A 226,810-nucleotide genomic window follows, 5' to 3' on the forward strand; every position below is an offset into this window, starting at 1 on the left:
TCCTAGTAAGGGCTTCCCTAGTAGCTCAAACGGTAAAGCATCCGCTTGCAATTCAGGAGACCTGGGTTCAGTCCCTGGGTCAGGAAGGTCCACTGGAGAAGGAAATGGCAACCCACTCTAGTATTCTTGCCTGGAGAATCCCACGGAGCTTGGCGGGCTATAGTCCTTGGGGTTTCAAAAAGCCGGACATGACTGAGCGACTAACACACACTCCCAGAAAACTCCCTGAGATCAGATTTCTGCTAAAGTGTGGCTTTCTATGGGGGCCCCTTTCACACACACACTCAGCCCTGATGCTTGATTAAACAGTGCTCCTTTCCTGGGCACCCCTTGCTCAGCTTCATTTAACCCCTCAGATAAGCCTAAGCAATGGACAACACACCTCCGGGTGAAGGTGTAGGCTGAGCTCCCGGAGCTGTGGACGGGCCCCGCCCGCCAAAGGAGCAGGAGACTCCGTTCACATCTCACTAACGGAGGGGAAACCCAGCAGGAGAGCGCGTCTCACGTGGACAACGATGCTGCTGAGAAGAGGCCAAACAGTAAAATGCTGTGAGGGGGCCCCCTCTCCGAACCTCCTCTCCCTCCGCACCCTTTCTCTCTTTACCCACTGTGGTCCCCGGCCCTGCTCTTGGTAGCTAACCCACCTCCCTGTCAATTCTTCCCAAGGAAGCAGCCTGAACAGACATTCCCACAAATTTGAAAATTCCCTGCAATAAATATGTCATGGGTGAAATAAGACAATGCATTTTCTCAGCCCTACATCAGGCCAAATTACATATCAAAGAACAATAAAACTCAGGATAAAAGCCCCATTTAACTTGCTGGATCCTTGGCTGCGGTCTGGCTTAAATGCAGTGGGTGGTGGAGCTGAGGCAGTCACTCTTCAAAGGTCTTCATACCTGGGCCCAACTCTGCTAGGCCTGAGCCCTAACCCGCTCCCCTCCCCACACCTGCCAGAGGGGTAAAACCCTGGAGAGGCTCTGAAGAACTGGGGGGGGGGCGTGCACGGACTAAGTCATTTCAGTCGTGTCCCACTCTTTGCAAAGGCCATGGACTGTAGCCTGCCAGGCTCCTGTGTCCATGGGATGCTCCAGGCAAGAATGCCGGATGGGTTGCCGTGGCCTCCTCCGGGGCCTTCCGTCATTTTATTGTTTGCCGTCACTGACAAGCATGAGGGATGCCAAAGACGCTCAGAGTCAGGCACCAGAGAGAGCCCCTCCTCTTGATTTACGAAGGAGGAGAGCGGGACGCAGAGCACAGTGACCTTTCTAAGACGGGAGTCCCAGGTGGCCCCAGGACTGCAGCTCCCGAAGCCCCTCTGGCCGGTTCTCTGTCCACAGAACCTGCTTTAGGGCAGATGCGTCCGTCTCCTTCACATGAAGACCATACGGGACTCAGATGCTCTAACCAGCCCCAGCAGCCTCTGCTTGACGTCCTGGCTCTGAGAAGCCACTGCTTTTGTTTTTCATTCCATTTTCTGTAAAGATTATGATAACGTCCTGAAGGTCCTTCTGAGTATCAGTGACGAGGTGACACTGGGTTGAGGGCTTCACCTGAGGTGGTTGATGAGCTATGACATAGACTTGAAGTGTTAGTTGCTCAGCTGTGTTCAACTCTTTGAGACCCCATGAACTGTAGCCCACCAGGCTCCTCTGTCCATGGGATTCTCCAGGCAAGAATACTGGAGTGGGTTGCCATGCCCTCCTCCAGGGGATTTTCCCAACCCAAGGATCAAAATCATGTCTCCTGCATTGCAGGCTGACTCTTTACCATCTAAGCCACCAGGGAAGCCCTATAGTCTAAAGGAAATGAGCAGGGAATTCCCTGGTGATCCAGTGCTCAGGGCTCAGCACTCTCACTGCCAAGGGCCTGGGTTCAATCCCTGGCCAGAGAACGAAAATCCCAGCATGCCTGCCTCCCCTCAAAAAGGAAATCAGCTTCACATCATTCAAGGCAGGGTCAGAGGAGGCCTCGTGCAGAGCCAGGACTTTCACCACTGCCCAATGGTGACGGGGCAGCCACCCTGCCCCAAGGGTGCCAGGGGAGGCATCCTCTCCAGCCCCCATGAAGTCAACAGAGGGGAACCCAGACCTCAGTCCCACCTAACAGGAACAAGGCCACATTCCCTTCTCCCAGTGACAAGGTGGCAGAGGGTGCCTGCTTAAATAGGTTTTAATAAAATCCTGGATACCTAAAATGTATGGGATACAACTGAAAATCACTAGTCACATTGAGGAAACCTCAACTTGGATGAGGGAAGATGGTCAACAGATGCCAACACCAAGATGACACGCGTGCTGGAATCATCTGACAAAGTTCTTTTAAAAACATTGTATGTATTCACTTGGCTATGCTGGGTCTCAGGTGAGGCATGTGGGATCTTAATGGTGGCATGCAGATTCTTCAGTTGCGGCATGCAAACTCTTTGTTGCAACATGCGGCATCTAATTCCCTGACCAGGGATCAAACCCTGGCCCGCTACACTGGAAGCACAGTCTTAGCCACAGGGCAGTTCCCTGACAAGGCTTTTAAAGCAACCATCATAACAATGCTTAAACAAGGAATCATAAATACACTGGAAATAAATTTTAAAAACAGAAGTCTCAGCAAATAAACAGAAGATATGAAGAAGAAGTTAATGAGAATTTTAGAATTGAATAATATAATAACCAAAGTTGGAGGGGTTGGGGGGTATTTTTTTGGAACTCACTAGATGGCTTCACAGCAGAGTAGAGAAGGCAGAGGACAAAACTGGTGAACTAGAAGAGAAAACAACAGAAATTACCTATCTCAACAGCAGGAAAAATACTAAAAACTTATAACAACACAGCCTCAGGGGTCTGTGAGATTATTAGTGAAAGATGACACATTCACGTCGCCAGAGGCCTGGAAAGAGGGGCAGACGGACAAATCCTCAAAGACACAACGGCTGAAATTTCCCCAAATTTGGCAAAAGACACAAACCTACAGATTCAAGAAGCTAAGCAAGCACCAAAGATGATAAACCCAAAGAAATCTGCACCAAAACATGTCACCTCTATGAGGAAAGCAACCTGAATGACATGGTTTCTCATCAGAAACTGCAGAGGCCAGCTCTTCACAAAGACAGCACCGAACTTGAAGAAGGAAGCCCCCGCCCTTCCCAAAGCCCAAGCCAAGGCCTTGAAGGCCAAGAAAGCAGTGGTGAAAGGTGTCCACAGCCACAAAAAAAGAGAAGATCCGGGTGTCACCTTCCACTGGCTAAAAACACTGCAGCTCAGGAGGCAACCCAAATGTCCTCGGAGGAGCACTCCCAGGAGTAACAAGCTGGATCACTATCTACCATCAGGTTCCCCAATCACAACCAAGTCAGCCACGAGGAGAGCAGAAGAAATCAATGCAGCAGAGTTCACTGTGGATGTCAAGGCCAGCGAGCACCACACTCAACACGCTGTGAAGAAGCTCTAAGGCTGACGTGGCTGAGGTCAACACCCCAATCAGGCTGATGGAGAGAAGAAGGCATTTGTTCAGCTAGCTCCTGAACAAATGGAGTGCTTTGGATGTTGCCAATAAAATTGGGATCACTAAACTGAGTCCAGCTGGCTGATTTCAGATATGAAAGCTTTCACCATATAAAAATAAATAAAAAGAACCTGCAGAGGCCAGAAGGAAGTAGGACAGTATTTCTCAGGCGCTGAACAGAACCGTCAGTGCAAACGCACTTCAGAAATGAAAGAGAATCCAAGACATTCTCAGATGAAGGAAAACTGTGAGGATCTGTCAATGGCAGAGCTGCCCTAAAGAATGACCGAAGGAAGTGCTTGAAACGTAAAGGAAATGACAAAAGAAGGATGCTGACTGAAACAACACAAAAAGTAAATCTATAAGTAAATACACCAGGTCAGGCTTTAGGAAAATATTTTGCTAAACATTCATATGTTTTCAGGCTTTTTCAATGGTTACCATTATCGGAGGCACCCATGGTGAGCACCTGGGAGATGGCTGAACTTTACTATACTTTTTAAAGCTAATTTAGAAGAGTTTCATTCGATTCTCATAACTTAAAAACAATATATCTCTGGCTACTTTGTTTCTCAAAATACTCCCCATCCCTATCTATAGATCAGATTTCCCACTGACAGAATTACATATTTGTAAAAGCTTTAATTTTATCCCCAAGTTCATTCCAAATAGAATTGACAGATTTAGCAAATAAAAATATGTGGTGCCCAGTTAAATTTAACTATTACACGGGACACAGTTACACTACAAACTATTCCTTGCTTATCTGAAATTCAAATGTAACTAGGCATCCTGTACTGTCTGGCAACGCTATAGGGTTTAAATCACCAGCATCTATAGGATAGGAGCTCTTCCTGAGCAGGAAAACAACCCTCCAGGGTGGGGGGCACAGGGGTTTGGGAGAGGCCACCACTTATCTGGGAGGGAAGAGAAGGCGTCCCAGCAGAAGTGGTATCTGCCCCCCAAGAAGGTTTCCAGCACCGCCTGTGGGAAGGAGCTGGCATGAGGGGGTTGGGGGGCGGAGGGAGAAGTGGCTCCAGGTGACTAGGGGGTGGGGGTGGGGGCAGCGGGGCCAGGAAAGAGCTGGAGATGATGACATTTACACGGAAGAATCGCTTGCAATGCAGGAGTCCTCAGTTCAACTCCTGGGTCAGGAAGATCCCCTGGAGAAGGGATAGGCTACCCACTCCAGTATTTCTGGGCTTCCCTTGTGGCTCAGCTGGTAAAGAATCCACCTGCAATGCGGGAGACCCCGGTTCAATTCCTGGGTCAGGAAGATCCCCTGGAGAAGGGATAGGCTACCCATTCCAGTATTCTGGCCTGAAGAACTCCATGGACAGTCCATGGAGTTGCAATGAGTCAGACACGACTGAGTGACTTTTACTTTCACACGGGCAGGTGGGAGGGGGAGCCACCTTCAGGGAAGCTCCTTCCAGAGGTGCAGGGAGGACGGAGCAGACGGCAGACAGGACAGGTGCGAGGAGCAGTCCCAGCTGGCACAGGAGCACCCAGGCAGTGGACGCGGTGAGGATGGAAGGGGAGGGGGGGCAGGAGGTGGTGCGAGGCACCAAGGAGCCCCCACCGGCCTCCCCACTCAAGCCCAGTTCAGCAGTCTCTTGCACAGCATTCTCTGAGTCCCTGCCCTGGGCCTGGGGGTGGGGGACCATCCCTGAGTTGCCATAGCAACAGAGGGGGAGGCAGGAGCCAGTTGAAGTTGGCGATACGGCTCTACCAAGCTGTTCAAGGTCTGTCCTCAAGTCGCCCACCCTGGCTGTTACTTGCACATTAAGTGTGGTTTCGTCTCGCACACCTGGAATTCCATTTGGGATTTATAGGCCTGGAAACTCGAGCTCTCCGGACTCCTGGGCCCCTCCACGCTCTGGAGCCACCCTCGAACCCACCACTCACCAAAGCTTGGCTCTCGTTCCTTCTGAAACCATATGGATATGGCATTTGGATTAAGTGCACATTTTCCAAGCCCCCTCCCCAGGCTGCTGATCGTGAAGCCAGATACCCAGATAGGAGACCCTGGGGGGATGGGGAGCCTGGGGACCCACTGCTGCACACCAGGGTTTCAGCAAGGGGCTCTCCAGGGGCTCTTTCAATCCACAGCATGCTTTCACTTTTGTGGAAAGACATTACTTGCCAGCATTTATGAAGCACCTACTGGAAGCTAGCCCTGCACGAGGGGCCAAGGACACACAGCCAATGAAAGGGCCGCCTCTTCAGAGCAAAGGACACTGGTTTCCCTAGAAAACCCCAGTCACTGTTCCAGCTCATTTTCCCCTACTTTAATCCCATTTGCAAAGTCCTTTCTGCCTCTTGCTGGTGGCTCAGATGATAAAGAATCTGCCTGCAATGTAGGAGACCTGGGTTCAGTCCCTGGGTCGGGAAGATCCCCTGGAGAAAGAAATGGCAACCCACTCCAGTATTCTTGCCTGGAGAATCCCATGGACAGAGGAGCCTGGCGGGCTTCAGTCCTTGGGGTCACAAAGAGTCGGACGTGACTGAGCAACTAACACTTTTCTGCCCCTCGAGTAACGCAGTCACAGGCTCATCTGGGGAGAGCTGTTATTCTGGCTGTCACAACATAATAGAGAGAAATTTCAATGAAAACTTCAGCATAAACAGTAACTGGTAAACTACATGAACTCTGAAGCCCAGACACACTTTGCCCTGTTGCCTGCGGGCAGCCCGGGGAGGTGACACAGCCTTGCTCTGCAAGCCTGTGAAGCCTGCAGGATGTGATCGCTGAGTTCCCAAGATCTCTGTGAAGCCCACCATCTATCACTCGCTTCAGACTGTGAAACAAATGCGATCAATGCCAGAGCCCTGGACTTCTTTACGAATCTGCCAGACCTCCTGCATGTTTCCTGAGGCTGCCAGTCACCCCACGGGTACATGTTGAGAAACATCGTCCTGCAGGGCAAGAACTAAGCTCATCTCCATGCACGCTCTCTGGGGCTCCATCTACTTTCGCTCCAGCACCCCTGCCCCTGGGGGGCAACCCAGACATTCTGGATCTGCAGAATCTCCTGACGGCCACCTCCCTCCTCCTGGGGGGCCCTCCCCGTTGCCCCTGAACACACGCCCGCAGGCCTCCAGGCTCTGCCCAGGCCATGCTTCACCCCATGCATGACCGACCTTCATCCTGGGGTGCCAAGGGAATTTCAGGGGCCTGGGTGGGCCATCTGAAGGTGTCAGGGGGGCAGCATCAGGGGACCTTGGTATGCAGAGGGGCAGGGGTGCAAACAGCACGGCGGGCGGTGGGGATGGCATGCCATGCCCAGGGGAGATGGCCTTTCTCTCCTCAGCTGTGATGGGCAGGAGATGGCACTGGGGGCCAACATGGAGGGCTTAGCAACCACCCCCCAAACCGGAGTACCCACCAGGGGCTGCAGTCACAGCTAGAGAAACCGGTTCACTAGAAACTTATGGGGCTTTTACTTAAAAACAATTTGCAGTTTGTACTATCGCGTCTTCCGATCAGGCCCTGGCACAGTCGTGTGGTTTATTTTTCTTCTTCTTGATCGAATATAAGGTGTGTGGTTTTAACAGCTCTACTGCGAGGTAAAGCCACATACAGTAAAATGCACACATTGAAAGTGCACAGACCCATACCCTTTGGCCTCCATGTCCCCCCGGGCTGCCCTCACCAGGTTCAAGGCAGGGAGCAGGGAGTGCCTCGTGCCCCCTGGTGACCCCTCCTCTCACCGCCTCACTGCCCCAAGGCAGGTGACGCTGGGTGGATTTCCATCACTAGAGCCAGCATTCTTTTAAATTTTATGTAAGTGGAATCCTGGAACATGCGGCCTTTTGTGTCCAGCTCCTCTCACCAAGCACGTTTTCAGGGTTCACGTTGCTGCAGCAGCTCTAGGCCGAGCCTCTTTAATCATAGGGCCGTTCTCCACCATATGGGTGCATCCTGGTTTACCTCCTCTCAATAGATACTGGAATTTTACCAATTAGTCAAAGTCACTCAGTCGTGTCCAACTCTTTCCGACCCCATGGACTATGCAGTTCATGGAATTCTCCAGGCCAGAATACTGGAGTGGGTAGCCTTTCCCTTCTGCAGGGAATCTTCCCAACCCAGGGAGTGAACCCAGGTCTCCCACATTGCAGGCGGATTCTTTACCAGCTGAGCCACAAGGGAAGCCCTAACCAGTTAGAGACTTCTAAACAAACGTGAAGACGTGAATACAAGTCTTTGTGTGGACGGACAAACCCCCGGGAGTGGAATCGCTGGGTCCTACGGCCAGAGGATACCATAGGTATGTTCACCTTTTTAGAAGCTGCTGCGGTGTTTTGGAAAGTGCTAGTGCCATTTCCGTTCCCACCAACAGCTAGGACTCTGTGCTTTCTGCCGGCCGGTCAGGCGTGGGCTCCCACCGCGGTTTCCCTGAGCGCCACCGAAGGGGAGCCGTCTTCCTGTGTCTACGGCCATGCGCCCTTCCGCTCGCATCGAGCTCCCATCCAGGTCTTCTCTGTTTGGCTGGCAGCCTTCCCTTCTTATCGGTTTGTACAAATTATTGACTTATTCCAGACGGGAGACCTTTGTCTCATCCCGAGTATCTTCTCCCACTTACCGCTTTGTCTTTCATTCAATTTATAGCATCTTTTGAAGAACATTTATTTTAATGCAGATTAATTTGTCAGTCTTCTGCTCTGTGGTTTATAATTTGTGCCTGTTTTAAGACCCTGAGATCACGAAGGTTTTCCTTTTTGTTTGCATGTTTTGGATTGTCTATCAATAATGCATCTGGAATTGGCTGTTTGTTGTGGTGAAACATGGAGATCCATTTGTGCATGTGTGTGCGTGTGAATACGGATCGCCACTGTTCCAACACCATCAGCCAATAGTTCATTTCTCCCGCTATCCCGCAGCGTCCGTTTCACCGTAAATCAAGCACAAACAAGGGTACGTTGCTCCATCCCTGGGCCCTCTGATCTGCCCAGTGGCCCTCTTGTCTCCTCGCCTACATAAGTCCACTCTCTCTTCAGCCTGACGCTGAGTCTTCATATCCGGGAAAGCATGACCTCTCAGCAAGTCCTTTTCCTTCCAGAACCTGTTGACTAGCTTCCTCCTTTTACGCCACCATGTGATTATCAGAACTGTCTTTCCAATTCAAAAAGAAACCACTAAGGATTTTAATTGGGACTGTGTAAATCTACATAGGTCAATGTGGAGAAATCTGACATACTTTATACTCTGTGTCTCCTCTGATATTTCCCACACTTTTCTTACATGTCTTTTGTCACACATATTCCTAGGTACTTGATTTCTATGCCATTGTAAATTGAACTTTTTAAGCCTTAATTTCTAATTTGCTAGTTTTGGTACACAGGATGCAATTGGTTTTAGAGTTGATTATATTCAACAACCTTATAAGCTTATTAATCTAAAAATGTAACTGTAAATATTTTTGGATTTGCTACACCTATTGTCAAACAACGAGTTCTGTTTTCACCTTTCCAATTCTCCTATCATTTGTTTTCCTTTGTCTGACTGCTAATTGTCTCAGTAGACCCAATCCAAAAGCCTGGTTCCGGGTGCCTTCCTTCCTCTTGGTTCCCCAGGTGCTTGACAGGAGCACTGTGAACCCAGGAGCTCGCCCCCACAGTGAGCCTGAGATGGTTTCCTGGTGGGGAGCTCAGTGTGCCCCTGCAAGTAGCTTCTAGTGGGTTCAAGTGCACCCCCTGGAGGGCTTCTCGGAAGCTCTCCAGCAAGCCCAGCCAAGCCCCAGAAGGCTCCTAAGCAAAGTGGACAGCACCTCCCTCCGCCATGCCAGCTTCCAGGTGAATCACGTAGGCATCCCAGTGAGGGGAAAGGTGGTGCTGGTGATGGAAGTTCCCACCTTCTGACAGCTCAGAGTTCTGGCCCATCAGTCTTGGAACAACAAGTATGGACCACCGCTAGTCTAGATCAACCCTGCCAACTTTTCTGCCATCTGTTGAGCTAAAACAACACTGTCTCCAACAAGGTCTCAATCCAGCCTCAGGGAGGGCTCCCTCCCTTCCATGTCTGTTCCGTCCTTGGGGGCTCTCCCGTGAGGTATCTTAGAATCTTCTTTCTTCCCCCTGGAAATAATTAATGATCCTTCCTTGCTCAAATTATTATGTGGTTCCTGTCTGCTGGACTGGACCCTGATACGTAACTGGTTCTGGGAGTGGTCGCAGGAGACACACCGGCAGAGAAGAGATCGGACTGATCTGCTGTGATTTTCAGCTCTAGCCGTGCTAAGCTCACTGTCAGTGTGAACAGGACGCCTGCAGGCAGCGGCAGCAGAGTTAATCAAGCCATGGCCTTGGGTTGCTTGTGAAGTACTGACAGAAGCAAGGGACTTCGAGCCCCTGTGGCAACTGAGGTTTTTTACCCTAAATGGTAGTAACATTGACTACAGGGAGTACAGTATGGAATAAAGCCTCGAGGGCACGAGAGTGCACACAGAGAAAAAATGACAAGTCATGGAGACTTAACCCCCAGGACAGGCAACAGTGAGAACTGGAATACTTCAATTCTCAAAATAATCTATTTTTTTCTTGCAGTCACAGGGCTGATAACTCTAAAAATCATACAGAAAAGTTACGTTGCTTGTGAACAACAGCTGGATTCAGTCTCACCAGCGTCTCAAGGGAAAGTCAGACATTGACCGGGAATGTGTGGGAGCATGAAACTGAGTGTGGCGACCTCTGGCTGGACCCAGGAAAACCGAACATCTTAAAACCCACAGTTGTCCTAAGCCTCCCTCGCCAGTAGAAGTCATTTGTCCACTACGTCTTAAAAGATTCTTCTTTGTTTGAAAATCCTGTAATAACCTTGCCAAGGGTAGATGCCTTGAAGGGGTCTTGTGGGTCTATTCTCAAGACCCATAACCACCGTTCTGTGCCACCAGACACATGACAGTTCAGATCACATGCTCCAACGGGCCAGGAACACACCTGGTAACTCCAGGTAGAACAGCTTACACACCTGGAAAACTGTTGTTCAGTCACTCAGTCATGCCCAACTCTTTGCGACCCCATGGACTGCAGCACGCCAGGCTCCCTTGCCCTTCACTATCTCCCAGAGTTCCCTCAAACTCATGTCCATTGAGTTGGTGATGCCATCTAACCATCCCATTCTCTGTTGTCCCCTTCTCCTCTTGCCCTCAATCTTTCCCAGAATCAGTGTCTTTTCCAATGAGCAAGCCCTTTCTAATATACATGTCTGGAACATATATCAGAAACATGGGAAACATGTCAAGTGGACTCTGAGGGTGTCAAACCACGGAGGGTGGAACACAGCACTAGTTGAGGCCAAGTTCGTGGAGAACGGTGAAGTGACTAGAGTCCAGATTTAGTGCACTCACTTGAGCAGATGGAGGTGTTTATAAACAACACGTCTGGTTGTCTGGCAAAGTTTCTACTCAGAAACGGTCTACGTTTAGCAAGACTGAGATGCCAGGGCTGCCCTGGCACAGAAGAGGGAATCCAAACGCCTAGAGACCCAGGACAGTTGAACTGGATGCAGCCTGCGTAATCCGCACACCACCTCCCAGCTATAGCCTTCAGGAGGCCCAGGAAGACTAAGGCGCTGAGAAACACGAGGAAGAGGAGTGCTCACACCCTTGGGAAGCTCCGCAGCTGCTCTCCTCAGCAGCAGATGGGATGGGGTGTTGCTGCACCAAGATGAGCCCCCCAACGTTAACGGAGATGATGAGATTCCAGACGAGGAGAGCCCAAATGGCGGGAATTGACCCTCAAAGGCAAGGGGAGGGGCATGTCTGCCAAGAAAGACAACAGATGTGCACCCATCATCAAAGCAGCCTGATCCACAGGGATCTCTGACAGCAGTTACTTGAACATGGTACCTCAAGAATCGGCTTCCCAGATGGCTCAGTAGAGAACCTGCCTGCCAAAACAAGGGACTTGGGTTTGATCCCCGGGTCGGGAAGACCCCCTGAAGGAGGGCATGGCAACCCACTCCAGTATCGTTGCCTTGGAAATCCCATGAACAGAGGAGACTGGCAGGCTATACAGTCCACGGGGTCGCAGAGTCAGATACGATTAACTAAACAAACAACAAAAAAACCCCTCAGGCTATGAGTACTGACGAATCTATAAAGCAGGAAAGAATCAAACACCCGACTTGAGTCACAACTCTAATACAGACTGCCTCTCACCTAGCGCCCGGGCCTAACTCAGTTCACAGGCCAGACTCCCTGACTGAAGGGGAGGCTGGAGCCCCTGGAGGAAGAAGCCTGCCACGTTGCCTCAAGAGCACTACATGAATCCTCCTCCAAAGCTTCCCAAATCCATGCTCCACTGCTCGGCTATGAGCCTGGAGCGTTGCTAACTTGCCAGCTGGAACGATGTGAAGCTTGTCAGTAGTGGCTGCCGGAGGGATGCTGGGAAGGAGGGCATTTCTCTTCACGGTTCCACTGCACTTCCCGTTCTCTGACTCCCTCGGCGCTCGGCTGGCATGAGACACCAGTGGAGTTCAACTCCCAGCAGCTCCCAGCAGGCAGCTTCCTGATTGGGTTCTTCAGGAATCCTAACTGGCTTCCCACCAAGTTCAACTTCCCAACAGGCAGCTTCCCAGCTCTCTCCAGGAGTCTGGCCTGCTCCCATCAGCTTCCCAACAAGTTCAACAGAAGCCCCTTCAAGCAGCTTCCCAGCGGATTTCTTGGGCACGCCCACAGGTGGCCTCCTGCCCACCAGCCTTGGCTCAGTGGCCCAGGGCCGCCCAGTGAAACTCTCTACCCTGGACTAGACACTCAGCCACTACAGAACCTTTGGATGATTTACTGAGAGTGAGCTTGGTGGTAGGAGAGACATGCCATCTGGAGATCATGAGAACTGCTGTACACACTCATTTTTCACAGCCAAAGTCACCCAAACATTTGTGAATGTCCATTTAAAAGGGGCACATGCCCCCCAACTCTGGCAGAGTCTCCCCTATCATGCCTAGTGTTTCTGCACTAGTTACGGCTCCTACACAGCCCTGTGGGCCTTGTGGCCAATGACACACGCCTGTCGGTTTCTGAACTTCAGGGGATAAGGTTCCTGGGCAGGCGCTAGGTAAAAGCTTCCCATCAGCAGTGCTGCAGAATGCGAGACACACCCTGCATTCAAGGGACTAAACTTACACAGCTCTGAGATGACTGAAGCTCAACATTCAGAAAACTAAGATCATGGCATCTGGTCCCATCACTTCATGGGAAATAGATGGGGAAATAGTGGAAACAGTGTCAGACTTTATTTTGGGAGACTCCAAAATCACTGCAGATGCTGATTGCAGCCAGGAAATTAAAAGACGCTTACTCCTTGGAAGGAAAGTTATGACCAACCTAGATAGCATATTAAAAAGCAGAGACATTACTTTGCCAACCAAGGTCCGTCTAGTCAAGGCTATGGTTTTTCCCGTGGTCATGTATGGATGTGAGAGTTGGACTGTGAAGAAAGCTGATTGCCGAAGAATTGATGCTTTTGAACTGTGGTGCTGGAGAAGACTCTTGAGAGTCCCTTGGACTGCAAGGAGATCCAGCCAGTCCATTCTAAAGGAGATCAATCCTGGGTGTTCATTGGAAGGACTCATGCTAAAGCTGAAACTCCAATACTTTGGCCACCTCATGCGACGAGTTGACTCACTGGAAAAGTCTGATGCTAGGAGGGATTGGGGGTGGGAGGAGACGGGGACGACAGAGAATGAGATGGCTGGATGGCATTACCGACTCGATGGACATGAGTTTGAGTGAACTCCAGGAGTTGGTGATGGACAGGGAGGCCTGGCGGGCTGTGATTCATGGGGTCGCAGAAGAGTCGGACGTGACTGAGCGACTGAACTGAACTGAACTGAGATGCACTGGGGATGTCATACCAACCATGCCAACTCGGGGTGACCTTCCTGTCCAAAAACAATCCAGATTCCAGACCAAGTCAAAAGTACAGAGAGTTCTCTCATTTTCGTTCCCCTCCCTCACCGCATCCGTAATGCTGGCAGCCCCCAACTCTGTTCTAAGCTCACCCTACATCAGTTCAGTTCAGTTCAGTTCAGTCGCTCAGTCGTGTCCGACTCTCCGCGACCCCATGAATCACAGCACGCCAGGCCTCCCTGTCCATCACCAACTCCCGGAGTTCACTCAGACTCATGTCCACAAAGTCGGTGATGTCATCCAGCCATCTCATTCTCCGTCGTCCCCTTCTCCTCCCGCCCCCAACCTTTCCCAGCATCAGAGTCTTTTCCAGTGAGTCAACTCGTCGCATGAGGTGGCCAAAGTATTGCAGTTTCAGCTTTAGCATCAGTCCCTCCAATGAACACCCAGGATTGATCTCCCTTAGAATGGACTGGTTGGATCTCCTTGCAGTATAAGGGACTCTCAAGAGTCTTCTCCAACACCACAGTTCAAAAGCATCGATTCTTCGGCGATCAGCCTTCTTCACAGTCCAACTCTCACATCCATACATGACCACGGGAAAAACCATTGCCTTGACTAGACGGACCTTGGTTGGCAAAGTAATGTCTCTGCTTTTTAATATACTATCAAGGTTGGTCATAACTTTCCTTCCAAGGAGCAAGCGTCTTTTAATTTCATGGCTGCAATCAGCATCTGCAGTGATTTTGGAGCCCAAAAAAACAAAGTCTGACACTGTTTCCACTGTTTTTCCATCTATTTCCCATGAAGTGATGGGACCAGATGCCATGATCTTTGTTTTATGAATGTTGAGCTTCAAGCCAATCTTTTCACTCTCCTCTTTCACTTTCATCAAGAGGCTTTTGAGTTCCTCTTCACTTTCTGCCATAAGGGTAGTGTCATCTGCATATCTGAGGTTATTGATATTTCTCCCAGCAATCTTGATTCCAGCTTGTGCTTCTTCCAGCCCAGCGTTCCTCATGATGTACTCTGCATAGAAGTTAAATAAGCAAGGTGACAATATACAACCTTGACGTACACCTTTTCCTATTTGGAACCAGTCTGTTGTTCCATGTCCAGCTCTAACTGTTGCTTCCTGACCTGCATACAGGTTTCTCAAGAGGCAGGTCAGGGGGTCTGGGATTCCCATCTCTTTCAGAATGTTCCACAGTTTATTGTGATCCACACAGTCAAAGGCTTTGGCATAGTCAATGAAGCAGAAATAGATGTTTTTCTGAAACTCTCTTGCTTTCTCCATGATCCAGCAGATGTTGTCAATTTGATATCTGGTGCCTCTGCCTTTTCTAAAACCTGCTTGAACATCTGGGAGTTCACGGTTTACATACTGCTGAAGCCTGGCTTGGAGAATTTTGAGCATGACTTTACTAGCGTGTGAGATGAGTGCAATTGTGTGGTAGTTTGAGCATTCTTTGGCATTGCCTTTCTTTGGGATTGGAATGAAGACTGACCTCTTCCAGTCCTGTGGCCACTGCTGAGTTTTCCAAATCTGCTGGCATATTGAGTGCAGCACTTTCACAGCATCATCTTTCAAGACTTGAAATAGCTCAACTGGAATTCCATCACCTCCACTAGCTTTGTTCGCAGTGATGCTTTCTAAGGCCCACTTGACTTCACATTCCAAGATGTCTGGCTCTAGGTCAGTGATCATGTTATCGTGACTATCTTGGTCGTGAAGATCTTTTTTGTACAGTTCTTCTGTGTATTCTTGCCACCTCTTCTTAATATCTTCTGCTTCTGTTAGGTCCATACCATTTCTGTCCTTTATCGAGCCCATCTTTGCATGAAATGTTCCCTTAGAATCTCTAATTTTCTTGAAGAGGTCTCTTGTTTTTCCTATTCTGTTGTTTTTCTCTATTTCTTTGCATTGATCACTGAGGAAGTCTTTCTTATCTCTCCTTGCTATTCTTTGGAACTCTGCATTCAGATGCTTATATCTTTCCTTTTCTCCTTTGCTTTTTGCCTCTCTTCTTTTCACAGCTATTTGTAAGCCCTCCTTAGACAGCCATTTCACTCTTTTGCATTTCTTTTCCATGGGGATGGTCTTGGTCCCTGTCTCCTGCACAATGTTACGAACCTCCGTCCAGAGTTCATCAGGCACTCTATCAATCAGATCTAGTCCCTTAAATCTATTTCTCACTTCCACTGTATAATCATAAGGGATTTGATTGAGGTCATATCTGAATGGTCTAGTGGTTTTCCCTACTTTCTTCAATTTAAGTCTGAATTTCGCAATAAGGAGTTCATGATCTGAGCCACAGTCAGCTCCTGGTCTTGTTTTCGCTAACTGTATACAGCTTCTCCATCTTTGGTTGCAAAGAATATAATCAATCTGATTTCGGTGTTGACCATCTGGTGATGTCCATGTGTAGAGTCTTCTCTTGTGTGGTTGGAAGAGGGTGCTATGACCAGTGCATTCTCTTGACAAAACTCTATTAGCCTTTGCCCTGCTTCATTCCATGCTCCAAGGCCAAATTTGCCTGTTACTCCAGGTGTTTCTTGACTTCCTACTTTTGCATTCCAGTCCCCTAGAATGAAAAGGACATCTTTTTTGGGTGTTAGTTCTAAAAGGTCTTGTAGGTCTTCATAGAACCGATTAACTTCGGCTTCTTCAGCATTACTGGTTGGGGCATAGGCCTGGATTACTGTAATATTGAATGGTTTGCCTTGGAAACGAACAGAAATCATTCTGTCATTTTTAAGATTGCATCCAAGTACTTCATTTCGGACTCTTTTGTTGACCATGATGGCTACTCCATTTCTTCTAAGGGATTCCTGCCCACAGTAGTAGATATAATGGTCATCCAAGTTAAATTCACCCATTACAGAGCGAGAGACGCCGGCCCCGGCGCAACGAACCCCGCAAAGAGGTGCGGCCGTGAGGAGCTACCCCATGCCTGAGGCCAGGGCCGGCGGCCGAGAGGAGCTACCCCACGTCCAACAGGCGGTGGCTGCGCGAGCGCAGGAGGGCCGAGAGGAGCTACTCCACCTTCAAGGTCAGGAGGGGCGGCCTTGAGGAGATACCCCTCGTCCAAGGTAAGGTACAGCGGCTGCACTTTGCTGGAGCGGCTGTGAAGAGATTTTCCACGACCAAGGTAAGAGAAACCCAAATAAGACGGTAGGTATTGGGAGGGGGCATCAGAGGGCAGACACACTGAAATCATAATCACAGGAAACTAGCCGATCTGATCACATGGACCACAGCCAAATGTGGTCCACTGGAGAAGGGAATGGCAAACCACTTCAGTATACTTGCCTTGAGAACCCCATGAACAGTAACAAAGGGCAAAATGATAGGATACTGATCGAGGAATTCCCCAGGTCGGTAGGTGCCCAGTATGCTACTGGAGCTCAGTGGAGAAATAACTCTAGAAGGAATAAAGGGATGGAGCAAAAGCAAAACCAATACCCAGCTGTGGATGTGACCAGTGATAGAAGCAAGGTCCGGTGCTGTAAAGAGCAATATTGCATAGGAACCTGGAATGTTAGGTCCATGAATCAAGGCAAATTGGAAGTGGTCAAACAGGAGATGGCAAGAGTGAACGTCGACATTCTAGGAATCAGTGAATTAAAATGGACTGGAATGGGTGAATTTAACTCACCCTACATAGTAAGCAGAAATTCCCAGGCTCAAGGTGGCTTAAACAACAAGGCCTTTATTTCCACCCCAGCATAATAATGGGAAACAGAGTTCCCTGGAAGTTTAAGTCAGAAGCTGGACAAATTTATCCATTCACCTGAGGACAACAGTGTCCCTGAAAAAACGAAAACCATCCCGAGAGCCAGAGAGAGGCCAGCTGAGGTCCTCCTGGTCAATGCAGGTCAAACCCATGCCTGAACTAGTCAGGAAGGGGATGCAGCCCATCCATGTGCTCAAGCTGCTCACACGGGCCTGCAGGGACCTGAGGAGTCACAGGTAACAAGTCCCTCCCAGGTAGCAGAGCGGTGGTGTGGCTTCTGCCACAGACACCGACAGTGAGACAACTCCGGCAAGAGCCCCAGCCAGGTGAGCGAGTCTGACCCTGCCCCTGAAAGCGCCCCAGGCACACAGCACTGCTTAGGAGTAGCCTGTGTGGGCGTCTGGCCACGTGAAGCTCAACTTCCAGCATCTTCACAAAGGCTATCAGAGCTGTGGCATGACACACGGCCTCTTCCGCTGAAGAAGACACGTTCCCTGCATACTTCAGGCTCTTCTCCAGCACGAACTTCCTGATGCTTCACCAGGGTAGGCCTTTTGCGGGAGGTTTTCTCACACCTGCGGCTGGCTGGCCTTAGTCTATGGTGAGCCTGCCAGGGGTGAATGAGGTTGGACCTACAGCTTCAAACTTCCTTCCACGGGTCATACTTAACAGGCTTTTGTGCTGCACAAGTTGGACGTTTGGGCAGGAGGCTTTCCCACGTTTGCTGCACTCCTAGCGCTTTTCCGGACTGTGAACTTTCCAGTGTAAACTGGGGCACACCTTTGGCAAAAAGCTTTCATTCCGTGAACTCAAATGGGCTTTCTCTGGTATACACTTCCTGCTGCTGAATGAGCTTAGACACGTGACTGATGATTCTCTGATAGTTATGGCATTCATCAGGCCTTTCTGCTATGAAGCTTCTGATGGCAAAAAAGCATGTATCCTTCTCTGAACGCATCCTTCCCACGCTGTGCGCTCATAAGGCTCTTCTGCAGCCTGGCTTCTCTGGTGTCAAAGAGGCAGGAGCTACTGCACTCACACCTGCCCCCGGTGTGGCTGCCGTGGGCTCCCTCACACCTGCTGCTCTGTCCGAGGGGGACGGGTGGTGAACAGCCGCCCTGCCCGCGGCGCTGCGGGGCCCGTCCTCCCCGAGCACTAAGGGCTTCTCTGACTCGTGGACGCCACAGCGCTCCGCCTCGAGGCCCTCCCCAGCCCGCGTCCGCTCTGTCGGCCGCGCGGCTCTGGAGCCTGAGAGGCGGAGGCGGAGGCCGGAGCCGCCCGCACGCCTCCCCGCCGTAGTCCCGGCCCGCTGCGGCTTCCCGGCGCCCAGCCCGGGGGCAGCCGGTCTTTCCAGCCCGGGCCGGGCCTGAGCGGGCGACACGCGCGGGAGCGTCCAGACCTGAGAAGCTCTGACAAACGCGCTACACCAACCACGCCGGGGCCGCAAGAACAAGTCCCCGCCAGCTGCCCGGGGCCAGCCCTCCTGGAGGAAGCGCGGCCCACGCGCCCCACAGCCCGGGAACCCTTCCGGACGGCCGCACCAGCTCTCAGGACCCGGGATGACAGCCGACCCAGGGGCGGTGCGTCACCGGAGGACCGCGCCGGAAGCCCCGCCCCCGAAAGCTCCGCCCCCACGTAGCCGCGCGCACGGGAACACGCCCCTCGGGGCTCCTTCCGGGGGCGGGGCCCAGTTGGGAAGTTACCAGAAGTGTTTCCACATGGGGTGGGGCTTCACTTCCTCTTAAAGGAGACGCGCCAAGATTTCCGCAGTAAGGACCCCAGTACCGCTTCCTTCCAATGGTGGCCGCCCTGGTGGCTGTCCCAACATCTTAAGTTCAGTTCAGTTGCTCAGTCGTGTCCAACTCTTTGCGACCGCATGAACCGCAGCACGCCAGGCCTCCCTGTCCATCACTAACTCCCGGAGTTCACTCAAACCCATGTGCATTGAGTCGGTGACGCCATCCAGCCATCTCATCCTCTGTCGTCCCCTTCTCCTCCTGCCCTCAAGCTTTCCCAGCATCAGATGAGTTCTATTTTTCTGGGAATGTGTCCATTTCCTCTACATTTTCACATTTACTATCATAAAGTTGTTTGTAATATATCCTATCTTTTAACGTGATTTATAAAATTGACCCTTACATTATAGCTCAGTCGGTAAAGAATCTGCCTGCAGTGCAGGAGAACCGGGTTCGATCCCACGGTTGGGAAGATCCCCTGGAGAATGGCAACCCATTCCAGTCTCCTTGCCTGGAAAATCTCATGGACACAGGAGCCTGGTGGGCTGCCATCCATGGGATCGCAAAGAGTCAGGCACGACTGAGGGACTAACACTTAAACTTACAAAACTTTTAAGTGACTTGTATGTACTCTTGCCTAGAAAATCCCATGGATGGAGGAGCCTGCTAGGCTGCAGTCCGTGGGGTCGCTAAGGGTCGGACACGACTGAGCGACTTCACTTTCACTTTCACACATTGGAGAAGGAAATGGCAACCCACTCCAGTGTTCTTGCCTGTAGAATCCCAGGGATGGGGGAGCCTGGTGGGCTTCCGTCTATGGGGTCGCACAGTCGGACATGACTGAAGTGACTTAGCAGCAGCAGCATGCCCTTTTTGGAAAAGACCCTGATGCTGGAAAAGACTGAAGGTGGGAGAAGGGAATGGCAGAGGATGAGATGGTTGGATGGCATCACTGACTCGATGGATATGAGTTTGAGTAAGCTCCAGGAGTTGGTGATGGACAGGGAGGCCTGGCGTGCTGCGATCCTGGGGTTGCAAAGAGTCGGACATGACTGAGAGACTGAACTGAACTGAATGCCCTTTTACCCTTCTGTGGAGGTGTATCAATTTTCTTTAGAGAGAAGCAACACTGGACTTTGTTGCTGCCCGCCATTCAGTTCAGTTCAGTCACTCAGTCGTGTCCAACTCTTTGGGACCCCATGAATCACAGCACGCCAGGCCTCCCTGTCCATCACTAACTCCCAGAGTTCACTCAAACTCATGTCCATTGAGTCGGTGATGCCATCCAGCCATCTCATTCTCTGTCGTCCCCTTCTCCTCCCACCCCCAGTCCTTCCCAGCATCAGAGTCTTTTCCAGTGAGTCAACTCGTCGCATGACGTGGCCAAAGTATTGGAGTTTCAGCTTAAGCATAAGTCCTTCCAATGAACACCCAGGACTGATCTCCTTTAGAATGGACTGGTTGGATCTCCTTGCAGTCCAAGGGACTCTCAAGAGTCTTCTCCAGCACCACAGTTCAAAAGCATCAATTCTTCGGCGATCAGCTTTCTTCACAGTCCAACTCTCACATCCATACATGACCACTGGAAAAACCACAGCCTTGACCAGACGGACCTTTGTCGTCAAAGTAATGTCTCTGCTTTTTAATATACCATCTAGGTTGGTCATAACTTACCTTCCAAGGAGTAAACGTCTTTTAATTTCCTGGCTGCAATCAGCATCTGCAGTGATTTCGGAGCCCCCCAAAATAAAGTCTGACACTGTTTCCACTGTTTTCCCATCTATTTCCCGTGAAGTGATGGGACCAGATGCCATGTAATGAATTCTGCTCTTTTTTAGCTTTCACTCACACACGTCCCCACCCCTCCAACCCCACCCCCGCCAAGAGCATTTTAGGTCGTAGGTGGATGTTGTATGACTATGTGAACACTTATCACAGCTCAGTTCAGTTCAGTTGCTCAGTTGTGTCCGACTCTTTGCGACCCCATGAATCACAGCACACCAGGCCTCCCTGTCCATCACCAACTCTCGGAGTTCATTCAAACTCATGTCCATCGAGTCGGTGATGCCATCCAGCCATCTCATCCTCTGTCATCCCCTTCTCCTCCTGCCCCCAATCCCTCCCAGCATCAGAGTCTTTTCCAGTGAGTCAACTCGTCGCATGAGGTGGCCAAAGTATTAAGAGTTTCAGCTTTAGCATCAGTCCTTCCAATGAACACCCAGGATTGATCTCCTTTAGAATGGACTGGTTGGATCTCCTTGCAGTACAAGGGACTCTCAAGAGTCTTCTCCAGCACCACAGTTCAAAAGCATCAATTCTTCAGCGATCAGCTCAGGTGTCTACTATTACCATGGTAATGTTTTCTTTCTTCCCCAACCTTTTGTTTTCCTTGGAGTTATGTCACTTGGTTTCTCAGATTACTTGTCGATAAGTCGCTCCCAACTCCTATCAAAATATGTTCAGAAACGACAGGCATCCTAGTAATTAGGATGTCTTCTCTGGAGTCTCAGCCCCTTGCCGTTGAACTAGACACACAGCTGCCATCCCCGAAGCTTTCACTGTGCTCCTGGGAGTCACCTTCCTCTTGTGTGTTAGACCCACAGTTCCTGAATATTAGGTTTCCTCCTTTCTTGGTGTACTCTTTTGTCTAGAAGAGTACATCCTCTGAGTTTCTTAAGAAAGGGGAAGTGGAACAGACATTTTCAAAAAACTACAAGTCTTTAGCATGATTTTTATATGTATTTCCTTCCAAATTCTGAGGATTCTGAAAGGTCTGATTCCTCTCTTGTCCAATGTCACATTTGAGGGTTCCAAAGCTATTTTGATTCCTGATAACCTCAGTGATCAATGCAAAGACATAGAGGAAAACAATAGAATGGGAAAGACTAGAGTTCTCTTCAAGAAAATTAAAGACACCAAGGGAACGTTTCATGCAAAGACGGGCACAATAAAGGACAGCAATGGTATGGATGTAACAGGAGCAGAAGATACTAAGAGGTGGCAAGAATACACAGAAGAACTATACAAAAAAGATCTTCACGACCAAGATAATCACGATAACGTGATCACTCACCTAGAGCCAGACAACCTGGAATGCAAAGTCAAGCGGGCCTTAGGAAGCATCACTATGAACAAAGGTAGTGGAGGTGATGGAATTCCAGGTGAGCTATTTCAAATCCTAAAAGATGATGCTGTAAAAGTGCTGCACTCAATATGCCAGCAAATTTGGAAAACTCAGCAGTGGCCACAGGACTGGAGAAGGTCAGTCTTCATTCCAATCCCAAAGAAAGGGACTGCCAAAGAATGCTCAAACTACCGCACAATTACACTCATCTCACACGCTAGTAAAGTCATGCTCAAAATTCTCCAAGCCAGGCTTCAGCAATACGTGAACCGTGAACTTCCAGATGTTCAAGCAGGTTTTACAAAAGGCAGAGGAACCAGAGATCAAATTGCCAACATCCGTTGGATCATCGAAAAAGTGAGAGTTCCAAAAAAAACATCTACTTCTGCTTTACTGACTATGTCAAAGCCTTTGACTGTGTGGATCACAATAAACTGTGGAAAATTCTGAGAGATGGGAATACCAGACCACCTGACCTGCCTCTTGAGAAATCTGTATGCAGGTTAAGAAGCAACATAGAACTGGACATGGAATAGACTGGTTCCAAATCAGGAAAGGAGTACGTCAAGGCTGTATATTGTCACCCTGCTTCTTTAACTTACGTGCACAGTATATTATGAGAAATGCTGGACTGGATGAAGCACAAGCTGCAATCAGGCTCGCCAGGAAAAATATCAATAACCTCAGATATGCAGATGATACCACACTTATGGCAGAAAGTGAAGAATTTTGATGAAAGTAAAAGAGGAGAGTGAAAAAGTTGGCTTAAAGCTCAACATTCAGAAAACTAAGATCATGGCATCTGGTCCCATCATTTCATGGAAAATAGATGGGGAAACAATGAAAACAGTTACAGACTTTATTTTGGGGAGCTCCAAAATCACTTCAGATGGTGACTGCAGCCATGAAATTAAAACACACTTGCTCCGTGGACCAACCTAGACAGCATATTAAAAAGCAGAGACATTACTTTGCGAACAAAAGCCCATTTAGTCAAAGCTATGATTTTTCTAGTAGTCATGTATGGATGTGAGAGTTGGACCATAAAGAAGGCTGAACCCCAAAGAATTGATGTTTTTGAACTGTGGTGCTGGAGAAGACTCTTGAGAGTCCCTTGGACTGCAAGGAGATCCAACCAGTCCATCCTAAAGGAAATCAGTCCTGAATATTCATTGGAAGGACTGATGCTGAAGCTCTCATACTTTGGCCCACCTGATGCAAAGAACTGACTTGTTGGAAAAGACCGTGATGCTGGGAAAGACTGAAGGCGGGAGAAGAAGGGGACAACAGCGGATGAGATGGTTGGATGGCATCACTGACTCAATGGACATGGGTTTGGGTGGACTCCGGGCGTTGGTGATGGACAGGGAGGCCTGGCGTGCTGCAGTCCATGGGGTCGCAGAGTTGGACATAACTGTGACTGAACTCAACTCACTCAACCTGTGTACGTCCTGTTCTCTCTTCAAGTATAGCAGCAGTCCCCAACCTTTCTGGCACCAGAAACCAGTTGTGGAAGACATTTTTCCATGGATGGTGGTGAGGCGCAGGCAAACAGGGGTGGTAAGCCTCATGAGAAGTATGCAACCTGGATCCCCTGCATGCACAGTTGACAGGAAGGTTTGAGCTCCTGTGAGACTCTAATGCCTCCACTGATCTGTCAGCAGGCGGAGCTCAAGTGGTAATGCCAGCGATGGGGACCAGCTGTAAATACAGGTGAAGCTTTGCTTGCTCACCTGCCGCTCACCTCCTGCTGTGCAGCCGGCTCCTAATAGGCCACAGGCTGGTCCCAGAGGTTGGGGACCCCTGAGTTATAGAATCTTTTCTCCCTAGTGATCTGGAATCCCACAGTGATGTGTCAGGGCTGGTCACGTGCCATGGTTAGTACTAGCTGGTCCTTGTAATCTGGAAACACAGCCTTCATTTTCAGAATTCTCTTGAATTCTTTACTGGTATCCACGGTTTGAAGTGTATGATTTTCTTTGGTCCCATTCAGTACTGGTATCTTTTGAGTGTTTCCTTTCAGGCTGGTGCGAGTCCTTAAGAAGCCTCCTTCTCCTTTATTTCCTGCCTGGAGGACACGGCCTGTTTCCTGAGCTGAGGACTTTACATACTGAAGGCGGATGTCTCAGCTCCCAATGGGCTAGGACAGCAACTAGTGCCCGACTGGGTGCAGTGGAGACCAACAGCTGCTTCCAAATTGGCTTTTGGCCAGTCCTGCTGCTTTCACTCCTCACACCCACTTCTAGAGGCACCGGGAACTGCCAACCCCAGAGCTTCCCGGAGCTCTGCAGTAAAACCAGGTTCTCAACTGTTTTCGTCTCTTTCCTACGATGTCGTTTTCTCGGGCACGTCTAAGTCACTTACCATTCATCTATTTTCTTGAGAGTTTCCAAAACTGTTGCCATTTATAGGCATCCTAGTAGATTTATGCTTGAAGTCTGGGAAGCGAAGACTTTATTCAGAGGATTCAAGTCTCCAGCTATAACCGTGGATTCTGTCATCACAGACACAGACAAGGGGCAGTGAAGGAGAACCAGCAATCCCTGCCACACGGGCAGCTGGTCTTTGAGACAGAAAGTGAGGCCACTTTTCAGCAGAGCAGGAGAGGTGTACGTCTCAGGTGGGCCTTGGGGATTGGTGTGAAGAAGAAAGAAAATATCTGAAATATTAATAGCAAATACAGAGACGTGCCACGGGGTCATGGAGAAATGAATAAGTGCTTTATTTAGTTCATTCATTCCGAAAGCTTCACAACTCACCCTCCCACTGTCAAAATAAGTCACATATAACACAGTCCCCACCACCTCCCCACCCAAGAGAGCACTGTTGGGACAGTGTCACCATGATGGAAAGTCATGTGTTTCAGACATTTTAGGGGCACTTTCTCTTCAGACTAAAAGCCCACTAAGTGAAACAGGCTCATCCATTTAAACCTGTGCAGCACTATGAGTGCCTCCCTGGAGCACCGGGGCCCCCAGAGCAGTGGAGAGAAGCAGGTTAGACTCCCATTTACAGACACCCCCTCTGCAAACCATGAGAAACTCTCCAGAGAGCCACTGCTCTACCTGAAGTGCATATGCAAAGATGCCACGAGATCAATTCTTCTCTCCAATGAGATAAACAGTACACAGAATTAAGGCATTTGGAGCGAGTCAACAGGGAGTAAAGCATTCATTACAGTTACAATAACCTACCAAAGATGTCCATCCCATTTCTGAAAGCTCCTAACCAGGCCCAAGTGCAGCAACAGCCATGGTCCCAGCTGTTGCAGACAAGTGCAGTCACTACCAAAGAAAAAGGGGAGGCCCAGGGCTGAGGCCAGTGCTCCTGCACACAGGGCTCCAGTGCGTACCACATCCCACGTGGCCGACACCAGACAGAAAGCACGGAGGCTGTGCAAACACTGCAGGGAGGAGGGGGTGCCGCTGGCTAAACCACAGCAGCAAACAGGTGATAACACACGGGAGAGCCACGCTCAGACACCACACAGGCCTGGACACACGCACACGCACACGTCACATGGGACAGGTCTGAGACCCAAGCAACTTAAAACAGAAAGTACCCGCATGCCCTCCAGACACTGAGCAACTATGAGTTAAGACAACAGAAGCCACCTTCACCCTCACTCACCTCCCCGTCCAACCATCTCCCTACAATTTACGGCGTATATTCCACAGACCACTGCACTTCCAAACCTGCGTGTCCCTCCCGCAGAACTCTCCACAGACAGGATCCCACTGACCACTCGTGTGTGCATTTCAGTCCTTTTATTCCACATCAAAGGAGTCAGGTTGGAGCGCGGGGAGCGTGAGGAGGAGAGAGGCCTACGTGAGCGAGGGAGAGCTGTCAGGCGGCCAAATGAGACACTTCCAGGAGGGAGGGCAGGGCTGGCGGGGCCCCCAGACCCCTCGGGCCCGGCTGCCGAGTGCCTGGCAGGCAGCCCCAGGGGCAGAGGAAGAGCTTGAGCTGCGGCACCTGAAGGCCCACCCCACCGCCACCGTCAAGCCCTGGGGTCCCTCAGGTGCCCAGGGTGAGCGGCAGCCCCACTGAGGAGCCATGCTAGCTTCCTGGAAGGGTCCTTCAGGGGTGGCCAGAGGCCCACCACCACAGGGACGGTGCTGTCATCGGCAGTCACAAGCACGCTCTCCTGACCCTCACGGTGACCACAGGGCCTGTCCCCGGACTATCAGGCAGCAGAGCCATGGGCTCTCCTTCAGCCGCGGAGAGGCCGCTGGAGACTCCAGGAGGAACTCCTCAGTCGTGGACACAGGCTACAGACAGACTGTGGGTCCCGACGCTGGGTCTCAGAGCCTGGCCAACTTAAAAAGAAGTTCTGGGATCTGATGAAGGGCAGCCAACATTTTATTCTGCAACCAGGTGCATTTAAAAAAAAAAAAACAATAATGTTGCCCTCTATTATCACCTTAATTACATAAAAGGACATTTTATCACCCAAATTAGGAAGAACATAATCTCAGACTAAAAGACAACACTTTAAATGGAATAAACGACTTCCTATGTGATTTCACGCGTGTCCCCGCCCTTCTGACCTGTACAGGAGGCCTGTGTCATGGTCGCCGTGACTCTCGCTGTCCTCCAGGCACAAAGCCCAGCCAACCAGCAAGGCCACAGGCCGTCATCACCTCAAAGGCACATCCACTAAGAAGAGGGACCACGCGTACAGAGACAGCCACTGACACGTCACCAGGACGGCTCAGGGCCCGGTGCTTTCACAGACATTCTCCCATATGTCCTCACAAGGGCCCCACAGGAAAGGCACAGCCGGCCCTGCCATCAGAAGGCAGCCTCCCAGGGGCCGGGCCCACTCAGGGCCAGGCAGGAGGCAGCTCAGCACAGAAGAGCCTTCTTCTCCAAGGCAGCCTTTCCTTGGCTCAGTCCAACCTTGCCTGCAGGCTCCTCTCTTACACTGCTGCATGAACCTTCCATTTGAAGAGTCAATTCACAGAAGAAAGGGGAAAAATGATGGCACGTAGGCCTGATAACAGAAACATATTCAACATGAGGAAACTGTGTTGAAAAAAAAAGAAACTGTCCTTTCTTTTTAAAATGTCCTGTTTAACAAGCCCATGTTGACTAAAACTTATCAAACGTCAAAAGGAACATCAAAACTAAGCATGATGACCTTGAACCCTTTCCTGGAACAAGGCAGGACATAAATAAATAAATACATAAATACCAGAAATAATATGAAAAGGCATGGATACATATGACATTGATGGGTTTTGGAGATACATTCGGAACTCCCACCAGGATGCCAAAGCGGAACCCTCTCCGAGGTCTCAGAGACGCCCCACCTCCCCAGGTCCAGCTCCACCCGTCCACTGCAGCCGAGGCCCTGAGCACAGGATTCCTTCAGCCCAAAGGCCCTCAGGCGCCCCAGCGAGTGCGGACACTACTGAGCCAGGCGGGGGCCCTGGCTCCTGCCCATCGGTCTGCCGTGCCCCGCCCCGTGCGCACAGTGCTCTGGGGCACAACCTCATCACCCACGGCCACACTGCCTGGCTGCGTGGCAGTGGGCACCCCGGGGCCTGGAGACTGGGCTTTTGTAAAGTGCTCTGTGGAGAGAGGGACTCCTTCCTAGTCTGTACCCTACCTATCCCTGCCAACAACAGAAAAAGTGACCTTCAATAATGTGAGGTTCAAAACAAGGAGAAATGGCCCTAAGTATATAGCTATGCTGTTTTCAGAGTTGTGTGTGGCACATACGGAATTTTAAGCTAGAGGCTGAACCTCAGTTGCTGGAATTCTGAAAAAATTATCTAAAGGCTGGCTGGACACAGAAAGTCAACCTGCCTCTATAAAGGACGACTGGCCCTGAGTCCACCACGCTCTGGGGCGGTGCGAGGGCCCCCACTCCTTGGCTCAACCCTTCCCCAGTCCCAGTCCCTCCCTGGCCAGGTCTGGGCCAGGCCCAACAATGAGGATCAACTCAGTTCAGTCCTTCTAGAGAGATCCCAGAAAAATGGTTCCATACCCCAGAAACAAGTCCTGCACTCACATCATCCTGCACAGCAGACTGACAGCCACCCTGCCGGGCCAGACGGGGGGCGGGGGGGCGGCCCCTGCCTCCATGCAGCCTGACACTCCTGCCTGGCAGCACCTCCGATGCTGCTTTCCAGGTCTGTGAACAGTCACCTTCTACCCCAGGGCGGCTCTGTCCCTAACAAACCCTGCAGACAATGCCCATCAGGTCAGGGCACACAGGGTCCTGCGAGCCTGCAGCATGGCCCCTGGGAAGGGAGTCCAGGCCCAACGGCAGCTGCAGGAGCATAAAGCGAGGTGAGCGAGCTGCTCCTGAGACTCCTCCAGCCAGACTGAGAAGGTGACGTGCTGCCCTGGGCCCCAGGGACACTCCCTCCAGTGGTTCCGCCCCTCCGGCAGCTCCGCCTTCTCCCACGGCTCCAGCTATCCTACAACCCTTCCCTATACCAGGGACAGCCCTCCCCCAACGGCTGCAATAGAAGCCACTGCCCAGAGCCGGTGAGCCCCACCACGAGGGCCACCGGCACACTATGGCTCCCCCGGACCGAAGCCCCGCAGCGCTCGGATCTGGTGGCAAAGGCGCCATCAGCCACCCACCCGCAGCCGCTCCTCTCTCAGGGTGCCTCTCCTGCTGCAGGTGGGGCCCCGAGCTCTGAACGAAACCCAGCCAGCAGGTTCGCAGCCAAGAGCGGCAGCACACAGCCCGCCTCTGAGCCTCCGAGGCCGCGGCCGCACCTTGCAACGAGCTCCAGTGGCTGCACCTTCCCCTCTGCGTCTCCCCTCAGACCTCATTCGTGCGCACACGGGCTGGCCTGGCTTCCAGCACACGCCCATCCACGCCCGGAGGAGAGGCAGAACCCCGTCCTCAATCATGGAAGACCATGCCCAGACGCTGCCGGTCTGGCCAGTGAAGACACACAACAACGCTGATAATTAAACAAACCCATAGCATTTGTTCAACTGCTACAGAAAACCTAAACACAGATGTGAAATCTGCCCGTTTCTAAACACTTTCCATGAATCCACACAATGGTCCTAAGGCCTCAACAACCAGATGTGATTTCCCTGCAAACAGCAGCACCTGGACACTTCAAAGAGGCAGCCACTGGCCCACCTGTGCCGGCATGACACACGCCGGGCCACGCGGCCCTGCCCACAGCCGAGCTGCCGGGTGATAACCCAGCTCAGCCCTCCCCCTCCCCCGGCCCCCCGGCAGGCCACAGGAGACCTCTAAGCTCACTGCTACCCCCTGTTCAGTTCCAGGAGTAACTACCGAGACATCAGGTCCAAACAAGTGAAGCGCAATCAGCCAAACGCCAGATGCTCTGTCCACAGGACACCACGGAGCTGAAAGCTCTGAACCACCCACAAGACAAGGCAAGTTTCTACTTCGCAGTGCACGCATGGACTTCTGTTAGAACTGGCAGTGGATGCTGTTGGACGGTCCTTGGTCCGAGTGGAGGCAGTGGGCCTCCTGAAATCAGTCAACTTCTGGAAGCTCCCCAGAGTGAAATGCCAGAGAACTCATGAGACCTGTTGGCATGATGCTAGGCACAGCTGGGTATGGGGCTAGGTGTCGAGCTCTTAGCGTTACCCAAAGAGACTGTGAACACGGTAGGTACTGACACCTTGAGACAGTAAAGCCAACCCAAGTGACCAGGAAACCATCCTTGAATGAAGCCAACTGACACGATGCCCCCACCACATGGACAGAACACTGAGGTGGCAAGGAAGCGTGTGCGTGTGTGTGTGTAAACACCACATGTTCAACCCAGGAGCTGGGAATACAGACACACAAGTTCAGGAACTGCATCTTTGCACTCTACTTTTTCCCAAAGCTCCCTTTTCATCTGACTGCAATCAAGCCATCAAGCTGAGAAGTGAACCCAGCAGCAGCTGAGAGATGCCAGTCCTCTCCACGCAGGATATCAGCAGGCCTCCGGCCTAGGCCCCAACTTACTCACATTTCAAGACCCACTGCGTTAATTTCCAAACACACTGAGGAAGCACAAAACGAAGTTACGGAGGAGCCTCCCGGCCGACACCGACACTGAGCCCAAGACCGTCCGGTGCCCGAACACCTGAGACGGAGCACAGTCCGGGGGAACAAGGCCGGCCCTGCTTCACCCGCAGCCGGGCAGGACTCGGGGCGAGAGTCGGTGTCAACTTGCACTGCAGGTCACCGCCGCCTCTTCACTGCAACCAACGGCGCTCGGGAACTCTACTCGTAAAGCAGAAACTTTTTTATGGGGTCTGGCAGAGGCAGCGAGGGAATCAGATGGAGGCGGTATTTGCCGAGTGCTCTTCTCACAGCCACGCGGCACAGACGCAGCAGGGACCTGGGGGCGCCTGGAATGGGTGGGAGGAAAGGGAGAGAGAGGAGGGGCGGGTTAATCCAGTTTCTCCCCTACTGCCTCAGGCCAGAGGCTGGTGGGGACAGCAGGCAGGTCACACCAATGCTTGCTGCCAGCATCCCAATTCCAGAGGAGAGGCGGCTCTGGTGACAAAGGCCTGTTACCTGATCCTTCATCTGCACAAGGAACAGAATCTTCACTATCCCTGCATCTGCTCACCTCTGCTGAGTTCCCTAAGCAGAGAAACTAGAGCTGACCACTGCGAGCCCTGACCCTTGCCCTCTGTCAGCCTCTGCTCCTGGTCCACCCCAGAAGCTCCAAAGGGGTTTGAGGGGGACAGACCAAGCAACAGAGGAGGGTAGGCTGATGATTTTACTCTGGGTGAAAAAAGCCTCACTGTGTCTCTGCCTTGTCAAACAGGCAGCCTAACTGTCAGCGTGGCTCCAACTGACCAGTAACCAACTCTCAACAGGAGCAAGTTTTAATGACTGGTTTAGGGAAAGCCGGTAACAAGAACACAATACACAGAAGTTCAGAAGAGGTAAGAGACTGGGGAAAGATGGCCACTCAGATGCTCTCAAGACCCAGGTGGGAAAGAGGCCAGGTGTGGTCAGAGGGAGCACCGAGGGTCAACTCCTGAATCCTGGAGGATGATAACAAGATCAAGCCACGGATCAACCCCAAACTCCCCGTCCATCAACTTAATTCCCTGGCAAAGCCCTTCTTCATAAATAAGCAAACTTCAGACTTAATTCTAGCAAAAATCAGGCTTAGTTCACAATCCAGAATGATGGTATTTCAGTGGAATTGAAGACGGGGGGAGTGAGGCGCCCTAGAGAAGGAAGATCTTGAAATCTATTGTAAAGCAAACGCCTAAAAGCCATAAACGCACGAGTGAAAGAATTTCAGATCACAAAGGAGAGCAAAGGAATAAATCCCAGTAACTCTGAAAATGTGTATTTTTACAGATTCCTTGCTATTAACCCCTTGTGTTCAGGAATTTAAAAAGAAACTAATCTGGAAGACCGTTCTAAAAAATTCCTAATCCTAACTGAAAGTTTTGACCAAGTGCTAATTAGGAGGGTTTTTTTTTCATTGCTGCAACTTGGCTCATTCAACTGATTTAAAGAGACTGCCAGGCAGAGCTGAATTAAGGCCACTTACTCCTGGCTTCTTTAAAGACCTGCAGTGCCTCGGGGTCCACCTTCCTCCTGCCTCTTGACTCTGGGCCCAAGGACTCCCACTTGACCAGGTTCAGGTTGGCTCCGAACTCCACCAGCAGGCTGACGAAGGCCGCCTCGCAGCCGTGACGCAGGACAGCATCCATGACGCAGCCGGGCGAGCCCCTGTAGAAACCCTGCGTGTTGACAGGGCCGTTGCAGTTGAAGTCCGGGTTCGCCCCCGCCTGCAGCAGCAGCTTGAAGCACTGCAGGTTGTGGTAGGCGGCGCTGATGTACAGCGGGCAGACCACCAAGGAGGTGAGCGGCCGCGAGAAAGGGGGCTGGGCGTCAGCAGTCAGGTGGTGGTTGACATCGACGTCCGCCCCGTACCTGCAGGGAGACACACAGACAGTCAGGCCAGCACCGTTGGCAGATCCCGACCGCACCTGTGGGGACGGCCTGACGCCCCAAGCACCGGAGCGTCCCCAGCTTGCAGTGGGCCCATGACTCCCAGCAGGCACCACGGTAGTTCAGAACCTTGGGATCTTCTCACACAAGAAAACTCACAAGGGAATTCTTTCAAACCTGTGAAGACCGAACAATCCCATGGCTATTTTAACTATTTCAAGCAAAGATAAAGAAGGAAAATTCCCAAATTCATCTTATGCAATTAACAATAAGAATAAACCCCAAACAAAGGTCACACCATGAAGAAAAATTACCAGTGATCTGCATTTATGAGCATTAACTTACAGCCTCCAATAGAGCATCAGCAAAGAGACTCCAAAAACATTAAGAAAGCAACACACGATGACCTCATGGGGGTTATTCCAAGCGTGGTTTCTATATTAGAAACGCTATTAACATAATCCATCATATTCACAGAACTAAGGGGAAAAGCTGCGGATGTGACTGGTGATGGAAGCAAGGTCCAGTGCTATAAAGAGAAATACTGCATAGGAACCTGGAATGTTAGGTCCATGAATCAAGGCAAATTGGAAGTGGTCAAACAGGAGATGGCAAGAATGAATGTCGACATTTTAGGAATCAGCAAACTAAAATGAATTGGAGTGGGTGAATTTAACTCAAATGACCATTATATCTACTGCTGTGGGCAAGAATCCCTTAGAAAAAATGAAATAGCCATCAGAGTCAACAAAACAGTCAGAATATGCAGTACTTGGATGCAATCTCAAAAATGACAGAATGATCTCTGTTCGTTTCCAAGGCAAACCATTCAATATCACGGTAATCCAAGTCTATGCCCCAACCAGTAATGCTGAAGAAGCTGAAGTTGAATGGTTCTATGAAGACCTACAAGACCTTTTAGAAGTAACACCTAAAAAAAATGTCTTTTACATTAGAGGGGACTGGAGCAAAAGCAGGAAGTCAAGAAACATCTGGAATAACAGGCAAATTTGGCCTTGGAGTACAGAATGAAGCAGGGCAAAGGCTAATAAAGTTCTGCCAAGAGAATGCACTGGTCATAGCAAACACCCTCTTCCAACAACACAAGAGAAGACTCTACACATGGACATCACCAGATGGTCAACACTGAAATCAGATTGGTTATATTCTTTGCAGCCAAAGATGGAGAAGCTCTATACAGTCAGCAAAAACAAAACCGGGAGCTGACTGTGGCTCAGATCATGAACTCCTTATTGCGAAATTCAGACTTAAATTGAAGACAATAAGGAAAACCACTATACCATTCAGGTATGATCTAAATAAAATCCCTTACGATTATACAGTAGAAGTGAGAAATAGAGTTAAGGGACTAGATCTGATAGACAGAGTACCTGATGGACTATGGACGGAGGTTCGTGACATTGTACAGGAGACAGGGATCAAGACCATCCCCAAGAAAAAGAAATGCAAAAAAGCGAAATGGCCATCTGAGGAGGCCTTACAAATAGCTGTGAAAAGCAAAGAAGAAAAGAAAAGATATACCCATGTGAATGCAGAGTTCCAAAGAATAGCAAGGAGAAATAAGAAAGCCTTCCTCAGTGATCAGTGCAAATAGAGGAAAACAATAGAATGGGAAAGACTAGAGATCTCTTCAAGAAAATTAAGAGATACCAAGGGAAAATTTCATGCAAAGATGGGCTCAATAAAGGACAGAAATGGAATGGACCAAACAGAAGCAGAAGATATTAAGAAGAGGTGGCAAGAATACACAGAAGAACTATACAAAAAAGATCTTCACGACCCAGATAATCACAATGGTATAATCACTCACCTAGAGCCAGACATCCTAGAATGTGAAGTCAAGTGGCCCTTAGGAAGCATCACTATGAACAAAGCTAGTGGAGGTGATGAAATTCCAGTTGAGCTATTTCAAATCCTAAAAGATGATGCTGTGAAAGTGCTGCACTCAATATGCCAGCAAATTTGGAAAACTTAGTAGTGGCCACAGAACTGAAAAAGGTCAGTTTTCATTCCAATCCCAAAGAAAGGCAATGCCAAAGAATGTTCAAACTATTGCACAATTGCACTCATCTCACACGCTGGTAAAGTAATGCTCAAAATTCTCCAAGTCAGGCTTCAACAATACATGAACTGTGAACTTCCAGATGTTCAAGCTGGATTTAGAAAAGGCAAAGGAACCAGAGATCAAATTGCCAACATCTGCTGGATCACTGAAAAAGCAAGAGAGTTCCAGAAACATCTATTGCCTTATTGACTATGCCAAAGCCTTTGACTGTGTTCAGTTCAGTCGCTCAGTCGTGTCCGACTCTTTGCAACCCCATGAAATGCAGCATACCAGCCCTCCCTGTCCATCACCAACTCCCAGAGTCCACCCAAATCCATGTCCAACGAGTCAGTGATGCCATCCAACCATCTCATCCTCTGTCATCCCCTTCTCCTCCTGCCCTCAATCTTTCCTAGCATCAAGGTCTTTTCAAATGAGTCAGCTCTTCACATCAGGTGGCCAAAGTATTGGAGTTTCAGCTTCAACATCAGTCCTTCAAATGAACACCCAGGACTGATCTCCTTTAGGACGAACTGGATGGGTCTCCTTGCAGTCCAAGGGACTCCCAAGAGTCTTCTCCAACACCACAGTTCAAAAGCATCAATTCTCTAGCACTCAGCTTTCTTTATAGTCCAACTCTCACATCCATACATGACCACTGGAAAAACCATAGCCTTGACTAGACGGACCTTTGTTGGCAAAGTAATGTCTCTGCTTTTTAATATGCTGTCTAGGTTGGTCATAACTTTCCTTCCAAGGAGTAAGTGTCTTTTAATTTCATGGCTGCAATCACCATCTGCAGTGATTTTGACTGCGTAGATCACAACAAACTGTGGAAAATTCTGAAAGAGATGGGAATAACAGTCCACCTTATCTGCCTCTTGAGAAACCTGTATGCAGGTCAGGAAGCATCAGAAATGAACATGGAACAGACTGGTTCCAAATAGGAAAAGGAGTACGTCAAAGCTGTATACTGTCACCCTGCTTATTTAACTTATATGCAGAGTACATCATGAGGAACTCTGGGCTGGAAGAAGCACAAGCTGGAATCAAGATTGCCAGGAGAAATATCAATATGCAGATGACACCACCCTTATGGCAGAAAGTGAAGAACTAAAGAGCCTCATGATGAAAGTGAAAGAGGAGAGTGAAAAAGTTGGCTTAAAGCTCAACATTCAGAAAACTAAGATCACGGCATCTGGTCCCATCACTTCATGGCAAATACACGGGGAAACAGTGACAGACTGTTTTTGGGGGCTCCAAAAATCACTGCAGGCAGTGACTGCAGCCATGAAATTAAAAGATGCTTACTCCTTGGAAAAAAAGTTATGACCAACCTAGACATCATATTAAAAAGCAGAGACAATACTTTGCCAACAAAGGTCTGTCTTGTCAAGGCTATGGTTTTTCCAGTAGTCATGTATGGATGTGAGAGTTGAACTATAAAGAAAGCTGAGCACCGAAGAATTGATGCTTTTGAACTGTGGTGTTGGAGAAGACTCTAGAGAGTCCCTTGGACAGGTCACTGACAAGTAAGTAACGCAGGACAAGGAGCAGGCAGTAAGCTACTGTTCACCCTGGGAAGAAGGCTGCATGACGAATGTGCAGATGACACACACCTAGACACACAGGCGTGTCAGCTCAGTGTTCAGTGATGCAAAGATAAACCACAAAACTTCTTCAATGATTCTCTACAAGGCAGGGATGACCCAGGTGAGGACAGAAGCTAGACTTCTTTTAATACACTCTGTTTTACAGATTTGACTTTGGAACATGTAAAAACACAATGTAAAAAACTCAACAGCAATCCCTAAAAACTGAAAGCAAAAGGAAACATCTTAACCCAACTGTGGGTCCAGCTGGTGCCTGTCTGTCCTGCCCACCAAGCTGGCTCTTCTTTCAGGTCCATGGAACATCGAGAGCAGCCAGACTGTTCTGAGCACCAGATTCGCCTGCAAGGCCTGCAGCTTCGAGCTGCCCCAGAGGTGGGAGCACTCTCCTGAGCCCTGAACTAACCTTCACAGCTGTCCAGGTGCTGAGCTGGACTAAGGCCTCGGGCTGTACTCTTTAACCATCGGTGTATAATAGGAATGTAGACGGAAACGTGTCCAGTAAGAGGACCTGCAGACAGCAACACCCAAGAAGCAATAAGCACTCCCAGTGTCCAGATCTTGGCTTTTCAACATCATTCTCCTCGGAGAAATGTCAAAGCCCAGGGCTGAATCAGGCAAAGTACGTATGAGCCTAGAATAAGTGTTAACTCCACAGGAAACCATGAGTCGAACATAAATAAATAGATTTAAAATTTGATGAGGAATAAGATATATACATGGCTGCAGAGTACCTATCCACGAAAGTATTTATTAATCACAGAGGGAAAAAGAGGAGCTTCACAACAGAGAAACCTGGCAGATACTGCCCTGGTCAAAGAATGAAAGGGAATGTCAGCAGTACTGGGACCAGTGAAACGACGCGCAGCTTGATCCGATGCAGAGAACAGGGCCTGGCTTCTGAGAGAGTTTGCTCCGCCCTGGAGCTAACACTGGAGGGCAGTACAGGACTCGGAGCCCCCACCGCCCTCCGAGCCCCCAGACGCCTCAGAGACACTGTCGGCACAGTCTGTCTCATCTGAGGGCAGGAGGGATGATGACGGGGTCCGCCGTGCAGGGGTCTGGGGTGGACAGAAGAACAGCGTTGTCCAGGGCTTGGTAAACACGCGGGCCGACACTCGCGGCCGCAATCCTGTCTCATCCGACTCTTCCCCAGAACTGGCACCGTGGCGTCTCAGCAGCACAGAGCTGAGGAAGAGAATGGCGGCACACGGACCCACAGCCTCACAGGACACCCCGCTTCCCCTGATGACATGGAGAACCATCAGCCACTACAGATGCACATCACCTGTTCTGCAAACTGTCCTAGGAGCGACTAGAGAAAACTTCTGACACACAAACCACACCAGGCAGAAACTGCTATTTCATTTCATACAAGCAATTAAGAGGCCCGGATTTTAAGCACTAAGATCTTTTTTCTCCTTATTCTGAGGAAGATGTTTTCCAGAATGTTTGTCATTTTGGGCAACACGACAATCTGGTACTAGCCAAGCCGTGGGAAAGACAGCCTTCATCCCCTCATAAAAACATACTGGCTGGGATCCAGTTAATTTTAATCCTGAGTATTTTCCAAAATTCCCGTACTGCTTTTAATATCGCTGGCCAGGAACCATGGGACAACTGCATAAATCAATATAACTTTTGCACACACAGAAATACCACTCCTTACCTTTATAAAACAAAACACCACGGTAAATGTGAAGTAACAAAATGGAGGCTACTTGCAGAGGGACGAGAGACCACGACAGTGACTGCGAGCCCTGCCCGTGAGGGACACCGACGCGGGGAGGCGGGAGTTGAGTCTGGATTATGGGAAGGTTGCGCTGTCTACTCAGTTACTTAACCCCGTTCTCCAGAAGCCAATCGTCGCGTCGTTTAGAACACAGGGAACTCTAGGAGAGAACAGCACATGCTCTTAACCCCGTTCTCCAGAAGCCAATCGTCGCGTCGTTTAGAACACAGGGAACTCTAGGAGAGAACAGCACATGCTCTTAACCCCGTTCTCCAGAAGCCAATCGTCGCGTCGTTTAGAACACAGGGAACTCTAGGAGAGAACAGCACATGCTCTTAACCCCGTTCTCCAGAAGCCAATCGTCGCGTCGTTTAGAACACAGGGAACTCTAGGATAGAACAGCACATGCTCTTAACCCCGTTCTCCAGAAGCCAATCGTCGCGTCGTTTAGAACACAGGGAACTCTAGGATAGAACAGCACATGCTCTTAACCCCGTTCTCCAGAAGCCAATCGTCGCGTCGTTTAGAACACAGGGAACTCTAGGAGAGAACAGCACATGCTCTTAACCCCGTTCTCCAGAAGCCAATCGTCGCGTCGTTTAGAACACAGGGAACTCTAGGACAAAACAGCACATGCTCTTAACCCCGTTCTCCAGAAGTCAATCGTCACGTCATTCAGAACACAGGGGACTCTAGGACAGAACAGCACGTGCTCTTAACCCCGTTCTCCAGAAGCCAATCATCGCGCCATTCAGAACACAGGGAACTCTACGAGAGAACAGCACGTGATCTTAACCCCGTTCTCCAGAAGTCAATCGTCGCGTCGTTTAGAACACAGGGAACTCTAGGACAGAACAGCACATGCTCTTGGTTCCTCCGCGTACAAGCATCACCCTGTGCTCCAGCAGGGAGCAAAATGTCTGAACAATGTTTCATCAAGAAGGGCGTCTGGGCATGTATCTCAGTCAAGCCTGCTGCTAACTCAAAGCAGCAGTGCATCATAAATTGGCCGAAGTGCCCAACGGGATTTCTGGAACCAGGACGAGATCTCACGGACTGATGCTGTGCCTGTGCTCAGTCATCAGTTGTGTCTGACTCTCTGCGGCCCCATGGACTGTATGCAGCCCGCCAGGCTCCTCTGCCCATGGGATTTCCCAGGCAGGAATACTGGGGTGGGCTGCCATCTCCTCCAGGAGAGCTACCTGACCCAGGGATGGAACTCACATCTCCTGCATCAGCAGGCGGGTTCTTTATCACTGAAAGTGAAAGTCACTCAGTCGTGTCCGACTCTTTGTGACCCCATGGACTATACAGTCCACAGAATTCTCCAGGCCAGAATACTGGGGTGGGTAGCCATTCCCTTCTCCAGGGGATCTTCCCAAACGAGGGATCAAACACAGGTCTCCCATACTGCAGGCGGATTCTCTACAGTTGAGCCACAAGGGAAGCCCAAGAATACTGGAGTGGGTAGCCTATCCCTTCTCCAGCGGATCTTCTCAACCCAGGAATCAAACTGGGGTCTCCTGCATTGCAGGCGGATTCTTTACCAGCTGAGCTACCAGGGAAGCCCTGGACTCACCCTACTGGATACATTTCCAAATTAATGACTTATATTCTCCAAGATGCAAAGACAGGGGACTGAAGTGGCTTAGATTCTTGGGCTGGAGATCCTTAAAGAGAAGGGGGGAAGAAGGCATTGCATTCCTTTATTCCTCTAACATAACAGCTATGTCACCCTCATCTATCTTTCCAAAAGCCAATTCCTGAGCCACATGATACGTAAAACCTTCTGATAATAAATATATTCTCAATACCTAATTTAAAAACCAAGTTCTGCACTGGGTTAGGTGCCCTCAGAACCCCTCACTGTGGCCTGTAACAATGCTGTAGTCCTCCTCCGCAGTCCTTCCTGACACAGACAACCAGCTACATAAACTCCACTCAGTCCAACCACAGAACAAACTGCCTCCAGATCAAGGGTGGGGAGAGAAAGCATCAGTGGTAGAAAGAACTCACTGGAGCATAGGACTGAAGATGCAATCTTGTTCAAACTGATTAAACAATAATCACTAGTGCAATTAAAGTAAGACCATACACTAAAACAACAGAAAGGGAAAGCAAAGAAAACACAAATCATGAACACAGACATAAAATAAAGGTATAGTTATGACAGAAAGGTAATAGAAACAAACCTAACATCGGCTATGGCAATAATGTTAATTGTATTAAAAAAGAATCACAGACAGTCAAATAGTAGAAGTGAGCACACAGAGAGTTACTTAAACCCACTAAGATTCAAAGTAAAAGTGACAGAAAGCTTCGTAAATGAGCCCTCAATGAAACCAGTGGTTTCCTCTTAATTTCATAAAGGGCATAATCCATAAGCAAGAATTTTTATGAGCCCAATTAGCATCAAAATACAGTAAGCAAAATTATGAGAAATACAAGAGGAAACTGACAAATCACAACAGTAATTAGATACTAACAGACTTCTCGGAATTTGGGGCAGATCCAATGGTTAAAAATCTAAAAAACAGAGAAGGACTCTGAATAGCATTAACTGAGGCTACAATCTTGTACTATGAAAATAAAACACCAGTGGTTTGTACTTTGTTACAAGGATCCACAACAAAGCAGTTTGATATTAAAAAATAATTTTTTAAAAAAAGAATCTTCAACACATTATATGGTCTGTATTATCCAGGCACAATACAATAAAGTTAAAAGTTCACAGAAGTTTTTATTAAACTGGTAAGAGCCTCAAAACCTATAAAAACAAAGAGGAAATCAACTTCAATTATACCTATTTTAAAAGTTTAGCAAAAACAAAGCCCTAAGGCAAAGGTAAGTTAATAACCTTAAAAGTTTACATTGTTAATCAAGAAAACAATGAATAAGCATGCAACTCAAAAAGTTAGAGAAAAAGTAATGAAATCAAGGAAAACGGGGAAAATATCTTTACCTGATAAAAATAGAAATTAACCAGTAAGAAAATAAGAGAACTGATAAAGCTAAGAAGCCAACTCTTTAAAAAAACAAAAGAGACAAATCCTGTCACAAGCCCACTTTGAGATGGGGCGAAAATAAGGAATGAGAAGGTGTCTGCAGGCGGCGGCAGACGGCCGTGGCCCCTCAGTGTCCGCTGCAGGCGGCGGGGCCCAGCCCCTGAGCACTGACCTGATGAGGGCCTTCAGGATGTCCGCCCGGCCCACCCGCGAGGCGTGGTACACAGGCGTGCTGCGGTGGTGCCGGCTCCCATTGGGGTCAGCGCCGGCCTCCAGGAGGATCTGGGCGCTGTCCAGGTGCCCGTTCACCACGGCCACGTACAGGGCCGTCTGTCCCTTCACGTCCACCAGGTCCACCTCGGCCCCCTTGCGGATCAGGAAGTCCACGCAGTTCCCGTGGCCCGCGGTGGCGGCGATGCGCAGGGGCGTGCAGGGGAGCCAGCCGCAGCACCACACGGACTTCTCGTTGATGCGGCTGAGAGAGAGCACAGGGAACTGGGCTGGGAGGCGTGGGCACACGCCGCCGGGAGCAGGGGCAGCCCTCGCTGTAAGAACGCCTCCAGGTGCACCACTGCAGGACACGCGTTCACACACTCCCCCTGCCGGGCCCACGCCTGCCACAGGAGCCCCACCCCACGGACGAGGAAACCTGAGGCACAGCTAGACAGCACCGGCGCTAAGAGCGCCAATTTCCAGGTGCCGTCAAAGCTCCGTGCTCCACAGAGGAGAAGGGCCTGCCCAGGGAGGGGGCCGCAGGATGGGGGTCAGGGCCCGAGGGCCCCTGGTCAGCAGCATCCACCTGGGACAAGGTAGAGGTCGGACTGCTCCCCGGGCCTCGATCTCCCCCTGGGGCTAGGCGACCACTGTGGTCCTCCTACCCGACACCGCACACATGGCGGCCTGCGGAAATCACCGCGCTTCCCAGCAGCGGCAGAGCGACACCGCCCAGGCTCAGCCCGCAGGGAAAGTGGCACTCAGACGGAGAGCCCCATCAAGGAATGCCACGGCCGTGCAGTGCACGGACCCACCACATCACCAGCCGAGGCGCGGTTCCCAACGCAGCACTAACAAAGCCCAAAGATCCAGATCACTGAAGCAGTGACCCAGAAACATGCAGCGGGTCAGGGCTCCTCCTTCAGCTGTGAACTAGGTTCCATCGGCCAAGGAGGCCAAGGAATGCTCCAAGCACTCATCACCAAAGAAATATATCCCAACAGAAAAATACCGTCCAAACACCGGAGATTCACGGAACCCAAGTATTAGAAGCAACAAAAGCAGTACTTGAAGAAGCACTATGGAACCAGCTGGGCCAACCTCGCTGAACCCTCATTCACCTACTGTTACATCTGCAGCACCACGGAAAGTTAATGTTTGCTTTGGCCCTGAGTCACTGACAGTAAACATTCACGTGCAGTCCATCATCTGTATGATGATCCTTCATGTGCAATCCATCATCTGTATGATGATCCTTTCCGGATATTTGAAACTTTTTTATTTTTAATAAAATATCTGCTCTAATGAAATGATGCTAAAACACTAGAACGGAAGGAAGAAACCTATCTCTGTATTGTTAGAAATCCTTCTCTTGGGAACTATCCACAGAAAAGGGGGTACAAATTTCAGTATCAATATGCAGGCATTTCTCCCATCAACTCGCTGCCAGCCTAGGCCTGAAGGAGAAACAAACACACAGAAAAAGCCTGGAATTTCCAGCTGCAGATGAGTTTCAAACCTATTTGAGACTCCAATATCAGACACAGACAGCCAGCAGAGTCTGTGCTCCCCCAGTGTCTCGAGGAGGGAGACATGATAGCAAGACTCTGATGCTATTGATCAAGGAAGGGCTTGCACTGGTCACGGGATGTGGCAAGGAAACAGGCAGGGCACTATCAACAAAAGGAGTCAGAAGATGGGCACCCAGACCTCCCTGGGCGATAAGACAACTGGCCAGAGGCTGAGCCCTGGGCCCTGCAGGCCAGCACCTGAGGACCTAAGCCGGGGGAGAGCGTGTCAGGAGTGCGGTCAGGTGCGGTCCGTCAGGAAGGCTGGACACATGGGGGACCCGAGGCAATACTTCAAGGAGGAGACTTTCTGTACCCGACTTAGGATAAAAGCCAGACGAGGCTCGCTAAGGGGCAGGGCTGCTGCTGAAGAGATAACGAGGCTGGCATCAGGGGAAACCTCAGGGAAGCTGACACCCGGACAGCGCCAGACGGTCACTGACGGAGCTGGACCTGAACTCGGGTCTCCCCGCCCTGCCTCTCTGGCTACTGCCCACAAGCCTGACGGAGCTTCCCTCAGTCCCCTGTCCCCCCACGCTCTGGAGCTGGAAAGCATCAGGGACTCCGCGCAGACCAGGGACAGCCGTGCCCTGCTCCCGGGCTCCCGGCCCCCCGGCCCCGGGCTCCGTGCAGCACCTCAGCATCGCTCACCTCCGGTAGCTCTCTTCCTGCAGCAGGCTCCGCAGGGTCTGCAGGTCCCCCACATAGGCGGCGTCGTGCAGCCGCGTGTCCTCGCAGTGCTCCAGCGGGTGGTCACAGAACTGCTCCCGCAGCCACTCCTTCAGATTAGGACCTGCACTGAAGACAGGGGCGCCTGTCGGCTCCGGGAGGCCCCGCCGGGCCAGCCAGCAGGGGGCGCCGCCCACCCAGGCACGCGTCGGTCCGCCAGTCGGGCCCCACTCTCGGCGACCCCAGCCTGCCAGGCTCCTCCGTCCACGGGACTCCCCAGGCAAGGACAGCGGTGCGCGTTGCCACCCCTTTCTCCAGCCGATTTATCGACCCAGGGATCGAACCCACGTCTCAGCACTGCAGGCGGTTTCTTTACTGCCTGAGTCACCAGGGGAGCCCTTTCCACCAAGAGGGTGCTCTCCAACTCTCAACAGTACCTCGTTCCCCTGCCTCCAGAAACTTCCAGAGCCAGAGAGACACAGAAAATCTCCCTGAATAAAGCTAGCATGTGCCCGACATCAAACCAGGCAAGAATATGACGTTGAGAACTTTGGCGGGGTGAGGCATCAAAAGCCAAACCTACTTAAGAACAGAGAAGATCCTAAATAATATATTAGCAAAGTGAAATTTAAAATACACATCAAAAAAAGTCACCACGGGACTTCCCCAGTGGTCCAGTGATTAAGACTCCAAACTTCCACTGAAGGGGGCCTGGGTTCCACCCCTGGTCAGGGAACTAACACATGCCTCAGTGTGGCCACAAATAAAAAATAAGTCACCATAAAATTACTCTAATTTATTCCAAGAATGTCAGTATTGTGGGAGAAAACATAATCCTCTCCTACATTACAAAAAGATGCTTGAATTTAGCAAAATTCAGTACCACAAAATACTGCTCCTTATAACACGAATGACTCTGCCATGATGATCTAGGTGGCCACATGAGAGTCCCCGTAAGTGACACACATTTTGGTACCTCAGATGGGTGCTCTTTACTGAATACAAGCTGCACCTCAGTAAAATGGAAAAAAATGTTTAAAAACAATGATATAAACAGAAAGCCAGACCTATATAATGAAGACTATAAAACTGAGAAACAATAAAGGCTAGAATGAATGATGAAAACCACACAGTGTACTTGGATGAGAGTCAATGCCAGGAAAATTTTAAGTGATACCAAATAAATTAAGGGATTTAACAAATCTCTTTGGGGCCTTTACATAAGATACGACCAAAATATTCTAAAGGTTTATTTGGAAATAAAAATAAGAAACACTTTCAGCTTATTCAGTATGTATGAGAAGACATCTACCCTTCTAGACAGTAGAAATTGTCTCTCATTAGAATGAAAAGATAAATGAAACAATCAATTGCCCAGCAAAGAGCTTAGCACAAATAACATGTCAGAAAGGGGCACCAAAGGAGCTGAAGAATGGGAAGAGTAGCTGCTATAAACGGAATGCTTGTGTCTCCCAAAATGTTCAGCCAAATAACATGCTGGGAGTCCTAACACCCAGGTGATCATTAAGAGGTAGGGAGGACCTTAATGGTTAATTAGGTCATGAGGGCGAAGCTGTCATGAATGGGATTAGCACCTTTATAAAAGAGACCCTGAAGAGTTCCATGGCCCTTCTGCCACATGAGGACACAGCAAGAAGACAGCTATCTATGAACCAGGAAGCCCTCCCCAGACACGAAATATGCTAGTGCCTTGGTCCTGGACTTACCAGCCACCAGAGCTGTGAAAAATAAATTTCTGTTGTTTATAAGCCATCCAGTCTATTCTGCTATCACATCCTGAATGGACTAGATCACAAGTACTATTCACTCTTGAACAGTGCAGGTTAGATCTGCAGGGGTCCACTTACACGTGGATATTTTCAGCAGTAAATACCACAATACTGCACTGTGGTCAGTGCCTGGTGGAATCCCTAGATGTCCGGAAACTTCAGATGCAGAGGACCCCCAAGCTGTCCCAACAGGCAACTGCAGTCAATTTTGTACAACAACATACTTACAGCCGACCCTTGAATAGCATGGTCTGAACTGCACAGGTCCAAGCACACACAGATTTTTCTCACTAAAAACACACTACACTACACAACCGACAGCTGGCTGATTTGGATGCAGAACCTCAAACATGGAGGGTCAGCTGTGAACTCAAAGACAGATTTCTCACTGTGGCGGAGCTCTGGTAACCCTCTGGGTTGTCAAAGGTCAACTGTAATTGAGCTCTTCACCTCACCGTGGAGCCTTAAATGTCTCCAGATAATTTTCTATAAACTTAATTACGTAGACAGGAGGCAGAAAGAAAGAGCATGAACTCAGACTGCTTCAACAAGTCCCCACAGTGCCAGGCGGCCTAGCGTGTGACCCTGCCACAGGTGGGCTCTCCAATCCTGAAGTTGCTTTTCATATCCAAATTAAATGTTTTGCCTACCTACTGTATACAATGCTGGGCCATAGTACACTCCAGGATTAGACAGAGCTTCCCTGGTGGCTCAGATGGTAAAGCATCTGCCCGCAATGTGGGAGACCCAGGTTCGATCCTTGGGTTGCGAAGATCTCCTGGAGAAGGAAATGGCAACCCACTCCAGTACTCTTGCCTGGAGAATCTCACGGACAGAGGAGCCTGGTAGGCTACAGTCCATGGGGTCGCAAAGAGTCGGACACGACTGAGCAACTTCACTTTCACTCTAACAGAGGTTAGACAAAAAAGGCCCCAGGTCACTGGGCAGTGCAGGGAGGATCACTCAAGCACCTGCCACGACCAGGCCTCAGCAGATCAACAAGAAGGCATTGAGAAGCCCTTGGGCCCCCAGGCCAATCCTCCTCCAGAAGTTATTCTCCACTGAGTTACCCACAGAGTGGAAAAGTTCAAAGGAGGAATAAGACTCAGAAGGTGTAAGGAGACTGACACACTTTTGCTAAGTTCTCCTCCAAGCCTCCCTTGGTTGGCCTCTTCCAAACCACCACCTGCCCAACTCCAGATTCAAGATAACTTTATGCTTGCATTTTTCTGATCAGCTTCTCCAACGACAATACACCACTTAAGCCTCAAGCTTGACCACTCTACTCCCAGGCCGGCAACACAGTAAATGCTAAAACAGCACCGCCTGGCTATCAGAGTGCCTACGTGTAGGGCAGAGTCAGTCTGCCTTCCCCCAGACCATCCTCCACACCAGGAAGCAGCACGCAACCCTTTTCCTCCTACTGGACACCTCTCAGTCCTTCCCTTACTCTCACAGAAGACGATGTCCAGGACCCTAAGGTCTGGCCGTACCTGGGGCTAGTGGATACCAACCAAAGCCTGGGATGGAAGGGGCTTTGTGTTTTTGTTCAGTGGGGTATTAGTTCCTCAATAAACCGTTTATTGGATGAACGAATGGAGGAAAGGATGAAAAGCACTACTTGCACCTGTCTCCAAATCAACACTATATCTTAAATTCTGGCACATTTAGGAGTAAGAGTAAAAAAAATCCATAGTTTATTACTAACGAACTCTGTGGAGGGGTGTCTCATTGGATGTGCGTGTACCGTCCGCAGCACATAGAAGCACCTGATACCCAGGGCAAACTCAAACAGGCAAGGAGAGGAACCGCCACCCTCCCACCCCAGCCCACAGGTTAAGAGGAAGCCGCTCCCGACCGCGAGCAAATGCACTCCCCCTGCAGATTCACACCGGCACCGCAGGAAGATTTCAAGGTGGAGACCACCCCCCCCACCCAGTCCCGCGGCTATTCTGGGCAGTGGGCGTGAGCCTTTCTAGCCCGCTAAACTAAACTCTGTCAGGGCTGCCTCCCCGGCGGCGGGCCGGGGCCCCTGCAGCGGACCTGCTGTGTCACTGACAGCTCGCTGGGGGCGGCGTCATCGCGCTCCCTTGCCCGTGCTCGTGCTGGAGTCGGGGCAGCACGGGGGAAAGGGCACCCGCCCTGCCAGGGGCTGACCCCCGGGGCTTTCCACACCCCTGGGTGCGCTCAGAACTGGAGAGTGACCTACGTGCCCTCCGCACGGTTGGGGGCGGGGGGCGTCCGCTGCAGCCCACAGGCCAGCGGGCCGACAGTGAGCAGGCAAGCGCCACAGGCGGGAAGCCGAGCACCCGGGCCCCGGCGGGCCGCGCTACCCGACCCCGGCGGCTCCGGGAGGCCCGGCCGGCCTCGGCCCCCGCCGCCCCGCCGCCCCGCCGCCCGGCGGCCGCGCGTGCACGTTACCTGCGGGCGCCGGCCCGGCCCGCCCGCCGCCCTCCGCCATGGGCTCCGGCCCCCGGCCCGTCCGCGCCGCCCCGCGCGGCCCGCCGCGGAGACCCCGCCGCCGGAACCACTTCCGGGACCACGGCGCGCGACCGCTTCCGGCGCCGCGGGCGGCGGCCGTGCGGAGGAGCGGCTTCCGGCGGGCGCGCGCCTCCCTCAGGGCTTCTGGGGCCGGCGCGCCCGCCACGCTCGCGACGAGGGGCCCAGCGGGCGCGCGGTGCCGCGGACGAGCTCTGCGGAGCGCGGGTGGGGCGGGCTGTCGGGGGCGCGCCGTCGGGCCCCGCCGGGGCTGCTTGTCCACAGGGGAAGCGGAGGAGTCTGGGAAAGCGCGCCGCCTGGGGGCGGGGCCTAGCTGGCTGAGCCAGGGAACTCGGGTGAGTCGGGCCCGTCCCCGCCCCCGCTGGGAGGGCGTGGCCTTCCGCCCGGAGAATGTGGGCGGGACCGGGGGAGGCTCTAGCTCCGGGTTCCAACCCCAGGGGAGCCAGTCTGATGGGGCAGTGGTCTGGGGTCGCTTCAGTCATGTCGGACTCTGCGACCCCATGAACTGCAGCCTGCCAGGCTCCTCTGTCCATGGGATTCTCCAGGCAAGAACACTGCAGTGGGTTGCCAGGCCCTCCTCCAGGGCATCTTCCCGACCCAGAGATCAAACCCACGTGTCTTAGGTCTCCTGCGTTGGCAGGAGGGTTCTTTACCACTAGCCACCTGGGAAGCCTAATTCCTTCCTTGAACTCAAGGATCCTGTCTATCAAAGTATAGCCCGGTGCCTGACACAAAGTGCTTATTGAATAAATTAGTGAGCAAGGTGATCATTTTCTTGCACACTCGCTTATTGAAATACTGTCAGACCTGAGTTTTGGTTTGTAAGCATGGGTTCCTTTGGCTCCTTCTATGTGGTTCATGGGGTCGCAAAGAGTCGGACACAACTAAGCGACTGAACTGAACTGAACTGAACTGATGCTCCTCATGCAGTGGGGAGAAGGGCTCCAGCAGATGGAAGTGGGGGGTAGGAGGGGTGTTTGGGAGGGGTTGGGGGAGAGCAGGTGGCTGAGGACAGGTGAGACTGGAGACCCCCAACAGTTGTGCTATGACCCGCTGGCCTGGCCTGCCTTGTAATTACAGGACCAGGTCGGTGTAAGGGGAGCCACAGCGGCAGGGCTATTGTCCCCAGGGGTTGCTCAAAGGCTCTAGGTGTCACCACCAGGCTGCAGGCCTGCAAGGGTGTTGGCTGGGGGGAGGGAGCTGCCTCCAGCTCTGTTTGGACTTGATAACACCCTAGAGCAGCAGTGGCTGGAGGGCTAGGCATGAGGCCCACATGCTTCGCTCCAGGGAGCCAGGAGCATGCCCAGACCCTCCGGGCCTGTACCTCAGAACACCTGGGAGCTTGAAAGACAGGGAAACCTGGAAACAGTTCAAGTGTCCATCAGAGATGTTGGGTAAACAGTGTGGCCTGTCACAGGGTGGGTTATTACGAGCTTTAAAAGGGAAGGAAATCCTAACAAATAGGAGAACATGCACAAATCTTGAGGACACAATGCTGAGTGAAAGAAGCCAGTCACCAAAGGCGAAGACTGCTGCTTGATTCCATTCACGAGTTTCCTAGAGGAGTCAGTTCATGGAGACAGAAAGTGGATGGTGGAACCAGGGACTGGGGGAAGGGGGAGTTGTTTAATGGGCACGAGTTACAGGTTGGCATTGCAGGCGGATTCTTTACCAGCTGAGCCACAAGGGAAGCCCAAGAATACTGGAGTGGGTAGCCTATCCCTTCTCCAGCAAATCTTTCTGACCCAGGAATTGAACCAGGGTCCCCTGCATTGCAGGTGGATTCTTTACTAACTGAGCTATCAGGGAAGCCCATCTTACCACGATGTTTTTTTTTTAAAAAAAGCAGGCCTGGTACCACCCCACCCCAGAGATCCTGACGCAGGCGATGTAGGGTGTGGGCTGGGCATGGGGGTTTTGGAGGCTCCTAAGTGATTCTCATGCAGCCAGACTGAGACCTCTGTCCCCACCAGCTTCAGCAGGCCTGTCCCCCAGCCCCTATCCCCTCGTGAGGGCCTGGGCTCCAAGGGGTTAAACAGCCTGAGCAGGTGTCACTTCCCATGTGCCTGGCTCTGACGCTGCCCTGGGGATCTTCTCTGTTCTCTAGAGAGTCCTGAGATCCCTCTGGATCAGAGGCGTCCCACCCCTCCCCCTAACTGCCTGCTGGGCCCGGTGCTCTCAACACCAGCAGGGACTGGAGGTGGCACTGACCCTCGCCCTGGTTCTCAGGGCCCTGAGGTCAGGGAGGCTCGGTGCTGTGCCCACAACACACTGCGGCCCAGCCGGGGCTCAAACCCAGGACTGTCCAGCCGTGCAGCTCCTCAGGCCTCACCATCCCGCCAGGGTCCGTCCAGTAAGCCCAAAACACCCACCAACACTGGGCTGGTGGATCTACAGACAGAAACGTCAGATCACGCAACCACCCTGGGCACACCCGTCCCAGGTGGACACAGGGCCAGCGCTACCTCTGGCAGAGTGGAGACTGTCCCTGCCCCTTCCAGGTCCCAGGGGCACGCTAGCTTTCTCCCACCCGCATCGCCTCCTGCCATCTGGCAGCTCAGGGCTGTCCCACAGCCACCCACTCATCTGTGTCTGCAAAATAAAACACCCAATGTCCCCAAATGACCCCTCCTTGAAGTCTGGCCCAATCTTTCTGGAAGGTAGCTTGGCATAAAATGTTTGTAATCCTTGACCAGAAATTGCGCACCCTGGGCGCCCCCTGTCTGCACCCTCAGCCATGGGACCTGCCCCCCAGCTCACCAGAAGTTCCCCCGGTCCCCACTCTGCCAGCTGGGTGCCCGGGCTCCCTGCCAGCCTCCACCCGCACATTCCGGGCCCCCATCTCGTCTCACCTTGACTTACAGCTTGGGAGGAGCCATCTTATCTCTCCTGGCAGAGACGTGGCTCTCTCGAAAGCTGTTTCTGCTCAGACAGATGTCTTAATTCGCTCACACAGGAGCTCGCCGGGACTTGATGTTGAACAAATGGTCAGAAGTGACAGCCACTCGGCCTGGTGCTGGTGAACCATAGTGGACGCTGACCACGGAGCTTGTGGTCCAGTGAGGGAGTGAATAGGGTTCTCCATAAAGATGAGTCCCCCCTACTAACCCCTGGGACCTGGGAAAGGGACCTGATTGGAGGAAAGGGGTTTTGCAGATGTAGTTAACTTAATGATGTCAGTCCCCCTGGATTTAGAGTGGCCCTAAATCCAACAGGCCTTTGAGTCTGAAACAAAAAGGGAGATTTGAAACTCGGACACAGAGCAAGAAGGCCATGCCAGCAGACAGAGCCTGGAGGGATGTGGCCCCAAGCTAAGGAAGCCAGGACCACCAGGGGCTGGAAGAGACAGGAAGGGTCCTGCCCGAGAACCTCCATAAGGATCATGGCACTGACAACACCTTGAGTTCAGACCTCTGCCCCCAAACTGAGCAAGAACACATTTCCATTGGTTTCTGCTGCTGCTGCTGCTGCTAAGTCACTTCAGTCGTGTCCGACTCTGTGTGACCCCATAGACGGAAGCCCACCAGGCTCCCCCGTCCCTGGGATTCTCCAGGCAAGAACACTGGAGTGGGTTGCCATTTCCTTCTCCAATGTGTGAAAGTGAAAAGTGAAAGTGAAGTCGCTCAGTCGTGTCCGACCCTTAGCGACCCCACGGACTGCAGCCTACCAGGCTCCTCCATCCATGGGATCTTCTAGGCAAGAGTACTGGAGTGGCTTGCCATTGCCTTCTCCGATTGGTTTCTGAGTGTGTCTTAATTGTCATGGTGGCCACAGGAAGTTCACACCCAGTCCTGGACCAGATCACAAATCGCCCTGGGAGTGAGGGCCAAGAAGGAGGGAGTGAGGCTGGGGAACAGGAGTCAAGGTATAGGGAGTTAACCACAGAGAAAGGCCCCGAAGTCAAGGGACCAGACGGGTGGGAGCGGCCCTTCCTGAACCCAGGAGGGAGGCTCTGTGGGCCGGGTGATGCCCAGTCCTGTCCTGTGTCACCGGGTTTTACCAAGCAGCGTTGTGATCTGACCCAGATTTGGGTGGGCCACACTGACTGCTTGGGAAATCGAGGAAGAACAGGGTAGGGGGACTCCAGAGAGACCCAGGTGACCTTGCCAGCCATGCCACCCAAGGGGACAGAAGATGAGGGCCTTCGTAGGGCCGCCGCCCCCACATCCAACACTGGGTGGTCGCGTGCGTCCCTGTGAGCTAAGAGTTTGTCCTGCAAGAGATGGTCAGGTGACAAAACACAGATCAGTTCACTTCAGTTCAGTCGCTCAGTCATGTCTGACTCTTTGTGACCCCATGCACTGCAGCACGCCAGGCTTCCTTGTCCATCACCAACTCCTGGAGTTCACTCAAACTCATGTCCACCAAGTCGGTGATGCCATCCAACCATCTCATCCTCTGTCATCCCCTTCTCCTCCCACCTTCAATCTTTCCCAGCATCAGGGTCTTTTCAAATGAATCAGTTCTTCGTATCAGCTGGCCAAAATATTGGAGTTTCAGCCTCAGCATCAGTCCTTCCAATGAATATTCAGGACTGATTTCCTTTAGAATGGACTGGTTGGATGTCCTTGCAGTCCAAGGGACTCTCAAGAGTCTTCTCAAACACCACTGCTCAAAAACATCAATTCTTCAGCAGTCAGCTTTCCTTATAGTCCAACTCTCACATCCATACATGACCACTGGAAAAACCATAGCCTTGACTAGACAGACCTTTGTTGGCAAAGTAATGTCTCTGCTTTTTAATACGCTGTCTAGGTTGGTCATAACTTTCCTTCCAAGGAGCATTTTTTAATTTCATGGCTGCAGTCACCATCTGCAGTGATTTTGGAGCCCAAAAAATTAGTCTGTCACTGTTTCCCCATCTATTTGCCATGAAGTGGACCAGATGCCATGATCTTAGCCAGACGTACCCTAAAGCTGGTTCAAGTCCAAGGAGCCTTTGGTTTGATCTGGGGATGCAGGGTGGCCAGGGCATCTGGCGGAGCTGACCTCAGAAGCCCGGCTGCCAGGCACCCAGGAGCCTCTCTGATCCTGTCTCTCTCCTTCACCCACCAAGTCTGTGTCTCTCAGTGTCACCGGCTAACAAAGCAACAGCCTCGAGCCACAGCCAGCTGATGTCACCGCGTGTCATGGCACGTGGGCTCCATGGACAGGCGTGTGACTGGCACAGCGGGAGCAGCATGTCTCTGCTTCACGACTGCAGCCTTGCCTGGGGGACCCCGAGGCTGTGGTGGGGTCGTCTGCAGGGACAGTGCTCACAGGCTGGCGCTGGCTGCTGGCTATCCCGTCTCTTGGCTGCAAGGCCGCCTCTCTGTCTGTGGTTAACTTACCTTCCCTGCCTCCCACGGAAGCCCCCTGCTCCCTGGCTCCACTCCATTCTTCTCAGCCCTCACTCTTGGGGATTAGTGATGCTGGGTGTGAGCTTCGTGTGGCCACCATGACAATTCCTACACACTGGGAAACCAGAGGAAACGTGTTCTTGCTCAGTTTGGGGTCAGAGGTCTGAACTCAAGGTGCCATCAGGGCCGTGATCCCAGTGGAGGCTCCCGGGCAGGGCCCTTCCTGTCTCTTCAGCTGCTGGTGGTCCCAGCTCCCTTGGCTTGTGGCCCCACCCCTCCCAGCTCTGTCCGCTTGCACGGCCTTCTCGCTCTATGTCTGAGTTTCAAATCTGGGGCTGCAGTGGGAACACCCACACTGTGGGCTCCTCACAGCGTGGTGACTGGATTCCAGCGGGAGGTCCGGGGATGGGGAGGACAAAGAAGAGCAGACGGGGGGAGAGAGGGAGAGAGTTCAGGGGGACGCCTGTCTTACGACCCCTCGGAAGCTATAAGCATCACTCCTGTCACATTCTGTTGGTCCAAGAAGTGACCGATGTCCACCCGAGGTCAGGGGGCCAGCACGGACCCCACCCGTCTCTCTGTGCAGGAACGTCAGTGCCGCTCCCAGAGAAGAGACGCGAGAGGGGATCTACTTCGCTGCAGCTGTTTGGGCTCATACGGCCTCGCCGTCTCTGCCTCTCACTGTTCCCCTGACCCTTGGTGTCCCTCTCTCTGTCTCTCCAGCACCCTCCCTGCCTCTCTGCCGGCTAGTGCAGGGCACACGCCCACCCCCTTTCTGCAGACGGGCTTCCTCGGGCTGGCCGTCTCTCGGCTTCTGCCCCGGCAGCCCTCAGTCTCACTGTGTGAGAAACTCCAGCCTGACCCTATGTGACTATCAGTACAGGCGTCCACCTCTCCTGTGTGTGGAAGTTCTGGGGACAGTGCCCTGGCCAGCCAGTTGGCCACGGTCAGCTTCCTGTGGCCAAGGAACCACTGCTTCAAGCCTGGACTCCAAAGCCTGTGCTGCCCGGCAGAGTCTGGCCACCTGAATAATTAAAAGCCCTTGGCATGGTCTATCGGTGAGGGTGAGGTCGTCCCTCATTCACACAGGGAGTGGTACCTGTGTCAGAAGAGGCTCTGCTCAGACCAGTGAAGGGCAATAGACTCTGTTGGCCAGCTGTAGCCCACGGGCTCTGGAATGTCTGCAGGGGGAGAGACAGGAGGGCCTGGGAGTGGCAGCCCTTACTTAAGTCAGGGCAAACTGATTGTAGCTCACACCTCAGAGGCCCCAGGGTCCAACTGAAATCAGAATCCACCATCTCCACCCTCAATCACATTCACACAATCCTTGCCTTGGGGTCTGTCCTGGGGACAAGGAGTTGGCTGGCAAGTCTGAAATCTGGCTGGCAGGTAGAAACTCAGACAAGAGATAGTGTTGAGTCCAAAGTCTGTAGGGCAAATTGTTGCTGTTGTTCAGTTCAGTTCAGTTCAGTCGCTCAGTCGTGTCTGACTCTTTGCCACCCCATGAATCGCAGCACGCCAGGCCTCCTTGTCTATCACCAACTCCCGGAGTTCACTCAAGCTCATGTCCATTGAGTCGGTGATGCCATCCAGCCATCTCATTCTCTCTCATCCCCTTCTTCTGCCCCCAATCCCTCCCAGCATCAGAGTCTTTTCCAGTGAGTCAGCTCTTCACATGAGGTGGCCAAAGTACTAGAGTTTCAGCCTCAGCATGAGTCCCTCCAATGAACACCCAGGACTGATTTCCTTTAGGATGGACTGGTTGGATCTCCTTGCAGTCCAAGGGACTCTCAAGAGTCTTCTCCAGCACCACAGTTCAAAAGCATCAATTCTTCGGCACTCAGCTTTCTTCACAGTCCATCTCTCACATCCATACATGACCACGGGAAAAACCATAGCCTTGACTAGACGGACCTTTGTTGGCAAAGTAATGTCTCTGCTTTTTAATACGCTGTCTAGGTTGGTCATAACTTTCCTTCCAAGGAGTAAGCGTCTTTTAATTTCCTGGCTGCAATCACCATCTTCAGTGATTTTGGAGCCCCCCCCAAAATAAAGTCTGACACTGTTTCCAGTGTTTCCCCATCTATTTCCCATGAAGTGATGGGACCAGATGCCATGATCTTTGTTTTCTGAATGTTGAGCTTCAAGCCAACTTTTTCACTCTCCTCTTTCACTTTCATCAAGAGGCCTTTGAGTTCCTCTTCACTTTCTGCCATAAGGGTGGTGTCATCTGCATATCTGAGGTTATTGATATTTCTCCCAGCAATCTTGATTCCAGCTTGTGCTTCTTCCAGCCCAGCGTTCCTCATGATGTACTCTGCATAGAAGTTAAATAAACAGGGTGACAATATGCCGCCTTGACACACTCCTTTTCCTATTTGGAACCAGTCTGTTGTTCCATGTACAGTTCTGACTGTTGCTTCCTGACCTGCATACAGGTTTCTCAAGAGGCAGGTCAGGTGGTCTGGTATTCCCATCTCTTTCAGAATTTTCCACAGTTTATTGTGATCCACACAGTCAAAGGCTTTGGCATAGTCAATGAAGCAGAAATAGATGTTTTTCTGGAACTCTCTTGCTTTCTCCATGATCCAGCAGATGTTGGCAATTCGATCTGTGGTTCCTCTGCCTTTTCTAAAACCTGCTTGAATATCTGGGAGTTCATGGTTCACATATTGCTGAAGCCTGGCTTGGAGAATTTTGAGCATGACTTTACTAGCGTGTGAGATGAGTGCAATTGTGTGGTAGTTTGAGCATTCTTTGGCATTGCCCTTCTTTGCGATTGGAATGAAGACTGACCTTCTCCCGTCCTGTGGGCACCGCTGGGTTTCCCACGTTTGCTGGCACACTGAGTGCAGCACGTTCCCAGCATCGTCCTTCAGGATGTGAAACAGCTCAGCTGGGATTCCATCCCCCCCTGCTGCTGCTCATTCAGTCACTAAGACACATCTGACTCCTTAGCAGGTGAGCAAGCCGGGCATCAAACAGGGTGTCTATGCCCCAGTCTTGGGCAGGATTCCTTTTCCTCAGGGAAACCTGTTTTTGCTCTTAAGGCCTTTGACTGATTGTCTAAGACCCACCCAGATTATTCAGGTGAGCTCCTTAATTTAAAGTCAAAGGGGACTTCCCCGGCCAGTCCAGTGGTTGGGACTGCGTGCTTACAATACAGAGGGCGTGGATTTGATCCCTAGTTGGGGAGCTAAGATCCCACATGTCCATGGCACAGACAAAAGGTTTAAATAAATAAAACAGCCAGTGGATTGTAGATGCTGATTCCATTCATAGTGTACCTTCATAGAAACCCCCAGGCGGGTGTTTGACCAAATACCTGGCATCGTGACCTAGCCGAGATGACACAGCACTGAATCATCACAGCCACAAAGGTATCAGTAGAATGGGAAGCTGGGGACGGGACGGTCTTCAGGCGCAGCTGGATGCAGGAGCTCGGGGTCTGGCAGCAGGTCTCATCCTTCCCCAGACTTGCTTTCCTCCACGTTTGACTGTGTCACATCCCCACAGGCCTTCAGGCTCCTCAGCCAGTAACTGCAGGAGAAGCCTCTCGGCCCGCACCATTCATCCGTCCCGGAGAACACTCTGACTGGCCTCCTGGGCCACATGCCCACCATGAGGACTGGTGCACACCCCTGGCTGGGTCCTCCAGCAGGGCACCGGGATGAAGGAAGAATTCCCCAGCAAACTGGAAAAAGGAGACAACACAGGGACTTCTCTGGTGGCCCAGTGGTTGGGAACCTGCCTGTCATTGCAGGACAAACAGGTTTGATCCCCACAGGCCACGAAGCAACTGGGCCCCAGAGCCACAACTACTTAAGCCTAGAGCCTGTGCTCTGCAGCCGGAGCAGCCGACGAAATGAGAAGCCTGCACACGGCAAACAGAGAATACCCCCGCTGGCCTCAAACAGAGAAAGCACTCACAGAGCAAGGGAAACCCCCGCACAGACAAAAATAAATAAATGAAACATTGTTTTAAAAAGGAGGCAATACATCAGGTAGCTCCCCTAAGCCATGTAGCTCAAGGCTCATGACTCCGGTCACTTTCTCCTTCCGAATTTATGATGTTTGAAGATAAGATGAATGTATTTTATTTTCTCAAAGGTGGCAAGTCAGAAAACACAGGCCATTCAACCATCCGTGGACCCTGAAACGGTCACCTTCGTCCAAGTGACACCGCGCGGGCTGCTCTGCTTTTCCCAGCAGCGGTCGGTCACACCGGGGTCAGGACCAAAGGCACGTGCCCTGCACCAGGGTCCCAATGAAAAGCTGCTTCTGAATCCACAAAGGAACAGAAGAATGCCCTGGGTTACAGTTGAGAAAGGTCATTGTTCCTAGACGTGAACAAAGCCGGCCTTCATTTCTTTACTTGGGGGCCCATTTGGTGAAGCACTTAAGACGTGCCCAGGCCAAGATACACATATAATGGTTTTAATTACATCCTGTGAATTTATTTTTCCAGAGAGAAATATTTCTCGGGGAAATGTCCATAAAAGCAACGTCCGCAGCAGTGTGATTGTGTGTGTTTCCTAGAGGACGTCTGTTTAGTTTAAGTCCCACTTTGAGCACAACTTTTTGCAAAGACGGGGGTCCTGAGAAGGCCGCCAGCAGCCCCAGAGATGGCAGCGTCGTGGGCAGGGATGTGGGGTACGCTGGGCAAGCGGTCCTACCCCCACAGAAAGGAGGCAAAGGGACAGAGGGCAGCGTGCTTCCCACTGACTCGTCAAGCTTTAGTGAGATGGCAGGGCTATTTCTACCCAGTGCTACCTGCTGCATCGTGGGTTCCTTAAAGGAAATTTTGAAGGACCAGTTTTAAAAAAGGACACTTACAGAAAGAAGGAGATGGTTCCAGATGGAAGGTCTAAGATGCAAGAAGAAATGATGAGCAGATATTGGTAACTTTGTGAATGAATGTTGACAAACCTTGGCTGCCTAAACAACAACAAAATCCTTAATTTGTAAAATTACAACGAGGTGCCACCTCACACTCGTCAGAATGGCCATCATCAAAAGTCTATAAATAAATGCTGGAGAGAGTGTGGAGAGAAGAGAATCCTCTTACTCTATTGGTCGGAATGTAAATTGGTGCAGCCAGGATGGAAAACAGTATGGGAGGTTCCTTAAGAAAGCGAAAATAGAGCTACCACGTGACCCTGCAATCTCTCTCCTGGGCATACATCCAGAGAGAAATGCCGTCTGAAAGAATCCATGCACCCTGATGTTCATTGCAGCGCTGTTTACAATAGTGAGGCCATGGAGGCAACCTGAAGGTCCATCAGCAGAATAACGGACAAAGACGCGATACATCTGCATCGCAATGTTGTTCAGCCACAGAAAGGATGGAATTGCCACTTGCCCCAGAGATGGACCTAGAGATCATCATGCTAAGTGGACTAAGTCAGACAGAAAAATATAAGATATCACATGCGTGGGATCTGGAAAGTGATACAAATGACCTGATTTACAAAATAGAAACAGGCTCACAGACTTCAAAAACAAACGTAAGGTTAACAAAGGGGATAGGGAACGGGAGGAATAAATTAGGAGTCTGAGGTTAACATACACACAATACCCTGTGTAAAGTAGATAGTCAACAATGACTTCCTGTATAGCACAGGGAACTCTAGCCAGTATTCCACAATAACCTATAAAGGAAAAGAATCTGAAAAAGAATGGACATATGTATACATAACTGAATCACTTCGCTGTCCACCTGAAACAAATACAACATTGTAAATCAACTTTAGTATAAAAAAACAAATTCAAAAAAGGAAATCGATAAAATTTTAAAAATCAAAATTAAAAAACTTTAAAAACAATTTGTGAGCAAAAAAACAACAGGATAAAGCTAAAAATCAGATGACACAGTATTTAAGTTGAAGTTGTCCTTGTATTACTGGAAGAAAGTAAAGACATTGATCAAACTGAGTGGGATTAAAGTAGATTAGATATCAAATGAACAACCATACAGTGCATAACTGCCAAATTAGAGAGCTCTAGGAAAACTGAATATGAAAAAGGGCCTAAAAACTTTCCCGTTTCCAAAACAAGACCAGAAAAACAAAAACCAAAAGAGTAGGAAAAGTGAAGTATTCTTAATAAGACAGAATAATAAATCCAAGTAGAGTAAATTATCCAGGTAAAAACAAAGGCTACGCAGCTTAAGTGTTTACAAGAGACACAGTTAAAATGTAAGAATTCAGAAAGATTTAAAAGCAAAGGATGAAAAAATATATCAAGGAGAAATCAATCATCATAGTTCAGTTCAGTTCAGTTCAGTTGCTCAGTCGTGTCCGACTCTGCGACCCCATGAATCACAGCATGCCAGGCCTCCCCGTCCTTCACCAGCTCCCGGAGTTCACGCAAACTCATGTCCATCGAGTCAGTGATGCCATCCAGCCATCTCATTCTCTGTGAGTTGTTGTTTAGTCACTAAGTCGTGTCCAGCTTTTTGTGACCCCATGGTTTATAGTCCGCCAGGCTCCTCTGTCCATGGGATTCCCCAGCTCACTGGAGTGAGCGGTCATTTCCTTCTCCAGGGGATCTTCCTGACCCAGGGACTGCAGGCAGACTCTCTACCACTGAGCCAGCAGGGAGCCCCACAAATCGTACAATGCTTTTTATAAATTCCGTGTAGGCCGACGGTCGAGGTGCTACCCTTTGTTGCTTCTCATTGAAGCGGCTTCTCTTGTCAGGGAGCACAGGCTCCAGACACACGGGCTTTACTATTTGCCGTGTGTGGGCTTACTTGCCCCACAGCACATGGGAATGGGATCTTCCTGGACCAAGGATCGAACCTGTGTCCCCTGCATTGGCAGGCAGGTTCTTTACCACTGAGCCACCAGGGAAGTCCCTGAACAAGTAGTAACTAAGCGGAAAGCCAGAACAATGAAGGCCGTTAAGACAAAGTAGAGCAATGTGTGAGCAGAGCCCAGGGAACCCCCAGTGCCACCCTCTGGTCCCGGGACCAGCCACTCAAGCAGGGTCAGCGGAAGGGCACTGGGTGGTCAGAGACCTGCGCCTCCACCCTCTGCCTTTCCATGTGCAGGATGCCACTGGCGGGACCCTGGGTGGGGGCAGCCTTGACCCACCCCTGGAGTCCATGAGGCCAGATCCGCTCTGTCTGCAGTGCCCCTACCCCACCCCGCCCCCAAGTCCTCTGGCTCTTCTGTGATCCTAGAGACCCAGCTGACCTCAGGGAGGACCTCATTACCCCTGAGCCCACCAAATCCAGGGGCAGGGGCCCACACCCAAAGCCCCTGAGTGTGTCTGTTTGAGAAAGCAGAGCCTGGAGGAGCTGTAAGCGCAAAGGCTGTTTTGTCGGGAAGCAGGACAGGTGTGGTCACTTAGAAAGCAATCGGCAGGCCTCGCCTGCATCCCCTGCAGCTCCAGTGGACAGGCCCTTTACAAGGACCTGGGGACCCAGCAGAAATGCATCCTGAAGACCCTGCTGGGGAAGGTCAGGTCTGGGAGGGAGGCCAGACACCCCCACCCCCATCACTGCTCCTGAGAAAGGTTTGCAGACCTGCCTGAGGCTGGGAGCCTCTGACCTTTCCTGGAGCTCAGATCCCCTGCCTCCCACAGGGATGAGGCCCAGAGCTTTGAGGAGGCACAGGCAGAACCAGAGACCATACGGAAGACCTCTCCTCCCCGAGGGAGGGGAGTGACAAATCGCATCAGTGAGACCATAGGTAACAATATATTCTCCAAACGGTAGTGGCACGAATACGTGTAGCACATAATTTACAAAGAAGAAAATACACAGTGTTGTTTAGTCACTAAGTTATGTCTGACTCTTTCGTGGTGCCATGGGCTGTAGCCCACCAGGCTTCTCAGTCCACAGGATTTTCCAGGCAAGAATACTGGAGTGGGATGCCGTTTCCTTCTCCAGGGGATCTTCCGAACCCAGGTCTCCTGCACAGGCAGGTGGGTTCTTTGCCACTAAGCCACCTGGGAAGCCCTATAAAATACACACTTCACTTCAGTTCAGTCGCTCAGTCGTGTCCAACTCTTTGCGACCCCATGAATCACAGCACACCATTCCAATATAAATGCCATATAGGTCGATAATCAAGTCTCATAGAATGCTTTTGTGGATTTTTGCTGAACTCTTGTGTTCACAGTCAACCTATGGTTGCAATTGCCAAATGTAGCTCTGGCCTGAATGTGGGTTAACAGTTCTACTTGTTTTCACGAGTTAAGAGGAAAGATATTCAACCAATTTCTGCAGAGGAACCTGGCTTGTTTGGCAATGATGTGAAGATTACTCTGCTGAACTGAATGATCATATTTGAACACTAGAATGAACTGCCTCGATTTCTTGTGTGCTATTCCGCATGGAATGGCTGCAGATACACACACTTTATTATCACTCTCACTTGGTCAGATTTTCCAGTTTCCCTGATGTAAATACGCCAGCCTTAGCCCAAAGTGACAACTGACTTTGGATCAGGCAAAGTACAGACAGGCTATACTCACCTGACAGGTGGCCCCAAAGGTGCAGACGAGACCAGAAAGTGATCAAATAATTAAGCTAAGCGGCGATGAGTTTTCAGCATCCACTTCCTTCGTTTTTAACACAACACATCACGGGGTTCCGAAAGGTTTAGCAATCGCTTGTGTGAGCAGCTCCAGCCCACCCTGCACGCCTGACCTGTGCTCGGACACTCGCAATGCCAACGTCTGCAGCGGGGGTCTTTGGAGGTCCAAAGGAGTCTCTCAGGCAGGGCCCTGCCAGGCTCCTCCTGGAGGGACAGTGAGGGGAACGCTCACCCCGGAGACCATTCTGCTCTTTATAAACTGCGACCCTTTCCGTCTGTCGCTGAGGAGTCTAAGAATCTCACTTTAAAACCACAAGCAGTGTTTTGGCAGGTGTCATGGTAGGGGAACCCTGAGAGGGGCGTGCAGTTTTACTGGCGGTAGGGGAGAGTCTCGTGGGGGCTGGAGGCTGGTCCACAAGCCCCATCTGGGGGGCACGCTGGCAGAGGGACACAGAAGCCACCGCTAAGGGGACAGGCACCTTCCCCGGTACCGAGGGCTGAAGGACCACGTTCTCGCGGGGAGGTATGACTTTGCCCCCAGCTGAACGCCTTAATGCTGCCTGAAAGCCGTGGTTTCAGGGTTTCTATTTGCAAGTTCTATTTTTAAGTGCATCCTGCTGTTTGTGTTGAAACTGCCCCAAAGACGCTTTCCTTCAGAGCCCTAATCCCTGGAAATGGGAAACCCACCGGAAGGGGCTCCACTCTGCTCCGGGGCACATCCGGGCGTTGTGGGGGTGAGGTCCCCTCCGCGGTGGGTCCAGCCACACGGGGCCGGGACGGCGTGAGTCCCAGCGGCCGGGTGGGCTCACACTGCACGAGGGCCCACAGCAGCTGAGTCTCTGGGGGCCCTTCTTCCACCAAAAATTATTAAAATTTCTATTTTACAACCACATTGCTATAAGGGCAGATGTATAACCCTTACACACTTAAACATTTACTCCGACCTGAAAGTTAGTTTTTTACTATAAAAAAGCACTTCCCTGGACTGCTAGAAGTGCCATGAGCCCTGGCACTGTGCCTGATGGGTCGGTGGGTCCAGCCACAAGCCCAGTGCCTGTGGCCCCCAGGCAGATGGGCCAAGTTCTAGGTCTGGGCTCAAGTGTCCGGTTTGAGGCCGGAGAGGGGGTGACCCATGACCGCTGCGGTTGGTCAGTGTACCCTCACCGTGTACACACCGGCCGGGGCTGCCCTTGCCGTGGCACCAGCCAGAACACCCAGGGGTTTGTAGAAATCACCCACTCACCCTTTCTTAGCTGTATGCTCACCCAGACGACAGAACAAGCAAGAGGAGCCCACCCTGGGGGTCCGCAGGCCATGTGTCCTCAGCCCAAAGGCCAGCGGTACCCTCCGAGCTGCCTGCCCCCCTGGGATCCAGAGCCAGCCTCATGCTCTGACACTCAGCCCAGGCCTGCTTCCCCCAGAGGCCACCGGACAACATGCCGGGGACTTAGACCTGGCCACGGCTGGTGCTCTCACGGCCTCGGTGTTCTCATCTGGAGAATGGGTAGCTGAGGCCTGACTCCCAGCCCCGGAGAGGCTCACAGGATAAAGTGTGTTAGTTGGTTGTGTCCGACTGCAGGATGCCAGGCCTCCCTGTCCATCACCAACATTACATGAATACTAGTCAGTGCTTAGAGAGCTACTACAAGCCAATTATTGATCTTTGTACTTTATAACCAGTCACACATTTATCCTCTGACCACATCCTATGAAGCAGTAACCATGTGGATGAACCCAACCAAACACAGGGGAAAGTGAGGCAAAAATGTAGGCTGTCTGCCCAAAGTCACCAGCTAACAAATGAGCCCTCCCCAGGCTGAGGGCTGGACACCCTGACCTGCCGGGGTCCCAACTCCGGTCACTCTCTCCAGCCTGGATTCCCAAACTCTCTACCCTGTTATTCCTGGAGAATAAGGCCAAGTGTTGGTTTCCGGATTCTTCCACGAATTGACTGCTTATTTATATCTTCTTTCCGTCATTCAACTGGGCTACAAGTATTTTTATTATTAAAGAATATTATGGATATTAACTCTTTGTTAGAGATATTGCAAATATTTCTCCCAGTGAGCCACTTTTCACTTTTGCTTGGTTACATAGAAGTTTTTATTTCTTACAGAGCCAAGTATCAGTATAATTTTTTTCATTTACGGCTTCTGAAAAAGGAAGTTCTTTTTCACCCTAAAATATGTTTAGTACCTTGTACGCGTTCACCTTTTTTAAACGTCTGTATTTATCTGTTTGGCTGTGCCGGCTCTTGCCTGTGCAGCAGGCAGACTCATCGCTGGGGCCTGTGGGATCTAGTTCCCTGACCAGGGATCCAACCGGCGCCCCTCACACTGAGACTGTGGAGTCTAAGCCACTGGACCGCCAGCGGAGTCCCTGTGCTCTCCTCCAGTGCTTTGTTCCCGTGTATCACACTGCCTCTCACAAAACAGAATTATCACAAATAAACTTATAGTGTAATGCATATATCAATACATTATATAAACAGTTTTACACATGCTATACGTATTCTCCGATTATTTTCTTCTAGTACTCTCATATTTTTGGAACTCTTTTTTTGGAATTTATTTTTGTATGTAATATTCTTTGCCATATGGAGAACCATATGTTCCAACGCCATTAATTTGGACAACGATCTGAATTATTTCTGCTTTGAAGTACCACATTTATCAGAAATTTAAATTCCTAGAATTTATGTACCTGGCTGGGGGTTCATTAATTTATATTTTCCCATTCCGGATCCATTCTGCTTAATTACTACAGTGTTACAGTGTGTTACCAGCTTACGCTTCTTCAGTAACGTCACGGGGATTTTGTTTTTATTCTCCAGTTTACAGACTGGGGAGAAAGGTCGACGTGTGTCCCCAAGGGCTGCACCCGCCATGGGCTCTGCACCCGCCTGAGGGCTCTGCACCCGCCGTGGGCTCTGCACCCGCCGAGCATGTGGACTCACCTCCTCTCGGGCCCCGCCCTGTGGTGCGCCCTGGGCCACCGCCACGGCCCCCCCTCCACCTCCCGGGCAGAGGTACCCAAGGGCCCCCGCGGCAGAGCTGGCCCAGTCCCGCGTTGGGGAGTCCTTCACTCGCTCAGCCTCCTGTTCTCTGGCACCCTTCCTTGTCTGGTCCTGTCCCCCGCACTCCCTGTGGCTAGGACCAGGAGGACGGCTGGGCCCTGGGGAGACCCGTGCCTGCCCGGCCCTGTCCATCTGTCCAGCAGGCAGGGTGGTCAGCGTCTGCTCAGGGTGTTGGCTGCTCACTGCCCAGGCCAGAGGGCTTGATGCACTGTACAGAGAACCCTCAGCCCCAAAGGGCCCCACACTCGGCTTTGGGACCACCTCCCTCCTCGGCACCGCAGCTAGGAGGACTGAATCCCCCGCAGTGACCACAGGCCGAGGCAAAGACGTGTCTATGGCATCCAGCCCTGTGTGTCCTCGGGCGGAGGCCTGGACAGGACTTGCCTCGGCGCTCACCACGGCTCTGGTCTCCAACAGGAAAACGTTTGCAGCCGACACTCCACAGATGGGAGAGGGAGCAGTCCCGGGCTTAATGTGCGTCGGGGGCACGTGCGCTCCACGGGGCAGGAAGGAGACGCGGGGCCCCCTGCCAAGCTGAGGACGGGGATCAGCTGCCCTGCAGGATGGAGGGGTGGGCAGGAGACCCGTGTGAGCCAGAACTCTCAAGAAGCCCTTGATGCTGAGGGGCTGGTGACCCTGTCCCTGCATCTGAGCTCAGGGTGGGGTGGGAGACATCCAGGCCACACAGACCCAGAGTCCCGAGCTCTCTCCAGACCCCGGCCTCCTTCCCACCAAGTTTCCTGCTTTTGCCTGTGGGGCTCAGGGGAAAGAAGCGCCTGAGCAGAGAAGACCACTGTGACAAGGGCAGAATTCACTCAGAGAGGCGGGGTCCGGCCGGAGCGAGACCTGCACTCCCCCGCATGGCGTACTTCAGTCCTTCTCTGCCGGTCAGCGGGCTGGGGAAAGGTCCAAGAGCCATAGGCGGGGCACATTCCGACCATAAGCCCGGCGGCCAGTGAGATGCACCCCATGGCCGGTAGGCCACCCCGAGCTTCAACGACTGGCCCATCTGCACTTTGGTGTCCGTGATGAGCCCCGTCTGGGCTTCGAGACACTGCGGTGCGACCCACGGACACGACAGAGGCCAGTGATGGGAGCAAGTCAGTGTCCAGGCCCAACCTTCGATCTTAGGGTCTGTTGGGGGCCTTTCCGTCTACAGTTCACAGCAAGACCCAGGAACCAGCCCCACCCACGTTCAGGCCAGGGCCCAGCAGGGAAGGCCTACAGTTGCTGGCTGTTATCCAGGAATAGGACTGGCCTTGATGAGGGCTGTAAGTGGCAGAGATGTGTCTTTTTGGTTACTTCACGGTGACAATGCTGAAAGCTTTTTCTGAGCGTCGGATGGGGAATCCGAGAGTGCTCTAAGGAACAAGGCCAATGCTCTAAGTTAACCGACAACCTGTGGCTGAGGACCAGTGCTGCGGAGTCCTCCGAGTGGCCCTGCCCCGCTGGCAGCGGTGGTCGCCGGGAGCGCGGGACAGGGCGGCCGTGGAACCTCGCCTGAGGGGTACACACTGGTTTACAAAGCCGACTCCTCCTCGCTGGCCGGCACGGCCTCCTGTGATTACAGCCTTAACTTTCTTCTGCACCCCATTTGCTCTCTTTATCTGCCAGCTTGTGGGATCTTGGGTTTCTCGACCCCGGACTGAACCTGGGCCCCTGGCAGTGAAACCATGGAGTCCTAACCACTGGACTGCCAGGCAAGTCCCTGAACCCCATTTTCTTACCAGAAAGACCAACTTGCTCGGTTTAAGAAGCTGATAATCAATCTGGAACTCACCTCTAAATATGGACTTAAACACTAGTTTTTATAGCTTCAAAAGCCATTTACATGTCATTTCTCTTGATGAATTTTAAAAAAAAGTCCTCTTCAACTTCCCTCCATGGAAACACACATAACCAGAAGGAGGTTCTTCCAGGAGCCTCCTTCCGCCCACCGTAAAGCCTGTGTTAAACTGTGCTTGCCAAAACACTTTTTAGAAAAACACGCCAACTTTTTATTAATAGAGCATCACGGGACAGAGGTGAGCCCGCTCAGGGAGCGGACGGGCTGGGGGCCTCCTCCTGCCTCAGCAGCCCTGGCACTCACACACCTGCTTTTCTGGCCGGTGGGCTCCTGGCGGGGCGGGGGGCACCATGAGGAATGAGGTGACCTGCCAGTGGGTGGAAGACCCCGGAGCTGGGAGGGGAGTCCAGTCTGTGCGCAAACCCTTCAGGGTGGGCCGCCTGAGCACAGGGTCCTACGGGCAATGTCATTCTTTTTTGAGGAAAAAGGAGAAACCAAATAACCTTTATTCCTTTTCTGACTGTTTTGACAAACTTTTCAGGGAAGCTACATCCAGAGGCATTCTCATTCTGAACCCAGTTTTCATGGGAGTTCAAGCTGGTCAGTCACCCTAAGCCTGTGACTGGGGACACCACGCTGTTTATTTAGAAGCCGGGAGAGGTCTGGCCACCTCTCCTCTCACGCAAGTCCCCCCCACGCGGCGCACATCAGCGGAAGACACATCCCGGTCAGGTCAGGGCGGCTTGGAGAAGTCCAGGAATACTTTAGGGGCACCTGCTGACAGGCTGAGGACACCAGGCCTCCCGAGCCCCCAACTCCACTTACACCATCACTGACCACCACCACTCTCTGCCTAGATTCCAGTTCCTAGTTTCCAAGTTGCTTACTGAGACAAAAAATAAGTAGGAGTATCAAAGCGGAAGCTTGAAGTTTAGTCTCCAAGTTACTTTTTTGAAGGTTGATGTATTTCCTTTAAATATAAATGTGTCAGTTCAATCAGCTCAATTGTTTTTAATTAAAATGCCTAAAAAAATAAATAAATAAAATGTCTAAAGTATGACTCCAGTACTTCCTGAAAACTTACACGCCAAAGCAGAAGAAAACATTTAATAATCCTATTTGCGTATTTTATCAAAATCATAAATAACAGGATTTATTCATCCATGTTGAATACAGTCCTAACCACATGCAGCGACTTCTGAGGACTTCATGAATGATCATAAAATTCCTGAAAAGTGTGTACCTGCCTTATATAAGACTCCAATTTATACAGAAAAGGGCTGTCATGAGTGAAAATATAAATTTCCCTCAACTGTCTTCACAGACAAATAAACTGCACAGATGCTGAAGTTTTAAAAATCCATATACTTTTTTCCAGGTGTGACTGAACTGCACAACCCCATACACTGATAGAAAAAAACAGGTGATTATTTTTAATGATTTATGTATAAAAGAAAAATAAATTTTATGATACAATTTGAGAGACTATTCCATACAAAATTTGACTCATATACAATGTATGCGATTTTTTTGTAACACAAAAACTCTAGTCTTACATACAAATTCATAAAAGGCAGACTTCTTAACCTGACGCATAACAGGGTCCCTTTGGGGTGGTGGCTGTCACTTGAGTCAGTGGAAAAGAGACTGTGGACATAGGGAGGCCTGGGTAACTGGTACACCTCCCCTCCTCCAATGACGTGGTAATATCTAGTGTCATTTCAGCAAATAGAATTTTATGGTTAACTACAGAAAGAAGAAAAAGACCAATGTTTCACAATGGCACATCTTAATAATCCAATCTTGAACTTCGCTTCAAAAATCATAGAATGACCTTTGTAACAGACTTATTTTGGAAATTACACTAAGGAAAAACTTAACTGTGCCATCTGTGCTAATCTTTTAAAGAAACAAAACTGTCTCAGGAAATTCTAACATTTAAAATGACACTGCTTGGGTTACATCATAAATAACAGTGTCTTGAATACAAGTGTCAGGACCCAGACTTTAAGACCCGAAAGTGTGTCTCCAAACAGTGAGATCCTTTATACACAAATGTAAGACTTTAGTATTGACAACATTATATGTAGTGAAAAACTAAATATAAATCATGTTTAAAAAACAAAAAAAACTTTCATTTTAAAAAATATTTTCTAAAAAATGGTAACATCAAAAACTTTAGCAAATCTGTGCATCCTTTTAAGTCTTTCTTCTGCAGGTTTTTCCTAGGCCACCTGTCCCTGAGGTGCCCAGGTGCTTATACCTGGGCAAAGGAACAGGCCTGGGCCGCCGGCTTGAAGAGCAAGCTTCGCTTCTGGAGAGGATGAGGGACCCCGCGGCTGCACTCATGTGCGCACGCAGAAGCCCAGGGGCTCAATGTTGAAGAAAGTGAGGATGCGGCCTATGACACTCTCAGGTCAGACGATGCCCGCGAAGGCCACAGTCAAATCTCCTTTTTAAATATATGAACTTTTAAGGGCTGGAAAAATAAGCAAAACATAATAGGGAGCAATAAGAAAATTGCGTTAAGGTACACGCAATGACAGAGAGGTTAAAAACTAGAGTTCGTGGGTACCTTATAAAGACATGGGCTGAAATGAACCCTTTGCAAGTGGAAATGAGCTAAAAACATAAGTCTCTGCTTTTTGGGCCTTGTTGTATTTATAAGGCTCCTGTCAAAATGTGCAACCAGCCTCACCCGGGGTTCGAGCAGTCCTGTCAGCAGGCTCGGAGTCTGCCATCTCGGACTCCCATGTTTCGGGCGGTCCCGGCACCACTCGCCTGCTGGACGGACCGGCCCAGAACCCAACAGCCGACGGCAGAGACCAGGCTTGCAGAGAAACGTCTCACACCGGTGGCGTCCGCAAGAGCTGTTTATAACTAGCGAGTGTTCCAGCAGAGGAAGGCAGGGAAATGCGGTCTCTCCTAGACCGAATGTGCCTAAGGTGGTAAAGCTCTGAAAACCAGGAGGATGACGTTGTGAGCTGCTCACCGCCGCCTTCAGACTTAAACCTCACACGGGGAGCGAAGTGCCAGCCTCCTCCTTACGCGCAGGCTGAGGGACCCCCTGGAGTCTCTGCAGCTTTGAGCTCTCACCTCCTGGAACTCAGATTGATGCTGTACACCATCTTCTGGATCTTCTCCTCATTCTTCAGGATGTTGGCCTTCACGGCACAGATCTTGTCCTGCTGGTCCCTGACCAGCTGCTCCAGCTCAGCCAGCTCCGCCTTCAGGGGCTCCACGGCACTGTCCGTGATGCTGCCGGGACACAAGCCGGGGCTCGTGAGAACCTCTCTCCTTTCCCATCTGATGCTTTTCTTTTTGGCCGCGTCATCGTGTGGCATATGGGGATCTTAGTTCCCCGACCCGGGACTGAACCCAGGGCCCCTGTGTTGGGAGTGTGGTGTCTTAACCACTGGACCACCAGGGAAGTCCCTGCACTGGCTTCTTAATTAAAACAATGGAAGGTAACAAAAGTAAATTACTCATTGTATCCAAAGTGGGGGGAAAGGATAAAAATATAAATGTACTTTTTCAAGTAAAAAATTTTAAATACTTTCAAATTACAGCCACAAAACTTTGGGGATTTTGATAAGACACATGATAAACATGGTATCCAAACTGCAAAGTTTCCTGTCTTCTGTATGTCTAAACTTCGGGTTTCTGAACACTGAGTGCTGATCTTTCCTAGCTGCTACAGAGAAATGCACATTATGTTGTGAAGAAGCAATGTACTTTCCTTGGGGGAGGAGGTAAGAAAGAGGGGTGAGAGGGCTAGGTTCTCCGGAGGTCTCGCCCCGCTCCCTGCCGCAGTCCCCCACCCCCTTCCCATCCCCCCACCTCTGCTCCTGCTGCAGGGCCTCGGCGTGCTGCTGGTTCTCAGTGTGCCACAGGTGCAGCTCGTTCTGCATGGCGTCCACGTCCTCCTGGATGTAATCCATGATCTTGCCCAGGGGAAGGGCGCTCCGGCACAGGGTCTGGATGGACACCCGGAGCTTCTCTATCTCCTTGGAGACGATGTCCTTCTCCTTCTTCCAGGCTGACTCGAAGACGAGCAGCTTCTCCTGGGAAGAGTGTGAAGGGAGAGGAGCACACTCACTCCTGAGGGCAGAGGGACGTGGGTGCAGGGACAGCACTGTCACAGGACCCGCTGGACCGCAGACAGGCCTTCACGCCCGTGACCCCGAGGCTCAGCCAGCAGCGCCCCGTGAGGGCCTGTATAGTAAGGTCTGCATCTCCCAGGTGACTGGAAACCTACAGCTGTTCTTATTACAAGAGCTCAGGCAGGGACACAGAGGATGATCCCCCAAGGAAAGGGGATCTGGGGCTGCATGCCACTCCCTGAGGGCCCCGCCTCCCCACTTGACAGGGCTGCAGCCCCGCCTGCCTGGCCAGTGAAAGATAACCCGCCCAGCAGGGGAGGACCACCGCAGAGGCAGGAGCCAGAGTGTGTGGGTGGAGGGCGTGGCCAGGGTACCACGGGGCAGCAGGGGAGGCTGAGGCTGTGGGGCCTGGGGCCCTGGGGCAGGGTCGGTGGCGGAGGGGCTCACACGGCCGCTGCTGAGGGAGGTGAGGACGGAGGCGACTGGAGACCTTCGCTCGGTTTTGGCCAGGGTTCTTGGGCTCTGTGATGCAAGCAACCCCTAGAATTCTCTTTGTAGGAGACAAAGACATCTCTGAATCTCAAGAACCAACAGGCATCTTGGCTTGGGGACCTCTCCTGGGGAAATTAACACTCTTCAGGACCCCCCTGCCCTGGCGCTCCCACTCCACACAGGCTGACCACATGCCCCTGCTTTACCCACGGACAGCAGAAGTCAGATGCATTATGTTATAACTGATCAACTTCTTTTATTACTAGACTTGTTTAATGTAGTGACACATAACCGCTCATGTCACTTCTCAGCGGGTTTCAGACCAAGACCCCAGAGGGCAGGAACCTGCGTCTGGTCCGTGTAAGTGCTCCTTAAATACCTGCCAAATGAGCAGATGAAGTGAGTAAGAGATTTACGTGTCAAGGTCTGAGCTCCACTGTGTTCTGGCCTTTAGCAAACACGTGGAAAGCCTTAACACAATGCCTGGCACACAAAAGCATTAAAGAAATAGGACTACAACAAAAGGCAAAGCTCACAGAACCAGTAAGTGAGTTCTGCAAGGTTGCAGGATACAAGATAAACATACAAAAATCAACTGACTGTTTCTATTGCTGGCAATGAACACATAGCTACTAAAAATAAAAATACACTGCCATCTATACTCAGAAAAGAGAAGTACTATTCATAAATCTAAGAAAATATGTACAGAACTTGTGTACTGAAAACTATACAATGTGGATAAAATAAATCAAAGGAGGTCTAAAAAGAGAGAGCCACACCCTGTCCATCAAGTGCAAGATTAACACAGTAAAGACGTCAGTTCTCCCCAAATTGATACACAGGTTTAATACAATTCCTACCACAGTCCCAAAAGGTTTGTAGATGTGGACAAGATTGTCCTAAAACTCATACAAAAAGGCACAGGATCTAGCATGGCTGAAACTTTTTGAAAAAGAAGAAATGTGCGGGAAGCATCAGCCTACTGGATCTCAGGACTTAACTAGAGCGACAGCACTCAGGACGGTATGGTCAGGGCAGGGTGGACACCCAGATCCAGGGGACAGAGCAGAGAAGCCAGGTCCTCCTCACAAGTATGCCCACCTGATTTCTGACAAAGGTGCTACGGCAAGCCAGCGGAGGAGACGCAGGCTCTCAACACACGGCACTGCAGCTGCTGGACACACGGGCAGAACAGAACCCTGACCAGAACCTCACAACTTATACAGAAACTGCCCTTAAACGGACCATGGACTGAAATGTAAAACATAAAACTATAAAACTTCTAGGGAGAAAACCTAGAAGAAAATCCTTGGGATTTAGGACCAGGTAAATAAATGGTTCTGACTTGACACCAAACACGACCAGCTGAAGGAAAAACTGATAAATGGGCTCTGTCACCATTAAAAACTGTTCATGGGCGACAAACCCTGCTGACAGCATGGAAGACAAACTAGATAGTGACAGGATGTGTGTTCAAACCACAGGCCTGGCAGAGGGTTAGGACCCAGGGTGTGGAAACTCCCAGACACCAACAGCAAAAGAGCAAAGAGTCAAGTTAGAAAACGGACAAAAGAACAAACAGTTCACCAAAGAGCGCGTGAAAAGAGCCTCAAAATCAGCATCCGTCAAGGAAATGCAATTAGAAACACAGTGAGATGTGGCCCCACACCCATGAGAATGGCTAAACCAACACACTGTAAGCACATCAGACGCTGGGAGGGCACAGAGAACCTGCACCCTCATTCGCGGCTGCTGGGAACGCAAAACGGTTCAGCTGCTCTGGAAACAGTGTGAGCAGGTCTTTGAAACTCACCGTGCAACTGCCATACAAGCCAGCAACTGTACTCCTGGGCATTGATCCCGGAGAAGACATGCTGACACAAACACTTGTGTGGGTAAGTTCATGGAAGCTGCACTCAGAGCAGTCAACAACTGGACACAACCAGATACCCTTCAGGGAGGAAACAAACACACCCTGCTACATCCATATCACGGAAAGCTACTTGGCAAGAAAAAGGGAATGAACTGCTGCTTCACACAGCAACCTGGACGGACCAGCTGAGAGTTACGCTGAGTGAAGAAAAGCCAGGCTCAGAATTACATGCTGCATGACTCCATTTCCACAGCAGTCTTAAGACGACGGCACTACAAACTGGAGAACAGGCTAGCAGTTGCCAGCGGTCTGGGACAGGGTGGGGTGGAAGGCAGAGGGTGGGTGTGGTTGTGAAAGGGCAACAAGAAGGATCCTGGGATGCTGGAGATGCCCCGTATCCTGACGGCATCAAGGCCTGCATCCTGGGTGCGACACTGCACTCAGCTTTTCCAGATGTCATCAGCGGGGAGAACTGAGAAAGGGGTCCCCGGGGTCTCTGTTATCTCTTACAACTACATTCGAATCTATGGTTATTTCAAAATAACTTCAATTTTTTAAAAAAGGTAGTGGCTATAAAAGTGCTTTTGAATTAAAATGTGAAGTGACTAAAATGAACCAATACAATGATAAATTACTTCCTGGGGAAAAACGTGCTGTCCTTATTATACTGACTATACAAAAAAGATCTTCATGACCCAGATAACCACGATGGTGTCATCACTCACCTAGAGCCAGACACCCTGAAGTACAAACTCAAATGGGCCTTAGAAAGCATAACTATGAACAAAGTTAGCGGAGGTGATGGAATTCAGCTGAGCTATTTCAAATCCTAAAAGATGATGCTATAAAAGTGTTGCACTCAATATGCCAGTAAATCTGGAAAACTCAGCAGTGGCCACAGGACAGGAAAAAGTCAGTTTTCATTCCAATCCCAAAGAAAGGCAATGCCAGAGAATGGTCAAACTACTGCACAATTGCACTCATCTCACATGCTAGCAAAGTAATGCTCCAAATTCTCCGAGCCAGGCTTCAACAGTACATGAACTGAGAACTTCCAGATGTTCAAGCTGAATTTAGAAAAGGCAGAGGAAACAGAGATCAAATTGCCAACATCTGTGGAATTATCGAAAAAGCAGGGGAATTTCAGAAAAACATCTACTTCAGGTTCATTGCCTACACTAAAGCCTTTGACTGTGTGGATCACAACAAACCGTGGAAAATTCTTCAAGAGATGGGAATACCAGACCACCTTACCTGCCTCCTGAGAAATCTGTATGCAGGTCAAGAAGCAACAGTTAGAACTGGACATGGAACAATGAACTGGTTCCAAATTGGGAAAGGAGTACATCAAGGCTGTACATTGTCACCCTGCTTATTTAATTTATATGCATAATACATCATATGAAATGCCTGGCTCGATGAAGCACAAGCTGGAATCAAGGTTGCCAGGAGAAATATCAATAACCTCAGATATGCAGATGACACCACCCTTATGGAAGAAAGTGAAGAAGAACTAAAAAGCCTCTTAATGAAAGTGAAAGAGGAGCGTGAAGAAGTTGGCTTAAAACTCAACATTCAAAACAACAAGATCATGGCTTCCAGTCCTATCACTTTATGGCAAATAGATGGGGAAACAATGGAAACAGTGACAGACTTTACTTTCCTGGGCTCCAAAATCACTGCAGATGGTGACTGCAGCCATGAAATTAAAAGACATTTATTTACTCCTTGGAAGAAAAGTTATGACCAACCTAGACAGCATATTAAAAAGCAGAGATATTACTTTGCTAAAAAGGTCCATCTAGTCAAGACTATGGTTTTTCCAGTAGTCATGTATGGATGTGAGAGTTGGACTATAAAGAAGCCTGAGTGCCAAAGAACTGATGCATTCAAACTGTGGTGTTGGAGAAGACTCTTGAGAATCCCTTGGACTGCAAGGAGATCCAACTGGTCCATCCTAAAGGAAATCAGTCCTGAATAATGCAGCTGAAGCTCCAATACTTTGGCCACCTGATGCGAAGAACTGACTCTTTGGAAAAGACCCTGATGTTGGGAAAGACTGAAGGCAGGAGGAGAAGGGGACGACAGAGGATGAGATGGTTGGATGGCATCACCGTCTTGATGGACATGAGTCTGAGTAAGTTCCAGGAGCTGGTGATGGACAGGGAGGCCTGGCGTGCTGCAGTCCATAGGGTCGCAAAGAGTCGGGCATGACTAAGCGACTAAACTGAACATTATTACAGTGATAATATTGACGACTGACTTAATTGAGACATTTAAAATTCTACTTAAACCCACTCATAATGATATGAAGTAATTCCGATGTATCTGGCATCGTACTGACTCTAACACAAAACTGTCCAGGGCAGAGAACTCAGGACGGGGACTAATGTGCGCTACATCTGATAAAATCGGTGAGGCCCACCTCAGACTAGCACACCAAGGGGCTGTCTACCAACCTCCCTCAGGATTCTGTGCCACGGCTCCAAGGGGCACTGGGAACATAAACCTGGGAGTTCACAGTCTCACTTTTGAGAGGCTAAGGACTTTTAACACAAGAGACTTTTGGGCTAGGATTATGATAGCTGGGAGAGGCTTTTCCTATTGCTGCAAAATATCAAAATTCTGGCATTTTCCAAGCTTTCACTTAAAGCTGCGGGTAGAGTGGGTAAGTCAAGACTGACTCTGTGCTTTAAAAAGCACCCCCACCGACGACAGGCTCTGATTTAGACACAGCTCGTTCTGCTGTATCAGCAACTTTCCAGACAAACGCAACCATTATAAACCCCAGTTTTATAGACTTTTAATATTACAGTAAAATCTGAGAATCCACCACTGTACTCACCACACAGGAATTAGTCATATGAAATATGCTTAATTTTTGAAAATGGAAGAGAAAAAAATATAACAGAAACTGTGGGGTCACACAGAGTCGGACACGACTGAAGTGACTTAGCAGCAGCAGTGCCTAAAACCCGCTGGATCGTGGGCAGACTCGGGGCGGTAAGGCCCATGCGCTCTGCAGGGACCAGCGGCCCGGCCCGCCTCCCCACCTCCAGGCTATACGGCCTCCAGAGCTCGGCCTGGCCTCGGTCTCCTCACAATAAAACGGAAATGCTAACATTGACCCTGCAGGCAGGATTCGATGGGATAACACAAAGCAAGCAGCTCGGTGCCTGCCTTGCTCACAGTAAACCCTGGACGGACGGTCACCGCTGTCATGAACATCTCTGTCGCGAAGGACCGGGGCACCGGCCTCGGGAGAGGGTGCAGCTGGCGCGCCTGCAGGCAACACGTGCGCCGCGTGGTCAGCGCCAACCCACGCGGGCTCGCCCGGCTTCAGGCGGCCGAGTTCTCCCGTCGGAACGTCGCTTACCGTCCTCCCTGACACGTCGCTCTCTAAAACACACAGCCCACCCCACGAGACGTGCTCTCAAAGCTCTTCGGGGAAAGGCGGCATTCTGGGCTCACAGCTGAGCCGGGCTGCTGCAGGGGACGCGGGGACACTCGCCCGCCCCCGGCGCCCTCGTGCCTGCTGCTGGGCGGGCTCCCTCGTGCGGGCTGCAGACTGTTGACTCAGCTGCTGTCGGGCAGCGGGACCTCTGGCAAAGCGTTTCCTCATTTGGCTGGCCACTTCACACGCGCGCTACGGAAGAAGTGACTTTCCAGGACCTTTCAGGGGAACAGGTACCTCTGGGACTGAATATTAACTGCATTTGCCACACACATACTTATCCCCAGAAGTGTGGGCATTTAATTGTTTATAGTGACTTTTTAAATTTATAATTATTTATTATTTTAAGTCATACACATAAAAAGCATTGACCTGAGAGATTTGTTTCTTTACATTTCAACATAAGGCTTCAGGAAAAGAAAATAGTGTTGTTAAAATAATGGTGCAAAGCCTGACCCACAGGTCTCGCAAGAATCTCTCAGGAACAGGAGCAGGTACAGCACTGCCCTCCACTCGGCCGCTGATCTGAGGGGTCCCGGGCCCTCCTGGGAGAGCTGTGCCCCATGTTAAGCAAACCCAATAAACAAAGGCCTGATGAATAGAGAAGGGGGCGATAAATCACGGCGTGTGGGCACCTGCTCTAAATAGCACGCTCCCCCATGACCTCAGGAAGTGACTCATTACAGTCTGTCAGAAGTTCCTTTTCTTCCTAAACCGAGGAATGCCTGCGTCCAAGCCACACGAGGAAAGCAGAGACCCCCAGGAGGACTATTCTGAGGGTCCCGTCCACCCAGAGACACTCTGTCATCAGACTTCTCTGCAAAGCATACGTTCATGTCCGGTGTGGGTCAAACGGAACACATGGGAAAATGGTCTGGAACGAAACACTTTAACGTTTAACATACAGGAAAGCACCTAAGACAGAACTGCACAGTTTGAGAGAACGACATGGTGCCACCCGCAGCCACTGCCTGGGTCAGGAGGGCAAACCCTGCCAGGGCCCCCAGAGCCCAAGGTGCCACTGCCGGATCGAGTCCCGGCTCTGCGTGACCAGCTCTGCTGTTCGCATACCTGCCTGCCTGTTCCACGTGTGCAGGACGGATGGAAGGAATCACACACACACACTCACTCTCTCACGTATCCGTGCGTGCTGGCCTCTGTCCCTCGGCACTGCTGAATGGCGATGTGACCATAAGAATACACCGACGCACCCATCCAGTCCTGCACTGGTGGACACACAGTGGTTCCTGGCCTGGGGCACGACAGACCACACGGCTGTGAGCCGTCTTACAGGTGTATCCCAGCACACACACGCAGCGGACCCTCCAGCTCATGCGGCGAGAAGTGGCGCTGCGGGGTCAGCGGGTACATCTGTCTTCAGCCACGTGACGCCCCAGCACCGAGCTTTACGACGCGGTTGCACCAACGTTCACCAAGCATTTTCCACCAGCCAGGACTGTATTTCTGCACTCTGATGCCAGAGCTGGCACCTGTGGGCCCAGATGCCCTGTTTCTTTGGCATGGCACCCTAGCAAGATGCTGTGACTGTTCTAACTCACCCACATGTGGCCCTGAAAAGCTGAAATCTGTAATTAACCTGTCAAGGAATAAGGAGAATAACACAACCTGACCGCTGCAGGTAATGGCTGCTGAGCACTGGCAGCAGAGAGTAAACCACTGCTCCGAGCCAGGGGCACGCTGTGAAAAACCTTCCAGATGATTAAAGATCTGCTCACGGGGCCTTCCCCTGTGGCCGTGTGGTCCAGTGGTTAAGAATCTGCCTGCCAGTGCAAGGGACAGGGGTTCAATCCCTGGCACGAAGAGCCCACTCGCAGCAGAACTGCTGAGCCCACACGGCAGCGAGAGAAGCCACAGCAGTGAGCAGCCCCTGCACCAACACGAGGAAGCGCCCCACTCGCCACATCTAGAGAAAGCCCGGTGCCGCAACAAAGACCCCGGGCAGCCAAAAAAAAAAACCCTGCTCACTGCGGCCACTGCAGATAAGAAATGAAACACAGGCAGGAAGCCTTTAGAACGCACGCGTGAGACGCTGCGTAGCGTGAGGCTGACTCCCAGACTGGATGCAGGCAGGCCCGGGGGACAGCCTCCCTCTGAGACTGTCTACATAACCTCAGACACGACAGCTTTGTGCCTGTTTCCAAACTTAGAAAATGGGGGCAACACCTGTCTTGTAAGTTCCCGTGAGGATTAAATGAAGCAGGAGATGCAATTCCTCAGGGACAGTAACTGCTCTACTGACGTCAGCTGTTGTTATAATGATTATATCGTCTACAACTGAGAACAACTCATGGGTAAACGTCTACAGGAGAAAAAAATGCATATATGGAACCACCTAGCACCTGGTGCAGAGAGAAATCAAAAGGTCATTAAATGTCAGCTACTTCTACAGACATCACCGTCCTTGGAGAGGAACAAGGAACATTCTCGGAAGTGTGTGAGGTCCTCTGAACTCTGCGTGAGTTCACTGCAGCTGAAGCCCGAGGTTACTGCACAGAGTAGAGAAGATGCAACTTCAGACAGGCCTTTCTGACTGACCCCAAAATGTTAATAATTTAAAAATCATCCTGTCACAAGGAAAACTGATCAGAACGACACTAACAGAGCAGGCAACAGGGAAATGTGGAACTCAGACTCCCAGCTAAAGGAATGAAAGTGAAGAATACATTACTGGCCTAAAACTGGTCCTTTCGAGCATTTTTATGAAAGGCTATGACCATGTATTTATTCTTTCAGATAAAACTTTTTTCAGCCGCACTGTGCAGAAGTAGGATCTTAGTTCCCGTCAAGGACTGAACTTGCACCCCTGCACTGGAAGGCAGAATCTTAGCCACTGGACCACCAGAGAAGCTCCCCACATGAGCTTTAGAATATCCTTCGCCAAATTCCAAAACGTCCACTGAACACTTACTGGTGTCCCATTACACTTGTAAGTTAACTTGAGAGAAGTGACATCTCTATAACATTGTGTTTCCATGCAGAACACAATGTCTCTCGTGACTTTTTCCAAGCCCTTTATATTTCTTGGTAGAATTCAGTGGCTTCTCAATACAGTTGCTATAAATTCTCACTAAAGCACACATGCTGTGGAAATTTACATTCTTGTTTCCAGTTCTGGAGGAAGAGCTTGATACACATTGTTTCCAACTGGTTATTGCTGACATACAGGAAAAATACTGACTTTTGTGTATTTATTTTGTCCCAGGCCACCTTACACATTTGTTAAACATATTTAAATTTTAAGGAGTTGACTGACTTGGCAGACTGCTGTCATCCTCAAATGATGATGACCCCGCCTCCATTCCAGAATTCAGTCACATTTCTCTTTGCACCAGTTGGCCCTCCAGAGTACCCCTCCAGGGTGCCTCGGCCAGGTCTCACTTCACATCCCTGTTCCTGAACTCCATGGAGACACCCACAGCCCCATCCAGCTGTGTAGGACGCTGACTGCTCCGTGCAGGACCTCTCCCTCTTGCGGCCAGCAGCACCCTCGTACCCCAGCTCACTGCAAGCTCCCAGTAACAATGGACACTGAACTTTAGAGCGCCGTTTATCCTCACTCTTTTCTCTTTTTTTGCACTGGGTCTCTGTTGCAGCACGAGAGCTTTCTCTAGTTGCTCCCCATGAGTGGTCTCCACGGTGGTGACAGTGAGCTTTGACGGACGGCTAGTGGACTCGAGCAGAAAGCCATCCTGAGTCTGCAAAGGGAGAGACCGCACCCTCAGCGTTGGCGCTGCTCCTGGGCAGGAAGAGGGAGGCTGGGAGTAGCCAGCGTGAAGCTGCAGGACACAGAGAAGGCCCTGAAGCGTTGGAATGACGCGAGGGAGGAGCAGGAAACAGGGAGTGAGCGCATCCAAAGGAGGTGAGGAAGTCCTGCGATCCCTAGCAGTGCTGGCGAAGTATTTATCTCCCAAGTCGGTCAGTAAAGACTGGAGGGGCTGCTGCTACTTGGAATGTGAGGACAGCAACATAAGGGACAAGGAACGTGAAGAACCAAGGAGATACAGCACCACCAGCACGCTGCCGGAGTGACTGACTCCAAAGACTCGGGGATCTGCAATTGAGCCAAGAGAGAATCCAAAACAGCTATTTTAAGGAAGTTTGATGAGCTGCATAAAAACGCAGACAATTCAACAAATCAGGAAAATAATACAGGGAAATAATGAGAAGTCTCACAAGGAGAAACAGAAATTCTGGAGCCAAATAACATAGTGACTGAAATGAAAAATGTGACCAGAGCATCAGCAACAGAACAGTTCAAGTGGAAGAAGAATGTGAGAAGTAGCAGACAGGACCTTCCAGATTATCCAGCCCAGGGGGGAAAGAATGAACAGAAAAGAGTGAAGAAAGCCTATGCAAGCAACTGGAGGGAGAAAGAGGCAAAAAGCTTACTTAAAGAAATAATGGCTGAGAACTTCCAAAATCTGTAAGACATTTGGACATCCAAGTTCATGAAGCTCACAGTTCATCAAACAAACTTCGCTTAAGGAGATCTTGGGCCTCCCAGGTGGCACTCATGGCAAAGAACCTGCCTGCAATGCAGGAGACATGAGAGACGTGGCTTGGATCCCCGGGTCAGGAAGGTCCGCCGGAGGAGGGCATGGCAGCCCACTCCAGTGTTCTTGTCTGGAGAATCCCCATGGACAGAGGAGCCTGGTGGGCTACAGTTCATAGGGTCTCAAAGAGGCAGACACGACTGAAGGAACTTATCACACAAGTAAGGAGATCTTCTCTAAGATGTATTATAATAAAACTGTCAAGACTCAAAGCAGCTGGTAACTTCCTGCTATAAAGCAATCTGAAAATCTGTCTGGAGAAACTTTACAGGCCAGAAAAGAGTGGGGCAAAATATTCAAAGAAATGAAGGGGAAAAAAAGCGTTAGCTCAAGAATACTCCATCCAACAAAGCTACCCTTCAGAAATAAAGGAGAGGTGAGACTTTCCCAGACAAACAGAAGTTGAGGGAGTTCACCACTACCAGACCTGCCTGAGGAGAAACACTGCAAGGGACTCTTCAGGCTGGAACAAAAGGATACTAACTAGTAACAGGAAAACATACAACACTATGGTGAAGATAAGCATACAGTCAAATTCAAAATACTCTAATGCTACAATATGATGGAGGTATTAATCACTTAACTCTAGCATGAAGGTTTGAGGAAAAGTACTAAAAATAACTAAAGTCACAATAATTTTGCTAATAAACAACATAAAAAGAGGTAGACCATAACATCAAAAACATATGAAGGGGGAGTAAAAGCATAGAGTTTTTGTATACAATTGATGTTGTTATCAGGGTAAAATAGACTGTTATATCTGCAAGATGTTTTATGTAAGTTTCAGATTAACCACAAAGCAAAAACATACAGTAGATACAAAAAGGATGAAGAGAAGAGAACCAAGCCATGCCACGATGGAAAGACATGAATTCACAAGAGAGACAAGAAAACAGGAACACAGGAACCACAAAAAGTCAGGAAAACCACAGGGCGGCATTAGTAAGTACTTTGCTGCTGTTGTTCAGGCGCTCGGTCGTGTCCGACTCTTTTAGACCCCATGGACTGCAGCACGCCAGGCTTCCCTGTCCTTCACCATCTCCCCGAGCTTGCTCAAACTCACGTCCATTGAATCCGTGATATTATCCAACCATCTCATCCTCTGTCACCCCCTTCTCCTCCTGCCTTCAATCATTCCCAGCGTCTGGGTCTTTTCTAATGAGTCAGTTCTTCGCATCAGGTGGCCAAAGTATTGGAACTTCAGCTTCAGCATCAGTCCTTCCAAAGAATATCCAGGACTTGTCTCCTTTAGGATTGACTGGTTTGATCTCCTTGCAGTCCAAGGGACTCTCAAGAGTCTTCTCCAGCACCACAGTTTGAAAGCATTATTCTCAGGCACTCAGCCTTCTTTATGGTCCAACTGTCACATCCATACATGACTGCTGGAAAAAACACAGCTTTGACTACACACGTATTTGGTGGCCAAGTGATGTCTCTGCTTTTTAATATGCTTTCTAGGTTGGTCATAGCTTTTCTTCCAAGGAGCAAACATCTTTTAATTTCATGACTGCAGACTGCAGTCACCATCTACAGTGATTTTGGTGCAGACTGCAGTCACCATCTACAGTGATTTTGGAGCTCAAGAAAATAGTCTGTCACTGTTTCCCTTGTTTCCCCTTCTATTTGTCATGAAGTGATGGGACCAGCAGCCATGATCTTAGTTTTTTTAAGTTTGCGTTTTAAGCCAGCTTTTCCACTCTCCTCTTACCTTCATCACGGGGCTCTTTAATTCCTCTTCACTTTCTGCCATAAAGGTGGTACCGTCTGCATATCTGAGGTTACTGACATTTCTCCCAGCAATCTTGATTCCAGCTTGTGCTTCATTCAGCCCAGTATTTGGCATGATGTACTCTGCATATAAGTTAAATAAGCAGGGTGACGCTACACACCCTCCTTTCTCAAATTTGGAACCAGTCCATTGTTCCATGTCCGTTTCTAACTATTGCTTCTTGACCTGCATACAGGTTTCTCAGGAGGCAGGTAAGGTGGACTGGTATTCCCATCTCTTGAAGAGTTTTCCACAGTTTGTTGTGATACACACAGTCAAAGGCTTTGGCATAATCAATAAATTCTCTTGCTTTTTCTATGATCCAATGGATGTTGGCAATTTGATCTCTGCTAGAAGTTCTTGGTTCACATACTGTCGAAGCCTAGCTTGAAGGATTTTGAGCATTACTTTGCTAGTTCATGAAATGAGTACAATCATGCGGTACATGATTGAACATTCTTTGGCATTGCCCTTTGGGATTGGAATGAAAACTGATCTTTTTCAGTTCTGTGGCCACTGCTAAGTTTTCCAAATTTGCTGGCATATTGAGAGCATCACTTTAACAGCATCATCTTTAGGATTTGAAATAGCACAATTATTCTACATGTAAATGGACTAATTCTCCAATCAAAAAGACAAGAGAAAGACAAGTCCTGTATAGTAGGGGGTGAGGGGAGAGGGAAGTGGAGGTACCAAATTCCAGTTATAAGACAAATAAATACTCAGAACGTGCTGTTCCCACAGCACTGTTCACTACAGTGAACAGTGTACATTATATATGACAGTTGTTAGGAGAGTAGATCCCAAGATTTCCTTCTTTTTTTCTATCTATATGAGATGATGGGTGTTAGCTAACTTGTTCTGGCAATTATTTCACCATATATTTAAGTCAAGTCATTATGCTGTACACCTTAAAAGTACACAGGGCTATATGTCAATTATATCTCAGTAAAACTGGGGAGCGGGGAAAGTCATAGAGTGGGTGGGATAGATGAAGCAAGACTCAAGTATCTGCCCCCTACAAGAGATTCACTCCATCTGTAAAGACATACAGAGGCTCAAAGTGAAGGGACAGAAACAGATATTCCACAAAATAGAAGCCAAAAGAGAGCTGCTGCTGCTGCTGCGTCGCTTCAGTCGTGGCCGACTCTGTGCGACCCCACAGACGGCAGCCCGCCAGGCTCCCCCGTCCCTGGGATTCTCCAGGCAAGAACGCTGGAGTGGGTTGCCATTTCCTTCTCCAATGCATGAAGGGAAAAGGGAAAGTGAAGTCGCTCAGTCATGTCCCCCAGCCCTGCTGCTGCTGCTAAGTCGCTTCAGTCGTGTCCGACTCTGTGTGACCCCACAGACGGCAGCCCGCCAGGCTCCCCTGTCCCTGGGATTCTCCAGGCAAGAACGCTGGAGTGGGTTGCCATTTCCTTCTCCAATGTGTGAAAGTGAAGTTGCTCAGTCGTGTCCGACCCTTAGCGACCCCACGGACTGAAGCCTACGAGGCTCCTCCATCCATGGGATTTTCCAGGCAAGAGTACTGGAGTGGCTTGCCATTGCCTTCTCCGGAAAACAGAGCAGGGGTATCTATACTTTTGGCAGACCGAATAGACTTTAAGCCAATAACTGCAACAAGTGACAAAAATGGTCACTATGTCAGGATAAAGTGGTCCACTCACCAGGCGATTACAGCAACCACATACATACGCTCCCCACACTGGAGCACCTAGACAGTGTGGGAAATGCTAATAGGAGGGTGAAGGCAAACTCCTGGGCTCCAAGCTGCCCATCTGGCCACGGAGACAGAATTCTGGAGAACCGCCAAGCCTCCTACTGAGTCCTGCCATCGAGGCAAGAAAATCCGTGGCCCAAAATTTTGTAAAGAGGACAGATGACTCCGGGAGTACCCTCAGAAAACCAGACCAAAGGTGCCAGGTGGAGAAAACTGGAATCGAACACGCAGAGGAATTTAAATCTAGAGAAGATATTCCCAGAAGGGCCGTGCTTTCCATCCCTGGCATCTCCATGGCCGCACTGACCACATTTAAAGAGGCAACAACAAATCCTCAAGGACAAAGTTACTAACATCCTTTTATGCCATTTTCATTACATCTCACATTCCCTTAGCCTCTTTACAATCCTGTATTTGCCACTTAGATTCCTCAGGAGCTCGGACATTAAAAAGGTGTGTGCGGGCATTTCTTATAAAAAAAAAAAAATGTTAGGATGCTCTCACCTTGGTCAAGCGGGGAGAGCCATGCGGTAAGCATATAAGGGTGGAGGAGCTGGGCTCATGCAAGCCACGGCCCACAGGATACAGCCCTTCCCCCACCCCCTGACACAGCAAGCTGGACAGACACTCCCTCCCCCCACTCCCCGTCCCGCACATCAGCAGGAGAAAGACCTCATACCTGGGACACACAGTGCAGGCGGGGGTGTGCACTGTTGGTTAGGATGATGCTTTTAGGTCTGCCTCAAGTGCATAGCTCCCCAGCTCCCCACCCAAATGAGCCAGGTCCAGCAAGATGGAGGGAGCAGACAGGCTCCTTCCTCCCCAAGCACGAGGGCCCCGGGCCTTCTGAGGGTTTAACGCAGCCAGCCCTTGTGCTCAGGTACCAGAAGCACAGGTTAAGCAGCTCCCACCTCACACCCCCAGGGATGAGCGACCACCTGGAGCAGAAGCTCAAAGGTACCGCTGTGTTCCCTGTTGTGCCTCCGAACCACCTCAGAATGTTTCAATCAAAGGTACCGTCATGTTTCCGGCTGTGCCTCTGAATCAGCTGGGAATGTTTCAAACGCATCCACCCCGGCATCCTGCCCAAAGAAGGACCCGTGGGTCTGGGGCAGACCCAGCACCAATATCTAACAAACTCTCTCTGGACGGGTCTCGTGCACAGACTGCTCTAAGCAGATGCACCTTAAGTAAATTTCAAAGGATACAAGGTTCTAAAGTTCCCTTGCTTTATGTTTCACAATTGCCTCCCACACAGGCGGTGACACAGAATGAAGCTAAGTTTAAAAATACACTTTACAAGTATTTTTCTCTCTCCACAGTCATAGCTGGCAACGCCCATTAGGATTATTAAATTATTTTGCTTTTCCTTTCCATCCCTCTATTAACTAACAGAATCTGCTGTTTTAAATGTCTTCTAAAATATTTATCATTTTTCTATTGAGCCTATTGCTCCAATCTTTTCTTACAAGTTTGGCTCCAGTTTCATTTTTATATATTCGGACTTCTAAATTCAGACCATAGCTCCAAAGATACCAGATAAACTAATCACAGCCAAATCAACCATTAATCCCAAAAGGCCGTTACTGGGCAATGGGAACCCCAGTGGATTTCCTGGTTGGCAGGTGAGCTGGAGAAGAATTAAGACCTGTAACTGGAAGTAGCCAGAGTATCAGAGATCTCAGGAGTAAATGACCTTTACAGAACTAACAGTGAACACAAGGAGTGTGCCCAAGTCCAGGAAGAGCAAAGGACATTCGGATACAGGAGGTGGGGTCCCAGAAACCCTTGCGGGGTGAGGACGAAGCAGGAGCGTTGATGCAGCGTCACGGAGAGCTTGCGCTCGAGCTGGGACTCACTTAGTTGCGCCTCCAGCAACCGAAAGCTAACCCAGAGACACACCCTACAGCTCCTGCATTCTTCACGGCAACTGACGTCAGCAAGACAATAGTCGGGCTGGAGACTGGTGGGTGATGGCTGCATGGAGGACCAGTGTAGCCAGCAGACAGGCAATGCCCCTCTGAAGAGGGGACATGTGGGCCGGGACCCGACTGGAGGTTTTCTGTTGACAGGTCCTGATACGGACCACCAGGCCCAAGAGGCCAGGATCGCCTCCAGATACCCATGGCCAAGACCACCTGCACAAATCAGGGAAGGAGAAGGCCCGGCCGCAGGACAGTACACTCCAGACAGCTGCCTCGCCCTGCCTCCCATGGACAAAACTCGAGCAAGCTCAGAGCGACAAACCTCAGCTCTGGGACACTGCTGAGACCTCTGGGGCAGCTGTCCCACAGTTCCTCCCGGGGCTTCCCGGGGTGGGGGCGGCGAGCTGAGCCCCGTGTATGAGAGGAGCACAGACACTCCAGGTTAATTTCGCTGGAACACAGATAATAAACTTCCATTTGAAAATACCAGTAAAGGGAATATAGTTTTGCAGTGGACAAATGATTATCTATGAGCAAGCAAAGACATGACTGAACAACAAAGCAAAGATCATTTTAGGGATGTAAGAACTGCTCAACATCAGGAACTATATTAATATGTGACAATCTCAACAGCTGCCAAAAGAGATCTGATAACAGCATCCGTTTCTGATGAGATGTCTAGAGCAGTGGCCAGGATACGGCAGGGGATGAATTAAGTGGCTGAAGAGTGAATGAACACTGACTTTTAAAACCAGATAACTTATCATAAAACAAGTTAATATTAAGGTTAAAAAGAGGTTAAGTAAAAACCAGTAACTGTGGAGGTCAAGGTCAAGGCCAAAAAGCCACAGTTAGAACCAGACATGGAACGACAGACTGGTTCCAAACTGGGAAAGGAGTTCGTCAAGGCTGCATAGTGTCAGCCTGCTTATTTAACTTACATGCAGAGTACATCACGTGATATGCCGGGCTGGGTGAAGCACAAGCTGGAATCAAGGTTGCCGATATCAGTAACCTCAGATACACAAATGACACCACTTCTATGGTGTCACAGAAAAGCAAAGAGGAATTAAAGAGCCTTTTGATGAAGGTGAAAGAGGAGAGTGAAAAAGCTGGCTTACAACTCAACATTCAAAAGACTAAGATCAAGGCATCCAGTTCCATCACTTCATGGCAAATAGATGGGGAAATGATGGAAACAGGGACAGACTTTATTTTCTCAGGCACCAAAATCACTGTGGACAGAGACTGCTGCTGCTGCTGCTGCTAAGTCGCTTCAGGCGTGTCCGACTCTGTGCGACCCCATAGACGGTAGCCCACCAGGCTCCCGTCCCTGGGATTCTCCAGGCAAGAACACTGGAGTGGGTTGCCATTTCCTTCTCCAGTGCATGAAAGTGAAACTCTTTGTGACCCCATGGACCTCAGCCTACCAGGCTCCTCCATCCATGGGATTTACCAGGCAAGAGTACTGGAGTGGGGTGCTGTGCCATTGCCTTCTCCAGTGGACAGGGACTACTGCCATGAAATTAAAAGACGTTTGCTCCTTGGAAGAAAAGCAGTGACAAACCTAGACAGTGTATTAAAAAGCAGAGACATCACTTTGCCTACAAAGGTTCATATAGACAAAGCTACAGTTTTCCCAGTAGTCATGTATGGATGTGAGAGCTGGACAATAAAAAAGGCTGAGCACTGAAGAATTGATACCTTCAAATCATGGTGCTGGAGAAGACTCTTGAGAGTCCCTTGGAAAGCAAGATCAAACCAGTCAATCCTAAAGAAATCAACCCTGAATATTCTTTGGAAGGAATACTTTGTCCATCTGATGTGAAGAGCCAACACATTGGAAAAGAGCTGGATGCTGGGAAAGATTGAAGGCGGGAGGAGAAGGCAACAGCAGAGCATGAGATGGTTGGATGGCATCAGCAACTTGATGGACATGAGTTTGAGCAAGCTCCTGGAGATGGTGAAGGACAGGGAAGCCTGGCGTGCCGCAGTCCACGGGGACACAAAGAGTCGGACAGGACTGAGCAACTGAACGACAACAAAAACAAGGGTAACAAGGGTTCGACTTAATTTAAAACAACAACAGAATAAACCCAAAGAACAGAAGGCAGGAAGTAAAGAAAACCGGAGAGATCAGTGAAAAGTAGAACAAAGAAACAAGCTGGTGGTTTTAAGAGACTGACAGACAAATTTCTGGAGAAACAGAAAAGCACAAGCAAGTCGTATTATTAATTTTTAAAAAAGTGCAAAACTAAACTACAGATAAAGCAGACATTTAAAAGGATTCTATCCAAAGCTCCTTTGCAATAAGCTTGATAAATTAAAAGAAATCAATAACAGAACTGACTGTGTGGAGAAGGCACCCACGCAGGGGGACGGTCTAGTCCAGGAGTGACTGGGAGCTCATCCGCAGGGGAGCGGCCACCCTGGTGTTCTGGTGAAGGTCACTGGAGCCCAAGGTGGGTGAAGCCACACAGGCCAGGGGTAACGGCAGCAATGGGAGATGGGTTACATACAAGGGGGATTCATGTAATAGGTTCATCTATGAAGGACAACGAGAGCCAGGTTTCACATTGTTGGAGAAGGGAAATGAAAATACAGAAAGGGAAGAGACTGCCACACGCGTGCGCACACACACACACGAGGAATAAACCCTGCCGTGTGTGTCCATGTAAACACTCACACACACACTTTTCATCTGGAGCTCTGACCAACCAGAGGGCCTCAGAGAAGAAACACTTGAAAAGCAGTGAGCACCCCGAGGGAGCAGACCATGGTTTCTGAACACCATCCTCCACTGAAAGGAACCAGGAGGAAACGGCTCACGCCAGGGCTGGGGCAGCACAGGAAGAGCCTATGACGTCCTGGTGGGCCAGAGAATAAGGAAGGGCTCCAGGAACAGCACGGGCAGGATGGAGGGCCCCGCTGGCCGAGTAAGTGTAAGATTAATGATAGAATAAAGTCGGAAACCATGGTGAGCCCACAGTGACGTAAGGAATCAAACTGAAAATGAGAGAAAAACGGGATACCTACGGGGTCTGGAAGTACTTCCCCGCCATGCAGCATTAATTACACAGAGTAACTGCACAGTGGAGAAGAGACCCGCGGGCGCAGCAGCCGTAACGGGACAGATGAGAACACGTGCCGCGGGACGGGACAGGCAAGAAGAGCAGGCCTCCCTCCTGGGCGGTCTCCACCCAGGATGGCCACGATGCTGAGGAGGTGCCCGCGCTCACTTCCTGGGCGGGGCGGGGTGGCCCTGCTGCAGGGATGGAGAATGGCCGTGTTCTGAGAAACACGTTTTAAACGGTTCCCTGTTCAGGAACGTAACTGGGGTGATGCCTGCAATCTGTTCTCAGGGGACAGAATTTCTCTGTCCCTTACATACACGTTTCCTCCAAGTGCAAGCGTCCTGTGACACTCACTGTGGCCCCAAACAGGCACGTGCTTGGGCCTGGCACACTGACAGAAGCCCACCCGCTCTGGGACCTGTTATCACGGCCACCGCTTCCACCGCTTCCAGGACGGGCTTCGCAGGAGGCCTTCCTTCCCTGGAACCCGAGCCGGCTTCACTCCCCTGGGGCTGGAGGTGAAGCCAAGACTCACCAGAGGACCAGCGCGGGGGAAGGGCAGGGGTCCGAGCGGGAGGACCACGACACACGCTCCTTTCTCACACAACACACACACACGACACACGCTCCTTTCTCACACGACACTCACACACGACACACGCTCCTATCTCACACAACACTCACACACGACACACGCTCCTTTCTCACACGACACTCACACACAACACACGCTCCTATCTCACACGACACACACACACGACACACGCTCCTTTCTCACACGACACTCACACACGACACACGCTCCTTTCTCACACGACACACACACACGACACACGCTCCTTTCTCACACGACACACACACACGACACACGCTCCTTTCTCACACGACACACACACACGACACACGCTCCTTTCTCACACGACACACACACACGACACACGCTCCTTTCTCACACGACACTCACACACGACACACGCTCCTATCTCACACAACACTCACACACGACACACGCTCCTTTCTCACACGACACACTCGCACACGACACACGCTCCTTTCTCACATGACACTCACACACAACACACGCTCCTATCTCACACGACACTCACACACGACACACGCTCCTTTCTCACACGACACACACACACGACACACGCTCCTTTCTCACACGACACACACACACGACACACGCTCCTTTCTCACACGACACACACACACGACACACGCTCCTTTCTCACACGACACACACACACGACACACGCTCCTTTCTCACACGACACACACACACGACACACGCTCCTTTCTCACACGACATACACACACGACACACGCTCCTTTCTCACACAACATTCACTCCTTTCTCACACGACACACACACACGACACACGCTCCTTTCTCACACAACATTCACACACGACACACGCTATCTCACACAACACTCACACATGACACACGCTCCTTTCTCACACGACACACACACACGACACACGCTATCTCACACAACACTCACACATGACACACGCTCCTTTCTCACACGACACACGCTCCCTTCTCACACGACACACACACACGACACACGCTCCTTTCTCACATGACACACACACACGACACACGCTCCTTTCTCACACGACACACACACACGACACACGCTCCTTTCTCACACGATACACACACACGACACATGCTCCTTTCTCACATGACACACGCTCCCTTCTCACACGACACACAAACATGACACACACTTTCTTACACAACACTCACACACGACACACGCTCCTTTCTCACACGACACTCACTCCTTTCTCACACGACACACACACACAACACACGCTCCTATCTCACACAACACTCACACACGACACACGCTCCTATCTCACACAACACTCACACACGACACACGCTCCTTTCTCACACGACACACACACACGACACACGCTCCTTTCTCACACGACACTCACTCCTTTCTCACACGACACACACACACAACACACGCTCCTATCTCACACAACACTCACACACGACACACGCTCCTATCTCACACAACACTCACACACGACACACGCTCCTTTCTCACACCACACACACACACGACACACGCTCCTTTCTCACACGACACTCACTCCTTTCTCACACGACACACACACACAACACACGCTCCTATCTCACACAACACTCACACACGACACACGCTCCTATCTCACACAACACTCACACACGACACACGCTCCTTTCTCACACCACACACACACACGACACACGCTATCTCACACAACACTCACACACGACCCATGCTCCTTTCTCACACGACACACACACACGACACACGCTCCTTTCTCACACGACACTCACACACGACACATGCTCCTTTCTCACATGACACACGCTCCCTTCTCACACGACACACAAACATGACACACTTTCTTACACAACACTCACACACGACACACGCTCCCTTCTCACACGACACACACACACGACACACGCTCCTTTCTCACACGACACACACACACGACACACGCTCCTTTCTCACATGACACACGCTCCCTTCTCACACGACACACAAACATGACACACTTTCTTACACAACACTCACACACGACACACGCTCCCTTCTCACACGACACACACACACGACACACGCTCCTATCTCACACGACACTCACTCCTTTCTCACACGACACACACACACGACACACGCTATCTCACACAACACTCACACATGACACACGCTCCTTTCTCACATGATACACACACACGACACATGCTCCTTTCTCACATGACACACGCTCCCTTCTCACACGACACACAAACATGACACACTTTCTTACACAACACTCACACACGACACACGCTCCCTTCTCACACGACACACACACACGACACACGCTCCTATCTCACACGACACTCACTCCTTTCTCACATGATACACACACACGACACATGCTCCTTTCTCACATGACACACGCTCCCTTCTCACACGACACACAAACATGACACACTTTCTTACACAACACTCACACACGACACACGCTCCCTTCTCACACGACACACACACACGACACACGCTCCTATCTCACACGACACTCACTCCTTTCTCACACGACACACACACACGACACACGCTATCTCACACAACACTCACACATGACACACGCTCCTTTCTCACACGACACACGCTCCTTTCTCACACGACACACACACACGACACACGCTCCATCTCACACAACACTCACACATGACACACGCTCCTTTCTCACACGACACACGCTCCCTTCTCACACGACACACACACACGACACACGCTCCTTTCTCACACGACACACACACACGACACACGCTCCCTTCTCACACGACACACACACACGACACACGCTCCTATCTCACACGACACTCACTCCTTTCTCACACGACACACACACACGACACACGCTATCTCACACAACACTCACACATGACACACGCTCCTTTCTCACACGACACACGCTCCATCTCACACAACACTCACACATGACACACGCTCCTTTCTCACACGACACACGCTCCCTTCTCACACGACACACACACACGACACACGCTCCTTTCTCACACGACACACACACACGACACACGCTCCTTTCTCACACGACACACACACACGACACACGCTCCTTTCTCACATGACACACGCTCCCTTCTCACACGACACACAAACATGACACACTTTCTTACACAACACTCACACACGACACACGCTCCCTTCTCACACGACACACACACACGACACACGCTCCTATCTCACACGACACTCACTCCTTTCTCACACGACACACACACACGACACACGCTATCTCACACAACACTCACACATGACACACGCTCCTTTCTCACACGACACATGCTCCTTTCTCACACGACACACACACACGACACACGCTCCATCTCACACAACACTCACACATGACACACGCTCCTTTCTCACACGACACACGCTCCCTTCTCACACGACACACACACACGACACACGCTCCTTTCTCACACGACACACACACACGACACACGCTCCTTTCTCACACGACACACTCACACGACACACACACACGACACACGCTCCTTTCTCACATGACACACGCTCCCTTCTCACACGACACACAAACATGACACACTTTCTTACACAACACTCACACACGACACACGCTCCCTTCTCACACGACACACACACACGACACACGCTCCTATCTCACACGACACTCACTCCTTTCTCACACGACACACACACACGACACACGCTATCTCACACAACACTCACACATGACACACGCTCCTTTCTCACACGACACACGCTCCTTTCTCACACGACACACGCTCCATCTCACACAACACTCACACATGACACACGCTCCTTTCTCACACGACACACGCACGACACATGCTCCTTTCTCACATGACACACGCTCCCTTCTCACACGACACACAAACATGACACACTTTCTTACACAACACTCACACACGACACACGCTCCTTTCTCACACGACACACGCTCCTTCCTCACACGACACACACTCCTTTCTCACACGACACATGCTCCCTTCTCACACGACACACACACGACACATGTTCCTTTCTCACACGACACACGCTCCCTTCTCACGACACACAAACATGACACACGCTTTCTTACACAACACTCACACACGACACACGCTCCTTTCTCACACGACACACACACGACACATGTTCCTTTCTCACACGACACACGCTCCTTTCTCACACGACACACGCTCCTTTCTCACACGACACACACAGGACACACGCTCCTTTCTCACACGACACTCACACACGACACATGCTCCTTTCTTACATGACACACACACACACGACACACGCTCCTTTCTCACACGACACTCACACACGACACACGCTCCTTTCTCACACGACACTCCCCTGTCGGTCGTCTCTAAGCATCTGAAACTTCTCAAAAGGACCCCTCACAACCTTAAACGGTTAACCTGCTTCTAAATCTGCGTTTCTTCACAAGTAGCTTTTAAAACTGTTTAGAAGCATTGCTGTGCTTTGCTCGGCTGTTACTACTACAATATAATAGTCCATCATTTTCCACTGCAAATGACCCCACTTGTAGCACAACCAAGCTTTTTAAAGCTACCAAGAAACCCAACCAGTTCCCAAACTATTAATATGTGGAAATTACTCTTGAGTACCAAAACCTAACAAATAAACCTTCTATAACACGTATGGAGTATACTTGAAAGAGTATTAAGACACAGCATAATTTATTTGTAAATAATTTATAAATAGCAACATTAAATAAACACATTGCTGCTTTAACATCTTTTCTCTCTTTAAGGGATTTAAGAATATTCTCTGAAATTTATAGCTTGCATAGAGCAAAGCCCTGACATAACACAAGCCCTCCATGAAGTGGCCATCTGTTCTGGCCTCGGTGACAACAGGAAGATGGAAAGGCTTTATCGGTCATCAAAGGGTTCCACCTGGTGTGAGGGGTCTTTGGCCAAAAGGAACGTCCTGGAGACTTTGGTCAGAAAACCTTGATAGTGCAGCAATATGAGAAATTGTACATGCACTGCTGCTATAAAGTAAGAAATCAAAGCATTTTAATGCCAAGCCTTTTTAGTTTTCCGTGACTCTGAAACATCCCTGTGACCTGGACCCGGGAGACAAGAGACAGAGCCGTGCCCTTGGGCCATACTCTATCTCAGTCGCTCGGAGACACCCATTCCACCCGGATTACATTAAAAACTCAAGAAAACCTAACTCGTGCATCCAGGTCTGGTTCCTCCAGCAACAGCACTTCCCCGGGAGGTGCTTTGTTTTCAAGTTAGAAGGAACGATAAAGAGACGGGACCAGAAAAATAAAAGTTTCTCACCTTAAACAGTAAGCACAGATTGGGCATGTTTTAGGGAGGACAAAAATAACTAAGAATAAGAATAGCTGCCAGGAAATACACCTCTTTGTTTCAAGGGAAGATGAGTAATTACAGGACCTCGGGATTCAAACGGCTCTAGAGGGAACGAGTAGCTCCACTTCATGCACGCAGCACAGGCCCTGCCCCTGCAGGGCGGGTGGCTTCTGGTGAACCCGGGACGGGTCCCCAGGCCGTGCACAAGCTCTGCCGCCTCCGAACCCTCTGCCCAGGAAGGGAGGGAGAGCTGGCACCTGGGCCTGGGGCGGGAGACCTCGGCCAAGGACGCACACGCCCAGACCCCAAGTCCCTCAGCAGTGCAGACTCCCCAGGCATCTGGGGATGGGTTCAGGGCCCCCATACACACCTCAAAGTCTTTGAACACTCAAGTCCCTTATATAAAACGTCGAAGTATTTACATAACCTAGCACATCCCCTCATATACTTTAAATCACCTGTAAATTATTTATAATACCGAATTATAAATATGGTATTTATAATACCAAATACAGGCTATTCCCATGGTCCAGGCTTATCCTGTATTATATTATTTACTCCTAAATCCCATTCAGAGGAATATAGGACTTAAATTTTACTGACCCAGTTGGTTTATTTTCTTCAAAAAGCATGTTATGGTTTTGGCAGGAAGAGACATCATATTTCAGATGACCTTAGAAAGAAGGAAAGTGAAGTTGCTCGTTTGTGTCTGACTCTTTGCGACCCCATGGACGGTAGCCTACCAACCTCCTCCATCCATGGGATTTCCCAGGCAAGAATACTGGAGTGGGTCGCCATTCCCTTCTCCAGGGGATCTTCCCGACCCAGGGATTGAACCCAGGTCTCCCCCATTGTAGGCAATCGCTTTACCATCTGAGGGAAGCCCTTGAATACAGTGTAAGTGCTACATACACAGGTGCCAGCACCGCAAGTTTAAGTTTCGCTTTTTGGAACTTTCTGGAATCACTTTCCTCTCCAGATATCTTCTGTCTGAGGCTGGCTGGACCCCTGAGTTCGGAACCACGGGTGCAGAGGGCCCAGTGTACACTGTCAGTGGTACTGGGCGGGGCTCCAAGCGCCTCTGTCACCCCTGGACCCGCAGAGACACTGCCCGCGAGGCTGCCCCGTGCTGGGCCGCAGTGACCAGCAGGCCGGCCATGGCAGGCGGAGGAAAACTCCAGGAGGTGGTGAAGGACACGGAAGCCTTGCGTGCTGCATTTCATGGACTTGTAAACAGTCGGACACGACTTAGCCACTGAACAACAACACATCATTTTTGTGGTCTATAATATAACCAAGGCATATATCTGTAAATATTCTGAAGCGATACTGTTGATGATTTTGTGGTGACAATTCAATTTTATATCCAAAACCCAAAATCTCCAGCCTGCGTATTAGAAAACATAAAACAATCAGCTTATTTCTAAATAAATAAATACAAAAACCCTATAACTCTTCACGATTAATTTCAGTGGTCTCCCAGTTCAGCTATTAAAAGTCTCATCAGTCTAGACACACCGCAGCACATGTCCCTTTGATTTCTATCACGGCAATTTAAACAGGAACGATATTCCTAGTATAAGAACATCCAGTAAGACTAGGGCCATAAACTTTCAAACGAAAAACACGTTATCAGGTACAGAACTTCAGTGACGCGAGGATGTGGAATAGCATTTTTCTAACAGGGTTACAGAATTTGTAAGGAAATTGCACCATCTAGCCACCAAAATAAGAAATAACTATTTCAGATCTATTCAGATCACCAAAGTAAAAGAGAATATGACCCAAACCCCTGACTTTTATATAAGAGTTTAGGTAATTACTGTTAGCTATATTCTGTTTATTACTGTTAAAATATAACATGTTTGTGACATGGTCATTTTATCCATCAAGAACCATTTCATGATACAAGAGGTTCTCAGATTCCCAGATAAGGGCTTCTTCGAGACAGTCACCCACAATCTGTACTGACATGTGGGTGTTACATGGGCCCTTATGGCTGTTTTCCTTAAGAAGGGGAGCAAAACAACACATGGAAGTCCAACTCAGCACACACTCAGGTTCTGGTCTGTGGACACGTATGACTTCCAGTAGCCCCAGTACAACACGTGGTTCATGTGACCAAGAAGCTGAAGAGAACAAACCCACCAAAACTTTAAACAAATGAAGAGAAGGAAATCTATAAAGAGAAGGAGACTCTCTGAGCCTATTTCAAAATAAAGAATTTAAATGAAAAGAAAAAGCACCTGAAGTTTACAGTCACAGAACAGATATAAAATGAAAAAAAAAAAAACAGCACCTGAGAGAAGACTGTATAAAAGGAGACTGAAACCTGAGGAGTGAGAGATCTTTACACAGTGCCTTAAAGTGAGTGGGCCGTCTTTGACACCGCTGACATTACTCCAAAGCATCTTCCTTTATAAAGCCTGAAAAGCAAGCATTTTTAAAGCATAAGAAACACTGTAGTAAAACTGCTTTTCTGGTTATTTTTTCAAAAAACTTCATAAATCTGAAGGAAAAAAAATGCTTGGCATGAGCCAATATCTTCCTATTAACAAAGTTTATATTTCCTCTTGAAAAGAGAGCAAGTCAGTCCGGATGAGGAAAAAATGCTCAAAGCAATCCGACTCACATATTTATTCCATAATGTATTCCTCAAGTCCATTAGCACAATAAGAACGGGCTTTTCTTCCAACACAACTTCAAAGACAGGCTGGAGAGATGCCCAGATTACAAATATGTATTTCCTTAGCATTGGAAAAAAAACACTCCCTCCAAAAAAGTACAAAGTACCAAAACTCAGGGCATACTGCAAGCTATGTGAGAGCAGAGAAAACACTATTTGAATTTTTGAATGAGCTAGAGAAGATAAACAATTAATATTATGGTTAAAACATATAAATCAAGAGTGACCACCAGTGGATATGGCCTACAAATAGACAGTCTTTCAATCGCCTCTCCGTGAAAGCCACAGTGTGGCCTGACCCCAAAGAGAGAAAGAGGACACACTCTGCAGGCATGAAAGCAGCATTTACAGTAAGTGACCACAAACTAGGCCACAAGGAAAGTGTCCAAGCAAATCCTCAGCATCACAGGGACCACGCTCTTTGAACACACGATCATACTAGATACTGGGGGAAAAAACACAAAACTTAAAAAAACTCTATGTTTAAGCTAAAAACCAAACTCCCAGATAACTCGTGTGCTAAAGAAGAAATAACAACCAACTACTTCATACTAGAATTCAAGGCATTTTAGTACATAAAAATTTTAAATTTAAGGATAAAACATGCTTAAAGGGAGATGTACAGTCTTAAATATATTGTTGAAAATGATGAAGACTAAAAACAAATTAGTTAAATGTCTTTTACTCATGAGTCTAGAAAAAGTAAACACCCGAAGAAATTAAGAGGGAGAACCGAGTAGAAATCAATGAAAGGAAGAGAAGTCAGTATCCACAGAACCAAAAGCTGATGCTTTGCTACACAGTGTCTCTTTCAATAGTTTTTTCAAAGTCTTATCAAAGGAAAAAAAATACAAAATTTTTGGAAAGAAGGAGAACTATAACTATATATCTATTTTTTAAATCACAAAGTATCTTGAAGCATCTTTTTGCCATCAGTTTGTAAAATGGGCATGAAATAAGCGATTTCCTACAGAAACACTGTGGAAGGGACTGCTGGCTGGCTCCTGTGCCTGCTCGCCCTTCTTTTCTTTTTTTATTTTAGTGGGTTTTTTGCTTTATTTGTTGTTAATTGAGGTAGAGTTGTACTGATCTCCCTTCTTAACAGCAAAGCTTCCTGCCCTGTGAGCAGCCCACATGTGGTAGACGTGTCAGTTCCAGAACCCTCAGCCCTTAGCCAGGCAGGTGGCCTCTGCCATTTAACCCAAGTGCCTTGCAAAACTGTCATCTGCTGTCCATGCCAGGCAGTGAGAAAATCTGGCAAGTTTTGGTCTGTATAATGGAACCTCTCAATGCTAGCTAAGCACATGGATGCCTGGAATTAAGATGTCACTTCACAGACCCCTTAGCGATGAAGATCTGACCAATATAATGAAAGCTGAAGTGGTGTGCATTATTCCATTAACTAGTCTAAAGGATTAGTTTGAGAGAACAGAAAAGCGAGCAACTCAGAGGCTCCGATACTCAGAAAACAGCCAGAAGAGAAGGAACTAGCAGCGGAGTGACTGCACCAACATCAGAGGGCTGACGTGAGGACCACAGCAACGAACACGAAGTGCTCCAGCACAGAGGGAGCAGCGACGGCGGTGAACTTATATTAAGACTAAAGAAACAGATACGATCGCACATCCCTCTGATCGGCCAAGAAAAATCCCTCAGTATGACAATTTAACAAATGATGCTGGAACATCTGGTTACCATATGCAAAAATAAATAAGCTTCAATCCATACCTTGCATTCCATACAAAAATCAACTCAAAATATAAAACCTCAACTACAAAATCTCCAGAAAATATAAGAAGAAACCTCTGTGACCGAAGGTTTGGCAAGACCTCTTGGATAGAACACCAACGTTCAACTGCTTTAAAACTTCAAACTTCTGCTGTTTGAAAGACACTTTTAAGGGAAGGAAAAGACAAGCACTGGACTAGAAGAAAACATTCATGCGCTGTATCTGGTAAGAGTCTTATGTCCAGAATATATGAAGGATTCTCAGAGCTCAACAGTAAGAATACAACCAGCCTAACTTTCAAAGGGGCAAAAAAAATGTGGACACTTTACCAAAGAAGATATAAGAATGGAAAATAAGCAAAGAAAAGATATTTAATATCATTAGCAACTAAGAAAATGCAAATCAAAACCACAAGACATTTTAAAAAATTGACCGTATCAAGTGTTGACGAGGATGTGGAGGAACTGGAACTCAACTGCTGGTAGGAAAGTAAGTGGTGCAACCACTCTGGAAAACGGCCCAGCAGTTTTTTTTTAAAAAGCTGAACATACATTTGTTACACAACCCAGCAGTCCCCTCCTAAGTGTTTACCCAGCTGGACCAAAATACTTGTCCACACAGACTTGTTCACAGCAGCTGTATCTGGAATCACCCCAAACTAGAAGCAACCCAAATGCCCCCCCGTTGATAAAAGGGTAGACACGCTGCGGTCCATCCATACCGCGGTAAAAGAAGTGAACTGCTGAAACGTGCTGCATGTGGATACGCTGCAAAATAATCACGACCAGTAAAAGGACCCAGACCCAACACAGAGTACACGCCAAGTGAGTCCATGCACGTACAACTCTGGGACATCAAACGAAACTACAGCAACAGGAGGAAAGTGAACGGCTGCTGGGGATGGCGGGGTGGAGGGAGGAAACAGGGGGACGGGAGGGGTGACGAGGGACACAGGCCACTTCTGAGGGCCGTGGGCATGTTCGTTACCTCGGCTCCGGCTGCAAAAACACGTGAAAACAGGGACTTTCATTCCATTGACAGAACAAGTCAGCACAGCCTCGACGGAACCTGGTGAAACTGAAGCTCTGCCCATGTTCTGGCAGAGAGACTCCAGTTCTGGCACCACCTCGAGAGTGGAGCGGGGTGGGGGGCGGTGGAGTGCAAACCACAGGCCGAGGCCAGGTCCTGCTGTTGTGATAAAGCTTTACTGGGACGCAGACACGCCTTCACGTACGTCTACGCAACAGCTGCTTGTGGAGGCATCAGCAGAGCTGAGAGGCTGCGGCAGACACCATATGGCTCTGAAGCCTCAAGTATTTACTGTCTGGCCTTTTCAGAAAACATCTGCTGATCACTGCTGGAGACCGACACTGGCTCTTGTGTGCCAGGACACACGCAAAGAAGCCCACGGAAGCGCTCTGCACAACAGCGAAAGGCTGGAGAACCCGAAGTGCCCATCAGTGAAGGAACTGATTACTAACAAACACTGGAGTATATTCATCAATTAAAATGAATTAACTAGACCTAAAGGCATCAAAACGGGCAGGGTCTCAGAAACTCCAGGCTGTCTGAAGAAAGCTGCAAACAATAAGGTGAGGTTTGCAAACCCACAGGAAGTAGGCATCACACCGAATCCACCCTTGTGGCTGCCCTAGTGAGTGCAGGACTGGAGCAAGCCCTGAAAGGACTTCAACTTTTCCTACACATTTTCATTTATTTTTATGAAATCTAATTAAGATATTTTAGAAGACCCACAAGTTAAATAAATTTAAATGTGACGTCTATAACATACCAAAGAAAAAAAAGCAGAGAAACTTGCTGGGTTTTTCCACCCGACTATACTACACATCACCCCCAACTTTAAAAATGCTCACTAAGTATACTTTTCAAAGCAGTGAATGTTCACCGAACATCGGAATTTTTTCCCTTTTATCTTCTGAAGGCAAGAGATCTACCCATCTGAAATTTACTTTCAGAGAAAACTGAAACACAGGCCTAGTATGCTTTGCATAAAAACAAAGAGCTATAAAATTTAAACCAACTGGAGCTTCAAAGGTCACCTACAGCAACAGCCTGAGGCGCACACTGGAGGCCTGCACGAACACCGCCAGGGACAGCGGACACGTCTCCAGGCTCATGAGAAGGACGACGGCACAGCGGAATCCCACAGCGACAGACTGCGGATGGCAGAAAGGGCTTTTCCCCTTTGAGAAGAGCGGGCGGCCGCGCTCTCCTCCTGTTCCTGGTGTGAGGGGCTCCCTCTCACGGCGGGTTTCAGCCCTACGGGTCTCCTCGCAGCTGCTTCAGGCCAGATCTTCGTGACGAACCAGGACATATTAAGCAGAATTATCTAATAACCGTTAATTCAACTAGAAGGTAAGAGAAATGGCTGCGTGAGTGTCTGCATGTAAACTTACTGGATTGTTGGCTCCTGACAAAGCTAAGACACCCAGAAACTTACATTAAAAAACCAAGAAGTGAAGATTTATTCTTATTTTTTTAAGGCGCGAAGATGGAAAGCTCTTGGTGGCATCTGAGGCTCACTACCTGGCCTGCAGGTATTCACCGTGCGTCACGTGCCCCAAGGCAGGGGCTGGTGGGAGGGAGGCGGGGGTCCTAACCGAGGCAAGCCACACACCTGGAAGGGAGACAGCTGGGAGACCAGACACAGACGGCATGCCTGTTTAAAAGTCAGATCTGAAAACTTCCCAGACGCTTGCTCTGTCACCAGCTGGGGTCACCCGGACGGAGAGCCTGCCTGCCACCACGGCGCAGGGAGAAGGGGCGGGCTGGGCAGAAGGGGTCGGCACTGGGTCAGCGCAGGCCGAGGGAGGCCACCACCCAACCCGGGACGGGACTGGGTGCAGAGGAGCAGCATCAGGCCCGTAGAGCCCTGCATCTGTGTCCTGCCATCTGTGGGGGGAGGGGGGAGGCATGTGAACACGTCCACCGACGTCACTGAGTCACAGCATCTGAAGCGTGCCCCTAGTCTTTGAAGGCAGATGTGTGAAACAGAGGCGGAATGCCAGTGTTTACAGAAGTCATTCCGGTACCTTCTCTCCAGGGCTGGATGACTGCTGCAGCTTCTCATAATCTTTCTTGGTCTCCAGAATTTTCTTGACAAGTCCTCCTGTTGGAAATCAGTGGTTCACATTAAAGCCGTTCTCTGGCCTAAGGAGCCAACTCACGCAGTGTGGGTAGGGTGAGGAGGAATGCGGAGCTTCTTCCACTTTCTGTACAAAACAGCTTCAAAGACTCCTTACAGGACAAAAGAGCAAAGCAACGCTTTCAGCCTGTTGCAGACTAAGTACTAATATTTCTTTATATTAGGGAAAGAGCCATCAACTTAAAATGGATTACTCGTGAGATAAATACCATATGAAAAATCATTTGAATATACCTTGGTTGGCATGCTTGACCTTGGAACCATGTGACTATTTTACATTAATGAAACAAAATTAAATCAAACATTTTAAAGCCTAAAGATCAAAAGCAAAAGAAAACTACAAACATTAGCAGTATCGTATCGGCATTCATAACCTAACAGAGAAGAGTTATTTCACCACTTAAAAACAGGGCCATTGGCTGTGCGTCCCTGAGGGGGCAGCTACTAAGAACCAGGAGGCAATCAGATCTGCCAGGAACAGCCTGACGCCTTTCCAGCAGACACACAGTTGTAAAGCACTGGTGGGGTGCTGTGCTCAGTCTCTCGGTCGTGTCCGACTCTTCGCGACCCCAGGGACTGTAGCCCGCCAGGCTCCTCTGTCCATGGGGTTCTCCAGGCAGGAAAGCTGGAGTGGGTTGCCATGTCCTCCTCCAGGTAACCACTGGTGGTGCTGTTTTAAATTGCTGAGTGTGCGAATGCAGGATACAGAAACTCATGGCTGACAGTGTTGGGAGCCCAATTGCTGGCACGAGCAGAGATGTCCACGGACAAAGCAAAGAACTTGCGAATGACATAAATCATAAATCCGAAGTGAAAATACCAACATGAGCTCGGGATTTAACTTTCCTATGAAAAAGTTAGAAAACCCCTAGATACAATGACCAACCCAGAAGTGACATGCAACCAGGCTCCTTGAAGATACGGGGCGGGAAGGAAGAACAGAAAAGAGCCTAAAACCTTTGTCCCACCAGAAACCAGGAAGCCACAGAGTCTACTGGGCAAACATGGGCAGAAGGATATGGAGAAAACCCAGGTGGACCAAAACAAAACACATCAAGCAAGGTAAAGCCGTGACTTCAGAACAACATCAAAACCACCACCATGCCCACCAGCACAGCCCTCATCAGTCACCCCTCAAGGTGCCAGGAGACAAATGCCCTGCGAGGAAAACCCATCTATAAAGGGGGAGCATGGAGCAGTAAACGCCTGGGGAGGGAAAGCCTGACAACGTGGAGTCGCCAACCAAAATGTGCTGTGGGGTGGGGACGAGAAGGCCACCCTCCACGACCCCCACGGAGTAACGGAGCGAGACCCACGTGCGGGCACAGGGACAGCAGGCGTGACAGGGAGCCACCACCGCCTGCTCTCGTCCAAACAAACCGAACCTGACCAGGTCTCCAGAACAAATTCACAGGAACAGAAGAACGTGAAAAAAAACCCCACAACACCGGTGGGTAACAAGCAGCACCCAACCGTGGGGAACGCTAAAGGACAAGCAACCAGCCTCTTCAACAAATAAATCGCAAGAGGATGGGGCGGGAGGGGGAGTCTACAGAGAGAATTCAGAGTTAGATCAGTCAGCTGCAAACACAGGGGCCTTACCTGGATTCTGACTCAAAGGGAAAAACACAGAACTAGGGGAAAACAAGCACGAGAGGGTACAAAAAGCAGGAACGACTGCTTTCTGCAGGCAATGATGGAAATGTGGGTACTATTCTTTAAAAAAACCCCACGTTTACAACAGAAATGATGTTCTCCAGGGCCTGAAAAGTATGGGGAGTCACCTTGGGTGGAGACCAAGGGGAGACAAGACGACTGCTCACTGCAGAAGCTGCACGGTAGCCCAGGGTGCGCCAGACTACTCTCTCGGCCTTTACAAACGTGTGAACTAAAAGAAGACATTGTGGGGACCTCCCTCGTGGGGCAGGGGCGAAGACTCTGCATTCCCAACACGGGGAGCAGGGGTTCAATCCCCGATCGGGGCACTAAGATCCCATATGCCTCGTGGTGTGGCTAGAAAAAAAAAAAAAAAGACACTGCTTGGGAAGAAAACAGTATTACAGAACTGTCAATCTGGAGAGGACTTCAGAAGTCCTCCAGTCCCATGGTCTAACCGTGTGGGTAAGAAGGGATGTCATCTCCACAGCTGCCCACTGCTGACCTCCAGTCCTGCCCCACCCCCAGCGGCTTCCATCGTCCCCAGGATGAACCACACACCGAGGAGGCATCGGTGCCCACGGCATCCTCCTTACTGCTACTCAGACCCCTGAGCAAACCGCGGCAGACCACGCTTGCTTCACCAGGTCCTTTCAGAGCACAGAGCGCACTCCCCAGGGCACGCACACTGGCCCACGACTCACCGTGCTTCTCGTCTTCCTCCAGTTCCACTGCCTGGGCCTGAGCGGAAGAGGAAGAAAACGGAGGCTCAGGCTTGCTGAGACCCCAAGACCAAACCCGCGTGGCTCTCATCAGGGGAGGGACTGGGTTAAAGAGGGCGGAAAACTAACTGAAACTCAGGGGCAAAGCCTGTGCACACAGATCTCAGAGCGGGAGGACTCGGCCCCACATGTGATGACCCAACGCACGCCGTGCTTCACCCACCACTTCGAGCTCCGACATCTCAGGGAGCTGCGGGGCGGCCTCCACCACAAACTGATAATCGTCCTCGTCGTCAGAGTTCTGCGACTCGGTGATCACGTTGGACACAGTTTTACCACTCCCCGTCCTGAATGAAGAGAAAATGGGTTCCGTTAGAAACCGTCTCCCGGTCACACGCCCCCGTCAACCCCGGCATCTGGAACTGGGTGCCCAGTGCTCCCCAAGTCTTCCCCGCAGCCCACCCCGATTTCACCCACGTGCCCTGGGGAGACCGGGCCTCCCGGAGCCCCCGAGCAGCAGCTGGCCTCCCCTCTCCAGGTGCAGGGGAGGGGCGTGGTTTTCCTTGTGCTGACAGTGGCTTCTAGACTACGCTCCCTAAAATCTGCCAACTCTGAATTTCCTGTTGTCTGAGCTTCTCTGACAACAGATGAACGTTGTCTGTCATTTGACAGAGAATGAGATGTGGCAACCCACTCCAGTGTTCTTGCCTGGAGAATCCCAGGGACGGGGGAGCCTGGTGGGCTTCCGTCTATGGGGTCACACAGAGTCAGACACGACTGAAGCGACTTAGCAGCAGCAGTGGCAGTAGCAGAGATGGTTGGATGGCATCACCGATTCAATGGACATGAGTTTTAGCAAGCTCTGGGAGTTGGTGATGGACAGGGAAGCCTCGCATGCTGCAGTCCATGGAGTCGCAAAGAGTTGGACAGGACTGAGCGACTGAACGGAACTGACTGAGCTTCTCCGAGAACCAGCCCTATCGCCCTCACCGGCCAGCCCCGGGGCTCATGCTGCGCTCCGGGCTGCTGCCCTAACTCCGGGGGGTTCCCAGTGCTAGAAAGGCCCCACCCAGTTGCTGGGCTCTGGGGCCCCCGAATGCTCCCGCATCCCTCTCTCAGCCACAGGCCTACGGCAGGGCCTGGTTACCGTCGCGGATAGCAGACGCTCAGGCCCGAATCCAAGCCCCTGCTCTGTGACCACCCCACCCCACCCCAGCGTCTTCCCATCTCTGGAAAACAGTCCATGGGAAGCTGACTGGACCCTTCACCTCGTGCCCTGGGGGCGCCCGTGAGTACACCCTGCCTTTCCACGCTCTGAGGACCTCTAGGGTGGGCAGCCTGTCCTCTGCAGGAGGCTCAGCAGCACCCTGGCCCCGAATCCAGCTGGACACCAGGCGCCTTGTCTCCATGTCCTCCCCAGTCCCGATGCCACAAAACATCCCCGGGGCGGCCCCGACCGAGGACCTCGGCTCTGGTCCAGTCCAGGTACCAGGCCCTCCTCTCTTTCCTGAGCCCCGAGCCTCCATCCCCAGACTCACCATCAGCTCAGAAGACGAAGAGCCAGGAGCTCACCGCCCAGGATCTGGCCCGCCCACCAGCTCCCTCTCCGTGAGGCCAGTCCCTCCACACGGCCTCTGTTCCCCCAACACCCCGCCCCCAGCCCACACCGCCTGTGCCTCCCGTCGCCCCTCCCGACTGGACCACTACCACCACCAGAGAAACTCTGCTCGTCTCACCTTAAAAACAGGGACTCTAACTTCTCTCAGGCCTTCCCAACACCTGCTGCCTCACCCTTCGCTTCCCTGGGCAACAAGCTTAAAAGACACCCACGCCGCCTCCAGGCCCTGCCTCGCAACCCAGCTGAAGCCCACTCCGACCAGCCCGTTCTCCTTTTCCTGTTCCTTCGCGTTGATGCTTTGCACTGTGTCCACACTGGATCCACAGGGAGATCCATAACATTTATAAAGCCCTGCACATGGCCTGTCTTTATACTGCCCACGACTTTGTATCTTTTGTTTTTAATTTTTCTGCGATTAAGCCTTTACATTCTTTTATCCCATTTTCCCCTCTGATAGTCTTTATGCTCAGAAAATCCTCTTATCTAGAGATGGAAGGCATACACTTTCACCATTATGGCAAAGACGTGATTGCAGAGCACGAACCCCTGTATGGAGGCGGTCTGGCCCGTGCTTAGAGGTCAGGGCCCCCCCAGGTGCTGTGCTCCCCACCTCAGCATGTGCTCCACCCCCGCCAGCCCAACCCACGCAGGGGAAGCCCCTCCCGGACTCCAGGTGCGGAGACACCGGACGTGGCTGCCCAGGGCCCCACCTGTCCGTGGTCAGCGCCTCCACACTCTCCTGCCGTCGGACCCGGGGAGGCGCGGGCCGTGCGCTCCCAGGCCGAGGTATCCTCCTAAAAAGAGACACAGAACACTTGCGCGTTTCCGAGGGGACAGAACACCCACGCTAATGCCAATTTCCAGGCCACCTTCAACCTGCCCGTTAGGACACGGTCTGCAGAATACTAAGAACGTCCCACTAACTTGACAAGTCTACAAGCACCCACCTCTTAATCTCGTTAAGGTAAAAAGGGTGGTAAACATAACTACCAGAAATCAAACCCTTGACAAAATTTGGCCGTGAGTGCGCCTCTCCCTCCAGGAGTCAGGGGCACCTCAGGCACGAGGAGATGAAGCGGGCTTTGCTTCTCTGAACGAACACTGGCTCACGGCTGAGCTCAAGCGGCACATGCGCTGGGGCAGCACGGAGAGGCACGCAGGACTGGGCGCACAGACCTGACCGCCGCGGGGGGCTCGCCGGGCGGCTCGGGGTTCTCCGGCGCCTCACTCTTCTCCTGGCCAGGAGCTCCAACGTCTCCTTCTGTATGGGCAGCCGGCCCACCAGCAAATTCGCAAAGAAAAAAAAAAACAACAAGTAAACGTGTGAAGAGACAGCCATCAAAACAATGACAAATACGAGTGAAATTTTTCTCATCATTTTGATGAAATCGAAACAGATGCTTGGTATCTAAATTTGGGGCAGATGTGGGGACATGGGCGGACGCGAAATACAAACTGGGTCAACTTCCCAAGAAAACAGAATTCAACAGGCAGGTCCGTCAAGTCAGTAATTTAACTGAAAGGAAGATACAGCCTAACGACAGAAGCGGACACGCACGTGTCAGGATGCTCAGCCGCCATCGTTCACCCCAGGGACAGACACCAGGAAACTCAGGAAACTGTGGTCCGGCCCCGGTCACACCCTCGTATGAAAGTCACTGTGTTAATACACGCAGAATCAGCAGCACGCTGTGCTCAGTCGTGTCGACTCTGTGATCCCAGGGACGGCAGCCCACCAGGCTCCTTTGTCCACGGGATTCTCCAGGCAAGGATAGTGGAGTGGGTAATGTATATTACATAGCATAGATGGGGGTCTAAAAGGACATTCATTCAAGTTGTGAGCACTGGGATTACCAACGCTTTTCATTTTCTTCATATTTTTGTGCATTTTTAAAGTTTTTTTATTTTGGCTCTATACTGTATTATTTTTATAATCTGAATAAAGTTTTGTTCAGTTTGATAAAGATTTAATCAGTAAACAATAAACCCAAACTATTAAGACAATTAAATTTACTGTTTAAAGTGAAAGTGTTTTATACATTAGAAAATAGTAAAACCAGAATTTGATTATTGGAAATATAATTTATACTCAAGAAAAAGATTCCTGAAATACATTCTTTTAAAACATAAAAAGTTAAATCTTAAATTGGTGGCTATGTTTCCTTAACATACTTTCACTAATACAACATTTAAAACATAAATCTGAGAGTGCATGCCACTATCTGTAAACACGGACACAATTTATACCAAACAGATTTATTTAAGGCCATTACTTACCTGCATCACTAGGACAGTCACCTAAAAAAAAAAAGTACATCAGAGCATCAATTTCTGTCAGGAAACTTCAGTATATTAAATGATCAGAACAGGATTAGAGAAAAATAGATTAGTAGTAACGTTAGATATCCACTAAGGGAAAAATGGTCATTTCCTCATAGTCTTTTTTCCAGCTTCCTACTACCACTGTTTTATTTTCAGAGAGAGACAGACAAAACCATGAATCATAATATGTCATTACTTGAAAACAGGAGCTAGGAATGGGGAGAAAGTGTATCGGTCATGGAGACGAGTGACAGAGGCGGGAGGTGACAGAGCCAGGCTCAGACAAACGGGGCCGTCTCAGGTAAGTCAGCCGCGAGTGTCTTTCCATCGGCTCCCAGACGGGAGGGCGTCTGCCCCCAGCAGCCCGCCCTGGCACTCGTCACCCCGGACTTTTCCTTCAAGTGCCACGTGATGGGGACAAACGTGGTAGCCGAGGCCACGACCAAGGCGGGAAGCGCCGTGGGGTTGGGGGGACCCAGGAAGGTCTCCGCACTACACTCTTGAAGCATGCGAACACGCGCGCAGAAGAGCCAAAGCTCCCTGGATGCAGGACGAGAACAGACGCCCCCAGGGACGGCCAGGTGGCCTGGAGGACACACGCTTAAATATGGGGAGGGCCAGACCGCAAGGGCGGCCTGTGGACACCGAGGTCAGAGCCACAGACACGCTGCCCCAAAGGGGCCGGCTCTGGGGGTGCAGGGGCCCGGCCTTGGGCCTCGGACACCTGCCTCCCAGAGGTCCAGCCCGGCAGAGGGCACTCTGGAAGACACGGCCACCTGGGAGGCCACGCGGGGTATTGGGGAAGGGACTGGCGCGAGAGCTGCCATGTCACCGAGGCCTGAACACCGCGGCCCCGGGCCTTCTTCAGAGCCGGGAGGGGCTAAGGGCCACAGGGGGCTCCGAGGACGGTGGAGTCCCGAGCTGACCCCAAGCGCCGCATGCACTCAGCAGCCTGCCCCCAGCACAGCGCAGCGCCCCGCCTCACGGACGCCCCCGGCCCTGGGCTCCGCCTGCATCACCCGGCCGCCACCCCCAACGCCCGGGGCCGAGGCCCCCTCTGCCTTCCTCCCTCGTCCCTGGCTGGCACCCCACCGCCAGGCTCCCAGCCCTAGTCAAGGCTGCCAGCCCCTCCTCTGCATCAGGAATGTACAACCTCAGGCGTCCACATGCCTCCAGGCGACCCCGCTGCTCCGTCCCTCCCCATCGCCCCACAGCCCGGGCCAGTCTGGCCTCTGGACCACGCACTACACTTCCCACATGATCTGAGCATCATGAAGCCACTGACCCCTAAAAACGGCCTCAGCGTCCTATCACCAAGCTCCCATTATGGCCACTGGCCCCAACTTCCGCCCCTGCCCCGCCCCGAGGCCCTCCCTGACCCCGGTGTGACGTCTCCCCGCAGACCACCCGCAGCATCTGCAGCGCCTGCCGCTTCAGCTCGCTCAGGCGCTCTCTGCCCGAGGGCTGAGCGCAACGCAGGCCTCCGACAGACACTTTCTGCTGAACCCGCCCTCAGCTGCCCACACCCCTGCGGCCCCGACACCTGAGCCGGGCCTGGCGCCGGGGCACGACACAGGGGCAGCGGGCAGGGCAACCTTCCACGCCCGGCAGGACCTCCAGGGCCTGAAGAAGCACACGCTGGTCCAGAAAACGGGGGATGTGTGTGCATGCACACTGGTTCACTGTGCTGTACAGCGGAAACCAACACAACACTGCAAAGCAACTGCACTCCAATAAAAATCCTTTTTTTTAAAAAAAGCAAATGCTGAATATATTACTACAGTTTTTTTGTTGTTAATGTTGAGAAAAAAAATCATGCTTGAAAGCAGAACCCTAGAGAGGGATGACCTGAGACAGAGAACATCACAGAAAAGTCACAGTGGGGACAGCCTCTGACTGCTTGGAAGTCCTCTTTGGACGGGAAACCTGGGGCTGCGGCCCGGCCTCCAGGAACCCCAGCAGCAACTGAGGCTTGTCCCTGGGTCACCCCGACACTTCTGGGCTCAGGAGGAACTCGGGACACGGGAAGGTCTGCTGCCCTCAGGCTGGGACTAGGACGCTCTCCTCCAGTTTATCAAAAAGCCAAGAGCAAGACACCAGCCACGTTCGGTCCTGAGTGTGGACGACGAGGGGCTGGGCCTCGGCAGGGGTCAGAGGCCTGGGAGCCTGCTGCTGCAGCCATGACCCCGGGACACCCCGCGTGGGGGACGCACGGGTGACCAGCCTCCCTCTTACCTTTCTGCTTCGCGGCTGGCTCTGACTCAGCGCTGCCTCTCCACAGACTGGCTGCACTGCCATCTGAAACACTGGCTGAATCAGCATTAGCTTCTCTCGTTCCCGACATCAGTTAAGGCAGGTGATTAAGACAGAGACGTGCGGTGGGGTCACGGGCGGCACCTGACGCCTCTGTGCCCCTCCCCCCCGCCAGTTCCCCAGGGATGACCAGGGCGGCTTTCTAGAGGATGCACTTGCCTGACTTGATCAGGAGTGGGGAAGGGGCGCCCGGGAAGTAGGCAGGCCCCACCCGCTCAGCCGAGGCAGAGGCCAAGCCCCCCCACCCCCGTTTCCAAGACGGCCTGACCCCACCAGTCCCCCCTGGTCTCCCCACGACGGCCCAGCCTGGGAGTCATGAGCTGAGGCTGCAGCTTCAGGATGGCAGGAGCAAGAGGGACACGCTCCTGACTCTGCACAGCCCTACACACACTGGAAACTCTGGCACACCTGCCCACTGTTCACTGACTGACATGCAAATGTTGACCAAAATAGAGAGAAGTATCAGGTGCCCGGGAAACAGAGTATTTCCCCTATTAAAAGCAAAAGCAGGGGGCTGAGGGGACACACTCTGAATTGTGGCAAGAGCCAGGGAGGAAACCTGACCCATCACTGAAGCACCGACCCCCCCACACCTAAGATGGATCTGGAGACAAACATAAAGCTGGGGAGCTGTTCCCTTTCCTGAAACACAATCTTATAATCACCTTAAAGCACTCAAAGAAATAGTTTATGTCAGAATTACGCTGTCATTATAAAATAAAGAATCTTTAGTCAAATAAAGAGTTGCTTTATGTAATACAACTATATAAAATAGACAACATATAATTTTCTGAGGAAATTTTTTTGGATCTGTTAAGAACGATGTGGACCTAAACAGCCTGATTCAACTAGTTAATTATTTATGACACATCATAGGCAGCAACCAAAGAACCAACATGAAGTACTATTAAGTTCTAAAACAAATCTAAAAATCAGGGTAAGCTGAGCAGCCACAGATGACCAATTTTAGAAGAAAACACCCCAACTACTTTAAGGTGTCACATACTATTCGGAAGCATCAAATACTATCTGCACCATGCAAGCTCCACCAACACAGCAAGTAGATGACAGATGCGTTCCGTCCGTGGCTCGGAGAGACCGAGCACACTTGGCGCAACGTCATCTCCTCAAAGCTCTTTCTCTGTTTCTGAGAGGCCAATGGTGGTGGTTTTAACATTTCTAGCAGTAGTCTTAAGCGAGGCTTATTAAACCCCAAAGTCACACAAATAAAAAGTACGTAAAAACAGACTACACCTTCACTAATAATACTACAACCAATCCTTATTCAGAGAGCGTAGGTTAGCCAGCTTGGCAAACAACAGCTTTAGAAAAAAATTAGAAATTAAAATCACTATGAATTGGCAAAGGAAAAAAAACACACAGCGCATGAGCACCACCTGTCGTTTGAATTACTGGTAATTACCGAGTCCTGCGGGTGAGGACGAGGGTGAAAGGTCGCACCTGGAGTGGGTTCTCACCCCGGCGAGATCACAGGCGGAAAGCTGGGGCGCCTGGTGGGTCTACCCCAGTTACTCTCCCAGAATGCCTCAGCCAGCACTGCTCTGCTGCTGCTAAGTCGCTTCAGTCGTGTCCGACTCTGTGCAACCCCATAGGTGGCAGCCCACCAGGCTCCCCCATCCCTGGGATTCTCCAGGCAAGAACACTAGAGTGGGTTGCAATTTCTTTCTCTAATAGCACTGGCCCGCAGCTCAGCACAAGCACCCCGTTCTCTGCCAGGGCTCCATGCAGAGTCAAGCCACACAGAGCTGCTGACCATATCTAAGAGCAAATGCAAACAGCCAGGGTTTATACCGGGAGAGCTGCCTGGCACAGGGACCAGCCTGAGCCTTGTATCCTGGGGTGCAGAGATGCTGAGAGCATCCTGACAGGACGTAAGGCAAAGGGCACAGTGTCCCCTATGCAGGGTGAGGGCAAGCAGGCTCTTCAGCCCAAGTCTGATCAGGCCTTTAGATCCAAGGGAAATACGGGGTGGGGGGGGGGGGGACAGGGGGCTCTAAGCTAAATGACACAAGGAACAAGTGGACAGGCACACTGCGCCCGACCAGCAACTGCACCACTCTGGAAAGTCAACGTTCTGGGACAAAAATCCGGAAGGGGAGATGTTCCAGATCCAAAGAGGCTGAAGAGACAAAAAGGAGATGATGAAAAGGCAGAATGCAGTCTGGGTTTCAGACGCTCCGGGGGAATCCGTGTGTTGGGTGCAACAGTCACTTCATGGCTACAGAAGTGCACGCTGAAGCGTTCAAATGGAATACTTAGAGTATTAAAATATTTTTATGTACTTTGAAGTCATTCATAAAACAACGTCACTACAGATGAAGCAAACATGCCAGAACCTTAGGACCACCGAGTCCAGATGAGAGGCACACAGGTGCAAATCATTCTATTCTACTTTCATATATTTTTCATAATGAAAACTTGTAAACAATGACAGAACAGGAAACGAGGGAACCCAAGCAAAATAAAGAGATGGATGGATAAGGTTCAAGGAGACCTCAGACTGTCCAAAGGCTGCAGGAGGAACGAGTCTCCTCAGACAGTCTGCATGACAACGGGAGCAGGAAAGACAGTGTGTGTGTTTTGAAAGAGAAATGGACAAATCTCTTGCTGAACTTTTCAATCCACCTGAAAAAGCAAATGAGAACCACCAAGCCTGCGCACTCTCCCGGGACTCCCTATGGCAACGCCGGCTGGCGGGCCCGGAGGCGGTCAGCATGACGAGGCACAGCTTCAGTCTGAAGCGCTGGCCGGGAGTGGACAGGGACTGAGAGAGACCAGCGCCACTGGACCTGGAGGCTTAAGGCACCCTAACGCTGGCGGGCAAGCCCTGGATTCCGAGAGTCCAGGGACGGCCAGGGCGGGATGACACGTGATGACGGGGACCCCAGGTGGGTGCAGGGACAGGCTCGCGGGAGGAAGGGCCTGCGGGGAGGGCCCCCCAAGCCCAGGTCGCCAGGACCACAGCTGGGCACAGCAAGCGCTTGGGACTCGGCTCATGGCCACCAGGTGGCACCAGGCTCCCCCTCATCTCCACAAAGCACTGGTCTGAGGCCCCGGTCAGTGCCCTGTGCTTCTTCAATGCGCAACTTCCATTCTTCTCACAGCTGAAGAGAAAGGTCTACAAAGATCCATACAGCGCTAAAGAGCTCTCTGCCTTGACTGTAAACCCAGCACACCCGCTCTGAACTGCGCTGGCACAACCCAACAGGGGGCTCCATCAGCTGCGTAAGTGATCAGCACTAAAGCCATCAAGCGCGGCACGCCTGTGACAAGAGGCCACTGTATGGACCCTCCAGCAGGTCTTCTCACACCCGGCACCCACGGGGAGACACTGGCTCAGCGAGCACTCCCTGCAGCTCACTCCAGGCCAGCGGGGACGCGGGTCTGGGTCTGGAGGTGAGGTGAGGCCACATGGGCCGCCCGGCTGCCCGCGTGGGGCAACCTCTCACTCCAGCTTCACCCCCGGCCCGCTCCCCTCTCCCGCAGCTCCGGGACCCCCAAGGGGCTGAGAAAAGCTCCCGCAGAAGTGAATAAACCATCACGAGATGCAGCTGAACGGCACAATCCGTGTGGTCACTGAGAACGGAGTATCCATCCGTAAGAAAGCGCTCTGCCCCGATGTAGGTCATTCGTCCCCCACACTGCTCAAGACCCAGATAAACCGCGCGGGGCTGACCTACTTGGAACAGAACAACCAAGGATGAAGCAGAAGGCTTGCACACACATCTCTTAGAAAAACAAACAAAATGAGGAAAGGCAGAAGGCAAGCACAGAAAGACGGGCCTGCTGTTATTCTAGTTATAATTACTGAGTTTTTACAAACCAGACAGATCAGAGCAAGCTCAGTCCAGAAAAATGCTTACTTTTCCCTGAAGTCAAGACTTACACTATTTTCCCCCTTAAACATCACTCAAGAATTGCCACATTTCTGAAGAACTGAGTTTATCACAGGAGACAACACGAAGTTGTCATCTCGGATGATCCCACTGAAATTCCGAATCCACACGTCAAACCTCACCATATCAGCAGGGCGAGGACGTGTGCACACGTCACGCTGCCAGCCTCAAATGTAAAGGGTGCACCACGGGGACACCGTCCCCAGGAACTCTGAGAAAGCACCTTAAAATATTTACTGCAGCAAGGCCATGCTCGTGCCCTTGGATAGAGGATTTCCAGGCAAGAAGACTGGAGCGGGCTGCCATTTCCGCCTCGAGAGGATCTTCCCAACCCAGGGATGGAACCTACAATGCAGGCAGATTCTTTACCACTGAGCCACGGGGGAAGCCCGTTTATTGTGGAGCATTTCCTTAATAAAACACAGCAGAGCAGTCTGGAGAAATGAAAGGTAATTCTTTATATATCCACACCATTTCATAAAATTCCAGCAGCAAAATAAAACACTTTGAATTAGATTCAGAAATGCCACACATAAAAAGGCAACGTCAACGTTAAGGTTAACCTTAATGAAAAGGTTAATGTCAAGCTGAGTTACTCTTTTTCATCGTAAAACTTAGAAGATTAAAGCAAACAGAATATCAAGTCATTTCGGGTCTTCAATACATTGTGAAAAGAATCAGATGAACATTAAAGTGGTCGGAATAATAAAAAAAAAAAAAGAAAACCATACCGAGATGTAGATATTTCTTATCAAAGCAGTGAGGAATTTAAACTAAAGAATATATTTTTCTCACCTATTACTGAAGTTGTAGTGTCCTGATACGGTTCATTATTTAATCCAGACACTATGGGGTCTAAAATTTTAGCTGAAATATTATTCTCCTTTCTTCCTGACATGAAATATAGTTAATGACAAATTAAAATATTGCAAAGGCTTTTGCGTCCGGTTGCTTTGGTTGGGATTTACAGGGGTTTCTGCCAAGGTCACCAACTAGCTGTCCCGTCTACTCAATGGTCAGTTCTCCGCCTCCACGGGACACTGGGTAAGATGCCCCCTTCCCTGGCTTCAGGACGCCCGCTCTCCAAACTCCCCTCCACAGTGCTGGCCTGTGTCTCCTCCATCAGAGCCGCCCCTCCTCTCCGACCCTCGAATCCTGGGCACCCCGCTCCTCAAGATGAGCCACCACATGAAGGTCCTATGCTACCCTGGGAACTCCCAGCTTCTTTCACGTTAACGTTGGCTTCTCCAGGTCTCTCCGTGAACCCCAGGCCACACGCCCGCCCGTGGTCCCAGCACCTCTATCCGTCTGTCTCACGGGCGCCTTGAACATAATGCCTCCAGAACACAAATCCTGGCCCAGCACCCGATCCACCAACCAGCTTCTCCCAAAGCTTTCCCTCCATCCATAAACGACACACCTGGGGTCAGGCTCCGGCCCCCAAGACTGACCCTCCCTGTGACTCCTCTCCTCGTGAACAGGTGCCACCCGCTGCATCAGCACGCCTGTCACCCCACCCCGGTAATTCCGGCGGGGACACTCTAGCCCCACCGTCACAGCCTCCCTCTGCACGAGGCCGCAGTCCCCTGGCGGCTCTCCCCCTCCCTGCAGTTTTAACGGGGGCACTTCTCAAACCCCAGCCTGTCTCTGTCCAGCTGGATACCCCGAGGGACTGTGTTCACACTTAAAACACCCCGCCTGCCCAGCAGACGAAGCCCCGCGACGACCCCAGCATGCCGTTCGGGAGCCTGGTCTCCGGTCACTTGCCCACTCTCTGCTCCAGCCTTTCCACCCGGCTTCCAGGCTCGCAAACAGGCAAGCCTGTCCCAGCTACAGGCCTCTGGCCAGCCCTGGACGCCTGCAGCTTATGTGCTGAGCGACCCGAGCCGACTCTGTGAAGACACCCCGCCCCCCGCCAAACACTCCTCTAGGCCACCTTTCCCTTCAAGAGAGTCTTTGCTAAACTAAATAGGAAGGTGTACACCTGACCTCTCCTTATTACCTGATGGAAGGTGTACACCCTGACCTCTCCTTATTATCTGATAGAAGGTATACACCTGACCTCTCCTTATTATCTGATAGAAGGAGTACACCCTGACCTCCTCGCCTTATTACCCAATAGAAGGTATACACCTGACCTCTCCTTATTATCTGATAGAAGGTATACACCCTGACCTCCTCTCCTTATTATCTGATAGAAGGTGTACACCTGACCTCTCCTTATTATCTGATTGATGGAAGGTATACCCCTGACCTCTCCTTATTATCTGATTGATGGAAGGTATACCCCTGACCTCTCCTTATTATCTGATAGAAGGAATACACCCTGACCTCGCCTAATTATCTGATAGAAGGTATACACCTGACCTCTCCTTATTATCTAATAGAAGGTGTATACCCTGACCTCTCCTTATTATCTGATAGAAGGAGTACACCCTGACCTCGCCTAATTATCTGATAGAAGGTATACACCTGACCTCTCCTTATTATCTAATAGAAGGTATACACCCTGACCTCCTCTCCTTATTATCTGATAGAAGGTGTATACCCTGACCTCTCCTTATTATCTGATAGAAGGTGTATACCCTGACCTCTCCTTATTATCTGATAGAAGGTGTATACCCTGACCTCTCCTTATTATCTAATAGAAGGTATACACCCTGACCTCCTCTCCTTATTATCTGATAGAAGGTGTACACCCTGACCTCTCCTTATTATCTAATACAGGGTATACCCCCTGTCCTCTCCTTCTTATCTATTTTCTCCCTCTAGAGCATACTCTCCATGAGGTCAGGGACTCCACAGACATTTGCAGAACTTTGGAAGGCTCCCGTGGACCACAGGCCAGGGCCTGAGCCGTGGCAGTGAACCTTCACTTGGGGTGGGGGGCGCCCTGTGGCTCAGACCCCAGGGTGGGCGGCCCCCTGCCCTGCTCCACCCCAGCCGCCCGAGGGCAGTGCTCCAGCACCAGGGCCCCCTCCCAGAGCCAAGCAGGCGCATGTCCGCTGCAGCAGCTATGGCTCCGTCTGCTCGGTGTCCAAGCAGCGCATCTGGCAGCTAAAGGTTTCCGCTCGCCAGCGCGCACTCCCGGCCTCCCCCGGGGCTCACTCAGTCTTACCGAACTGTTTCACAGTATGCTCCTTCTTAGCTTTACTGTAGGGAGAGTTACGTTCTTTTTCAGGGGAGAGACTATTTTCACTGGTTCTAGAGTCCCTTCTTCCTGATGTGAAATTACACAATGAAAATATGTATTAATTGGTAATGCTGCATATTATTGAACAAATGAAATTAAAATGCATTCACTAGCTGAAAGTGTTTCACTTTGCTACAATTCACTAAGAACAGTCAAAAAAAAAACCTCTCATATTCTTAAACAGAATGCTTTCTCGATCCTCTAGAGATTCTGGAATGGCTTTCAGGTTCTCAGTATGTCTAACAAATGTGATACCCGCCCCGCCCCCACCCTTCTAGTAAACTCAAGGCTTCTCTTCTCAGCAGGAGCACAGAGCACCTGTGTCTCACACACCTCCTGGGCACCAGACACTTGCCCGAACGCAACCCGTTACAAGAGGGGGCAGTGCCAGCTGTGACGGATAAGGACCTGGGGGTATTAGGTCTGTGCTCAGCGAGTGGGCAGGGAAGAAAAAAGAGTTCACCTATAGCTCAGCAGAGCTTAATGTCATAAAGCCAGCAAATCTCTGATAACCCAATCTCTTAAAGACCATATAAAAGGAACTTATGGTACAAGCTCACCAGTCAACTCAGATGCAAACATCCTGAGTTATTAGACAAGAAAAGCAGATGACATGACCGTCAGCTTAGGAAATTAAAAAAACCAATGCAACAACTCTGTATTAAGATTTGATACAGGCTAGATTGAAGACACAGCCACATAAATCAGTAAAGCTTCTATATATATTCCAACAATGATCACCAAAAATTAACGAGGCGAAGAAAGATACCATTTCCAGAAATCTGAAAACAAAACAACTGAGCCATCCCTGGCTGGCAGACACACCCAAGCACCGCACACTCGTCTCTGGAGAGGGAACCCCCGTCTGACTTGAAAGCAGCAGGATCCAGGCGTCCCAGGAACAAAGCCTAGGCTTCACCCAAGTGCAGGCACCTCCTGACAAGTCTGTTTCGTGGGAGGTGGGAATCTCTGACTCATGAAACTCAAGTGACTAGAAAATGTTTCTGCAACAGTAAGCAAATAAAATGGCTTTGCAATTTTTTTTTTGAATAGAAAAATGACAGGGAACTGATAGTGAAACAGAAAACAGCAGAGTAAAACAAAAACAAATCCACCAGACTCCAGACTCCAAAAGGCCTGCAGGGAGAGCACAGAGCAGGAGGGAAGGCATGATCAGTCAGGAAGCGACCCTGGGACACCGGCGAGTGACTATGGAAAAAGAAATTCAGAGCCTCATTTTATACCATCAATTAAAGTAAGAGATAATCAAAAAGTGTCAATATTAAGACACATGAGAAAACACAAATCTTCATCTCTCAAACTTCTGGACAAACCACAAAAAAAAAAACTGGTGGTGCATAAAAAGTCCAGTGCATAAAAATTAAACACCTAGACAAATCAGAAACCAAACATAATTAGAATTAAAAAACCGAAAAGATACAAGAAACATATACTTATTTTAAAATTGGCGACTATATAGTCAATGGAATTCTCTAGGCCAGAATACTGGAGTGGGTAGCTTATCCCTTCTCCAGGGGATCTTCCCGACCCAGGAATTGAACCAGGCTGTCCAACATTGCAGGCTGATTCTTTACCAACTGAGCTATCAGGGAAGCCAAAAAAAATTGGCAGATGTCCCTAACGTTAAGGGAGTTCACGCAAATTAAGAGCACTCAGACTCTGGGTGCTTTCTGTCTGTGAAAATCAGCAAGGGCTCAAAACAAATCCCGGAAGAAGGTATAAGGGAGAGGACTGGGGCCGTGCCCACTGCAGCTGAAACCTCAGGATGTCCATACCAGCCTTTGTGCCAGGAATCACACCTGGGAACCTGTCCCACAGAGATGGCCCGAAAGATAGAAGTTTCTGGCACAAAAACGTTCACTAACGTTCACTTTGACATTTATCAATGTCAAAGACTGAAATGTACCATCTAAGTTTAATGTCTCAGTGAAGAATTTCAACTACTACATCCTTGCTACACTTACTTTAAGTTTCACAATTTAGGGAAAAGATGACTCTGAGGAACAGCGACTGCTCATTCAAAGTTACTCCATGCTTCCACTGAAAGCCTCCAGCACTGCTGATCTCCATCCGGCCCTCCCCGCCCTGGACAGACTGACACTCTCCCTGGTCTGTCCTAATAAGGCATCACCCTCGGGCAAACCCAGGCCAGGCTCGTCTGCTTCAGCTCCAGCTTTCATCATGACCCCCCAGGGACAATTTCTGCTCTTCTTTTAAACACTGTTTTAGACAGCCCATAAAATAAACACCACCTGTCTAAGGGCAGGATGCTCTCCATGTCCACCCTGTATCAGGACAAAACTAGCCTACCCATTCAGAAGAGTCAGAGAGACACGGAAGACTAACAAATACTTCTAGAAAAATAACACTGAATCCTATCTTTTAGATCAGAACATAGACCTCCCGCAAAGAGATGTCCTCTGGCCCTGGTGTCGTGAGCTCACACGCGTGTGCAGGTGCACGCACGTGCGTGTGGGTGCGAAAGCCATGTATCTGCGTCATTTGTGCACAGTCTCTGTCCACGCCTTCCCAAGGCAAACCTGCTTTCTATCCACAGAAGCCTTTCCCTAGTGGCTGCTGTGGTTAAGGCCAAGAGTCCACTACTTTCAGATACATTATACGATAAACTGTGCACTACCTTCCACTGAATCCTTGGATCGCCGCTTTGACATCTTTGTTGTCACTGACCTGGATGCTCTGGTGGAAATTTCCATCTTAAAAAAAAAAAATGAAATAAAATTAATTGATGCCCCACATGGCAACATCATGCATCATGAGCAGATGTATTATTCAAGCTCAGGGAAAGGGCCAACAGGAAACACGACAACCCGCAAATGCTCTGAGCGGGGAGCTGAGGCAAACAGTGCAGCAGGACCTGAGAACGGGGTCGGGAGGGAGCTGAAACCCCCTTCACTCTAAACGCAGAATCCCACACTTTTTGTACAGTCCTAAAAAGGTCAGCCACCTACTGACCATCCCTTGAGAATCACTGTCTTATCAGCTGAGTTTATGAGGACTCAACCCCTGTCGATACAAACTTGAGTACTTCAGTGCGCCTGTGAACCTACTCGATGTGGTCTAAACAGAGCATAAACCACAGGAGACACCACAGGCCGACCCTCTGGCCGCTCGTGCAGTTCCCCGCCTGACCCCTCTCTCAAGCCGCCATGTGGACCCCTAACCAGCCCTGCAGCGTCCCTCCACGCCCGTCCATCTTCCCTGTGGCTGCCCGGATACACTTTCCGCGATGCAGTTTGGATGATGAAGTCAGGGGGAGTCTAAACACCCACAGGAGGACACGGCCTGGACCGTACCCACCCATGGGGAGCACAGTGCAGAGTCCCCCCGGGCCAGGCACAGCAGGACAGGCCCTTCCAGCCAGCCCGCCGTCCCAGTCTGCCTGGTGACTTAATCCCCCCACACTGACCCTAAGAGCCACCCCACCCCCTCCCACACCATGACCTAGTCCCTCTGCACACCACCCATCACACCTGTCAAACAAAGGTACGAGGAGGCCCCAGAGTCTGCCCCAGAAACCCAGAGGATGCACACGCCCCATCTATTCACAGGCAGGAAACTACCAACACCGTTCCTCTTACAACTGAACAAACGTGGGCTCCCACTATGAGGCCCCGGGCACCAGGGAGGACCACGGCACAGCATGTCCTGTTTCAGCACAGCTACAGGTTTATATCTCTTACAGCTATTTTTCAAATTTTACCTCTGTTTCAGCTTTAGGGTCTTTAAAAGATCCATCTGATAACTTTTTAGACATCTCTCCTGAGCTTGATGACTGTAAAAAAAAAAAAATTCAAACTGTAGAATTACTCAAGTCCATAACACCTAAAAAAGCATCGAAATGCTTTCTCTAAGGCTGATGGACAACAAGACAAATCGCTCACACAGGAGCACCACGTCATGCCCCAGCCCCGACCCCCAGCCCTGACCCCCAGCAGCGGCGGGGCAGCCAGGAGCCCCAGGGGCAGCCGGGAGGCCACGGGTGTCAGAGGCAAGGCCCGGGGCAGGGGAAGGCAGGGAGCAGCATCTCCCGGGTCCCGCAGTCCCTCTGCCAGGCCAAGCTTCCCGCAAACGTTCCAGGGACACACAGAGGATCTGGAGTGGACAGGAGCTCCCACGCCCAGGGCAACATCACCCTTATCCCAGCTTCCGAAAGGAAACCCCTCTCACTTCCTGATGGAGCAAAGGCTTCAGACTCTGCGACAGGAATGCACTCTTAAGACAAACATGATGTGAAAACTGTAAGAGGTTAAATCAACACCTTAGGAAGCCTCGTGCTTAAGTCAACTTTCACACACGTGTCAACATAAGGAGAAGGGACACAGCTGCTGAGATTTTCTTCCATGAAAAGCGATGGGTGCCTGCTCAGTATTTCAACAATTCAGTATCCTCACGACTTCATTATGAAGCGGCAGACTGCATCCGAAGCAGTTCCTGTGTGGGCCGGCTCCGTGCCCAGGTCCCCCGCCCACAGCACTCAGCTGCCCAGACACGCAAGGAGGGAGCACCCTGATGTGGCCACTCCACCTCACACCTCCACCGCCATCTGGGGACACACTCAGGGGTTCACAGGCTAAGAATATCTCACCAGCGTCTCTTCTACGTCAAGAGATCTGATCAGACCACCCAGCAGGACCCGGGTGAGAGCCATCTCCTCCTCCCAGAGCTGCCCTCACAGAAGCCTTGGAGCTCGGGCCTCTGGGGGCCTCCTGGGGAGAAACGCAGCCTACCCCCAAAAAACCCTGCTCCACAGAGAAGCCTCAGATGGACACAGAGGAGCCAGGCCAGCAGGATCACCACGACAGGTCTGTGCACACCCGCTCGGGCCAAGGACGACCAGCTGGGAGCAGGATCGGTCCCATCACCCTGTCTCAGATGCTCACTCACAGTGCAGCACGGCCTGGGGGAGCACCTATGGCAGCAGGCACACCACCAGCAACCCCGGGCACATCACAGGGGGGACCCTGAGTCTGAAGGCCCAGACGGCAGAGAAGGTGCCCAGGCAGGGTCTGCCTTGTACAGCAAAATGCACAAGAATGTCTGAGCACCACAAAACGCCAGGTCAGAGGAAAAGACTTTCCTTAGACCCCATTTTTGTTTAAATGGGGTGTCTCAGTTTTTATGACACAAACAGCATGGTGGGCTACCTGACTTCTGGAAGCTCCTGGGGGACCCCTAGGTTCCAGGCAGCAGGCTAACATTACCAACAGAACCACCAAAAAGACCAGCTTCCAGGCCTGGCACTGGACTGGTCCCAGGGGCCTGCTCACCTCCCAGAGCCACACCCCCGGGATGACAAGTCACAAAACTAGATGGCCATCACGGCAGGATTGGGGGGGGGGGGCCTGGCTCAGCCTGGCCCCTCGCCACCTGCCACCCTCCTCAGGTGGACCTTGAACTGGTCCAGACCTCATCTTCCTCCTTCCCAGTGACTGGAGAATTTCCAGGGCCTTCCCAGGACACTTTACAGTTATGTGACGTCCCCTAAGAACCAGAGTCCGCGACGCCAGCCCTGACAGGAGGCTTACCCTAACTGCAGAGACTCCAAAATAACCTGAACATCTAGGGGAAAAAACAAACAAACAAACACTGCCTGAAACCAAACCAATTTTCTGGAAAATCCTAAATTTACCTGAGAACTGGAATTGAGCAGGAATTCAGTACGCTAGGGTCTCACTGTACTCACCGGCTAATGCCTCTGAGACTTAGAAAGTGGCCCTCAATCTGAACGCAGGGGGCTAGGCCCACGACCCGAGGGGGAGCCCCCCACACGGAGGGCGGCCTCCGAACACCGCTCACAAGGCCACGGGGTCCGCCGCTCCCCGGCCGCCAGAAAACACCCTGACACGCGTGCACGCGGCAGACAGCGCCCTCGGGTTCTGCGAGGACTCCGGGCTGGTCGTGATTTTAAGGAACGCGGTTTCCCCGTCGCACGGCAGCGAACCGCGGTCTGAATCTTAGCGAGGAGCCCGCGACCTGTGCGGGCGGCCGGCGGAGGGGCCCCGGGGCGCGCACCTTCTTCTCGGGCCGGTCGCGCGGGCGCTCGGGGTCCCTGCAGAGCTCCCCATTGCGCAGCCGCCGCTCCTTGCCGCACTCCTTCTCCTTCCCGCCCTCGCTCCGGCGTTCCGCGTCCCTGTCGCGCTCCCGGGGGCCGCGCTCCCGGTCCCGCTCCCTGTCCGGCCGCGCCCGGTTCCTGGCGCGCTCGCGGTCCCCTTCGCGGTGCCTGTCCCGCTCACTCTCCCTGGCCTTGGCCCTGTCCTTCTCTCGGGGCTTGCTTTCTTCCTTTAAGTCCTCCTTCTGTTTCTGATCTCTGCTTGTGCTTCTCTCATTTAGTTCAGAATTTCCTCTATCCTGGAAAAAAAGAAGACAAGTAACAGCATCACTTACAAACCGTCTACCTGAACCACAAAGGGCCCCGCTATTTTAGACGCACGTAACCCACATTCACCTCTTTGTCCTTCTGGACCCTGGACTCGTCTTCCCTCAAGTTCTTATTCTCCAGTTCCTGGGGTCTGGGCGTCAGTGAGGGCCTTCCTTTCGCGCCCCCCTTCTCTCCGGCCAACACCCTCTTCACCGCTTCATCACTGCAGAGCTGGTCCCAGCGGGAGGAGAGAAAAGGCAAAGCTGCAGTGAAACCAGTAGGCTGAGCACACAAGCGTCAGCAGAGACCGCTCATTAAACGGACTCTTTGTCTCCTAAAGGAAATGAATTTTATCAGACAACGCACAGCATCGCCTAGAACTGTCCCCTCCAGTCCTTAACACCAGAGCCCACTCAAGCTAAGCGAACCCCAGTTCCCTCCACCCAAGCTGCCAGGCTTGGCCGTGTGTGCGGTCAAGGACATCGAAGCTGCCCACACCTCTCACAGGGCTACAGAGGCCGCCCTAAGGAACGATCTCACTGGAGCCCCGTCAGATCCCCTGGGCAGCGTCCCTGGCTGCCCCCCGGAGTCCCGGACACCTCAGAGAGACGGCCAAACATAACGACCAAGTCTGTGCAGTGTGCTGGGGGACCATGACGAGGACCCCGGGAGGAGCAGCCGACCCCACAGGCTGCCGGGGGGCAGCTCGACCCTGAGAAACCGGCAGCGGGAACGAGGGAGCGGGCAGGGCAGGAGACCTGGGGGCGGGCAAGAGGGGGCGAGGAGAGCGGGGGACCGGAGGGCGGGGCTTCGCGAGGCGCCGGGAGCGGGCAGACGATTCAGCAAGAATCATCCGATTCAGCAAGAATCACCCGTCTGATCGCTTCTGGAAAGGGGCGTCGAGCAGGATCTGGGGCAGCTGAATCGCCCAGCCTTAGACCCACTGGGCGGGGGTCTCCTGCGGCCCCTGGAGCCACTCTGACCCCACTCCCCACTCCCTGCCTGCCCTGTGGGCTGGAGCCCGCCTCTCCCACCTTGGCAGCACGGAAGGCGAGCCTCCGGCCTCCAGCCCATCACTTCCATCAAGGGCTGTGTTCGCCACGCCCCTGACAAAGGTTCAGCTCTGCTCCGCTGGGGACTATTCAGATCCCAGGAAGGGGGAGGGCCCTGGGGAAGACCTCCTCCAACGGCCCCAGAGGGACAGCAACGCCAGAGAGGTCTGGATTCCAGCCGGTGGCGAGGAACCCAGGAAATCCGGGGTTTTTCTGAAGGCATTAGAGCTACGCACACACTCCTCCAGGGAGAGGGAGGGGAAGACGGGAAGCGGGAGGGGGGCTGGAAAGGCCGGCAGAGAACAGGGACACCCTGTAAACCCCACAGACGGAGAGAAACAGCTCCTCCAGCCACTCTGGCCACCCGAGCTGGAAACAGTCATGGGCCCTGAAAGGGGGCCCAAGAGGAGGAGCAGTGCAGGCCTTCGGAGGCTGGGCATACAGCCTCCAGTCACGTGCCCCCGGCAGGGCACCCGAGGCGCTCCCGCTGCATACCGACAGCTCCGGGAACCTACTGTCTGTTCACTGCAGAGCTTTAAACCACGGCTGTTAAATCCCAGGCTCCAGGAGAGGGGGGATAGGACTGCAAGGACAAGGCTAAACCCCACTCCTCCAACGCTGCCCACTGCCCGGGTGGCCTGCCTGCCCTGCCTGGTCGCCCTCCCCGGCGTGTCAACCTCCGGGGTGTGCACAGCTCTCAGCTCCGGGGCAGGCGGCGCTACCTTGCTGAGACAGCACTTTCCGATTCTCTGCAGCAGCTCGTTGGTCCTCTCGGGCTCGAGCCCGGCCACGATCCGAGCCGGTTTCGCCAACAGTGGCTCTCCGGAGACAATGACCACCACGTCTATGGCCTTCTGCAGGAAGCTAATCTTTGCGTCTTTATCCTGAAAGACATCCATTTGAGACACAGATATTAACATATTTGAAAAAGAGCTTGCACTATCCTGTGGATGCTCAACTGACCCAGTTTCCTGTTTGGACAAAAAGCTATTTTTAGGTGTGTGTCGGATTTAGAACTCCTCACTGTATAACCACTGCTGCTGCTGCTGCGTCACTTCAATCATGACTCTGTGCGACCCCATAGACGGCAGCCAAATAAAAGTTCGGTAAAGCTTTACCTTTCAGGTGATGGGCTGGCACCCACCTCCGGAACACTAGCTGCATTTCTGAAGGCTGATGTAGCGTGCCATGCAGCTGCTGGAGGAAGTGAGGTGAGGAGGGCACAGGGCACTCCCAGAGCCACCAGCCTCGTGCTCCAGCCCCGGAGCACAGCTGGGAGCACAGCTTCTGAAGTCCCCGGGGGGCGCTCCTCTCACCTACCTTGACGTTGTCGGACTTCATCTCGACGTCCGTGTAGAGGCCCTTCATGAAGCCCGTCATCCTGATCACCTTCAAAAGAAAAGGCGAGGCCACGGTTGGCACCCCAGGACAGCCCGGGGCTCAGTCGCGCCCACCGCCCCAGGCTGAGGGCACCGGGCTCTGTCCACACCCAGACATCCTCCGTCCGCTGACAAGACACACATTCCAGCGTCTGCCACGTGCAGGGGCCTTGTCCCAGGCAGAGTCCGCCTGATCCTCTCGGAAGTCAATCTGGCTACGAGGAGAGGTAAATACGACGGACCTGCAGGGTGCTAAGTGGAGACAGGATCTCCCCTGATCCGAGTGCAGGAGGGCCCAGGGTGTCTGGGAACACTTCCCGGTGCAAAGCCTATCCAAGCTGAGACTGGAGAAGAACTGAGGGAACACGTGCCAGGTGAGAGAAACAGTCCCACATGGTCCGGGGCCAAGCAGGTCCATTCAAGGGGCAGATGGCCTTTGACAGGAGGGGCCTGACCCAGGTGGCCTTAGAAGCCATCAGGAAATACGGACTCAGCCGCAGGACCACAAGGAGGCCACGAGAGGTCCAAAATCAGAAACAGGCATCTTTTGAGGGTCACTCAGAGCAGTGGAGAGCAAGGAAGAAAGGGGACTTGCCGGCCTGGGTTTCTCTGCACCACTGCATCAATCACTTCCTAGGACCCTGCAGGGGACCTGGGCGAGGGGGTGGTCTGTTGCCACATCACTTTTTCTTGGTCGCCTCACCACTCCCTCTCCCCAGTCAACCTGGACCTCCCAGCTACCCCTCAGTCAGGTTTGCGGGGTGGTGATGCTTTCTGCCCCTCCCCACCCCCAGACACACCAGGGTCCTGGGTCCTCTCAGACCAGAGGTTCTCCTGTGGCAGGTCACTATGAAGTCAATACAATGGGTAGCAGTAAGCCTATTTTTAAAAAACAAAACAAATCAGAAAATATCAGACTGCACTCGTATGTGGTAAGGATGAATACGCCTACAAGTGTGTGTCCTGGTGGGTATAAAGAGTACTTAGTACCATAAGACATGCTTTAAAAAAAAAAAGAAAAGACAGTGTCACACTAATACCAAGCTGCTTCTTTAAGACCAAGCTACAACTAGCTAGCTTATACTCCTCAAACCGCTCAACAGCTGTGCTGTTATTTTCCCTGATAAGACAGGTAGTACATTGAGTTGTTGTTCAGTCACTAAGCTGCGCCGGACTCTGCAACCCCACGACTGCAGCATGCCAGGCTTTCCTGTATGAAGCGGAATATTAAGAGCATCTAATATTTCTAGAACTTCTTCATTTTGCCCCTTTTTCTAGTGTGCTGACAGTGTAAACTTGTGAGCAATCATTTCCAGCAACAAGAGGCATTAATTTCACAGGATCAACACTTCAATTTATAAAAGATACAGAGTTAGCTTAGTAGTAACTAAAATTCTAAAATATGGCAATGTGAACACGATATTCAGGGGCAGTAAAGAATTTTGCTAAGAGAATTGCCATGTATTATTTGAAAATGATTTCCATATGTCAGTTGTTCTAACATCTTTATCAAATAAGTGACAATTAACATACTTATCTTTACACAGGTAGAGAAATTACTTTTGACCTTAGATTAGCAAAAGGGCAGACCAGTGGATCCCGATGGGGAACACGGAACTCCTTCCCCACAGTCTGGCTACCTGGCAACGGAGTCGATTCCTGCCTGAACTCTCTTCCCCGCTCCAACCTTGCAGGAGGTGGGGACAGCAGCCACCATGATAAGCCCACAGCAGGACCCACAGAAAGAGGTAGGCTCCCCCAGCCTCTTCCCTGGCTTTCTGTTTCAGTGAGAAAACAGGACTAACACAGAAAATCAAAGTGTCCACCTGGGGCAGCAACCCGTGCGGCCAGCCACTCACCTCCTGGCTAAGAGACTGGATACCCCCTGGGTCACAGGCCCATTTCACACGAAGAGGTGATGCCACTCAAGGCCTGGCTCCCCCCCAGAGGCTCCCTACACAGCCCTGTCCCACCAGGCTCTCCAACAGCCTCGTCCCTTCCCCAGACACTGTCCAGGGCGGTCTAGGTGCTGCACTAGCTTAGGAGGAGAAGGAGGCCAGTCAAGACAGCCCTGGGGATGTGGGTCGGTTTTGAGAGTTTTAAGCACAGCTTATAAGCATAGAGAGGTCCGCATCATAAGCTAAGAGAGCAAAGACAAGTAAAGCCCAGTTTGTGGAAGAGTAAGACACCGAACCTGTTGGAAGGATCGAGAAGTGAAGTTTAAGGACCAACATGGGCAAGAGTAGGAGCCCAGCATACCTGCAAGTTGAACCTGATTCCTGAAGCCCAGAGAGCATGCCTGGGTTCCCAAGGGCAACACCACCCTCGGGCGCACCATGGAAATGGGCGCTGCCACTGGAGTCACAGGAGCCGTGACTGACTCCGTTCAGCAGTGAGTGTTTGCTGTGCACCTTCTGTGTACCGTGCCCAGGATGTGCCAACAAACAAGTCTCCGTCACTCAGGAACCCGCCAGCCAGTGGGCAAGAGAGTGAGACAACTAATCTCAAGGCCCTGCTCTTTCATAGTTATATCCTTCCAGGTCCCCCAACAACCACCTTCAATAAGTCCACCCAAAGGCATTGATTAAACATCCAATATGGGGAAGAGCTGACTCATTGGAAAAGACCCTGATGCTGGGAAAGATTGAAGGTGGGAGGAGAAGGGGATGACAGAGGATGAGATGAGATGGCTGGATGGCATCACCGACTCAATGGACATGAGTTTGAGCACGCTTTGGGAGATGAAGGACAGGGAAGCCTGGAGGTGCTTCATGCTGTCCACAGGGTTGCGAAGAGTCAGACAGGACTTAGCGACGGAACCATAACAATGGGGTGACCTCATCAGGAGCAGGTGGAGGGAAACTTGGGTGGGGCACTAACAAAAAAATAATGTCCTTCTCCTGGGATCTGTAAGCACTCTCCATCTGCCAGACACTGCAAAGGAAAAAAAGTCACAGAAACAGCCCTGCCAGGCTGAGTGGAAGATGTGCTCTAAGAAGAGCGGGGGAGGACGGAAGACATAAGAATGCTCCCAAGAGCCGGGACACTCCCGAGAAAGGTGGCCAGGGGGTCAGCCGTCCCGCCGAGGCCGGGCTCCTCTGGCAGGGGCAGCGCTCGGCGACGCGAGGTCCGATCCCGACTGCAGCTTTTGGTCCCAGCCCCCGCCCCCCGACTCCCACCCCACCACCGACCGCCGACCCGCATCCCGGTCCCCGGCCCGCACCCCGGCCCGCACCCCGACCCCCACATGGGCCCCGACCCCCGGACCTGCACCCGGTCCGCGCACGGGGACCCGACCCGCACCGCAGTTCCGATCCCGGCCCGGCGCTCACCTCCGTGATGATGTCGTGCAGGTAGCGGAACGGGGGCTTGTTCAGCAGCTTCTCGGTCAGCGGCGGCCTCCGGATCACCTTGCCCAGAGCCTCCTGCGTCCGCTTCACCACCGCCGCGTTCATGGCCGCGCCCCGCCGGCAGCAGAGCCTACGCCCGGCTCCCCGGCCGCCGCCGGCCCCTCCGCCGCCGCCGCCCGCCCCGGCCTCGAAGCGCCGCTCGGGTTCCCATCCCACAGTGCACCGGAGTCCGCCCAGGCGCGTGCGCGGGGCCGCGGCCCTCGGTCGCCAGGGGCGGCGCGGCCTTAGCAACGGACGCGCCGCGAGGCCCCGCCCCCTGCCCTGCTGCGCGCGCACGCGGCGGCGCCGACGTGGGTGGGGCTGCGTGCCGCGGAGTGACAGCGCCCAGGTCCCGCCCCTTTCAGCTGCAGGTCGAGGAAGATGCTTCTCCGCGCGCGACTGAGGAGACCGCCTGAAACTGGGCGACGGCCGCAGTGCTTGCAGGATTCCTGCGGCCTGTTTCTCAGGTTTAAGGCGGACTGGACTGAGTGCTCTTGAAAGACGCATGCCCTTTCCTGTATGCCACTTAATGCGGCTTCCTGAGCGAGTATTAATGTCTGTGCTAGCACCTATGGGGTCACACAGAGTTGGACACGACTGAAGTGATTTAGCAGCAGCAGCAGCAGCAGAAACATTAGGGTTAGGGTTAGGGACATTACTTTGCCAGCAAAGGTCTGTCGACTGAAAGCTACGGTTTATGGGGTCACAGAGAGTCGGACACGACTGAAGTGACTTAGCAGCAGCAGCATGTATGGGTGTGAGAGGTGGACCATAAAGAAAGCTGAGCGCTGAAGAAGCGATGCTTTTGAACTGAGGTGTTGGAGAAGACTCTTGAGAGTCCCTTGGACTGCAAGGAGATCCAACCAGTCTATCCTAAAGGAGATCATTCCTGAGTATTCATTGAAAGGACTGATGCTGAAGCTGAAGCTCCAATACTTTGGCCACCTGATGGGAAGAAGTGACTCATTGGAAAAGACTCTGATTCTGGGGAAGATTAAGGGCAGGAGGAGAAGGGGACGACAGAGGATGAGATGGTTGGATGGCATCACCAACTCAAAGGACATGAGTTTGAGCAAGCTCCTGGAGTTGGTGATGGACCGGGAGGCCTGGCGTGCTGCAGTCCACGGGGTCACAAAGAGTCAGACACGACTGAGCAGCTAAATGAACTGAGCAAGTAGCTCCTTTTCTCTGAGACTCTGTTTCTATAAAGCAGGGGAATCTGTGCCATCCTACCTAACTCCCAGGGGGGTGAGGACCAAACGATGCGCCAGGGCTCTGTAGCCAGCACAAAGCCACGCCCTTGTTCTACCGGGTGTCTGTGCTTCTGTCCCATCTGTCTTCCGTCCACCACTCACAGGCTCACAGTAGGTCCTTTCCACACTTTATGGTCTCTTTTTAGTTCTTCTCGTGGATACCTTTGGGCTTCCCTGGTGGCTCAGATGGTAAAGAATGCAATGCGGGAGACCTGGGTTCGATCCCTGGCTTATGAAGATCCCCCAAGGAGGACATGGCAACCCACTCCAGTATTCTGGCCTGGAGCATCCACGTGGACAGGGAAGCCTGGTGGGCTGCAGCCCATGGGGTCGCAAAGAGTCCCACACAACTGAGCGATTAAGCATGATGAATACCTCTATAGTTTTTATTTACATTCATTTTTGTCATTTTCAAAGTGCTCCATACCTTGTGTTCCTTCTTCATGATGTATCTAGATGTGGAGTTTTTAACTTAAAATGTATATTTGATTATTACTGACATTCAATAAAATTCACCCACTTTAAGTGTAGTACCTGATGCATGTTGGTAATTATATACAGTTATGCTACTACCACCACCACCACCTCCACAGTCAAGATACAGAACATTTCCAGCACCCTAAAACATTTTCTCCTCATTTGCAGTTCATCTCCTCCCCCACAAGCCCAAGGCAACTGCAGTTGTCATTATAACCATGCCCATCGAAAGATGAATGGATAAAGAAGCTGTGGTACAGATACACAATGGAATATTACTCAGCCATAAAAGGGAGCATATTTGAGTCCATTCTAATGAGGTGGATGAACCTAGAACCTATTAAACAGTGAAGTAAGTCAGAAAGAGAAAGATAAACATTATACTCCAGAACTAACATCCAAAAAAGATGTTTTCATTATAGGGGACTGAAATGCCAAGTAGGAAGTAACACCTAGAGTAACAGGCAAATTTGGCCTTGGAGTACAGAATGAAGCAGGGCAAAGGCTAACAGAGTTGTTAAGCGAACGCACTGGTCATAGCAAACACCCTCTTCCAACAACACAAGAGAAGACTCTACACATGGACATCACCAGATGGTCAATACCAAAATCAGATCGGTTATATTTTTTGCAGCCAAAAATGAAGAAGCGCTATACAGTCAGCAAAAACAAGACCAGGAGCTGACTGTGGCTCAGATCATGAACTCCTTATTGCCAAATTCAGACTTAAATTGAAGACAGTAGGGAAAACCACTAGACCATTCAGGTATGACCTAAATCAAATCCCTTACAATTATACAGTGGAAGTGAGAAATAGATTTAAGGGACTAGATCTGATAGAACTATGGACGGAGGTTCGTGACATTGTACATGAGACAGGGCGCAAGACCATCCCCAAAAAAAAGAAATGCAAAAAAGCACAATGGCTGTCTGAGGAGGTCTTACAAATAACTGTGAAAAGAAGAGAAGTGAAAGGCAAAGGAGAAAAGGAAAGATATACCATTTTGAATGAAGGGTTCCAAAGAATGCCAAGGAGAGTTAAGAAAGCCTGCCTCAGTGATCAGTGCAAAGAAATAGAGGAAAACAATAGAATGGGAAAGACTAGAGCTCTCTTCAAAAAATTAGAGATACCAAGGGAACATTTCATGCAAAGATGGGCTCAACAAAGGACAGAAATGGTATGAACCTAATAGAAGCAGAAGATACTAAGAAGAGGTGGCAAGGATACACAGAAGAACTATACAAAAAGATCTTCACGACCCAGATAATCACGATAGTACGATCACTCACCTAGAGCCAGACATCCTGGAATGCAAAGTCAAGTGGGTCGTAGGCAGCATCACTAAGCACAAAGCTAGTGGAGGTGATGGAATTCCAGTTGAGCTATTTCATATCCTAGAAGATGAGGCTGTGAAAGTGCTGCACTCAATATGCCAGCAAATTTGAAAAACTCAGCAGTAGGCACAGGACTGGAAAAGGTCAGTTTTCATCCCAATCCCGAAGAAAGGCAATGCCAAAGAATGCTCAAAGTACTGCACAATTGCACTCATCTCACACGCTAGTAAAGTCATGCTCAAAATTCTCCAAGCCAGGCTTCAACAGTACATGAACCATGAACTTCCAGATGTTCAAACTGGTTTTAGAAAAGGCAGAGGAACCAGAGATCAAATTGCCAACATCCGCTGGATCATCGAAAAAGCAAGAGAGTTCCAGAAAAACATCTATTTCTGCTTTATTGACTATGTCAAAGCCTTTGACTGTGTGGATCACAATAAACTGTGGAAAATTCTGAAAGAGATGGGAATACTAGACCACCTGACCCGCCTCTTGAGAAATCTGTATGCAGGTCAGGAAGCAACAGTTAGAACTGGACATGGAACAACAGACTGGTTCCAATAGGAGTACTCCAAAAGGAGTACATCAAGGCTGTATATTGTCACCCTGCTTATTTAACTTATATGCAGAGTACATCATGAGAAATGCTGGGCTGGATGAAACTCAAGCTGGAATCAAGATTGCTGGGAGAAATATCAATAATCTCAGATATGCAGATGACACTACCCTTATGGCAGAAAGTGAAGAGGAACTAAAAAACCTCTTGATGAAAGTGAAAGAGGAGAGTGAAAAGTTGGCTTAAAGCTCAACATTCAGAAAACTAAGATCATGGCATCCAGTCCCATCACTTCATGGCAAATAGATGGGGAAACAGTGGCTGACTTTATTTTTCTGGGCTCCAAAATCACTGCAGAATGTGACTGCAGCCATGAAATTAAAAGACGCTTACTCCTTGGAAGAAAAGCTATGACCACCCTAGACAGCATATTAAAAAGCAGAGACATTACTTTGCCAACAAAGGTCCATCTAGTCAACGCTGTGAAATTTCCAGTAGTTATGTATGGATGTGAGAGTTGGACTCTAAAGAAAGCTGAGCGTCAAAGACTCGATGCTTTTGAACTGTGGTGCTGGAGAAGACTCTTGAGAGTCCCTTGGACTGCAAGGAAATCCAACAAGTCCATCCTAAAGGAAATCAGTCTTGAATATTCATTGAAAGGACTGATGTTGAAGCTGAAACTCTAATACTTTGGCCACCTCATGCGAAGAGCTGACTCACTGGAAGAGACTCTGATGCTGGGAGGGATTGGGCGCGGGAGAAGGGGACGACAGAAAATGAGATGGCTGGATGGCATCACCGACTCAATGGACATGAGTTTGAGTGAACTCCGGGAGTTGGTGATGGACTGGGGGGTCTGGCATGTTACAGTCCATGTGGTCGCAAAGAGTTGGACACGACTGATAGACTGAACTCAACTGAGTGCATATATATGGAATCTAGAAAAATGGAACTGAAGAGTTTATTCACAGGGCAGCAGTGGAGAAACAGAACAGACTCACGGACGTAGGGGAGGGGAGGAGAGGGTGAGACGTGTGGAGAGAGTGACATGGAAACTGACATCACCACAAGTAAAATAGACGCCAACGGGAATTGGGACGGAGGTTCAAAACGGAGGGGATGTATGTATGCCTATGGCGGATTCATGTTGAGGTTGACAGAAAAAAACAAAATTCTATAAAATAATTATCCTTCAAGAAAAATAATTTTTTTTAAAAGCCAGTGCCTTTTCTATTGTCCTGAGTCATCTCTGACTCTGCGACGTCCTGGACTGTAGCCCCCCAGGCTCCTCTGTCCATGGAATTTTGCAAGAATGGAGCAGGTTGCCACTTCCTGTTCAGGTCACCTTCCCGACTTACGGATGGAACCCTAGTCTAATGCGTCTCCTGCATAGGCAGGCAGATTCTTCACCGCTGTGCCACCTGGCAGGCCCTGCCTTTTCTAGAGTTTCCTATAAATAGAATCATGCAGTACATAGTCTTTTGGGTTTAATTCTTTCTCTTATCTTGTTCCCTGGAGTAGCAAATGGCAACCCACTCCAGTACTCTTACCTGGAAAATCCCATGGACAGAGGAGCCTGGTAGGCTGCAGTCCATGGGGTCGCTAAGAGTCGGACACGGCTGAGCAACTTCACTTTCACTTTTCATGTTCATGCACTGGAGAAGGAAGTGGCAGCCCACTCCAGTGCTCTTGCCTGGAGAATCCCAGGGACGGGGGAGCCTGGTGGGCTGCCGTCTATGGGGTCACACAGAGTCGGACATGACTGAAGCGACTTAGCAGCAGCAGCAGCAGCAGTGATTACTGATTTTGAGGACTTTTCATGTACTTATTGGACATTGATATATATCTGGTGAAGAGAGCCCATCAAATGTGATTTAGGCATTTGTTAAATAACTGCTGTGGCTGAGTTCTATATAGATGATGGAGATTTTTGCAAGTGGGCTGGCTGTTAGAGACTTTACTGAGCGGTTGAGAGAAGCCGCCTAAGCGTGGACAGCCCACACAGAAAGGCCATCAGTAACACTGCCCATGTAGAATGACTCCATGTCCACAGGGAAGAAAGTTCCCAGAGAACCACACTCTCAGAGAGATGTCCTCCTGGGTGGCCCTCTGTTACTAACCCTGCTTCCCAATTTCCAGGTCCACCCCTTGGCCAGATCGCTTCCATCCTCTGAAACCTGCCTTATCAAATCTCCCTTTCTCCCAGGAAACCCCACTCTCTACCCATGGAGGCTGTCGTCTTCCCTTCCATCCCCTCTCTCCCAGCAGTACATTTCCCGGAGTCTGGGTCCTGCAGGCCAAACTTTAATCCCAAAGCCTCGGCAGAGCAGTGCGCTGTGGCTCCAGCACTTTGGTCCCTTGGGTGACAGTGTTCACCGTGAACCGGGCTCCGTCCAGGGCTCCCACATTCCTGCTGTCCTCCGGATTGTCCACACACTCGTCTTTATCACTCAGATATCGGGCTTCCCCAAAACAAACCTTCCTTCTTAAACAGTCCATCAAGCCCCGTGAAGAAGAATGAAATAGTTTCCCCACCGCCTCTTCATTTCTGAGCATCCTCACCCACACGGACACTAATAACTCACATGACAGTGAAGAATGGTATTCACCCGCTTCCTTCCCTGCCCATCACCTGACCCCACCTCGGGGGTCACCCTGAAAGTCTGTTATTAAAAGGGAAGCCATTGTGAGACTGTGCGCTTCTTCTTGGCTGGGCCCTTAGTTCGTGAAGATTGGCCCAATGCTCTGAGTTGATTAGGTCCTTAGGCAAGGTTGCACCCACTCCCTGCCCTCCAGGGTTAGGGAGAGAGGGAAAGGGCGTCCCTGGCACAGGGCGGCCAGGTGGAGCTCCTCTGGGGCTGCTCCGGAAGCAAAGGGGGCTGTGGAGTCTGAGAGCTGGAGCATCCCACCCAGGCCTCTTCCCCTGTGTGCTCCCCGTGGCCAAGCTGGGAGCCCCCACCTCTGAGCTTTGAACCCCCACTGTGGTTGGCCTGAGGGGGTCTAAGGGGGCACTCAGGGAGGCCTCTGACCCCAAGTATCCTGCATTCTCAACAGACACTCCCCAGCCTCATGCCCAGAAAGTCCACTCCAGGCGGAATCCTCCTCTGGGCCCCGGAGCAGGCAGGGCCGCTGTGGCCAGTTAACAACTGGTCAGTGAGGGATGGGGGGATGGGCGTGGCTGTGGAGAGCCCTCTGGCCCTGCGTGTCCACCGAGGAGCCCCGAGGGGGAGCCCTGGCTCCAGTTTCTCCCATAGCCTGGGGACAGCAAGTGGCCTTCCAGGCTGAGGAGGCCTCATAAGGGCCTGAGGTCACAGGTCCTGCTGCTTCCTGTGAGGCCACAAGAGAGGGTGTGAGATCTGAGAAGGTCTGGGACCAGGGAGCAGGCTCGCCTCACTCCACTGAGGGCCTGTCCTGGGGGAGCTGGCTGTGGAGTGGACATGAGTCCCTGTGGGTCGTGTCCTTAACACTGTCCCTAGGCAATCCACACCCCCCACCCCAAAGGCAAGCCGGCCCTGGGGAAGCAGGGCTAGTGATGCAGATAAGGACTCCTGAACAACAACAAGGAAAGAGACCTGGAACCAGGGCCTCGGGAATGGGGAAGGGAGGAGGAAGCGTTGGGACGCCAGCCTGGAGCCCCCAGTTCTGGGAGCTGGCTGCAGGGGTGGAGGGGGGGGTTGTCTGTAACCCGAATTCCCTGTAAGCTCCTCAGAGTCATGAAAGGATTAGAGAAAAAAGGCAGGGAACATTTTTTTTTTAAAGTGTTGCTCATAACAAAAGATAATTGATTAAATATCAATAACTCGAGAAAATAACAGCTGAGAAAGTGTTTGAAACATAAAAGCCTGGCAGGAGATGCTTCTGAAATCAGCAGTGTCTGAAAGAAGGAATGAGACAGCCGCGGCCATGACTCACCCCGGGAGAGAAGGTCCACAAAGCAAGGTGGCTTCCAGGCCCACCTCCCCTTGCCCGAGAGATGGACATTTCTAGAGACAAAGGCCCACAGAGGTGGAGAGGCACGACCCCTGCGCTGCACATCCGAGAACAGCCCAGAATGTAGGTCAGCCAGAGGGACGGGCCGGGAGGCAGGTACCAGGACAAAAGTGGCCGGAGCCTAGGGACAGCCTCCCCAGCCCTGGGGCCCCGACAGGCTCAGAAGAGCGGGCATCAGTCTGTATGGCCAGCCAGGCACCTCACTGTGTACTCCAGCATCAAAACCTCAAGGTAACTGACATCATTCTGTGAAACCTGAGGGACCTGCCGAGAAGGCGTTGTCCCCTCCTCTCCAAGTGAACCTGGAAGACAAAACCTTTTATCTGTTCCTAAACTTGCTACGATCATCTCTGCCCCAGGACCTTGGTAACTTGCAGGTCCTTTCAGCTGAATAACACTGATGCCCCAGATCTTAATATGGCAGCATCCTTGCCATTGTGTGGGTCTCAGAGATGGCGAAAGTAAGCCACATCTGGGACTTCCCTGGAGATCCAGTGGTTAAGACTGTGAGCTTCCAATGCAGGGCCACGGGTTCCCTCCTTGGTGGGGGAGCTCAGATCTCACAGGCCACGTGGCATGGCCAAAAAATAAAAAAAGTAAACCACATGTGAACTCTGCAGCCTGTTATCTTGATTTTCTTCAAAGCACTTATCACTCTCTGGAAGTACCTTTTTATTCATATCTGCCTTTTTGTTTTCTGTCTTCTCTCACACACAGTCACCCCCAGAAAATGAATTCCTTGATACAGGTCGTTTCGCTCAGCCCTGAATCCCTGTGCTTACTGCCACACTGTCAGACGTACACGATACTCAATACCTATTTGCCAAATGCTGAATAGGTTATGCTGTTAGTAAAATGGCTTTTTCCTAAGGGCTCTTAATAATATGGTTTAATTATGCCACAAGTTTAAATGAAAAAGCCAAAGGAAGGTGTTACGTAGACAATATGTTCTTAGTTAAGTGTCTCCTGTGTGAGTGTGTGAATAAGTCCATCAGTTTCAAGGTTTCAGACATGATCTCAGACTTGGGGTCATGGGACATTTCCTCTGCTTCTTTGTACTTCATTGTGATTTAGATGTATTTCTCAATAAATAAGTTTTTCAATCAAAACAAAGTTAAAAGTTGTCAGAGGAGGCCCCCTCTTAGGGGGAAGCACAGTATTGATGCCTTGTTGGTAAATGCCCTGGATGACCACTTCTACCCCGTTTACGTGGAACTGTGTCCATCAGGGTCACAATGAGACTGACGTTTGCCTGGTCCTGTGGTGAGCTCCCCAAATCGGCAGTGACCAGCTGTCACTTTACCTGTAACCAGCCCTGTGATTTTCATCCATTCTGGCTTTTTTAATCCTTGTCTATTTTCACCAGGAAAGTGAGGAATTGGAATCAAATAAGCTCAAATACAGGCTTCCCTTGTGGCTCAGCTGGTAAAGAATCTGCCTGCAATGCAAGAGATCTGGGTTCCATCCCTGGGTCAAGAAGACCTCCTAGAGAAGGGAAAGGCTACCCACTCCAGTATTCTGGCCTGGAGAATCCCATGGACTGTTTGTCCACGAAGAGTCAGACACGACTGAGCGACTTTCACATTCAAGTTCAAACACCGGTTCCAATAATTATCCCTAAAGACAAACCCTTTTAGAAACGGCCCACAGGAGAGTCGAGGCAGAGCCAGGATTCCACCAATATTCCCACAAAGGAGAGTCTCCCAGGACCTGGGGACCTGATGGACAGACCTTGAATCCATGAATAACTGGGACACCTTCCTGGAGTGGGGGTTCATGGCTTCCATATTATTTGCACAGGGGAGGGCTGGTTCTCAAACAAAGGGCAAGAATCAGCTGCTGTCAGAGTCCCCAGCAAGCCCTTTCCAGAAAAGTCTGGTTAACTAGTGTCCAAAGTCAGTCTCTGTGTGTCCGAAAGCATGAGGATGGCACACATGTGACTCAGGGCTTCCTGCCAAGGTAGGTGTCACAGGAGGGCAGGCCGGCAGGTGCCAAGCTCTGGGGGGGCCCCACCTCCTCCCCGTGCCCAGCCCTCCGCAGAGCTTACCAACCACACCTGATGGAGGAGTTGAAGCACACAGCTTCTGTCTGAATGATATAAAGCCGGAGTTTTTCCCCAGCACTATGCCAGCCTACCACTCCTGCATGACCTGTGGTCTCCCACTGGCTTGTGGGTCCCTTCTTGGGGAGCCTCCTCTGATCTGTATGCCACGGCGCCTCACCAGTGGGCATGCGGATAGCCATCAGCTTCCTCCGGGTGGCACTTCAGTGAGAATTGTGCGGCTTGGGTGTACAGCGTCTCCTCCCCACTAGAACACGAGCTCCAGGCAGGCAGGAGCCAGTTCCACTGTCTCCTCGGTATGCACAGTGAATCTCAGCTGAACTGAGCCAAAGTCCAGAACCACAGATGCGGACGCTGTGAACGGCCCCCCAAAGCCTGCTCCGCGGGACTGTTGGCCCTTGTTGGCTCCCAGCTAAGTTCCTCTCTGGGGAGACTTAACCAAAGAGGCTTACCTCACTCCTTGGGAGGACTCCAGGGAGTCCACGTGCAAGTTGGGGGTACAGACCCACTTTCCCAGGGGCTACCACCTAATACAGTTGCTGTCAGGAGGGACCCGAGGAAGTGGTTGGTAACCTGAGAGTTAGAGGCTGAGTCAGACTGTCCCGCTGAACTGAAATGGTCACAATTTTCACAAGAGGGGGAGCTGAGCATCTGGTGCAAAAGTGACGCCCTGTGAGAAATCAACCCACTGCTGAAGGGATGGGAGTCCAGCAGGGGGTGCTGTCCGCAGTACTTGAAAGGACCCCCGCATCCCTTGGTGGTTGTGGGGTCGCCAGGACAGTGGATAAAGGCCATGAAGCCCCGGGCTGAGAGTCAGAGGACCTCCTTGGCAGGCTGTAAAGAAACTAAAACTCTTGTCTCTTGATGCCAAAGGTCAGAAATAGCCGAGGCTCTGGTTCAAAAATCATTTTAAGGGCAAAGGAGCTCCAGAGAAGGTTTGTTTCTCAACTCCAGGAAGTCTGGTGTGCCAAGAGGAAGCGTCCGATTCAGGATGGAATGGGACTGAGATTTTGAAGATGAAGATATCTGGATCGATGTGCTTAAATATCTAAAATCCTGCATGCCCCCACAATCTTCTGGTCTTACAGAAGTGGTCCACTCCTCCCTGCCAAGGGCTAGTGTTTCCCTTTTTCTTGAGGATGACACAGAGGTCACTTCACTTCAGGCAAGATAGCACACACCTTTCTCAGGGTCTTCCCCATTAACCCCTTGCTGGCCCCAGACCACTCACTAGGGTCAAGTCACAACATCTCCGGTCTGGGCCTGCTGGGCCTGCTAAGGGAGGAAGGGGCTAGACCCCACAGGAGCAGCAGGACCTAGCAGAGCCTGGAGACCATGCATGGGACTCATCCCAGCATGCTGGGTCAGCAGGGGACGGAATGAAAAGCTGGACGAGGGAGAGTTGGTCAAGATGGGAGGACTTTCCCAACATAGGATTTATGACCCTGGCAAGGGCTCTGGGAGATGGAACTAACCACGTTAGTTCTTTGTTTGGTTCTTGAAAGCCTGCACAAAGCCGTGGCCTTCACTAAATGATGGAAAACCACCAGCCCTGCCACGGGAGATGGTTGAGGAAAGGGTTGAAGGGCTCAGAGAAGTAGGCCTGTGAGAGTCGATAAAGTGAGGCCGGCAAACCCACCAGCTGACTTGCCTCCATGGAAGGTCCTGGTGGAACTCTTTTTTTTTAATTGATTTGTTTGTTTGCTTATTTATTTTGGCTGTGCCGGGTCTTAGTTGAGGCTTGCGAGATCTTCCAGCTACAGCGTGCAAACTCCTAGCTGTGGCGTGTGGTCTCTAGTTCCCTGTTGTTCAGTTGTGTCTGACTCTTTGCAACCCCGTGAACTGCAGCATCAGGCTTCCCTGTCCTTCACTATCTTCCAGAATTTGGTCAAAATCATGTCCACTGAGCCGGTGATACCATCCAACCATCTCATCCTCCGTCGTCCCCTTCTTCTTTTGCCCTCAATCTTTCCCAGCATCAGGATCTTTTCCAAGGAGTCAGCTCTTCACATCAGGTGGCCAAAGGATTGGAGCTTCAGCTTTAGCATCAGTCCTTCCAATGAATATTTAGGGCTTATTTCCTTTAGGGTGGACTGGTTGGATCTCCTTGTAGTTTAAGGGACTCTCAAAAGTCTTCTCCAGCACCACAGTTAGAAAGCATTAATTCTTTGGTGTTCAGCCTTCTTTATGGTCCAACTCTCACATCTATACATGACTACTAGAAAAACCACGGCTTTGACTGGACATATATTTGTTAGCACAATCATGTCTCTGCTTTTTAGTATGCTGTCTAGGTTTTTCATAGCTTTGTCTGACCAGGGATCAAACCCAGGTCCCTTGCACTGGGAGCATGGAGCCTTAGCCACTGGACCACCAGGGAAATCCCCAGGATCACTTCTTTTATGGCAGCAATGACTGGTGAGGCATGTACTCAGCTGTGGCAGGAGATACTGCTGTAAGTCTGGGCTCCCTGCTAACAAAGGGGATACTGGGTTCTCAGAACAACAGACATCAAGCAGCGGTGCTGAAAGATCAGAAACAAGGTACAATTACAGTCAAGAGCGGCAAAGTTGGGGCGGTAGCCAGGAGGAGCTGACATGCAGACAGCTACGAAAACGGCTAACGGAGCACAGCGTTCCCGGATGGACGAGCAGTCAGTGAGGTTTAAGCAACCAAGGAAAGATTATCCAGAGGTGTAGAGTATCTGCCCCCAACGAAACGCCTCAGTCCCTTCCTATTCAGAGTTGGACCCCGCTGACTGACGGAAAGCCCCGATTCCCGTCTCTGCCACTGTATACAGTTGCAGTCCTGAGCGGCCTTTCTCCAGACAGACCTAAGTTCACTCATCCAGGTAATGTTACACTGGGGGAGAATATACATAGGGCCAGGGGACCTAAAGCACCATCTTGACCCCTATTAGAATAAGGGCATTCAGGGTCGGTGATAAACAGAGTCTGGACCAAGGTTTGTTTAGGTTAGGTTTAGGTTTGTTCAGATTTTGTGAGGTCCTCTGAGTCTGTTGACCCAGCTGGTCATCATTTCCCAAGCTCTTAAATACACAGTTGAAATGCACATATCACCAGGTGGGATAGCCCCCGTGTTGGCCAGGTCCTTAGACTGTGGAATAAGAGCTACAGCAGTGAGGAAGGCTGCGTGGGAGCCCCCAATATGGCCCCTCCCCAAACTGAGCCACAAGGGTAAACCCAATGATACTGTTTACAGGCGTGCGTGACAGCGGTTATGTGAACGGGTTCTACCCCACTCTTGAAATGGATCGTTTTCCCCATCACGTATCCATTTATCAGTCTTGCTTCTATAAAATTCAGACGGACCCTGGACAATGACAGTGGGCGACTGCAAACCCAAGCAAGCAGCAGCCCCAATCATGGTGTCTTTGCTAGAGCAGGTCAGCACGTTCTCAAATCCATGGTCCACACTGTTCCATCCCTGCTAAGAAGGAGGACCAGTTTGCATTCATTTAGGGCGGGCAAGAGGATACACTGATGGTCTCGCCCTGGGGTTATGCTGACGCTTTTCCCGCTGCTGAACACAGTCTGGATTGTCTGGGCTGGGATACACAGTCTGGACTGTCTGGGCACTCAGCATGACATCATATTGGTCCAGCATATTGATGATATTATATTAATTAAGCTGGATAAGCAAGAGGAAAATACATCAGAGACTTTGGTAAGATCTGCGTGTTGCAGAGGGTGGGGGAGAAATCATGGGATGATTCAGGATACCGAAATGCCAACATTTAAGACTTCAGTGCTTTAGAGCATAGCTAACGTCTGCTCCCAAAGAAAGTACAGATACTACGTCTCGTACTCTGCACAACTAAGAAGGACCCACAATGCCTGGTAGCCTCTTTGGATGCTGGAGGCAGCACGGGCCACACACGGGAATAATGCCTGAATACATTTGCGACAAAGGTCCATCTAGTCAAAGCTATGGTTTTTCCAGTAGTCGTGGATGGAAATAAGACTTGGACCGTAAAAAAGACTGATCGCTGAAGAATCGATGCTTTTGAATTGTGGTGCTAGAGAAGAACTCTTGAGAGTCCCTTGACAGCAAGGAGATCAAACTGATCAATACTAAAGGAAATAAACCCTGGATATTCATTGGGAGGACTGACGCCAAAGCTCCAATATTTTAGCCACCTGATGCAAAGGACCGACTCATTAAAAAAGACCCTGATGCTGGGAAAGATTGAAGGCAGGAGGAGAATAGGGCGACAGAGGATGAGATGATAGGATGGCATCACCGACTCAATGGACATGAACTTGGACAAACTGGGAGTTAGTGAAGGACACGGGAAGCTGCAGTCCTTGGGGTCACAGAGGGCTGGACACGACTAAGCAGCAACAACAAAAGCAACGTTTACCCGGTGGCTCTGGGAAAATTCCCAGTACAGCTCTGAGTGGATCCCAGAACCGAAAAAATTCTAGCAGATGCAGGCTGTGATATAACCATCCTTACCACTTACGCCATGCAATCTGGAAGGTTCTATGGTTATAGAGGTATGCTGGGAAAAGAAGCCATGTTCCTTTAAAGCACTCGTTTCAGTTCAGTCTCACAGTCATGTCTGACTCTTTGCAACCCCATGAACTGCAGCACGCCAGGCCTCCCTGTCCATCAGAAACTCCCAGAGTTTACTCAAAGTCATGTCCATCACATTGGTGATGCCATCCAACCATCTCATCCTCTGTCATCCCCTTCTCCTCCTGCCTTCAGTCTTTCCCAGCATCAGGCTATTTTCAAATGAGTCAGCTCTTTGCCTCAGGTGGCCAGAGTATTGGAGTTTCAGTTTCAGCATTAGTCCTTCCAATGAATATTCAGGACTGATTTCCTTTAGGATGGACTAAGTCTGTGGTAATATTATGACGAGCCCCTGAAGAAGAATCTCAGAAGCCTAGGGTTCTGGAGCATGGCCACACACTACCTGCAGCCAAAACCAATGGCTGCTGGCATGCCTCTGTACCCTAGCAGAGATGGAGTGTCTGACCATGAAATGCCAAGTGGTCACCATGCCACTAGAGCTGAGTTCCCCCAGACCCTCCGAGTCACACGGTCAGGCACAGCCAACAGCAACCCCAGAAGAAGAAAGCGGTGCTTCAGGAGAGGGCACAAGCAAGGCCAGAGGACAGCAGTAAACCATGTGAAGGACTTCCCTGGTCATCCGGTTGTTAAGAATCTGCCTTGCAATACAGGGGACTCGAGTTCAATCCCTGGTCAGGGAAAAAAGCTGCAGGGCAAGTAAGCTTGTGTGACGCAACTACTAAGCCCACATTCCACAACTGAAAGTCCGTGTGCCCCAACAAAAGGTCCCCTGTGATGGAACTAAGACCTGACGTGGCTAAACAAACAAATAGTTTTTTTTTTAAAGTAAACCACCCAAACCCAGACCCTCACCTCACCCACCGCTCTTGTCCCCATTGCCATACCTCAACCCCACGTATTGCCGTGTTGGGTTGGGATGGCTCCATCCACAGGGAGGATGGGAGCTGCTTTGCAACAGGAATGGGTTGGCAAAAGAATAGAGAATAGCAGCCATACTCCAACCTCACTCGGTTGTCTCTGAAAGGCAGAGGTGAAAGGAAGTTGCCCCAGTCTCCCAGGAAGGAGACTAGATGCGTTCGTTCACTCTTGCTGCTGTGACAAATTTCCACAAACTTTAAAGCAATGTAAGTTTAGCATCATACAATCCTGGAGGTTAGAAATCCAAAACGGGTCTCGCTGCGCTAAAATCCAGGTACCGTCAGGGCTGTGTTCTTTCTGGAGACTCGGGGAGAATCCATTTCCTTGATTTTTCCAGCTTCTAGAAGCCACCTGGGCTTATTGGCTAGTGACTCCTTTCCAGCCGTCACATCATTTCAACCTCTGCTTCCATCGTCACACCTTCTCTGACTTTGACTCTCCTGCCTCCGTTTCTAACTTTTAAGGACACTTATGATTAAGCTGGTGCTTCCCAGGTGGCTTGGTGGTAAAGAATCTGCCTGCCAATGCAGGAGACGCTACATTGATCCCTGGTTCGATCCCTGGGTTGGGAAGATCCCCTGGAGGAGGGTATGGCAACCCAATCCAGTATTCTTGCCTGGAGAATCCCACGGAGGGAGGAGCCTGGCAGGCTACAGACACAAGGAGTTGGACATGACTGAAGTGACTTAGCATGCACACACATGATCAAGTTGATCCTGCCCAGATAACTCAAGATCTCCTTCTCATCTCAAAATCCTCAACTGATACGGGCCAGCCTGGATGGGAGGGGAGTTTTGGGAGAACGGATACATATATATGTACGGCTGAGTCCCTTCACTGTTCACCTGAAGCTTTTGCAACACTGCTAATCAGCTATGCTCCAATAGAAAATAAAAAGTTTAAAAGAATAAATAAAATAAAAGTCATGCTTGGGAAAAAATCCTCAACTTAAGACATCTCCATAGTCCCTTTGGCCATGAACTTATTCAGAGGTTCTAGGGATCAGGACGTGAAAATCTTTAAAGGTAATGATTCTGCCCACCACCCTTGGGCAGCACACTTAGCCATTCACTGTGTGTAGAGAGGGAAGTGACCTGACTCTATTCAAACCCATGGACAGTGACTAAAGGCTTGGCTGCCACTAGTCTGAGCCTGGAAGGATTCACAGATTGAGGGCAAGGAGTTTTGTGGAGGGGCATGTGTGTCGCTTGACACTGCTGTGTCATGACATGAAGATCTTTGTCTCCCACACTGACACCCACCAGGAAACACGCACCAGGAACAGGCAATAACCAACCAGGCAGACAAATGGTTTGACCAGCTGAACTCAACATGCCCCTGCCATTGGCCATTCAGAAGTCAGCCACAGTGGCAGGAAACTGGATGGCCTGGACCCAGCCGCAAGAGCTCCTGCCCACCGAGGCTGGACCAGTCAGCCTCCGCTGAAGCTCAGCTGACAACACAGGAGCCAGAGCCATCCCCCACCCTCGCACCATCCCTTGAGGCATCTCACAGGCCACTGGGTGGAAAGCTGGTCACTCCGAACTTTTTAGCCACGTGAATTATGAAACCCAAGCCACCATTCTGCACAGTATACACCACACACATTTGCAGGATAAGAAAAAACAATAAAACAAACCAAAGCTGTTCAGGGTTGCATCTCCTGAGAGACCTTCAACTCCCACCTCCATTCGTCCCCACAGCCCACTCATCCAACCCGTTTCTTGGGCCACATTCTGGGGTTCCTTTTTTGATGGCTGAGCCCTGTGGCATGTGGAACCTTCGTTCCTCAATCAGGGATCAAACCCACGTGCCCTGCATTGGAAACGTGGAATCCTAACCACGCCAGGAAGTCCCCCTGGGGATCATTTTGATGATCAAACTTCAGAGGCCCTTTGCCCCTCCCCCACCCTGCCTGACCCCCTCCCCACCAACCTCACTCTTTCTCCTTAACTTTGTCCATCACACTGGTCTCTGATCCCCCAAACAATCCTGTTTACCACCTTCTAAACAAGGTTTGATATTCCCTTCCTTCTGGAAATAGCATTCATACTAATGAAAATAGCATTCATATTAATTCCCACAATATTCATTGCACGGCCAAGAAAAAGCCAAGACAGAGGTCCAGGGGTGATGTGTTCCTTCAGAAAGGCAGTACACGGCTAACGGTTTAAATGTTGGTCTTGTCCTTCCGCTTTGTTCAATCGAAACAGATGAATTTTATATGTGCCCGACAGCTGTTCGAGATGTAAGGCAGGTAACAGGACGCATGATGCCAGCACCTGGAAGAAAGCGAGGCTGCATGGTTGAACAGGGCCATTAAGTGAGACCAGGTCCGGCTGAGACTCCTGGGGGGTCCACAAGCATGGAATAGTTGAAAAGTAAAAGCAACTGTTTTTATTCTAAGTGCAATGAAATTTTACAAGTGGACTAAAACCAATTCCACTTTCTGGGACTTCGTAGGCTCTCAGCAAATGCTGAGTGCACTGGGCTTGTCGTTCCTTGCGGCTCTCTACCATGTGCAGGAGCTGATCCTGGTGCCCGCCAGGCGTCCACCACCACGAATGGGGGCGTTCACAAGCCTGAATCATAGGTACCAGCAGGAGTGATGTGTGCAGGGTCCACTGCGCCCTGGCAACTGCGTGTCCAAAGAGAGGGCGTTATCACTGAGAAAGAGGAAGCAGAGTCTTATCAATTTTCCAGAAAGAAAGGAAGTGAGGTTTACAGGAGAGCCATGGCCAAGCTTCCTTCCCACCTGCTAAGCCCCCAGTGCTTCTCTGAAAAACAACTCGGCCTGCTGGAGATGCGTTTCAGGGCTCCCACACAAACTGAATAAAGGCTTCATCAGCTGCAAGAAGGTGGTTGCGGAAAATGGGTCAGTCTTTTGATGCTGGTGAGTCTTTTGATGCTGGTGAGAGATGCTAGTCCCTGGTGATAGGCATACACACACACAAACACACACACACACACACACACCTCACTAGGCCACGCAGCTAGAGGCCCAGAGCCACCAAGGATGGGCATGTTTCTTTAGGAACCACTTGGCTTAGCCTGGGAACCCGCCGAGGACCTGGAAGGACAATTCCCAGTAACAAGAGCTCCGTGTACAAGCCTTCAGGGCGCTCCTTCATGGCCAGCTAAGGGCACGTAGAGGAGAGCTCATCTCTGCAATGACGCACATGTGGCCTGGAACCTTGGTGACCTGAATGTCAAGGAGAGAAATATTGAGGGGAGGATCGGAGACAAAAGAGTTCAACAGAAACAAAGCAAGAAGCTTTGGTAGGACGAAGTGGAGCTCGTCCTTGAAAAACAGGGAGCGAGCTTCAAACAGATTTGAGAACACTCTTAGACCTACAGACCAAGCGGGCGAGAACTTTGTCCCTCAGGATAAAAAAGCCTCCATGGTTCCAGGCAGGGGTGTCATCAAATCTTTCCCAAATGGGGCAGCTGTTCTGAGTATGAGAAGAACCCTAGAGTCCTGAGAGGTGAAGACAGAGAGGAGGGCAGGAGAGGAAATCAGGAACAGGCGGTGGGCGTGGGCACAGTGTCCCCGAGAGAGGACAGACAGAGGTGAGAGCTGGAGATTTCCTGCATGAGACGATGTCCAGGACTCAAGCCAGTGCACACCCAGCTCCGACCATGTCTTTTCTGGGCTTGATGTCCGCACCCAGAGGACACCCAGGGCCATCTTCACGGATAGAAGAACACGAGCAGTCAGCATATGTTTACACACGAGGCCTGTGGATGTCAGAGGAGGAAGGGGCTCCAGAGTGACCCAGAGGCACGCTGAAGCCTCGGGGGTCCAGCTGTGAGCAGGCGGTAGGCAGGGGCAGGGGTGAGCCCCCCACCTACCCCCCAGAGTTCACCACTGCCCTGACTCTGCTCAGGAGGAGGCTTTTGCCAGATCTCTGCCTTTGCTCCCCAAAATCTCACTCATGAGAGATGCATGGTCTTTTTTTAATTGAACTCAGTTCAATTCAGTTCAGTCTCTCAGTCATGTCCGACTCTTTGCGACCCCATGAACCACGGCACGCCTGTCCTCCCTGTCCATCACCAACTCCCGGAGTCCACCCAAACCCATGTCCATCAAGTTAATGATGCCATCCAGCCATCTCATCCTCTGTCGTCCCCTTCTCCTTCTGCCCTCAGTCTTTCCCACCATCAGGGTCTTTTCCAGTGAGTCAGCTCTTTGCATCACGTGGCCAAAGTATTGGAGTTTCAGCTTCAGCATCAGTCCTTCCAATGAATATTCAGGGTTGATTTCCTTTAGGATGGACTGGTTGGATCTCCTTGCAGTCCAAGGGACTCTCAAGAGTCTTCTCCAACACCACAGTTCAAAAGCATCAATTCTTCAGCGCTCAGGTTTCTTTATAGTCCATATCCACACATGACCACTGGAAAAACCATAGCCTTGACTAGATAGACCTTTGTTGGCAAAGTAATGTCTCTGCTTTTTAATATGCTGTCTAGGTTGGTCATAACTTTCCTTCCAAGGAGTAAGCGTCTTTTAATTTCACTGCTGCAATCAGCATCTGCAGTGATTTTGGAGCTCCAAAAAATAAAGTCAGCCACTGTTTCCACTGTTTCCCCATCTATCTGACATGAAGTGATGGGACCGGATGCCATGATCTAAATTTTCTGAATGTTGAGCTTTAAACCAACCTTTTCACTCTCCTCTTTCACTTTCATCAAAAGGCTCTTTAGTTCCTCTTCACTTTCTGCCATAAGGGTGGTGTCATCTGCATATCCGAGGTTATTGATATTTCCCCCAGCAATGTTGATTCCAGCTTGTGCTTCTTCCAGCCCAGCGTTCCTCATGATGTACTCTGCATATAAGTTACATAAGCAGGGTGACAATATACAACCTTGACATCCTCCTTTTCTTATTGAAGTAGAGCTGATTTATCAACTCTATCGATAACCTCAGATACACAGATGACACCACCCTTATGGCAGAAAGTGAAGAGGAACTAAAGAGCCTCTTGATGAAAATGAAAGAGGAGAGTAAAAAAGTTGACCTAAAACTCAACATTCATAAAACTAAGATCATGGCATCTGGTCCCATCACTTCATGGCAAAGAGATGGGGAAACAATGGAAATAGTGACAGACTTTATTTTGGGGGGCTCCAAAATCACTGCAGATGGTGACTGCAGCCATGGAATTAAAAGACACTTACTTGCTCCTTGAAGGAAAAGCTATGACCAACCTAGAGAGCATGTTAAAAAGCAGAGACATTACTTTTCCAACAAAGGTCCGTCTAGTCAAAGCTATGGTTTTTCCCGTGGTCATGTATGGATGTGAGAGTTGGGCTATAAAGAAAGCTGAGAGCAGAAGAATTGATGCTTTCGAACTGTGGTGCTGGAGAAGACTCTTGAGAGTCCGTTGGACTGAAAGGAGGTTCAACCGGTCCATCTTAAAGGAGATTAGTCCTGAATATTCATTGGAAGGACTGATGCTGAAGCTGAAACTACAGTACTTTGGCCACCTGATGTGCAGAACTGACTCCTTGAAAAAGACCCCAATGCTGGGAAAGACTGAAGGCAGGAGGAGAAGGGGACGACAGAGGATGAGATGGTTGGGTGGCATCACTGACTCGATGAACATGAGTTTGAGCAAGCTCTGGGAGTTGGTGGTGGACAGGGAGGCCTGGTGTGCTGAGGTTCATGGGGTCGCAGAGTCAGACGCGACTGAACTGAGCTGAGAGTTGATTTCCGGTGGCGTGTTACTTTCAGGTGTGCAGTCAAGTGATATGCACATATGTATGTGGGTACAATTGCATATATGTCATTTTTCAGAGTCTTTCCGTTATAGGGTACGACAAGACGCTGAGTAGAGCCCCCTGTGTTACAGCAGGCCCTTGTTGCTGATCTCTTTTATGTCTAGCAGTGTATGCATCTGATGACTCCAAACTCCTAATTGAGCCCTCCCTCTGTTTCCCTTCTGGTAACCATAAGTTTGGTTTCTATGCCTGTTTCTGTGTTGTTAATAAGTTCATTTGTATCATTTTTTTAGATTCCACATGAAAGTGATATCATACGACATTTGCCTTTCTCTGTCTGACTTACTTCATTTAGCGTGATCATCTCTAGGTCCACTCATGTTGCTGCAAATGGTTTTATTTCATTCTCTTTTGTGGCTGAGTAGTATTCCATAATATATATATATGTATCACGTCTTTATCCATTCATCTGCTGATAGACACTTAAGTTGCTTCCATGTCTTGGCTGTTATAAATAGTGCAAGATGATGGTCTTTAAGCAAGCATGCTTAGAAGCTTGGTTTTTATTTTTTAAACCCAGATGAGAAAGACAGCACAGGAATTAGCCTCCCCAGTTTGTTTGTACAAGCAAAACAAAAGTTGGAAAACCAGTGAGGAAGCCACTGTCACTCCACCAGAAAGAAGTGCACTCCTTCCATGCTTTCCCTCCCTGTGCTCCCCACCGGCATGTGTGCGTCATATGGTTACACATATTCGGCGTAAGACACATGCCGCAGAAGCTCACATCCTGCTTTGTCTGCGTGCAGCGTCGCCACGCCTCCCGTCTGGTTTCTCAGAGATAGCCAGGCTCGTCGTTCTGTCTGTTTTTCACCCTTCTCTGGCACTCGTGTCTTTGCCTGGCTCTTAAGAGGCCCCACATGGTGGGTGTGCTCAGTCCCACCTGGGAGCCCCCTGCTCCTACCTCTGTGGTCTGTGTGTTGTCCTCATGGCTGCACATGATTTATGTCTGTCAGATTGTTTTCTGAGGTTTGTTTATTGTTCTATCATCTGACTTTGCCTCTGTACACTATGATTTCTGCAAAGGTTTGGACAAGGTAAATCTCCTGCAGTGGTGGCTCAAAATTGCATGAAGCTCATGCTTGTGTAATTATTGAAGATGAAAACTGGGGAAAGAAGTCAAATAAAAGTGGCAACTTCACAATATGAAGAATTCAGTCTCTTGACTTTTTACTGCTCTGGTCCCAATTCTCTGTTGGAGTTACAAAGCGAGCCATTAAAAGTGACACTATATATATGTATAAATGTAGATTACCTATAATTTATCATTTGTGCATACAAACATATGTAACATGGAATGAATCCTTACTTTAGCACGTATGAAGGACACTGAAAAGTATAAAGAAGAAAACTGTTGCCCACATTCCACAACCCAGAGAAAAGTCACTGTAAAAGTCTGGCTGCTCCTTCTCGGTGTTCTCCTGTGTACACATTCACACAAACACAGTCACAAGCTATTGACTTGTGCAGCTCATCTGGAAGGTAAGTCCATATTCTTTCAATAAAGTGCAAATCTCAATGTCACAGGCCCGTATTTGTGTGTGTGAATGTGTATATAGAAGAAAACCAAAAAGGAACATCCAGACTTTTAAGTGATTTTTCTCTGGGTTGTGGAATGCGGGCAATATTGGTTTCTTTTTTAGACTTTTCAATGTCCTTCGTATATTCTATAATAGGCATTCACTCCACTCCACGTCACATAGATTTGTATACATAAATGTTAAATTCTAGATAATCAACATTTATATAGAACAAGAATTTTTATAATGAGAACAAAATACAGATTTAACTGAGGAAAAAGTCTTGTCAGGGACACTGAGACTTTCTGGTGACCTCCTCCTGACCTTTGGTCCTGAGGGCTGGAATCCCTGTGGGGCGGAACAGTGAGTTCAGCCCAGACTTCTAGCTCTCCAGGCTCAGCTGTGAGACGCAGAGGGCAGGGGTCATTCCCAGGGGGTGAGACAGGGGTGCTGGCAGACATCCCTCCTTCACTGGAGCCCCTGGGCCCTCACTCAGGGACAGACACACGAGCGGCCTCCTCTGCTGACAGTGGAGTTCATGGCCGTGAAGAGCAGGAGTGCCGTGACTGAGGCCTGGCCCGTCCCTGCCCCCAGCAGCATCTCGAGAGCCACGATATCAAGTCCCGCGTGAATGGACTCAGGCCACACTCCTCCTCCAAGAAGCCAGCGGCCTCGACAGCCCTGAGAAGTATTTTTATGATGAACACTTTACTGAGATTGTTGGACAGCAATTGCCTCTCTTTCACAGTCTTTTTGGTGAGCTTTCTGCTTTATCTTGAGGTGTAGCCAATTAACAATGCTGTGACAGTCTTGGGTGGACAGCATACCCACATGCATCCGTTCTGCCCAGACTCCCACCCCGCCCTGGCTGCCGCACAACATGGAGCAGAGTTCTCTGTGCTCGAACTGTCCCTAACCATCGCCTCTCTTAAGTCTTCTAAGTAAAGAGTCTGAAAACGAGCCTTTCAGGTGTTAAGCTTTGAAGACCCATTTCTACTGGCAACCGAGCGAATTCACTATGTTTTCTAAAACAAATCTGCGAGCCGTACCAGACTAATCCGTGGTGGGCCTTTTCCCTTCACGGGGTGGCCGGGGTGGGCTTTGCCCCTGTCACAACAGAGTTCTGTTAGCAGCTGGAAATTGGCCACAGTGGGGACGTTTGCCTCAGGACAAACTTTTCCCCCCAGGGACCTGATTGTTAGCCTTTTTCCAGCTCACCACTGGAGTCATCCCAAGAGATAATTAGAACCAGTTCCTGGTGTTCTTGCCAAAACATTCAGTTCTAAACCACAGAAGGCTGCCCCACGCCACTGAATTCTTCTCCAGCCACGAACCCAGCCTTGTATTCCTCCCCTCGCAACACTCTGAAGACCCACCATCACGCGCGGCCTTCGGTCCTGTGGGTGGCTGTCTGCCAGGCCTGCTGAATTCTTTCGGCACATGGGCTGGTTCTCAGCGGGACAGGGCTTATCTCCCCTGAGCAGCTTCAGTGCTGACATCCGAGCCTCCCCAAAGGCCTGGAATCAAAGAGTAGGTCTTGAGGAGAACAAGCATCATTTTGCAGGGCATCTGCTCCAGGTGAGGCATCCATCAAGGACAGTCTGTTCTCTGGAAGGGTGAAGGGATTGTTTCTGACAGTGAGGAGGCTCCTGGGGACTCAGGCTTTGAAATTCACCTCAAGACATCCCTGGTGGTCCAGTGGTTGGGAATCCGCCTTACAATGCAGGGGACGTATGTTCAATCCCTGGTCAGGGAACTAAGATCTCACATGCCACAGAGTAATTAAGCCCAAGTACTGCAACTACTGAGCTCCCGCGATCCGGAGCCCATCACAGTTAGAGTCTGTGCGCTGAAATAAAAGATCCCCATGGGGCAGCAAAGATTCTGCGTGCCACGGCTAAGAACAGCTCAGCCAAACACAAGTCAGGCTAAAAAGAAAGAAAGAAATCGCAGCTCATCTACCTAGTTGCCCCCACCCATGACCCAGGGTCACTCGCTATCTAACTCCTGGCCTTGACAGAGGGGACCTGTCCAGGCCGTGACTCGTGGTCTCCTTTGTAGCCCTGTTGTTGTTAGCGTTCAACAGCTAAGTCGTGTCTGACTCTTTGCACCTCATAGACTGCAGCACACCAGGCTGCTGTCCTTGACTATCTACTGCAGTTTGCTCAAACTCTTGTCCATTGAGCCGGTGAGGAAATACAACCATCTCATCCTCTGCTGTCCCCTTCTCTTCCTGCCCTCAATCTTTCCCAGCATCAGGGTCTTTTCAGGTGAGTCGGCTCTTCTCATCAGGTGGACAAAGTATTGGAGCTTCATCTCCAGCATCAGTCCTCCCAATGAATATTCAGAGTTGACTTCCTTACTGGTCTGATCTCTTTGCAGGCCAAAGGAGGGAATCTCATAATCAACATCTAGGCATAATTTCTACCAGTCCACCCCATGAGCCTGCTGGACTGCAAAAGAGCCCTTAGCTTCACAGAGATTGTCGAGTTGGCGGCGAACTTTTTCTTTTTCCAGGGTCTCCAGCACCAACATAAGGGGCCTGCCTTCTCCATAATGGATAGCATCACCACATCCCCCACGGACAAAGCATCGCCTCTGCCTGAACTCTGGATGCCTTGTTCTCTGCCTACGTCCATCGCAACTGACCACAGATAAACACCTGAGGAACTGCAGTGCTCTTGCCTGGTAGGTCATGACCAGCAGTCAGCAAGCTTCCTGTGAACAGCCGGAGAGCGAGCGATCCAGGCTCATGTGATCACTGTAGCACTGTCTTTAACTTTTCCCCCTCCCTTTTCTCTTTAAAAAATGAAAACCATTCTTAGCTCAAAACCAAAAATACCATTCTTGGCCATACAAGATGAGCCATAGCTGAACCCTGTTGCAATCCCACTTAACCCGAGGAACGGGGCTTCTGTGGCTTGGCAACAGAAGAGCAGTCCAACCCAAAATGAAACTCTGAGGGTCTGCTCTCTAGAATCATTATTAGTCTCCAGGGTCTTATCTTCGAGTCTTTAATGTGTCTCTTGACACACCTAGTGTCAAGAACTAGCACTTCATCAGGAGACGCAATTCCAGGGAGTCAGTGTGGAGGAAGAGGAGGAGAACGCAAGGTGAGGCGTTTCCATGGCTACCTCTGCTTCCCGCTGAGCCACGTGGGACACACCAACCCCTCAGCAGGTTCGTGCGCTCAGCCCGTGAACCTCTCTGGATGGCTGAGTGAAAAACCACGCCTGGGATTTCGGCCCATCAGAGGGTGAGAAGTGAGGAAGTGGCGAACTGGCCCTCTCCTGTCTCCTGCCTCCTGCCGCCCACTGGACAAGTGCAAGGCCAGCTCAGCAGTCCCACCAGGACAGCAGTTACCACGGTGACCTTTCTCAGGCACCATCTGGGCCCCCGGGCCTGGGATCCCCACCCTTTCCAGCGTGGATGATAAGCAGTCCACAACCCCTCCTCAAGGGAGAAAAGGGCCAGGACCTCGGTCCTCATCTTCTGGTTTGAAGGACTCAGACGGGGTGTAGACAGGCCAGGCAGGGTGGACCCTACGGCCACCAGCATTCCCGTCAGGAATGGGTTTCTGTGTAGTCGGCGCATGGCGTACCAGCCCTTAGCTTCATTCTCGAGGCCTTCAGCGCCCCAGGAAGCTGTGCCGGGTGGCCCACAGAGGTGAGGGTGGCAGGCTCACCTCTCTTGGGGACTCCCTGCCCCCGCTTCCACCCGTCCCCTTCCCCCGGCCGGCTCATTAGCCTCCCTTCACCATCTCCCCGCCCCCGTCCACACATTTTCTTTCCAAGAGTCCTTCCCTACTCCTGCCGCGGGCACCTCAGTCATTCTTCTAGATCTACAGCCTTCCACAGGTAGGGCTTGGCCAGCCATCATTTGCCTACCTAGCACCCTTTGCTCCCAAGACACAGCCGCCTGGTTTGGGAGGTGGCAGGACCCCCCTGTCTCCGCTCCCCTTTCCAATCTCAGGCAGAGATCTGGGATGACCATTCCACCCCGCACTGCCTCTGGCCTGGAGAACCAAAGCCAAGGACATTCGCCCACTTGGAGGCCCCATCACGTTAAAGCACTTGGCATTTTCTGACTCCAGAAGGCGTAGTCAGGGGTTCTTTCTGCATTCCCACAAGTTCCCTCAGGGAGGGGTGTCCTAGTTGATCTCAGGGTCTCAGGAGCTCCCCCAGGTGGATGGGGCGCTGTGCCAGACTTCCTTGAGCTCCTGCTCCCAGACACAGGTGGGAAGGCATGTCTGTCCAGACCACCAACTGCGCAGGCGTCCTGGACGGGCCCCGCCCCCTGACCTCTGCTTTGCTCTGCAGGAGCAGTGTTGGTTCCCATCGTGCAGACGAGCTCTCCTGGCCTCCATCATGTAGTCAGTCAACAGTCTGGGGTGCTGTTGACAGCCACACCAGGGAGACCCCATCTCTTTACTGAGCACCTACATGGATTCCCCCAATGCGTGGTCTTCTCCCTGTATCATGGGGCCCCAAAAGCTTCAGTAGTGCCATGGGGTGAGTGAAATGAAGTCACTCAGTCGTGTCTGATTCTTTGCGACCCCATGGACTGTAGCCCACCAGGCTGCTCCATCCATGGGATTTTCCAGGCAAGAGTGCTGGAGTGGGTTGCCATTTCCTTCTCCAGGGGCTCTTCCTAGCCCAGGGAGTGAACTCGGGTCTCCCTCATTGTAGGCAGACGCTTTACCGTCTGAAGCCACGGGGTTCAGTTCAGTTCAGTTCAGTCGCTCAGTTGTGTCCGACTCTTTGCGACCCCATGAATCATAGCACGCCAGGCCTCCCTGTCCATCACCAACTCCCGGAGTTCACTCAAACTCATGTCCATCGAGTCAGTGATGCCATCCAGCCATCTCATTCTCTGTCGTCCCCTTCTCCTCCCGCCCCCAATCCTTCCCAGCATCAGAGTCTTTTCCAGTGAGTCAACTCGTTGCATGAGGTGGCCAAAGTATTGGAGTTTCAGCTTCAGCATCAGTGCTTTCAATGAACACCCAGGATCGATCTCCTTTAGAATGGACTGGTTGGATCTCCTTGCAGTCCAAGGGACTCTCAAGAGTCTTCTCCAGCACCACAGTTCAAAAGCATCAGTTCTTCGGCACTCAGCTTTCTTCACAGTCCAACTCTCACATCCATACATGACCACGGGAAAAACCATAGTTTTGACTAGATGGACCTTGGTTGGCAAAGTAATGTCTCTGCTTTTTAATATACTATCAAGGTTGGTCATAACTTTCCTTCCAAGGAGTAAGCGTCTTTTAATTTCATGGCTGCAATCAGCATCTGCAGTATGGGGGTCTCCTATTTCCCCTTCGTCCTCCCTTGTAGCCCTTGATCTGTTGAGGAGGAGCTGGGAGATGGGCCCACAGCAGCCCTCTCTCCCTGAAGATCTCTTTCACAATGGGACCACCGAGTGCCCCAAGGCTGCTGCTGTCCACAGCTAAGAACCCTGGGCTCCTGCCTTGACAACTCAGCCAGGCGACCCGTCCCCACCTGCAGAGGGAATGCTGGCCATCCCGAGAGAGCGGTCTAGCCAAACCCCTTTGTTGCTTTGAGCTTTCGTCTGGGCGCTAGTGGTGCGTTTTCCACCCTGTGCACCAAGGAGAAGCAGGTGAGCAAAGACCAACGTGGCAGGTGACATAGGGTGAGTCATGGCCCCAGTTTACAGACGGAAAACTCGCAGGCAGAGGCTCAGCAGCAGGCAGGGGTCCTGCCACCCAGGAGAGGCACTGTGGGCAGCATGGCTGCGTGGACCAGCGGTGGATGGGCATCCACAGGCAGGACGAGCACTCCAGCCATCTGCACCCCCGACTCCTCCCCCACTGCGAGCCCCTCGGTATGTAAAGGGGGGTTAGGAGGGTGCAAAGAACTGACTCATTAGAAAAGACCCTGATGCTGGGAAAGATTGAAGGTAGGAGGAGAAGGGGACGACAGAGGATGAGATGATTGGATGGCATCACCGACTCGATGGGCATGAGTTTAAGTAAGTTTCGGGAGTTGGTGATGGACAGGGAGGCATGGCGTGCTGCAGTCCTTGGGGTCGCAAAGAGTCGGACAGGACTGAGCGACTGAACTGAACTGAACTAGGAGGGTTCAGGGGCCTGGCCAGCTGCAGCGTAGAGAGAGATTTGGGGCGGGGAGAACGTCCAGGGGACAAGAGGAACACTGGAGTTCGGACTTCGGCCGCCTGGTTCCCAGGCTCTGCAGGTGCAGGCAGGGAGGGGATGGGATCATTTTGCAAAGTCCGTCTCCTGTTTCTCCTCTGGGACACGAGACACAGCTCTGCACGATTCCTTAGTGTGTCCTGATATCAAGGGGTCTTTGTAAAGGGACCAGAGATAAGAATGAAAGAAGAGTGTGCACACAGGGCACTGCCCGCGGTCACAGCTCGTCCGGGGCAGGGGCCTCCTGGCGTCCAGGCCCACCGTGGACGTGGACCCACCTCAGCCTCCTGAAGGGCCACTCACCCTGCAGCGAAGGCCCTTCTTGGCCCCCGAAGAGCACAGGGCTCCCATTCCAGACACTGCCCTGGGATAGGCATGCTTGTGGGGGTGGGGTGCCAGCTTCAGTACCAACCCCAGCAATGCTGGCCGAGCCCGCCTTGGGACACACACCTGGCAGAGTGTGTCAGGGCTAGAGACTCTGTCCCAGGGGCCCTGGTCCAGCCCATAGCCCCAGACACCCACTGGAGGGCATGCTGACCAAGGAGAGACCCTCTGTCCTCCGAAGAAAGGGGCACTTCAGATAAGGGGGTCACCGCAGACATGCGGGCCTTGTTGGCAAGCTGTCTTTCTAGGGCCTTTCCAGGAGAGTGAGGGCTACCAGTGGTCCAGAAACTCTGTGAAGGGGCCTCAAGCTTCCAGACACCAGAAAACCTGACCCATACACCAGCCCTCAAAGGCTCGAGGCAAAATTCTGACGGGCAAACTCAACCTACCCACTGCTAGCTCCCTCCCCCTCATCTAGAGCACAACATTCATCATCACAGCTAAGCCCTGGTTACCTTTAACACCTCACGACCAGGAAGTTGGAAGTTTTAATCCTTCCTCATGTGACACGATCGCAAACAGTTTTCTGGCTTCTGTTAAGACCATGCCTTTTATTTGTGAAACAGAGAGCAAGAGAATTCAGTGAGGCACACGTTTAACCATCAGGTTCCTCTAGCAAAAATAAGAAACTGACAACATGAAAAAGTGCAGTCTTGGGCACTAACTTTTTTTTTATTCATTTAGGTTTTTTGTTTTAAGATACAATAATGAAGTAAGCAGGTCTATACGGAGTGTTGTGTGGTAGAGACAAAGTTATGGTGGTTTAAACTATCTTCAGATCTGCAAAAATAGATTAATTGGGGGAGACATTTTTAAATAATAATAATTGCCATGGGCTAAACGTCGTTGTGTCAGTATATGGTTTTAAAACACTCTCAGAGGAAATTCCCTGGCGGTCCGTGGTTAGGACTCCACTCTTCTACTGCTGGGGGCCGTGGCTCAACTCCTGGTCGGGGAACTAAGATCCCGCAAGCTGTGTAGCATGGCCATCAAGGGAAAAGAAAGCTCTCAGCAAAGTACTAAGATAATAATAAAGAATAATGTTTGCATTAATGTAGATTAGTACTAACAGATAATAATTCTAGTCATGTCCAACTCTTTGCTACCCTTTGGACTGTAGCCTACCAGGCCCCTGTGTCCATGGGACTCTCCAGGCAAGAATACTGGAGTGTGTAGCCATTCCCTTCTCCAGGGGATCTTCACAACCCAGGGATCAAACCCAGGTCTCCTGCATTGCAGGCAGATTCCTTACCGTCTGAGCCACCAGGGAAGCCCAATAATTATATCAATAATAATACAATAGAAGGACACTTTCTCTATATGACAAAAGACGTCTACAGAAAACTAAACAACTGCAGCTCACATCATAATTCATGGAGAAATACTGAGCACTTTTTGTCAAGCTGGGAACTGGGCAAGGATATCCACCATCACCACTTTTATTCTACTTTGTATGGAGGCCCTACCCTGTGCCATCAGAACTGTGACACTGAGGATGCCACTTGCAAGGGGACAATGTAGCTGCGGAGGCCAGCTCTCCAGGCCAGGCAGCGCCATGCAGACACGTTCAGTCCTTTACGGAGTCTCTTCTCCAGGTTGAGGTGAAGAAAGGCAGAAGATGCCTGCTCGTTGTGGATGACCTAGTCTACGACTTCCTGGGGAGGACTGTGGACACACACACGCGCGCGCGCGCGCGCACACACACACACACACACACACGTGTCGTGCACACGCAGCATGAACACATGTGTCCCCAAAACAGAGGACCATCTTCCCTGCATCTGTATTTAGTTTAAAACCCAAAAGCCCTTCTCAATAGGTGGCCAGCACAATATAGACACCTTCTCTCCGCTGGCTCCCAGACCATCTTGCAGCCAGAGAGAAGCGCTAGCCGGCTTGTCCCTGCCCGGTTCAGGAACCTTCTCAACCATAGGAGCAGGTGGGCCTTGTCTCACTCATGTCTTCAGACCCTGGACAGAGCTGCCCATGAGCTTCGGTCCCACTTTGGGAGTTGGCTAAGGGTCTCCCAGACAGGAGCTGCCTCAGTGCCCAGTGCCCAGCATGGTGGAGGCCGGAGAGGGAGGTTCAGGGTTCGAGTTCTCATCTCCAGGGTCCCTAAACCCAGGAAGGAGCTCTGTGAAGCCAGACAGGCCGACAGGGTCACCTACATCTGCCTAGAGAGGACATGAGCGCCCCCTCCCCACTCACAGACCTCATCATTCTGTTCCCAGCTCGTGCCTTAGCTCACCGGCTCACAGAGCACGGGATCCAGGACCAGAGAAGTGGTGGCCAGCTCAGTGCTCGTCATGCAGCAGTTGCCCAGTAAACAGCTGGCCGACTAAGTGCAGGAGTGAGCGAGTGAGCCAGCAAGTGTCCTGGCAGGGACACCGAGGCCCGGAGGCCCGGCGCGGAGAGGTCCTCCAGGCAGGGCCCAGGCTGAGTGGGCGGGGGTGCAGGGCCGAGCAACTGGGAGGCAGGGAGAAGTCCGAGACGAGAGGCCAGTTCTTTCCACGGACAGCATTTCTCAGGCAGCTGGGACCCTGGCCGCCACCCCTACACCCAGGTTTCCTTCTTGCTCGCCTGCCTTCCCCAGGGCCAAGAGTCCTGTGCAAGAGGTGACAGCTAATCCAAGGACATTTCTGGGTCAGGATAGACTGACCAGGAGAGGATATCTTCTCCCCTCCTCCTGCAACCTGAAAGCACTAATGTGTGCACCTGAATGCACACACACGCATTCACACGCACACACACACACCCATGCTCACCCATCACCTTGGCTCTGAAAGTTACCACCCCGCAGCTGGCACTGGGATGGACACTTCCACCAGATCTATGCTGTTCTCCCGGGACTCATAACCCATCTTATTTGAAATTGTCCCCAGACCTCCTCCATCACCCCTCCTACGTTGTGAACTCCTTATAAGCAGAGGCTCCAATGAGATGCATCTTTGCACACCCCCAATACTCAGGTGTCACCAAGCATTAGTGGAGTGAATGAACATTTCCAACAACAAGAATGAAGACAGGAGCCGTGAGACACTGAACACAGATTCAGTTCCAAAGAGTTGTCAAGGTTCACAGTGTTTGATAATTCCTAAAATAATGGATTTCACTTTTTACCAGATTTATGGGTGGAAACTAAGAACATGGCATCCAGTCCCATCACTTCATGGCAAATAGATGGGGAAACAATGGAAACCGTGACAGACTTTTTATATTCTTGGGCTCCAAAATCACTGCAGATGGTGACTGACGTGATGAAATTAAAAGACACTTGCTGCTGGGATATAACCAACCTAGACAGCATATTTAAAAAGCAGAGAAGTTACTTTGCAGACAAAGGTCAGTCTAGTCAAAGCTAATGTTTTTTCCAGTAGTCATATATGAATGTGAGAGTTGGACTATAAAGAAGCCGAGTGCCAAAGAATTGATGCTTTTGAATTGTGGTGTTGAAGAGGACGCTTGAGAGTCCCTTGGACTGCAAGGAGATCCAACCAGTCCATCCTAAAGGAAATCAGTCCTGAATATTGATTGGAAGGACTGATGCTGAAGCTGAAACTCCAATACTTTGGCCACCTGAAGTGAAGAACTGACTCATTTTTGAAAAGACCCTGATGCTGGTAAAGATTGAGGGCAGGAGGAGAAGGGGACAACAGAGGGTGAGATGGTTGCGTGGCATCACCAACTCAATGGACACGAACTTGGGCAAACTCTGGGAGCTGGTGATGGACAGGGAAGCCTATTGTGCCACAGTCCATGGGGTCACAAGGAGTCGGACACAACTGAGTGACTGAACTGATAGGTGGAAATAGAAAAGGCTAAATTTAGATAGGAAATAAGACATTGGGCTGAAGCCTGGATATGGAGCAAGACCAAAGAAAGGCTGAGCAGGAGGAGAATCTCTGTGTGCTGTGAATGAGCTGTCTGTTTCCTCTCACTTCCAGAACAAAGGAGCCTATCCTTGACGTCAATGTAGGTGAAGAAACAAAAGGCTCTGGGTGTGTGCAAGGTGCAGCTGGCCTGGATTTGCTTGGCATTTGTGTAGGTTTATTCAGGAGGGGGCAGGGAGTCAAAGTCGAGGTGTCAATAACAGACAAAAGGAGAGGCCATTCTCAGCAAGGAGTGTGCAGCGCGCAGCTGGGCTGCCAGGACTTATGTGGGAAGGACTGTCCTGATGAACTTGGCATTCCCCGCCTTTGCATCTGTGTCCGAGGAAGTTGCACACACACTTTGCCGAGGGCAGGGGAAATCCTCAATGTGTGTTTGGCTTCCAGAACTAGCAGCTTAGTCTGCTTCAGGCCACCAGATCATGACTCTTCCTTCCTTCCCATCCCTAATCTACCAGGAGCACCCAGGAAGAAGAATGTACAAGTGGAGGGAGATTCCACAGGCCCCCTCTGCCCTTCCAAGCCCAACCAACCTTGCTTCCCACGTCGGACCCTGCAATTTCAGAGCAGGGTGCAGCTGAGCTGCCTTGGAGCCTGCCTGTGTTTCGGGTCCCACCAGAAAGCCCTGGCCCTCTACCTGGTCTGAGAGGAAGTTCTACTCTCCTGACCCTTAAAAAATTTTTTTTGGCTATGCCATAAAGCATGTGGGATCTTAGTCCCCAACCAGGCATAGAACTTGAGCCTCATGCATGGAAGCCGGGAGTCCTATCCACCGGACCACCAGGTAAGTCCCTCTCCTGACACTTTTATAGACAGAAGGCTGGGGGCTTCTTCACAAGCCCCAAACAGTGCTTATTGAAGAGCAAATGGCCGCAGCCAAGGTGCTGAGTACAGAGCTCTCTCCCAGAGCCTGCTATACCCAGCTCATGTCTTTGTGGCTTCTGCCTTCGGAAAACCCTCTTTTCCAAACGCCACTCTTCAAGTGCTGCCTCCTCCATGGAACCTGTGCGCATAACTCTTGCCCCGGTTAATTTCTGATTCACACCGCCCAGTTTAGTATTTGATTAAGTTCCCTTTTCATGAGATGGTCCTTTCTCCCGAATGACGCGATTTGGGGGCACGGACAACATCATTTATTTCTTTTTTGGCCATCCCCTTAGTAACAAGGACCCTATTTGCTGAACCAAAACTTGCGACGCATGATCTGAAAAGTAAGAAAAGGCCACCTGGAAGCTACGTGTCCTGACAGATCTAGGCTAGTGTCGACCTCGGTTGCCTGGGTGGGCGTGCACCCGAAGCTCCCGCAGAGCCGCCCAGTCTGCAGCTAGCTATGAATGGACACGGAGTAAATGAATGAAAGGGAGTGAATGAAGAGGTTTGCGGGGGGTGGGGGGGCCTCTCTGGCCGTGGCACGAGGTGACGGTCTCTCGGGGTGGGCTTCAGCGAGGATTCGGCTCCCGCGGAGGGCCTGGCAGGGGTGCCCTGGAGCCCCTCCCCTACCCGCGCCCAGCCCGCCCCCTCCCCGCAGTGGTACGCGCCACTCCGCGCTCCCCGTGCCCGCGGATGCCCTTCGTCTTGAATGGAAGGCGCCGCGGCCGGAAGTGGAAGGGACCACTCCAGAGGACGAGGCGGGGGGGCCACGGGCCACCGCGTCTCCATTGAGGAACCGAATCGGGGAACATGGAGTTCCATGTGCGTCTTATGTAAAGAGAGCGACGGACGCCGCGGCCAATGGACGCACGGCGCCCGCAGGCCCCGCCCCCACAGTATGCAGATGAGGCGGCACAACGGCCAATGGAGGGCGCCGGGGGCGGGCGCGGAGAGCGGTCACGTTTTCCACTATGTGACAGCGGCGAGTGCGCGGCGGCGGCGGCGAGCGGCCCTGCGGGATACGCGCTGCTGGCGGCGGCGGCGGCGGCGGCGGGGTAGGCGGGCAGCGCCGGACCGTCCAGCGGACTGGTTAGGACGCGGCTCCGGTGAGTGCGCGCGGCGCGGCGGGCGTGGCGGGCCGGCCTGGGCGCGGACCGGCGTCTGGCCGCCTGGCTCTCTGGTTACGTAACCGCCGGCGGGACAGCCCCGGTCCCTGCCTCGGGGGTAGAGGGGGGCGGTGGTGGCCTGGGGTCTCCGCGGGCCGGCTCCGGGCGACGGCAGAGGCTCCTCTAGTCCACAGAGATGCGATCGGAGGGTCTGCTGGGCTATTTCACTCATTCTGAAACCGGCCTGGGGCGGGGGGGACCGTTATTCCCATTTCGCAGATCAAGAAACTGAGATCCAGAGAGGTCAGGCCCATGTCTGAGGTTACAGAGCTACTGAGGGGCTGTGCAGCGAGCTGTCCTTCTCTAGAGGATTCTCTTTTAGGAACCCTTCCTCTTCTCCCCCTCTTTCCCCCATCCCCCAAGGGGGGAAGGCTGAGGAAGGTTGAGGCAACCAAGGGTCAGTGCCACAGGCTCTGGGAAGATGGAGGGCCCCTTAGGGAGCTGGCTTCCTGCTCTTGAGGACACAGAGCCAAGTCTCCAGCTCGGGAAAAGCCACTGGTGGGCACTAGTCTAGGAGCCCTAGCTGGACAGCCCGTAGGTCCCCTCGAGTGGGTGAGCAGAAGGACAAGACAGATACTGGACCTGAGCACAGATGCTCATCCCCTTTGCCCACCCTGGACTCTGTGTTTATTCCCTCTCCTAGGTCCAGCAGAAGAAGGGGGAGGGTCCTGCTTTGTGATACAGCCATCACATTATCCTTCTGGGCTGGACTTTGGCTGCCAAGTCTTGGACAGGAACCAGTGTGTGTGGGTGGCGGTGGGGAGTAGGGGAGGTGGCTTGCTTACCCCTCCAGGAAGGCCAGGGTAAGGGATGACAACTCGGTTGCCGGGGCTTCGGTAACCTACACAGAAGAAACCAGTTGGGAAAGTTGATTCATACTCACAGAAAAACAGAGCCATACGGTGCCCTGGAAATCATCCAGGGTAACCCCTTAGCTTGACAGATGAGGAAACTGAGGCCCAGCTGTCTGCTGGACACAAAGCATTGCAGGGCCAAGCCCAGGATCAGGGTGCCTGCAGGGTCTTTCCATCATCCTGAGGGTCTTCATCTGGGTCAGGATGAACTTCAGTTCTTCGAAGGCCTGGGATTGGGTGTTGCTGAATCTTAAGTGAGCTGGAATTTGGAGGGCGAGGGCCCTCAGGTCCCCCTAACATTAAGAACCCCAGCTCCATGGCAGAAGCCCCTCCACGAATACCTCTCATCGCCCACATCCAATGCAGCAGGGCCACTGGCCTCCTCTCTTGCTGCAAAAGGGAGTTGCCCAGCCCCTACCCCCAGCCATGGTTTGTGGTCCTGGGCTGGTGTGGCTAAGGAGGGAACAGAGCTCTCTACCTGAAGGCTTTCCTTCGAAACTGAGTTTTAAATTCAAGGCTAATCACTTTTTGTTACGAAGAAAGTGATTTTTTTTTCCTCACAAAAAGTGATTAGTGGGTCGGGAAGATGCCCTGGAGAAGGAAAAGGCAACCCCCTCCAGTTTTCTTGCCTGGGAAATCCCACGGACAAAGAAGCCTGGAAGGCTACAGTCCATCAGGTCGCAAAAGAGTCCGCCACGACTCAGCGACTAAACAACAAACAACCACTTTTTGTAGGGCATCTGAGTAAAATGAGGAAAGGGACTACTGTTTCTTAAGTGGAGGCAACGTTATACACTAACAGGGATGGCGCTGTGGGTATTGGCAGTTATCTGTTGCTGTCGTCCCTCCGTGATTCACTGGCTCAGGACGGACGCAGCCCGGGCTTGCAGTGGGGTCTGGACACTGGGGGCGTGGGGGGCTGTCGCCTGCTGGGCCCTGGGCTCCTACTGGGTGACCCAGCTCCCCCACACACCCGCCTCCAGGGCTCCGGTGCACCGGGCTCAGGGCGGGTGATCTCTGAGGTCTGCTTCCATCGCTAGCTTTTTTTGTTTTTCCCTTCTTATCGGAGTATAGTTGCTTGGCAGTGTGTTCATTTCTGCCGTACAGCAAAGTGGATCAGCTGTTGTGGTCATGTGCTCATTGAGTCGTGTCTGACTCTACATAGACGTATACCCCCGCTTTCTCAGATCTCCAGCGCCTCTCAATCACCATGCAACATTTCAGTAGCTTTCCCTGCTCTGTACAGTAGGTTCTGTTTAGTCTAGAGACAACTATACGTAGTGGTGTACATACATCACTAGCCTTTTGGATTCTGTTCCTCTGCACACGATTTCCACAGGAGACACAAGTTCTGACTTGAGGGCACACGGTGTTACTCTGTGAGGCTTAGAAGGAAGCAGGGAAATTTCCTCTCGTTTGTACTATTTCTCACCCACACTGAACTTTCAGAAAAATAACTGGTGGGCACGCCTGTGTTTTTAAATGATGATGTAACAACCTCACGGGGCCTCAACAAATCACAGGCTCTGGCAGGTCCCTGAGTCGCTGGCGGGGCCTCTCAGCGTTCTGTCCAGAGAAAGAGCGCCACTGAGAACTACCGTATTCGGCAAAACTGACTAGAAACACACGCCAGTGACAGCTCTGCAGACGCTCCGCAGCCTGCGGAAGGCAGGCCCACCTGCCAACCCACGAAGTACCCGAGATGGGGCCCGCCCCGACCTCTGAGCTCTCTGTAGACACCTCTGCAACAAGCTGGTCACTGTATCTCCAAGTTGAGAGCAGATCAGAAGCCGTCAGTGAGCCGGCGAGTAGTGCAGGTCAAGGACAGGGCCAAGGCCTCTGTGTTGTCAGAGGCGGGCAGTTCGGAAGATGGGGGCGGCTGCGGGCCAAGTGCTGGACCCTCCCCAGCCCCTGAAGGCCTTGAGAGTCCTCGTCCCCTTCCTGAGAAGAACTGGAACAGCTGGGCTGGTCCCGGGCACCCAGATGCTAAAGCCAGCCTTAAGCAAAAGCAAGAGGCTTTTGCGTTGTTGTTTTAAATCTTATGCTTCTTGAAGGCGATGGAGCTAAGAGTGCCTGCGGGGTCTTAGGGAGGGGAACACGCCTCTCCCCAGCCACCTTCTCTTCCGTATTTGGACGGCTGCAGTCACATTTTCCTTGGTTACCAACGGTTTCCATGGAGAGTGCCAGTGTTTGTTCAGCAGGACAAACATTTTCTCCAGATTACAGCAGCCCGGCCTCAGGGAATTGGCTCCTGCCAGGAAGTAGCAACTGGGTTATAATATTTGGGGTTGTAAAATACGAGGGCTTGCAGAAACAAAGTGCAGGCTGTGAGGTCCCTGTTACAGAAAGTTCAGAAACGGGGAATGAGCCAGGCTATGAGAACTCAGGCTCGCGGGGCCCTGGGGTGGAAGTGGGGAGCAGGGGTGGGGGTGGGGACCACCAGGGGCCCCTGGGGGCCAGCGGCGTCCTGCCTCTAGGGCTGGGGGCTCGGTTTGTGGACACACAGCCAGGCGTCACCATCGGCAGCTGTGTCGTCTTCCGTTTCAGCTCACCGAGGGTCTTCAGTGATTGAGCCTGCCCTGATTTCTGGTCTCTGCTTTCTGCACAGAAGGGCACGTCCCCCTCAGACCAGGGGTGGTGAGCGCAGGAAGCATTTACCGTCCTGGCAGTGCTGGTAGAGGGCGGCGCTGGGGCTCAGGCCATGTTTTTGTTCCCCGTTTCTTTCTACTGTTTATTGTGGAAACTGTGAGCGTGTGTACAAGCAGAGAGGACAGGGAATGAAGGCCCCAGCCAGCATCAGTGGGTTTCTGCTCTCTTCCACCTCCCTGCTGGCTTTCTCCCTGTCCCAAGTGCCGTGAAGCCAGCCCAGACGGTGATCTCATCATGGACGGCACTTTCTAAGTGTTCCTCTGTCCCGGCCAGGCAGCCCCGGCTGCTGAAGACGCGGTCAGGGGCCCGGGTCAAGGATGTGAGCTCAGCAACTTTCCTTCTGTCTGGCTGTTCCCAAGAGCATCTCCCGCGTGTGGCTGTCTCAGGAGTGTCCGTGGAGGGTCTCTCACAGCGGGTGCCCCTCTGCCTTCCCCTTAGCCCCTCTGCAGCCAAATGGTCCCTTCCTCCCCGGGTCCCCTGGGTTCATGAGGAACGTCCCCCTGCCCCTGCTGCCCTGGTGGAAACACTGGCTTCCTGATGCTTCCACGGAGCCCTGTCATGCTGGCAAGGGCGGGCGCTCAGTGGACGTTTGTGGAAGGCAGGAGGCAAAGTCTGCTTTGACAGGCACGTTGGTTTTGCCAGCTTGGCAAAATGAGGTCAGTCAGTTAGAGCTGTCAGTGCTGAGCGACGCATTTTCTGGAATAATGAAGCTCAGACGGTTAGTGTGTTGTCTCCCGTTTCTGCCATGCTTGCCCTACGCTCTCAGGGGCTGGGACCCGTGAAAACCAGGGCTTCTTCAAGGAGCTGGACGACAAGCCCCAGGTGTGTGGAAGCATGGTGTGCCAAGCCTCCTCCATGGGGCTGCCAGAGACAGCACTCTTGATAATGAACTGCTACTGCTACTGCTGCTAAGTCACTTCAGTCTTGTCCGACTTTGTGTGACCCCGTAGACGGAAGCCCACCAGGCTCCCCCTTCCCTGGGATTCTCCAGGCAAGGACACTGGAGTGGGTTGCCATTGCCTTCTCCATGATAATGAACTATCTCCTTTAAAAAAAAAAATTGTTTTTTTCTTCAGTTCAGTCACTCAGTCGTGTCCAACTCTTTGCGACCCCATGAAGCACAGCACGCCAGGCCTCCGTGTCCATCACCAACTCCCGGAGTTCACTCAAACTCACGTCCATCGAGTCGGTGATGCCATCCAGCCATCTCATGCTCTGTCATCCCCTTCTCCTCCTGCCCCCAATCCCTCCCAGCATCAGGGTCTTTTCCAGTGAGTCAGCTCTTCGTATGAGGTGCCAGAGTATTGGAGCTTCAGCTTCAGCATCAGTCCTTCCAGTGAACACCCAGGGCTGGTCTCCTTGCCCTGCCTCTTTTCCTCTCGTGATTGGCTGTGCTGTGCTTAGTCGCTCAGTCGTGTCCGACTCTTTGCAACCCCATGGACTGTAGCCCGCCAGGCTCCTCTGTCCAGGAGATTCTCCGGGGAAGAATACTGCATTGGGTTGCCTTGCCCTCCTCCAGGGGATCTTCCCAACCCAGGGATCAAACCCCGGTCTCCCGCATTGCAGGAGGACTTTTTACTGTCAGAGCCACCAGGGAAGCCCCTAGGGACCGTAAAAGCCAGCCCTTGCTGGAGGCTCGCTGCATTCCATACATGGAACCGCTGTCCTTCAAGCCTCTAAGCAGCCAGTGGGTGGTGGGTGCTGCTGTGGCTCCCCTTACAGATGGGGAATCAGGGCCCCAGGACGTGCGGAAACTTGCCGAGGACCGTGGTTAGGAAGTAGAGTAACCTGCCAGAGGTCCCACTGTCCAGGGTCTGGTCACTTAGCCTTCCACTGCCGCCCCCTCCCCTTCAGAATTAACTCAGCAGAAAGGCCCCACCCCTCTGCTTATCTGGGGAGGGCTGTGGGGGAGACAGGTAGTGTCCAGGGAGCCCTGGGAAGCAAGCAAAGCACAGAGGAGCCCCTAACAGGTGTCCCACCTCCCACCTTTCTCTGCCCTGTAACCCTGCTGACACATGAGTCAGACCTTGTTGCACAGAACCCTATAGCACTTTCCATCTCACGCAGAAAGCAGCCACGACCTGGCTCTGACCTCACGTCAGCCACCTGCCTTCCACCTGGCCCTCTGCCCCAGACTCATCCATCTGCCTCAGACCCGCAGGCCTCAGGACCTTTGCACTTGCCGGCCCCCTGGCCCATCCCCTCAGTCTCTTCAGTCTGTCTTGGTTTGGGTTCTCTTAAAAGGATCGTGCAGGCTAAGACTTAAATGCTGGTCCTGTACTGGGAGGTGTAATCCCAGGGCAGCTGAGGTGAGGGAGTGCGGAGTGCAGAGGAGACGACTGTGACACACACACACACGTGCATACACACACACATGCATACACACATGTGCATGCACACACATGCGCACACGCATACACACACATGCATACGCACACGTGCATACGCACACGTGTGCACACACACACACACACACACACATACAATGACACCCTGCTTCACAGACACCCAGCTGGCCACTCAGCCCCTTGGGGTCTCATTGAAAAAACTATCCAAAAAAAGATGAAGGAAGGATGCAGAGAAAAGGACAATCTGTTCGAGGGAGGGATGGAGAGGCAGCACTGCCCTTGAGGGCCGTGGTCCCAGCTCACCCAGAGGGCGCAAGCCCCCTCGGATCCAGCTGCCTCACCCGGCCCTTTGGCTGCAGCAGAGGGTGAAGCCGGGGCTCACCCCATGGTGACCTTGGCACTTCATCCAAGGTCACACGTATCCGGCAGAGACTCCTCGGGTGTGGGCCCCGCAGGGACCAGGGAGAAGCGAGGCCTGCAGGCTTGGGGGAGTGTGGCCATGGGGCTCTGAGTGAGCACAACCCAGGGGTGCAAATGCGAGGCCACACGTCACCGTGTGTGGGCCTTCCCTGGTCGCCCTTCCCGATTCGCTCCCAGCCGCTCCCACGCTTGGAGCCCTGCTCTGCTCCTGTCTCAGCCTCCCTCATCTGCCCTGCACACCGTTCCCTCACTGACAGTCTGCTTTCCACACTAGGAGCTGAGCTCCACGAGGGCAAGAAGGCCGTCTGTCCCGTTCTCTGCACTCACTGGCCCCGGTGCTATAGGCAGAGGCGGGCGGGGATCTGCCCTGCAGACGGCCACCTGTCGTCCTTACAGCGGCTCCTGTTCTGTGGCCGTCCGTTTATGCCCCGGGGTCTTCCCGCAGCAGTGTGCCTGGCTTCCATCTTTTTACTGGGTACATAGTATCCCCTCCGCGTAAATGTCCCAGGGCTTGTGCCCTTACACCATACGCCAGGCCCTGTGCTACAGCTGGGAGGGACTCGAAGCTCCCACACCCTGGCCATCTCCGTGACCCCGGTGGGGAAAGGCCAGTCAGGGGATGCTGAGCCCACAGGTCTGGGAGAAGGTGGAGCTGCTGGTACGGGCTGTTGGGTGCTGTAGCAGGCGCCAGGCCCCTGAAGTCAGAGCCCAGCCTAGGCCTGAGGGGCAGCTGCAGGGAGGTCCCGGACCCCGCTGCGCTGGCAACCCCCATGCAGAACAGAGCTGTGCTCTGCGCCCCAGGCAGAGAGGAGCTCAGCTGCCCCGCGTGGACCGCAGCAGAGCCAGCTGAGGCTGGGCCCGCCCAGGTGGGCTGGGTGGACACGATGCCAGTGGCTTCCTTGCCGGTGGTCCTTTCCGGGTCTTTCTGCCTACATACCCCACATTCACACGTCTCTATATAGACAAAGCAGCTTCCCAGGCGTGAGGAGGGGCCAGGCTGTAAGCATGGCCGGACGTGCCCAGAGCCCTGCTCCAGGAAGACTTTGTTGGTCCAAAACAGGAGCCCTCCTGTTGGCCAGCCTAGGATGCTGCCAGTCCTGCCACCCTTTGGAAGCCTCATCCTTTGCGTGTTTGCTCGTGTCTTAACGAGGTTGAGCATCTTCCCAGGTCAGTAGCTCTTACCTGGTGCTTCTCTGTGTGGGAACAGCCTGTTCTTAGTCCTCAGCCTCTCTGCCCAGACGTCAGCACCTTTCACTCTTTGTCACGTTAGCTAGAACTTCCCTGAATGTTGAAGACCGAGTGGTAGATACGCTTGCTTGTTCCTGACTTTCGCAGCAGAGAGCTGGCGCTTGAGGTTCTCGTGATTCGGGACCAGTAAACAGCAGCTATCTAAAACCACAGTGAGATGCTCTAACAGCCTTCCTCTGTGGCCCTGGCTGTCTCCTCTCGGCATGTAGACTTTCTCTTCTGAAGATCTGCTACCACAGCAGAGACATCCAAGACTAGCGTGACCTAGTGTCCTTCACAGGGAAACTGTTTGCTTTTTCCACGGGTAGAATTTTCTTTTTCCTTGAAAACATCCTTTTGTCAGGATGCAGCTGGGCTTCAACCCTTCTCACGTGATTTCGCCGGGTGCTCAGGGAGTCAGGCACATACAGATCTGTCTTCAGGATGGTTTCCTTCCATGGATGTCTTTCTCTGTAGTTTCTGTCTCATTGTTATGGGGTCTTTTGCAGAAACAGCTGTTATCTGCAGGTAAAAACTGTGACTTTGATATCAGCCCTTTCCCTGGGCAGGTTTAAAACGTTTCTCCCTCTCACCTTTCCCGCTGCCGAGTCTAAGCTTTATCTTTCTAATTCTCTCTTCTAATGTGACCCTTTCACCTCAGTTTGCAGCTTTAGCTCATCTCTCGTTACGTGTTTCATTGAATCCATCATTTCTTGATTTTGTTTGTGATACAGAACCGGTGCTGTCCTAAACTTGCTTGTTTCCTTGTGCCCTGGAGGTTGTATTTCTCTTGTCTTTATTGCACTTCTTTTCCAAAGCTGCATGTTGGCTCCTTTCTGCTGATTGGTTCGGGAACCAGACAGGGTCTGATCAGACCTGCTGTTTTTGTTTTCCAAAGAGTGCTGTGGTTGGATTCTGCACGGGCCCCATCCTTGGGGAGGAGGGGGCCCTGAATCCAGCGCTGTCTCTTGCTGTGTGTGAGGCCTGGGCAAATCTCTGCCTGTTTTCCCTGGAACAGGATCCTGGTGCGCTGTGGACAGTGACCACGGGAGTTACCCAAGCCAGCGCGTGCCACGTCCCCCGTACTGTCTGCAGAGCCACCGTCCTTGCCCTGAGGCCTCTAGTCCAGACCCCCACGGGAAAGCCGTGGGGGCACATTCTGCCTTCTGGGTGGGGGGATCCACTGCCTGGGCCCTCCAGCTCTCCCGCCGCTGCTCGGGGCCAAGGCTGGCCTCTGGGGACTGCTTCTGTGTGTCCCCCCGCCTTCTGGCATCCTGACCTCCAAGGCCAGGAGGAGAGTGGAGCAGGGTTTATGCCCCCACCCTCAGGCCACAGGTTGCCACTGCTTCAGTGGCCCCGCTGGCCCCTCCTGCTCCTCCAGGCCCAGGGGAGGGACACATACCTGGCTGCCCCAGAGCCGCGCATCGTTCGCAGTTTCCTTAACCCTGACCGGGCTTCCCCGGTGGCTCAGAGGTTAAAGCGTCTGCCTCCAGTGCGGGGGACCCGGGTCCGATCCCTGGGTCGGGAAGATCCCCTGGAGAAGGAAATGGTAACCCACTCCAGTGGACGCAGAAGCCTGGTAGGCTACAGTCCACGGGGTCACAAAGAGTCGGATACGACTGAGCGACTTTGCTTAACCCTCACCACATCCGCTCACGCGGGGCCTCCATCCAGCTCTCTCCGGGTCTGCAGGAGGGTCTGCGTCCTGCCGGGACCTCCGGAGCCCTGCTTTCACCCCGCGGCCTCTCAGTCTCCCGTCCCCAGGCTTCCGTGCAGCCCTCCTGCCCTGGGTCCTCGCTGTCGACTTGCCCCAGCCTCTCTCCAGTCCCGCTCCACCCACCTACCCCCCCACAGCCCGAAGCGAAACTTTCTGTCCAAATAAACAAACGAAGCTTCTGGAGTCTGCTGCTTCCGACCCGTCCATGGCTCTTCTTGGACCCCACAAAGTGTGGGCCCCACACTGGCCTCATATGGACCCCACCGCCCCCTGCTGTTGTGAGGGTTCCCACCACCCTGCCCTCTCCACGCAGTAACCCCCCTCCCTCAGCCTCACTTCCCCCCGAAGCCTCCCCACCCGCAGCCCGGCTCTGGGTCTCCCGTAACTTGTGATGGCTAAGGAATCTGAACCCCGCTGCACCCCCATCCCCAGGAGGGCCATCAGCATGGGGATGCCCGGGGCCACCCTCACAGTTCAGGGCAGCTGGGGGCCCAGGGCACAGGAGCCACACCGCTGATCCCGCATCCTCCAGCGAACCTGGAGGAGAGTTCCAACAGGGCGTCCCTCCTGGCAGGCCGCCTGCCCCTGCGTGCCTGACCACAATCTCTGCTCTGCCAGCTCTGCTCCGGAGCCAGCATGAACGGCTGGGCCGACTACACGCCCAGCCCCAGCAACCCCTCTGAGGAGCCTGTGGAGCCCCAGGCCAGCCAAGCCCCACTCCAGGAGGACGTGGACATGAGCGGTGGCTCAAGCGGGAACGAGACCAACGAGAATGGCTCGACCGGGCAGGACTCGCAGGGCAGCGACTGTGACGGCAGCGGCCGGGAGCTGGGGCTGCTGGTGGGGCCGCCGGGCGCTCGCCAGGGGTGGGTATGGCCGAGGCCCCTGAGGCGAGGCCAGGCCTTTGTTTTCTCAGGGTCTCATACCGTGGTAGCGTGAGTGCTTTTGCAGTCTTTAAGTCATGATGACCAAGTGTCTCAAGACTTATGAAAATCTTAATTCAGTTCAGTCGCTCAGTCGTGTCCGACTCTCTGTGACCCCATGAATCACAGCACGCCAGGCCTCCCTGTCCACCACCAACTCCCGGAGTTCACTCAAACTCACGTCCATCGAGTCAGTGATGCCATCTCATCCTCTGTCTTAACTTATTAACAACTAAACTCTCCTGAGGTCTGTCCTTCCTTATAATGGTGATGTGGGTGTAGGGTTGTGATGACGAGATCCTGGGAGGTAGAAGAGTCAGGTAACCCTGCACGATGCTGAGTGGTTTACAGAGCACGAACTTGCTACTGTAGCCTAGGGCTTGTATCGCCCAGCACTTCCTTCTCTGGTATCCAGAGGTTTTCCATTCTATTTCTCTTAACCTCGTGTTTTTCCTAATTGACTTGCTGCAGTGTGGTCCAGCCTGTCATCCCTGGGTGGATGGGGAGGACGGAGATGGACACGCTCTTCTGAGTTTTGCATTTATTTTTGTTCTTTTAGTCCAGAAACCTTGGGCCTGATGATGGCGAAGTCTGAACACCACCTGTCTGCCAGCGGCTGCAGGTAAGGCCAGTTACCACTCTCTCCATTAAGAGCCTTTGGAGAGATAGAAAGGTTTGTCATGAGACGAGGTTGTGGGGGTGATGTGACTGTTTTCGAGCTTCTGTTGGAGCCCGTCAGTCTGAGCAGCTGTGCCCTCAGTGCGTCCGGCCTCATCCTTTCAGACGATTGGCCCCCCGGGCTGCTCCAAGCCCTGACGGTGCTGCAGGCCTGCAGCTCCTCCGGCTCTGAATTGGCAGGCCTTGTCTGCATCTCAGACACATACGTGGAACGTTCCTGACCTCTTTATTGAGGTGTTTGTGACAAACATGTCCTTAGTTTCATATTGACAGATGCTTTCCCATCACCACTGGGGCAAAATTCAGAGCTCAGTCCCGGGCCTGGGGGCGCTATGCCGTCAGCCCCGAGGCTCAGCCCCATCACTCTCTGGATCCTGTCTAACAGCCTGTCTCCCTCTGCAAGTGCCCACATCTCTGTGTTCTTGGATTTGAAGATCCCCTGATGCACTTGGTCTCCTCTCCTCTCCTCTCCCTGTTCACGTCCTTGTCCCAGGACGCCACCGTGCTGTCCCCTGGGCCCTCCGTCACTCACTCCTTCTCTGCCTGAGACCCGAAGGAAGACAAAGCTCAGCAGGGGGCGCACTGGTCAGGCGGTGGGTGGACCAGTAGGCCTTGCTGGTAGAGAAGAGCCAGCAGGAGGGATGCCTTCCAACATTCACCTGGTTAGAGCACTGCTTCTCCCAGGACGGTTCCTCTCCCTACGAGGGACACAAGGCGTGTCTGCAGACAGTTTAGGTTTCACAGCTGGTGGGGGCCCCCCCTGCATCCTGCGTGCCCACCAAGAACACAGAGACCGCAGCATCCTCGCACCCCAGTGGGGAAGCTGGGCCAGAGGCACCATGAAGGCAGCACTTAGGGTGATCATGTCCTTCTTCAACTCCACAGCAGCGAGCAGTCCACCAAACCTGATGCCCACAAAGAGCTCATCAAAACGCTGAAGGAGCTGAAGGTCCACCTCCCCACGGACAGGAAGGCCAAGGGGAAGGCCAGCACCTTGGCGACCCTCAAGTACGCCCTGAGAAGCGTGAAGCAGGTGAAAGGTAGGTGTTTGCTCCAACCTGTAGCAGGAGGTCTCAGATCTCCCCAGATCAGAGCTTAGACTGGGTTGATTTTCTGAAATTCAGTCCTGAAATAGCAGAAGGAAATCACAGAAGTTTGATGAAATCGCAGCTGGTTGAACACCTCAGTTCATCAGAAGTTTTCTATTATATGTGACTTTTAGAGTAAAGAAAAAAAAAGCAGGTAGAAAAGCAGCCAATAAAAGAAACCTGTTTATTAATACAAGATGGGGCCTTGGTGCCCTGGGCTGGGGTCCCGTCATGTTCCAGCGTGTCCAGTGCCTTCCTGGCTCTGGCCAGAGAGTGCTGATGTGCATGTGGGCTGGGGCTGTGAGCACCCCCACACCCAACCCAGCCTGTCGCTGAGCGCTTGCCGTGAGGCGAGACGAGGAGGCGTCGCCTCATTTTTCTAAACGTGTGGGTTTCTACTGTGGTAGTCTTCCCGTCCGGAAGGCGGGCGGGCAGGCCCAGTGCCCCTTCCATCCCAGGCAGTAACAGCCTGCATGATCCACATGCCACTTCCCTCTGTGGGTCGGATTTCATCATTAGATGGAAGAACACGGAAGAGCTTTCAGAACCGTCAGCAGAATCGAAGGGCTTCCCTGGTGGCTCCGCGGTAAACAACCCCGCTTGCAATGCAGGAGACGCAGGGCCGATCCCTGGGTCTGGAAGATCCCCTGGAGGAGGGCATGGCAACCCACTCCAGTATTCTTGCCTGGAGAATCCCATGGACAGAGGAGCCTGACGGGCTACAGTCCTTAGGGTCGCAAAGAGTCTGGACATGACTAAAGCGACTGAGCACGCACACAGCAAAATCATCTGAGGCCTTTACCCGAGACAACGCATGCTGAACTCTTCACAGAGGCAGTGCCGGGATCCACAAACAAACACTGCAGGCTCCAGAACGCTTGTGTCCACGAGCTCAGATGCCTTACATTTCAGGAAATTCCACATCCCATGAGTAACTCCCAGTAGAGCTTACTCTTCCTTCAGCAGCTCTGTGACCTGGCCTTCCACCAAGCCAGTGCCCCTGCCCTGGGTCTCAGGTAACCACAGGTGCCCCTGTCTCCAGGCAGGTAAGGAAAGCATGACCCAGAAGAGGCGCCAGCAGCCCACCCCCGGGAGTGCAGACCCAGGACGCCGCAGCTGGGGTCACGTCTGGACGGGTTAGCTGCGGAAGTCGGTCAGCCTGGGGTCCCTCTGGCAGAGTGGCTTTGTCACCCTGTGTGGTGTCCCAGGATGAGTGGCCAGCATCTTCGGTTCTCTTGTGAGCAGTTTGTTCCCTGGGTCGTTTACACACCAGGCGTGTTTCTAAGAGTCGATTCTGTCTGGATGGGAGCGTCCGCCTACCGAGGGGGTGGGTACAGGGGGCTGTCCCACTGTCCTGCCTGGAGATAGCACTGTGTCATAGCATCACAAAGACAGGCCTGTTGGGGACACGAGCTCAGGTGGACTGTGTGGTCATGTTCCTGAGAAGCTGGTCATGTTCCTGAGAAGTTCCTGAGACTGATTTTAAAAGTTCTGTAATCAAAGGCCTTCTGATTTTTCAGGGGAAAAAAAACCTGGATTTCTGTTTGTTTAGCCTTCACACTTCTCTGTGTTCTGTGCCCATTTTCTCATGAGAAAGGCATGAGTTAGGCACCGAGCTCAGCCCTCCCCTTGGTCTCTCCGCAGCCAACGAGGAGTACTACCAGCTGCTGATGTCCAGTGAGAACCACCCTTGCAGCAGCCAAGTGCCCTCCTACACTGTGCCCGAAATCGAGGGCGTCACCTCCAAGTTCATCGTGAAGAACGTGGTGAGCGCCTGACCCGAGCCAGGTCTTCACCCAGAAAGCTCATCTCCACTGGCCGAGTCTCCCCGGGGGAGCCAGCTGAGCCCTGGGTTCATAGCAGCAGGGCTGGGAGTTTCAGGAAATGGGCTCCTTCCTTAAGAAAACAGTGTAAGTCAGGGATTCAGAAGCAGCGGTCGTGTGCCAGCCCGTGCTGCTCTCTGAGGCCGACCCCTCGCAGCCCAACCGACTCCACCCCACACTCAAGGGTGTGAGAGTCAGCCCCCACTGCTGGGGGCCCCATATGATGGGGGGAAGGGGAGGGACACAAGTAGCCCATAGGTGGGGCTCACCCTGAGGTCTGGGAAGGGGGGTGAGTTGCCCCCAGTTCTCAGTCAAGAGAGCAGACTTAAGGGCAGGTGGAGACCCAGAGGTCCCAGAAGCACAGCAGTGCTGGCCTGGAGAGGGAAGGGGCTCCTGACCCTCCCAGGTCACTCCTCCACTGCCCCTGCTGCAGCTTAACCCCAGGGGAGCCCCTTAACCCCTGGGGAACCCCAACCCCGAGCTCAGAGGGCCAGTTGGCCGGGACACCCTGATTTTGGGCCAGGGCCCCAAGACCTCCAGCCCCTCCAGGCAGCCCCTGAGCCCGGGAGAGGCATGTGCTGCAAAGGTTGACCGTCGGGGGAGCAGGGGTGAGGACCCCGCCACCTCCCAGGTCAGCTGGGCTGGCCACCAGCAGTGCCACGCCCAGAGACAGCGTGGGGGACAGCTGCAGAGGACTCACAGGCGGGGTTCTGCTCAGCAGCAGAACCCCACGTGTGTTTCCAAACAGTATCCCATTGGGACCCCGTCCATGTAACAGAGGAAGTCTGGTCACTGTGGTCTGGGCTGGGGAGAGTGGCCCAGAGGCCTCCCCGACTCTTCATTCATCCTGCTCCCCGCCCACGCCTCGGCCTGATTCTGGAGGGACCCCGATTCCAGGGGGGTGACCTGTCCAGTTCCCTCCTGCCCGGCCTCACCAGGGTCACGTTCTGTGCGTCCCAGGATATGTTTGCGGCTGCTGTGTCCCTGGTGACTGGGAAGATCCTATATATCTCTGACCAAGTGGCCTCTATCTTTCGATGTAAGAGGGATACCTTCTATGATGCCAAGTTTGTGGAGTTCTTGGCGCCCCGTGACGTGAGCGTGTTCCACAGTTCCACCACCCCATACAAGTTGCCACCCTGGAGCGACCGCCACCAAGCAGGTGAGGGCCTTTCTCCCTGGGCAGCACAGGAGAAGGACTCGGCCCAGCAGGATGGGGGCCGGGCAGGGTGACCCCTGATGTGGGGCCACTGCCTACCTCCCCTCCTCTGGACTCCACTGCAGTCCCCCAGTGTGCCCTCCCAAAGGGGCCGGCGTGTCTGTCCCAGGTGAAAGGTTAAAGATTGTTTACTCAGAATAAATTTAGGAAAAAAGTCTTTGTAGATTTCAGAAAGGGAAAATGGCTTCAGAAGATTTTAAGGGATGTCAGATGTTGTGGAAAGGAAGGTGATGGAAGCTGAAGTCTGGAGGCAAGGCTGCAGGGAGTGGGGAAGGACAGAGGCACATCTGGAAGGCTTCCTGCAGGCGGTGTGGTGATGTCAGTGCAGAGGGGAAGCTCAGCACCTCCGCGAGGCTGCTTCGTGAACACAGACCACTCAGAGCCAGCTGGGAGTTCCGGGCTCTGAGACTCCAGTCTGCACCACGGCAGCTGCGTCCCCAGGCCCTGGGGCTCCCAGCCCGCCCTACTCTGCTCCTGGCCACAGGGCTCTCATGGTCCAGTGTCGTGTGTCCTGCAGTATGTGTCCATCTGCGCCCAGATGGTCATTAGCCCCTCTTTGGGCTCTGAGTTCTCGAAGCTGAAATGGACCCGAAGAGGAGAAGCCCAAGGGAGTCAGGAGAGACGAGCAGGAAATGGACGGGACCAGAAGTGCTGCGGACAAGCTGGACTTCTGTCATGATCTCGACCAAGAGCCAGCCCAAAACTGACTCCTGCCCTTGGCTTCTGGATCAGGTCTCCGCTCTCATCAAAATGCTCCTCCGCCCACATCCACCTCTGCCTGGATCTCGGGTCCCTCCATGCCGTGATGCTCCTCTCCCCTGCTTCCAGGCAGCGAGGCCCTCACCATTGCTGTCAGAGCCCCAGTTCAGCAGCTGTTCCTCCCTGAGCCCAGACAGGCTGGGCCAGGGCACACTTTGCTCCAAGGTTGACTCATAACGAGGGGACGCGCACTTCACGTTTCAGGGGTCGAGCCGTCTGCTTGCTCCCGAAGCCCCAGCCCAGGAACTGTGCAGCCAGATCGCTCAAGGCTGCGGCCAGTGTTAGGAGGACCACTCAGCTCTGGGTCATTGCAAGGAGGGAGCTCAGTCTGGTGTGGGCTCACAGCATGAACGGGCTGGCACCGTCCCCCTGGGATGCTTGGGACTGAATCTTTATCTGAATAGAAACTAAGGCCTTTCCGGGCCAGTAACTCTATGTCATTTTCCCTAACCAGGGATTGCCAACTTTCCCTTACGTTTTGTTGTTGGTGGTTTCTTTGTTTTGAGTAGAGGAAGCTTTATGAGAAAGACCAAAATCTAAGATTTCTTTTCTTAAATTGTGTTTATTATGAAAATACTCTTCTTTCATCTCTAATGAGGTCACCGGGTTGAACTCATGTTTTTGCTAGACATTTAAATTTTAAAGTAAGGATTGATGTAAGCTGTGAAATGCCCTGAGTTGCTTCTATTACAAAAGAATAGAATGGGAAAGACTAGAGACCTCTTCAAGAAAATGAGAGATACCAAGGGAACATTTCATGCAAAGATGGGCTCAATAAAGGACAGAAACGGTATGGACCTAACAGAACCAAAGAATATTAAGAAGAGGCAGCAGGAATACACAGAAGAACTGTACAAAAAAGGTCTTAATGATGCGGATAACCACGATGGTGGGATCACTCACCTAGAGCCAGACATCCTGGAGTGTGAAGTCAAGTGGACCTTAGGAAGCATCACTATGAACAAAGTTAGTGGAGGTGATGGAATTACAAGTGAGCTGTTTCAAATCCTGAAAGATGAAGCTGTTAAAGTGCTGCACTCAATATGCCAGCAAGTTTAGAAAACTCAGCAGTGGCCACAGGACTTCAAAAGGTCAGTTTTCATTCCAATCCCAAAGAAGGGCAATGCCAAAGAGTGTTCAGAGTACTACAGAGTTGCACTCATTTCACATGCTAGCAAAGTAATGTTCAAAATCCTTCAAGCGAGGCTTCAGAAGTATGTTAACCAATAACTTCTAGATGTTCAAGCTGGGTTTACAAAAGGCAAAGGAACCAGAGATCAAATTGCCAGCCTTTGTTGGATCACAGAAGAAGCAAGAGAGTTCCAGAACTCTCTGGAACATCTGCTTTATTGACTGCACTAAAGCCTTTGACTATGTGGATCACAACGAACTGTGGAAAATTCTTTAAGAGATCGGAATTCCAGATCACCTGACTGCCTCGTGAGAAACATGTATGCAGGTCAAGAAGTGACAGAACCAGACATGGAACAACAGACTGCTTCCAAATTGGGAAAGGAGTACATCAAGGCTATATATTGTCAACCTGCTTACTTAGCTTATATGCAGAGTACATCATGTGAAATGCCAGGCTGGATGAAGCTCAAGCTGGAATCAAGATTGTTGGAAGAAATATCAATAACCTCAGATATGCAGATGACACCACCCTTATGGGAGAAAGTGAAGAGGAACTAAAGAGCCTCTTGATGAAGGCGAAAGAGGAGAGTGAAAAGCCTGGCTTAAAGCTCAACATTCAGAAAACTAAGATCATGGCATCCGGTCCCATCCCTTCATGGCAAATAGATTGGGAAACAATGGAAACAGTGACAGACTTATTTTCCTGAGCTCCAATATCACTGCAGATGGTGACACCAGCCATGAAATTAAAAGACACTTGCTCCTTGGAAGAAAAGCTGTGACAAACCTAGACAGTGTAATAAAAAGCAGAATCATCACTTCACCAACAAAGGTCCATATAGTCAAAGCTATGGTTTTCCAGTAATCATGCACAGATGTGAGAGTTGGACCATAAAGAAAGTTGAGCGCCGAGGAACTGATGTTTTCGTAATGCTGGAGAAGACTCTCGAGAATCCCTTGGACTGCATGGAGATCAAACCAGTCAATCCTAAAGGAAATCAGTCCTGAATATTCATTGGAAGGACTGATGCTGAAGCTGAAGCCCCAATACTTTGGCCACCTGATGTGAAGAACTGACTCATTGGAAAAGACCCTGATGCTGGGAAAGATTGAAGGCGGGAGGAGAAGGGAACGATAGAGGATGAGATGGTTGGGTGGCATCACCGACTCAATGGACATGAGTTTGAGCAAGCTCTGGGAGATAGTGAAGGACTGGGAAACCTGGCGCGCTGCAGTCCATGGGGTTGCAAAGAGTCAGACAGGACTTAGCAACTGAAGAACAGCAATCCCCCCAAAAATGCTTGGGTTGAGATTCTTGGGTGTTTATGTGCAAACACTCTGCCCACGCGTGAGTGCGCCTCCCAGAGTTCAGTCTGTCATTAGTTGATGTGTTTGTGGCAGTGCTGTTTGCACAGCTTGGTTCCGGGAGTGGTCGCTCGTGAACTAGACCTCACCTCGGTCAGGACTGGAGTCAGAGGTCTGTACCCTGAGGTCTCCGCTCGGGGGCAGGTAAACCTGCTTTGCACCCTGACTCTCGATTCTTCTGCTCCAGCCTCGTCTGTGGGAAATAAAAGCACCTTCCAGGGTCCGCCGTGTGACAGGCGGAGTGACGGGGACTTTCTTTTTCAGACTCTTTTACTCAGGAATGCATGGAGGAGAAGTCTTTCTTCTGCCGTGTCAGGTGAGCCCAGTTCCTGAAGGTGGGGAAGGTGCAGGAGTGCCCTCGCCCTGCCGCCTGCCCAGGCCCCATTATGTGGGGCGGAGGCTCACCCGGGGCACCTCTGCCGCATGGCACGCGTGTTCCTGAAATGTCCGCCTGAAGACACGTTTCTGTAGGCCAAGCCGTTCTGTTTGTTTCATTTTTTGGTCATGCTGCTCAGCTTGTGCAACCTTAGTTCCCCGCCCAGGGATCGAACCGGGGCTCTGGCAATGCAAGCACTAAGTTCTCATCACTGGCCTGCCAGGGAAGTCCCAAGCCATATTTTAAATGTGCCCGGGGAGTTAGGAGAGACGGGTCAACAGTGGGGTGACTGACCCGCGCCCCATAAAGAACGTCAGCCTGGGCAGCGCAGACTTACAGTCCATCATGTGGGAAATTGTCCAGCTGCCCGCCCCTCAGAAAGGCATGAACCCCAGGTTCTGTGAGGACTTCGGAAGCTTGCGTAGCCTTTGGTCTGAGTGTGTTTTCTCAGGGAGAGCCCACAGCTTTTCCCACGGGTCTGTGAGGACCCCAGAAGCTCGTGTAGCCTTTGGTCTGAGTGTGTTTTCTCAGGGAGAGCCCACAGGTCTGTGGCTCCGAACCAAGGGACCCGTTGAACATCGGGCTGCAGTGTCAGGAGTGACCCCAGCCAGAGTTGGGTACCCTCAGGAGTTGGGGCTAGGACCCGCACACTGGAGCAGCAGCCTTTTCCCCAATTAAAATGCAAACTGCCCCAGAGAAGGGCCCCTGAAGCGCTCCCATTGCTCAGGCCAGTGGCTGTCTGATGGTCCCCTCACTGTTCCCAGACATCTGAGCGTAAGGACAGAGGAGCAGGGTGGTGGGTCGCAGAGACTCTTGCAGGCTGGAGGCACAGATCAGAGACCAAGGGAGTGTGCCTGCCTCTGCCTGGTGAGGGGCCAGCTTGGCTCCGTGGACATCTGTGGAATAAGTAAAGGATGATGAGACAGAGCAGCCGCCGCTGGGTGAGAGGCAGCCAGCAACGAAGGACGAGTCCTTCTGCCCTAATCCCCGGCCTCCGCTCCCACCCTCCTCTGCAGTGTCGGCAAAAACCGCAAGAGTGAGACCCACTACCTCCCATTCCGCATGACACCCTACCTGGCCCGGGTACGGGAGCGGCAGGGCGCCGAGAGCCAGCTATGCTGCGTGCTGCTGGCGGAGAGAGTGCACTCAGGCTACGAAGGTACCGTGGGGCCAGCCTGCTCCCCGGCTTCCGCCCAGGCCAGACACGTGTCCGTAAGGCAGGCTCCCGGCCCAGGCAGAGTCTCATCTCCCTCCAGACTTGGCCGGCACCCACCTGTGTCACTGTAGCCCATCCACAGCTCCTCCCCTGTCGGCCGGAGGCTCTGGGCCCCGCATCTCTCACTGGGTCCAGGCGTCACTGGAGTGTGGGTGCCCTCCCCTTACCCGGCCACAAATTATGTTCTAATATAACTACATTCGAATCAGAAGTCTGTGCAAAATTCTTTTCTTTCAGCCCCTAGAATTCCTCCTGAAAAGAGAATTTTTACCACCACACATTCGCCAAGTTGTCTGTTCCAGGACGTGGACCAAAGGTAAGCCGGCAGCACCGGCCCCCCAGCCTGGCCAGCTCTCTCCTCCCCCAGCTCTGGTCTTGGAGTCGGTGCTGTGCCCTTCATGGTAGCAGGTTCCCCACCCCAGATAGTTTCCCTCTCATCACTGTCCTGGGAGGTGCTTAATAACTAAATAAAGCTCATCAATTTTCATGGTTTTGATGTTGAAACTATTTAGCTAAAGCTAGGAAATGGCAACCCACTCCAGTGTTCTTGCCTGGAGAATCCCAGGGACGGGGGAGCCTGGTGGGCTGCCGTCTATGGGGTTGCACAGAGTCGGACACGACTGAAGTGACTTAGCAGCAGCAGGTTGCATGTTTTGTGTAATTATCAATGAAAACACTCAGCTGTATGTAGACAACGAGATAATTGTGTAATCACACTAAAACCTCCTAAGGTACGGACGCTACACGGTGAGACACACTGGGGAGCTGGTCGTTATTCTAGTTGAGCCTGTCTTCATACCCTTGTTTAGACCTGGTTCAGAAGTCGGGTGCACACGTCAAGACTGGTGCAGCCAGTGCCAGGCCTGAAGCTGCAGGCCCCTGGCAGGGCCCCAGCAGAGGTGCGTCTCCAGCCTGCCTGCCACGGGCTGCTGTGGGGCGCGGCCACCGCCGTACCTCTACCCAAAGCCTCCCGCGCTCCCCGCCTGGGTGCTGCGCCTAGGGTGCTGGGGTCGGGAGCACTGACCGTCCTGAGGGCTCTGGGTCCACGGGCGTGGCTCAGGCTCCCTGTGTGACTTCCTCAGCTCCTAGGCTTGGGCATGAAGACACAGGGAATGTTGCTGCTGCTGCCAGCAGCCCTCTGGGAGAAGTCTCCTGGGAAGACCCACAGGGAGCTCACTGGGCTTTCTGCAGGGTGTCTGTGCAGGGTCAGGCCCCCCCACCACCTGCACCAGGCCCAGGGACACCAGGTGCCCCCGCCCCTGGCTGCAGGCGGCCTGGTCTCTGGCAGCCAGGCCCATCAGCCTCCCCAGCCCAAGGCTGCTCAGGTGTGCATGACCAGCCACCTGCAGCTTCGAGGTGCAGGTTCCAGGCCCCACCTGGCCCTGGGGGACAGGATCCTGGAGGCTGGGGCCTGGGAACTGCATTTGTGAAGCTACCCCAGGATAGTTTTTATTCCTCCAAAAGCCTAAGCACTCCTGTCTGCAGCTGCCCCAGGTGTCCACTCATTTGTGTGCAGGAGGCCTGGTGAGCTGCTCACTGTGGGCCAAGAGACTGCAGAACCTGGCTCAACAAGCGCAGCGGACAGTCTAGCCCACGGAGCCCAGGCCAGCCGGGGCTCCTTTCCCCTCCTCCTCCGCTTTCTCCTCCTCCCGCTCTGGCCAGGCCTTGACCAGGACGTGCTGTACATCCTGTCCAAAGGAAAACACCAGGCCCAGAACGTGCACCAGGCAAGGAGGAGGAAATCAAAGAACTCCCACAAGGAAGTTCTCCCCACACAGAACAGGGAGGCTTTGCTCTGAGGAAAGCACGAGCTGCTCCACGTGAGCAGAAGCCAGCTTGAGAAACAGCTGCCAGGATGAACGGAGAGCAGCCTGCTGAGAAGGGAGACTGAGATGACGCTCGGGACAGGAGCTGAGCCGCCAGAGGGGACGGGACTCAGAGGGGACGGGACTCCACAGGGGACGGGACGCACAGAGGACGGGACTCAGAGGGGACGGGACTCACGAGGGGACGGGACTCCACAGGGGACGGGACTCAGAGGGGACGGGACTCAGAGGGGACGGGACTCCACAGGGGACGGGACTCAGAGGGGACAGGAGCTGAGCCGCCAGAGGGGACGGGACTCAGAGGGGACGGGACTCAGAGGGGACGGGACGCACAGAGGACGGGACTCAGGGGACAGGAGCTGAGCCGCCAGAGGGGACGGGACTCAGAGGGGACGGGACTCAGAGGACGGGACTCAGAGGGGACGGGACTCAGAGGGGACGGGACTCAGAGGGGACGGGACGCACAGGGGACGGGACTCAGAGGGGACGGGACTCAGAGGGGACGGGACTCAGAGGGGACGGGACGCACAGGGGACGGGACTCAGAGGGGACAGGAGCTGAGCCGCCAGAGGGGACGGGACTCAGAGGGGACGGGACTCAGAGGACGGGACTCAGAGGGGACGGGACTCAGAGGGGACGGGACGCACAGGGGACGGGACGCACAGGGGACGGGACGCACAGGGGACGGGACTCAGAGGGGACAGGAGCTGAGCCGCCAGAGGGGACGGGACTCAGAGGGGACGGGACTCAGAGGGGACGGGACGCACAGGGGACGGGACGCACAGGGGACGGGACTCAGAGGGTTCTGGACTCAGAGGGGACGGGACTCAGAGGGGACGGGACTCAGAGGGGACGGGACGCACAGGGGACGTGACTCAGAGGGGACGGGACTCAGAGGGGACGGGACTCCACAGGGGACGGGACTCACGAGGGGACGGGACTCCACAGGGGACGGGACTCAGAGGGGACGGGACTCACAGAGGACGGGACTCAGAGGGGACGGGACTCAGAGGGGACGGGACTCAGAAGGGACGGGACTCAGAGGGGACGGGACTCACAGAGGACGGGACGCACAGAGGGTTCTGGACTCAGAGGGGACGGGACTCAGAGGGGACGGGACTCACGAGGGGACGGGACTCCACAGGGGACGGGACTCAGAGGGGACGGGACTCACAGGGGACGGGACTCAGAGGGGACGGGACTCACAGAGGACGGGACGCACAGAGGACGGGACTCAGAGGGGACGGGACTCCACAGGGGACGGGACTCAGAGGGGACGTGACTCAGAGGGGACGTGACTCAGAGGGGACGGGACGCACAGAGGGGACGGGACTCAGAGGACGGGACTCAGAGGGGACGGGACTCCACAGGGGACGGGACTCAGAGGGGACGGGACTCAGAGGGGACGGGACTCCACAGGGGACGGGACTCAGAGAGGATGGGATGCACAGAGGACGGGACTCAGAGGGGACGGGACTCAGAGGGGACGGGACTCAGAGGGGACGGGACTCCACAGGGGACGGGACTCCACAGGGGACGGGACTCAGAGGGGACGGGACTCAGAGGGGACGGGACTCAGAGGGGACGGGACTCACAGAGGACGGGACTCACGAGGGGACGGGACTCCACAGGGGACGGGACTCAGAGGGGACGGGACTCAGAGGACGGGACTCAGAGGGGACGGGACTCCACAGGGGACGGGACTCCACAGGGGACGGGACTCAGAGGGGATGGGATGCACAGAGGACGGGACTCAGAGGGGACGGGACTCAGAGGGGACGGGACTCAGAGGGGACGGGACTCCACAGGGGACGGGACTCCACAGGGGACGGGACTCAGAGGGGACGGGACTCAGAGGGGACGGGACTCAGAGGGGACGGGACTCACAGAGGACGGGACGCACAGAGGACGGGACTCAGAGGGGACGGGACTCAGAGGGGACGGGACTCAGAGGGGACGGGACTCACAGAGGACGGGACGCACAGAGGGTTCTGGACTCAGAGGGGATGGGACTCAGAGGGGACGGGACTCACGAGGGGACGGGACTCCACAGGGGACGGGACTCAGAGGGGACGGGACTCACAGAGGACGGGACTCAGAGGGGACGGGACGCACAGAGGACGGGACTCAGAGGGGACGGGACTCACGAGGGGACAGGACTCCACAGGGGACGGGACTCAGAGGGGACGGGACTCCACAGGGGACGGGACTCACGAGGGGACGGGACTCAGAGGGGACGGGACTCACGAGGGGACGGGACTCCACAGGGGACGGGACTCAGAGGGGACGGGACTCAGAGGGTTCTGGACTCAGAGGGGACGGGACTCAGAGGGGACGGGACGCACAGAGGACGGGACTCAGAGGGGACGAGACTCAGAGGGGACGGGACGCACAAGGGACGGGACTCAGAGGGGACGGGACGCACAGAGGACGGGACTCAGAGGGGACGGGACTCAGAGGGGACGGGACTCAGAGGGGACGGGACTCCACAGGGGACGGGACGCACAGAGGACGGGACTCAGAGGGGACGGGACTCACGAGGGGACGGGACTCCACAGGGGACGGGACTCAGAGGGGACGGGACTCAGAGGGTTCTGGACTCAGAGGGGACGGGACTCAGAGGGGACGGGACGCACAGAGGACGGGACTCAGAGGGGACGGGACGCACAGGGGACGGGACTCAGAGGGGACGGGACTCAGAGGGGACGGGACGCACAAGGGACGGGACTCAGAGGGGACGGGACGCACAGAGGACGGGACTCAGAGGGGACGGGACTCACAGAGGGGACGGGACTCACAGAGGGGACGGGACTCACAGAGGGGACGGGACTCAGAGGGGACGGGACTCAGAGGGGACGGGACTCAGAGGGGACGGGACTCCAGAGGGGACGGGACTCAGAGGGGACGGGACTCAGAGGGGACGGGACTCCACAGGGGACGGGACTCACGAGGGGACGGGACTCCACAGGGGACGGGACTCAGAGGGGACGGGACTCACAGGGGACGGGACTCAGAGGGGACGGGACTCACAGGGGACGGGACTCAGAGGGGACGGGACTCAGAGGGGACGGGACTCAGAGGCGACGGGACTCAGAGGGGACGGGACTCCACAGGGGACGGGACGCACAGGGGACGGGACTCAGAGGGGACGGGACTCACGAGGGGACGGGACTCCACAGGGGACGGGACTCAGAGGGGACGGGACTCAGAGGGTTCTGGACTCAGAGGGGACGGGACTCAGAGGGGACGGGACACACAGAGGACGGGACTCAGAGGGGACGAGACTCAGAGGGGACGGGACGCACAAGGGACGGGACTCAGAGGGGACGGGACGCACAGAGGACGGGACTCAGAGGGGACGGGACTCAGAGGGGACGGGACTCACAGAGGGGACGGGACTCACAGAGGGGATGGGACTCAGAGGGGACGGGACTCAGAGGGGACGGGACTCAGAGGGGACGGGACTCAAGAGGGGACGGGACTCACAGAGGCAAATGGGGGGACTTCGGAAGTTCAGTGTAAAACTGCCCAGAAAGCAAAACAGCTGCACCCAAGGAAGACCTAATGGGCACAGGGTGGGGTCCCAGCTGGTGACGGCGGCTCCTGGGGACCAGACACAGTGGCCACAGGTAGGGCAGGCGGAGGACGCCTGGAGCTGGAGAGATGCCCACGGGCAGGGCTGCCCTGGTCCGGGCAAACTTGCTTTAGAAAGTCCGTGTCAAGCCACGTCTGGCCAAACTTAGGGCACACTAAAAGGAGAAGATCTTAGGAGAAGAAAACAAAAATGTCGTGATGGTCTATTCTTTCCAGAAATCGGGTCTCAGTGCTGAGCCTGTGGCGGGCTGGGCCCTGTAGGGCCTGGCTTCTGCAGACCCTCAGCGATGCTGCATCCTTGGTTTGCTAATTAATGAAAAGCCTGACTGTTGCCTCGTCAGCACGGTAGCCAGATTTGGTCTTTAGGGAGTTGGGAGCCAGCCTCGTTTCTGGAGATGATGGGCCGGCCGCCGCTCCCGGAGGCCGTGTTCTGGCCGGCGTCCTGAGCGCAGCTGTGACCCTGTGTTGCTTGCCTTACAGGGCCATCCCTCTCCTGGGCCACCTGCCCCAGGACCTGATCGAGACCCCCGTGCTCGTGCAGCTGCACCCCAGCGACAGGCCCCTGATGCTCGCCATACACAAGAAGAGTAGGTCCCCTCCTCGAAGTGCTTCCAGGGGGCGCGGGCAAACTTAGTGCAGTCTGGGGGTGTCTTCCCGAGGTCAGCGCCCACCAGGACCGGTCCCGGCGGCTGTGGGTGAGGGCTGTCCCACCGCCTGCCTGAGTCCTGGTGGTTGAGAGCAGCCCACCGCCTGAGTCCTCGGTGTCCCGTTTTGACTGTTGGCTGCGCCAGCAGGCAGGAAGAGAGGAGACAGAGTCAGCTGGGGGGGGTGGGGGAGTAGGGTGGTCGGCCCGAGCCAGGGGAGTGGACAGCCCACAGACAGAGGTGACAGGGAGTGTCCCGCTGGGAGAAGACCAGTGAGGCCCGCAGGGACGTGTGTCCTAAAGTCCGCGCGGACACTGCGCAGCCTAAAGCGGAACAGAAGAGTCAAAGCGGCGGCTTTGAGGAGGTATTGGCGTCCCCTGCGTTTTCGGACGGTTCCAGAACTGAGTGCGTCTCCACGTGTCTTGTGCCGCAAGCCCCAGCGGCGCCTGCCCACATCCCGGACTCTGCTCTCCCTACCTAGTTGTGCAGTCCGGAGGCCAGCCTTTCGAAGGCTCCCCGCTCCGGTTCCGTGCCCGCAGTGGGGAGTACGTCACGCTGGACACCAGCTGGTGCAGCTTCATCAACCCCTGGAGCAGGAGGATCTCCTTCATCATTGGGAGACACAGAGTGAGGCTGTGAGTGCCGCTGGGGGCTGGGGGGCCAGACCCAGGTCGCCTCGGGGCGGGGCCTCGTTCAGGTGGACGGCGAGCGGGAGGAGGGGGTCTGCAGGGAGCAGGGGGCCGGGCCCGACTCACGGAGACAAATGGCAACCGCGCAGGGGGCCTCTGAACGAGGACGTGTTCTCTGCTCCGCCGGGCCTGGAGGAGAAGGCCCTGCAGCCCGGCGTGCAGGAGCTCACGGAGCAGATCCACCGGCTGCTGCTGCAGGTGGGTGTGCTGCCCCCCACCCCCCCAGACAGCCCGGAGCTGCCCCCAGGCCGGGGTCCCCACCGCCTTCCCAGGCCCATCTCCTGGTTCCAGCGCCACCCGCAGTCCTGGGCAAGCGGCCGGAGGGTGTGGTCTCATGGGTGGAGGCAGGTGGGGGCGTTCCTCCAACTCGGGGGACAGGAGAAGCCCCCTCCCATCCTTAGGGACACAGCCCTCAGGAAGAATTCCTGTGAGCACGTGGTCCCGGGGGAGCGACTCCCTGCTGCCCGGTTCCCAGGGGCTGGGGGTACTGTCAGGCACCTTGTTTTGTCTCTCAACCCCGTGGCCATGGATTCCCTGGGGACTGGAATCCAGTCCCAGCCCCATGGCTGGAATCGGGGAGCCCACCGCCGCCGGACCCTGGGTCCAAGCCCGGCCCCACCTGGTGCCCACCACAGGCACCCCCCCAGCAGGTCATGGCCTCTCTGAGATTCAGTGGGGGGGCCACGCCCCACCTGTCCAGACCCCTCCTGCTGCTGTCTCCGCAGCCCGTGCCCCACAGCGGCTCCAGCGGCTACGGGAGCCTGGGCAGCAATGGGTCCCACGAGCATCTCATGAGCCAGACCTCCTCCAGCGACAGCACCGGCCAGGAGGACCCCCGCCGGAGGAGAGCCGTACGTGCCCCGCAGTCCCCCTCTGCCCATCACCTGTGACACGGGTGACCATGCTCTCTGAGACCAGTCCTCACTAGGGCCAAGCCTGACCGACCTCAGCTGCTTCTGACTGCTCTACACTCGGCTCACCTGGGACTCACTCTCTAGCCTTGAAAGGGTGGGAGCAGCTGCAAGCTGTGGCTACAGGTTTGGCTGAGAACTATTTAAAGCAGGCAAATCAGACAAAAGTGAAGATCAAACTGAAGGGTTAAGGTTCGAAAGAAGAAAGTGTAGTCTGACATTCACTTTATTTCTTATTATTCTTCAGAATCGTAAAATCTGCTTTGTTTGGGTCTCAGATCTCATATAGAACTTGCTTCTCTGTTGCTGGGGTTAGTTGGGCTTTTCTCTTTCTCAGACTGTAGGGTACAGGTTGCAGGGTCTCCTGGGGTGAATAATGTGTTCATTTGTTTTTGTTTTTCTTAAAGGAAATTTGTAAAAACGGTAACAAGGCCAAAAGCAAAAGTCATTACCCTGATGAATCTGGAGAACAAAAGAGCAAGCCTGCTTCAGGTACCAAATGATCCAGCATTTCCTTAGCGAGGCTTCAGCGTGGCAAGACGGGGAGGCGGGTGTGACTCACACTCTGGATGCAGGGAATTTGCCCTTCGAGTTGGGCCGTTCGCTTCCGTGCTGACACAGGGCTCGGCCTGGGGTCCACACCACAGTCCCTGTCCAGGGGGCCTTGCCCCTGGAGGCCCATGAGGTGTGGTCAGGTGTGTGCCTCTGCCCCACGACCCCCTGGTCCCGCCCTGCAGAGTGGCCCTGAGTCACACGAGCAGACGCTTGCCCGGGGGCTGCCAGCTGTCCCGCAGGCAGTCCAGCCCCAGCTGTCTGAGGTGGGGGTGCCGGCTCTGCTCCTGGATGCCCCCACCCCCCGCACCCCAGGCCTGATCCCACTCACCATGTGGCAAGTCATGTTGGAAGAGACCAGCCCTTCCAAGGCCGGGAATATTGATGGACCATAAAGCTCCTGTGATCTTCAGGGGTTCACGTAGGAACTGGCCTTTCCCACTCCTGAGTCCCTGAACCTGGGGACAGCCCGGACCAAGTGGGGACGAGAGAACTCCCTCCACTGGCCAGGCGGGGTGGCCTGACTCCCAGGCTGGCCCCGGGGCCTCCACGTCTGTGAGGCACACGCTGGGCCCCGGCCTTATCTTTCAGTAGAATTGAGATGCTCTGTAACCTTGCAGTGGGCACTGGGGTAGACAAGTATTAACAGAAAGAACGATGTTGTCATTGCTCCAGAAATGCAGAGCGGTTCCCCGACTCCGATGAAAGCTGCTGCGGCCACGGAGAAGGACAGCTGCGAGGCCAGCCCTCCCGAGGAGCCGGCCTGCAGGGACCCGCCAGCCGGCTCCTACCAGCAGATCAGCTGCCTGGACAGCGTCATCAGGTGAGGCCCTTCCGGCCTCCCTGCCTGCCAGCGGCACCCGCACTAGGGCTCTCGGTTACATGAAGACCTTTCCGACCTACCCACAGGTACCTGGAGAGCTGCAGCGAGGCGGCCACCCTGAAGAGGAAGTGTGAGTTCCCTGCGAGCCTCCCTACGCCCCAGGCCAGCGACAAGCGCCAGGCCCTTGCGGGCCCCGGGCCACACGCCACAGGTACCGCGTCTGCTTGAGCTGTGACCGCCTGGCCACTTATCCCCCATCTTGGGATCAGGCCTTATCTGAGAGCCCAGGGCCCCTTCTCCCTCCCGCTATGGGTTCTGAACGGTGTCAGGGACACGTGTGGGGGTGTCAGCTATTGACTTAAATAACTGAAATGGCTCAGGATCTCCTTCCCAGCTGGAGGTAGAGGCAGTTCCGGACTTAGAGGACAGGAGCCCCCGGGGCTGCTGGAAGCCAGGGTGTCGCGGGCCGGCCTGTTTCTGTGGCGTCTCAGAGGAGGACTGGCCTCTGAGTGTCAGCGGCCCCAGGAGTCAGAGGAGACTGGATGTGCGGTTATTGCCGGTGGGCCTCACCAGGACCACAGCAGGGTCTCCACGGTTGATGGAAGCCTCAGCGGCTGGTGGAGCTTGCCCCAGCCCACGGGGGGGAGCCCAGCTACTCTCCTGCCCTCAGCAGAAGGGCCCTGGCTGCAGGGCAGAGCTCCCCACAGGCCCCGGCAGAGGCCCCGAGCCCAGGCGCCTGCCTCCTCCCAGAGGACGCGGGGTATCAGGGTGCCATCGTCCCCATTCAGAGTCTCAGGCGCCTGCCCCCGAGGACATGGTGTGCCCTGGCAGGGCGAGTGCAGACTTGGGCCCCCGGGTCCCGGAGTGCCTCCCCAGCCAGCCCCCGTGCTTCTCGTCCCAGCAGCTCGCCTTTATCACGGTTTTGTGCCTGCTCCCCTTTCTCTCCTGTAAAGAGGCAGCATCGCCCTCCCCAGTGAAGAGCCTCATGGACATGCGCGCACGCCTGACGCCGCTGACGCTGCCCGGCAAGGCAGAGAGCGTGGCGTCTCTCAGCAGCCAGTGCAGCTACAGCAGCACCATCGTCCACGTGGGCGACAAGAAGCTGCCGCCGGAGCTCGGTACGCGCGCCGCGTCCTGGGCGACGGCAAGAGCGGTCTGACTCTGACAGTAGAGATTGGGGGTTTTGCTGCCCGTCCCCAGACCCTCTCTAAGTGTATCTGAGTGCAGAGCACCCACGCAGCCCAGTAAGTGGGTGTCCAGGAAGTCCAGACACGTGCCGTGCAGGGAGGGAGTGGCGACACTTGCCCCCGCCCCCACCACACTCCAGCTCCCTCTGTGACAGGCGTCAGCTCAGGTGTCAACATGGAGGGGCTTCCTGGGACCGAGCAGGGATGCCAGGACTCCCCCTTGCTTGGTGCTGAGAGAACCCCAGGGACGAGGCCCCCTGACTTCCCGACTGCCGTGGGTGGGGTGGCGAGCCTGGCCCTCCCCTGTTGGAGGACAGGAGCCAAGACAGGACAGCCAATGGCGACACGCTGAGCTGTCCGCCAGACACCTAGAAGAGAACCAGCCTGAACTTGTTCTCTGCTTGAAAGAAGGGCGTGCTGAGGGGGAGAGTCCACGTCAGAGGGTCAGTGGCCAGCCCCCCTCAGGATGGCCCGTAGGCCCACGGCCCCATCCTGCCTGCCCGCATGGTTCTGCTGACCACACTGTCGGCCCGTGGTCCTAAGCCAGGACAGGGCCAGGCACCTCCTGTGCTCCAAAAGCCCAAGACAGCCTGGAGTGCCTTCAGCGTCAGAGGCTGAAACCCCAGGTGCCCCCAGGTTAGAGGACGGATCGGTTTAGAGGACGGATTCCGGAGCCCCCACATGACGCGGCTTCGTGTCCCCGCTTGTTGCCTCTGGTTGGTAGCTTCCTCAGAAAGCTGAGCAAGCGCGTCTCGAACATCAGCCCCACGCTGTCGGTGTCATGCGGGAGTCTTCCGTGGGAGACTCTGCCCTCTGTGGGAGCGGTGCGCGTTTTCTCAGCCGTTTTCGGGCAGAAGGGCCCTGTGGATGAAAGCTCCACGTCTGTTATTCCAGAGCCCCTAGGAGATGCTGCTGCGAGCGGTCCCGAGTCTCTGGAGTGCCTGGCGGGCCCCGCGCTGCCCTGCGGCCTCAGCCAGGACCAGGAGGCCTTCCAGAAGCTGGGCCTCACCAAGGAGGTGCTGGCCGCCCACACCCAGAAGGAGGAGCAGAGCTTCCTGCTGCGGTTCCGGGAAATCAGGAAACTGCATGTTTTCCAGTCTCGCTGCCATCATTATCTGCAGGAAAGATCTAAGGGGCACTTGAGCGACAGAAGTAAGTGATGACATCTGAACTAAAAGTGGGTTTTCTCGTGTTTTTTTTAACTTTGTTCCTAACGCCTCTGCATCCCGTGCTGCTTTGAGATGGTGAGTGCCCCCTGTTTAGGACACGTGCATTTGTAAGATGCTGTTGGAGCTTGAGCAGTGACACTCTTGGGGATGTCACCTGCGTTCCCAAGGGAACCGTGGTATAAACAGTGGTGACAGGCTCAGCCCGCCCCTTGTGGAACACAGGGCCGGGCAATTGCCCTTCTGCCTTGCCAGGCATCCTCTGCCTGGGTGACCCCGCCCTCCTTCCCTCCCTCAGAGAACCAGGTGGGCGATTCACCACTCAGGGAAGGAGCATTTGACATCAGGCTCCTGAGGAAGCAGGGGTCCCAGATGATGCTGCAGGAAGAAAGGGCGCCCTTTCTCCCCAGAATGCACACCCTCCTGACGGGTTGGCCTCACCACTGGGGTGCAGACTCCAGGGCTAGACAGAGCCCAGGGCGTGTGAAGAGCCAACATGGGGCTGCAGTGGAGCAGGCTGGCTTCCTCACCCCTCATCTGGTCCGGGAGCTGGGCTCCCAGCCCCCAACCGCCTTCCTGGGCCCTGTGGTCAGGGCCAAGCTGATGGGAGACGCCAGCTCTCCCCTGGGCTCCAGGCCCCGACACAAGGATCAGAGCTACGAGCCCAAGGGGCCCACACTGCGAGGGCCCAGCTCCCCCGGCCTCTGGGCAGATGTGCCGAGACAGCTGTCCCAGGAGGGAGAGGCTGACCCTGCCCTAGTAGATTACGCCGTCCCCGCTCTCCTCTCCTCCTTCCTACCTGGACCCAGGGTTCCTGAAGGCACGCAGGGAACCTCTGTGGAAATCAGGAACTGGGGCCCCCAACCCCCCCAGTGCCCTCCAACCCCACTGGCCCAGCAGTTGCCCAGTGCCCATGCCGCACAGCTGTCCCCAGCAGCCCTGCGCAGACCCTGTGGTGGTGCCCCCGGAGCCCAGCACTGCAGCTCCTGGCCACAGTGCAAGACAGACTCTTGTAGGAAGAACACTAGGCAGACAGGGCAATGGCAGAACCTCCCCACTTGGCCGTTCGCATCAGGCCGGCCCGTCTGCTCTGGCATGTGGCACAGCTGGCAGGGGATGTCCCCACACGCCCGCTGCCAGAGCCCCCGAATTACCCTCTGTGATGCGAGAAGAAAACCTGAGGTTCCCGGGGCCCCTCCCACCCACCAGGCTTGGTGTGACACCCCCCCCAGCCCACAGCACCCCTAGTCCTGCCCAGTGCCCAGGGGAGGTGGGGGGACATGCCCCGTGTCCCCCACACCACAGGTTGAGTCCCTGCAGCCTCCTGAGGATGGCCCCTCTCACCAGGTCTTGTGTCAGAGGAAGACCTGTGTGCCTTTAGCCCTTTGACTTCACGGGCGTGGACCCAGGCTCCTTTGGCAGTTGAACCAGGAAGCATCTCTTCTTAAAAGTGATCTCTTAAAAACATCTCTTTTTAAAAGCTTGTAAAGTTGAGATATGAGGTTAGATGAGATCAGTGGTTCTGTCTTTCAGTTCGGTTCAGTCACTCAGTCGTGTCCTTCTCTTTGCGACCCCATGGACTGCAGCACGCCAGGCCTCCCTGTCCATCACCAACTCGCGGAGTTTACCCAAACTCGTCTCCATTGAGTCAGTGACGCCATCCAACCATCTCATTCTCCGTCGTCCCCTTCTCCTCCTGCCCTCAATCTTTCCAGCATCAAGGTCTTTTCAAATGAGTCAGCTCTTCACATCAGGTGGCCAAAGGATTGGAGTTTCAGCTTCAACATCCATCCCTCCAATGAACACTCAGGACTGATCTCCTTTAAGATGGACTGGTTGGATCTCCTTGCAGTCCAAGGGACTCTCAAGAGTCTTCTCCAGCACCACAGTTCAAAAGCATCAATTCTTCGGCACTCAGCTTTCTTTATAGTCCAACTCTCACATCCATACATGACCACTGGAGAAACCAAAGCTTTGACTAGATGGACATTTGTTGGCAAAGTAATGTCTCTGCTTTTTAATATCCTATCTAGGTTGGTCATAACTTTCCTTCCAAGGAGTAAGCATCTGATCATTTCATGGTTGCAATCAGCATCTGCAGTGATATTGAAGCCCAAAAAAATAAAGTCCGACACTGTTTCCATTGTTTCCCCATCTATTTGTTATGAAGTGATGGGACCAGATGCCATGATCTTAGTTTTCTGAAAGTTGAGCTTTAAGCCAACTTTTTCACTCTCACTTGCATCAAGAGGCTCTTTAGTTCCTCTTCACTTTCTGCCATAGTGTGGTGTCATCTGCATATCTGAGGTTATTGATATTTCTCTTGGCAGTCTTGATTCCCACTTGTGATTCATCCAGCCCAACATTTCGCATGATGTACTCTGCATATAAGTTAAATAAGCAGGGTGACAATATACAGCCTTGAGGTACTGCTTCCCAATTTGGAACCAGTCCATTGTTCCATGTCCGGTTCTGACTGTTGCTTCCTAACCTGCATACAGGTTTCTCAGGAGGCAGGTCAGGTGATCTGGTATTCCCAAGTCTTTAAGAATTTTCCACAGTTATGATTCACACAGTCAAAAGCTTTAGTATAGTCAATGAAGCGGATGTTTTTCTGGAATTGCCTTGCCTTCTCTATGATCCAGCGAATGTTGGCAATTTGGTTTCTGATTCCTCCACCTTTTTTCTAAACCCAGCATTTATGTTTGGAAATTCTTGGCTCACGTACTGCTAAAGCCTAGCTTGAAGAATTTTAACTCTCATTGTGTCCCTATTATTTTAGCTGCTCCTGGACTAAGAAATACCTCTGGAATAGACTCCTCTTGGAAAAAAACAGGGAAGAACCGAAAACTGAAGTCCAAACGTGTCAAGCCTCGCGACTCCTCGGGCAGCAGCGGGTCTGGGGGGCCGGTGCCCCAGCGCGCCCCACTGGTTGGCCTGAACACCACAGCCTGGTCCCTGTCGGACACATCACAGTCCAGCTACCCGGCGATGCCCTTCCCTGGCCCAGTGCCAGCCTACTCCCTGCCCTTGTTTCCAGCCCCGGGAATAGTGACCGCACCAGGGACCGTGGCCACAGGGTCAGGGGCTGCCCACACTGACCTCGCGGTGCCTGTGGATGCCCAGCAGGCACTCGGGGTCTGTCCCCCACTGTTCGCCAGCCCCTTGGCCCCAGTCATGGCGCTGGTCTTGCCTGGCTCCTCCTTCTCCCCAGTGCCCCCAGCCTTCTTCCCCGGCCAGCAGAACTTTGCATCTGAGATGCCTCCTGCCTCGCAGCCCGAGTTCTTCCCCGATCGGACCTCAGCCCCCAAACAGCTGTGCCCGTGTGCCCCGGCAGAGCGAGGGCCGCCTGTGTCGCACGTGGCCACCCCAGGCACCCCTCCCCTGGCCACTGGGCCCCCAGACAGGACCTCCCCGCCGCTCTTCCAGTCCCGCGGAAGCTCACCACTGCAGCTCAACCTGATGCAGCTAGAGGAGGCCCCTGAGGGCACTGTGGCGGCCACAGGGGCTGCAGGGACCATGGGTGCAGGCACCGACTGCAAGCCTGGCTCGTCCTGGGACTGGCAGCCCAAGTCACCTCTGACCGTAAGCACCTCTTGATGCCCTTTGTCTAAAGAAGGCGGCGAACTCGGGTACCAGGGCGGGCCATGCACGCCCTCATGCCTGATGCGGGTGGTCCCCACACCACGTTCTGCCAAACCACTTCAGTTTGGACGCAGATCCGTGTGCCAGACATGAGCATATTCCCAGGGCCCCGTCACAGTAGACCTGTGACGCTCACCATCCTGGGACCTGAAGAGAGAGAGATTGCTGGCAGATGTGGTGTCCAGACGGCCACAGGGACTTCATAACACATCATCAGGGGCCGCAGGTGTTAGGTGGATACTTTGAGGATGGAGCCATCAGGTTAAACGCCAGAGCAGAGGCTCCTCGGAGTGGGGCTGGCAGCAGAGGGCCTGTGGTGAAGGACCGGAGCCAGAGGGAGCTGGAAAGCAGTGCTCTCAATCCCTGTCCTCCCAGGTCTTGAGGACACAGGCGCGTATGCTTACTTGGTTCATGAAACAGCAGTGTGATTTCCAGCTAATGCATCTGTGTTCTGAGAGCCGAGGCAGGGCTGTCCGTGAGCCATCCCCCCACACCCGGCCTGTGTCCAAGGCAGGACCAGCTGGGTTTCCACTCTCCCACCGGTGTCCAAAGCAGGGCCACATGGGCCCCCCCAATGCCTGTGTCCAAGGCGGGACCACCTGGGTTCCCACCCCCGACCTGTGTCCAAGGCAGGGCAGTCCATGAGCCCTCCAAAGGGGGGCTGCATGGGCCCCCCCAACACGTGTGTCCAAGGTGGGGCCACCTGGGCCTTCCCGCCACCTGTGCTCTGGGAGAGGAGGTAGGGACAGGGACCCCCAGCACCTCTGCTGCCCGCCTGGCCTGCAGTCTGGTTCCAAGGACTGGCAGGTTGGGCTCTCCCAGGCCAGGCCCCCTAGTGCCCAAGGCTGTCCCTGCTCTAGGGGTGCAGCCGCCAGGAGGCAGAGCCCTGCCGCTGTGAGGGGCACCTTTGGGTGCTGTTGAGGCACAGTCCTGCTTCCATGTCCACTTGGTGGAGAAATAAGCATAAGGTTTGGATCCCCGCTGGGGCTCCAGGAGTCACTGTCTCTCGAGGGACTCTCCCAAAATGGAATCTAATCAAACGTCATCCTTTCCACCTCTGAGAAGTGGGCTGGGTCCCGGGAACCCCAGGGTCTGTGCCCATGGCCCTTGGAGGAGGGGCCAGCGGTCTAAGGAGCATCCGCCCCCCTCCCCCAGCCCTACTTTGCTTGGAGACCTGACTGGGTGTCCCCTCTCTGTCCCCCCAAGTGCGAGGAGCCGGCGGACGCCCCAAACAGTGACGCCCTGTCCTCGCCCAGCGGCCTGCTCCACCTGCTGCTACACGGGGACCTCTGCTCGGCCACGGGCTCTGCGCTCTCCGGGAGCCGGGCCTCCGCCACCTCCTGCTCCCTGGCCTCTGGCTCCCTGGGCTGCGATGAGTCCAGAAGCGGGCCAGGTATGTGGGGGGTGCCAGGAGCCCTGAGTGGGGTGGGGGCCGCAGTTGACGTGTGTTTGGAAGACCCCCACGTGACACACCTGGGTATCCTTGGCTCTCTGCATCCAAGGGCGCCAGTCACCCCTGAGCCTCAGGCTGCCGCGTGCAGGGCCCAGCGTCAGGGTCCTGACCGCGCGGCTTCTGGCTGCGCCCGAGTGGCCCCTCGGAGCCTCACACAGGCCGCGGGGCTCCTCCTCCTGCCCCGTGGCCACGTCCGGTTCCCTCTGTCACCTGTCACCCCCATGTCAGTGGGCACAGCAGGCCCCGCACCCCCGTCCCTGGCTGGACCATCCCTGGGGCTCCCCGCGTGTGCCGGGAGGGCAGGCACTGCTGCACCATCCTGAGCGGCTCCCCTGGGCACTGGCATGTGGCCTCGGGCGGTACCAGCCAGGGTGGTGCAGTGTGGCCTGGAGCTGCCCTGCCGGAGCAGCACACACACATATCCCCAGGCTGGAAGCGCTCCGCTTCCCTCACTTGGGTGGAGCCCCCTTCCCCCGGGAGGCCAGGGAGGGGAGAGTGTGGCTTCTTAGATGCGGCCCCGCCTGGACTCCCCTGGCCTCACCAGCAGAGAGTAACCTCTGTGGTTCCTGCTGATACCTGGTCTTTAAATGATGTTTAAATTATCATCCAGACAATTGGACCGTTGGAGAAAGAGAAGGGACAATCCGCTGACATATGCGGTAGCTGCCCTCCCCTTACAGGGCCAACTTAAGTTCGAGGTCGTGACATGTGGCACTCTGTGTTTTAAAGACAGCAGCAACACGAGTCACACCAGCAGGTATTTCGGAAGCATCGACTCTTCGGAGAATGCCCACGGAGCAGCAGTGCAGGCGCAGGTGGACGGCACTGAGCACCTCCTCAGATGTGTCCTCCAGGACCCCGTCTGGCTGCTGACGGCTGACACAGACGACAGCACCAGGATGGCCTACCAGACGCCTGCACGGTAGCCGCTCGCCCCTCCTGGGACGGCGTGGGGCTGGGGTCGGGACCCCCGAACTGGGAGGCCAGAGGGCTTCCCCCAGGCCTCACCTCAGATGGAGCGGAGGGCCCCGCCGGAAGGGCATCCTGTAGGGGGTTGGCCGGCCGCACGGAGCCCTGCGGAGGCCCTGCTGCAGGCCTCCAGGCCCACTTCTCCAGGGACCCTCCAGGCTGTCACTTGCTGTGTATGAAGCATTCGTGCCAATGTCATCTCTTTTGCTCTGCTGCGAGTAACCCCGTGTGGTCAGTGGTGTATGTCTGTCTGTCTGTCTCAGAGATGCAGAAACCAAGAGTCGAGGTGGGTGACCATCCCAGGCTACCAGCTGCTATTTAGGGAGCCTGGTCTGTGCCTCAGCTCTGACCACTCCAAGGAACCTGGAACCCATTAGGGTCCCTGACCTTGTGCAGTGCCCCCTTGGTGGGGGTGATTAACCCCGAGGCTCAGAACAGCCAGGGCTCTGGGCCAGGCCAGCCTGGGGCTCTGTCTCCAGAGCCGCTGCAAGGCAGGCCAGGGTGGCAGGTGGCAGGGAGGGCTTGTCTACTCTCCACCTCACTGGTGATCACCACCTCTCTGGTGAGAAGCTCCCAGGCGCTGAAACAAGTGTCTGCAGGTACCCAGCTCCTGTGGCTGATCTAAACTAAAATTAAAACCAGAACTTGGTGTATCGTTTTCATAGAAAAACTACAGATTATTTACTAGAGAGATTGTTACCTCATATAGGGTAATTTATTTTAAGTGGAAAGGAAAGTTAAACAAAATCATCTAAAATTGCATGAGTAGGACTTCCCTGGGGTCCAATGGTAATGACCCCACACTTCCTCTGCAGGGGCCACAGGTTCCATCCCTGTTCAGGGAAGATCCTCTATGCTGAGGAGTGTGGCCAAAAAAAAAAATTACATTAGGATAAATTAACCAATTGAAATAAAATTATGTGAATAATACTGGAAGTGTTGGTAGAAAATGAGCATGTCCTTTTAAAAAAGATAACCCTTGAGGCATTCTGAAGCTTCTGTGTTTCTTGATATTTCATGAAGAAACTTAGAGACGGTCCTGCAGGAGGACAGGGAGAAGCTGAAGGCGCTGCAGAGGTTCCAGCCCAGGTTCACGGACGGGCAGAAGCGGGAACTGCAGGACGTCCACCCGTGGATGCGGTTGGGCTGCGTACCCACAGCCATCGACGTGGAGGTAAGCTCTGGGACACAGCGCTTCCTGCGTGGCGTTCAGAGGCTCTGTGATGAGAATTCCCAGCACTGTCTCTGCATCTGTTCTGTATATTTAAAACTTCAAAGATTAAATAAGAGCGTTAAAAAAAAAACACTACGCTGTTAGATGTCCTTCAAAGAACTTCCAGTGGCTTTTCAACGCTGTTTCCAAAAAGGTCTCCAAAATGTCTAATCTCAGTCACATGCTGAAATTTGAAAACCTTTTCAGTTGTCTTCACAATTAAACCCAGACCACCTCTATCCTAAACCCTCGACACCCTTGTAGGCCGTAGGCAGCAGGGGCAGCTGGCCCTCCTCCCGCTCTGGACAGCCGCCCGCACGTGCTCTGTCCCTCCCTGAGAGCGTCTCTGTGCCCCAGCTTCCCCCCTGCTCACTTCCCCAGTGTGGACACAGCCAGGCTGCGGGGCACCCCGGCCTTCTCTGTGCACACCACCCCGGCACAGTCAGCTCCCGCCTCCATGTGGGAAGCGGCATCTACACACCGAGCCCCGCCAGCGTCCACCTCTGGGGAACTTCCCAGGTTTCCCCAGAGACAACCTGCCCAGCCACTCTCTTCCCCCGACTCCAGGGCAACTCCGCGCCACCCCACTAGCTCAGACCACAGGCCCATACTCCCCTCCTCTCGTCCCCTCATCCAGCCCACCAGCAGGTCACGCTGGCCTGACCTCCAGGGGGACGGAAAGCAGCTGCTTCCCATCGCCTCCAGCGTCACCACCCTGGTCCACGCCGCTGCTTCAGCGGGACTGTCGGCTGCCTTCTGCTCCCCGCAGGAGACCACGTCGCCCCCCAGCCCTGCGCCCCGCCGGGGGTCTCCATCCCGTGGTCACAGGCAGAGGAAAGTGCCGTGAAGCCGTTAAACTGTGTCGCCCCCTCCCCACAACCCCCGTCCCCCCGCGTTCCCTCCTCTCTGGCTGTTCCCTGAAGACCGTCACGGGCTCCCACCCCAGGGCCTCTGTGCCTGCCCTGGCCTCTGTTTGGGTGCCCTCTCCTCACACAGACACACGGCTCGCTCTGGCTTCCTTGTCTTTTCCACATGCGGTCGTGTCATTGATCTACCGTCACTGTGTGTGTGTATGTCGCTCAGTCGTGTCTGACTCTTCTGTGAGCCCATGGGCTATAGGTCTCCAGGCCCCTCTGTCCATGGGATTCTCCAGGCAAGAATACTGGAGTGGGTTGCCAGGCCCTCCTCCAGGGGATCTTCCCGACCCCAGAATTGGACCTGGGTCTCCTGCATTGCAGGCAGTTTCTTTACCATCTGAGGGACCAGGAAAGCCCCAGTTGATTTACTGCTACACAGCAAATAACCCCCAAACTTAGTAGCTTAGAAAGCTTAGAATAAGAACCGTTTATTCTCCCCACTGTTTCTTTGGGTTGGAATTTAAGAGCCGCTTAGCTGGGTGGTTCTGGCTCGGGGCCTCTCCTAAGGGTGGAGGCAAGATAATGGCTGGACACCTGCCTCTGGGGGCAGGACCAGAGCTGGGGAATTTGCTTCCGGCGGGGGGGTCCCTCCTGCGATGCTCGTGGGGGCTGGCTGTTGGCAGGAGGCCTCTGCTCCTTGCTGCGTGGATCTGACCATGGCGCTGCTTATGTGTCCTCAGGACAAGATTGCGGCCTCCCCGAGGGCATGGGGCCAGGAGGCTGGGGGTCTGTGACAACCTGCGTCACCTCCGCTTTGTTGCAGGCATGTCAGAGTCCAGACCTCCACCTTTGGAGGAAGGAATGTCAAAAAATTTGTGGGCGTATTTTAAAGCCACTACAGTCGCTTTTGGTGGCCTTTTCTGAACGTCCACTGTAAAATGACAGAGTCCTCACGTGCCTTGTTCCACGTCAGCCCAGCACCTCCAGTCTCATAATACACTTCAGAGCACCTCTCCAGCTACTAGGAGATCTCCAATGGGACACGGAATTTCCTCTCTGTTCACTGCCAAATCCCGGTTCTTAGAACGAGCCTGGAATACAACAGATGCTTAACAGATACGTGTTCAACAGGGGAGGAACAAATAAGTCGGTAGCTTGTTGGGGTCCCATTTTACAGGTTAGAAAACTGAGGTCAGAGAAGGTAGGTACCACTCCAGTTTGCTCAGGCAGAAGGAGGAGGAGCTGGGACCAGGGCCTCTGGTTGGTGCCCCTGCCTCACTGTGCAAAGCTGCCTCTCAGATAAGGTTCCCAGGGGTCTCAGATAGGGGACCCCTCAGGAAGAAGCAGGTGGGGGTCCCATAGCCCAGTGGCGCCTCCTTGCCTGCCAGCAGCCTCACGGCCGACACCTGGTCACCTGCGCCTCGTTCAGACTGAATCGTTTGTACCAAAGATCTCGTTTTCGTTACTGATTTACGTTTTTCTTTTAAGGGATGTGTTTACTGTGAAAACGAGGGAGAAGACAACCTCTGTGTGTCATATGAGGAAGACATCCCTCCGCCGGGGCTCAGCGAAAGGACCGATGCCAGAGAAGAGGGGAGTGGGCCCTCCCAAGTCCCAGAAACGAAAGGCAGATGCAACCCCCCTCCCCAGGGGGACAGCGTTGCCAGCGACGTCTGCTAGGCAGTGCTCTCCAGTGAGACGGACGGATATACTTTTGTGGCTTTTTTTGTTTTAGAAAAAAACTCATAGTTTTCTGAAGGGGTGATTTAAAACCATGGAGGGTAGGAGACGTTTGCAAAGAAATGCTATTTTATATTTATGAATATAATACAAATATAGGGTGTTAGGGGACAGGGGAACGAGACCTTCACTATCTAACTCGAGAAAGACTGCCTGGCTCTTTGTGTCGGGAGAGCGGCTGAGCGCCCCCAGGAGTCCTCAGATGGGCTGCCCTGGGTCTGCTGGCTCCTGTGGGCTGTCCCGAGGTGTGGCCCAGGCTGTGCCCACCAGCCTGAGGGTCGCGGGGGCTCCGCGCTGAGGAGAGCGGTCCAGGGCTTGCCCAGCGTTTGTGTTTGTGTTTGGATCAGATCAAATTCTGTCTTTTCTGGGTGTGGCTTTTTCTCTAAATCATTTAGTCAGACTAGATGTTTTGCTTATTTTCTTTCAAAGACCTCCTTTTCAAAACGTTTCGCATTAAATGATGTGTAGTTTGGCAGACCCGCCACTTCAGCTTCCAGTGCAGTTGCAGCAAACATTTCATCTGACAGAGTGTACATCCAGGGCGAATAAAGTTGAAATGCTCGCTCCGGATGAAAGAAGCCAACAGGTTCCTGTGACCCCCTCCGCCACGGAAATTACACATCCTCGGAAACATGACGCAGAGCCCTCTGGGTGTTGCTGCATCATCTGCGCATCCGTTTCAGACCAGGATGGCCCGCGTGCCAGTGAAAACGAGGTGCTGGTCGTCCCCCTCTTGGCGCTTGGCCCTCCTAGCCAGGCCTTGACCGCCTCGTTTGGGACTCAACGCGTGTTGATCCTTTGTCGGCACTTCCCAGACGTCGGCTCTGGGCCAGCTGAGCCAGCACCCCCTCCTGGCTGAGCTGGGTGCCCCGCAGCCTTTTCGTGAGCCTTGGCTCACTGGTGCCGCTTCCGGCCTCTGCAGTGATGTCCCCCGCTGTCGCTGGCACTTTCAGGTCAGCAGGACACCTGGGGAAGAGTGAGACCAGACTGCTCGCCTTTTTGGGAAACCTCATACCCCATCGTGTATCCCAAAGACAGCTTAGGAAAAATGTTATACCGGACCCGGGGTGAAGGAGAGGCTGCCCGTGATGACACGGCTGACTTACAGTCGCACCGAGTCTGTGGCAGCCTCGAAGAAAGCAGCTTTCCCCACCCGGGCCGGCCTCTGATGGAGAAGCTGCCACTAGAATAGGTGAAGCCTCCTTGTAACCCAGTTGGTTTTCATAGTAAAATCATTTTATGCCTGAATATCAATCTTTTCATAAACGCAAAAAGTTTATTTTTTAAATGGAAAAGCAACATCTTCAGATCCCCAAGGCAAGGTGTAGTCTGTGAGTTTGTGTGGAGATCAGATGCTACATATTGCTTCTTGCCTGAGTCAGATCATCAGGGACAGTCAGGGTTGCACTGACTTTACCTGAACTGCCAAAAGGTTCTCTCCTGCTGTGAACGTTTACCGTCAGCACTATCTCACCGGTTATGTCTGTTTGTTGACTATTAAGTGCCGCGTAGCCCCACCGTGTGCTGGACAGGAGGGGCATCTTGTGAAATTGTTTACACGGTGCCAACACGCCTCCGGTCTTGTTTTCTCTAGTGTGTGTGCTTACACGAGTGTTACCGAGACTTCTTCTCAATTTTAAACTGAGCCTTCTTTCTAATATATTCCTGGAAAGGTATGTAAATAAGCTCTCAGAGTCTGTGTAACAACATGTCAAGCCTTGTCGGACAAGTGGTTTGTTGATGCGCAAGCCAGACGTTCTTCACCCAGTGCAATATGTTTGTTGGACTGCTTGTGTCTTTTTATGACTTTTTTGCCTTTTAGAAAATTGGTAAATAAAGTAAGTATATTTTTATTTTGTATATTTTTAATATAGCACAGAGCAATAGGAGCCTGAGTTCTGTTCGTTTATTTATTTTCTACACCGGTGATCAGGGATCAAACCTGTGCCTTAGTTTCTGGACCAGGGATCAAACCTGTGCCTCCTGCGATGGAAGCACAGATTCTCACCCACTGGATCACCATGGAAGTCCCTATTTTTATATTTTTAATATAGCACAGAGGAATAGGAACCTGAACAGAGACAAAGATTATTAAGTGCCTTTTCTAAGATGAGCCCTAGAAATTCTGCTTTAGGAACTATTCTGTCTCCACGGCACCCCTCACCTCTCCCCACACACAGTGTGCCTCTTGCTGACAGCCCGTCGTGTGTGGGGGGGGGTGTCTGACACGCAGCCCCCACTGCAGTGAGCCCCCTGTAGTATAGTGTTGGTCCTCAGTCGTGCCCGACTCTTCGCGACCCCGTGGCGTGCAGCCCGCCAGGCTCCTCTGTCCATGGGGTTCTCCAGGCAAGAATCCTGCAGTGGCTTGCCATGCCCTCCTCCAGGGGATCTTCATGACCCAGGGATCAAACCTGGGTCTCCTGCGTCGCAGGCGGACTCCTTACCGCCTGAGCTATAGGGCACTCCCTGCTGTGGATCTAATCCTGGAGTCCGGCCCCTCCGTGGTTTCTCACTCACAGATGGGGAGTAGGGCCGTTCAGCTCAGCCCCTGGTACTCACATCTGCTCTGCACTGAGAGCCCGGGCACCTGCCCCTCTCTCTCCCACTCTGGGTCGTCTGTCCCACTGGGGCTGGTTGCCCGCGCGCTGGCCCAGGGCTGAAGGCAGCGAGGTCAGAAGGATCTGAGGCCAGAAAGGCCTCGTGTCTCCACCAGAGGTGATACAGGCAGCACAGCACAGTCTCCTCCTACCGCACCCCACCCCCATGCTTCCTCCCACAGCAGCGAGACCTTGCCGGGCCTGGTCAAAACAGCGGGGCTGCTTCTCCCTTCCTCCCACTTCTTCATACCAGGCCGTGTCGTGGGTCCCAGACCTGGTGCCCGGCCTTCCCGGGGCTCCCTGAGCAGGAGGAGGAAGGCTCAGCTCTCGCCTCCTGTCCTGACCACCTGGATCCAGTGATTGGGGGTGGGGAGGCTAAGTCCTCCCAGTGGACCTAGAGGCCTCTGCAGACCCCCTCAGTGGTCAGATGTGGAGGTCCGCCTGCTTCACTGAAATTCTGAGAGACTTCAGGGTATTTAGCCGCATTTTTATCTATCATTTAACCTCAAGGGCACCCCTCCCCTTTATTTCCAAACCAAAAGGAGCTTCTCCGAGCCGCTGGGCTGATTGCCCGCAAGGGGCCTGGACATCTATAGGCTGGCCACCGCCTTTGTTCCCTGGGGATTTTATGGCTTGCCACCCCTGCCGCTAACTGGTCCCCCTGTGGCCACTGCTGCCCTGCCCAGCCTCTGTTGGGCTCTGTCTTTGGATATGGGGATCAAAGAGCCCAAATGCTCAGGAAGTCTGTGTTCAGGCAACCTTTGAAGGTAGGCTCAGTCCAAGCAACAAATGGCAGGAAGTGGGTCTGCTAGGGGAGGCCACGTACAGGGAGAGAGAAAGGGCGAGGTGGTCCTGAGACAGAGCAGCCAGGTTTCTGGGAGGAAGAGGCCAGGCCTGCCAGCCGGTGGGCCCACTAAAGGAAACAAGCTGGCTTCAAAGATGAGGCCTTGGGCAACTTCCGGTCTAACCAAGGAGGATTTTGCTGATTCACACACCCTACACCATGGTTTAGTCACTCAGTCGTGTCCAGCTCTTTGCAACCCCATGAGCTGTAGCCTGTCAGGCTGCTCTGTCCAGGGGGATTCTCCAGGCAAGAACACTGGAGTGGGTTGTCATTTCCTTCTCCAACCCTACTCTATCCTTGTGCTTTCTGTCCCAAGGCTACCCAGACTGAGGCATGTCCCAGCACTGAATTCTCCTTTCTTCACTTCTAGACAGCATTCCTCAAGGCCCGCCTACCCCATGTAAGATCAGGCTTTGGAGATCCTAAGCCCTTGCTCAGCCATCTTCTCCTGACAACTGTCACCTGTCCTTCTGTTTTTACAAAGTTAGCTTTATATCTTACAACCACCATTAAGTCTTTTCTATAGATTGACTCTAGAGTTGGACATGACTTAGTGACTTTCACTTACTCGTAGATTGACTCTGAATCTTGAAACGCTATGAGCCGTATTACCCTGTTGTGACTGAAAGAATTGGCTTCTGGGCCAAGTAAGTACTAAGGTTACATTTCTCTCCTTGGGCAGCTTTTTGTTTTTCCCGGAGTTCCGAGTTGCCTTTCATTTCTCGCTTGCACCGCTGGCCTTTGTCACTTTTCCTGCACTTCCAGTTCCTCCATCGAATCTGGAAAAGACTAGTAGTCTTTTTCCAGAGGCCTTCCCCAGAACCCCGATCATCCTGTTCCAATATAAAGTGCCTAACCTGGACAGCATTCTAAAATACTTGTTTGAGCTTATTCAAATGATACAATCAATAATGGGAGGGGTAAGAGTCAAGAGTAAGAAATACCACCGAGTTGGTTTTTCCATATTTAAGTTCCTCGAAGTAGGGCAAACTTAACTGCCATTCCTGGGCGTGGGGGTGGGATCTTGCTCCCAGGGGTGCTGTCTAAATGGTGAAGAAAAGTGAAGTTCCAGGCCAGCTATGGGCTCTCTTGGGTTCCACTACTCAAGCCCCTCCCGCGCTCTGTCCGGCCCTCCACTAGGAGGGGGAAGGGCAGTCAAGTTCCTGATCAGGCAGGGGAGGATGGGAGAACAAGAGCTAAGATTTCTCTCCCGTGGCTTACGAGGGAGACCAGGAAGCACACAGGGTGTTTGAAGGAGAGGAGTAGGTTTCTACACGGGTGAGTAATGCAGGGCTGGGGATGGATCAACACCCTGCTCACAGAAAAGCAAAGAGACAGCCAAGTGAGGATCAGCAGAAGGGGTTCTCAGGGAGTCCCCAAGTCCCAGAGTCCCTACCCACCCAGGGCTCACAGAGGTAAGCTGGCCTTGCTTGTGCTTATTTGCTCAGTCGTGTCCAGCTCCTTGTGATCCCACAGACTGTAGCCCACCAGGCTCCTCTGTCCATGGGATTTTTCAGGCAAGAGTACTGGAGGGGTTGCCATTCCCTTCTCCAGGGGATCTTCCAGACCAGGGATCAAACCTGAGTCTCCTGTGTCTCCTGCATTGGCAGGAGGGTTCTTTACCTGCCAAGCCACCTTTGGGAACCATCAGAACTCTGATCAAGCTTGTCCTATTGTGGAGATCCCTCTGGTGGAGAACCTGAAGTGGAGCAGACACCGGAAGGGCTGCCAGAGCTATCTTCAGATAGTGGGGGAGCCCAGGTGGGCGTCTGTAGCCCAGTCCTGCCACCCGGCCACCCTGCCGTCCCTGGATGTTTCTTTCCCCTGCTCCCTCCAGCTAGGCTCCAGACGCTCCATCTTCCCTCCCCACCCTCCCCATCTTCTGCTTCACCAGGCTCTGTGCTGGGGGTTGTGACGGGGTCCTGGTTAGAGTACCCCTGGCCAAGGATGCTTATAACCTGGAGGGGCACAGAACCAGACCCTGACGGTCCCATTCCTGGGAGGGAAGCAGCAGATCTGGCAAGGGTGCAGGTCCTTCCACCGGGAAGATGGAAACGGAGCTGCGGCCTGAACAACAAGCAAGGAGCCCTTTAAGGGAGATCGCAGGAGCTCCAGGTATAAGGCTCCCTGTGTGCCAGGTATAAGCCCTGACCGCCTGAAGGCAATTTGGTATCCCGGTTTTGCCAGGAAAGGGCGTGGACCTAGGCGCTGGGGCCAGGCTGGGGGTGCCTAGGGTGCCGCCCCACCGCCCACGCACCCCACCCTCAAAGAGGCTGGGCCGGCAGATGGGCGGCAGGCCGTGGGGGTGGCGGTCGTCTGGCGGACACAGGCGCACCCACCCCCGCGCCTGCCCTGGTGACAAAGCGGCCGAGACAAAGGCGCGGCCAACACCTGTCGCTCTTGGCTGAGCTGCCGCTTTTCTCTGCCGGAGCGGCTGCAGCTGCCAACTGTCACGGGCATCAAGTTACGGGGACCAGACGGCGGCCTCCGCCAGCCCGGCGAGGGGCGGGGGAGGGAGCCCAGGGTCTGGGGAGGGGGGCCGGGGCGAACGGAAAGGGGTGTGGGACCCGGGAAGGGCAGGTGGGCAGGGCGAGCTTGGGCTGGGGACGGGGGTGGGGGGTGAGAACCAGATGAGGTGGGGGGCGGGGAGGGCAGGCCGGCGGCGGTGGGTATGTTGAGGGAGGGGAGGGAGGGGGAAAGGAAGGCGAAAGGGGGTCGGGCAGCGAGGGGGCCGAGACGGAGATGGGAGGGCGATGAGGACCAGGAAAGGACCGATGACCAGAGAAGCAGGTCCGAGAGATGCAGCCGTTGAGGGCGGGCCTGCGGACCCCGCCCCACTAGGATCCCGGAGCGGGCTGCAGGCGGCGTTGAGACCCTGATATCAGGACCCACAAGTTCGCTAGAAACGCGAGGGGGCAGGGGCTCGCTCCCACCCCTGCTGCCCTTAGGGCCCTCACCTCCCTGAGACTCTGCAGCCTCCCCAGACCGGACCTGTGGCTCCCTTCAGCTTCGGAGACCGCGGTCTTTGCGTGGCTCTAGGCCCCAGGACCCCAGCACGCGCGCTGAAGTGTCCCCCTCCTGTGGAATCTTAGGTGAAGGAAGTCAAGCGCGAAAGGAAGGATGAACGGATGGGTGTGCGCTCCTGCTCGCGCGCGCAGCAGACCTGGGCGACCGGTTCAGGGTAGGAAGGGAAACAAGCGCACCCAGGGCCACAGCCCTCGTCGTCATCGCCCCCTCGGGTGCCCACTCCCCGCCCGCCAACGCGGGGGTCGCTCGGAGGCCCAGCTGGGCTTCCCCCACCACCTCCCGCCAGTCCCCGGCCGCAGGCCACGCCCCGCCAGCTGCTGGTCGACCCCGGCGGCGGGGCCGAACAAAGCGGGCCTCTGCCATTGGCCCGCACAAGCAATTGGCGTATTGAGATGCAAATAAGGCGCCATAAAAGGGGCGGGATCGGCGGCGGGCGCGGGGACGCCGCGGAAGACCCGAGGAGACGAGGGCGGCGGCTGCGGGCCTTGCGCGGCGAGGGGCGCGCTCGCTTGTAGCGCTCGCCGGGCTCCCGGCGGTGCGCGTCATGGCTCCGCTCCTGGCGCCGGGCCGGGACCGCGCGGGCCGAGAGGATGAGGACGGCTGCGAGGCGCGCGGGGACCGCAAGGTGCTGGCTGTATCCGCGGATGGGCGAGGGAGCGGGCGGGCTCGGGGGGGCCACGCAGGGCCGGGACTCAGTTGCTCGCTTCCCGCAGGCCCGGAAGCCCCTGGTGGAGAAGAAGCGGCGCGCGCGGATCAACGAGAGCCTGCAGGAGCTGCGGCTGCTGCTGGCAGGCGCCGAGGTGAGGCCAGCGGGGTCGGCGGTGGGGGGCGCCCAGGGTTTGCGGGCCCGCGGGCCGGCCTCGCTTCACCTCCCCTCCCCGGCGGCGCAGGTGCAGGCCAAGCTGGAGAACGCTGAGGTGCTGGAGCTCACGGTGCGGCGCGTGCAGGGCGCGCTGCGGGGCCGGGCGCGCGGTGAGTGGCGGCCGGGAGCGCTGCGGGCGGGGGGGCGTGGGGCGCGTTCGCCCGGCCTGCCGCGGCTCTGTTCCACCGAGGACTTCCCCGGCCCAGGGCAGGGGGCGCCCCCCGCGTCTCTTGGGTGAGCCTCGTCCCCGCGGGCCGGGCCACAGCGGTCACCGCTCACTGGACCCGCGGCTGTCTCCCCTCCCATCTCCGAGCGCAGAGCGCGAGCAGCTGCAAGCAGAAGCCAGCGAACGCTTCGCCGCCGGCTACATCCAGTGTATGCATGAAGTGCACACGTTCGTGTCCACGTGCCAGGCCATCGACGCTACCGTCGCCGCCGAGCTCCTGAACCACCTGCTGGAGTCCATGCCGCTGCGCGAGGGCAGCAGCTTCCGCGATCTGCTGGGGGACGCCCTGTCCGCGCCGCCCGCAGCCCCGGGTCTGAGCAACTGGTTCGTAGGAGGCGCCCTGGAGTCCCCGCTGCCCAGCCCCCGGGGCTCCGGGGAAGACCAGTCCTCAGACCTGGAGGAGGTCCCCGAGGCTGAACTGAGACGGGCCCCACCTGCCGAGGGGACGGACGCGGTGCCTGCAGCCCTGGGCAGCCTGACCGCTGCCCACTTGGCCCAGAGTGTCTGGAGGCCTTGGTGACCAACGCCAACCTGGGGCCTGCGGGGTGGGCCCTGCCTTCCCAGGTTCTGTTCCCTCCTCCCTGGGATCCAGACATGGCGGGCAGGGTTCTGGATATTTCCCGGTCCTGCTGTTCAGTCCCGCATAACCAGTCCAGCCAGGCCCCTTTTTACTTGGGGAAGGAGGAATGTTTATGCATTCCCCCGCCCCAGCCCTCTGGTGGATGGAGGGAGGGAGCTACTGGCGGGAGGAGGAATCTTGTAGGGCTCCCAGGGTTCTCTGGGCTTCGCCTGCCCCAGACTTCTCAGGAGCCCTGTGGGTCAGGGGGCAGAGGTGACGGAATGAAGCTGAGCCTCTCCTGGGTGCTGGGCACTAGTGTCCTGGCAGAAGGAGACTTCAGGCCCTGGCAGCCCTGGCCTTTCAGCCAGGACACGCGGGAGGCATTCTGCAGGACTGCCCAGAGCTGCCACAGAGAAGCAGGGTTCTCTGTATGCCTTGCATTTAGCACACTTGAGCTTGTGTATTAGGTTGCCATCGATGGTTACAATTGTGTTAAATAAAGCATTCTGGAGAGGTAGTTACCCTTCTGAAGTATTGCTGGATGCTGTGGTGTCATTAAGGTGTCAGTCAAACGCATAAATACAAAGCCAAGCACATTTTCCCCATATCTAATGCTGTGAGTGGTTTTAAAACTTCTCACTGTCAAAAAAGAAGTGTAGAGGCAGTGGTGATGGAAGCCCCATGGTACATCTCGTGGTGGACAGTGCTTCCACTTCGCTATGGCCAGGCCATTCCAGGTGGCTTTCCCCTGCAGGTCCTTGGACCTGGCCTGCTCTGCCCAGGAACTGTGTGTGTTCTGGTGATGAAAACTCAAGCATGGAGTTTGTCTCCAGTTTGTCACTAAGGAAAAGGGAAATGGCTGGTTCCCAGACCATTCTCTTGTTTGTGAACTTCCAGGAGTGAAACTGATGCCTGACTGCTAGCCACGTGGTGTGGAAGTTTCTTTCAGAAGCCTGTTGCAGGGTCCATGAATGTGGTGCAGACATCTATCCACGTAGGTGATTACTTTTCTCAACTGAAGAGTGAGCTTCCCCGTTGCCAGTGACCTCAGGGACACAGAGACCCACCCGTTCATGGCCCATGCAGTTTGGACTTCAGGCCAAATTAAGCCCAGGAGGTCAGCAACCCTGGAAGGAGGGATATAGGCAGCTGGGGTGTAGGGAGCCCACCCTCTTGGGCTGGGTCAGGGCCTGCAGGTCATGTGGTCAGCTGACAGTCTCTGCTACAAGGAGCCCAGCCCCCACATCTCCTGCTCCAGAACCCCAAGTTTATTCTTGTTCTCTCTTGGGGTTGGCAGTGCCCAGGCCTAGTCAAGGGGTAACAGTTTAGGATTCACACCTAGGTCTCCTCTCCAGTGTGTGCCTTTGCTTTAAAATGTCTCTCCCTGGAGCTTCCCTGGTGGTCCAGTGGTTAAGACTGTGCTTGCAACACTGGGGTCACAGGTTCAATCCTTGGTTGGGGAACTAAGATCCCACATGATGTGTGTGGTCAAAAATAATAATAAAAATCAGTTCAGTTCAGTTGCTCAGTCGTATCTCACTCTGTGACCCCATGGACTGCAGCACGCCAGGCCTCCCTGTCCATCACCAACTCCTGGAGTTTACCCAAACTCATGTCCATTGAGTCGGTGATGCCATCCAACCATCTCATCCTCTGCCATCCCCTTCTCCTCTCACCTTCAATCTTTCCCAGCATCAGGGTCTTTTCAAATGAGTCAGCTCTTCACATCAGGTGGCCAAAGGATTGGAGTTTAAGCTTCAGCATCAGCCCTTCCAGTGAATATTCAGGACTGATTTCCTTTAGGATAGACTGGTTGGATCATCTCCTTGCAGTCTGAGGGACTCTCAAGAGTCTTCTTCAACACCACAGTTCAAAAGCATCAATTCTTCAGCTCCTAGCTTCCTTTACAGTCCAACTCTTACATCCATATATGACCACTGGAAAAACCATAGCCTTGACTAGACGGACCTTTGTTGGCAAAGTAATGTCTCTGCTTTTTAGTATGCTGTCTAGGTTGTTCGTAACTTCCAAGGAGCAAACGTCTTTTAATTTCATGGCTACAGTCACCATCTGCAGTGATTTTGAAGCACCCCCCCCCCCGGCCCCACCAATAGTCTATCACTGTTTCCACTGTTTCCCCATCTATTTGCCATGAAGTGATGGGACCAGATGCCATGATCTTAGCTTTGTGAATGCTGAGTTCAGAAACGTTCCCTGTCACCTCCGCCCAGTAGGTGCATCTGGTCCATTTGGTTGCATCCAAGTGCCCTCGAACTCAAGTCCATTTCCATCCTGTTCTCCCTGCATCCTCCTGTCTACTCAGTGTTGACACTTAGACGTGAGATGGGCATCGCAAACCACCGCCAAAGAACAGCTGATTTTCGCCCCTCCGACCCGCCCCCCTCCACCCCCCGAAAGGCGTTCGAAGGCGCCCTGCTGTCGGACACTGGGGCTCAGAGATGTTCGAAGGCCCTGGAGGCGCTCGGAGGCACTCGGGAAGCACCCGGAGGCGTTCGGAGGTGCTCGGAGGTATTCGGGAAGCACCCGGAGGCGCTCGGATGCTTTCGGAGCTTTTGGAGGCGACAGGTTCTTGGCCACGCCTCCGCCACGCCCTCACGCTCACGCGGTGAGTTCTGGAAAATGTAGTTCCAGCCCCTTGATCTCCCTTTCCCCGAAGACCCTGAGGGCAGTGTCAGAACTAAGACTCCCAGGGGCCTCTGCGGCCTGGAGGCCCCTCCCCCCGCTGCCTCGCGCTCCGAGTTCGTCGCCCACAGGAGCCCACCGCACCCGACGGCGCCCAGGGCTCTCGCGCCGTCGGTTGAGAGGCTCTGAGGTTAGCAGAGGCTGGGCTGCGGTCCCTTCCGCATCCCCGGGACCCGGAAAGGGAGCGATGAAGGCGCCGGCGCCCCGCCGCTCGGGCCTTCCGCCTGCGGCTCCAGCTCAGGGCCCCCGACCTCTTCGGGCCACCAGGAAACCTGGCCGTCGGGAGCATTAAAAGGCCCCGGCCTCTCGGAAGGTGCGACTGGTGTCGAGGAAGAAGGGGGTCGTTTGAGGCTGTGACGTGGAAGCAGTTTTCTCGAGGAGGAAAGACGAGTCTTACAGACCGTTTGGTGCCCGCGCCTCAGCTCTGCCCAGCTCTGCAATTGCAGTGAGCACCTGTTATGTGCAGCGATCGCAGAGATGAGGCTGCCCAGAGCCTTGCTGTCGAGGAACTGGACAAACAAGAACCCACCGAGGCCCCTGGCTGCTGAAATACATCCCGGAGGTCGACAAAGGCGGTGCTTGGTTAAATAGCAGCCAGAGGAGTGCAGGGTTCATCAGGTTATTAAAGACAGTTCCTGGGCTTAAGTGGGTCTGAAAGGAGGGATAAGATTTTAAAACCGACGATCCAGAGCCTTTTAGCTCCTCTTGGGAGCGCCCAGGCTTTTTTGCTCTTCCATCCCGGTATAAAAAGTTGCCCACCGTCCCCTCCCCCCCAACAGATGGTAACTCTGGCCATACCTGCTCTGCTTCTAGTTGTCATTCTGCCCCTCCATTATCGACAGATGACACTCAGGCACCATCTTCCTCTCCCCTCCAGATCCCGCCCCAGCTTACCCCGGGGAAACTGTGTATGCCTCTCAGTCAATGGCCAGGCCGTGGTCTCTGTCACCCCTGACAGCTCCATCCCAGGAAACTCGTTCAGACTTCATCGGGGTCTCCTAGTTAATTGTCTGCCTGTTTCTTCCCTCACAGGTTTCTTGAGAATAGTCTCCATTCTTAAACTTTTTTCATTTCCTCACCTGCTCGCCCCTAACAAAGCTTCACCGATTTCCGTTTCCCACCATTCTGCTGGAAACTTCTGGCAGTCTCTGCTGAAGTCCTGAGGGTTAGAGCATCCCGCACTGTCTGGTTTCCTTGCTTCCTCTTCGCCCATTCCTTCTCAGGTTGTAGACAGGGCTGTTCTCTGCAGCCCACCCTGTACATCTCGCTGCAGCCCATAGCTTCCCTGGACTTACTGCTCTGTGGTGTCCCTGGCTTCTCCCAGTCCTCTCTGGAGTTCCGGTCACATGGGGTCACAGAGTCAGGCACGACTGAGCGACTAGCACAGCGCACAGCGTTCTAGTGGCTAAAGTTTCTTCTCAAGTTTGTACTGTGATGAGGGAGACAGACAAGAAATACATGCTCTGGCAGATGGTGTGTTCATGCCAAGGAAAATTATAAATCAGATCATGGGGACAGGGCGTTACGGTGTGGAAGCAGGGTGCAGATTTCAGTAAGTTGATTATAGAAGACTCCTCTCTCTGTAGGTTGTGTTTTGAGCGGAGAATGGATGATGTTCGTGGATGGGGACAAAAGCCAGTGGCTGTCCTGGGAAGGAGTGGGTTAGGGTTCAAATGGCCTTAACAATAGCACTGGCCTTGCTTTGCACGTGAAGTGCAACAGTGGGAGCAAAGAGTGAAGTTGCTCAGTCGTGTCTGACTCTTTGTGACCCCATGGACTGTAACCTCCCAGCCTCCTCCGTCCATGGGATTTTCCAGGCAAGAGTACTAGAGTGGGTTGCCATTTCCTTCTCTGGGGGATCTTCCCAACCCAGGGATCCAACCCGAGTCTCCTGCGTTGCAGGCAGACGCTTTACCGTCTGAGCCCCCAGGGAAGCCCTGGTGGGAGCAAAGCCCTTCCAGACCCCCTTCTGCCCCCTCCCGCTGTTTCTGCCTCCTTCGTTCTTTTCCCGCCTCTTCTGTCCTGCTTTTTCCTCTCGTCCTCCCATTCTTTGGACTTGCCTGCCTCGCCTCTGCTCCTGCCTCTCCTCCAGCCTTCCTTCTCCTCCCAGCATGGGGTGGGCTTGGCTGGGGGTGGCCATGCACCTCCAGGCTGTGTGATGTCCCCTCCCTGCCCCTCCACCGCAGGCTCAGCGCCTGGCTTCCCAGGAAGGCTTCCGGGCTGCCACAGTCCCCCTGCTGAGAGGGCTTCGGGGGCACCAAGAACGCGTGCCGACTGTACCCAGGTGAGCCCCGGGGAGGCAGGAGGAGAGCCGCAGGAGGCACTGTGGTCCACACTCCGTTTCTTCCCCCGCTGTGCACAGACCAGCCTGCTGGTCCTGACTCAGATGGGTAAGCAGGGGCTGCCCTTTGGACACCGCTGAGGGGCAGGGGAGCCCCTAGTGCAGAAATGCAGGGGCTGCTGGGCGTGCTGGGCCCAGGTCAGGAGGGAGAAGCACCCTTCACACGCGAGCTGGCACTTGGGCACAGATGGGACCCTCACTGCTACAGGTGGGCTGCGAGCCAGGAAGTCCCGGCGGAGCCCAGCTCTGCGCATTTCTCTGCAGACTTTCCCGTGGACCCAGTCTGTAGCCAGGCCTCCCCACCAGGCCCCTCCACAGGCCAAGCAGGATCCGGGCTAGACCCCTGCTTTGGGGAAGCTGAGAACGAGTCTCAGGAAGCAGCCTGCACCCTGTAAACAGGAGGAGGGCAGATGATTGTACCACATGCAGGGGAGCGGGGCCTTGTCCTTAAGGAAAATGTGATTTTAGAGGAGCAGACACTTCTTGAGCATTAGTGTCTGAGGAACAAAGGCCATGGGAGGAGAACAGGAGAGCTGGGGGTTTGAGAAAAGGTGTGGTGGCCTCTGACAGCAGGCTTCTGAAGGAAGGCTTCCTGGAGGAGGTGGCCTGGGAGCCCTGCAGGACAGGTGGAGGAGGACTTTCCTATGGGAATCTGGTCCCCATGGCTGGAGAACCGGGAGGGTCCAAGGAGGGGGCCGGAATAAAGCACCAGGGCCCCTCCCGTGGAGGGTAGGCTTGGGGACGCCCTCCTTCAGCCTCCTCACCTCCCTCCTGCCTCCTGTTGGCCTCCTTGCATCACCTCTCCTCTAACAGCTTCCCAGAGCAGCCACCTGGCAGTTGGACCTGGAAGGCTGGGCAGACTCCCACGAGATCCAGTCCCCAGGCGCCCCCTGCCTTCCCTGGGCCCTGGAGCAGGGAGCTCACAGCACAGAGGATGAGACAGCGGTGTTGTCCCAGCACGTGGCAGCGCCACACAGCTCTGTTATCTCAGTTTCTGGGGGTCGGGGATCCAGCCAAGACCGACAGGGCTTCTGCCTCGAGGTCTCGCAAGGCTGCACCCAGGTGTTGGTGGGGACTGTGGCCCGTGCGCAGGCTCCACCTGGAGGGTCCAGGCTCACTCACGTTGGCAGGATTCGGTTCCTCGCAAGCTACTAGGGGAGCGTCATCCTTTTCTGATTTTGCTGGAGGGCTTAGTCCGTTCTTGCCCACGTGAGCCTCTTCAGAGCGCACCTCCCAGGGGGGACAGGCCCCCGTGACCCCCGTCTGCAATGGCAACTTGTCCCTCTGTGCTATTAGATTCTGCTCACCCCGGGGGGCCTCACAGGGTGCTCGTCCAGTGGGGGCCACTGGGGGCCACACCCCCACCCCACCCTGCGCTCTTCCTCCCGTCCCCCAGTCCTGGGTTTCCAGAGACAGTCATACTGTGTCCAGTGTGACAATTGTGTGTTTTTCTCTCATGTTGGAAACTAGCCTGGACTGTCGCGCCCTGAGATAGATGTACCCAGAGAGTTGTAGGGTGCGCTGTGGATACTGTTCTGTCCATGCCGCCCCTGCGTCAGCCCTCCCCGGGCCTCTGCTTACTAGGCTTTCCTGCCTCCTCCGGGACACTGAGCCGCTTTCATTAAGCTCAGGAGTTGCTTGCATTTTATTCAGAGCAGGATCCGGGCCCCCAGTCTCCAGGGAGTGGAGGAGCAACAGGGGAAATCCAAGAAGGAAGCGTAGGGGACTCCACAAGCCACACAGTCAAAGCTTGAACCGTAGCTAAATGTCGGTGTTGGTGAGAGCCCGGGAAGAGCCGCCGCGGAGGCCTGAGTGCCCCCCGTGCCCCAGGAGGCTGAGCCGGAGGAGCTGGGTGAGGCAGGGCAGCCCCAGGTCCATGGTGTCCCGACGCTGCAGCCACTCAGTCCCTGTCTGGTGTCCCCTGCCCAGGGCACACCGGGAACTGGCACCTTGGGCTGCTCTTCTGTATGTGGGCTGTGTAATAAACGGAAGCTAAAAAGGACTGGCTCGCTCTTTACCGGCAAACCTGCCAACCTTGGCTGCCCGGGCTTGACACGATGGAAGGAAGGGGAGCGGAGGCAGGAGGAAGGGCCCCAGGCCCTGCCCCTTGCCACCCCTCCCCTGGGCTGCACTGGGTCCTGCTTTCTGGCCCCACTTTTCCTCCTGGGCTCCATCCAGCCCCTTGGGGTTTGACCAGCCCACTCTGGGGACACTGTGCCCCAGCCCTGCCCCCTGGAGACACTCGGGTAAGGGGAGCCGGGCTCACTCCTGGACCGGAGCAGCCCTCAGGTGGGCCAGCACTGGGAGCAAAGCAGAGAGGACTCAGCCCCTTTTTCCTCCTCACGTTACGGAAATTTGCAAGCTGGAAGTGATTTTTCACTACACACCTGCACACCCACTGCCAATGGTCCCACTCAGCGTTTCACTAGACTGTTATGTCTAGGCAACCATCCTTTAATTCATTTTATTTTTGATGCATTCAAAATCAATTTTAGCCTTGGTGTGCTTGCCCCTACATACTTTAGTATGTACATTAACTAGAGTTCATTACTGATAGTCTTTTAATATAAACAATGAAATGCCCAGCTTGTAAGTGAACATTCACTCTTTTGACAAGTGTATGCATTCTTGTAACTCAGACCCTTATCAAGATACTGAGTGTTCCCATCACCCCAGAAAGTGCCCTCATGCTCCTTGCTGGTTGACCCCCAGTCCACTCAGAGGCAACCACTCAGTAACCTGCTTTGTGATACTGGTGCAGAGGTACAAAGTGAAGTCGCTCAGTCCTGTTTGCCTCTTTGTGATCCCATGGACTGTAGCCCACCAGTCTCCTCCTTCCATGGAATTTTCCAGGCAAGATTACCAGAGTGGGTTACCGTTTCCTTCTAGAGGGCATCTTCCCAACCCAGGGATGGAACTCGGGTCTCCCCCATTGGAGGCAGATGCTTTACCATCTGAGCTACCACAAATTTAGTACTGGAGCCTAAAGCAAAAGGGAATTATTTTTTAGTGGCTAATATTTTTTTCCCAGAACACCGAACTAGGTAAAAACCTGAAAAATGAAAAATATATTAAAATAGTTTCTTTTATTTAAACAGAAACCAACCGATAATCTTGCGTTCCTGGTTTTAGTGGAAATGAACTCATCAATATTTCCAAAGTCTACTTAGAAAAGTTTCATCTTTCATTTCAATGAAGTCAGTACAACATACTTTATTGTTATGACATTGTTCTTAATGTGAGCAGAGCTCAGGGTCAGACATGCTTGTTCACAATGGGCTACATCTTGTGTATAAGCGAAAAATAAAAAATACTTGCTCCATTCTTGACAGTATTTCAGAACTCATGTGATTTGCTTGTAATGTGATATACTTGTTTCGAATTTTATTAGACCAGGCACATGGATTTCCAATAATTTCCTGTGATTCTCTTAAGATTTAAATTGTTTTCTTCAAAGTGTAATGTCTAAAACCACTCAATATATTGTGATTTCTGTTTCTTTGATTTTGTCATCTTCTGCAAAACATCATCTATTAAACTGTCAGTTTGAATATTTTTCAAAAACACTTCCCATTTTAGACAGCATCACAATGAGACATCAAATTTTCAAGGTCACAGCTTCTGTTTAAATTTTTCTAATATTTGAAACCTTTTTGATGGTTACAAAAATTTGATTCTGTTGTATTATTATGGGGAAACATGCATGAAAAATAAATACACTTCTTGTGAATAAATGAACCAGTCACACTGAATTTATTTGCCATTATAATAGTAAAATAAAAACAAAAATTGGAAGAATCTTTTGCCATCATGTGAAACAGATTCTTTAAAATAGCTTCTCTAAAATATACCCTTTTCCTTTGTTGGGTCTGGTTGTATTAAAATCATTTTTATTATCACAAAGTAGCAACCATAATGTAAAACTATTAAAAGTGTATTTCAAAATTGCATCTTCTTACTTTTGCTCACACTTGCAAGTATCTGAAATTTCTAATATTTCTTTTTATTTCCCAAATAAGAATCTTTAACTCTGAATTTGATGGTAGTTCTATTCTAAAAATGTCAGTGTTAAGGAAACCTCATTTTTAGTTGCTGGAATACTGTTTTTCTAGTCCAATTTGTAATTGTCCCCTATTATTTTGATACATTTCTGCATATATTTTTCTTCTTTTCTGGAGTATTACACCATTTGACTTTGTAGATACTATATATAGATACCATGTTTGTCTAAAACAATTTAGTATACATTTAAAGTATGTATTTAATGAATTATATAATTATTACAAATAAATTATCTTAATATGAGTTTTAATATTTCACAGGTAGGTATACATAAAGTTTTGTTTCAAAAATAGAGAAATCAATTGTTGTTTAGAATGTAAAATTCTTTAGTCACTTGGAAAACAGTTTGATAGTTTCCAGAGAGTTATACTAAAACTACTTTGTGACCGAGCAAGTCCACTCCTAGGCAAAAACCCAAAAGAATTGAAAATAGGGACTCAAACCAATTCAATTCAGTTCAGTCACTCAGTCGTGTCCGACTCTTTGTGACCCCACGGACTGCAGCACACCAGGCCTCCCTGTCCGTCACCAACTCCTGGAGCTTGCTCAGACTCGTGCATCGGGTCAGTGATGCCATCCAACCATCTCATCCTCTGTCGTCCCCTTCTCCTCCTGCCTTCAATCTTTCCCAGCATCAGGGTCTTTTCCAATGAGTCAGTTCTTCCCATCATGTGGCCAAAGCATTGGAGTTTCAGGATTGACTGGTTGGATCTCCTTGCAGTCCAAGGGACTCTCAAGAGTCTTCTCCAACACCACAATTCAAAATCATCAATTCTTCGGTGCTCAGATTTCTTTATAGTCCAACTCTCACATCCATACATGACTACTGGAAAAACCACAGCTTTGACTAAATGGAGCTTTGTTGGCAAAGTAATGTCTCTGCTTTTTAATATGCTATCTAGGTTGGTCATAATTTTTCTTCTAAGGAACAAGCGTCTTGTTATTTCATGGCTGCAGTCGCCATCCGCAGTGATTTTGGAGCCCATGAAAAGAGTCTCTCACTGTTTCCACTGTTTCCCCATCTATTTGCCATGAAGTGATTGGACCAGATGCCATGATCTTAGTTTTCTGAATGTTGTTTTAAGCCAACATCTTCACTCTCCTCTTTCACTTTCATCAAGAGGCTCTTTAGTTCTTTTTCACTTTCTGCCATAAGGGTGATGTCATCTGCATATCTGAGGTTATTGATATTTCTCCTGGCAATCTTGATTCCAGCTTGTGCTTCATCCAGCCCAGCATTTTGCATTATGTACTCTGCATATAAGTTAAATAAGCAGGGTGACAATATACAGCCTTGATATACTCCTTTCCTGATTTGGAACCAGTCTGCTGTTCCATGTCCAATTCTAACTGTTGCTTCTTGATCTGTATACAGATTTCTCCGGAGGCAGGTCAGGTGGTCTGGTATTCCCATCTCTTTAAGAATTTTCCACAGTTTGTTGTGATCTACACAGTCAAGGCTATGGTTTTCCAGCAGTCATGTATGGATGTGAGAGTTGGACTATAAAGAAAGCTGAGCATTGAAGAATTGATACTTTTGAACTGTGGTGTTGGAGAAGATTCTTGAGAGTCCCTTGGACTGCAAGGAGATCCAACCAGTCCATCCTAAAGGAGATGAGTCCTAGGTATTCATTGGAAGGACTGATTTTGAAGCTGAAACTTCAATACTTAGGCCACCTGATGCGGAGAGCTGACTCATTGGAAAAGACCCTGAGTCTGGGAAAGATTGAAGGTGGGAGGAGAAGGGGATGACAGAGGATGAGGTGGTTGGATGGCATCACCGACTCAATGGACATGAGTTTGAGCAAGCTCTGGGAGGTGGTGATGGACAGGGAAGCCTGGTGTGCTGTGGTTCATGGGGTCACAAAGAGTCAGACATGACTGAGCGAATGAACTGAACTGAACTGACACAGTCAAGGGCTTTGGCATAGTCAATAAAGCAGAAGTGGATGTTTTTCTGGAACTCTCTTACTTTTTTGATGATCCTTCAGAAGTTGGCAATTCGATCTCTGATTCCTCTGCCTTTTGTAAATCCAGCTTGAACATCCGGTAGTTCTTGGTTCATGTACTGTAGAAGCCTAGCTTGGAGAATTTTGAGCATTACTTTGCTGGTGTGTGAGATGAGTGCAATTGTGTGGTAGTCTGAACATTCTTTGGCATTGCCTTTCTTTGGGAATACACAATAGAGAAAAGGTGGAAACAATTCATGTCCCTCGATAGATGAATGTTAAACAATATGTGGTATATTTAAACAATGCTGCTGCTGCTAAGTCACTTCAGTCGTGTCCGATTCTGTGTGACCCCATAGACGGAAGCCCACCAGGCTCCCCCGTCCCTGGGATTCTCCAGGCAAGAACACTGGAGTGGGTTGCCATTTCCTTCTCCAATGTGTGAAAGTGAAAAGTGAAAGTGAAGTCGCTCAGTTGTGTCCGACCCTTAGCGACCCCACAGACTGCAGCCCACCAGGCTCCTCCATCCATGGGATTTTCTAGGCAAGAGTACTGGAGTGGCTTGCCATTGCCTTCTCCGATATTTAAACAATAGGATACTATTTAGCCAAAAAAAAATTAATGAAGTTCTAATACATTCTACAACAAGGATGAATCTTGGAAACATTTTGCTAGGTGAAATAAGCCAAACAGAAAAGAACTAATGATTTATGATTCCATTTATATGAGTGCCAAGAGCAGGCAAACCCACAGAAGCAGAGCAGAATCGGGGAACCAGGGGTGGGAGGGATAAGGAGATGCCATTCATTGGGCGCAGAGTGTCTGTCTGGGATAGTGAAAAAGTCTGGAAATAGATAATGATGCTGGCACAATATTGTGAATTGCTAAATGCCACTGAATTGTACACTTAAAAATGGCTAAAATCACGCTTCCCTGGCAGCCAGTGGTTAGGACTCTGCACGCCCACCGCAGGGGGCCCGAGTTCAATCCCACATGCCACATGATGTGGCAACAAAGAAAGAAAGGAAGTGGCTAAAATGGCAAAGCTTCTATTCTGTATGGTGGTGGCTGGTGGTTTAGTTGCTCAGTCATGTCCAACTCTTGCCATCCCAGGGACTGCAGCCTGCCAGGCTCCTCTGTCCATGGGATTCTCCAGGTGAGAATGCTGGAGTGATTTGCCATTTCCTTCTCCAGGGGATCTTCCTGACCCTGGGATCAAACCCAGGTCTCCTGCATTGCAGGCAGATTCTTTACTGACTGAGCTACAAGGGAAGCTCCTTAAGCTCTGTTAGGTATCAGTTCAGTTCAGTTCAGTCACTCAGTCGTGTCCAACTCTTTGAGACCCCATGGACCGCAGCAGGCCAGGCCTCCCTGTCCATCACCAACTCCTGGAGTTTACTCAAACTCATTTCCATTGAGTTGGTGAAGCCATCC

At 52.5% G+C, this 226,810-nt stretch overlaps 4 protein-coding genes across 24 annotated transcripts; 2 read left to right on the forward strand and 2 right to left on the reverse strand.

The window, feature by feature from the left end:
- Positions 1-24,650: 24,650 nt before the first annotated feature.
- Positions 24,651-47,637, reverse strand: ASB1 (ankyrin repeat and SOCS box containing 1). Of its 5 annotated transcripts, none has more exons than XM_088835058.1 (5): positions 46,951-47,608; positions 42,722-42,868; positions 40,462-40,764; positions 31,474-31,859; positions 24,651-30,304 (listed from the first exon to the last, which is right to left on the reverse strand). In XM_088835058.1, the coding sequence occupies exons 1-5, from the start codon at positions 47,559-47,561 to the stop codon at positions 30,177-30,179; spliced, it is 1,575 nt and encodes a 524-aa protein (XP_088691184.1). In that variant the 5' UTR covers positions 47,562-47,608; the 3' UTR covers positions 24,651-30,176. The 5 variants fall into 5 exon arrangements, with proteins under 5 accessions (XP_088691184.1, XP_055258327.2, XP_088691185.1 ...); XM_055402352.2 differs by having other exon boundaries at positions 42,722-42,863; positions 46,951-47,128; XM_088835059.1 differs by lacking the exon at positions 40,462-40,764 and having other exon boundaries at positions 46,951-47,622.
- A 19,550-nt stretch (positions 47,638-67,187) lies between these two features.
- IFT54 (intraflagellar transport 54) lies at positions 67,188-130,399 on the reverse strand. 12 transcript variants are annotated; one of them, XM_088835063.1, is made up of 18 exons: positions 130,157-130,398; positions 126,766-126,834; positions 126,168-126,329; positions 124,481-124,624; positions 124,048-124,383; positions 121,736-121,807; positions 120,653-120,728; positions 115,596-115,691; positions 113,992-113,998; positions 110,806-110,900; positions 108,526-108,546; positions 107,425-107,509; positions 106,959-107,042; positions 104,854-104,977; positions 104,613-104,649; positions 102,140-102,216; positions 69,616-69,839; positions 67,188-69,033 (listed from the first exon to the last, which is right to left on the reverse strand). In XM_088835063.1, the coding sequence occupies exons 1-18, from the start codon at positions 130,277-130,279 to the stop codon at positions 68,868-68,870; spliced, it is 1,998 nt and encodes a 665-aa protein (XP_088691189.1). In that variant the 5' UTR covers positions 130,280-130,398; the 3' UTR covers positions 67,188-68,867. The 12 variants fall into 12 exon arrangements, with proteins under 12 accessions (XP_088691189.1, XP_055257773.2, XP_055257772.2 ...); XM_055401798.2 differs by lacking the exons at positions 113,992-113,998; positions 115,596-115,691 and adding an exon at positions 117,919-118,020 and having other exon boundaries at positions 67,188-68,254; positions 68,872-69,033; positions 110,806-110,868; XM_055401797.2 differs by lacking the exons at positions 113,992-113,998; positions 115,596-115,691 and adding an exon at positions 117,919-118,020 and having other exon boundaries at positions 67,188-68,254; positions 68,872-69,033; positions 110,806-110,895.
- Positions 130,400-163,281: 32,882 nt separating this feature from the next.
- PER2 (period circadian regulator 2) lies at positions 163,282-208,095 on the forward strand. Of its 5 annotated transcripts, none has more exons than XM_055401768.2 (23): positions 163,282-163,889; positions 174,975-175,222; positions 175,839-175,901; positions 176,843-176,997; positions 178,690-178,811; positions 179,829-180,030; positions 183,610-183,661; positions 184,738-184,880; positions 185,175-185,253; positions 190,838-190,944; positions 191,483-191,636; positions 191,780-191,888; positions 192,416-192,541; positions 193,009-193,093; positions 193,829-193,976; positions 194,063-194,187; positions 194,930-195,094; positions 196,058-196,315; positions 199,112-199,914; positions 201,181-201,367; positions 202,157-202,349; positions 203,420-203,570; positions 205,955-208,095. In XM_055401768.2, the coding sequence occupies exons 1-23, from the start codon at positions 163,851-163,853 to the stop codon at positions 206,144-206,146; spliced, it is 3,906 nt and encodes a 1,301-aa protein (XP_055257743.2). In that variant the 5' UTR covers positions 163,282-163,850; the 3' UTR covers positions 206,147-208,095. The 5 variants fall into 5 exon arrangements, with proteins under 5 accessions (XP_055257743.2, XP_055257745.2, XP_055257744.2 ...); XM_055401769.2 differs by lacking the exon at positions 163,282-163,889 and adding an exon at positions 164,937-165,081; XM_055401770.2 differs by lacking the exon at positions 174,975-175,222 and having other exon boundaries at positions 163,285-163,889.
- Positions 208,096-212,393: 4,298 nt separating this feature from the next.
- HES6 (hes family bHLH transcription factor 6) lies at positions 212,394-215,155 on the forward strand. Of its 2 annotated transcripts, none has more exons than XM_088835065.1 (4): positions 212,394-213,299; positions 213,388-213,474; positions 213,565-213,606; positions 213,855-214,127. In XM_088835065.1, the coding sequence occupies exons 1-4, from the start codon at positions 213,219-213,221 to the stop codon at positions 213,981-213,983; spliced, it is 339 nt and encodes a 112-aa protein (XP_088691191.1). In that variant the 5' UTR covers positions 212,394-213,218; the 3' UTR covers positions 213,984-214,127. The 2 variants fall into 2 exon arrangements, with proteins under 2 accessions (XP_088691191.1, XP_055259597.1); XM_055403622.2 differs by having other exon boundaries at positions 212,415-213,299; positions 213,565-213,646; positions 213,855-215,155.
- The last annotated feature ends 11,655 nt before the right edge of the window (positions 215,156-226,810 follow it).

Source organism: Moschus berezovskii, chromosome 4, assembly GCF_049115385.1.
Source record: "Moschus berezovskii isolate FMDL1 chromosome 4, NW_MosBer_1.0, whole genome shotgun sequence".
NCBI classification, from domain to species: domain Eukaryota; kingdom Metazoa; phylum Chordata; class Mammalia; order Artiodactyla; family Moschidae; genus Moschus; species Moschus berezovskii.

Coding starts and splice junctions, on each gene's coding strand:
- HES6 (XM_055403622.2), top strand. CDS start 213,219: ATGGCTCCGCTCCTGGCGCCGGGCCGGGACCGCGCGGGCCGAGAGGAT. Junction 213,300..213,387: donor AGGCGCGCGGGGACCGCAAG/GTGCTGGCTGTA, acceptor CGCTTCCCGCAG/GCCCGGAAGCCCCTGGTGGA. Junction 213,647..213,854: donor GCTGCGGGGCCGGGCGCGCG/GTGAGTGGCGGC, acceptor CTCCGAGCGCAG/AGCGCGAGCAGCTGCAAGCA.
- ASB1 (XM_088835058.1), bottom strand. CDS start 47,561: ATGGACAGAGGAGCCTGGCAGGCTGCAGTTCATGGGGTCGCAGAGTCC. Junction 42,869..46,950: donor GGCCGGGCCGGCGCCCGCAG/GTAACGTGCACG, acceptor CCCTGTCTTCAG/TGCAGGTCCTAATCTGAAGG. Junction 30,305..31,473: donor GGTCTTTAAAGAAGCCAGGA/GTAAGTGGCCTT, acceptor CACCCATTCCAG/GCGCCCCCAGGTCCCTGCTG.
- IFT54 (XM_088835063.1), bottom strand. CDS start 130,279: ATGAACGCGGCGGTGGTGAAGCGGACGCAGGAGGCTCTGGGCAAGGTG. Junction 104,650..104,853: donor AGATGTCGGAGCTCGAAGTG/GTGGGTGAAGCA, acceptor TCTTCCGCTCAG/GCCCAGGCAGTGGAACTGGA. Junction 69,840..102,139: donor CATCCAGCCCTGGAGAGAAG/GTACCGGAATGA, acceptor CACTCTTCCCAG/GAGAAGCTGCTCGTCTTCGA.
- PER2 (XM_055401768.2), top strand. CDS start 163,851: ATGCATGGAAGCCGGGAGTCCTATCCACCGGACCACCAG. Junction 175,902..176,842: donor CTGTCTGCCAGCGGCTGCAG/GTAAGGCCAGTT, acceptor TCAACTCCACAG/CAGCGAGCAGTCCACCAAAC. Junction 194,188..194,929: donor CCCCGGGCCACACGCCACAG/GTACCGCGTCTG, acceptor TCTCCTGTAAAG/AGGCAGCATCGCCCTCCCCA.